General features: G+C 44.0%; 2 protein-coding genes across 2 annotated transcripts; one reads left to right on the forward strand and one right to left on the reverse strand.

Annotated features, from left to right (window-relative positions):
• Positions 1–1,492: 1,492 nt before the first annotated feature.
• Positions 1,493–65,209, reverse strand: GNA13 (G protein subunit alpha 13). Its single transcript, XM_056851816.1, has 4 exons — positions 64,875–65,209; positions 57,245–57,471; positions 2,300–2,350; positions 1,493–2,116 (listed from the first exon to the last, which is right to left on the reverse strand). Exons 1-4 carry the CDS (start codon positions 65,155–65,157, stop codon positions 1,544–1,546), a joined length of 1,134 nt encoding a protein of 377 aa, XP_056707794.1. The 5' UTR covers positions 65,158–65,209; the 3' UTR covers positions 1,493–1,543.
• Positions 65,210–68,914: 3,705 nt separating this feature from the next.
• RGS9 (regulator of G protein signaling 9) lies at positions 68,915–118,586 on the forward strand. The gene is given in 17 exon segments (XM_056848812.1): positions 68,915–69,011; positions 76,779–76,875; positions 79,768–79,818; positions 79,959–80,065; positions 82,596–82,647; positions 87,160–87,218; positions 88,254–88,330; positions 91,479–91,560; positions 94,690–94,752; positions 99,918–99,947; positions 100,828–100,889; positions 101,836–101,949; positions 103,251–103,366; positions 108,139–108,226; positions 109,576–109,714; positions 112,332–112,417; positions 118,394–118,586. Coding segments are annotated over 17 exon segments (1,479 nt in total). The 5' UTR covers positions 68,915–68,948.
• Positions 118,587–288,358: the final 169,772 nt, after the last annotated feature.

The following is a 288,358-nucleotide window of genomic DNA, read 5'->3' on the forward strand; positions in this document are numbered from 1 at the left end:
AGTTAAACCTATTACATTAATGCACAATTGGCATAAGATCTTAAATTACCTTTATCTAACATATGGCAAAAGTAAAAAAAAATAAAAATATGATTTTTGCTGACCATTCCTAAAATTCCGTAATAGTAACCCTTAATGTATTTCTATTGCTCGCAAATGCGAACTTTGGCCTATGCAACAGAAAAGGGAAACGGCACTGCTAACCTCTGGTCATGTTAACGGGTAGACATTTATAGTATTCAAGCATTAGGTTGGAAAAGGTGTCAATCCCTTTTACAGATTTCTTTAAAGCATAGTATACCACCTGTGAAAGTTTACCTTTAATTAAACTTGGTTGTCCAGAGTAACTGGTAATAAATGGAATTTTAACCAATACCTGAGAAATCAAAAGTCACTTCTGGTATGACCAGCTTCCTCAAAATTGAGATGAAAACAGTTATTAGTTCAACAACTCTGTTCTATTGTCGGTGAGTATTTGCTTGCAAGTCTGAGTTAGAGGTGTGTCATAATTGAAGGGAGTACTTTTATAAAAATTATATTTTTACAATACAGTATATCTGGGATGTAGGTCAGTTGCTTTAAACTTTTTTCTTTCTGAAAAGGTGTCTTGCCTTTTTGGCTATCAATACAATGGCCAGTACTCTCTCATCTACAGCTGCATCTACTCTCAACACTGTCATGTTACTTTAACAACATGCATCCAATATCCATAAACACAAGCGCTCTTTAGCAGGAAAAAATCCTCTTTGTTAGCCTCTTCCCTGTATCGCTCAACACACAGAGTCTGGACTAACTGAAAGAAAAAGGGTATAACTAATAGTTCACAACTGACAGATACTTCCAAAGCTGTAGGCAACTATGTGATTTACATTAGCTTAGCTCCAAACTGTAAAGCATGAGAAATTTAGTAAAATTGCTATGAGCTCACAATGACCAATCAAGTTCAGAAAGTCCCTTTGCATGACGGATTCCATCTGACATTCCGTAGTAGCAAACCTCAATTGATTTCCTTTCTGGTACCATTTGAGAGCCCCTATTGGCATGGAAGCAAAAATGCACTTGTAAACATACAATACAGATTAATTATTTTTAAAAGCATAGCTGTTCGCCATGCAGAACAATCTCTGGAGGGAGAAAAAGCCATGCTTAGAAAGTGGTCTCCAGATACAAATGTATTGCACTTTCTCTACAGCCCTTTCACATATCCTCACACCTCTTTAACTTATCAAGTTTCCAAAGTGGGTTCTGCAACCATGTCTACAGTTATTACAGGATAGTTCAGGGATACAAATTTACCAGTATGGAAAGATGGAAGAGGTTAAAACTTCCGAGTTAGCTTTAAAAACTTGAGGTCTGTTAAGAAATGAGAAATGATTCAAAATGAAACTACAGTGGATGAGATTAAAGTCCAAATTTCAAGAGAAATTGGCAACAACTTGATCAGCAGCAGCTTTTATCCACCCACTGAGGTCTGACAAGACCAGGGTTTTTTCTTCCAACTCCTGCTATAAACAACTAACACAAATCAAAGTCTTCTTGCCCATCACTGTAGCATGAGCTGCTTGAGGTTGTCATGAAGGATGGTATCCTTGACATCACGGAACACAAGGCGGATGTTTTCTGTATTTATAGCAGTGGTGAAGTGGTGGTATAAGGGCTTCTGCTGCTGATCCCGGCGCTTGGTACGAAAACAATCCACCAGGAATTTTTGGACATCTAATAAGCAGTGGGGATCCCCTTCAAATTCTGGGAAATAGTCTTTGATGCTAACTTTTTGCACTTTTTCCTCAAGCAAGTCTGTCTTGTTTAGGAAGAGAATGATGGAGACGTTGCTGAAAACTCGATTGTTGACTATAGTTTCAAAAATGTTCAGAGACTCTGTAAGGCGGTTTGTTAGTCGATCCTCCATAAGTACCTGGTCGAATTCACTTGATGAAACCAGGAATAGTATTGAGGTGACACTGTCAAAGCACTCAAACCAACGTTTTCGCTCTGACCTTTGGCCACCTACATCAACCATCTTGAAGGGGACATTTTTAATCTCAAAATCGTACTCATGGATCCCTTTTGTGGGTCTTCTTGCCAGTAGAATATCTTGCTGGGAGGGAAGGTAATCCTAATAAAAGGAAAAAACAACAACTTGTGTCATTGATATGCTCTACTAAATGCTACAAAGGTAACTTGTCACTTCAAATTACAAAATATATAACTTTCAACTGTTAGAAGTTGCAGATTCAAACCAAAAGGCCCTTCAGCATATAATATTGTTTTAAAAGCCCAAATAAGAGATTAAACTTACTGGTTCTCCAAGTTTATCTAAGTTGTCCAGAAAATATTTTACAGATTCTCCCTAAAAAGAAAAAAAATGCAATTATTAATTTAAATAGGTAATATACTTATTTAAAATTTATAAAATATGGCCAGAATAGGAGCACTATACCGAACCCTAAATGCACTTACTTGAAGGTAATCTCTGTGGAAACCAGTGACACTTCCATCAAGTCAAAGGCCACCATTCAACAGAGATAAGTATATTTATACTCACAGATTTCAAGAGACCCTAGCACCTTTATAAAGGCCCTAATGTATTTGCACCCAGGAGTGTAAGCCAACAATTTATGAGCTGTTTCCAAGTAACATGAACAGAAGTTAGTCCAAGCTTTGTAATGCTCTTCTGACAATATCATATAAAAACTCAAGTTCTAGTTCACCTCATAGCTGAATAATTTGCTGTCCATTAATAACTGGAAATTCATATGAAATATGGACACAGAAGCTTCCATTTTTATAATGTAAGCAGCTCTGCCCCCTTCTGGATGCACAACTTAACGTGGTGAGGGGGTTTGTGTGTGTCAGGGAAGCTGAGAGCAATACCGTAAGGGGTCTAGACCCGTGTTGGCGAACCTATGGCACGGGTGCCACTTCCGGCACGCGTAGCCCTTTCTGCCGGCACGCATGGTTCCTCCAAGCCGCTGGCCTTTCCGGCTCTGCCCCACCCCGGATGGGGGAGGCTGTAGCCCAGGGGTGGGGAACATCCGACATCATTGGCTGTGGCCCCCGGACTCTCCCACAGAAGCTGCCGCCATTGCCGCCGCTGGAGCGTGCGCGGCCAGCCAGGCGGGTGGGAGAGCGGGGAACAGAAGCCGAGCGCTCACACTCGGCATGGCCGGCGGCTTCTCCGGCGCCCTCTGGGCCTGTGCGGGCGGAGGGGCATGGCTGGTCGGTGGGTGCGAAGGAGGCGCCCTCTGCCCCACCCTGCTCGCCTCTCACAAGCCTGCCGCCGCGCCCCACCGAGTGGCAAATCCAAGGCAAAACCTCCCATGCATAAATGGCCTCTTTCTTTTTCTGTCTCCCTCTGTCCTTTTCTTTCTCTCCCTTGCTCCATTTCTTTCTCCCTTTCTCTCTCTTTTTCTTTATTTCTCTCCCTCCCTTCCTTCCCTTTTCCCCTCCCTTCCCTTCTTTCCTTCCTTCCTTCCTTCTTTCCCTCCAGCGGCTTCTCCGGCACCCTCTGGGACTGTGCGGGCGGAGGGGCGTGCAGTCCTATTCCACCTTTGAAGTGCCCACAAGCCATCCTCCAAACACCTTTCCATTTGTCTTGATATGTAGAGAGAAAAGACTAAGGAACTAGTTGCCAATCTCCAGGTACTAGCTGGAGATCTGCTATTACAGGTGATCTCCAACCAATAGAGATCATTTCCCCTGGAAAAAATTGCCACTTTGGCAATTGGACTCTATGGCACTGAAGTCCTTCCCCAAACCCCATCCTCCTCAGGCGCCACCCCAAAAACCTCCCACTCATGGCGAAGAGGAACTTGGCAACCCTAGCCTCTCCCTCTGGGCCCCCTCTGGGGGTGGTATTCAGGTTACATTGCCACATTAGCACTCGGCAATAAATAAGTGGGTTTTTGGTTGCAGTTTGGGCACTCGGTCTCTAAAAGGTTCGCCATCACTGGTCTAGACTCTATCAAGAGAATAAACTTCTAGCAGAGTCACTCAAGACGGAATGGTCACAGCTGAGACACCAGACGAAGATGCATCCACCCCCTTAAGGAATCAATGGCCACATCCGCAGAAGAGAACAGGCAGTTCCAATGGGGATGGGGGCAGAGGAATCCCTGAAGGTTAGCTACTGGGCAGCAGCAGTAGTGGAAGGTGACACTGGCGGAGGATCTTTCATAGAAAACGGCAGTGCCACTACGGCTAACCCTGGTTAGTACTGCGCAGAAGAAGGCACTGGTAAACCACTTCTGACCAACCTTTTACCTTGAAAACCCTATGATGAGACAATCCAAAATGAAAAAAGATATAGTGCTGGAAGATGGGACCCCCAGGTCAGATGGCACTCAATCTGCTACTGGGGTAGAGCAGAGGACAAGTACAAGTAGCGCTGTTATTAATGATGCGATTGGACTAAAGCCGAAAGGACGTTCAGTGGTTGACATGAATAGATGCAAAAGGAAAGTCTGAAGCTGTTCGACGCATATAATCGGAACATGGAATGTGAAAAGCATGAATCAGGGTAAGCTTGAAATAGTTAAACAAGAAATGGAACGTATGGACATTTCAGTCCTGGGAATAAATGAATTAAAGTGGACTGGATTAGGACATTTTCAATCAGAAAATTACAAAGTGTTTTATTCAGGGAATGACAAAAAGAGAAGAAACGGAGTTGCTTTAATAGTGAGGCAAGATGTAGCAAAGGCAGTCAGGAGCTATAATGCAAAGTCTGACCGAATAATATCAATCAGACTTCAGGGAAAGCCTATTAACATAAGCATCATTCAAGTTTACGCCCCAACTACAGATGCTGATGAGGAAGAAATTGAAAGTTTTTATGCCAGTGTTCAGGAAGAAATTGATCACACACCTACACAAGATATGCTGATAGTCATAGGTGATTGGAATGCAAAAGTAGGAAACAAAGCAGAATCAAATGTTGTTGGCAGATTTGGGTTAGGAGAACGGAATGAAGCAGGAGAATGCCTCGTAGAATTCTGTGAAGACAACAATCTGTTCATTGCAAGCACATGTTTCAGGCAACCAAATAGACGATTGTATACATGGACATCACCAGACGGCCAATATAGAAATCAAATAGATTACATAATTGGAAGCGAAGATGGAGAAGCTCTATTCTCTTGGCCAAAACAAGACCAGGAGCCGACTGCGGTACAGATCATGAATTGTTAATATCAAAAATCAAGATAAAACTTAAGAAAAAAATCAAAACATTCATAGCACCAAAATACAATCTAAGCAATATTCCGGAAGAGTTTAAAGACCATGTAAGGAACAGATTTACATTACTGAGTTCAAGTGAATGTAAACCTGAAGAACTATGGGTGGAAACTAGAGATATTATCAAGGAGGAATGTGCAAAGACTATTCCTGTAGCCAAAAGAAAAGAAAAACCTCGATGGATGTCTGAGGAAACTCTTAAAATTGCCAGAGATAGACAAAAGCAAAAGTAAAAGGTGACAGAAATAGAATCAAAAGTCTAAGTGCAATGTTCCAGCGACTCGCACGTAGAGACAAAGAGACCTATTATAATAACCAGTGTAAAGAAAGAAGAGAACAACAAAAAAGGAAGAACAAGAGATGTTACACAAGATCCAAGAAATCAAAGGGAAATTTAAAGCACGGTTAGGCATGCTGAAAGATCAGCATGGAAATACATTAACTGAACAGGACAAAATAAAGAAAAGGTGGGAACTTTCTTTCTGAAGAACTATAAAGAAGAGATGAAAGGATAAAAGATTCTTTCCAAGAAGAATCTTTTGAAGAAGAACCTAGTTTTAGAAAGTGAAGTGAAAGCTGCATTGAGAGCAATCGGGAGAAACAAATCACCAGGAGATGGGATATCAACAGAGCTATTCCAAGCCACAGAAACAGAGTCCATCAAAATTTTGACAAGAATATGCCAACAGATATGGAAAACAAAACAATGGCCCACAGACTGGAAACGATCCATTTACATTCCAATTCCCAAGAAAGGAGAAACAAAGATTGCAGCAACTATTGGACCATCGCATTAATTTCTCATGCAAGTAAAGTGATGCTCAAAATATAGCCTTGGATACTCACCGTGAGGGCTTATTCTCCTCTGAGGCGAGGGCATCCTAAGCTGCGGGTTGTTTTCCTCTCCATCCGGGTAGGCAGGACTGAAAAAACTTTGACTTCCTGTATCCCTTGGCGGGAAAACAGCCTGAGGAAGCCAGTTACCGTCTATACTAGCTAGGTTAACAATAATAACTACCAACTTGCGAACTGAACTTGGTATAACTCTTATATTGTGATTGAACCGTCAAGGAGGAAAGGAAAGGGAAACTTTATCCTATGAGACCTTCTAGGTTCGTTTATAGAAATAGTAGACTTTTAAGAACAGATATTCCTTATAATAAGGGAGGGGCAGGATGCCCTTCGCCTCAGAGGAGAATAAGTCCTCACGGTGAGTATCCAAGGCTATATTCTCCCCTGAGGCAAGGGCATCCTGAGCTGCGGGACTTGGAAGAGCTCCCAGAAGGGTGGGACATTAGATTAATCGACAACGTTCTGCAGGACCCTACGACCGAAGGCCGCTTGTGCCGAGGACCAGGTATGGATCTTATAGTGCCTGACAAATGTAGATACCGAGGACCATGTGGCAGCTCGGCATATCTCTTCCAGTGGGGCCTGTTTGTCAAAGGCAGCAGTAGTGGCCGTGCTTCTAAGGGAATGTGCGGTAATCCCCTTTGGTACGGGCTTGCCTGTCAGCCTGTAGGCTTCTGCTATGCATGTTTTGATTGTGTAACTGATAGCGGCGGCTGACATCCTGCAGCCCTTGTTGGGGTTGGAAATCCCTACGAACATAAAATCAGACCTCCTAAAGTCCGATGTGCGGTCGATGAAAATGCGGATAGCCCTTCTTAAGTCTAAGGTATGCCAAGAGGACTCCTTAGGACCGTTGGGTTTGGGGCAGAACGAAGGGAGGTTAATTTCCTGAGATCTATGGAAACGCGTGTCTATTTTTGGCTGGAATGAGGGATCCAGGGTCAGTACGACCCTGTCTTTATGAAAAACACATAGACCTTCCCTGATGGATAAGGCTCTAAGTTCTGAGACTCTCCTAGCAGATGTTATTGCTGTAAGGAACAGCACCTTCATGCGCAGAAATCTCAACGGTACAGTTCTAAGGGGCTCGAATGGCAGGCCCGTGAGTGCCTTCAGAACTAAGTTGAGGTTCCATGTGGGGAACCTGTGTATGATGGGTGGCTGAGTTTGAGAAACTCCTTTTAAGAAGGCCGAAATATGCCTGTGCTGTGACATAGGGCTCCCGTCCGAAAATGGTATGACTGTGGAGATGGCAGCCACCTGTCTCCTCAAGGTAGAGGCCTTGAGGTTTTGGCGGACCCCCTCTTGGAGGAATTCCAATATTCTAGGTATGCCTGGATGTATTGGGTCAAATTTCTTTCTCCTGGCCCATCGAAAGAAGGCCTTCCACGACGCATTATATATGCGGCGAGTAGATGGCCTTCGCGCTTCTAGTATTGTATTGGCCACTTCGTTGGAGTACCCAAGGTCTAACAGGGCCCTCCTCTCAAGTGCCAGGCAGTCAAGCAAAACCATTGGGGGTCTGGGTGTACTATGGGACCCTGACGTAGAATGGATAGATGCAATGGAATTGGCCAAGGTTCTTGACAGGACATGCGTTTCAGGTTGACAAACCAGGATCTCCTTGGCCAACAAGGAGCTATCAGAATTATGTCGGCTCTGTGTTGAAGGATTTTCCTCAGAACTTTGGGAAGGATGGGAATTGGAGGGAATGCATAAAGCAGCTCCTTTGGCCATGGGCTGAGGAGAGCATCTGTGGCTTCTGCAATTGGATGGAAATACCTGGAGTAGAATCTGGGAAGCTTGTGATTTGATGCGGAGGCGAACAAATCTACTGAGGGGGTACCAATATTTTTGTAAGCTGACGAAATGCCTCCTGGTCCAATTCCCATTCTCCCTCGTCTATGCATTGGCGACTTAACCAGTCGGCGCGAAGATTGAGAGCTCCCTTGATGTGTTCCGCCCGAATTGAGGGAACGTTGGCTTGGGCCCAGGTGAAAATAGCCACAGCTTCCTTGTGAAGCGCAGAGGACTTGGAGCCTCCCTGTTTGTTGATGTGGGCCTTTGTTGTAATGTTGTCTGTTCTTATGAGAACATGTTGACTCCTTATGGTATCTGTGAATTTCCAAAGGGCTAATTTGACTGCTCTGAGCTCCAGTAGGTTGATGTGGAGCTTTGTTTCTTGTTGTGACCAGCGGCCTTGGGCTATCTGGTCGCCTATCGTGGCCCCCCAGCCAGAGAGGCTGGCGTCCGTGAATATTTGAATAGGGTCCTCGTGAATGTATTGTGTGGATTTGCGGAGGTTGGACGGGTTGGACCACCAGAGAAGGCTGTGGCTGACCCTGGGTGGAATAGTGATTCTTTTGATCTTTTTTCGTGTTATGTCTAGTTGGTGAGGGTTCAGAAGCCACTGTAGTGGGCGTGAATGGAATCTGGCCCATGGCACTATTGCGATGCAGGAAATCATGTGACCCAACAGGGCAGCTAGGGACATGAGCAAAGCGGTCTTTAGCTTGGCCGTACTGCGGGCCAGGGACATCAGTTTCTGTATCCTTTCCTGAGGAAGGGACAAGGAATTATTTTGAGAATTGATTTTGGCTCCCAGATGTGTCATGAATTGAGATGGGCACAGAGAGCTCTTGTGGAAGTTTATGAGATACCCGTGTTCCTGAAGGATCTGGGTTACTCTGTCTGTGTGTAATCAAGAAAGATCTGGTGTTGGTGCACAGATCAGGATGTCGTCCAGGTACAGATGTACCTGGATCCCCTCCTGTCTGAGGCAGGCGATGATGGTTACCAGCGTCTTCGTGAAGACCCTGGGGGCAGAGGTCAGGCCGAATGGCAGTGCTCTGAACTGGTAGTGTTGGTTTGCATATGCGAATCTGAGAAAGGGTCTGTGTGATGGGTGGATTGGGATATGGAGGTAGGCCTCCGTAAGGTCCACAGCTGTCATGAAGGTGCCAGGGAGTAGAGATTCCACTATGGATTTCACCGTTTCCATACGAAAATGACGACGGGCCATCCTTCTGTTGACATATTTTAAATCTAGGATAGCCCTCCAGTCCCCGTTCTTTTTCGGGACTGTGAAGAAAATGGAATATACTCCCTGGCCCCTTTGACAGCTGGGCACTGGTTCTATGGCTTTGATGTGGGTGAGATGTTGGATGGCTGCTAGTGTCCTTGAATGTTTTCCTTTCTTGAAGGAAATTGGGGAATGTATGAAACGGTCCCTTGGCTGAGAAGAGAACTCCAGGAGGTAACCGTTGGTTATAATTTGGGATACCCACTTGTCTGGATTGGACATTGACCATCTTGTTGCAAACTCCTGAAGTCTCCCCCCCACCTGAATGTGATTGGCGTCACTGAGAGGTGTTTTTTGTGAATCGTTCCCCTTTATCCTGTCTGGGCTGGAACCCTTGAGGTCTGGAGAATCTACCTCCCCTGCGAAAGGATCTGGCATTGCTCCAGGATCCCCTGTTAGTACCCCAAGATCCTCTCCTGAACTCGGTCCTGAATCTAGGTGTAAGTTTGGAGGAACGAAAGGAAGGAAAGGAGGAGGGACGGTTGTCCCTTTTGAGTTGTGTGGGGAGAACTTGTTTTTTGTCTTTTGTTTCTATGAGAATACTATCCAGCTTCTCACCAAAAAGGCGTCCCTCCTTAATGGGGTATGCCATGAGGGAGGTTGCCATGTCCTGAGCCAAAGGCCCCTTCTAATTGAGGTAACCGATGCCATTGATCTCGCTACAGAGGACATGGTATCGAGGGAGGCATCAGCCATTAAGGAAATTGCACTATGAACCCTTTCCAGGCCCCCGATGACCCTGAGGTTTTCTTCTGGAACCAGTTGGAGAATCTTTTTTACCCATAAATAGGAGGCCCGGGCAAAGATAGATGTAGTCGCGCTGGCCTGGATAGCCATGGCCGATGCCTCGTGGGCCTTTCTTGTTAGGTAATCTAACTTTCTATCAAGTTGGTCTCTCAAACATCCCATCCCATCTTCTGGAACCAAGCCAGGGGACTGCAGGTCCAGGACTGGGGCATCCACCAAGGGGAGCTTTAGCATTGTCATGGCATGTGGTGCCAGATTATATAGTTTTCTAATGTTAGGGGGCAGTTGCCTATTAGGTACTGGGTGTACCCATTTGTCTCTAACTGCATTAATAAAGAATTCTGGGAAGGGGACAGAGTTGGTGACTGGCTTTGGCCTGGGGAAACATTCCTTGACGCATTTTTTCAGTTTGGACTTTGGTTCATCGGGTTGATCCGCATCCTCATTGAGGTCAAGGGCGAGGATGGCCTTGGACAATAGGGCTTGATATTCCTCCCCTGAGAATAGCCTATTGTGCTGGTCTGACTCCTGAGGGGGATCTTCGTCCGAGTCAAATTCGCCTTCCTCTTTTTCCTCTTCCTCATAGTCTACTGAGGAGATAGGGGATTTAGAGGTTTCTGCTTGAGTTTCCCTATTCTCAGTAAATTTTGCTTTCATGGCTGCTTTAGTGGGCCATGGAGTATTTCTAGTGATATTAGGTGTACTGGGATCAAGGACTGATTGAGCCGAGGCAGTGGGTTGAGGCTGGGCTGAAATATCGGGGTTAACCCCGTAGGGGCCCCATCCCATAGGAGGAGGGAGGCAGGCCTGAAAAGATTGAAATGCCTGCCACTGACGCTGTAAGGCGTAATTAATTAACTCATCAGCGTTCTGCCACGTTAAGAAATGGCTGGCCTCCGCCGCCTGAGGGGGGGGGGGCGCCAACTCCCGCTGGGAATGATCCCGTTGCCGCCATATTACCAGGTCCTGAAGCGGGGGGTGTAGCCGCCGCCGTGGTTTCTGCCGATTCCTGCTCACTGCGGGGTTGTCCAGAAGGCTTTGGGGAAGAGTCGGGTGATTTACGCCCGGCTTTCAGCCCGGCGCAAGGTTTGCCGCCGCGCCGCCGCTTTCTGGTGCCCGGCAGCGTCGTCGCGGTTTTTCGCGCCTTTTTGAGCTTAGGTGGAGCCGCGGATGACTCAGCGGTGAGGGTCTCTCCCGGTTCGGCTACACTCCCTAATGGTCCACCTGGGTGGCCGTTGGGAGAACCGGAGCCCTTGGGGATGGATTGAACCAAACCCCTCTCAAAATCCTTCTCTGATAGAAGGTCGTCCTCTCGGGCTAAAATGGCGTCGACCATTTTGGAAGCTACTGGGATCCCGAGGGGGAAGGGAGAGACAAAGGAGTGGGAAGGGAAGGTATAAGGCGACTGGGGCGACAAGGACAGAAGGAAAGAATATACACGGAAGGTGAAGGTAAAAAGGGGTAGGTAATCTATTACTAAAAGCGATCCTACTAGAGTCTTGGCACTGAGCTGCGCGAAGTTGCCTGCTCTACCCGGATAGGCAGGACGGAAACTGGCTTCCTCAGGCTGTTTTCCCGCCAAGGGATACAGGAAGTCAAAGTTTTTTCAGTCCTGCCTACCCGGATGGAGAGGAAAACAACCCGCAGCTCAGGATGCCCTTGCCTCAGGGGAGAATCTTACAGCAAAGGCTGTTACCATATATTGAACAAGAAATTCCTGATGTTCAAGCTGGTTTCAGAAAAGGAAGAGGCACTAGAGATCATATTGCAAATATACGCTGGTAACTGGAGTATACGAGAAAATTTCAGAAGAAAATCAGCTTGTGTTTCATAGATTACAGCAAAGCTTTTGACTGTGTGGATCATGAAAAGCTATGGCTGGTTTTAAAGGAAATGGGTGTGCCACTACATCTGATCGTTTTGATGCGCAACCTGTACTCTGGACAAGAGGTCACAGTTAGAACAGAATATGGAGAAATGGAATGGTTTCCAATTGGCAAAGGTGTCAGACAAGGATGTATTTTATCTCCCTATCTCTTCAATCTATATGCAGAACAAATAATTAGGAAACTTGGATTAGATTTAGATGAAGGTGGAGTGAAAATTGGAGGGAGGAACATTAATAATTTGAAATATGCTGATGACACTACATTATTGGCAGAAAATAGTGAAGATTTGAAACGACTACTGCTGAAAGTTAAAAGAGAAAGTGCCAAAGCAGGACTACAGCTGAACATCAAGAAAACAAACGTAATGACTACAGGAGAATTACACAACTTTAAGGTTGACAATGAGGAAATTGAAATTGTTTAAGACTTTCTATTCCTTGGCTCCACCATCAACCAAAAGGGAGACTGCAGCCAAGAAATCAGAAGGAGATTGAGACTGGGAAGGGCAGCCATGAAGGAGCTAGAAAAGATTTTGAAGTGTAAGGATGTGTCACTGGCCACCAAGACTAGATTAATTCATGCTATCGTATTCCCTATTACTATGTATGGGTGTGAAAGCTGGACAGTGAAGAAAGCTGATAGGAAGAAAATAGATTCCTTTGAAATGTGGTGTTGGAGGAGAGTGTTACAGATTCTGTAGACTGCCAAAAAAACAAATCAGTGGGTTATAGATCAAATCAAGCCTGAAATGACCCTAGAAGCTAAAATGTCTAAACTGAGGCTATCGTATTTTGGTCACGTCGTGAGACAACAAGAGTCACTGGAAAAGACAGTCATGCTAGGAAAATCTGAGGGCAGCAGGAAAAGAGGAAGACCCAACAAGAGATGGATTGACTCAATAAAGGAAGCCACAGCCTTCAATTTGCAAGATCTGAGCAAGTCTGTCAAAGATAGGACATTTTGGAGGACTTTCATTCATAGGGTCGCCATGAGTCGGAAGCGACTTGACTGCACTTAACACACACCACACCACACACACACACAAGCAGCTCTGGGCCGGAAAGAAACAGCATTTACCTTTCAAGGAAAAGAAGTTCTCTTAAATTTCATAGAGAAGAGTGTAACTTAACATTCCGGTCAAATCAATTCTGTACTAGTGCATCTTTATCGGAAGTCATATACTATGGTACAAGATACACTTCTGGATAAACTGCTCTGTGTCTTGTACTGCTTTTCAAATTGCCTTTCCATGCATGCATGCATTCAGCATACTACTGCAACTGGATTGATGCCAAGACATCATCTGTTGTGTAAGTGAAATGAGCAGCTCTAGCAGTACTATTGTAAGCCATGGCTTGGAATCTTAATCCCATTGTGCTCCCTTCCCACCTCCAGCTACATCCCGTGCAATAATTTGCCATTACAACTGAAACCCAACAATACAGAAGCAAAAAGCAAGGTTCAATCATAGTTTCCAGCTCTAGTATGCAACCAGGCCATGGTTTACATAAACCATGGTTTGCCTGGTTCTGCTGTGACGGCAAATCATGTGTTGCTAAGAAAAGTTCAGGAGGGTGTGAGGAGTGATGGGACCTGCAAACCTGCTGCAAGGTTTCCCTTCCACAAAATCATGGTTGAAGGGTTGGTAATGTTACTTCTAAATTGGCTCAGTACCATCTTAAGTTCTTCTCTTCGATGACTGTTTTCCACATTCAATGTTATTGCTTTCATTGTCTTATTATTAAGAAAAATGGCAGTAATAAACATTAAAAGTATGGTGGGGTTCCAGAAAGAAGACTGTATGTGGACTGCAGTATTATATACAATACAGAGCTATGCTTAGATAATCTAATAGTTGTTAGAACAAAAAACCTCCCTAGGTTTTGAAGAGCCTCATCTCTATTTCCAATAATGGGTGAATGCAAATATTTAATACTTAATATAAATATGAAGGTCCAGTACTTGCTCAACTGATTGAAGAAACAAATAGTAGGAAACCATACTTTCGGGTGAAAAATATATACTTAGATATTATCCAATGACTTATTTATAGCAGCAAATTTCAACCTACATGAAAACTTGTATCATCAAATGATACACTGGACTTACCATGAAGATTCATTCTATTTGGAGGTATTGGTGTACTATCAACCCCAAATCTCTCAAACCAGCCCCAGCAGTAAGAGCCACTACATATGTACAGACAGCTCCCTAACTTGGAAGAAATACTCACCAGCAAGCCACACATACTAACAGAATTCCATGCCAATGTTCTAGTACAATGCAAGCTGTGTAAGAGCCTCTTGCATCAAGAAGACTCCCTCTTGCATCAAGAAAAGGAATGCACCATGCCAGCAGAATGGATTGGTAGGATCGAACCTAAGGAGGGTTTTATGGGCTGGGGAAGGTATTTTCTAGTAGTCAAGAGGCACAATTTCTTTACTTTCCACTAACTTCTTGTGTGCCAACTAATATTTGCCTCTGTGCCTCAAAATCCACTGCCAACTGCCTCCCCCACTCCTCTGATTTACTTACAAATGAGAAAATTTACAGAAAAACTCTCCATCAGAAACTTTCCTTATTTGGCTCTTAGTTTTCAACAACTCTGGTACATTTGTCCTCTAATCTTCCTTCAAATAGTTCAGAGCAGTAGGTGGGTGGATACCATCCACATCATTGTATCACCATCATCTATACCAGTGGTTCTCAACCTTTTTCGAGTCGAGATCCCCTTTTACAATTGCCAAGTAACCTGCGACCCTCGTCACATTTGCATAAATTTGCATAAATGACATTTTCAATAGGATAAAGAAAACATTTGTTTTTTTTGGCAGTCCAGGGTATCCATATATATAATTACTTTAAATTTTAAAGTTTAAAACAAACAAGCAAACAGTACTACCACCTGTTGTGCAGTGGCTGTGACTGTGTGGCGCGGCAACCTTTCCTGGCACGGAGGAAAGAGTGCCTCTGAGCATGCACTGTGTTCCTTGTCCTCCCCTCTCTCCCCAAAAACTCTTCCAAGCAGGCCGGGGCTCTCGCGAGGAAACCCCCTCTCGTGACTGGGACACTGCTTGTGCACAGAACTGCAGTTATCCCTCAAAGCGGAGTTCCATTTAATCACCTCACGAGAGCAAAGGGCCAGGAAAGAGCCGAGGGCCGCTTATCCCGCTCAGACTTTTCGTGCCTTTTTCTCCCCTCTGCCGGTCACCGCTCCTTCTGCACCTCACCGAACCTGCGCACTCGAGGGGGAAGTCCCAAACTGCACATGCACCTCGACTCTCTCCCCCTTGGCCTTGCCAGAGAGGAACTGATGACTCGGGGCAGAAAAGCGAAGCCACACTACAGACATGCGCACTTGGATTCCAGGCTGAAGCTCCCGCCCCACCCGAGCGCGGCTAAAAGTAAAAACAACGTGGCTGTAGCGGACTCAAGGGGGACCGCCCTCTTCTCCTCCAAGACCTGAACTGGCCGAGCCAGGGGAGCTTCCTCGGCCTCCCACACATCCTGCCGCATCATCAGCCCGGCGCAGGTGCGACCGCGCCCAGGGCTGGCCTGCCCACCTCTCAGCTGGGCAGCGGGGCTACAGCTGGTGTGCGGCGGCACGCCGCACCGTCTCTGCAGCCCGGCTCCTTCTGGCTGTCGGTTGGCCAGTTCCTCACCTCTCTGCTTGGGGTCTTCCCTGCCCTTGCGGACGGATCAGGGTTACAGGGCGTCTGGGTTAGTCCTGGACAGCCCGGGATGGGGGCTGTCCCAGGACAGTGGCGGTGACCCCCCAGAAAACACTTCGCGACCCCCTTGGGGGTCCCGACCCCCAGGTTGAGAACCACTGATCTATACATTAACAATGAAGTCAGCCAAATCGGAGGTTACTTAAATCTGGTGACTGGAGCTGTGAATGGGCAAGGCAGATCTTTCTACAAGCCTGAAAAGAGATCCAGGTTTGCATAAAAATCTGAAATCTAAAAAAAATACATTGGGGGAGGGGTTTAAAATCCCAAAATGATAAAAGAAATGTCTGCAGTTTTAAGCAACTGATTCCCTCAGTGGCTGTTACTAGGCAACCACAGTATTCCAGACTGGGTTTCTGTGAACAAAAAAGCGGAGGGGGGGGAAGGCTCCAATCCATGCTATTTTGGCCTTTGAGGGAGGAGTCATTGGGGCCAGGCCTGACTAGGGTTGCCAGCTTCATTTTGGGAAATTTCTGGAGATTTTGTGGAGTATGAGGAGGGCACAGTTTGGGGAGGAGAGCGGCCTCAGCCAAATATAATGCTATGAAGTCCATCCTCCAAATCAGTCACTTTCTCCAGAAGGACAGGGCTGTTATGAGGACAAAACGGGGGAGAGGAGAATGATGTAAGCTGCTCTGGGTTCCCATTGTGGAGGAAGGTGGGATATGAAGGAAGTAAATAAATAATAAATATACCTGAAGTTGGGGGGCAGATAAAAGCTAGGTTGGTGTGTGGGTGGGAAGCAGAGAAGGAAGCATAGAAGGGTGCAGGTATGGGGGTTGCTAAGAGGAGAGAAAGAGGAAATAGTGTGCTAAAGATAAGGCACTGCAGGTTGCCCATTGTGCAACTGGGCTTGGACCAGTGACTGGCCTCATGCAACTGGGTCATAGTTTTCCTGGATAGAGGCTGCTTAGGTAGGGAGGGAAAGAAAAATGAGGAGAGGGGGAGTTGAAAATAAGTTGGCTGGTGGGTGGAAAGGACAGAAAGAAGCAGAAAAACGGGAAAGGCTATGGGGGCTTTCAGGGAAGGGAAGCAGGAAAGTCTGGGGGGAATCCCCACAAGCCTTTGGGAACCCCCAAAGTGGGAACCTCCACAAGCCTTTGCAGGTTCCCACTTGTACTATCTAATAAGGGATGTAAAACTTTATAAGTTTAAATGATGAAATGATAAGGGGAAGAGTCTATTAATCATATGTATGTTGCTGTCAACATTTAAACTTTTTTGAAGAGTTGGAAAACTGGAAAAGAGTTGTCTGGCCATTACAGGGTCATCTATGCCTGCAGAACCAGTGTTTTCCAATGCAAACCTTACTTTTCAATTGCCTGTGCAGAAGATGGGCACTGAAACATATTAACATGTTAATTTTGCATTTAATCAGTTGCAGAGTTAATAATATGTAAAAATATGTATGTAGCCGACAGACTGTTAGCTTGCTAGTGCTTAAACAATAAATTGATAGTTTAAATTGTTTATTATTAAATGAAAATTACATCCCTACTAGCTAAACTCAGATCTGTCGCACTTCCAATAAGGAAGTATATGGGACACCTTCAGAACATTCCATGTTCCATTTAAGATGATGGCAACATAATCTCGATTTGGTTCACCTTCTATGCCTGAGTCTAGATACCACCCCCACTTTATAGATGTTAGACTAGGGATTCCAAACATAAGGGCCAGGGAATGCATCAGGCTCTCCAAGAGCACTCAGGTGAGGTGCCTACTGCCTCCATCAGCAGAGCAATCGCAGCTGGGAATGGGAACAGTACCACAGGGAAGTACCTCCAACATAGCCCCATGTGCATTCATGTGAGTATAGACCTCACTTTTATATGCTTCCTCCTGGACTTTCTCCAACTTCTGCAGCTGATGTCTGGGCATAGCCATTTTTGCACAATCAGGTATGATTGGAGAAGAGTCAGAAATTTTGGCTTGGGAAATGGCAGAAAAACTCAAAAGGAGCAAGTTGTGAAGCTGGCTGCTCTTCAAGGAGGTTCACTAGCTCGTGCTAGTTCCTGAAGGGAAAATCAGTCTCCCCCTTCCCCATGCATAATTAAAAATTGACAAAGGGGTCCTAGACAGAAAAAAAATTGCAAAGCTCCCCACATCTGAATTATACAAGATGAAAGAACACGGCTATTGTGTAGGTATTTGTTATTAAAATGATATATTAAATATTAGCTAAATCACTATTTATACATGTTAATATCTTCATAAAATACTAACTTAATCAATTAATAATTAATTAGTACTTTTCTATATTTCAATAATTTATGTGGTTCATTTGACCCAACAGAGTTACACTTATATCAGATCTGATCTTCATAACAAACAAATTTAACACCCCTATGTTAACTGAAGATTACCCACATACTCATGCAAAGTTAGAAATTGTACCAAACGGATCATTTGAAAAAGAAGAAGTAAGCATTGCTATTTCCTTGAGGTCATAGAGCAATCTGTGGTGAAATAGGGAGCTGAGCTGAGGTTTCTCATGACCAAGGATAGCATTAAATGATAGATTTCTTGGCCACATAGCAAACCATGTTTTTACAATATCAATGACAAAAAAATCAGGATAAGCTATTGCAAGACTATATAATAGCACACCCCAAACATTTGTAACTTGCAATCTTATTACAAAAACTAATTAAAAGATAATACCTACTTTCTACACAATTACCTGAGACTGCCTTGAACTTCAGGTCAAACAGGCAAACTGGGACAGTAAGTTGACCACAGCAGAGTGGTTGAAAGAACTAAAAGAGCTCCACTTGCTGAATGGATCTTTTGTGTCTTCCCCTTCTTGCTGTAGTCTCCCTGAAAAGCCCTCATGGAGGGTTCAAAATGCGTCATCGCAAGTTGCTTTTGAAACTCCCTTGGAAAAAAAGAAACCTTCACACTGGACTATTGTAACACACTCTATGTAAGGAAGTCCTTGAAGGTAACCTGGAATCTGCAGCCTGAGCAGAAGACAGCTGCAGGGCTTGTGGGGATGGGAGATGTGCCCATATAACACCTATATTACAACAGTGGTACTGGCTACCAATCTGTTTCCAGGCTCAATTCAAGGGATTGGTTTTGATCTGTAAAGTCCTTCACAACCTGAGACCTCGTACTTGAATAAAAGTAAGGGAAAAACCACAAGCAATTTCAGAGTGAAATATTCACACAACATCACCTTACTTGCACTGTAGGACTGCTTTCAGTAAAATGTCAACACCTGGAACCAAACAATAGACTTTTTACACACAGGTGTTTCCATTACAAGTAGAGATTTCCCCAAATGACACTGAATGATGCAGGTTTTCCAGTACACAAGGATTGCAAACTAGCCTTACAACATCTTTGCACCTTTGGTACAAAGCTATAATAAGCCTTCTTTCATTTTGCTGGCCTTCAGCCAGTGCATCTGAATGGTCATGGAACATCTGCTCACTTGCTGAATTCAAGTCACAGTTATCCAGGACCAAGCTCAGCTACAGGGCTCAGATATCTAAGGAAACCACAGATGTTGATTATGAGTATGTATTTAACAGAGAGCAATATTCTATTTTCAGAAAGGTTACATTTAGATAGCATGTGGTTCTTTGTAGTCTTCTGATCTAATGAAGAAAGTTAAAGCAAATATGTTAGCACCGTTAGACAAGTGCTAGTTTATATGATTACTTATGTGAACGGAAATATTGTGTCTAGATCTCTGATGACACATCCAAAGAAAGATCAATATTTTCTCCTTCAGTGTTGAATTTATACAAGGCTAGCCTCTTTCCATTAGACATCTGGTAAATTAGTCACAGAATCCAGTTTCAGTTTGCTAAAAGGCAACGGCAGTAACTATTTGTGTCCTATAAACTGTATTATAAACAGTGTACTATAAACTGACATACCCTTCATGTAGGAAAAACCAGTGGGCGATGAAAATTACTCAAAATGTGAAAGATTCCAATGTTCAGTAGGCTATTAATTTTCAGCTCAGAAAAGTTCCCTTTCAAATGAATAGAAGAATTAAGTTTTTCAACATAACATATGCTATTCCCGTTTTAGGGAAAAAATTGATTCTGTGTATCATCTGGCAAGTAAATACTTATATGAAAGTGGCTTGCTATTAAATGTGAACATTAAAACCATACAGGGATCAGATACTCTAAAGCCAGGAAATGTAAAAGAATCCAGCAACATTAGTGGCAGCATCCTTTAGCCAAGGCTGAATTCACAACTTCTCAGGCTTTACCAACTCTTACCTCAGTTTAGCAGAAGATCCAGCAGGACACCCAAAATACAAATATCAGTTGAAAGAGCAAGTATATGCCCTTTTCAAAGATTTGGGTCATTAGTCAGAACTGTTAAAGCACTCTCCAAGCAAGTCTACTAAAGTTACATGCCCAGAGAACCAATTTACATAATCTTTTTTATCTGGACATCCATACTTTCTGGCCACAGGCACCAGGGAAGTGTCTTACAAATCTAGCATAAATATCCATTACAGGAGCTAGTTTAGCTTTTAACTAGATTTCAAAAACTCATCTATTGAGATTACTTTCCCACTGCTTTGCCTTTTGACAAAAGGAAAATTTGGATATTCTACATCACTGATCACTCCAGAATAGGCTGACCATACATACCGTTTTGAAAGGGACAGTCTGGTTTTTATCATATTTCCCGGCTGTCTTTTTAATTAAAATGTCAATTTTGTCCCGTTTTACACCTCATTACACTTCCAATGTTTGTTTCCTTCAGTTCTGACACTTCTTATGCTGCATGCAGGCATGGCTGGGTAAATTCTCATAGAAAAAGTGCTCCGATTGGGTTACATAATATTACATAACCCCTGTCACGTTTTTGCCATCTCAATGTCCTGTTTTTGTCTCAAGGAAATATGGTCAGCCTACTCCAGAAGGATGAAACTGGAAGGCATTATGGAGGACAGAAGCTGGGGTCATAGACGAATTGCTGGAGCATGTTGAGGGAAGAGAGAGAACAGAAACCCAGTGTTTAGAAATTCCACTCCTGTTCCCATAACCTCCACCTCTGGGATTCTTGACACTCTCAAGGGCTTGAGCAGGGTGGTATTTTTATCACTCGATAACTTCTAGAGCATTTTCAGTACTCATACGGTCACTTTTCATGTTTTTCCTTTTTCTTAATTTACAAAGTTATTTTGCTGCATATCTGAGGAATACCCAAAATAGCCAGAGACCACTATGTTGTCTTTGGGTGGCCTGATTTTGCTGCCTTGTTGTTTGCACAAAGGGCTGGCCAGATATAATCAATGAAAACACACAGAGGAAACTAGAAATCAGTTTCTAGAGGAAAGCTTGGACAGTATGACACACACACACCCATGAGTAGCACCTTCATTTTGTTGGGATTTTGTTTTTTTGCAATTCCTGCTTTGTGCAAGGGAGACAGGCCTGTTTAAGAGCCAATAGGCTGTAGCGTCAACAGAAAGCCAAGGATGTTGCTGTAAGGAAAAACATACATGAACCCCTGTGCCACCTTGATTACTCTCAACAGCTCTTACTTGTCAAGCCGTCCTGCAGATGTGTGTGATCATCTACTGACTCATTGCAGGCTTCTGCAGTGATGGACTCCATTTTCTGAAATGGCTTATTAAAGGAATACAGGGCCATCTACTTCATAATTGGCCTTTAGTAGATAACCTAAATATTGTTTGAAGGTGTTCTGCTGAATTACTGATGGGGTGTTGGTAATGGGGGGGGGCTTTTTCTCCTTGTGCGGCAGGAAGGTTTTCTGAAATTGAATTTTTAGCTGCACTTTGTTTTTACAGGTTTATTTTTAATGCTTGAGCTTATATGCGTTTGGCCCTCTTTTTAGTGGAAAGGTGGGATATAGGTGCTTTAAACAAACAAATAAATCTGCCTAAACTTTTGTATTATTAAGTTTCTCTCCCTCTCAATATTAAGCTGCAGCATAATTTAACTTCCATTTGCCTGTAGTTAAGATATTCTTGCAGTTCCTATTCACTAACATATCTAGTATTTCAGTTTGGCTTTTAAAGCTCTGTGTGACTTGACAGCACTTTACACACACACAGCATACAGTTGTAGGGTGATAGCAGACAGTCTTTAAGCACAGTAGTATCTCCAGTGAAACAACTGAGCTGACCACAGGGAATGCAGTTCCTCTCCTGTAAAAACGTCAAGAAATCAATAATAAATGCTCAAGCTACTTCTGCTTACACTATCATATTTCCTCTTTTGAGCATTTCCTGTGTGCCACACCAGATGTTTCCAAAAAGCCAAATCATAGCTGAGTTGTATCTTACAAAGCTTTCAGAACTAGATTTTTCTAGAATCTTTGCTGGTTACTCAGTGCTGTATAACCAGGGGGAACAGCGGAGTAAACTTGGAAAAGGCTATGACCACAAAAAGTGTAATATTACGCAGACTCCATTCTGTGAGCAGGTATTCATAACTAATTTTATTTCCCAATACAAAGGCAAAGGCAGACAAGAATTGACATGATTGCTCCTAGGGGCCCTCTCTCAGGTCTAAGAGCTCAGACAGCTCCTCAGTTTACTGAGGGGCTACAGACAATAAAAAGACAAGGTAGACTGCTGGGGCAACTGTGGAGAAAGAGTCAGGATGAATCCAACAAGACATGGGCATTTTTAAGCCTGATCTGTGGCAGTGATGGTGACAAAGAAACATTTCTTCGCCACCACTGCATCCGCACAGTGTAGACCTGCAGAACTCTTCCAGGTGATCTACTGGGTTCTGGCCTACAAGAAGAGGTAGACCACTCTGCAGCCCACAGCAATCATTTTGCTAAACACTTTGTGGATAAAATATCTCACAACTGTTCCAACTGGGACTCTACATTAGCAGCAACAGGACTGGATGGTCCCAAGGTGCTGATTTGTCCAGTTGCAGGGCGTATCTTTCAGTTTGTCCACTCTGAGGATGTGGACAGGAGTTTTGGAACTTTGAGACCTACCATCTTGTTGTACAACGCCTGCTCCCCAGCTGTTTAAATCTGCCGGGGGGGGGGGGGCTTACAGACTGGGTCCAGGAGATAGTGAATGCCTCCTTGAGAGAAGGCGCAGCCATCCCTGCCTTAAGGCCAGTTGTGAGCTCACTCCTAAAGAAACCTACTTTGCACCCAGGAGACTTGAATAACTACCAAACGTACCATTCTTGAGCAAGGTGACTGAACAAGTGGTGGCTTGGCAACTGCAGGTATTCCTGAATGAAGCAGATTGTTTGGATCCATTCCAATCTGGTTTCAGGCCTGGTCATGGGACTGAAATGGCCTTGGTCACCCTGCTGGACGACCTTACCGGGAAATGGACAGGGGGGGTGGGACCCTGTTAATTCTCCTGGGCCTTTTGGTGGCTTTCAACACTATTGATCACGGTATCCTTCTGGAGCACCTTTCTGGATTAGGACTGGGAGGCACTGTTCTGCTATAGTTTTGGTCCTACCTCAAAGGCAGGTTTCAGAGTGTGATTCTGAGCCACTACTGCTCTTCCCCTTGGCCTCTGGCCTACAGGGTACCACAAGGTTCTATCTTATCCCCCACACTTTTCAACATGTATGTAAAGCAGCTGGAAGAGGTCATCTGGAGATCTGGCCTGAGTTGCCACTAACATGTAGGTGACACTCAGCTTTATCTCACATTTCCAGCAAATCCCATGGAGATTGTCAAAACCATAAACAGGTGTCTGGAGGCAGTTTTGGGATGGATGAGGACTAACAAACTGAAACTTAACCCTAACAAAATGGAGGTGCTACTTGTGGTGGGAAGGTTTGACTCAGGAATTGGGGTATCTCCTGTTCTGGATGGCATTACAGTCCCCCTAAAGAAGTAGGTTTGTTGCTTGAGGGAAATACTACACCTGGCAGCAGCAGTGGCCAAGGGTGCCATTCACTAGCTTTGGTTGGTGATCCAGCTGCAGCTTTTCCTGGGCAGGAAAAGTTTCATCACTATGGTGCACACCCTGGTAGCATTTAAGTTACTGCAATGTGTTCTATGTGGGGCTGCTATTGAAGACTGTCCATAAGCTACAGTTGGTAGAGAATGCCGCAGCCAGAATGTTGACTGGAATGGGTTGTACGGTGCATAACACTCCAGTCTTATTCCATCTAAGCTGGCTTCCAATTTGCTTCTGGGCTCAATTAACAGTGCTGTATCGGCCTTTAAAGCCCTGTATGGCTTGGGACCAGCATACCTGAAAGATCACCTTCTTCCATACAAACCTATCTGTCCATTTTCATGCTTTGGGTGCCCCTGCCATCTAAGGCTAGACAGGTGGCAAGTCGATAAAAGGTCTTAGTCATGACACTGAAACCTTGGACCCTCCCCTCCCCAGGGAGATTCATTTGTCTCCCTGTACTGTTGTCTTCTGCCAGTGGGTAAAGACTTTTTTTTTTTTGTTTGGTGTACCCTTAGTAACTCTTACTGGTCCTCCCCCCACCTCCCGTTGTGTTTTATGTTTATATATTTACTGAATTGTTTAAATATTTTATATATACATTGCTTTAAGATATGTTTTTTTTAGTGTTTTGATGTTTTTTAGTGTTTGATACAAATACACAATACTCCCTACACCTTATATTATCCCACAGGAGATAATGGCAGCCATACACTTATATCTACTTTCTTCCTGTCAGCTTTCTTCATTGTCCAGCTTTCACACCCATACATAATAATAGGGAATACTATGGCATGAATTTACTTGATCTTGGTTGTCAGTGACACATCCTTAAGCTTAAGAATTTTTTCTAGCTCCTCCATGGCTGCCCTTCCCAGTCTCAATCTCCTTCTGATTTCTTGGTTGCAATCTCCTTTTTGGGTGATGATGAAGGCCAGGAATAGAAAGTCTTGAACAATTTCAATTTCCTCATTGTCCACCTTACAGCTAAGTGATTCTCCAGTAGTCATTTACTTTTGTCTTCTTGATGTTTAGCTGTACTCCTGCTTTGGCACATTCTCCTTTAACTTTCAGCAGTAGTAATTTCAAGTCTTCACTTATTTTCTGCCAGTAATGTAGTATCATTGGCATATCTCAAATTTTTAATGTTCCTCCCCCCAATTTTCACTCCATCTAAATCTAATCCAGCTTTCCTTATATGTTCTGCATACAGATTGAAAAGATAGGGAGATAAAATACATCCTTGTCTACATCTTTGCCAATTGGAAACCATTCTATTTCCATCTCCCCCCCCTCCCCAGTCCCAAGGTGTCAAAGAATGTGTCTTCTATAAAATTGTGGGTGGGTGTTAAGTGCCATCAAGTCACTTCCAACTCATGGTGACCCTATGAATCAATGCCCTTCAAAACATCCTATCTTTAACAGCCTTGCTCAGGTCTTGCAAACTAAGGGCTGTGGCTTCCTTTATAGATTCAATCTCTTTCTTTTTGGGTCTTCCTCTTTTCCTGCTGCCTTCAACTTTTCCTAGCATGATTGTCCAAGTACCTGGCATTAAATTTTACGGTACACATGGCCTGGCCCAACGAAGTGACATTTAAGTCATACCCATCCCTCGTAACAAATGAGTATGACACCCCTGTACTAGATTTTAGGATAAGGACTCTGGTGAGTTAACCCACTTTATTTACGCAAGGCAATCTTGTCAGATCTCGACAGCTAAACAGAATCAGCCATGGTTAGTACCTGGATGTGAGACCGCCAAGGAAGTCCACAGTTGCTACGCAGAGGCAGGCAATGGCAAACCACCCTGGTTTGTCCCTTGCCTTGAAAACCCTACAGGGTCACCATAAGTCTGCTGCAACTTGATGGCACTTTCCATCACCACCATTCCACAAAGCCAAGAACAATCTTGAAGAGATGATAGCTGACCTTTTCAAATGCATTACAATGTAATGATTCTAACGTTAAGAGTGATGATTTATAGGTCCTGTAGGAGTCAAGGTCCCCTCCCCCTTCAATCAGGGCAGAACCCCATTTTAAAACTGTCTTTTATTGTGTCCATGCATATTTTAGCTGTAATTGTTCCCACAATCTCAGAGGCTCCGGATTCAGCAGGTTAGATCTTCATCTCCTTTTCAGATTGCAGTACACTTTAGCTCACAGGAAAGAGCAATTTTCACTAATTTCCCCTTCTCACTGCAGCATTCAACTTCAACTCCCATGATGTTTCCAGGAGTCCACTGACCCATGGGGAAGAATTCTGGAGATAACTACAGTGGAAGGGAGAGGCACAACTTCATTTGCCCTGTGTAGAAACATGAGCCAAAGTAATGGTTTGGACCCTACAAAACCAAAGCACTCAAAGGCAGTACACTGGTCTCCCTCCCTCCAGCGGTCCTCCCCCACTCAAGCCAATGCTAGAAGCCAAGGAAGATAAATTGACAAAATGCCATAAGGAAGAGCAGGCTGCACTGAGGAGAGGGAATTAGCTGAATTTGCCATCAACTCCCAATGACAGAGCAAGTACAGCAACAGAAACTTCCCACAAGAGGGAGGACACATAATTTCACCCAATTACCATTTTTCACTGAAACTCCCAACAAGGTCTAAAGGCATTCTGTCTAGATTAGGGGTGTCGAACTCATTTGTTATGAGGGCCGGATATGACATGTCACTTGGTCGGGCTGAGCCACATGTACCATAAAATCTAATGACAGGTACCGGAGATACAAACTTTATAGAAGACACAGGCAAAGCCAATTAATGATATTATTTTTATGTTATTTTTTACTTAAAATACAAACATGCTTAAAACAATAACACTCTTACAGTATTTTCCTTTATTTAACAGTCTTTGGTAATTGACACTTCGGAACTGGAGGGGAGCGGCTGCTTCGGATCCAGCCCACTGTCCATGTTTGACACCTATGGCTTAGATGGTTCCCGAGCTCTTAGCACTGCATTTTCAAGGCTCTTGGGTAGGTGCTGTTGAGGGACCTCCACAAGAACCTTCCACTCATGGTTCATAGGCTCTAACCCACATATTTAATATCTGCACATTAGCAATCTTAATCGCTTAAAAGAAACTACTGCTCCATAGGTAAATATCCGAAGGAATATTATATTCCCTGCCACCGCTAAAAAGGGAATACTTTAAATATAAATATTTCACTAGTCCATTGATGCTTTAAAAAAAAATTTTTGCACACAACCTGCCCACAGCTCTCTGATTAGCTATCAAATTTATCCCACACATCTACCAATGAGATCAAGGTTCTCTTTTCCATTTTACCCTCATAACTATCCTGTGAAGCAAATTAGGATAAGAGACTGTGACTGGCCCCATGTCATCTAGTGAGCTGAGCAGAGATTTGAATAAGTTTCCCTAGTCTGGAACACTAATCAGTACACCATACAAACCAACCTACCCTAATAGATGCTTCCTAGGGTATGAGGATTCAGTATGGGGTGTGTGTGCTGTGAGTAGCACAAAAAAACTGTGGAAATTCTGGACACCCCTTGAACAAGAAGTGTCTTCCATTCATGAAAAGGCATCTTCTGATACAACTCTATATACCTGAAAATCATTAAGACCAAACCTGAAGGAACCACACTGAAGGAAAATATGCTAAGTGCAAGGCCTTCTTAATGGAACAAAAAAGTAACTCACTTATCCAGTAGGTAAATTAACAAACATTATATACTTTTCATGTGCAACAGGGAAGCTGGGACTCCAATCCTATGTTATCTGTAATCTTTATTTAACTCTGAAGGATACATGGCTTGTAATGGCAAGATTCACTGTGTTTCTTTTATCAACAGCAGCTTGTTTTTAGGAACTACCATTTCTCTCAACAACCCAAAGCAAAATGTCTGTAGTTTTTATTGTCAAACAGGCATCTATTCTCTTCTGATGGATGTTACCCTTTGTACTTCCCAATTTCATTCTTGAGATTCTGCCAAGTTTTTCTTTACAGCTTTCTTCTCAATCTCAGCTTCCCCCCAGCACTGGTACTACTGATATTAGAGCGGTGGCCTTCAACCCATAAGATGGGATCCTCAACTGGGCTGCAGAACCCCACCTGCTGGGCTTTTAGCTCCTACAGAGCTGTCATTTATAAACTGCTTTTTAAAAAGATTTGCTGCTAGTGTGCATATGTTCAGAAGAATGGCACCATGCCTCCAGCCTCTCTGTGCACATGCATTGTGAGGAACAGCAAGGTGATGAGACAAAGTCACTCAGTGATGAACAGCACTTTCCCCCCACAAAACCAGCTTCAGAGAGTCTAGCTCCTCCTGTACCTCTCATGACTGTGATGCCATGTGGCTTCCTGACATGGGCTTCCAAGTAAGTTGGTCCCATGCTACCACTGGGACAGAGGGTTAAAGGTGGGCCCTGGAGTCTGGAAAGACTGAAGACCACTGCTTTAGAGGTATCGTTCTTAAAAAACAACCTTCTTAACAAATGAACATCAACCAGTACTTATAAAACATATAACTTTCTAAATAATTACACTCTTTATGAACCACCACCACCAACAGAATCTAAACTTTTAAGCGTGTTCTCCATCCTGGATATAGTGGGATTCCATATTCTATCCAATTCCTCTATGTTTTTGTTATTTTGATAGTAAGTTAATTTAATCAACACATAGATCTCTCTTACTTTGTCGAACCAACCATTTAAGCTTGGAGAGTTCACTCCTTTCCAGCATCTGGCAAAATTTATTCTTGCTAATGTTACCATATGGAAGAATACATTAAGAAGTTTCTTATTCGTTGTTGGTAAACAGTTTAACAAAATTATTTCTGGATTCATGGTTTTTTCTATTTTCAGACCTTTAGATATTATATTTATCACATTTTCCCAATAAACTGTAGCTCTAGTACACTCCCACCACATATGGTAAAAATCTGCCTTATCCCTCTTACAAAACTAACATTTGCATTTTCCTTTAAGTTCCACATTTTCTGTATACTGATAGGGGATAGATGCCATATATATACCATTTTATATAGATTCCCTCTGATCGATAAACTTATTATGAAATTTAAACCTATTGTGAATATAAATTACCATTTGTCATCATCCAACACGTAGCCAAGCTTCTTATTCCACTTCTGGATTTTTATTTATTGTTGTTCTGTTTTTTTGAAATGAAATGGTGTAAATCTAACTCATAGGGCGAAAACGCATGGTCGCTTTATCCTCCTTTAATCCCTGCTTTAGCCAGGATCGAACGCACATTAGGCGAAACGCATGCGTTCAATCCTGGCTGAAACAGGGATTAAAGGAGGATAAAGTGACTATGCGTTTTCGCCCATTGTTTACCTGAGACTACCAATTTTTCAAACTCGTTGAGGGATCGAAGTGCTAACTTACCCTTTTAAACTGAGTTTATATAGTTCTTAATTTGAAGGTATTTGAAGGGTGTCAATAGACTTTTATTTTCTTCTGTTAAGTCAGAAGAAGCAATTATTTGTGCTCCTTTTATCCAATGATTGTATTTATCTTGATCATTTAGCTTATAGCTAAGCCAGTTTTATGTACTTATATTTTCCATTGACATGTCAGTTGTTACTGACACTAATAAAGATCATTCTGAGATTAATTTAATTTTAATCCGATACCAAGCGCTCATTAAAGTGTTAATGATTGTGTTATCGTTGTTATATTTTTTCCTGCCCCAAATCCAGTGATCCAATGGGATATGCACAAATTCTTGAAAGATGATGTATCAGTGTCCGGCTTGATATAACCAAGCCTTTGTCTGTTCTATTTTAGCGACCAAATAATATAAACCGAAATTCGGATAGCTGAATCCTCTATTTCTTCCAATAATGCTATACTTGAACTTTCTACCTCGGTTAACGCAATTATTATGTCATCTGCATATAAACTAATTTTATGATCTATCCCATTTAGGTTGATCCCTTTTATATCATTACTTTTTATGGCAATTACTAATGGTTCCAGCGATAATGCAAAAAGTAAAGCCGATAATGGGCAACCTTGTCTAATGCCCCTAAAATACTAACAGGGGTGGAGAAATCTCCATTAATTTTTATCTTTGCATGACAATCCATGTATATAATTTTAACCCATTTCTTAATATTATGTCCAAATCCAAAAGCAGAGATAGCCTCTTTCAAGAATATGTGCTCTATTCTATCAAAGGCCTTCTCTGCATCTAAGAACAAGAAGGCGGATTTCAAATTGTGTTTCTTGACTACTTCTAGCAGATTTGTTATTTTTCTTATATTTGAAGTTAATTGTCTTTGAGGGATAAAGCCGTTTTGATCAGGTGAAATGTATTTTCCAATAGTTTGTTTTAATCTGTTGGAGATAATTGTAGTATTTTATAATCTGTATTTAATAAGCCCATTGGCCTATGTGAACCAGGGGATGTTGGAACTTTGTGTGGGAATTCTCTTAGATTTAAAAATTAATATCAGTCTTATCTTGTTCCGGTTATTAGGTAAATATTGTGTCCATAAATCTATATGGTTTATTGGAATGTTCAAAATAATACTTAGGTGATTAATTATTATTCTTTTGTGACTCCAATTAGGCAAGTAGCTCTTAATGGTAGAATTGTTAATGCAATTTTGTTTGGTTGAAACACTCTTTAAAATTTTAGTATCTATTTGTAACAACCTCCTTGACTTTTATTCTCCATTTGTCTGTAAATCTTCATATGTTTTTACTTTGCTTAGCTTCTGTCATTCTTCCATAGATGATTGTAATTTACGTTCAACTGTACTCAGGGTTCTGAAGAGATGTTGCGTAGTTTCTGCAATAAGGAAACATTGCTCTGCCTGTAGTTGATTTCTTCTACTGTCTGAAATGATTGATCCCTTTGTTTTGTTACATTCTCTTCGCGTTCAGTTTGAACTGCTAGGGCATTCACTGTTAATTTCAACTAGTTGTACAGTGGTTAGTTGCATATCTTTATTAGGGGTGCATGTGTTATGAAGACAATTCTGATTTTTAAAGGCCTACACAAGTAACAGAGCTCTCAGCAGTTGAATCTTCTTTGATGCCCTCTGCAACAAAACATCTCCAGACCAGTTCTAGCCTCATCTTCCAAAAGTCAGTCAAAAAGCTTTCACACCACAGGGCAATTTGAGATTGCTGTATAAAGAAAGTTAATATCTCCAAGATAAAGTACAAGAGCCAAAAGCCTCCTGAAGGTCTTCAGTAAGACCAAGCAAAGGTGCTTCTGTACATAAATTGTTCAATTAATGGAGAAAAGTAGTACATTAGCTCACATGGCTTTTTCTGAAATGTGCAATATGGCAGTATGCCTCTCAGCATCTTGTAAATGGCCAATACTGCACACCTTCCAGCCTCTGTGTGGGGTGCTTCTGTCATACTGATGTTAAAAATCAACAATATAAAATTAATTAAAAAGGAAGAAAATGTAATTGAAAAATACAGCATTTAGCAGGCTGTCTTTTCTACCATCAGCAGCTTTCTAGAAAAATAACATTGACGGTATATGGCATGAGTGTCTTGCTTGATCTGGAAAACCGTGAAGAAACTTCATACCTCAGTCTGAGCCAACTTCTACTATGCGATCAGAGAATTGCAAGAACAGTTTGAAGAACAGGGAAATCCCAGATTAACAGCAACAACACCTTAAAGTTGTGTAATTCTCCTGAAGTCATTATTTTTGTTTTCTTGATGTTCAGCTGTAGTCCTGCTTTGGCACTTTCTCTTTTAACTTTTAGCAGTAGTCGTTTCAAATCTTCACTATTTTCTGCCAATAATGTAGTGTCATCAGAATATCTCAAATTATTAATGTTCCTCCCTCCAATTTTCACTCCACCTTCATCTAAATCTAATCCAGCTTTTCTAATTATATGTTCTCGTATGCTCCAGTAACCAGCGTAGATTTGCAATATGATCTCTAGTGCCTCTTCCTTTTCTGAAACCAGCTTGAACTGAAGCGGGTCGTGCTGTTCAGATGACAGGCTCTTAGAATGTATCACTTACTGAGAAGTGATCTTATTTAGCCAGTCACCGAGTAAGCAGGACTCAACAACTTTACCTACTTTTAAAAAGCATGTCTTTTTATTGATATACTTCTAGTAAAATATGTGTAAATGCAGATTATCAAGTCTTTAACACTTCTACAAAAACTCTTGTCAAAGTACAATGTATGTATTTACAATGTATGAAGTATAAGCAAGCAAGCCTTACATACTATTCAGTTTCAAAATCCAACTTCTAAAATACAAGTCAAATTATTCTGATTCAGTTCAAAGTATCTAATTCATAAAGTTTAGAGTAATGTATTTAAGCCATACATACCAGTCAGCCTTTTCTTGAGAGTCTTTGGAAGGTTCTGATTCTCTGGGCTTACTGTGGCTGTATTTATACTGTTTCAGACTCATTAAGAGTGTTGATTTTACCATCAGGAGGGATATCTTCCTCCCCACTTTCAGATAACATGAGCAGTGCAATAATGTCTTAGTGGCAGCTGTTCAGGTTATTAGCTTCTCCCCATGACCAAATATGGGCTTCCTTTACTTTCAGTCTATTTTGCTTAAAGTATAAACAATAATTTCTGAGCTCCATGATCACTCCATATACTCAGTTTTCATACCATTCTCATCTTCAGTACAATACGCATTAAATGAGACTATTTAGAAATCTACAATACAATATATAACTATATAAATCATAAAACACAATTATTGCTCACATTGTAACATGTAACCATCTGGTCAGTAGGAAACATAGCCTTCTGCAAGGTTATAGAATACAAGAAGCTTACTGCACATAGCCTTGAGGTCTTTGAGTAGACCTTCTCAAGGTTTGAGGATAGCAGGACTTTTCTGCTCTTGAGATATGAGCAGCTGACAGCTGGCAGCTGAATCAGGAAGGGTAATTTCAAATACACCTTTCTGGCAGATAGTGAAGAATGACTCTGTTCTTCTCCCTTCAAGGACAAGACCAGGGTAAGTTAGTTAGCTCTTGAAAGAATTCAGACCTTGAGAGAATTCAGTCAGCCTGTTCTAAGGACATTTGCATTTTGCAAGCTGTTGCCAGGCTCTTCATTACACAAACCTCCGCAGTTTGTGGTTCAGTTTGTATGTTGTGTTCAAGCTCTACATGGAATTAATTCTGCGCATGTACACAAAATACCATAATTATGTCAGAGACATAATGAGAAGCCTCGATGGATGTCTGAGGAAGCTCTTAAAATTGCCAGAGATAGATGAGAAGCAAAAGCAGAAGGTGACAGAAACACAATGAAAAGTCTAAGTGCAACATTCCAGCGACTCGCACGTAGAGACAAAGAGAACTATTATAATAACCAGTGTAAAGAAATAGAAGAGAACAACAAAAAAGGAAGAACAAGAGATCTGTTCCACAAGATCCAAGAAATCAAAGGGAAATTTAAAGCAAGGTTAGGCATGCTGAAAGATCAGCATGGAAATACATTAACTGAACAGGACAAAATAAAGAAAAGGTGGGAACAATACACTGAAGAACTATACAGAAGAGATGACAGGATAAAAGATTCTTTCCAAGAAGAATCTTTTGAAAAAGAACCTACAGTTTTAGAAAGTGAAGTGAAAGCTGCATTGAGAGCAATCGGGAGAAACAAATCACCAGGAGCAGATGGGATATCAATAGAGCTATTCCAAGGCACAGAAACGGAGTCCATCAAAATCTTGACAAGAATATGCCAACAGATATGGAAAACAAAACAATGGCCCACAGACTGGAAACGATCCATTTACATTCCAATTCCCAAGAAAGGAGATGACAAAGAGTTTGATAAGTATTTACACTAGTTTAAAAACTTACAAATAATCTCTTATGCAGAGATCCCAGAGGAAGTAAAAAAGTTTTGCCCCCCTTCAAATTTGTGTAAGTAAGGTATATGGAATATTAGTACAGCAGAATAGGACAATTAATCCCCCCTTTCAAGAGAAATGGAATAAAAAATTAGGTTATGAGTTGGATGGAAAAAAAAGGAACTTTATACTCACAAAAGGTCTAAATTTTACAGTAAGTCTTGCATTTAGATAACATATGTGGCATCTTTCCCCAAAGAGTGTTCAAAAAATGTGCAACTTGGATAAAAATTCTAGTAAATGTTGGTATTGTGATTCAGCCGGCGCAGATTTTCTACACATGTGGTGGAGCTGCAAAGAGCCCAAACATATGGGATGAAAGTGAGACTGACATCATTTCCAGCGGCCTTAAAATTATTATTCCAATAAGACCAGAAACAATTTTATTAAATTATCTTCCAGATAATCCAAAGATTATTCAAGTTATGTTTTTCCATATACTAACAGTTGCAAGAACAAATCTTCTGAGATATTGGAAAAGCAAAAAATTCCCTGATTTAAATAATTGGCTTGATAAGGTTAAAGAAACATATGCTTTAATTAAGCTGACGTATTATAATAATGACAAAAATACAGAAGAACTGGATGCTCGCTGGAATATAACAATTTCAAAGATGGAATAAAACACTTCAAAGATGGAAAAAACACTCCAATGTATAAATCACAGAGAGGGAGGGAAGTGACAATCATGCGGATTTTAGATAGACAGAATAGTGCTTGGTTCACTATTATGGATATTTTAGTTATATTAGCAGCACGGTTTTAGTTTCTTCTCAAGAAAGTATATTATGAGTATTTTAGAAATGTTATATTTCCATTTTCTTTTGTTGTTGTATTTCCGTTTTCCTTTGTTGTTGTACTCTCATTTTCTCTTAATTAAAAAAGCCCCAATGGAAAACAAAGCAATGGCCCACAGACAGGAAACGATCCCTTTACATTCCAATTCCCAAGAAAGGAGATGACAAAGATTGCAGTAACTATCAGACCATCGCATTAATTTCTCACACAAGTAAAGTGATGCTCAAAATCTGACAGCAAAGGCTGTTACAATATATGGAATGAGAAATGCCTGATGTTAAAGCTGGATTCAGATAAGGAAGAGGCACTAGAGATCATATTGCAAATATACGTTGGTTACTGGAGAATATGAGAGAATATGAGAAGAAAATCAGCTTGTGTTTCATAGATTACAGCAAAGCTTTTGACTGTGTGGATCACGAAAAGCTATGGCTGGTTTTAAAGGAAATGGGTGTGCCACTACATCTGATCGTTTTGATGCAGAACCTGTACTCTGGACAAGAGGCCACGGTTAGGACAGAATATGGAGAAACGGAATGGTTTACAATTGGCAAAGGTGTTAGACAGGGATGTATTTTATCTCCCTATCTATATGCAGAACATATAATTAGGAAAGATGGATTAGATTTAGATGAAGGTGGAGTGAAAATTGAAGGGAGGAACATTAACAATTTGAGATAACAATTTGAAGACTGGAAACAACTACTGCTGAAAGTTAAAAGAGAAAGTGCCAAAGCAGGACTACAACTGAACATCAAGAAGTCAAAGGTAATGACTACAAGAGAATTACATAACTTTAAGGTTGACAATGAGGAAATTTAAATTGTTGAAGACTTTCTATTCCTTGGCTCCATCATCAACCAAAAGGAAAACTGCAGCCAAGAAATCAGAAGGAGATTGAGACTGGGAAGGGTAGCCATGAAGGAGCTAGAAAAGATTTTGAAGTGTAAGGATGTGTCACTGGCCACCAAGATTAAGTTAATTAATGCCATCATATTCCCTATTACTATGAATGGGTGTGAACGCTGAACATTGAAGAAAGCTGATAGGAAGAAAGTAGATTCCTTTGAAATGTGGTGTTGGAGGAGAGTGTTACGGATACCATGAACTGCAAAATAACAACAACAACCAAATCAGTGGGTTATAGATCAAATCAAGCCTGAACTGACCCTAGAAGCTAAAATGTCTAAATAGAGGCTATTGTATTTTGGTCACGTTATGAGAAGACAAGAGTCACTGGAAAAGACAGTCATGCTAGGAAAAATTGAGGGCAGGAGGAAAAGAGGAAGACCCAATAAGAGATGGATTGAGTCAATAAAGGAAGCTACAGCTCTCAATTTGCAAGATCTGAGCAAGGCTGTTAAAGATAGGTTGCCATGAGTCAGAAGCGGTGGCACTTAACACACAGAACAGACAAGACAACACATCTAGGGTCAAGATGCTTAACAGCTTCAGAGCTTCAAGTAACGCATGAAAATCATAGTGCTAAGACAATGAAAACTCAATGCCAATTGTTTCTCCTTTAAGTGTAATAATTCAAATATAACTGGATTCCAAAAAGAACAATCCGTAAGAGCACAGATATTCCCATATGAATTTCTAAAAGCACTGAAATGCAGAAGCAACCAGAATCTACACTGAATGGAACACTGAAAAGATCAATAGTGCACCTAAAAGCAGAATTGCAGAGAGCAGTTTACTACCTAAGATCATGCGGGGGTGGGGGTGGGGAGATGGGAAGGAAAGAGCACTGACACTAAAACTTCGTGAAAAGAAGCAATTAATACTTCTGAACTTGGCTAGACTTTAAAGTTAAGCAAGTCACACCTGCTTGTATTTGTGTTCAGACTACCACATTTCTAGGCAGGAAGTGGAGGCGGAAGATACCAAGCTGATACTATATCCTCTTTCTCCTTCTCACCTAGCGTAGTAGCAGAACAACATTCAAGTCCAGTAGCAATTTAAAGATCAACACAATTTTTCAGGGTATAGGCTTTTGTGTCAAAACTTATTTTGTCAGAGGTGCTACTGGGCTCGAATTTTGTTCAAAGGATATAAGCAATGAGGAACTAGAAAATGTCTGTCTTTCAAAACAGGTAATATTGGCATACCCCATCCCCAAAAGGACATAAAACATCAAGGATGAGAACACTATTAACATGCCTATACTGAAACAGACAATAGATACATAAAAAGAAATACAAAATTTTGTTGGACTTCCTAGACTTAGCATACTTTTCCACAGACCACCACCATTCACTTTCTCTGTGTTTTTAAAAATAATCACTCAGACTCAAAGTACACATGACTCTTGTACAGGTGTTTGTTTAAACCCAATAAAACATAAAAGCAGGGGGTGAGAGTCTGGTGTTAAAAGCAGCATGGGCATGAAGGCGAGGGGAGCTGACCTGTCATCTGTGCCCACTGTTTCTCTACCCCCAATCCTACTTTTCAAGCAAGTCAGACAACAAGCTGAAAGGAGGTTAGCAGCATCACCCATATGCCCACTGCATTCTAAAAATTTCATCCCATGCTTTGTGTGATTAGGGCAGATTTGGGTTTAAACAAATGTGTGTGCTGTCATCAAAACACTAGATATTTAACTCTGTTCCTTTCAGCCTCCGCTGCAGAGCATGCATAGTATGCTGCATTTGTCCCTCTGTTTAACGTGAAAGGATTACAAACTCTAATGATACCAGCAAGACGGGTATGTATAATGTGAATGCATATTGCTCTATCACTACAGCAAAAGCAGTTTCACTTGAATGCTCACCAGAGACAGATTCCACTACACCAAGCAGACAGGAAAATGACATCTCATAGGGCTCTGTTACTACAAACTCTTCCAGGAATGAAGGGGCTGGGCTTATTTGTCTGCTTCATTTATATCCAGATTTTCTGTCCAATGGGGACCCCAAGCAGCTTACCATTGTTCTCCTCTCCTCCATTTTATCCTCACAAGCTCCCTGGGACATAGGTTAGGCTAAGCATGTGTGACTGGACCTAGGTAACCCAGCAAATTTTCATGGCAGAGCAGCAATTCAAATCTGAATGTCCCCAATCCATGGTGGATAAAAATAAATGATTTTAAAAAAATAGATGAAAAAAAATTAAATAGGATTTTTTAAATAAAATGCTTTTTGAGGAAAAAATTATCTAAAGATAGGTTTCTATTTAAGATACATTAGAATTCAAAGGTTATGCATCATGAAATGAGGATTAGTTTTTCATTATGTATCATGAGGCTGCAATGTGTAAATTTTTTGGTAAATAAATTCCATTAATCCATTTATAGCCCTGACCTGGATGGCCCAGGCTAGCCTGATCTCGTCAGATCTCAGAAGCTAAGCAGGGTCAGCCCTGGTTAGTATTTGGATGGGAGCCCACCAAGGAATACCAGGGTTGCTGCACAGAAGACGGCACTGGCAAACCACCTCTGTTAGTCTCTTGCCGTGAAAACCCCAAAAGGGGGTTGCCATAAGTCGGCTGCGACTTGACGGTACTTTATACACACACACACAATCCATTTATAATGTCATGCTCTTCCAGAGGTTTCTGTAAGATTATTTTGGGCAATTTTTCTATCTAGAAGATATTATTGCAGATGCTTGGTTTTGAAGTTCTCAAAACTGTGAATCTGTGTGTGCAGAGATAACATGGCTCTTCTTCACAGCAAAAACGTTATAAAATAAACATAAGAGTTGACAAAAAGACCTTAAACCCATTGTTCCTTTGCAAATATATGTACACAGAATCAACCCCTTACCCCTTAAGTGCTAAGTTTCAAGAAGTTCAATTAATAGAAGATTGTTTGGAGTGGAATAGATCTGCAAAATTATGAGGCAGGAGGGGCAAGCAGTAAAAATGAAAGTGAAACCTTTTCAGCTGAATACTCCACAAGTTTTGGGATCTTTGTGTGTATAGCTTGAGGTTTATTATATTATTCTCTCCCTGGAGGAGAAAACCTATAACGGCAGCAGGCCGTAATAGAGTGTAGAAAACCATGATTTAAATCTAGTCTTACTGACAAGTGATTTAAATCAAATCTACCCTGCCCCAATCCCAGTGCAAATCACACTTTCTTGTAAAATGTTATAAAATGACCCTGAAGAAAGAATGTGTGTGTGTAAAGTGCCATCAAGTATAGATAATAAACATTTCCCGAATGCTTTTCTTAAAAAGAGAAACTGGCTTTACAGATTCTAGCTGAACACACCTTTTCCTGTCTTTGAGAATCTGATCAAAGCCTTACAGGCAATGCCACAGAAGTAAACAGGATTCAGGCGTAAAATAATGTTTGCATTCTTCCCAAACCACTAATATTAAGGCTGCAGCAATATTATTCAAATATAAACTTCAATCCTTCAAAAAAAAAATATGGGTGGGACCCAGAGCTCATTTTGCAGACAGATCCCTCCCCCTAGCTGCAACCCCCTGCATCCAACCCATGACATTCCAGAAGGCCCCCCTCTGTGGCTCTTCTAGGAGTGCACCGGACTGCAATACAGAAGAGGCAGGAATGTCCTGTTCCCCTCACAGCTCCCCAAATAGTTCTGAAGATCCAACCAAATATAAAAGTTGTATAATTCATTTAGATTTTGCATACTTTGTAGGTATTCTAAATCCTAAAGGGTCAAATAGAAAAGGCTTTTGTAGCTATTGCTATAATGGAGACAAACTACAACACTGCTTTTCTTTTCTATTAGCATTCTCAAGCACTTCCTAAAAAAAAGGTACTTTTATTCAAAACATAAGCCCATGTAAATGATCAACTATGTGTGACCCCTACCACCTCCTATTGCTTTATTCCACAGGGGGAGCCATGTTAGTCTGATGTAGCAAAAATACACAGCAGAGTATCAACTTAGAGAGCCAGCGTGGTATAGCAGTTAGGAGCAGTGGACTCTAATCTGGAGAACCGGGTTTGATTCTCCATTTCTCCACATGAGTGGCGGACTTTAATCTGGAGAACCGGGTTGGTTTCCCCACTCCTACACATGAAGCCAGCTGGGTGACCTTGGGCTAATCACAGCTCTCTCAGAACTCTCTCAGTCTCACCTATCTCACAAGGTGTCTGTTGTGGGGAGAGGAAGGGAAGGCAACTGTAAGCCGGTTTGATTCTTCCTTAAGTGGTAGAGAAAGTCAGCATATAAAAACCAACTCTTCTTCTTTTTCTTCTTCATAAAGACTAACCAAATTTTATTCCTACAGAAGCTTACACAAACTAGAGCCCATTTCTTCAGATGCAATGTAGGAGCTCCTTATCAGGAAGACCTTTATTTTTTTTTGCCGTCAAGTCACATCTGACTTACGGCAACCCCATAGGGTTTTCAAGACAAGAGATGTTCAGAAGTGGTTTACCACTGCCTGCTTCCACTGGTATTCCTTGGAGGTCTCCCTTCTAAATGCTAGCCAGGGTCAACCCTGCTTAGCTTCTGAGAGATCTGATGAGATCAGGCTAGTAAGAGGTATAAAACATTAACAGGGTCAAAGGACCATGAAACTCAAGCAGTACAGGGAGAAATTAACTATATAAAATTCAGATCTAATCAAGGAAAGTACTGAGACTATTCAGTAGCTTCACTAGTCCCAGGATCCCAGCTATTCCTGTCATGTAAGGAGCCGTTGCATTGCAACCAGAAAAGTGAGGTCTAGTCCACAAAAGCTTATGCTAGGTTAGCATTTAATATGATACTAGACTCTGTTTATAGTCCCTTAATTTTAGTACCTATGTTAAATAGTCAATGGCACATCATTCAGTTTCTCATTCCTTGAGACTTTGGTGAAATATAAACTGAAGCTGATCAAAATGTACTATGCTAATCAAAATGTATTGTGCTTGAGATTCAAGGCATTGGCTTGGTTCAGAAGCAACAGCAAACCAAAGTTTGTTGCTATGTGAATAAGTCCCAGGGACTCTAGCCTCAAGCACCACCCTCTTTTGCACAACTAGGTAATTCTCTGTTTGCAGCATCAATCTGGTTCACACTTGTTCTGCAAACAGGGAATAGACCACAAATGTCTAACTACCTGGTTACACACAATGAGTATTCTTATATGCATTATTACCATCAAGTATGTGTATGTAAAATAAATACATAAAGACTGAAACAATAAATTGTTATTTTTAAGGTGTATGAAGGCATCTATGACGACCCCCCTCCTTCCTACTACTATCTCCCAGTATTGTTTTTGTTCTGAGGGAGAGGGGGGGGGGATCACTTACTTCTTGTTAGCCAGTGGAGATGAATTATGTGGAGATGAATTTTCTCCTGGTCCAGTCCCCACCTTATTTTACCTCAGATAAGAAATATGATGCCACAGGCTTCTTAAAGTTAACAAAGATAACAGGTAAATTTATTAAACAGTATTCAAAAGATGGATTTTGAGGGAAAACCCTATTAGAGGGAAAACACCAAAGCCAGATATACATATTTACAAGATTCGCTTCAGAGAGGGTCAGATTGCTTAGATGGTATAAAATCACACTTCTTTGTTACAGTTCACAGCTTCAGTTCATTAAATTCCGTTCTTAGATTTTCCAACAGATGTTACATTACCATGCTCTGTTGCTAAACTATCAGGAAAGGAAGAGATTAAAAACCTCTCTTTCCCAGAGAACTCAGAAGTATGGAGAATCCTCCTTGACTCTCTCTTCTTGCTCTCGCTACCGAACTACCTCATACCAGTGGCAGTAATCCCTTCACACACCCCTGTAATTGGAATATCTCCTTCTTTAGAGCCTATTCTCTCTCCTCCCAATCTCAATTCTGTCACACACCAGGTTGTGTTTTTCCACAGCTTAGGCCAAACGGAGCACCCAGCTTGCTGGGGGTAAAGGGAAGATGACTGGGGAAGGCACTGACAAACCACCCAGTAAAAAACCCCAAAGTCTGGCTAGTAAACGTCGGGATGTGTCGTCACCCCATGGGTCAGGAATGACCCGGTGCTTGCACAGGGGACCTTTACCTTAGGCCAAACGGAACCCTCAGGTTCTCAGAGTCGTTCACAGCTTCTTATCAAACAGATTACCAATTTTAGAATCCTGTCTTTCTGTCAGAACTCAGGGTGAGCCCTCAAGCTCCACACACTTCTTGTCTCTGAGCTTCTTCTGAAGATTGACCCTTCGTCACAGCATCATTACAGATTACCAGTCCTAGAAGTAATTTCCAGAAAACACGCTGTACCAGAACAATTCTTATGTGATGACCTGGGGGGAGACCCTGGAAAAATTCAAGATGATATACCCACACCCAAAGTCTATGAAAAAATTGGAAACTCAGAGGATCACATTTAAGATCTGTGTCTTTTGGAATTAAAATACTTAAGACAATGCTGTACTCACTCAAAATGTATATAGCATGACCATTTTTCTGCAAGAGCTACATAAATCTACAGCACTAGAAAATAATTCCTTTTCATACCACAGATATTTAACCTCCAATTCAAAATGCATTTCTGCACCAAGAAGGTGTTGCCACTTTTTTGAGAGAAGCAGATACGCCGAAACCTTCTTTGCTTGTGGACTTGCTGCTTAAATTTCATATAGCTTGGTGGAGTTACATCAGTACCTTGAGTCTGATGTCCTCTTGACCCAGCTTCTTTTGGCCAATCTTTGCAGCTATCTTGTTCAAGTGACAGACACCTACATACTGGGAAACACACAGCTTATTGCCCTGCCTCACTGGAAGCAATGCTAGTGTTTTCAAAGAAATGTTTTACAAAATTACTATGATATACTATGTATGATAATACACTATTGATCAATTCAACTCAATATTCAAATATTCTCCTGTTGTAACTGTGAGACTGTCTAAATAACATTCTTTTGTTTACCACAAATTTTTTTTTACCTCTTAGGTGGCAAAAACAAAGCTACATGTGCTAAGATAGCCTAGTGAGCAATCGTAAGTAGGTCTACTTAGAACTAAGCCCCATTTTTTTCAATGAGACTTACTTCTAGGAAAATGTGCTTAGGATTGCAGCTATATGGTGCTGCAACTTGCAGCACTTTTGGTTTACTGTGGGGTGTATTTGAATTTTGCTTGTAGAAAAAGGAATTTATACTTAAATTAAATTTCCAAAATTTGCCAATCAGTGCAGTTTTATATACATACTTATAAGTAATGCATTTTATGCTGTTAATGCAATAAAATTACCCTTACTACAAATCAACTGATTATCCAGCTCTTAAAGGCAGCTGAAATACTTTTGAAAACATATTCATATATGTTAAGCAAGGTTACTTGCTAGAAATCAACACACTGTGTGTGGCTATTTTCAGTCTATTGACATGCTTCCTGGAAAGCACTATCAGTTGCGGTTACAAACAAAATCCAAGATGACATGGAATGCAATATCAAAGCAATACATTTGATAAACATTTTTAATGAAAAATGAACTGTTCTCATTCATTTCAAAATAAACCAAGACAACTGACCCAGGGGTGCCAAACATAAGGCCCAGGGGCCGGATGCGGCCCCTTGAGAGCTCTTATCTGGCCCGCGAGCCAACCAAGGCAGCCACCCCCCCTCCTGAGGTGTCAATGATCAAAGACTATTAAATGAAAGAAAATACTGTAAAAGTGTTATTATTTTAAGAATGTTTGCATTTTAAGTAAAACTAATATCATTAATTGGCTTTGCCTGTGTCTTCTATCAAGTTTGTATCTCAGGTACCTTGCATTAAATTTTATGGTACACCTGGCCTGGCCCGACCAAGTGACATTTATGTCATATCCAGCCCTCATAACAAATGAGTTTGACACCCCTGAACTGACCTTTATTATCAGCACGCATGCACTGTATTGCCTTTGTGCCTAGTAATGTCAATTCTTCCTGACAGTCACAAGTCCTACTCGGCTGGTTTCGGGGCACACATCTTTTCCATTCTTCCCTAGAAAGTGACAGTTGAACCTGGAATTTCATAATTAGGATGCACTTCATTTTCAGAGAGTTTCAGGCTTCCTTACAGAGAAGCCAGATATAATAACTACCCATTCTAGGGTGCGGATACATATATGTCTTGCTGCACAGCTGCCCACTCAACAACCACATGAAGGCCTCAAACAGCAGAAACAATGGCCTTTTATGCATGGATAGTTAGCTTCACAATCACCACTGGACTGCTTCAGGGTTTCGTTGGGATTATGCATGATTTTCTGACCTACAGAAGTCACTTCGCTTCTGCCTCACACTTTCAGAATGCTGTTTTGCCATGAATTTAAACTCTGCCCGGAGCCCAACTTGATGCAAATTGATTCCACTTCTGAGCTTAGGTTTAAGTTTGGGTTTGTCTCCCCACACCCCATAATTCTCACTCCTCCCTCCCATTCATCCTTCCCAGCCCTCATCCAACCCCTCCGCTCAAAGCTGCAATATTAGAGCCTGCTTATTTGGGCAGTATCATACATCCATTTCTTTTCCTGTTCAGCTGCCCCCCACCCCCCGCCTGTTTTGTTTTTTGCTTGGGTGTGCAATTTTAGCAAAAAAATGCTAAATTTATAGAATCATAGAGTTGGAAGGGACCACCAGGGTCATCAAGTCCAACCCCCTGCACAATGCAGGAAATTCACAACTACCTCCCCCCACACCTAGTGACCAGAAGATGGCCAAGATGCCCTCCCTCTCATCATCTGCCTAAGGTCACAGAATCAGAATTGCTGACAGATGGCCATCTAACCTCTTCTTAAAAACCTCCAGGGAAGGAGAGTTTACCACCTCCCGAGGAAGCCTGTTCCACTGAGGAACCGCTGAAGAGGAAGAGAAGAGCAGCTGAGGGAATGACCTGGCGCTTCCCCCCCCCCCAATTCATTTGGGCAATTTACCACTGAGTGACCCGAATGGGGTGGGGGAGATAGCGCCAGGTCTTTCCCTGTGAGTGTTTTCTGACCTTGTGGATTGAACAGAGCTGGGCTGGTTTTTCTTCTTTTTCTATAGAGTAAAGGAGTGTGTCAATGAAGAGGTTTTTTTAAAGCACAATATCGTGACACGGATCATATTCAGGAGACATCTTACCTCTCTCCAGGTTCATAGCCTAATAGTGTGTGAGCGTGTGTGTTTATTTGGGAGGGGAAAACATATGCAAGAGATATGCAGTTTTCAGACTGACTCTTTCCCCCCCCCACCAATTCTAAGCACCATCTCAGATGCACCCCCCCCCACACCACTATTGTATTAAAAACAATTGGGGTGTCTGAAGGGAGGGGAAGAAAAGTCTCTCTAGACTTTGAACAGCAAAGAGCAGCTTTTCTGGAGGGCGCCTTCTCTTGTAGGAGGGGTCAAGCACATGCTGCCTGCCTCTTTCCTTGCATCCCCTCCAGTACAGTGACCCCACTTGACCCTGGAGCCCACAAGAAGTGAAACCTTTCCCTTGAAGCTTCCAGCCTGCTTGATGGCTTGAGAGAAGTGGGTCAGGGGTGGGGCTCGGAAGCTGAAACGAGCAGCGCCTTTCAGTTGTCCAGGCAAGCAAAAGCTGCCAATGGTGGTCGAGCTCAGTGAGGTACTGCCAGGGAGTAGGACGTGAGCAGTGCAGGATCAGCCCCCCTCCCTCCATCTCTCTGGCTCTGCGAGCAGCATAGCTGGAACCCGCCAGCCGCCTCTCCCTTGATCAGTTTTATTATTACTCTTAACACTAGAGAGCACCTGCTTTGGGTGTGCTGCTGTGCACATGGAAAAGCCTGGAGCATGCCCAATGAGTACCCAATTTGTGTTGCTGGTGACCAAGATCCCAGTTAATCCATGCCATAGTATTCCCCATTACTATGTACAGGTATGAAAGTTGGACAGTGAAGAAAGCTGGCAGGAAGAAAATTGACCATGCAAGTGGTTTTATGTTTTTATGACCCTTGCACTGAGTTAGCCATAAACAAACTGGTGTGGGGGGTGTTTGTCCGGACCCTTTTCTGCTTTGGCTGTAAAATAGCCACTTGCGTCAGCTAAAATGAAAGAATCCCCCTGCAGGGCTGGTGACCTATTTAAAAAAAAACACACACACTACAGCCAATTACAAAGCAGCATTTTCAGAGGGGAGGGACTCAGAACCTCTGCATTTTCGCTTTTTATGCATAACTGAAATCCAAGTACTCTGGGAATTACTTCATGGGAAACAGCCCCTGTGCATAGTTTTTTGAGAATTCAAATGCTAACACCGTGCATCAAGAGAGTGGCAAATCCAAGGAAAACTTCCCACGCATAAAAGGCATCATTAGGGTTCAACCATTAGGCAAGGGCAATTTCAAGAATGCCTTCGGAAGCACTCTTTGCAATACTGTGGCTGAAATCAACTACCTTGGGAAAATACTTCGACACTCAAGCATATTAAACATTGCTCATACACCTTACACAAAGAAAAAGTGATGATGGAGGAAGGAAAAGGAGCAAGATTAGCCAGCCATGAATAGTCTCCCCATGTTTCCATTTAAACAGCTACCTATCCTGCTCTACACACGTATGACTCAGGTTCACTTATTCACTGTATTTCCATTCTCTGAGAGCCATCTAAACCTTTTGAGTCACTCTAAATACATATTTACATAACCTATTTGAGGTTACTGTGTATTTACACAATAGTCCCTTACAACTTGAGGAAACATGACCTATTGTTCACATCTCAAAATAGCTCACATCAGCTTTGAGTTAAAGATAAATTAACTAACGCCTTAAGGTTGTGTAACAAGATTGCAAATGAAATCAGTGGAACATAGCTTTAAACTACATATAGTACATACAGTCAAGAGAAGTAATTATGTTTGTCATTTCTAGCAAAGAGATCTGTGGCACCTTAAAGACTAACTGCAAGCTTTATATTGTACAGCACCTTATTTTCGTTTAGGGGCCTAAGATTAAACATTACTGTGGCAAACATTTTGGAGAACTAGATGCATCTGCCTCATAATGTGTCCTAGTATACACCATCACTTCTGTTAGCCATTACTTTTACCAACTGTAATTTTAAACGGAGTATTTTATGATGTTTCCCCACTGATAGGGACTTCTTGGGATTTTAACAGAATATGGGCTAAACAATCATTATCAGTCCACAACATTCTTAAAAAACTATTTTAATATGTGACTATTTTTATGCTTTATCTGTAAGCCACCACAAGTACCATTTGTAGAGAATCTGGAACATAAATGTTCAAAACTAAATAAGAGGGAGAAACCTCTCACAAAAGCGGGGGGGAGGTGCACAACACCAGAGGTTGCAAGACAAATTGTAGCTACTATGACAACATACAAAATAGTTGTCTAACAATTTCTTTGAACTGTTGTTACATGTATTGCAATAAACACATAATGAGCAAAAACAAACACATTGATAATATTACACAAAACCACAACAGAACCACAAACACTGACAGTATGCCAGCTAATGTACCATTTTGATATCTCTTCTTCAGATTGTAACCTTGGGGGGGGAGGGGGAGAGGGGGAGAGGGGGAGAGAGAGAGAGAGAGAGAGAGAGAGAGAGAGAGAGAGAGAGATGTTTTAAAAAAAACTAATTGTAACCTTGGGGGAGATATATATATATATATATATATATATATATATATATATATATATATATATATATATATATATATATATATATATATATATATATATATATGTAGGCTGCATACAATTTACTGTAGCTTATATTCAAACTGAAGAAATTATCCTTTGTGACATACAAGTCTGTAATACATGAAATAAAGTACACACTGATTAGTAGGTATACACACATGTAAATAAAATGGAAAATATCTAAAACCCAGTTTAAAAACCTCTCAATTCAAAACAGTGAAGCCATACATTCAAATAGGCATACGCAATCTGGAAGGCAATGGGCTGAAGGGCAACACATTGCATCAGCCAAGCCTATATGCATACAGGGAAATACATCCTTAAAGGAACCAAGAACAAACTAAGATATTCCATATACATAAATAATTGTAAGATAAAACTCATACATGAGCCAAATTTATAAGAAGGGAGATAAATCCAAATGTTCATTAAGACCATGTGGAGATAATGTATTTAAAGTGAAAATCCAGTGGGTGTCCCTTCTTAACAGTAATTTTTCTATGTTGTGAGATTGATAGGGTCTGGGCAGCATCCTGTCAATAACCCAAAACTTAAAATCAGATGGTAGATGGTGCTTAGCCATTAAATGAGCTACCAAAGGAGCTTGTAAATTACAATTTCTAATTTTGCTACAGTGTTCAGAGAGTCTGTATCTCAGAGGATATGTAGTAGCACCCACATAAAGAAGATCATAAGGGCAAATGAGAATGTATACAACATTAAATGATGAGCAATTGGAAAAATGAATCAAAGTGAAGGTCCTTTGTGAAGTGTCCAGTTTTGGTCTGGATCACCTGTGTACAACAGGTGCACCCATGACATTTGTAATGACCTTTCAAAATAGGTGTGATGCCCACAGTTTTAGTCAGTATGTACCAAAAGATCTTTAATGGACTGAGATCTTGTAAATCCAATTTTGGCTTAGTATCACGAGATGGAATGGAATTTAACAAATGCCAGAGTCTAAGGATGATATTCTTAATCTGCACAGCCAGTGGAAAAAATTGTAATGAAAAACGATTGAGCTATCCTGATTAGAGGTGGAATGTTTGTTAAATAAATCTTTTCTTGGTCTGCAATTAGCACGGTTTCTGGCTGATGAAAAAACTCTGATAGGGTATCCACGTTGCTGAAGCTTCTAAGTCAGATTCTCTGCTTCCACGTCATACTCAAAACCAGATGTGGTGTTCCATTTAATACGTAAGAAGGAGCTGTAGGGAAGATTCCTGCTTAACTATGGTGGATGAGAACTGGTGTAATGAAGCAACGAATTCTTACCTGTTGGTCTGGTATGTGGTCTAACTTGCAACCATCCTTCATGAACACGTATCCAAAAAAAAAATCAGATATATAAGAAAATGGAACCTTGTTTACTCACCAAGAAGGTTCTTTCCGCTCTGAGGTAGAACGGCATGTTGTAGCTTGGGTTAGTCCCATCCATTGCTAGGGTTATTCCTGTCCACTTCCTCTTTTCCTGGCGGGAATAGCCTGCAGCTTCCAGTTTTCCACTAGCAAGCTAAGAGAGACAGGAGTAACAACTCTAACAATAAGATAATGAATAATAGAGAACAAGCATCCATGACATCTGTAATGAACTGTAAGAACTTCACAACATGTAACGGAACTGTAAGTGACTTCATGACAGGTAACATGTCATTGAAAAAACATATGAAGTGAAAGGTGGAGGGAGCCTTTGACTTTCATTTCCAGTAGGTAAAAGTGTGCTACTGGCAGTCAAAGGAGAGAATGGAGCATCCCTTTGCTACAGTTGAAATCCACCCATGGTGGTTTGCTGTCTATCTTTGGGTGGGCAAGATGCCCTTCTACCTCAGAGCGGAAAGAACCCTCTCGGTGAGTAAACAAGGTTCCATTCCTGCTCTGAGGGAAGGGCATCTTGTAGCTTGGGATGTCCAAGAGCTATGTCCCGGGTGGGATTTAATCATCATCTTCCTCTAGTACATGCTGCAGAATTCTTCTGCCAAAGGCTGTGTTGGCAGATGCATAGGTGTTAATATAGTAATGGTGCACAAAAGTGGAAATTGTGGACCATGCAGCCACTTTGCAGATTTCTTCGACAGAGGCTTATTTATTGAAAGCTGCAGTACTGGCCACGCTGCAAATAGAATGTGCCGTAATACCATCTGGCACTGGTAATTTACTGGTGTGGTATGCTTCGGCGATGTACTGTCTGACCACGCAACTCAAGGAAGGGTGCAACATCTTGTGGCCTTAGTTGGGAGCCGAGATGGAGACAAAAAGAGCATCTGATGCTCTAAATAGGTAGGTATGATTGATGTATATTTTAAGTGCTCTCTGTACATCAAGGATGCGCCACTCCATTTCGTTGGTGGTTGAAGGATTAGGGCAGAAGGAAGGGAGCTGGAGCTCCTGCTGTCTGTGAAAGATGGTGTAAACTTCAGGAATGAAGGTAGGGTCAGGATGCAGGACCACCTTGTGCTTATGGAAAATGCGAAGTTCTTTACGAATAGAGAGTGCCCCCAGCTTGGAAATCCTTCTGGCTGAGGTGATGGCAGTTAGAAAGAGCACCTTCATACTGAGATACGTGAGCGGCACCTCCCTCAAGAGTTCAAATTAGGCTCTGGTAAGGGCCAGGTGTACCACATTAAGGCAGGTGGGAAAACTGTGAATGACTGGGGGTGGGGGTTGGATTGAGTGATGCCCTTGAGGAAGGCCTCGACCTGTGGATGGTTAGCCAAGGTATGCATAGGAGTCACTGTAGCGGCCGAGCATGAAACCGTGCCCAAGGAACTGCCAGAATGCAAGAAATCATAAGACCCTGCAGGCTTGCTAGGGTCACAAGGCGGGCCTGGGGGTCCTTGGTGAAAGTCCTTGCCAGTAGGGAAAGCCTTACTGCCTTGTCCTCTGGAAGGAAGATGGTATCGTCACATCTAGATGAGGAATTCTCTGTAGAGGCACCAGTTGGCTTTTTTCTCAATTGGTGAGATAGCCGTGATCTTCTAAGATTTGGATTACTCTGGAAGTATGGATCAAAGATGACTTTCTGGATGGAGCGCAGATGAGAAGGTAATCCAGGTAGGGATGAACTTGAATCCCTTCTCTCCTCAGCACTACCACAAGGGTAACCAGGATCTTGGAGAAAAGCCTTGGTGCCAACCCCAGTCCGAAGGGAAGAGCTCTGAACTGAAGATGAAAACCCATGTAGGAAAATCTCAGGAACCTCCAATGCTTGGGGTGGATAGGAATGTGAATGTGAAGATAAGCCTCTCAAAGACCTATGAAAGATCCATGTTGCAGGGCCTCCATAATGGAATGAAGGGTCTCCATTTTGAAGCACTTGGGAAGCACGTGCCTGCTGATGTATTTTAGGTCTAGAATGGCCCTCCAATCCCCATTCCTCTTGGGGGTGATGAAGAAAATTGAATACATGCTAGAAAAGCACTCCTCGGTGGGTACAGCTTCTATTGTCCTGATCTGCCACAGGTGTCTCATGGTGTCCAGAGTTCTTAGGTGTTTTGATGAGGATCAAGACCTTAGGGATGGAACAAACTTATCTTGGGGGTTGGACTTTAGTTCGATGAGGTAGCCCTGTTGAAACAGTAGCGACACCCAGGCATCCAGCTGGGAGCTTGTCCATTGTGAGAGGAAGAGCTGCAACCTTCCTCCCATAGGAACAGAGCTGGCATCACTATTTTCCAGCCTTAGGGAACTTGTCCCCTTTGTCACCTCTGAATTGTTGTTGTTGGAAAGGGCGGTTGAAGCATCCTGGGTGACAAAAGGGCTGACAGTTATTAAACCAGGAAGAATACCTCTGGTCCTGTCTGAAGCCAGGAAGAGTGTGGGAGGAGCAAAAGGTCTGGGAGAAAACCTTGCCTTCCTTCCTGAAGTGCTTTGGCATAATGCGCTTCCTATCCTTTGTTTCAGCCAACATTTTATCCAGGCGGTCACCAAACAGTTAACCTCCTTGCAGGGGGTACGCTAGGAGGATGGGTTTAGATTTGATGTCGGCCTGCCAGGACATCAACCATAAGGCTTTGTGTATCGCTGCATTGGTCACCACTGACCTAGCTGAGAAAGATAGGGCATCGGGGGATGCATTGGCAAGGAAGGAGGATGCTTTAACCATCTTTCCCACTGTGATTTTTCTATCTGCTCCCGAGAGGAGTTGTGACAGTTTTTTAGACCAGGCAATAGATGTCCTAGCAATAATGCACACAGTGGCAGTAGCCTGGATGGCCAGGGAAGACGCCTCATGGACCTTTCTAGATAGGAACTCAATTTTACAGTCCAGCTGATTCCTGATGAATCCTACCCCGTCCTCGGAAAGAAGGTCCGAAGACTAGAGCTGCCATGGCAGCATCTACCACTGGGAGCTTTAGGAGCTCCTTAGCAGAGGAGGACATGTCATAGAGCTTCCTGGTGGCTGCAGAGAGCTGCCTATTGGAGGTAGGCTTGTCCCATTCAATTCTGATGACCCTCTCAAAATATTCTGGCAGAGGGACCTTTTTGTTTTGTGGGTTGGTCCTGGGGAAATAAGCCTTGGCTTGGGCTCCTCGGTAGGTTTGGGCTCTTCAGATAATTCAAGAGCTATTCAGGCCTTGGATAGGAGACTGATAAGTCTTCTGGAGAAAACAGTCTAGACTGATTCTCCTCCTCCCTGGGAGAGTCTTCAACATCAGAAATTTACTCTCCTTCTTCCCTGTTGCCTTCTTCTGAGGTAGAACCAAGGGAGGCACAGTAGTCCATGAAGGCCTGAGACTGGGCATACATGGCCTTTGTAGGCCATGGCTTGGTTACATCCCGTGGCTACAACGAGGCTCACTGCCCAGGTGAGAGTGAAAAGGGGAGTTGCCAGGGTATAAAGGGCCCATTACCATAGGATTCAAGGGGAGGCAGGCTAGGGTTGAATTAATCATGGCTGCCACCTCCTCATAAGTAATGAGCCTCCCTCCCATTGCTGTACCTGGTTGGGGGGGGGTACGTTACCATCCAAAATCTTCTTGATGTTGAGAAAGCAATCGGGAGTTCTCTTCCTCTAGCCGGTGGATGGAGGGAAGGCTGAGCGGCACTGCTGCAGAGGCTCCCGAGCTATGCTTCAGCCCCTGCAGCGTTTTTGTGCCATTTTTGCTGGGTGCGCTAGAGCGATGTCTCTTCTCTCCCGCATTTTTAGCCACTGACTGTGTTTAACAGCGCTCATCTTGCCTGGCTCCGACCGCTCCGGAAGACTGCTGGCGTGGCTCTGGAGGGTTCCTCATAGTTTTGCACTCCCTGGAGATGTAGGGTAGGATCATAGTCCCCTTCTGAGAGCAGGTCATCATCTCTGTGGACTCTGTCTGCGGTGGTTGCCATCTTGTCTGGGGCAATGGCACTCGTTTAAAAAGGTGAAGCAGAAACGAGGAGAAGGGAAGAAGGGGGAGTGCACGAGGGAATCTTTTTTGTTTAAGGTGAGACAGATGAGGGGAATTAAGAAAGGACAGAAGGAGAGGAGAGAATTTTTTTTCCTAGTCTAAGATGGAAGGCACAGCAGAGCTCTGCTGCATGAGCGCACTCCCCAGCAAGGCAGGAGGGAAACTAGAAGCTACAGGCTATTCCTGCCAGGGAGACCGGAAGTGAAAATTTAGCCCTGCCTCCTCTAGCAATGGATGGGAATAACCCAAGCTACAAAATGCCCTTCCCTCAGAGCGGGAAATTAATAGTTGGATGTAGACCATTCAGCCACTCAAAAAATTATTTTTGAATTCATCTCTTCCACTGAAAATCATGAAATTGTCATCAATGTATCTAAAATAAATTTTTAAACAATTTAATAAAGTGTTGGAGGATTGAAAAACAAATTGCTCTTCAAAATTAGCCATAAATAAATTGGACCTAGCTGGTGCAACTGCACTACCAATGGCCATACCTTGAACCTGGAAATAAAACTGATATTGAAAACAAAAATAATTCTTCTTCAACACAATTTCCAGTGTGTGTTTGCCTACTGTTCAGTGTGTATTTCATTTATTTACAGACTTGTATGTCACAAAGGATAATTTCTTCAGTTTAGATAATAGCTATAGCACGTTCTATGCAACCTGGTTGAAAATTAGTTATACCGTATATACTCGTGTATAAGCCGAGTTTTTCAGCCCCAAAAAAGGGCTGAAAAAGCCGACCTTGGCTTATACATGGGTCAATACGGTAGAAGGGGGAAGGAGGGAGGAGGGAACTTACCGCCGCCGAGCCACTGCCATTTTCTCCCGCCGGGAGGGGTCTTGGGCAGCCTCTCTGCAGCCGCAGAGAGACTGCCCTGGCCCCCTCTGGCCCCTGCCGCCATTTTCTCCCGCCGGGAGGGGCCCTGGGCAGCCTCTCTGCAGCCGCAGAGAGACTGCCCTGGCCCCCCTGGCCCCCGCCGCCATTTTCTCCCGCCGGGAGGGGCCCTGGGCAGCCTCTCTGCAGCCGCAGAGAGACTGCCCTGGCCCCCCCTGGCCCCCGCCGCCATTTTCTCCCGCCGGGAGGGGCCCTGGGCAGCCTCTCTGCAGCCGCAGAGAGACTGCCCTGGCCCCCCCTGGCCCCCGCCATTTTCTCCTGCCATTTCTTCCCGCAGGAAGGCTGCCCCGACCCTCCCCCGCCCCTGCCCATCGCGCCGCTACCGCCCACGCGCCTGGGCGCCTTCCTCCGGCCGGCAGCGGCCTGGAGGGGCCTCCTGCCGGCCCAGGAAGGACGCGCCGCCGCCGCTTCGCCGCCTCTCCAGGTAAGTAGTGGGTTCAGGGGCTCTTCCCCCTCCCCCCCTTGGATGGCAGTGGGGTCGGGGTGGGTTGGGGTGGGTCGGGAGGGCCTGGGAGGCGGCGGGAGGGCGACCTGGGGCAGGGGCCCTGCGCTCTAAAATGGCGGCTGCCATTTTAGAGCGCAGCATTGCAGGTAAAGGAAATTTCTTATTGCCCCTCGGCTTATACGCGGGTCAATAAGAAATTCCCTTTTCTGGCCTCTAATTTGGGGGGTCGGCTTATACTCGGGTCGGCTTATACCCGAGTATATACGGTATGTATGTATTATTATGTGAAGGCTGTAGTTGTTATATTTTTGTTTGCTGTATAATCCCAAGGTTACAGTCCAAAGAAGAGCTATTGAAACAGAAGATTAGCTGGCATACTGACACTGTTGTGGTTTACTGTTGTGTTTTTTTGTAGTATTATAGATACTTTTGTTTTTGCTCATTATAGTGTACTGCAATACATGTCTCACAATTTCTTTGAACTTTTATTCTGTGAACAATTATTTTGTATCTTCTCATAGTAGCTACAATTTGTTATAAAAATGTCTTGCAACCTCTGGTGCTATGCATCTTTTTTTCTTCTTCAAAGCTAAATAAACCAGACCAAATTAGCTTTTGCACACCAACCTAATGCATATGTGAAAACTGAAAAGCACACAATAGTATCATAAAAATAGGTGTCAGAAACACCTGAGTTTATTTTCTGAGTTCCACATCTGCTGTATTGGCTTTGGTCTACAATGGAGAATACTGAAATGTCCAAATAAATATGAGATCTTCTGTGTGCCTGTTGAGGAACAATGTGCGATAGGAAGTAAAAAATGCATCAAACAAATAAGATCACATTATTTAGAGCAGCAGAAAAGTTTTCTCCAAAACCCAAACCACTGCTTACCAGAAGCAGAGAGAAAATAAAATGGGTAACACACACACTACTAGCAATGAACAACAGGTTGGATCCAAAAGATCATGAGTGGAGCTCTACTTGTAGATCAAATTTACCTTGGTGCAGCCTATTTTATTTCCCCAAATGCTGCTCCTGGGAGTTGGGGCACTCTTCAGAGCAGCATGAAGCATGACATGGGGGTTGGCAGCGGGAGGGGGAAATTGGCAAAAGTCATTCATCCCACCTTGTGCAAACAAAAATGCATTTCTACTCATGGAAGAAACATTTGGATCCAACTCAAAATATTCAGATGGATATGAAGTATACATTTCCTCAGAACACAAAGTTTGAGAAGAATGGAACACAGTGAATGTGGACTGTCAAGAGTTAAAATTTTATTCAGTATTATGGAATATATGAAAGTCTTAAGAGTATGCAAGATTCAAGTATATTAATTCAGGAACACAGTCACATGAAGTACACATCTTTTAAATCATATGGAAGTCACATTATCCTGAGTATTTGTTCTAAGTATTATACAGTTGTAAGCATTTCTAAATTCGCTTACTTTGCTGTGATAGTAGTTTGACTTAAGAAAAATACACCAGTAACACACAGGCTGCAGGTAGTTCCATAAAAGTTCCGCAGTTTAAACACGATTATTTCAGGAGCCTTAGATTGGAGGAACTCTGCACAGGATTGTACTTTTAGATTCAGCCTAGATGTAACATTAGGGACTGGATGCAAACCACAGAACATGATGCTTGAAATGCTTGCCCTGCCCCACCCCTCTTTAGAGGGGGTCTCTCCATTTTAGTTTGTCAACACATCTGGCTGTTTACCTTGATCCCGCACACCCTATCAGAATCTGGGTTTGCTGCTCAGTTAGCCCGCTAAAACAACATCCTGAAATGCTAATCCATATCAGATGACACCTAGGGTGTCCCCACAGCAGGTACCAACATTCGTGACTGGGTATCTTAATGTGATGCTGCATCAGAGAGGCAATTAATCCCCCAGTCCAAATTCTCCCCATGGTTTAACCAGTTTAAAAGGGATTATGTCAAGAGCTTCATATCTGGTCAGTAGCCCTTTCACAATCTCATAATAGCTTTCACCTCAATCTGGTTTCAAACGATGCCAACAGCTTTGCTAATTGGACATCACTCCTAAACACCGTGGACCTCTCATCTATGCATTTGTGGAGTCGCAGTTCCAGAGGACCTAAAGCATTATATTCTATTCTGTCCTCTTTATACAGAACTCAGAACTAAATTTCTTACAGAGCTTCTAAATGACCTAAATCTCTTTTCAGATTCTGAGAAGCTGCTCTTCCTCCTCTCAGATGCCAATCGAGTTGCCTCCTATAGAGTATCACTCTTTGCCTAAGCAGCCAAGAAAATTCGGGCTAAAGCTGTATTTAATCAGGGCATTTAATGCATTTAATGACTAGCATTTTTTGGCCAGACTGTTTTAATGTTATTATTATGACTAGGCTTTATATGACAGATAGTAATGGGCTTTGGCCACAAAAAATAAACTTTATTGTATTACATTGGGTTTAAACATCAACCATAAATACTATGTTTTAAACAGATGAAGAAGAAGAGTTGGTTTTTATATGCCGACTTTCTCCACCACTTAAGGGAGACTCAAGCCGGCTTACAATACCCTTCCCTTCACCTCCCCGCAACAGACAACCTGTGAGGTAGGTGGAGCTGTAACTTGCCCAAGGTCACCCAGCTGGCTTTGTGTGTAGGAGTGGGGAAACAAATGCAGTTCAGACTCCACTGCTCCAAACCACCTCTTAACCACTATACCACGCTGGCACCACAGGATACATCAGTGATTCTTTAACCTATAATTCACTACCCCAAATACATATCAAAGTTCCCCCTTTAAATAAAATATTTATATGCAAGCTTATGACAATCACAACATCTCAAAGTGGCTCACCAAAAACCTGACCCACAGACAAGTAAAATCGAAAGAGGAAAGGTACAACTATACAAGTTTTTGTCAAAATACAGACCCTCCAGATAAAATTAATGCCCATCTAAAAAGAACAGCCTTGCATTTCTTATAGAAGGCTGTCAGCATAGGGGCTCTCTGGGACTCCCCAGAGAAGGTGTCCCATAATGCTGGAGCTGCCACCAAAAAAGCAGCAGAAATCTGTTGCAGCAGAACTGCCAATTCAAAGGGAGTGTTCAATCAAGAGGTGGCCTAGGAGGATCTGAGATGGCAAGCAGGCATATAACTAGCAAAATGTTAGAACAAACTCCAGACAAAGAAAATTTTATAGGTATATTTATGTGATATGCATATAATTCAGAGATGTCAACCATACATTTAAGTAGACTCTTGTGCCCAACAGCCATCAGGCAGCTTCTTAACTTTAGGCTTGATTCCTATTTACTGAGTGCCACTTTAAGTGCCTGGGAAGAGAAATCTGGGGTGTAGAATTTAATCATCAGGGAGAGATGGAAACAATTCCACTTTGCTTGTTGTCAGAAGCCACCACTCATTGGGAAAAGGAAGGTTAACCTTAAACCTCCAAATGCACCAGTATTTCTGATCCCCCCGCCAGATTCATAGATCATCACTTGAGGGTGACCTATGGCCTTCTTTAATAATCACTGGGACACAGAACACTAGCTTTCCCCCCCAGAATAAATCCAAGCATATTTTTAAAGAGAAGCTGAAGTACTCTAAAGTCTGCTATTGCTCCATTGCCTGACCTTTTGAAAAATGACCTCCACAAATACTGATTTCTGAAATTAAAATCCAGCCTGATTAGGCTATATATCTTTATTTACCTCTTAACCTACATTTGTTATTTGTTATTTTAGGAAAATCTAATAGTTTTTATTATGACCATTGTTTCAATTGCATTTTTTTTTCAAATGTACTATCTCAACAAGAACAGCATTAAGAAAGAACTGTGCATCTTACCAGTTGAAATTCTCTGCGCCTATCGTAGGCATGCTGGATACCACTATCTGCCCACAAGGCTCTAATTGCTAGAAGGTACTGTAAAAAAACAGTGGTCTCCACCATCCCTTGTGCCACCATTGCTGAGCGGGTATCAAAAGCCATCAGCTTGTCACCATTCTTTTGGTTAGCAGGATCTCCCCAGGGAATATGCAGTTTCTCTCGAGCATCCACAAGGACTCTTATTCCTTAAACAAAATTGAAAGTTCATTAGTTTTCTAATAGCATTAGCATTTAACATTAGATCCGATAAAGTTTTCTTACAGTGCAAACACTCACACACATGCAGAAAATGCCCAGATCAAGAAACAACTGTAAGAAATAAGCAAAAGATGGGCAAAAATTGCTTGCAGTAGACCCATTTAGCACACAAAGATGCCAATATTTGCCCACATCAAGATATGAGTGAGAACATGCATCTTCTTTAGCCATGTGCAAGGGCAAAGCAAATGGCACCAGCCAGATTATAGGTGCATGGCATAAGGTCTGTCTGAACTGGAGAGGAAAAGGGCTTGGGGGGGAAAAAACTTAAACTTGGATGAAAAAGTTGCCCCCTCTGGATTTTTCAATGTTTCCAATGAAAAAAAGGAGGATTTAGAAAAGCACTAAAAAAAACACACACAAACACACAAAAAAAAACTATGAGATATTCTCTCTTTTGGAATCAGTTATATTCCTTTAATTGCAAGACTTTACTCGTTTGAAATGTGTAGCATGAATTTTTAAGGCAATCCACAGCATTAGAAGACAGAAATTCCTATGTAAACTGTAGCCATCCATATTTTAAGGATATTTATTGTTTTACTGTGAATAATGCTGGCATTAATTAATATGCTACAATATTTGATTATAGTACTTTGAGCACATGAAGCTGTCTTATACTGAATCAGACCATTGGTCCATCAAGGTCAGTTATGCCAGGTCCTTTTAGCTGGAGATGCCAGGGATTGAACCTGGGACCTTCTGCATGCCAAGCATATGCTCTTCTGAGCCATATCCCTCTCTCATTAAGGAGGTCAGTGTTTTCAATTATATAGTTTGATTTGATAGCCAGGTATGCTGGTTGTCCTATTGTGATGGCATAAGGATGGAATTATTTAGACATAACTCTTTTGTTTACAACAAATTACATTCTCATTGCAACTTTTCTCCCTATTTCTTAAATGACAAAAACTAAAATATGTGTGCTTAGGGAGGAAAGGGCGCAGCAGTTTGCAGTTCCTTCTCAGTTATTGGGTATATTTACAATTTTGTTTGTAGATAACAAAGGCAATTGTACTTGCAAATTTGCTAAGTGTCCTGAATAGTTTAACTGTACAGCTAAATTATAAATTATGCATTTTTGCTATTAAAGCAGTAAAGTATATTTAGGTTTGATAGGCAAGTAAATACTGAATATATTTCAATTCTTTCCAACATTTGTGATACCCCTCCTCAGCAAATAACAGTTTGCCCAGCCTGACTTCAATGCCTATAGAAAGTTTACATCTCTAGTACTGAACCATTGCAGAATCCTGAGCCAAAGCAGGTAAGTGGAAGGTGATACTACGATTCACTGCTTTTGCAAACAACTAGACCCTATATACAATTGGGTCCTGAGAACAGTGCCACATATATAGGTCTTATACTGTACATATAAGGCAAATGCTGAATCAGGACATTCACCTTTAACAGCTGCACTTCTGAAACCGATAACTTCAAACCATACTTACCAGCATTCAGAAAATAGAAAGCCATCAGCTTTGTAAATAACATGTTTAAAAGTCCTTTCCCCCCTTATAATAAGGAACTATGGTTATTCTGACCCTAAAGTATGGGCTACCGCTATGATGCTTAAGTACAACATTCAGCACACAACACCTTGATTCAAAAAATCTGATTTGGGTAAATGGCCTTCCAGATGTCATTGCAATTAACACGCTCAAGCTTGATATTTAAACAACCAAATTTTTGGGGGGAGGGGGGTGTTTGGCAGTGTTATTTAGACTTCAACAGACAAACACACCTGTTCCAGGCTTTGAGAGAGGTTAATGCTGATACAATAAAGTTGTATCGGTTTTATGAATCAACATTCAACTGAACACCTTCATATAGTAAAAACAACTGGGAATGCATTGTATAAATACTGACACCACAAGAAAAACATTCAGGTTGATTGCATGCTAAATTTTGGGCATATGGGCTATTTATGTCTTTTAAAAAGATGCCCAAAACAGGTGACAACATAAAAGCACAAATCATCATAAACTCATCAAAAAAACAAACATTAAAACAAGGTTACAAAACATAAAAACCATCAACCTAGATCAACTTTCAAAGGCCTTCCAGAATAAAAACATCAATGGAAGGTCTAGAAAGATTATGCCATACTAAACTTTTAAGAAAGGGGGCTATATAATCTGGGGGCTACAGCTGAAAAAGCCCTCACGTGAGTCCCTGAGAACTTCAGTTTAGATGATGCAGCTCCCATAGGAAGGCCTTGTTCATGTCATACCATCTTGAAAATTCAAAATGAAATACTAATTTAAAAATAAAATTAATAGGAGAAAGTGCTTTAATGGCTACAAGACTGAGAGACAAAATGAAACACCAAGGAGCGCTGGTGCAGTACTGCGGCTAAGGACTAAACTATGAATTAGGGAGTAACCATCTAGAATTTCACTAGGTTGCTTCAGGCAATCTCCTTTCTGAACCTCAGCCCCTTCCCTTGCAATGGAGAGATACTGGTTTACCTTTTTTAAGGTGCTTCACATTCATAATCTGTTGTAATCCTGTTCTAAGGATTACAACAAGATTATTAACGTGACATACTTTGGATACTACAGTATATCATTGTGACACAAGGTAGAAGACATGCATGGTGCCTGAACACCCTGAACTATTTTGGTGTCAACAAATATCTCATTCAAAGTTTTTAAAATATGTATATACTGTTAAGAGTCTTATATTATATGTTTCTGACGAAGGAAGCTTTGGCTATCAAAAGCTTAAAACCCAAGAGTTTTGTTGGTGTCTAAGGTGCTACTGGACTTGAATCGAGCTCTTCTACTGCAAACCAACATGGCTATCCTCTGAATTTATTTCCACTACATGATTTTACTTGTCTGATATTAGACAGCAAGAAATTATTATACATAATAACTTTAATTTGAAACTATTTTCCCCCTTGCCACACATTGTTTGTTGCTATACAGTTTTAGTGTGCAACCAAGAAATTATTGAAGGCTGTTCTTAATGCAAAATAGGGAATAATGATTACTAATTAGGGAGATTTTCTGTTGGTTGGGGGAGTGTACTAGAGTAAGATCTTCTAAAGAAAAAGGAAGCATTTACGGCTGACAGACAATGATGAAACAACAGTTTTTCTTTTTTTTTTTAATAATTTTTTATTTATATAATTAGAGGGTACAGGAAAAAAGGGAAGGGGTAAACGCTAAATTTATAAAAACAATACAGTGTTATAAAATGATTTCTGTATAAAACATAGTTACAGAATATCTGTGATTTGTTATACTTGTGTCGGGCTGATTTCTAATATCTAAAAATTCATATATTACTTAGCAGTTAATTAAAGTAAGAGAATATAGTACATAGTTTATATACTTCGTTCAAATTATACATTTTATATAAATATAAAAAGACGCCCATTTCTCCTCAAATTGCTCAGTAGATTCACTGAATTTAGGATTTAATTCAAAAGTCATTTTGGCCATACTTGCATATTCCAAGAGTTTTTCTTTCCAATCATCTATTTCAGGAGTGTGAGTTTGTTTCCAGGTTCTTACTAACACCGTTCTTGCGGCTGTTGTAGCATATTTAAAAACGTCATGCGATTTCGGAGGTAAATTTGGCGGAACTATACTGAGTAAATAAAATTTGGGGTCAAAAGTAAACTTCATGTCTAACATCAACTGTAGTTCTTGGTGAATTCTTTTCCAATATAGTTGTAATTTTGGACATGTCCACCAAACATGAAAATAAGAGCCGTCTGTCACTTGACATTTCCAACATGCACCTTTTTCCCCTGGAGTTGTCATCTGGGAAAGCATATTAGGAGTCAAATACCATCTATAAAAGGTTTTATACCAGTTTTCTTTCACTTCTTGGCAGACAGTAAATTTCAATTCGGAAGTGCAAAGTTTTTCCCATAATTCCATGTTGATCATTTCTCCAAAATTTTGCATCCACTTTATCATATTTATTTTCACCTGTTCTTCTTCAGTATCATATTTCAGGAGAAGCTTATAAATTTTTCCTAATACGTGTGAATCCTTTTTAGATATTAACTGCTCAAATTCTGTTAGTTCACGGAATGACTGAGGATACAAACAGTCTTTTTGCAAATTGGACCTCAGTTGTAAGTAAGTCAACCAGTTCAACTTTTGAAATTTTTCTTGAAGTTTAATCAAGGTCTTAATTTCTCCCGTAGGCTCTATCATATCATTGTAAGTAGAAACAACAGTTCTTCAGTCTGTATTTTGTAAACAAACTCCATTACTAATCATGTAAAACAAACTAATCCATGTTTAACATCTGCATCAATTGTTCAAAGCGGCACTGTTTAATGCCCAAAAAGATCAGCCATGTAATATTGCCCCTGCACCCTTAGATTAGTGAGCATAATAACTGGGTTGAAAAGACTTAATGAAACAGGGGGGTGGAGACCCAACCTAAAATACAAATTTGGGTACCAAAAGGTTGGGTGAAATGTTGGGATTTAGGTCTCGTTTCACCGAACATTTCGGGTACCCAACTTTGAAAAGGATGAAACCAAATGCTAGCAATTAAATTGGTTATAACATATACCATATCCTGATGGCACTTGTAAACATAAAAAAGAAACATGTAATCTGTGTAGGAGTTTAAGAGTGAACAGTCGCCCAGAAGGCAGCTTTTCCTAGGGCAGAACTCTTAATGTGACCAATTATATACAAGCTTCAGAGAATTTCTAACCATTATGGTTGTGTACAAAAACAGTAACAATCTATAGGAAGACAGGAACAACATTAGAGCTATAAACTCAGTTTTAGAGACCCAGGTAAATATATTTGGAAATGTTCAATGGTACCTTCAGGTACCTGGAAAATAGAGAACAGGACTAGCTCTCCAAGTGTAGGGCTACAAGTGACAATTTTACAAACTGGATAAGAAGAGTTGGTTTTTATATCCTGCTTTTTCTCTACCTTTAAGGAGTCTCAAAGGGGCTTACAACTGCCTTCCCTTCCCCACAACTGGTACCTTGTGAGGTAGGTGTGGCTGAGAGAATTCTGAGTGAACTGTGACTAGCCCAAGGTCACCCAGCAGGCTTCATGTGGAGAAGGGGGGAAACAAACCTGGTTCACCAGATTATAGTCCACCACTCATATGGAGTGGGGAATCAAACCCAGTTCTCTAGATTAGCGTCCACCGCTCTTAACCACTATACCATGCTGGCTCTCGTTGTACCAAGAATTAATCACCTGCAAGTGGCTCATCTTTCCTGGAGTATTATGTGACCAGCAGCGGCAGAGACCTCAGCGTCTTTCAGACCAGAGTAAAGCATGGGTACTCATTTATAGATCAACATGCATTTAAAGCAGTAGTCCTTGTAAGCATATAACCATTGGCCTTAAAGTATGTGATGCATAAATTTACTGACTTCATTTATAGTCCCTCTTTCTCATTGAGACTCAAGGTGGATTTTGCATTATAACACATTTATTTGGGAAATCAGTAGTTTTGACATGTCAGCTAACTTGTATTCTTCTCCCCCCTCCTTAAAAAATTGGGTTTGGCTTGAGCTACAAATAGTAACATGGAATAGTATAAGATTATAGTTTAAACCTGTTCAGTCTCGTTTTTACTTTCACTGCTACTGACAATTTGCTATATTGTACACAAGATAAATAAATTTTGCTGGCATCTGATTTGTACAGTGTCAAAAAGAATGATCAGTACAGAACATAAGTTTACTCAACCCACCTCTATACCACAAGTACAAAAAGACTTCAAGCAATGACAAAGAGGTATCCAATACTGGACATGTTTGGAACAGGCTTCTTATGCTTCACCTCCTTGTGAGAACATTTCTTTAAAATTCCTTGTAACAAGCTCACCATAGTCTCCCAATTGTGTTATCCCTGAAAACTCTCCTTGCTTATCCTTCTGGCCCCTGATTTCATACCTTTTCATGTAATATAAAAATTACACATTATAATGTCAAAACTGTCTGTATACTGCTAACAAATAAAATGAGGTAATATGTTTTAGCAACTTTTTACTGATAAAACTTTAAAACTTCTACTCAAGCCGCACCTGATTCAACTCTGTTCCAATGTAGGCCATCACAAGTACATCCCCTGCTGGGTTTCCATCCCATTACCTTCAATCTTTTGGTTTCCTATACCTCCAAGTCTGTTATTTCTCACGATATATTTTGACTGTTAGCTGCAAATGTTTGCTATGTGGGACACTGAACTCAACGGAAGCTCAGTATTGCCTACTCTGACTGATGACAGTCCTCCAGAATCTCAGGCACAGGGGGATTTTCACAGCACCTGCTACCCAAGCTTTGTTAGCTAGAGATAGCAGCCATTAGACCTAGGCCGTTCTATATGCAAAAATGTATGCTTTATTACTGAGCCATGGGCCTTCCTTGATCTGCCCATTTGATTATGAAACATCAGCCCTCCACCATTCATGCCTGAAACATTTTCACTATACTCAATAAAAACTCTTCTATTGATATGCTCACAATCTTCTAGCTGCTCTTTACTGGTCACAACTTGCTGCCGCAGGTTCACTTAGCCACTGCAACTCCTACTTCCATAGACCAATGGCCGTTCTCTTCTCTCTACATATGCCAGTCTCATGGCTCATAAATCGACCCTTTGACGTAACATGCCATCACAGCAGCCTGAAGCCTTTCAAGTCCCAGCCACATCCTCCATCATCACATAACACCGTGCACAAAAACAGTTTTTGACGTTTGGCGAAACACCAACTCACAAGCTGCCACCCCAGCAAATATCACGACACTTGAGACCACCACCCTGACCACCATCCATCTACGCCACCCTTGCTAGGCTCTCCGTCCCAGCCGGACCCCTACTCTAGCCCTCCCTCCCTACTCAAGGCCACCTGTCCCTCCCCACCACTTGTTGCACAACGTTACCCAGCCCCTCAGAACCGACCCTACCCTGCATCCCTCCCCACCACAGCAGTTCCAGCAGGCAACACCCCACGGGGAAAAGGCCCCAGAACGGCGACGAGGGAAGGATGGCGCGTGGAGGCCGGAGGAAGAGAAGCACTGAACCGCCTGGCATACGCGGGGCGGTGCCGTGCCCGTCCCACCTCCCCCAGGCGCCCCCCACAGCCCGCCCTCGACCCCTTCCCCGTGCCACTTCCGCAGCCTCGGGCCCTCCAGCCACTTCCCGGTCCTCCCCGCGTCCCTCCCCCCCCCCCGGTCAAGGAGCCACCGCGCTCTGCAGCTTCTCGCGCGCGCTCCCTCAGAGTTTCTCCCACTCCAACCGTCTCTTTCTCCCTCCCCCCACGCGGGTCTCGTTCGGCCTCACACCGCCCCCCCCCTCCCTCATCCGAGCTGTCCGCTCACCCTTAATGACGTTGCTATAGATGGTGGCTCGGAACTCCTCTCGAGCGCTGCGGTCCCAGTCCTGCCCGTGGATGATGCGCATCTGCTTGAGGAAGGTGCTCTTGCCGCTCTCGCCCGCGCCCAGCAGCAAGATCTTGACGAGCCGCTTGACGTACGTCTTCTCGCGGTAGAGGCACTTGTCGATCTCCTTGGACTTGCGCTGCTGCTCGGCCTCGCTGCTGTTGAGCAGGCAGCCCGGGAAGCAGCCCGACAGCGGGGACCGCGACGGCAGGAAATCCGCCATCTTTGCGAGCTCTGCCAGCCAGGGAGCGGCCGCCGCGGCCCTGCGGTGCTTTGCGACTGCGCACCAGCCGCGGGGAAGGGGGCGGGGCCGGCCGGCCGGCCGGGCGCCGCCTCTTCCAGGAGGCCACGTGACGCCGGACGGCGCTCGAAAGGCGTCACGTGACAGGCGGGCGCCCGAAAGCGCCGTCTTCTCGTACCGTTCCTCCAGGGTTGTTGACAGAGGCCGCGCGACGCAGACCCGGGCGGGGGCAGCGGCGCGTGCAGGCCGGGCCCTTCTCTCATTGGGCTCCCCAAGCGGCTGCTCGGCTCACTTGGGCGGTGAACTGCGGCTCTGTGACTTCCTTTTGTATTATCACCGTAAGGGTCTTGCCCCACTAGAAGGAGATTGAGACCGGGGAGGGCAGCCATGAAGGAGCTAGAAAATATTCTGAGGTGTAAGGATGTGTCACTGGCCACCAAGACTAGGTTAATTCATGCCATCGTATTCCCTATTACTGTGTATGGGTGTGAAAGCTGGACAGTGAAGAAAGCGGATAGGAAGAAAACATTCCTTTGAAATGTGGTGTTGGAGGAGAGGGTTACGGATTCCGTGGACTGCCAAAAAAAACAAATCAGTGGGTTATGGATCAAATCAAGCCTGAACTGACCCTAGAAGCTAAAATGACTAAACTGAGGCTGTCGTATTTTGGTCACGTCATGAGACGACAGGAGTCACTGGAAAAGACAGTCATGCTAGGAAAAGTTGAGGGCAGCAGGAAAAGAGGAAGACCCAACGAGAGATGGATGGACTCAATAAAGGAAGCCACAGCCTTCAATTCGCAAGATCTGAGTAAGACTGTCAAAGATAGGACATTTTGGAGGACTTTCATTCATAGGGTCGCCATGAGTCGGAAGCGACTTGACGGCACTTAACACACGCATGCATTGCCCCACTGCATGACTTTTCAGCAAATACTGTCTTTTGCCTCTCACTCCCCCATCTTGACTCCATGTCTCTGATGAGCAGGTGTACAGTTACTTGAGTGTTTTCCCCTTCTTCGGCACCAGGAGATCCTCATAAGGTTGGCTACCAAGAGTCTAATGTGAGCCATGGATCAGCACTGCCGGTGTTCATCCGTTCAGACAAAGCTGAACTAGAGTGCTCAGAGAATGTGTAGAGTGCATTACTTCCTTTATTAACGAACACGTCTGGAATTCATAATCTCGAGGTGCCTGTGGAGTTTACTGGTAGTGTTCAGCTCTGACCTTATGGGACATGCTGAGAGTCCTGACAAACTCCTCTCCTTTTGACCACTAACATATCCAGGGGCACCTTCAGAGACTTGAATGGAATGATAGTGTGAAAGGCAGGTGGGACTTTGTATGGCCATGTTGGGATCATCAGGCCTGTCACTGGAAATAACTAATACACAGCAGAGGAAAGGAAGAGGAGATCTGCTTTGAACTGCATGCCTGCCCTCAACAATGCAGCGGAAATTGCATTTGAGGGTTGTTTTTGAAACAGATGAAGGTGCAGAGATATGTCCCTGGACCTATGGTCTTCACCCTGTGTTGGCCATGTTCAGGATGCTGGCTGGTGTCCTGGGAACAGCAGAGGACAAAGTTTATCTTACAGGGCAGGTAACAGTGACCCAGGATCACAGATCTGGGAATTGTTCCTGGAGGGACAGGCTGCTGTGCTGGAGAAACCATGTGGCTTCTGTAGGGTCCTGGCTGCCTGCACAGCTGCTAATATTCTGTATGCATGGCTGGATGGTGTGCAACACCACCAAGAAGAGAGGAAATATCCCCCTATGGGAGCTTGTTCAGCCGCAGACCCTGGTAGATGATTTAGCTCCTATAGCAGGTGCTTGACTGTAGCAGTGATTGTGGGCCATGGCAGGGGGCATCCCAGTGAAACGAGGTGGATTTACCAGAAGGGCTCTACCTGCCATGCCTGTTTTAATTGCGTAGGAATGTTTACAAGCCACTGTTGAAAGACCAACCAACCTTTTCCCCCTGCTCATTTTTTTTCTTCCCCCAGCTGTTTCCTGGGACTTATCTTCTGTTTATCTCAATTTTCCTCGAAGAGCCCTGTGGCGCAGAGTGGTAAGCTGCAGTACTGCAGTCCAGTCTCTGCACACGACCTGAGTTCGATCCCAACGGACATCCATTTCAGGCAGCTGGCTCAAGGTTGACTCAGCCTCCCATCCTTCTGAGGTTGGTAAAATGAGTACTCAGCTTGCGGGGGTAGACGGAAGACAATTGGGGAAGAGACTGGCAAACCACCCTGTAAACATAGACTGCCTAGTAAATGTCGGGATGTGACGTCACCTCATGCTTCAGGAATGACCCGGTGCTTGCACAGGAGGCTACCTTTACCTTTTACCATTTCCCTTTCCCTTTTGTTGAAATATATCAGCAAAGGATGTTCCCCTTTCCATTACTACCATGTGCAGTCTCATTGTGACAAGATATGGCATGGTTTGTGCTTCAGGGCCTCTTTGGTTCCTGCAGACTGCATATACCATATGGCAAACAAACAGGACAGTCTCTGCCAGTTTCCTCCTTGGAATAGTGCTTGTGCCAGTAGTGATGTGACTGTCAGTCACTGTCCCAGTGAGAGGGCCAGAGCACTTTCCCAGCCTTTCTCAAGCTGTGGAAAGATGTTGGATAAATTTGTAGGAGTGTGCTGTTTCTCCACACCATGTGTCAGTTACTACTACTGCCTTGGAGACTTCATTTCTCAGGCCTGCTGTGTGGAAACTGCTGGACATCTATTGAGCCTCCTGTGTATTCTCTAGGTGTAGGTTGCCCTTGGCTACAAAGTCTGCACACAGAGGTAGAGTGGATGGGGAATAAGACAGAGCTGGGTGGAATCTTGAGGCCACCCCTATTGGAGGATGCTACCCCCTGCTGAAACGGAGATGTGTATTTCCAAACACTCAGGGAAATGTCATAGGTGAATGAGGGCAGCATTGTAGTAGCCCTGTGGCTCATGCTGACCACATTTGAAGCCCTTTACCCTTTCATTGTGACACTAGTTAAACCCCAGTGTGTCCATGGAAAACAATCACTGCATAAAGTGTCTGCTGGAGCTAAGGTGGTTGACAAACCCACTTGTATTTAGCAAGACTGAAGTGTTCTTGGCCCGGCTTCCAAAAACAGGATTCCTTTCTTACTGGAGACATGCCTGAGCATCTTTAAGTAAGATATAGAAAGTGCACTGTTTTTAAGGGTGGTTTAAATATAGGTTTTACATCTTTTAGTTGACTGGTTTTTATTGTTACCTGCCCCAAATCTATAAAATGGAGGAGGTATGACTCTAAATAAATTGACATCTCCAAATATATGTAGTGCTATGAATGGGAAGAAATTAAGGATATTCCTTCTAAGTGTGTTTGCTTACCAGTTGTGTTATATATGAGGATAACCCTTCTAACAATTTCTAATCTCTGGAAGGTTCCGAATGTTGAGGGATTTGCTTGAGATATGCTGGTTTCTTTTCCGAGCCTATCAGCCCTCAGCAGATGAGCAGGGCTCCCTCTAATGCTAGCAGCTGGAAAGGCTCCAGGCACTATGCAAATAAGACCCCCTCCCTCTCCTTGCTGATTGGTTATGGCAAAGCAGTGTTTGATTCCACCACTGCCTTTATTTTCCAGGCTGGGGAGTTCCACTAATGCAGTTTGCTTGAAACCACTAATAGCAGCAGCAGCAGCAGCAACCACCTCCACCTTCTTCTCTGCCATTGGTGAAGCCTATTTTTTTTACAAATCTTCCTTTGTAGCTTTTGTCTTGAGTAAATACAGCACAATGACCATCAGACGCATAGATCAAGGCCAGCGTCACAGGCCAAGAATGGCATTCCTGAAAAAGGTAACTTGCTATTATTTTTAAAATTTACCTGGTAAGCAGGTCAATAGGAGCACCTATTGGAGGAACCCTGAATGCATATGTAAAATATCTGTCATTTGATAAGAATGACATGTAGATATTGTGTATGTTGTTATCGCAATAGGCGTACCTTTTTTAGTTTTAAGAATTAATTATTTTCTAAGAATGCTGTGATTCCATTAGTTTACAGCTGAATTATGATTGATTCTCTTTCCCTCCTCTTTTGTTCTAGAGCAATTAGAGACAAATTTCTAGAGTCTGCAAAGGAAAGCAACTTGTTACGTAGCCTTGTTCACATGGCAATAGTAGAAGCTGCTTGAAATGAAACTGAGCCAGGGTGGAGGTTACAAACATTATGAATATATTGTATTAATTCAAATGTTACTTCTTACTGTTTCGTTTCTATTTCTATCTGGAGGTTTTCTATTTGCGTTTTTTGTTAGGGTTGATCTTAGAGTGGAGTAATTCTGCATCGGATTGTACTGTCAGTCTTGTTCAAAGCTGGTTAATTTCTCTCCCCCCTCCTAGATCATTGTTGCAGATCCTGACCACAGGTATGCAAGTTCTGATTCTTCCACACAAAGGTTGTTAATCTAGGATAATTACCAATAATTAATTGACATGGACTAGAACTCTTACTTCACTCAGTTGCATGCTAGAAAGGATGAGGAAAATCCCCCTATCTCCTTCTTTCAAGGAGTAACTAATCCATATTAAATGTTCTTAAGTATTTGTTTATTTAAGTATGCACCCTTAAGGACATGGTTGTGATGTCTTTTTCAAAGGATGGCACAAGCTCTGATACCTGCCTGTTTATAATCCAGTTTGGATATATGTGCTTTTACAATTAAGTCTATCAGACGTTATGAAGATAGATAGCTGTGTTTAGGAATAGCTTTTCCCTCCAAGTGTCCTTATAAAGAGCATTTTAATAGAGCCAAGTATGTGAAAAGATTTGTTAATAGGGAGGGCGTTAACCCAGCTTTTCCCTAATGAGTGTTCTGCCTTTTTTGGTCTGGCTTATCCTGGTAATCAGAATTAGCTGAATTGTCAGTGACACATACAGCTGCCTGTTCCACGTCTGTGTGCTGCATTTAAACTCTGCACGTTTGGGAACAGCACAGCATATGTATACATTTGCTTCACAGCTAAGCATCAACACAGGAGGAGGTAGCAAGATTACAAGTAGGAAAAGGAGAGATGAGAGGGAATGTGGATTTATTCTGTGTCACAATATTTGTCATCTGTTGCCAGGGTTTGTACTTTTCATACTCAAAGAAGGTTTCCAAAATATGTTCCTTTGGAACTGTTTTACTTAAAACTTGTGATTTATCTTTTTTAAAAATAAAGACCAGTAGTTTATATTCCCTTTTGATTTACACTCCTGTGAATTCCACAGAAGATAAAGGGATCACAACAGAATATCAGTTAATGCGCTACATGCCACTTGCATTATTTTTTTTCATTGAGACAAAAAGGCCTCCTGTTTTTTTGCCACAGTGATGTATTAGCCTTGACTACTTCTTATAAAGTACAACAACAGAATATGTCGGGTGTATCTTCTTTATTAAAATTCCCCAGAAATAGTGGGGGCATGCTTTTTTGTGTGTGGGAGATTCCCCGCTTCAATTATATGTAAAAGAGGTTGTTGAGTCTCCCTTTGAGTCTTTTTGAGCTCTTGCACCATCACTGCAACACCTAAGCTTGTAGCCTTTCTTTACCTTTGTCTAAAACAGGAGGAGCAGTTCCTTTCAAAAGGTTTTGAAATCGCATCTAAAAAAATGGAGCCTACTGTGAAATGATGCTCTATACTGTAATGGAATTAAATTGCTGTTCTGGTGGGCCATATTGCTACCCTCAGACAGAGGATGTGACAGGGCTGCAAGATCAACATTTAAGTTATAAAGGATGCTGCAAAGCATGGGCTTCTGTTTGGCTTGGTTCATTGGAGCTACAGTGGTCTGAAAAAGGGGGTGGTTCTGTAAAATATATGACATCTGCCAGTTCTAGGAAATGATAACATGATATAACATCAAGATAAACTTGTCTTATACTGTTGCTCCATCTAGCACAGTACATTCTGCTTTGATTGGTGTGGCTCCCCATGATCTCAGGCACAGAAAAGCCCAGCTCCCTAAATCTGTGAGTGTCTGCATGCAAAGCCATTAAACTATGTCCCCTCCCTGTGCTGAGATGGGTTAAGGAAGATTGGGAGAACTATTCATTTACAGTGGCTTACCATATGAATTGCCATTGCACTGTTGCACACCTTTCCTGGACATGTTTGATAACACAATGAAAACTGTCCAATCATTGCATATGGATGATTTGCCAAGTGATAACAGCTGCCATGTGGAACAGTTTGAATCATTCACCCTGTGGTGGGTGTAACGTGCAAGCTGGCCTTTATTCCCAGGAACAAGTGGCTAAAAGCATGTCCACATGGGAGCTTTCCTTGCTGCAAGTTCTGTACAACACTACCAAACCAGGCATGCAGAAAGCAGCATAGTATTTGGAGGGAGGGGAAGTAACAAATTCCTGGGGATTTTGCATGACAGATCTCCATGTGAACTGTGCCACCCTTGTTGACCATAAGGTTCCCTCCATCTGCCCTTTGGAACAGCAAAGATCAATGTGGGGGTTGGCTTACTGGCAGTACAGTCCTGAGAAGAGTTAGACCCTTCTAAGTCCACTTAAAGAGTGCAACTGCTTAAGGTTGCACTGTGAGTATACTAAAATCAACTCACTAGCTCACTATAAAATCCCATGAAAATATGTCAATCAATTTAAATTCAAGTACCCTACCTTTATACAAGACAGGCTGATGACACACTCTCATTCATTAAATAAAGTTATCGCTTGCTGACCACGTGACAACAAGGTGGCCCCTTCTCTGCTGCCTACCGTCCAGTCAAGAGATCCCCTTTTTAATCACCCCTGTCCCACCCCTCTGGCCTTGGGGACAGTCCTGTCCTGCTGCCACAGCTTCCCAAAGTGATTAAAGGAGGAGGATTAGACCCTGTTTCCACCTAGTCCTTCCATCCCCTCCTGCTTTCTTACTGTCCTGCCTTGGAGCCTGAGCTGGGACTCCTTCCTACCTCCCCCCTTGGCTCATTTGAGTTCATGCTGGATGATCTCTTCCCTTCCTTATACAGTTTAATAAGCAAGACATGGTCAGGTCTGTGCCCTGAAGACTAATAGCTGGATTACAGCTGCAATACAGGGGATTAACCTTTCTATCCTGCCAGTCTAAATTTACATATATACCATAGTATTATTAGCCCTTGCAAAGGAAAAAGGCAGGCACACTCCCTTTGGCTACTTTTTCCTTTCAGGGCTAATAAAAGGTGTGGTTTTGAGTGGCAAAACCATCTCCCCCTGTGCTGTAGTCCCAAACTGGAGCCCAGTATGGCAGTGTATCCCTTTAAAAATGCTGGGAAGACCTAATTATGGCTCTTTCAGAATCTCATCTATTTGGAGCCGTAAAATGAGCACTGTCCAGGTAAAGACTGTGCATAACCTAACAGGAAGCTTTTATAGCCCTACTATTTTCTGTTGCCCCAGAAGGTTGGACCAGAACCAACGGGTTGAAATTAGATCAAAAGAGTTTCCATCTAGACAGTAGGAAGAATTTTCTAACATAGCGGTTCCTCAGTGGAACAGGCTTCCTTGGGAGGTGGTAAGCTCTCCTTCCCTGGAGGTTTTTAAGAAGAGGTTAGATGGCCATCTGTCAGCAATGCTGACAGCAATGACCTTAGGCAGATCATGAGAGGGAGGGGATCTTGGCCATCTTCTGGGCATGGAGTAGGGGTCACTGGGTGTGTGTGGAGGAGGTAGTTGTGAATTTCCTGCTTTGTGCAGGGGGTTGGTCTAGATGACCCTGGTGGTCCCTTCCAACTCTGTGATTCTATACTAGGGCAAGGGAAACAAATGGGTTGTTTGTATGGGTGGAGTCACCTTGGTGTCTGGGAAAGCGTTAGAGAATAGGGAAATATTCTGCCTATAGCCTCAAGTAGCTCATCACAAAAACCACCAGAACATGAACTGGAGGGTTCATGACAGTTGCTAGGAGGAGGTAGGCTAGGGGAGCAAAATTTCTGGATTCCTAGTCACTCATGGGGGTTAGCAAGGAGCTGCTAGTGTGTAAGCTATATATTTAACAACCTCCTTTTTGAGCAGAAGCATTCTCTTTGCTTGTGGTATACTGTAAGCTTCATAACCTGAGACAATCTGCTACTTATGTGTTGAGTAGAGACAGCTGGATTGTGTAACAGACCAGGAGAGGTACAGAAGACTAGGAATGGTGCAAGAAATGAAGCTATCAGCTAAACAGCACAGATAAATTATTTTTGAAATATGTTTTTTTTTTTAAACAACACAGATCTTTTAGCAATCTTTTCCTGGGTCTCCTAGGGGAATGCCCAAGCTACTCAGCAGCAGCCAGCAAGCAACCAGTTGTTCACAAGCTACCTGTTGGAGACCGCTGTTCTAAGTTGCGTTGGTTTCAGGCTTTAAAAGCATGGTTTGATCTTGACTGTATGTGTGCCAAGTTTGACTACTTATCATAACTGGGAGGCTGATGGATAGACGTTGCTGAAATGCTGTTATTGCCTCATCTAAGCAAGTATAAATGGGGAAGGATCAGGAGAGAAGAGTGGGTAATCATTTATAGTGTGTGTGTGTGTGGGGGGGGAATGGGTCAACAGCCAAACAAGAGCTTTGCAGAAATAATACAAGGTATTCCACAAGGCAGTGTGGATGTATTTTGATATACTTCTTGGGGAAAGACAAATAATTGACTGCTTATACCACCACACATAAAGCACAATGGCTTGGATCCCATGGGGCATTTCCACTGATGGAAGGATTTCTGTCTGCGAAGCTCAACCTTCTTGCCTCCTCCATCCAGCTCCAGCCCCCAATGTCCCCTGCTGTTCATTGTGGACACAGGATTCCCAGAAACAGTATGCGAGGGTTGGGGTTTCAGCAAGAGAGTGAAGTTGAGAAAGTTGCTCTCTGCTGATCGGAATTATCCTGTAAGTGGAAGGCTCCATGGGGTCCAACCTAGTGTACTCACAAACTTTATGGATTAGATCATTCACATGTTGTACACGCAACAATGACACTGCATTAGCCAAACATCAAAACTCCAGAGAACAAAGGATACAGCACATAGAGAAAATAAGGCATCTGGCACATCGCAAACCATTTAACTACTTGGATTTGAGTTGAATCAGGTACTAATTGAGTAGATAAACTGAAATCCACATACTCAGTTTTAACTTCTTGATGTATTTGTAAGATCTCTCCTGATTTTGAAGAGGATTTAGCAGTCTGCCCACTAGTTACCTGACCAACCTGCCCACCCCTTGTCCTTAATATAACATCACATTGGTTCCAGACCACCTGAACTATGGCAGTATATCCTCTGGCTAAAATTATCTGGTTTGCCCTTCCTGTCTTTATCTTAGCCCAACTTTGGACCCTTGTTTGTAAAGTCATTGGTTTTAGTGCCAGAAAGCATTTTTAGAGATTGTTCAACCCAATGGCATGCCATTAAGCAAGTTTAGAGGAAAGAGTACCAATGAGATGTAAAACAAGTGTTGGATTACTCAATAGCCAGTCTAAGTACATGCTTAGGGCACCAGCAAAGCCGAGGCACCAAAAACAGAGAGAATTTTTTTAAATACAAAGTGTTTCCCCCGCCCCCGCTTTCCTACAGCATTGTTGGGCATCTGTGCACTTCCAGGGGCTTTCCCAGCTTTTCTCAGATATTTCTCAAACCTGCTTTGCACCAGTATTTTGGGAACGATCACAGTAAACCCTGGATGGCTCCTGTGTGGGTGGGAAAATTGAGATTTTTCCGGCCCACACGGCAGCCATTTCCCTTAACCTTGTCCCAGCAGCAGCTGTTTCCTCCCCCATCACAGGAGGGCTTTTATTGTTTTTTAATTTGCACTAGACTCTCCTTATATCGATACACTGTTGTGACAATAGGTGTTGCAAGTTCTCTGAATCCCTAGCGTTCGTTTTTGTTTTTTAAGTAAATCTCTATCTCTTTCTCTTGTGGAGATATAAGAAAAAAGGCATGTCTTTGCAAGGGAAGGGGCTAGAAGCTAGGAGTTCAGAGAACTGGCAACACCTATTGATACAGCATTCTAGTGCTGATTAAAAAAAAAAACACCAATTGCAAAATCCCTGTTGGCCCAGGGAAGGGGAGGTGGCCACTTCTGGGGGACTGGGGCAGGGAAGCCTACCATGTGGAAGCCCCATTGCTGCAGTGCTTTATTTGCATTCCCATGAGCAACACAGAAACCACAAAATCCTGTCCCCATGTGGAAGGCACCATTGTGTTTTTGAGCTATTTAAAAAGCACTGTTTTCAATATTATAGAGTTTAAGTTGGTAGCCAAACATGCTGCTAGTCCTCCTATGAAATAGTACACTTTTTTGTTCACTGCAAAATTTGCTATATTTTCAATTATTTATTTTTTAGAAAATTTATATTTCACCTCTTGAGAGACTTGTTCACAGCGGCTGACAAAATAAAAGCAAATACAGTAGAGACATATTTAAAATGTCTCACTTCTTAAATGGCAAACACCAGATTCAAGTGCTAAAATAGCATAAGTACAGCAGTTTGCCACCCTCTCTCCATAGTTTTGGGTATATTCTCAATGTTGTTAATAAAAATCTAATGCAGTTATGCTTATACATTTTACAAATATGCCAAATAGTACAATTTTATAGGCTAACTAACAGTGCAATCCTTACACTCATTGCCTATAGTGGATGTAGAAAGGTATAACTTTGCTTAGGATTGCTCTGTAAGTTATAAATGATACATTTTATGTTGTTAAAGCAGTAAAATGTTTAGGTTTGATAAAGTATTGTATTAAATAAAGTTCATTTTTTTTCCAAAATTGCTCAAGGGCAGGGGGGTTGAAAAGCAGTGTTTTCCCATAGCATCAACATCGTCAGAAATTTTACATCCCTAGGCTTAAACTGCTGAGGCCTTGAAAGATTAATAACTTGCACTTTTAATTGTGCCCAGAAGAGCATAAGGAATCAGTGCCTGACTTACAGAGTTTTCAAGTCTGACTTGAGAAATTCCTAGAGATTTGAGGGCAGGGCCTGCGAGGGCAGAGTTTGGGGGGGGGGGGAGCTCAGCATGGATGTAATGTAACAGAGTCTGCCCCCAAAGCTGCCATTTCTCCAGGGCAACTGATCTTTTGTAGTCTGGGAAACAGTTCAAATTCCAGAACTCCAGACCCGAATTGGAGGTTGGCACCCTTACCGCCCAGCCACCCGTGTAATGTGCTCCCAATGAGAAGCGACTACAGTGAGAGTGTTTGTACTACCAAATGCATTCATCTTGTAATAAGTAGTCAGGTTTACATCTCCAGAAAGTAGGGTTACCAACTTCCAGATGGTAGCTGGAGATCTCCCGCTATTATAACTAATCTCCAGGGGTCAGAGATCATTTCACCTGGAGAAAATGGCCACTTGGGAAGGTGGACTCTATGGCATTATACCTCATTGAAGTCCCTCCCTAAACCCTGCCCTCCTGAGGCTCCACTCCCAAAATCTCCAGGTATTTCCCAACCTGGAGCTGGCAACCCTACCAGAAAGCATGAATGAGGTCAACGGAATTTTTTAATTCTCTCTTGTGTTAAGTGTTTAGTTTTCACACTCAAGTTCTTATTTTCCTTCTGTTTCATTCATAACATGCATCTTTTATAATTTGCAGTTTGAAGTTCTGTTGGTGGAGATGCAGGATCCGAACTCTGGCATCAAAATGCACACTCAGAGGGTCATGATCACGAATATCCCACATGCTATGACTGGTAAGAGACCTTTGACAATAGCATGCAACTGAATGCTGCACCAGCCATATGCATATACACTCTATGTGGGGCTGCTCTTGAATACTGTCTGGAAGCTACAGTTGGTACAGAATGCTGTGGCTGGGGTGCTGACTGGACCATTTCACTCTAGTCCCATTCCACCTACACTGGCTTCCAATTTGCTTCTGGGCTCAATCCAAGATGTTGGTATTGACCTTTAAAGCCCTGTATGGCCTGGGACCAACATACTTTAAGGAGCACCTTCTCTAGTACAAACCTACCTGCTCAGTCCAGTCATCCTCGGCAGCCCTGCTTTAGTTGCCTGTGCCAGCTGAGGCTAGACACAGAGCCATAGCTGGGGTGGGGAGCAGCCTAGGGTTGCCAACCTCCAGGTACTAGCTGGAGATCTGTTACAACTCATCTCCAGCCGATTGAGATAAGTTCACCTAGAGAAAATGGCCGCTTTGGCAATTGGACTCTATGGCATTGAAGTCCCTCCCCAACCCAAACCCCGCCCTCCTCAGACTCCACCCCAAAAACCTCCCGCCGGCGGCAAAGAGGGACCTGGCAACCCTAGGACAGCCGCTGCCCCGGCAGCATGCAGAAAGGGCGGCAGAACTGCCTCTCCTACAGGAGGAGTGGGCTGGGTAGGAAAGGCAGTTCTGCCGCCATCTCTGCATGCCCCAGGGGTGGCGGCTGCCCTCCCGCCCCACCCCCCCAGCTGTGGCCCTGGCAAGACAGGTGGCAACCCAAGAAAAGGCCTTCTTCATGATGACATCAAAACTTTGGAACTCCCTCCCCAGGGAGATTTGTCTCTTTCTCTTTTTATTGGTGTCTTTCAGCAGTAGGTGAAGACTTTTTTGTTTTATTTGTCATACCCCCAGTAACAGTTTTTGTCTCTTCTCCTAGTGTTGTTTCTGCGTTTTTTAATTGAATTTTATATTTTAAATGTATTTTAACTACTTAAATGTTTTAATGCTCACCACCTTGTAGACTCTGATTGGGTAGAAAGGCAGCATAAACTGTTTTAAATAAATATAAGGCAGCTGGCGTTAATAATAATTTTATTTTTCCTGTAGTGTTACGAGGGTAGTCACAACAATCCAGTCTTTCCAGCCAAAAGAAGGTTGCTTCCAGACAACTAAGGCTGCCATCCCGAGACCACAAAGAATGGAAAATCACGATAAGGAAATTTTCCATTATGCTTGGTTCACAGAAAAACAGCAAATATCCAACCTATTTCTATGCCTATAAATTACAGCATTCCCTCTCTCAAACACACTGAATAAAAAATAAGCAGGTAGCAGTGCTTTGATGTCTTGAATCTGTCATTACAGTGTGCTTATGACTATTGTACTCCTTTTTTGTGCCTGCCAGCTATGTTCATTCAAGACATCACTTTCTTACAAAGAACAGAGCATGTTGTAAATAATTTGCTAACGTTTTGCCCTTGCTGTATGCACCAAGTCTTCTGCCAAGCCAAGAAGGGAAGCAAACTAGAACCAGCAGGTACCTATGGCTTAGATCCTGTGCTGCTTCCACTTGCACAGTGCTATTTTCCAGTGACTGATGGCACCCCAGCCTGAATCTCCAGACCAGCTGGGCAAGGGGACGCATGTAGATGTTAAACAACATAGGGGAGAGGATCGCTTCCTGCGGCACCTCACACACCAGAGGATACCACTGTGATACTTTCTCTCCCAGCACCGCCCTCTGACCCTGACCTTGTAGGAAGGAGTGCAACCATTGACGGACTGTGCCCTGGATCCCAATGTCGGCAAGGCGGCGGTCCAAAAGATCATGATGGACCATGTCGAAGGCTGCCGATAGATCTAACAAAATCAGCAGCCCCAACCCGCCTTGATCCAGCTGCCTGCCTCGATGGGTTGAGATATGCTAATATTTAATCTGCTTTGGCGGTGCTTTGGGGGAATTTAAGATAAAGGCACCATCTTCAGATGACAGCCTTGCAACCTTGTTAGCTTCCTCCTGGCTCACCAAGTTCTGTCTTGATTTTACTTTTAAACCACCAGATTCTGACTTAACTCCACATGACCTGTCAAGTGTGACTTGGCTCAGCCTATGACCTGACTTGATCCTTGACCCTGCACAAAAAGCCGGCATTTTTAAATCAAAAGCTAGCAATCTGTTTGCTATGAAAGGATGAGGAGGCGGTCTCTTAGCAGGGCAGCCTCTTAGCAGGAGTAGAATATCTCCTGTCAGAATTGCCTCACCTTCCTGGGACCTAACAGGCACACAAACTTCCAAACTGAATTGAGCTCAGGAGGAAAACAGATTTTTTTCAGTTTCCATGAGAAACTGGCTTTACAGAGTGATTGGCTAACCCTTGTGGTGATCATGAAGCCACTCCTCCTCTCACCCAAAGCAGTGCTTCACATTTTAAAAACACCAATGTGTGTATGGGGGGGGGGGGGGGGGCGCTGCGGCGGAAATCTTTGCTAGAATTGGAGCGAGGTGTATGGTCACTGGGAGAATCAAAGCTTGCCCCACAGCAGAAAAATCTACCCCTGCTCCTAGGATTAGGTATTTTCTGTCTTTACAGTCTGAATAAGTCTGAACGAGGTTTTCTTTCCTAGTGTATACATGGGCATTTCTCTTCTACTACTCTACAAACAGATTCTGATGATCAGAAACTAAATTAGGGTGAATGCAGACACCAGACTGCCTTCAGTTCTCTAAAAAGACTTTTGTCTGTTTCCACTCTCGTTTTAGGATGATGATGGCTTCAGGTGGTGGTTTATATGTTTGGAACTGTAGTCTCCTCTAGGTTTATATTCAAGATGGTTACTGCTGTCAGCAGGTCAGAACGTGAAGATTGTGCAACTGTGGCACCTCTGTTTTAGACGGTGTGTTGTTGTCTTTGTCTTTCAGGTTCTGATATATTCCATTGGATTATGCAGCGCCTGCAGGTTGGTGGCGAAGGTAGGAAGGGACATAAAATTTGGCCCTTGCAACTGTTTTAAGCAAATCTGAATTTTTCTCTGTTAAACAGTGGCTTGCCTTTGAATGTTTGGCTTTACTCTGTATGTATCAACCATAGCAGTCAATGTTTTCCTTCATAGAGGCATTAAACCTGGGAAGTATGGTGGTCAAGTATGGATATGTCTATCCTCTTCAGGAACCCAAAAATCTCACACTCAGACCAGACAGCAGCCTCTACAGATTTCAGGTGAGTAGAGCGACAGCCAAAGCAGATGATAACACAAGATGTGGAGTCTGGTGTGATGTGTAGCATGGATTTGTCATCTATTTATGCAAAAAATGTATATTCAGACTTTTCATCAAAATGTTCACAAGGCAGCTTACAACAAATAAAAGATGAAAGCACAGTGAAACTATCACAGATGCACAGCAGTGATGCAGAACTAAAAACAATACAACACGTTTAAAAGAAAGAAAAATATGCAGCAGGGGGCAGGAGTCTTCCATAGAGTTTTCCTAAAGGCTCCATGGAAAAGTAGAGCCTTGAATTCACACATGCGAGTTAAGGCACTTTTCAGTCCTCTTGCTTTTGATGTGCGCACGTGCATTTGTATGAAGTTTTCAAATCAATTGATGGCCACACAGGGTAGTGGATTTCCATCTTATTTTGGCTTATAATCTGCTATTCAGTGGAGAAGGGGCTAGGCAAATCTTAGGGAAGGAGTGCTAGAACTTCAGCACCACTAATGTCTCCTCACCCATCTTCTGTGTCTCAGACAGTGGGGAACCAGCACAGGGCCTCCAAACATGATCTGAGTGGTGGGGCAAGTTCCAATGGGAGTAGGTGGCCCTTGAGTCTGAGCCTTACCCCATAAAATATATTCTCTTTTCTCTTGTCACCCCACTTTAAGTCTGCATGCTGACATTTTCTGCATAACCCATGACTCTTTGTGCGCTACCACAAGCTTCTGTACCCCCATTCTTCTGTTCTTCTGTTTATTCCAGTCTTCCCATGTTACCCTTTTTATCTTCTGTATCCTGTAGCCCCACTTCGTTCTTTGTAGCCCACTGTCCAAAGATGCCTGAAGCCCTGCACCTTCCTGGTTAGCCCTGACTCTCTTCCTTACCAGAAGGAGCTATTGAGCCATCTGGAGGCCAGTGAAGTGGAGGAAAGATGGCCTCAAATCAGCTGCTGCAAAGAAGCTTCCAATCAGCTGGGGCCCACAGGAGCAAGCAGGGATGTGGGAATCTGATGCAAATGCCCACCCTTCCGCATCCTTTAGAACTGGACCACAGACAGAAGGAGGAGGCAGGAGCCATAGCGGCAGCCATAGGAGATAACCTGCCTTGCTTTGAAGTGAGGAGGCGCCTGGAAGTAGCCTCCAGTAAGGAGGAATGTGGCGGCTGGGACCTGTGTGCTTTAGGGCATGCACAATTGGGTCGGGGGCAGAAAAGTCTGGAGGAGGTCATTTGTCCCTTACTGGGGCTGGGAGGCACAGTTGGGTAAGAGAGAACAAGGGAGCGGGGCCAGAGATTGGAAGAGACCTTGGGTCTAGGAGGAGGTGGGGGAGCAATCTCCCTTTAAATAGAAAGGCTTCCAGAGGGACCGAAGTGGAAGGAGGTTGGAGGGTTCCATGTGGAGGAAACCAGCTGGGGTGAGGAAGCATTGGACTCATTTAGACCCCTCCTAGACCAATGTTGAGGCTGGGGAAGCTTCTTAAGGACAGAGCTGACATCACAGTGGAGGGCAGGCAAGTGAGAGCTGCCGAGGAGATGACTTATACCCACCATAGTATTCTTGTGTTACCCCATCTTTCCCTCCTTCCCTGCCCCATAGATCTGTCTATACCCTAGTTTCTCAGTTCTTCATTTGTTTCTTCACACAAACATACACAGTGGGCGCATGTGTACATGCACATGTGCATACACACACACACACACATAAAAATAGGGAGGGGCGCTCCAGTTCCTTGGTTGAAATTGACAGCAAGAATATGCAAAACTGGTTTTCCCAAAACAGACATCTCCATCTGTAAAAGGCAAATTGTATATGCATACAGAGTTGCTTCAGATCACAGGGAAGAGGGAATTTAATGTTATGTGGCTTGCTCAGTTTTGCTAATCAGAAACTGGGCTCCATGCACTTGTATTAGCATTTTCAGGGGGGAGAGGCAAGTTTTTAGAGAAGACATCTTTTTTTTTTACTTTAAAGTGCTAACAGGAGCCAGATTTCTGTTAGCAGCAGGGTTTGAAGGGTTAAATCCCATCGCCTCTATCCATGTTGCCTCAATCAGAATTGAAGTTGCCCACATGCAATTTACTTTTTGCTGGTGGACAGGAATCTGTGCTTTTGTGTGAATCAGACATACAGGGGTCGTGGCTAGTTCTAAGAAACTGGGAATCGGCAGCCAAGTCCATCATACATCTCTAAATGCAGGGAGAAGAGGGACAGCACATTCTCCTATTTTACCCTCCATTTCTTGTGGGCTTGGATGGATCTTAGCTGTTTTAACAAAGAATTTGGGAAAGGGTCATAAAGTATTCGTATCTGGAATTCCCACAGGGATCCATGAATAGTGAGGGAGCGGTCTGCAATCAGCTCACTGATATTTATGTTTTACAAGGCTGATCAATAGTATATATAAATATGTGGCATATACATTTTAAAATAAGCAAAGGAATAAGTGTTGACTGTACCTTGATATATCAGCAGATATGATTTAGAGGAATGAAATCACAGATAACTTTGGCCTTCCTTTTTGTGTTGCTTTTTGCAGACACCCTACTTTTGGCCAACCCAGAAATGGGCTGCAGATGATGTAGATTATGGTAAGTAATAACGTTTGGGAAACATTATCTTCTTGATGAAACCTAAAAGAAGTGAAGACTGATTCTCATTTGCATGCACAGTCATCTGTAGCAAGGGTTATGTGTATTGTGATGCAAGAATGACTGCATCAGTTTCTGGTTTTGACCTGAGACTTGCATTCAGAAGCTAAATTTTGCCAAATGGTTGACTCAGGACATGCACAAAATCTGTGTTTGGGACAGGAGAAAGGGAGGAGTTGCATCTTTTAAAGCAAAGGCTTTTATCAAGATTTGAGAATTCCATTTTAGAGAAGTCAGGTTGCAGTCAAAGGATGAAAGGCCAAAAGTCGGTTTCTGTATTGTTTTATATTTCACTTTTTCTTTTCTTCACTTTTTTTTGTATACTATGCTCTTTTGTATACCTTGATATATTCTGTAGTAGTATTTTGTATACTTCAATAAAACTATTGACTCTTAAGAAAAGAGAAGAGAAAAGAAAGGCCAAAAATGGTCACTTCCACACTGGTAATTTGCCCTGGGTTTGATGTTGTTGGGAAACGTCCCCCCCCCCACTTTCCCACAGCATTGTGGTGGATTGGTGCACCTCTTGGGGTTTCCCTGGCATTCCCCCAATTTTTCCCAAACCAGGTTTGCTTCAAAGTTTTGGGCAAGATAACAGAAAAGCCTGGATGGCTGCTGTATGAGCAGCAAATTTTGGATTTTTCTGGTCCTGACCACACTGCATCCATTTCCTCCCAACACTATTGGGGTGTGTGTGTGTCTTTTTAAAAATAGCAGCAACTATCATATTGATATAATGTTATAACAATATGTATAATAGATTTTTTGAATTCCCAGCTTTCGTATTTTTAAATGTACCGTCTCTAGCACCTGTTGTTGAGCAGATGTCTCCATAATTAAAAGGGCTAGAGACTTTAAAAAAATCCATTCTGGGAATTCACAGAACCTGTTACATATATTATTATGTCATATTGATATAATGATATTCAATTGCTGATGCTTTAAAAAAGGGAAAGCCCTGGTGGTAAGTGTGGGGGTGGCTTCTACTGGGGCAGGGAAACTATGGCGAAACCTGCTATGTGGAAGCCTCATTGCCACAGTGCTGTATTTGCATATTCAGCATCAATGGGGAAACTGCACACATCTGTCCCAATGTGGAAAATGCCAATGTTAGGCACTCCTGTACAAGTTATTTAGGGCTGTGCCCTACTTCTATGCCATCTCTGTTTAGTAGGGGGTTGTGGGGAAATGGTGATGGGGACCATGGTGCTGAGGCAGGATGATCAATCCTTTCCCATACAACATAAAGTCCTCATCCTTGACCTAGTATTACTCTTAATGGGGGGGGGGGGAGCAGAGTCCCAAATTGAACATGTCTTTTCTTTACCATAAGTAAAGCAGCTATGGAGAGGATGTACTTTTTATCAGGAAAACTGTATGGCATGGAAGGGGTAACCTCCCCCCAACCCATTGCTATAGTCCCTACCAGGGCTGTATTTAGGTTTGATGAGGCCCTAAGCTATTGAAGGTAATGGGGCACTTTATATGTCCAGCTGTCCTTTGTCAACAACAATTGTCACTGTTTTTTATGTTGAATATATGCTATATGGTAATTTATGGACCTAATAGGTATCTAAAGCCATTTGCACATAACAAAATATGTATTTTATCAAAGTAATTGTTGAACTGAAATACAATTAAGATAACCAGTGATATTTTAGGGAGCAGACTAGCAGACGGGGCCCATTACTTACATCATAGGAGCCTACACAACACAAAACACTGTTGCTGTATGTAGGTTTTATTTTATTTGTTTTTTATCTTATATTTTGGAAATGTATATCCAGTTGTTTTTTTCTTAAAATTTTTTGGGGGGCCCCAAGAGAGTGGGGCCCTAAGCTATAGCTTGTTTAGCTTATACGTAAATCCGGCACTGGTCCCTACTGAAATTGCGAACACCCACATCCTTATTTTTACCATTAAATGAAACATGGGGGGGGGGGGGGTTTGATCCCAGATCTCTCAAGTGTAGTTTGGCCCTGATTGTACCAGTGAACATGTGCTTCCTCAATATGTGTTTGCCAGTTAATGTGAACGCCAGGGCAGGCATGAGACATTTGTAGGGCAGACTGGGAGAAGGACTTAACCTTCCCTGTGCTCACTGCTTCTCCCTTGCAAATGCCCCATGGCAGTTTTTCTCTGTTGTGGGCTATTCTCAGTGACAGTTTCCCCCTATAGCTGTTCTTCTGGTCTTTCAAGCCAGCTGAGGAAAGACAGTAAAAACAAAACAAAACTATCTACAGTATATTTCCCAAACCATCAATTCTTCCCTGCAAATGCCAGAAGGCGGAAGTTTGTTCGTAGTTCCTTATTCACACTTCGTAGTTCCTTATTTGTGAATCCAGTCACAAATATTGATGATCCCTAAACAGATCCTCACCACAAAATAAGCTTCTATTTGGGAAGCCTGCAGGAAGCTGTCATTAGTAAGATTTCAGTTCTTATCTGAACTGAAATTCCCAGTAAATTCCCTGAGAGTGTCAAAGATATCAGAGAGTGATCTCATGGGTTGGGACATTTGGGAGATCCATTTGTATATCATATCCTATGCATTTATTTGGTGATATAAAAGCATTTATGATTAGTCAGGGTTTGGCTGGCAGTTGTATTGCCAGGGATAGATCCATGGTTATTTCTTCTGTGGCTTGGACCCCAAGAACTGTGCAACTAATTCTGAACAATGTTCACTGTGTTTTTGCAAACTGTAAAAAAGGAAGGCTACTAGGGTTATCAAATCAAGGTTGGGAAATTCCTGGCAATTTGGAGGTGGAGGCTGGGGAGGGTGGGGTTTGGTAAGGGACCTCAGCATGGTATAATGCCATAAAGTGCACCCTTCAAAGCAGCCATTTCCTCCAGGGGGACAGTTCTCTGTAGCCTGGAAATCAGTTCTAATTCCAGGAGATCTCCAGACCTCACGTGGAGGTTATATCCAAGAACAAACTTGTGCTGAGCCAAAGTTTATGCAAACAAAACAGCACAGATGGCCAAACAGAAATGAATTCTATTACTATTTTACAACTATTACACACAATATGCAAATACAAAATCCCACATAAATGCACAATGTTCTGTCCACTCGTAAGGTTTCTCCAAAGTCCAATCACTAATATATCACAATACACAAGTGTCCAATCTACCGCAGGAAAAGGATGCCGGTATTTCCTTTTTTTCTTGGGTTCTCCCTTCATAAGTCGCACTTGGAAGAATTGGACCCCCTCTTGAAAAGGCTGGACTTGAACAAGAAGCTCATCAGTTCTTCATTCAACAGATCCTTGTTACATCGTGCTTTTAAAATACAAATTACAACACTGATAATATATAAACATTCTACTACGTATGACCATGATAAATACTCCAAAATTAGAAGAAAACATATTTTTCTTTCCACTTTACAATCCTTAACATGTTCATGTAGACGCCCGTTAGCTGTCTTCCCAAGTCTGGCTGCATTAGGTTGGCAACCCTAAATAGCATGGCTAACCAAACCCTATGCACGTAAATGGTTTACTGTGTGGATTCACCTCCATGTGGCTGCATTTTTAAGTAGCTGCCATGCCACTAACTATGGGCGAAAATGCATGGTCGCTTTATCCTCCTTTAATCCCTGTTTCAGCCAGGATTGAACGCATGCATTTCGCCTAATGTGCGTTCGATCCTGGCTAAAACAGGGATTAAAGGAGGATAAAGCGACCATGTGTTTTCACCCAATATGGGTGAATTGGGCCTTATATTTCTCATTTTTGGATAATGTTTACAAGTGTTGTTTCCTCATACTGAGCCTTAAACAGGATGTAAGTTACACATTTTTTCCAAGAAAAATGTTGGGACTAAGTGGGCCCGCATCCAAGAGCGTTGGCTTTGTTTGGTTTGTGGATCAGACTGTTGGAGACATGTCAGCTCTCACCAGCCTCCCCTTTCTCTGTACTTGCTGCCACAGGGGGGTGTTGCTGAGACACCAGTGTCAACAAAACAGTTTTAACAAGAGCACTTGCTTAGTTCATTCCACAGATATAATTGTAGGTAAGGAATAGGGTGGTGGTGGCTGGAGATCTCCCGCTATTACAACTGATCTCCAGTTGATAGAGAGCAGCTCACCTAGAGAAAATGGCCTCTTTGGCCCTCCCCTCTCCAAACCCCACCCTCTTCAGGCTCTGCCCCCAGAATATCCAGGTTTTTCCCAGCCCAGAGCTGGCAACCCTAGTTAAGGAATAAGAATGGAGTGAAATATTTCCCTCCACCTGAAACCCAAATGAAAAGCCAAATTATTTCCCCCTTTCTGTATACCCCTCACCCTGAAAAATGTCTTATGGGTGTGCTCATAGCAGGGTCTCTCTATGGGGAAATGTGTTGGATATTTGTACTCTTCTGCCAAAGAGATCATTTCATTAATCATGTGAGTTTGTTTTTTGGGGAAAGCAAATAGTGTATTTGCCTTTTTCCCCCCTTCCTCAGCAATCTATCTAGCCAAGAAAAATATTAAAAAGAAAGGACTCCTAGACGAATATGAAAAGGTAAGGTATTCTACTAATTCGGGCAAGCTGTGGTCTATGTGTCTTGTTTGTGCTGGGCAACCAATACCACGAATCCAGTTCCAAATGAGATATAGGAGTTAGTAACCCTTGCAGTATCAGAATAAGAATGGAACTACATGCTATCAGCATAGCCCAGAGCTGCCAATAAAATCGAGGCCCTGAGTCAGGTTCCCTTCCAATGTTTTATAATGTCTTAGTTCAAACCAACATGTCCTATAATCACTGTGCTGAATCTTTCCCTGCTCTCACCAGCCAATGATATGGAAAAGGGAATTTTCATAACGTTAGAAATCAGGATCACCCAGCGAAATGGGTAGTAGAAAGGACTTCTTCACATAACATACCATTTGTGTATGGAATTCTCTGCCAAAAAGATGTGGTGATGAGCATTGGCTTAGATGGTTTTGGAAATGGAGTAGACAATTTCATGGAGGCTAGGTCAAGCAATAGCTATTTGCAATAGAACCTCCATGTTCTAACAGCATATAGCTGATACTGAGGAGAAAAAGCAACAGTTGCCCCAATTCCTTGTTTTTGAGCTTCCAGAGACAGTTGGCCGGCCACAGTTGAAAACAGAATCCTGGTTTTAGATGGACCATTGTCTGATCCCAAAATGAGAGTTCTTCTTGTGGTCTTATATAAACATACAGTGGTACCTTTCTCTCTGTGTGTAAAAGCTGCATAATAATACTTGAGTGTTTAAAAACAAAACAAACATGGTGAATTGGGGATAGAGACAATGATGATAGTTCAGGCCTCTTGTCTGTATATAGCGTAATGACATCAGTGTAAGTTGGGCTACGATGGAGAGAAGAGAAACTCAATACACAGCTACCAGATAACATAAAAATTTCAAATTCATGACCAGTTGTGGTTTATGTTAATACGTTATCTTGCAAATCTGAGCTGTGCTTAACACAATTGTATACTGTGGCATTTTATCACATTCTGCACTTTGAGAGTAACGGAAACCTGCTGCCTTCAATGGTGTTTTGTTGCTGCTGCTTTTTCCAGGAACAATATAACACACTGAATAAAAAAATCAACCACAAGTGGGACTTCGTTATTATGCAAGCCAAGGAACAGTATAGGTGAGACATTTCTGATTGTATGCATTTTTTGTTCTTGTATTCTTTTTCTTTGCTTGGGTGTGGGGAAAAGCAATAAGCAAGCCACTGGATCTCATTTTAACTCGTCCCCCCACCTTTTTCAAAGGAGTTTACTTGAGCTGACCCCATTATATCTTTACTCTTGCATGAAAGTATCATTAAACCAACTTCCAGATCTGTGTACAGATAACCAAATGATTAGTTTGCAGAGATTGCTTGAAAGGGGTAAATTAGCTTTCTGTACATATAGCTCCTCTCTGTCCAGTTTCACTTCTGCTGAGCTGGGGCTGCCTTGTCCTCCAGGATAACTTTCATTGCTGTCAGCCTTGAGCATACAGAAGTCTCAGAATCCAGGGAGGAGGGAAGTTGACCATACCTCTAGGCCCTCTTTCTCCAGCCAGCATCCTTTTCCTTGGCTACATAGGAGAAGTCTGGCTCTTTCTCCCTGACCTGCTCTTGGTCTGCTTATTAAAAGGCTGTCCTGGGAGTGGGTCAGACCCAGGTGCCTCCAATACCCCCCTGAGCTAGGGTGAGCCTCTGCAAGGGTGTGCACTCCTCTCCCAGTGGGCTTTCCTCCTGAATCTCCTTCTCCTTGGCCCCACCTGGCCCTGTTCCCTCCCAAGCTGGCCCTGCCGGCTTCTCCACCAGCATCCCAGCCAGTCTGGTTGCTCCCGGGACTGACCAGTTGCACTGGCCTGCCTACCACCTGGCAGCCAGTCACAGCGAGGCCTCATGATAGGGCCACAGGCTGACATCTCACCATACCTGCCTGCTGTCATTGCTGTAGGCCTCTGCTCAGCTTCCCCAGCCTTCGGGAGACCCACAGCAGCTGGTGCAGGACTCCACCCAGCCTGCCCCACCTCCCTAGCTTCCGAAGGGCTCAGCACCTGCTGGTCCTGTGACCCAGCTGGCCTCAGTAGTTGAAGAAGTGGGTTCGCCACCCCTGGACACTCTCAATGGGGCTTTTGTGAGCTGATGTAGTTAGGGTTGCCAGCTTCCAGGTGAGGCCTGGAGATCTCCTGGAATTAAAACTGATCTCTAGACTACAGAGAGCTGTTACCATAGAGTTAATGACTGCTTTGGACTGTAGACTGTATGGCATTATATCCTGCTGAGGTCCCTCCCCTCCCCAAACCCCACCCATCCAGGTTCTTCCCCCAAAGCTCCAGAAATTTCCAAGTCAGAAGTTGGAAACCCTTGATGTAGTGTAATGGCCAAACATGTGAGCTGAGAAAGGCCAGGGTCAAAACTCACCTTTGTATATTTATTTACTGGTTTTCTCCCTGAAGAGACCCAAAGCAGCTTAGAACATTAATAAAAATACAATAGAAAAAATACAATTTAAATACAAAAGTAAACAACTATAACTTGTAATGATGAAATGACAGAGTCCAACAACTCCTCTGTGAGGTAGTTTAAACTTAGAGTGACTAGCCCAAAGTCACTCAACAAACTTGGCAGAGAGGGAATTCAAACCTGACTGACGAATCCTGATCTGATATTCTAACCCAGGGATCCCAACTTTTTGGAGCCTGCAGCCACCTTTGGAATTCTGACACAAGGTGGGGGATGCAGCCAATGGCTGCCACAGGAGGCAAAGCAAGCCACAAAATGGCTGCCAAAGCTTACTTCCAGTCACACAGTAAAGATCCTTGTGTTGTGATGTCAGCTGCTGCCAAAGCAATGTTTTCAAAAATCTGCACATCCAATCAAATCTCTGAGAGCCAGCGAGGTGTGGTGGTTAAAAGCAGTGGACTCTGATCTGGAGAACTGGGTTCAATTCCCCATTCTTCAACATGAAGCCTTCTGGGTAGCTTTGGGCCAGTCACAGTTCTCTCAGAACTCTCTCAGTCCATGGGGAGGCAGGCAATGGCAAACCACTTCTAAATATCTCTAATCTTGAAAACACTACAGGATTGCCCTAAATCAGCTGTGACTTGATGGCACACACACACACAATCAAATCTCCAGTGATTAATCAGAAGCCTTGCTGGGGGAAAATCCCATCTAGCCCCACTCATTTACTAAAAACACTTCGCGGGTGCTAGGAAAGGTGTTGGTGGGTGCTGTGATGCTCACAGGCACCATGTTGGGGACCCTTTCTCTAACTACAATGCCATGCTGGCTTTTTGGCCAAGTAACAAACCACAACTTTATCCAAAATACAAATTCCAACATTTTAAAAATAGTGTAAGGCCACTAAGAGCCTGTCTTTCCTGTAACCTGGGTCAGGTTTGGGCAAATGTCAGCTAAGTTGACTGAAGTTGTTGACTGATTCCTTTTGTTGACTGACTCCTTTTGTGGGGAGGGGATTGTTCAGTGAATGAGTTTTGTTCCCACTCAAACTAATTTGTTACCATATTTGAGACTGGGAAAGAGTCCTCCTTCACTAGGGTTTCCAGCTCTGGGTTGGGAAATACCTAGAGATTTTGGAGGTGGAGCCTGAAGAGGGTGGTGTTTGGAAAGGTGAGGGACTTCAATGCCATTGTCCAATTGCCAAAGCAGACAGTTTCTCCAAGGGAACTGATCTCTTTTGCCTGGAGATCAGTTGTAATAGTGGGAGATCTCCAGCCACAACCTGGAGGTTGGCATCCCTATCCTTCACCCCAATGATCAAATTGGCCAGTGAGTGTGGTTTGTGTGCTTTCCTGTCCCCAGTATGGTGAGACTTGGTTTGCTTCTTACCATCTTCTAGAGCTATCGGTCTTTAGGTACTTCATTGTGCTACGTCTGCTGTTTGCACATTGCAAGGTTGGTTGTGTAGTCTCATTTGAGGGTTGAGTGATAGAGGTACAATGCTCCTTTGTTGCAGGGGACTAGGCTAGAGAGCTGAACCTGCCTTCCCTCCAGGGGTACTGACCTCTGTAGTCTGGAGATGCTGTAATTCCAGGTGAACTTCAGGCTCCACCTTGAGGTTGGTAACCTAACATGTGCATGAGAACAAGGATGGAAAATTGTGCCCAAGCGTGTCCAAGCATAGTAAAACCTGAAGTAGCGGCTAACTCTTAATCATGAGCATTAAAAATGAAATTCATGGCAAGTGCTATGTTGGCTTGTAGGAATTGGGCTCAGAGATGTGCAAATAGTCTCATGGATGAGAAGTAGCCCTGTGCTATGATTTGTTTTGCAGGACAGGAAAGGAACGAAAGAAGGCGGACCGGTATGCTATGGACTGCCAGGAGAAGGCATATTGGCTAGTGCATCGAGCACCTGTAAGTGCAGCTATATCTACCAGTCTAGTGTTTGCATGATTCTTATTACTGTGATATAAAAACTTAGGTGCTATTTACACAGCCCAAATAATGCACTTTCAATCCACTTTCAATGCACTTTGAAGGTGGATTTTACTGTGTGAACTGGCAAAATCCACTTGCAAACGATCGTTAAGGTGCAGTGAAAGTGGATTGAAAGTGCATTATTTGGGCTGTGTAAATAGCACCATAGACTACTAGTGGGTATACGTTTTAGGAACTATATCTTGCCAATCTGAACAGATGTAAATTTATATCCCTTGCTGTTTTACTGCATGTTTTCTCAATTTTTGCTGGTGTTCTTATCCTTTTATTGTTTTTATTGCTTCAAGAATTCTTATTGTTGCAAGCTACAACACAGAAGAGGCAGGGTATAAATATTTTAAATGATTAAATAGCATATACACTCACATATTCCTGGGGAAATAGAGACTCTAGCAGCAGAGGAGATTTTACCTGGATGAAGATGAGACTGCATTTTTTGGTTTTTGCAGGGGTTCACTGATGCATGCAAAAGGTGCATTTGTGCTGTGAATTCTTGCAGGATCAGTATAGGCCGTTCAGTCTAGGAATGTACGTTAAGATATTCCCAAAACAGTGGACAAAATTTCCTCTTTAATTGTGGTTATTCCCAACACCAAGTGAAAGAACGCACTCCAAATATTTTGGGATTCCCAAAATGTGTCTCCTAGAATGTCAAGATTGCTTCATGTTAGGTTGATGTTCCCAGACTTATCGGCTGGTGGGGTATGGAGGAGAGCCTGCTGGAGCCCCATGGCAGCAGCTAGCGGGCTGTGAGCACCATGCTTCTTCACACACAGCAGAGGCAGCAGGAGCAGCAAGGGGGAGGGAGAGAACAAACATGCCTGAGGCTGTGTGTGGCACCACTTCTGAAGCAGAAGCAGGAGCAAAAAGATAACGGAAGCTATTGAATCACCATGCCTTTCACTATCTGATTCTCCCTTATTTGGTCTTCTATGCCTTGAGTTACTCTTCCAGGTGCTTTTAGTGACTATTCCATGCTGGGAGCGGACACCAGGCTGGGCCCCAAGCGTCTGTTATTTTGGATGGTGGAGGAGGTCATAAAATTGCTGGCATAAAATTGTTCCCCTAAAAAATGGCTGCTTCGGAAGGTGGAGTCTAAGGCCTTATACCCTTCTGAGTTCCCACTCCTCCTCAAACACCACCCTTCCCAAGCTCCACCCCCTAAATCTCCAGGAATGTCCTAACTTGGAGTTGGCAACCCTATCTCCTTCCCATCCAACCTACCGTTATCTTAGAATTTCAATATGTTGGTTCTGGTCTGATAGAAAAAAGCAGCAAGTGTTCAATGGGAGCCTCTTGGAGACATAAAGGAGACGTCTCCTGAGCTTTTCTGAATGCTCCTGCTTTGGTGAGATGGAGGAAAGCTAGGACTGGCTCTTTGCTTAGGGAAGAGATGCTTTAGACAAAAAAATGTTGGCACCAAGAAACACATATGTGGGCTTTATGGTACCACGGGCACCGTGTTGAGGATCAGATTACTGCAAATCTTTGATGATTACTACAGATACTGCCCACCCTTTTCAAAGCCTACTTTCACAGCCATGAAGGCTAGAAACCCACGTTATTTAAAGAAAGGAGAGATCCTCAGAATGCTGAACTCTGTACATCATATAAAACTTTGCCTAGTGCAGAATTCCAGGATTCACATGTAGCCCTGCTTCTGGCATATTCAACAAACACAAGTAAACATATTTCTTGCCTGGTTTAGACTTAGATCTAGTAGAGACACGGAAGAAGCTGTTATGTTAAGAAGATAGTTGAGAAGGCCAACACCCTTTTCAGTTTCATAATCCATTTATTTGTGTAGCAACTTGCAACAAAACCATGGATTTCACCAAACCCAGTGGAGGTCAATATTATAAACATAAAAGTGGGGGGCCTGCAAAGGCTTGCGGGGGGGGGGGGATCTCATTTTCTCCTCACACACTGTGTCTTCTTTCCCTTCCCTGAATGCCTCCCTAGCCTCTCCCCTTTTCCTGTTTTTTTCTTTCCTTTCTACCCACCAGCCAACCTACCTTTATCTGCCCTCCTGTCTTCAGCTGTTCTTCCTTCCCTCTCCCTGGCAGCCTCTCCCTGGGAAAACTGCATGGTTCAGGCCACTGGGCTGGACCAGACCCAGTTGTGTGGTGGGGAACATACAAGGACTTGCAGGGTGCACATCACTTTCCCCTGTATCACCCTCCCCACATTTCCCCCTTTTTCCCCTTCTCCTGGTATCCCTTTCCCTGCTTCCTTCCCACCACCCACCAAGCTACCTTTTATCTGCCCTCACCTTCAGCTATATTTATTATTTATTTGGTTTATTTATACGATCATGTTTTTTTCTACAATGGGGACTCAAAGCAGCTTACATCATTCTCCTCTCCTCTATTTCATCCTCACTACAACCCTGTGAGGTAGGTTAGCCTGAGTGTGTGTGACTGGCCCTAAGTTACCCAGTGAGTTTACATGGAAGAATGGGTATTCGAACCTGGGTGTCCCAGATCCTCATCTGAAATTCTAACTATTACACCGCACTGGCTATTGTGGAGTGGCTGCTATTTAACAGTAGCAAGCAGCTGGGCCTGGGTGAGTCAGGCAAGTTGTATGGGAGGAAGGCATTCACTGGCTGCTGCCAGGCCTGCCCCTGATTTGTCTTCTCTCAAAAGCCACAGCAGCCATGGAAAGGGCCCTGCCCCCTCTCACCTGCCTTTTACCGACAAAACCAAGGCTTCAAGGCTGGCAATTCTGTTGTGGTTGCTTTGCAATGGCCACTGAGGACATTCATTTCTTAAGCTTCAGGCGCTGCTTTTTTAAAATAGTTTTTTAAAAAACTATATACATCTATATATATCTAGATATAAATTTCAGGGTTTTTGGGGTGTGTTTTTTTGCAAACCTGGAGCTTTTCTCAGGTTTGTAAAATCTTTCATCTGTCCATGGCCCAGATTTAAGTACCCACCAATGGGACCACATTGAGAATTAGATATATTGTTATGTTTACATTTTAAGTTGGTGCAAATGTGTAATTTTGTGTGTTTGGGGGGGGGTATTTGTTTATGACAGCCAGGGATTCAAGATGCACTTGAGTATGGACTAAACCGAGTGAGTGATCCTAATGAAACTAAGGTAAACCAGGTAAGTTTTGTCCTTCACTATTTAATATGTTCTTCAGCAAATGCTGGACTTCTGTAAACATGCATTGTAAATGTATGCTTATGGCCTAAAGGAGTCTCAGCCAAGCACAGGCGGGTTGGTGAGCCCAACAGCCAGTGGTGAAAGTGAGCATGATGTATGAAGTACCATAGAAATATTACAGAGCTGGAAAATACTGCATTCATATCACTCACTGAACTTAGAATACTAGCAAAGAATAAAAGAAAATGTCCTTAAGACTCTTTTGCTATGCCTTAACAGATGAGCACAGCTACCCTTCTGGAAATTTCTAGCAAAATAAGTTGTCCAGCTTTACCACTAAGTGAAAGATCCATGCCTTTCTTCTGCTAAATCTAGTAGACCAACACACGAGTCCTTAGATAGTGGCTTCCTTTGTCTAGTTTTCATGGAGGTGGTAAATCTGAGTCTGGTCTATACCACTTCCTGCAGCAAAGGGCTCACATGCTCTTTCATTAAATAAAACAAAACAATACCTGCCAATAAAACAAAGGGTATATAAGGGGAGGCTATCGTATTTTGGTCACGTCATGAGCCGACAAGAGTCACTGGAAAAGACAGTCATGCTAGGAAAAGTTGAGGGCAGCAGGAAAAGAGGAAGACCCAACAAGAGATGGATTGACTCAATAAAGGAAGCCACAGCCTTCAGTTTGCAAGATCTGAGCAAGGCTGTCAAAGATAGGACATTTTGGAGGACTTTCATTCATAGGGTCGCCATGAGTCGGAAGCGACTTGACGGCACTTAACACACACACATATAAGGGGAAAGAGTCCTAGTCTATTTTTTCCTTTATATGTTACTTTTCTAGGTGAAGGAATTATTTTCATGGGGAACACTCTTATCACATAGACCTAGGGTTGCCAACCTCTAGGTACTAGCTGGAGATCTCCTGCTATTACGACTGATCTCCAGCCGATAGAGATCAGTTCACCTGGAGAAAATGGCTGCTTTGGCAATTGGACTCAATGGCATTGAAGTCCCTTCCCTCCCCAAACCCCACCCTCCTCAGGTTCCGCTCCTAAAATTTCCAGGTATTTCCCAACCCGGAGCAGGCAACCCTGCATAGACCTCCATTTGCAGTATAAAGTGACAGCATCCACAGGTCAGTTCCCTCAGTGAGAACTAGGTCCTTATTAGATCACAGTTACGCTCAATAGAGGTTTGTCTAAGAAAGGATAATTCTTTGTAAGACTAGCTGAGAGTACATTACGGTCATGTGCCACATCAGTTTTCAGAGACTGAAGGGACAGAAGAAGTTGTAAGCCAGGGAGTTTAAGTGATTTGATATTTATAGACTGGAAACATACACACACACACCCAATAAAGCTAGGATGTTGTTTGGTGTGAGAAACCAAAGCCTTCATTATGGCAGTTGTTTTCATCAAGCTCAATAGGTCGCTAATAAACTTTTCATTTGCATGAGGGCTCTTCGCAACTATTCCACCTATCAGACACAGGTAATTGCTGTGGCCAAGTGGGCTTGGTTGCCATGGAGACTGAAAAGGAAAGCGAAATTCTAGGATTTGAGATTTACTTTCTCATTTTGAAAGAAGGTGGTTGAGGTTGTTTGTTTTATGGAGAACAAAAGTCTGTTGGTCTGTGGGAAACCAAATAGTCTGAAAAAAGGGTTATTCAGCCAAGTTGTGTAGTCATACCAACTATCCTACGCTGATAATTTCAGAAGATGGCCATGTCGGTCTGAAAAAGAACAGTTAGATTTGAGTCCAGTAGCACCTTAGAGACCACTAAGAGTTTCAGGGTATAAGCTTTTAAGAGTCAAAGCTCCCTTTGTCAGACACAGTAGAATAGAAATGGAGATCTGAGTCCTTTTATCCTACTCAGAAGGTGGGAGGGGGTTGTAAAGAACACTGTAAAGGATGCACAGGTACAATGTATGTTGTAATCAGCTGGAGAAAATGGCCTCTTTGGCAATTGGACTCTATGGCATTGAAGTCCCTCCCTCTCCAAACCCCGCCCTTCTCAGGCTCCGCCCCAGAAACCTCCCACCAGTGATGAAGAAGAACCTGGCAACCCTAGCTGCCGCAAAATAAAACAAAAGTCCAGTGGTATCTTAAAGACTAAACAAGTTTATTCCTGCACAAGCTTTTGTGAGTCAGACAGACCCCACTTCTTCAGATGCATTTGGAAATTATTTTATGGGGAATTTTATGATGGATTGATATATTTCACACCTTTTTCATGTTTATGCTTAGTTATATTTTATACTTCAAGATTTTGTATGCTTTATGTTTGTTGGACATAAAATCCATGAGCTATTATACTGATAGATGAAAACACTGTAAACAGCTTATATGTTTATCAAAATCATGAGTTAATTCAACTCAGTGGAAACATGGGTTGACAACATTAAATTGGTTGTATTTTGTACTATGAACAGAGAATGAGATAATTTAAAAAATGGAATCATGTATAATTAGAAGAAAAAGTGGATAGATACATGAAACCGTTTAGTTTGAAAGAGCAAATTTGATGCCACTTTATTTTTTGGAGCAGTTAATAATTTTGCCTCTTTCTTTTCTCTTTCTTCCCAGTTTATTATTCTCCGATGTGCATATGGCCTTTCCTGTCTGTGAAGTCCTTGTGCAATTGTCCGGTAGAAGACTAAAGCACTGTACCACCCCATTTGTGCCTGTTCATAACTGTGCTGCCCACCTTAGACAACCACATGACGCCTTTAAGAAACATCAGTCTGGGATGGGTCTAATTTCATTTTGCTGCCTTTCAGTATTATAATGCTAAACTTTTATTTTCTGTGAGCTGGGGACACTTTTAAGAAGTGTCATTTGGTTGATTGCTAGGAACTCTGATGGGGTTTAGTTGGGAATGTGGGCTTCCCTAACGGGATAATGAATTGTTCTAATAAACCAAAAACTGAAAGGTTTACTGGAGATTTGCTGAACCTTCGGTGGATTTGGAAGGGCATAACTCTCTTTAGGTTTGCACAGTTAGACAAATCAAATTCCATTCCAGCATGATTAAGAAACAGAATTTAGAATGGGGCTATGCAGCTTAAACCAGTTTGATTCTCAGTGACTTGAGTCATCAAGGGCAGATAACATGACTAGTGCTCAGGCTAGTGAAATCCTTGAGTGAGTCTCTTTACTTTTCCCTTATCAGTGAATTATTTCCACTCATTCCCAAGGGGTTGAATATAGGGATAATTTTGCCCACTGCCTGTGACACAGTGACCTAGCCACAAGGACGCCTTCTGGAAAACAATGTGCAGGCTATCTTAAAGGAGAACCTGCTGTTGGTGTTGGCACTAATTTTGGAGCATGTGTTTTATCATTTGCAGGTCAAAACCTCCATGGGTGGATTTCTACCTGTCACTTCATGCAGACTTGCATGTAATTCCATGTCATGTGACAGTATTGTTTGTAAATTCCCAGATTGCCAGTATAAATACAGAAGCAGAAATCAATGTCTTTATTGCACAAAGCAATGTATACTTGCTTTTGCCTGTGCTGGTCCTTCTTAAGGGGCATGGGTTTCAAGGGCAGTTGACTCGAAGCAACTGTGTTGATTAATTTTTGCATGGGATGGACCTCATGGTTGTAGATACAAGTAAGCAAGTGGCCCTTTTCATAAAGAGTTCAGGGACCAACTACATGGTACTTGGTGACTGCAACAACAGGACCTGAGTGCTGTTTTTTGGGAAAAAACAATCAGCTTCAGAAGGGGAAATTTAGAGTGGTGAAGTGGCAGGAGGATGGAAGGGATGCTAAATCATTTCACCGCTAGTATACCAAAGGCTTGCTGAAGGAAAAGGACTATCCCCTCCTACTGCAGCCCCAAATGGTAACTGAAATGCTATTCCTGGGTAATGGGATCCCCCCAGGAACAACATGGGGGGCGTTTGGCAAAAAAAAATAACCCCCCATTAGTTAAAATTTCCAATGGGATCCAACCTAAAGATTCTTCTGACACATTTGTTGTTGTGCAAATCTTTGTGAGCCAGGACCCACTTCACCAGATGCCCCTTTCACCATTTCATGACCAACTATTTTCTTTACAAAACTGCCTCTCATAACCATTAACCTGGAATAGGGTTGCCAACCTCCAGGTACTAGCTGGAGATCTCCTGCTATTATAACTGATTTCCAACCAACAGAGATCAGTTCACCTGGAGAAAATGGCTGCTTTGGCAATTGGACTCTATGGCATTGAAGTCCTTCCCTTACCCAACCCCCCCTCCTCAGGCTCCGCCCCAAAAATCTCCAGGTATTTCCCAACCCTGAGCTGGCCAACCCTAGTCTGGAGCCCAGGTAGGGAAAACAGCAGTTGGGGTAATGGGTGATTTAGAGCAGAAAAGCAGTTGGGGAGGAAGGGAATATGCAGCCTCTCCACCTCACACTTCCTTGGCTTTGCTGCTGCTTTACTAAAAACCAGAGAGAATTGGCACTGGGGCTCTCTCTTTCACATATTTTCATGTGCTGTGTAGATAGCCCCTCTCACATGAGGTCAGTGGGGCTGTGAAGGAAAGCTGTAGGAGTAAAAGGTCCTTCTCAGAAGTTAGGGGCTGTCCCGAGAGCCTGCGCTCCTTGTGCCTTCCCTTTTGCCTCCTTCATTTTTTTTCTCCAAACAAAATCATAGCATGAAACTTCAAAGGCAGCCTGAGCAACAAACAGCCTGCAGTTAATTTCTAGCTTTCAGTTGCTGGCTGGTGGATGTCATGGGAAATCATCAGAGCTATTCAAATCACAGCGTTAGCACAGCAGAAATTGTTTTTGAGGATTTTAATTGCAGTTTTTATGTTTTGCAATATGGCTGTTCCTGCCACCCTTAACGAATACTGAGTGATCTAATCTGTCTCCTAAATGAATCTATATTAGCTTCATTAGAATAATGCTGTAATTAAATGTGGACACAGACACACACGTGCAGGCTGAGAAGAAGCAGGTACTGATTAAGTCTTACCAAAATCATAAGGCAGGTAGAAACTCGTGACATCACTGCATGCTTTGACCTGGGGTTGATGCTAGTCTGAATTTGTTTTTAATTGTTGAAGCAGTTTAAGTAGACAAAGACACTCTCTCCTATTGCAGTTTTGAACAAACCCCCAAGATTTTTTTTGCCATTCTGTTTCTTTGTTTTACAGAAAAAAACAATAGATGTTTACAGGAAAGAGGTAATTTCTGTTTCACTTTTGTAGTAAATATCAATTACTGTTATTTGCATTAATCATTCAAACTGTCTAGTCCTAATAAATGCATCCTTTCCCCTAAACACTACATATAACTGACTAAGATCTAGTCTAGACTTTGCTCTTACCATATTCATTTATTTGTTTTCACATGGTATGTATTTGTAATAGGCAGTTGGTGCTTTGTCCGCTTCAGGATTCATCTCACAAAATTATTGAAAATTTAGCATGCTAATTTCTTTCATGGCATTGTTTGTATTATGTCCAGGTGGGACATGGCTTTGAGAAGCATCATGTGTCTGCTGGTGCCAGAGATATTTTGTGTGGGTTTCTGGATTTCTGAATGACTGTTTCTGCTCTTCTATGGTTGCACTTGAAAGAAGTAGCCCAAACATTTCTCTGCAAGTGTGTCTGTGTGTTCCATGACACAAACAGATGGTCTCTGCAAAACAAATAAACTATTTCTACATTTAATGAAAATCTTTATAAACAGTAGCAAGCTACGGATGAAATCAATGTGGGATGTAGTGGTTAAACTAGGAGGAGGGAGACCTGAGTTAATATCCCCCCTCTGCCATGAAGCTTATTGTTCTTAGGCCGGTCTATTTCTCTCAGACTAACCTGCCTTCACAGGTGTTGTGTGGAACTCTCAGAAAGGTACCTGCTTTCCTCATTTCTTATGCATCCAGGAGATGAATGACACAAGCTCATATAGGAAGTGGCCTTCCTGGCACTCTCCTAAACACCACCTTATGGGAGGATTGCCCATGTCATGTTGTGGGAGAAAAAAAATTACTAGCTTCTTGCCCAGTAAAGCCCACCAAGTCTCTACTGTTCTACTAACAACAAAAAAATGTCTTCATAGATCATGTACTACCAGCAGGCCTTGAGTAAGACCAGAGTAAAGTGTTCTGTCTCTCTGGGAGGGTAAGTTCTGACATCCTTCACGCCCATCAGTTAATTAAACGCCCTCAAATTCAATGCTGTTAATAACAATTATGTCATTAAAAGCTGAGATGCCCTGACTGATGCCTGCCTTGAGCAGGACGTTCTGATCTGGAAGTCTTACCTTCCAATTCATGATTTAGAATAGAATACAGTTACTCAATAAGGAGGAAAATGGTCTATGCATTTTGTATTACTATGATGAGGTGGGGGTCAGGATCACCTCATCCGGCGAGCTGGGTGGGAGGGGAGCTGCTTGTTCTCCTCCTCCTTTGGGGAGTGTGGGCAGGCTGGGTGATGGCAGGCCAGGGTGGGCAAAGAGGTGCACCTGCCCCACAAGGCAGGTGGACCCGGAGCCTGGCAGTGGTGGTGGAGACGTTTCCAGGGGAAGAAGTCAGATTGAGGGGGGTGGCAGAGAAGTAACTGGTAGCCACCTGCTTTTCCTCCTTCTCTTGTGGGGGCAGGGAAGGAGAAGGCCAGGCAGGGGAAGGCAGACCAGGCAATGGGGCAAGCTGCTGCAGCCCCAGGCAGGCAAGGAGCTTGTGCTGCCTAGGATCTCCAAGTGCCAGGGGGTGGTGGCAGACCCCCGCCAATCTACCTGGCTGCCTGGCAATGCATGCATGCACGCCTGCCCATGGCGCCATGGCATTTCTGGTTTACACCCAGAAGCACAGCAGTGCAAGGGGCCGTTTACCACTCAAAATCCCAGTTTAGTCTGAAGAGGAGGAGGTTGGGGGGCATGATTGCTCTCTTTAAGTATCTGAAGGGCTGTCAGAGGAGGGCAGGGAGCAGACAATAGGACTCACAATAATGGGTTTAAATTACAGGTGGAAAGGTACTGACTGGATATTGGGAAATTTTTTACAGTAAGATTCTGTAAATAATTGCTCACGGATGACCATCCACTTTTCTGCTTCAATGCTTCCAGATTAGTGAAATACTCTGAACAGTTCTGCTCCAGCGACCCCATCCTTTCAGGATGCCTCCCCAGCAACCCCTGGATCACTGATGATGTTGATTTTTGGGAGCTCAATGCAAAGATGTATGTATGGCATTTCCCTTCAGCTTGTGAGTTACACTGACTGACATGGTGTACTTTGAGCAATTTATAGCTGCTTATAGAATCCTGTTTAGTGGTAAGCTATGAGGTACCTGTAGGAGCCTCGAGGCGCAGAGTGGTAAGCTGCAGTACTGCAGTCCAAGCTCTGCTCACGACCTGAGTTCGATCCCGATGGAAGTTGGTTTCAGGTAGCCGGCTCAAGGTTGACTCAGCCTTCCATCCTTCCGAGGTCGGTCAAATGAGTACCCAACTTGCTGGGGGTAAAGGGAAGATGACTGGGGAAGGCACTGGCAAACCACCCCGTAAACAAAGTCTGCCTAGGAAACGTCGGGATGTGACGTCACCCCATGGGTCAGGAATAACCCAGTGCTTGCACAGGGGACCTTTACCTTTATGAGGTATCTGAGGAAGTGAGCTCTGATTCACAAAAGGTCATGCTGAAATAAATGTTGTTAAAGGTGCTTCAGGTGTAATTTTCTAAGGTCTCATTTATCTTCACCCAGAGAAGGTGCCCACCTCTTTTAAAAGTACCAAGGCATGGAGACCTCGTGCATCTTGTCATGATGCTCCACTGTCCACCCCTCTCCTGCCTACATCAGCAGCCAAGAGTTTAGGGCTGCAGGTAAGAGAAACCAAGAGCGGGAGGTGAAGTAATGACATCCTTTCTTGGTCCTTTGGCACTTTAAAGGGAGAGATGAAATCTTGGCAGCTACATTGATAGGATTTTTCTCCCCTTTTACCCAACTATGCTGAGATATACTGGGCATGGTTTTCTTTAAGCAAAGGATAATCCTGACTTAAACCAGGTTTTATGTTCACATAACAAACCTGGTTCAATAAGAGCCAGCTTAAGCATCAGTTGTGATGCCCTAAGAGCTGATCAAAGGATGCTGTGCTGTTGACAGTAAATGGAACTACAAGGATATATCTTGCCAAATTGTGCAAGGTCTGAAAAATGTAATTAGGATTTAGACTTTCTTTCTCTGACAATGAAAATTAAAAATACCAAGTGATACCAAAAATACCAAGCACGATCATGTAAATCAAAGCTGGGGTATAATGATTCAGCCATATACAATGATGCTTAATTACCAGTTATTTTAGTGGTCTGATCTCAGGAGTCCAACATGGCATATTGGAAAGAAATGGAAAAATCTCTTTGCAGCCAAGCAGAGGGGGGCTTCGGCTTTCTAAATACTCAAGAATAGATGGACAACTTGAATCTCATAGAATTTGATTTCAGAGAGAAACAGCACCAGCTAATTGTAATAAAACTTTTACAGGGTGGAGACCCCCACCAAAAAACGAGTAGAAAGATGGGCCTTGAATTTTGCGGAGCTGATGAGGGATCCCAAAGGCCGCAAGAGTTTCCGGCAGTTCCTGCAGAAAGAGTTCAGCGGTGGGTAAGAAGTTGTGTCTTTCCCCCCCCCCCACCTTTTTAGCTCCCTTTCGCATTGCTTTGGGGCACCCACACGATTAGCTGAGATTAACTTCATTGGCAAAAAAACCTCTATTCCAGGAGCATCTGATGTAGAGGACAACTATTAATCGTTTTCTACAAGAGGGATTTAGGAGCCCAGGGCGCAGAGTGTTAAGCTGCAGTACTGCAGTCAAAAGCTCTGCTCACGACCTGAGTTCGATCCCGACGGAAGTCGGTTTCAGGTAGCCGGCTCAAGGTCGACTCAGCTTTCCATCCTTACGAGGTCGGTCAAATGAGTACCCAGCTTGCCGGGGTAAAGGGAAGATGACTGGGGAAGGCACTGGCAAACCACCCCATAAACAAAGTCTGCCTTGGAAACGTTGGGATGTGACGTCACCCCATGGGTCAGGAATGACCCGGTGCTTGCACAGGGGACCTTTACAAGAGGGAACTTCACTATATGCAGCTTTTCTCATCCATGAATGGCAAGCTGCTCTTCCCAGTCAGTATAATAGTACTATAAACTGGGAGACCAAGATTCAAATCCAAGGATGATCATAGATCAGTTACTCAGCCTAGCCTAAAATGGAGGTGGGGGATTACTGAGCTACTTGGAGGAAGGGCAGGATAAAAATGAGCTTAATACAGGGGTAGGCAAACTGCGGCTCGAAAGCCGCATGCGGCTCTTTGGCCCCTTGAGTGCTGCTCTGGGCTGCAGGATCGCGGCCGCCCACCTGAGAGAAGCCACCTTCCCCGGGCGCGGAGGGCGCAGGGGGGGGGCTGGCTTCCTTCAGCGGAGGATCGGGGGTGCACGTCATGGTGAAGGAGAGCCTGGCATCCCTTCCCTGCCCCGGCCGGGCTCTGCATGCACGCAGAAGTCCCGCAAAGGTTCTCCACTTTTCCACCAGCCCAGAGCCGCCGCCGCACCTGGGGGGGGGGGCGATCTTTGCAACATGCTGGCCCAAGCACCGGGGAGAAGGAGGGAGGCCCCGATCCAGTACACACACCCTCCCCCGCCTTCCTCACCTGCAAGCTCCAGCGCTTCCCCCTCGTGGCCTGCCCTTCCCTTCCGCCGCTGGAGAACGCCAGCGAGAGGGGAGGGGGGAGGTCACCCCTCCTCCTTCCTCCTCCTCTTCTTCCTCCTCCTCCTCCTCAGGCTGAGGCGCTGAGGAGGGGCGGACGGGCGGATGACAGGCCAGCCGGGGAGGAAAGGAAAGAAAGAGCCCAGGCGGCGGTGAGGAGGAGGAGGAGGCTGAGAGGCGAGCGCGGGAGGCCGAGGCGGCTGGGATGCGCCAGGGCGGCCGCCAAGTGGTCAGTGGGGTTCGGGGAGATGCAAGGCCATTGTTCACATTAAGTGTTTGTCAGTCATTGTCATGATTTAATTTTATGGATACCTTCACACAACGCATGGTTAAATGGTGGGACTCCCTGCCCCAGGAGGTGGTGATGGCTGCCAACTTGGAGGGCTTTAAGAGGGGAGTGGACCTGTTCATGGAGGAGAGGGCTATCCATGGCTACTAATCAAAATGGATACTAGTCATGATGCATGCCTATTCTCTCCAGGATCAGAGGAGCAGGCCTATTATATCAGGTGCTATGGAACGCAGGCAGGACAATGATGCTGCACTGGTCTTGCTGGTGGGCTTCCTGGAGGTACCTGGTTGGCCACTGTGGGAACAGACTACTGGACTTGAAGGGCCTTGGTCTGATCCAGCACGGCCTTTCTTATGTTCTCATGTGTTTACTTCGTCTGTGAATCTAGAGAAAAGTTTGCTCACATTGTTTGTCAGTCATTGTCATGATTTAATTTTATGGATACCTTACTTACTTTTTTCCCTCCTCAGAGGCCATGTCTACCCACTGGCTTTCTTGGCGGTAGACCTGGACTCCGAGGAGGGGAAAAAGTCCCCCTTCAGAGGCCAGGTCTACCAATTGGCTTCTATGGGCCTCCGGAGGCCAGGTCTACTGCCAAGAAAGCCAATGGGTAGATCTGGCCTCCCAATGGGACTCAGCCGGAGGCCCGGTCTACCAATAGGCTTTTATGGCGGTAGACCAGGCCTCCAGACGAGGACTCCGGACGGGGAGGGGGAAATGGCAGGGACTTACAATTTAATTTTTATCAATAAATAAGATCACTATTAAGTATGATATCAAGTTTTATTCAGTGTACCTATAGTTTAATTAAGACTTAAAACTTTAATTAAAGTTTATTAAGTTAATAAACAGTGTACCTACCTATATAGTTTAAGTTTAAGAAATTTGGCTCTCAAAAGAAATCTCAATCGTTGTACTGTTGATATTTGGCTCTTTTGACTAATGAGTTTGCCAACCCCTGGCTTAATACATAAATAATAAACATTCTTTGGGTTCTTTGCATCTGGCTGTCCTGTCTAGTTCCCTGCTAACGTGGGACGTGTCAGATACAGATGATCTATAAAGTTTAAATGCTTTGTGTTTCTCAGCCAAATTATGTTACATGCCATAGAGCACCTTTGTTTGATGTTTTTTTATATCTGACCTGGCTTAGGACACACTTGCTTCACAGGCAGGCCAAATCTATAATAGACAGTTTTATTCTGTTAGTGGGAATACACCTGTTACTTCAGATCACCTCACCTGTTTTAAGCACCTCACCTTGTAACGGACAAAGATATAAATGCAATATAGAAGCTTATAGAAATACATGGAACAGATGAATTTGTAGAATTTTCCTATTTAAAGTTAATAAAACACCATTAGAGGCTTGTCTTTTATTTGAAACTAGGCAAGCCTAGACATGCCTGACTATGTAACTCCTTTTGGAACACAGGCCAAGAGACTTTTAGAGGACTCTTTTGGAATCCAGACTTTTCTGGAATCCTACTCTTTTGAAAGACTGGTTTCTGAAAACCAAGTTTCTGGAATCCAACCAAGTTTCTGAAATCCAAGTTGTCACTAACAATGACTGCATAGGAGCTGGAAATCCAAGCATAGAGCTGTAACTGATTTAAAACATTATCAGACAGTATTGTATAATGTTATATTGTGTTTTAAGTTTAAATGAATGAATTGCAGTAGAATATTAGTAAATATATCATGTTAGCATATTCTGTAAGAGAAGTAAAAATGCTGGTATATTTATCCATTATAAAGGTATAACAAGACACAAACTGACTGTAAGCATATGTGGTTATGACCAGTAAGAGGAACTCCTTATATGGTATCCTGGATTTACTGGATTCTGTAAGCATATGTGACTGACAGTAAGCATATGTGGTTATGACCAGTAAGAGGAACTCCTTATATGGTGTCCTGGAATTACTGGATTCATACAGCAGTTGTGCGCAAGCTCAGATACATCTCACAGATCCGATCAGAGATAAAAAATCAGGAAAACCAGATCTCAAAAACATATAAAAGAAGGGCTTTTTTAACCTAGAGTTAGAGTTCGCAACAGGTTAGTACCCTCTGGCCTAAATGGATCTCTCCATCCCTTGCATGGGGTGTAAGCTCTCAGACCTTGATCCTTGCGTGGATTGAGGCTCTTAGAGCTTTCCAGTCCTCATGGACTGGAGGAGCTTAGACCCTTCCAAGTCTTTGTATGGACATGGAGGTTCTAAGAGTCCCTATAGATCTCTCCATCCTGTGTATGGAGGCACTGAGATCTCCTTAATTCTATCATGGATTAAGGAGCTTTCACTAAGATCTATCTAGTGGCCCTTACATGGACACTTCAGTCCTTATAGACATGGAAGTTCTTAGACTTCCCTTAGACTAAGGTCTTACACAGAGCTCTTTAATCTTTGTGTAGATTAAAGGTTCATGAAGCTCTCTAGTCTTCGCGTGGAACTAGAGGCTCACACACAGATCTCTCTGATATTGGCAAAAACAGAGAAACTCCTAGACTCAGTCCTCTCATAGGCTGAGAACACTCAGAGATTTCTCTATAGTTTCATGGACCTTGTCCTGGCATGAACTGAAAATATGCACTATAGGCTCATGACTTCAGTTCTTACATGAACTCATAGAATAATCAGATTTCTCTAGCTTTTGCATACCCCAAAGATACTCAAAGACTCTATAACAAATAGAGGACCTTAAAGGTCTATTCATCCTTAAAATTCAGATCTCTCTAGTCCTGCTATACTGAGGAGGTTCACAGATGATATGATTGGGTAAAGTATGCCTACTTACTATTATGATATTCTAGATACTTTGAATTAAGATACTTTTAACTAAGTCAGATCTTATTTACTGAACTAACCATTTTTACAAGATTTCTGTAACTGTTATATTTTCTGAATGAAATATTATTACTGTTTTAAGGGTTGAAACTCTCATCTAAGGTAAAATAAGATTGTTTAAGACTACTTGCATACAAGAACATGTTTAAGACGCATAATGTCTGAACTTTTGTAACATTTAAAGACTTTGTAACCATCTACATGCATATATACTACATTACGTTAATACTGTACATACATATACATATTTTACATATTTTTGAAGCAATTCAATAAAAAGCTTACTCTGGTAAGAAAGCAGTTGACTCCTGCTTATTAGGTGTCTAACTGAATAAGGTAACATACTTCTTCTCAGGAAGGGGTCGATTCTAAGAGCATAGGCACTGAAACGCACTCACCCGCTTCAACCTATTTTAAGCACCTCACCTATTTTAATAGTTGTCCTCTACGTCAGATGCTCCCGGAATTAGATTACTTCAGTTTATGGTATTGGCTAACAAGCTCATTTCTCTTTCTCTCTGCTTTCAGGGGAGAACTTGGGCTTTTGGGAAGCTTGTGAAGATCTGAAATATGGAGACCAATCCAAGGTGAAAGAAAAAGCACAAGAAATTTACAAGTGAGCATAGAACTATATTAGAATAACCTTCTGCCTTCCCCTCATTTATTTGTTTATTATTCATTTAAAATATTTATATACCATCTCTCCATTTAGTTCAAGGTGGTTTCCAGTAAAACATATCCAATCTCATTGACTATTTTAATTCTTGAGATTGTTTTATTATGCAATCAACATTGCAAGCATAAATGGAGGATACAGCAGCAAACGAAACTAAAACCCACAGCAATAAAATGTAATCCAGACAAGGTCTAAAAGTCAAAATCTTGGTCAACAAAGTCAGCCAGCCCTCTAACCTGCAATTAACAAAGGCTGGGGTGAATATTTAAATAATAAGTAAATAAGCTTTGTCTGGTGCAAATAAATTAGAAAATTTATCACTGGTTGGAGAAATAAGACATTCTATAAAGCAAGGTGCTACAGCAGGAAATGCCCTGACAGTCAACCTCACTGATGAAGATAAAGGCACACAGAATAGTACCTTAAGAGTGAAGCAGGCTCAAGAGGGAGCAGGTGGTCATTTACCTTTTCACACCCTATTATGGCTTTAACGGTAGGCACAAGTACATTGAATTCAGTCTGAAAACAAACAGGCAACATTGCATATCCTTAATCACTGGTCTAATATGCTGCCTTTCTGCTGTGTCCTGAACCAGCTAGAGGTTCTGAACCATCTTCAAGGGCAGCCTCATGGTGATTCAGCCAAAATTGATTACGGGCATTATGTATACATGCAAAACTTATTCATCTTCTGAAGCAGATCTAGTAGCTCCCCAATCCACAAACTCTCAAGACTGATACAACTACATCCAGCACAGGCACTTGATCAGCACCATTTATTTGTTCTGATACTATTCCTTGTAAAAATAATTAAATGCAAGCTGAAAGTTTTGTTCCTGAGCTTACCAATATTCTGAAATCCTTTGTCAAGCAGTTTGTTTGAAGTTTTTGAGCATAAGGATCTCTGCTGTAAGATACGTGCAAAAAGCTTTATGTGAAGAATGGCTTTACATGAAGAATATGAAGAATGGCTACCTAAAGTTATCCTAATACTGTAATCATATACTTACTTACCTGGAAATATGCAACAGAGAACTTAGTAATGTTGGGATGTCATTCATTGTTAGTTTTGTTTTGCTTTCCCCTGCCCCCTCACAGTTGGAGATTTAACTAGCTAAATGAGGAGGAGACTTTAAAATATCCTGACTGAAAGGTCAGCTGAAGCCACCAAAAAGACTTGTACCGGTTCTGGAGTATATGTGAGGTGTGTGGTGTTCTTGGAATTAGAAAGGTCTCCATACCTTCTTTCTTCCCATATATCCCTGCCTCCTTTTTATTTTCAATTTCAGAACCTTCCTTGCACCAGGAGCAAGGCGCTGGATCAATATTGATGGTACCACTATGGGCATCACAGTCAGAGGCCTCAAACACCCTCATCGCTATGTCTTAGATGCTGCACAAACACATATTTACATGCTCATGAAAAAGGTCTGTTATTTTTGTTTCTAAACCCAGAATGCATATCTTTTCCAGCTGTCTAAATGTCTTTACTGTAACTCTCCCCAAAACCTGCCTGGGAAAAGGAAACTCAATATTTGCACATGTCCCTGGTGATCTGGTGATCTATATGCACTCAAATAATACACATGAAGTAATCTAGTGTTGGATAGGGATGCATGAACACCTTGCCAGTTTGGCTCACTTCCTGGTACGCCAGTGGTGATCAGGCAGCAAAATAATTCCCAGACTGTTTGCGCATATTTGCAAGAACAGGCTACTTGCAGCTATCATCAGCTGACTTCCAGCTGATGAGGGATCAGCTGGGAGTTGGCTTCTGATCACCTGCTGGGGAAATTTTGCTCTGTATTCAGCATAGTTTTTTTGGGGGTGATGGTGGTGAGTGGGAAACCAGGAACCTAATTCCAGCTGATAAACTAGGCATAGGGTTCTTCTGATCTCTCATCCTGGAAACTTTGCTGCCTCCCAAACTTGCTGAGATGCAGCAAATTTAATGTGGGGATTTCTATGCTACCCACCACAAGCTATTGGCTTGGTTTGCAGAGAAAAGGAGACAAATGAGGTCCATCTCTTTTCCCTTTGCAACAGGGAGCTCAGAAGCCAGGGCTTGTACTGAGTATTGGCACCTTGAGGGGGAGGGGGCTCTCAAAAGCCCTGAGGGGGAATTGGTGGAAATGGGTGCAACTAGCATCTTTTTTAAAAGCAACAACAACACAAACAAAAAACCCCTGTCAGAAGCATTTCTTCTTTCCCTGCTCAGCTTGGCGGGGAGGGAAGAGAGAGAATCTCTTTCTCCTCTCCTTTTTGCAACTTCACTGTGTAGCTATTTTGCTCAGGGGGCAGGATCTGAACCTGACTTCCTGCATATCACCTGGTCAGCTGAGAGTCTGCTTCTGACAAACAGGCAGCTGCAAACTTGTTCAGCAGCTGTTGGAGTTGCTTGATGCAGTACAAATGTATCCCTGATTGGCCCACAGTCTGATTGTGAGTTTCAAATGGAAATTTGAGCTCTGAACTGGTTTGCTGAGAAATATGCACTGGTTGTGGTGCTGGCCTGGGCCAGATTTAGGCCATGCAAAAGTTACCTATTAATGATGAAAGAAATGAAGCCTTGTTGCTGCTGCATAAGATGCATCGATAAAATCCAAACACAGGTGGTGGGAGAAGGGATGGATACTCTTAGCACAAAGTATAGAAAGGCCTGACCTAGTCGGCACAACTATTGCCAGGTTACAACATGTTTGTCTAACTTCAGAAATAAAATAGTAATTTTTCTTTCATAACTCATGAGGTTGTATACTGGGATAGGGTCATATGTGCAGGGCCTCTGCCATGAGTCTGTTCTAGGGCCGGAGAAATAATACTTGACAATAAAAGGAGATTTTAACATGGAAGCTTAACCTGAGTCTCCTTTACCTTTGCCATTTGCATTTAAAGCCATATAGAAGATTTCTTGAATTCTCTGGAAGTTCCTTATATATTGTGCCATTGGTTCCCAGCCTTTTCCATCCTGGGGTCATTTTTTTCTCACATTAGAGCCTATTCCCCTTTCTCCCAGTATTACTGACTTCAGAGGCACAGCAGCAGAAGAATATAAGGAGAATGGCATTTAGTTAAATGCAACATTTATCTGGTGCTCAGCTTTCTAAAATATTTGCAACCTCTTCTAGGGTGTTTCCAGGAAACTTAATACTACCACAGTCAAAGTTTAGATGATGCCAGGAGCTGTTTGACATAGGACATAGTTTAAAACTCACCTTTGCCCCCATGAATATTAGCCAGTTCATTAGATATGGGCTGTGGCTTCCATGACATGTCTCTGGGAAAGCTGGTGGCAAGGCAGGTCATCATTCTGTGGCAATGTCAGAGGGCGAAAACGCATGGTCGCTTTAGCCTCCTTTATTCCCAGTTTCAACCAGGATTCAGCCAGGATCAAACACATGCATTTCGCCGAACGTGCGTTCGATCCTGGTTTTCGCCCAGAAGACACTGAATAATAGGAACATAGAACTTTAAGGCACCAGAAGACCTTCTAGCCCAACAGCACATTCTTTCCAAAACCAGAACCATCTTATCCTCCCTACCCCATTCAGCCCATGCAGTTCTAACTACTGCAAGTGGGGAAGGTACATTGTATAGGTGCGTGCACAGGAGTAGCTCCTGATGACTCTTATCCAGGTTGTGCATCATGGAAATTTGAATTAGTCAGTTCCCACTTCTTTGCCACCACATCAACCATGAGTTGCTAAAAATGCATTTAAAAATGGAGGAGAGGAGCGAATGATATCTTTAGCCCGTCCTGGGATAACAACCTCATTCCCAGACCGTCTTGTGTGCTTTGGCATCTGACAAAATGACTTCATGGGCTTTGTTGTGAATTCTAACCACATGGAAATTCATTTAGCCAGTGGTTTACATAATGCATGTTGAACACAGAGAAAGAGATACTCTCTTGTGCTACTAGCTGAGATGGTCCTTCCCCACCCAGCCTCTTTGACTCCTCAATAGCTGTAAGGAAAAATGATTTTAATTAGGCTGCTTGTTAAGTCCATAACTACCAGTTTTCCCTTTTCTTCTCCCCCAGTAGGATTCTTATGGTCGCTACTTAAAGTCTCCAATATACAAGGAAATATTGTCCAAGGCAATTGAACCGCAACCATCAGTGAAAAAAAGGCAAGTGGGTCGGAGTTTAATTGTGGGTTATTTGTTCTTGGTTTAAATAAGGGAACTAAAAACAAAGTGCCCAGGTCTGAGTGAAAAATGACTGTGATTTAGACAATGTTTAAAAGTAGTCCTTCCACTAAAAAAATCTGTGTCATAGAGGCTGATGAGTACCTTTTGGAGTGAACAGGCTTGCAGAGACTTGCATTCAGCAAGGGACAGTGTTGGCCGTTGTAGAAAAACCTTTGCTGCAACAGCTGCTGCTTATTCTTGCTCTGCCTACTAACATACACATCTCCTTGCTTCTCAAGTAAAGCTCAGCCAGACAGAAACAGCTGTACCTTAAACCTTTATTGGTTGAGTTGTCATAGAAACCATCCTAGGATAGCCCAATTTGAAACTCAGGCAGAGCAGTGATAATACTTCGTCTTTATCTAGCACTTTCCCCTAAGAGCTTCACACTCACAAACAACCCTGTAAATTAGGCTGAGTTTTATTATCTCCATATTACAGTTTGGGAGGGATTGAACGCACTGGCTTCCCGAAAGCGATCCGGTGAGTTTGTGGCTGAAGTAAGCTTTGAAAGAGAGACATCCTGGTTTTCAGTTCCAGCTACTGCAAGCTCTCTTCTCTTATTTTCCTTAGTACCTTTGGTAGGATTGGCAGTGGAGGGAACACATACAGGAGTTCCTTCGGCCACAGTGACAACAGGGCATCCACTTTCTCTGCTCTCGGATGGTTGAACCTGGTGTAAAATCTCTGAATTTTGTTGTTCTTCAGAGATGCGAACAGATCCACTGAGGGGTATCTGAGTGTTGTTATTAGTTGGAAGACTTCCCTGTTCAGGGACCACTCTCCCTCATCCACTTGCTGACGGCTGAGCCAGTCTGCCTGTGAGTTTAGGGTGCCCTTTACATGTTCTGCCCTTAATGACGCCAGGTGTTTTTCGGCTCATCAGAGGATTACCTCTGCTTCTGTGGGTAGGGAGGATGCCCTGGAGCCCCCCTGCTTGTTTATGTGCGGTTTGGCGGAGAGGTTATCCGTCCTGATTAGCATATGTTGGTTCTTGACTAGAGGCACGAAGGTCTGAAGGGCTTTCTGAATGGCTCTCAGTTCGAGTTTGTTGATGTGCATCCTCCTCTCTCTGTTTGTCCACTTGCCCTGGGCAAGGCGTTGACGAAGTGTCGCTCCCCAGCCTTCTAGGCTTGCATCCGTGAAGATCTGTGTTGTAGATGTCTAGATATAGGTTTGACCTTTGGAGAGGTTGTGACGCCTGGTCCACCACAGGAGACTGCTTGACTATGTCGTTCAGGGTAACACAGACATTCCTTTTTTGGGTAATGAGTAGCTGATGTGGCTTTAGAAGCCATGGTAGTTGTCTCGCATGCAGCCTTGCCCAAGGTACGGTTCCTATACAAGATACCAACAGGCCTTGAAGATGTGCCAACGTCATAATATAGATTGATTTGGCTTTGCTGACTTGTCTTGCGAGGTTGGATATTGTGGTGATCTTGTCTTGGGGCAGAAACAGCATGTTCTGCTCGGTGTCCAATATCACCCCCAGGTGTTGAAGAGATTGTGATGGCGTCAGATTGCTTTTGGATTTGTTCACAAGGAAGCCGTGAAGTTCCAGAAGGTTTATTACTGCCGATGTGTTTTGGATCGATAGATGTTCCGAGGGAGCGCTCACTAAGATGTTGTTCAGGTAAGGGAACAAATTCCTTGTTCCCTTAGCAGCACCACTAAGGTGATGAGAACCTTTGTGAAGACCCTCGGAGCTGAGGAAAGCCCGAACGGAAGCACTCTGAATTGATAGTGTAGTTGGCCGTGAGCAAATCACAGGTACCTTCTGTGTGGTGGACTTATAGGAATGTGCAGATATGCCTCTGTTAAGTCCATTGATGTCAAAAAGGCCTGGGGTCTCAACGCTTCGACGATCAATTGGAGGGTCTCCATTCTGAACCATTTTTGTTTCACAAATCAGTTTACGTACTTCAGATCCAATATGGCCCTCCAGTCTTCATTTCATTTTGGAACAGTAAAGAAGATAGAGTAAACCCCTGCATGCTGCTCTGAAGCTGGTTCTATGGCTTTGATCTCCAGCAGATATTGTATTGCCAATTGGTTCCAAAGATGTTTGTCCCGATTTGGAGACAGTGGGGATAGGACAAACTGGATCCGGTGGAGGGATTCTGAACTCTATTGAGTAACCTAGGTTTACAATCTGTCTGACCCAGGTGTCTGGTTGAGAGAGATTCCAGACCTCTGCAAATTCAAGAAGTCTCCCCCCACCTAAGGAGAGCTGTAGTCATTGTTTGTCCTGTCTCTCTGAGAACTTCCCAGATTTGTCAGTTCCCTGCCGTTGAAACTGAGTGTTTCTGGAGAACTTAAGTCCTCTACGAAAGGAGCCCTTTCCCCCTGGCCAGGAACTTCTTCTATTATCTGGTCTAGACTTGGCCAGAGTGTGGAAGGTTCTGAATGGACGAAAGGAGGAGGAAGAACCTCTCCCTTCTTTCTTAATGTATTTAGGCATTGCCTTTTTCTTGTCTTTTGTTTCTACTAGAACTTCATCTAGCTTCTGGCCAAAAAGTCTACCACCTTCAAAGGGGTATTCTAAGATGAGGGCCTTGGATGAGTGGTCCACAGGCCAAACCCTAAGCCATAGAGCCCTCCTAGAAACAGAAGAGGCTGCTAGAGACCTTGCAGAAAAAGTCATCGAGTCCAAGGTGGCACCCGCCATAAACAGCCTTGAGAACTTGGTTCAGGCCGTCCATTACCATACGGTTATCCTGTGGGACCAGGTCTATTAACTTCCTGGTCGACATAATACCAGCTCTGGCGAATAGGGCGGCAGTTGTCGAGGCTTGGATTGAGAGTGCTGATGCCTCGTGTGCCTTTTTTGCTGCATAATCCGCTTTCCTATCTAAGGGATCCCTGATATTGCCAGCCCCGTCCTCAGATATCAGACCTACAGACTGAAGTGCTGCCACTGGGGCTTCTACCAGAGGGACCTGAAGAAGATCCATGGCTCTAGGCTCTAAATTGTAAAGTTTTTGGTGCTATTTGGGAACTGCCTGTTTGAGGTGGGCTTCTCCCATTCTGCCTTGAGCAGGTCCTCAAAGTACTCTGGGAAAGGGATGGTGTTGGGCTGTGACTTTAATCTAGAGAAAAATTCCTTGTTCCCTCTAAACTTGGATTTGTTCTTAACTGCCTCTGTCTCCTCATCTGCATGGAGATCCAGGGCAGCCAGCACCTTTGATAACATGGTCTGGTAGTCTTCCCCAACAAACAAGCGAGATTGATGTTCCTGTTCTCCTTCCCCTTCCTGTTCTCCTTCGGAGGAAAACTCTCCCTCCTCCCTGTCTGCCTCTGACTGACAAGAGGAATGAGGGCAGTCTTCCCTATTACTTTGAGTAGGAGCCTGAGGAGCTGCTTTTCTGGCCGCTTTAGTCAGCTAGGGTCTGGTGTTAACTGTGCTTTCCCTGGCTTCCCTGGAGGGGACCTTGTGTTTGCGAGGGGAAAATGCATGGCTTGATAGGTCCCCCCGGTTTTGCCCGCATAATTAGAGGCCATATGTGAAAAGGGTGAGGTGGCCCTGGAATCCACAGATGCTGTAGTGGGGACGACGACGACGGGACACACACAAATAGGCGAATTTCTCCCTTAAGGCTAAACGCATGAGATCCAGCATGCTTCTTTCCGGTTGCCTGCCCGACATTAAGGATTCAGCAAGGCCACCCGATTCAGGAGTTGATCCAGCGCGGGAAGCCATTGTCTCTCCCTCAATTCCCCTAGGGGCCAAACGAGGCATAACTGCAGCCGTTTGCTCTGCGCATGCTATTTTTGCTCCTTCTTTTTCTGCCATTGGTGGCCATCTTCACTTGGAGGCAATCACCTCAAACTCGCTCTCCTCCTCTGGACTCAGGCACCTGCAAGGTACAGAGGGTGCTGGCTGTCCCCGTTGGGGAGAGAGGCCACATGCTATTCATCCCCCGACATTAACTCTTCTTCTACCCCCCCTTGTATTCATCCTGATCTGCCATTGTGTTGTTAGGGGAGGGGGGAGAAGCAGGGAAAGGAAAGACTGCCTGACTCAGTAAAGGGGATGGGAGAATGATAGAAGGAAGGCAACAGTAGGAAGAATACTGATAGATGGTAATAGTAGAATTAATATTAGTATAGTTTAGAAGTTTCTATCTCCCTCATTTTACAGAGCTATGGCTCTGTGCTGCTGTCTCCCTCTAAGGCAAGAGGAAAACTGGAGCAGAGAGGGCGGTCCCAGCTCAGGGGACAGGAAGAAGAAGTTTAGAATCCTGCCTCTCCCTGAGCACGAGATGGAAAGCACCCTCTGCTGAAGATGTCCTTTGCCCTCAAAGGAGAAATCCTATGTCACTGTTCAGTCCGGGGAGGGGGGTTTCCATTGTTCTGAATTTATGAATTAACTCGAGTTAATCTCACATTGTAATTTTCCCTTGACATTTCTTTGTTTGAGGACTGCCACTCTTATGTCAGCAATGGAATGACCTAGAAAATTAAAATGTTCTCCCACTTGGTTTTGGGTGTTGCAGTTTTTTAATGTGAGATATATGTCCATTTATTCTTTTGCATAGAGACTGATCTGTTTGTCCAATGTAGAGAGTGGAAGGGCATTGCTGACATTTGATGGCATATATAACATTGGAAGATGAACAAGTGAATGAACCTGAGATGGTATGGCAGGTATTAAATCCAGTTTTTGTGTTGTCAGAGTGGATATGGGGATAGAGCTTGGTTTTATTACAGGCCCTGGTCCCAGAGTCCGTGCCATGTTTGGAAGGGTATAGCTGTGGGTGATAAGTTGTTTAAGGTTAGGAAGCTGTCTGTGGGCAAGAAAAGGTTTGCCTCTCAACACCTGTGAGAGTAGAGTATCATTGTCCAGCATAGGTTGTAGGTTGGTAATGATGCATTGAATCAGTTTGAGCTGAGAGTTGTATGTGACCGCCGGTTGAGTTCTGCTGTTGTTTGTTTGGGCCAAACAGGTTATCTCTTGACATCATTGAGGCTTTGTTGATCTGTTTCCTTACTACATCATTGTAATTCCAAGAATGTCTGTTGTAAATCCTGAAGGTTTTCTGAGGATCTAGGAACACAGTTTTGTAGAATTAGTAATTATACTTTGAAAAGGGGGTTCATTAATTCCAGAGGGATGAAATCAAAGTTATATTTGCACAATCAACATTCTGGAATTATCTCATAATTGTTAGTTTCTTTCTGCCCAGTCAAGGAATTCTGGAATGTTTCAACCACAGCTACTTGCTTGCTGTTTTGGCAAGCAGGTTTTGTTAAGGTCTGATTGTTCTTTATAAAATAGTGACCATTTCCCATCAGAACCTCATGCTTTTGGTGACCTGAGCATTTACAGAAGCTTTTCATGGCAAATGTACACATTGCCTGTACACTAATGTTTACGTCATCTCCCCTTCTCATCAACATGTAATGTGTGGACAGCATACACACTTGTTCACACATCTATAAATATCCATTTGAACACATCTTGGGGATCCTGTCCTAGTCAGATGTCTCAGGCCCATGTACATTTTAAAGATGTATGTATACCCATATATGTATATCCCGTGCACATCTCACATTGAGGGAGGTAATACTAATGTATTGGTGATTGGGTAGCAAATGCACACCATGTAAAATTTGGAATTGCCTTTACCCTGAGTTGAAAGAGGCAAGTCAGAGGTCCCAGCCTTAGCAGAAGCTGCTGTCTCCCTTTCAGTTTCATTCACTCTCTGCTTCATCTCTGATATTTAAACAAATTAATGAGTGTAGGGGATGTTATCCTAGGACAATTGCTTTTGTAAACAGGTGGTAAGACACAAAGCTGCTTTGCTATTTCTCAATGCCTTGCTTCTCTGCCTGGCCTCAGATTCACTTGCTATTCACTGCCATCCACAGTAAACCTCTTTCTCTCTCTCTCCCCCTCCTTCTGTTTCTCTTTAGCTCTAATCCATTTGCTCGCAGACAGCTCCGCTCTAGCCTCAGCCCTGTCATCCTGAGGCAACGGGAAGAAGAAGAGAAGGCTAAGGAAGCAGAACTCTTTGTGGATATCACTCAGGTTCTGAGCAAGCTGGACCGTAGGCACATGCTCAAATAGGATGTCCTTGTCTGTTATGGAGGGGTCCAGAGGCTGTAAATCACATGGCACGGGGAAAGGCCAAGCACACTTATGTGGACGATGGTGGGATTTAGGCTGCGTTTCTCCCATCCTTCCTACAGGTGGCAGTAGTGTTTCATTATTAGTGATCCATTTCCCCCTTCTCCTCAGGAGTATGTTGTTGCCATGGCATCCACAGTAGTGTCACTTCATAACTGATTGCTGATAGAATCTGAGATGGCAGAAGAGTTGCAATGTGAGCCTTGCAATGACTTTTCCCATATCAAATAGGCTCATTTTACAAGCCAAAGAAACAATGTTTTCTATAAACTGCCTAAAATGCCCTTCCTAGAACAAAAATTCAAAAATCGAGATACCATGGCAACTGGCTCTTTCCTCTCTCACTGCCTGCAAGTGATGGAGGAAGAAAGCGGAAAAAAATGTACTGTGAATCTGAAGGCAGAACTGAATCTACTTTCCCTGTTATAGCTTCTGCCCATTGCCAAGAGGGTTTTTTTCTCAGTTGGAGGCAAAGGCCTATAATAATGTTCAGACACGATAGAGGATAGTGGGGATTCCTACATAAGAGTAAGCACTTTGCTCAGATTAGTTACTAATTAATTCTTTGTAATCACCCTGTCATACCTGCATGTAGGATAGATAAAGGATATAGCTCCACCCCTCCCCTTCTCTTTAATGTATTCTTGTGGGTGATGCAGGGATTCCAAGCGGTTGTAGTGATTGTTAAGCGGTTGCAGTTTTTAGTCCTATTTCTTTAACAGGGAGTACACGAGTATATCTTATGTATCTGATATAAATATGAAAATTTCTAAGAAATCTAAAGCACTCAGCTGCCCATCTGTTTGTTCATCTCAGCAAGATATGCATATCCTGTAGGGGTGTGGCTCAGTTGTATAGAGGATTGCTCCAGTACAGCACCAAAAAATAGCAACCTGCCAGTATTAGCCGCTTAGTACCATTATCTATGACTTGGGGCTACAGCAACAAAATAAAACAGAGGTCCAGTGGCATCTTAAAGACAAATATGGGTTCAATGGCATGTGCCAGAATAAATTTTTTATAACTGTTTAAGGTGACGCTGATCTCCAGGTATAACTTAGGGCAACAAGAACACCTACTTGTCGTAATAGCCTATTACATGGTCTCTCAGCTCTTTCCACTAATTTAGAATTATTCTGACCACATTTCCATCAGGTGGTTAAAACTGATACCAACTGTGGCAACTAAAAGGGTAGAGAGCTTCTGTTGCTGCTGATCATGTTCCGTATTGTTTGCCCCCAAAATCTAACTGATTTTGGCACTACACCAGCTGTCTCTTATTTTAAAGGGGATGCTATGGGTACTCAGGATTCTTGAATAACCATGTGGTTTTTCATTAAAGCTGATGAATGAAGGACATCCACTCCTTTACCCTGTTCCTAACTCAAATGGACACTTGGCTTTCATTGTGAAAACACTTCCCTGAAGTTGGGAATGTAGCCTCTTCAAGAGTGTGTGAGGAATCCTGGGGGAAGGGTTGGGAATGAATTTCCTTACCATTCTTGTAGCACAGCTAACTTAGGGCCTCTTCTCATGGCCATTTATGATGGTTGCAATAAGCAGCCAAGCCTGCTTATTCTCTAAGATGCTTCCAGCCCATGGCAAACCAGCTGTGTGCATCTTGTGTTTGACAGTGGTTTTCACAGTTTGCCACAGGCTAGAACCACCACAAAGGCTCATCCCATGTCACTATAAAATGATTGTGAGAAGAGATATTGAATGTACATCCAATGGCAAAAGCAGTGACTACATGGAAAGGGAATGCCTTGGCAGCAGAAGAGAATGCTTTGGGCAGGGAGGTTGAAATGCAAAATGTGGATTTCTTTCCCTTCATCACTGACCAGTATATGTGAAAAGTATCCTTTATATCCTCTCTAGTATCAGTTTGTAAACATCAGTTGGAGATCCAGAGCTGGGTATGCCAGGCATGTGCCTTTCCCCCACTCTGGAACACACTTGCAATAAGTATGGAAAGTCTGCTGACTGGAATGGATAGTCCCACACCCCTTCCTTGTATGTGGACTGGTGCCCACAGCTGATGTCTGATAACCCTGGAGACTAGAAGTGCTGAAAAAATGGAACTTCTTATCTCCATCTTGAACAGAGTGAGAAGAATCCATAAAATATGACTTAAATGCAGTATTTCTGGATTGATAAGCATCTGAAACATTGCAGAGGCTTATGTGCAACCAAGTGGCATGAAAGGTCTTGTGAGTTCTCTACAGGATCTCAACAGCCCACCTATTTCTCCACCAGGCTAGTTCAGTTCTACAACTTCTGTCTCTCTTATTTGATCCATCATTGTTTGGGTTTATTTGCAGTGCTTCCACATCAGTACCATTTTGTCATCTTTCATGCAAAAGATTAGAAAAGTGTTTTGAATCATTGTGATAATCTCACTGTCCTATCGTAGCCAGGGAGACCATGAGAAAATACTAAAAATTTGATCATAAAGCAGTTTTGGGTTGATTTCTATCAGATCAAAGACAAATGTAGCCCAGAAATTGTGCTATAATTTTAAACCCATCTTCCACAAGCAGACCTGTATAAACATCTCAACTTTGAAAATGCCATCACAAAGACTAATTCAATAAAAGACACATACATACTATCTTGTTCTGCTTTTCTGTTTTATCAAGACCAATATTGGAACAGAATGGAATTAACTAAAGCAGCGGTTTTCAACTGTCACTTCGAAGTTTATAAGGGTTTCTTAATTGGAAGAGCAGTAATGTATTTATTTTTATTTGTTTTATTTGATGTATACCCCACCCTTTCCTGGCTTCCAACAATAATGGCAGATTGGTTTACCTGAAAGAGAGCATTTCCACCACTACAGGTTTGTCCTGTTATGTAGTAGTGGAATGTTGTTATACATGTTCTGTATTGTGCTCTTAATTCATGCACAATGACTGTAGCAGGCCTAGCCAGTGCCCTGCATGAAGTGAGATCGCTTTCTAGAACATATCCTAGAATTCTTTACTAAGGAATTCCTATATGTTACAAAGAAGTCAATGTAGAAAGGGTTCCCTTGAGGAAGGTAATTTGAAAACCACTGGGTTAAAGGACACAACATAACAAAAAAAAATATTGCCCTCAAATCTCAAATATTTCCAGGTAAAAATATACCAGCAAGTTGTATAGTGTCTTTACTTTTAGCTTCTGTTAAATGCCCAACATGAATTGGACTTCATCCTGGGTTAATCAAGAAGCCATGAGTTTCCACACCTTTCAGAATGGTGCTGGTTTTTTGTTTGTTTTTCTCACCCAGATTTGTCACATTTTCTTTCATTTATTTCTTCAGGTCAAATAAAGCTAGAAAGTGAAAAGATCATTGTGCTTTCCTGTCATGTCTTTGCTCTTTTATGTGTTCAATTTTGTTTTTATGCTGTTGACTTTTTTACTCCTGAATGGGACCCAAAGCAACCTACAGCAATTTTCTCCTGTCCTCCATTCTATCCTCACAACAACAGTGCTGCGAGGTATGTCAGGCTGAGAGAGAGAGTGACTGGGCGAAGGCTACCCAGTGAGTCTCCCAGATCCTAGTCCAACACTCTAACCATTATACCATGCTGGTGGGATATTCCACGTGAGCTTGAAAAAGCACAGTTTGTTTTAATAGAGTTGTAACCAATTTAAACATCTCAGTTATAGGGCACCATCTTTTAGAAATACAGTTAATATGGTTTAATTAGGTCCTTTCTTGCACAGCAATAACTGCCCGGTAGTTTTCAAGTGCTCCTTATTTATACCCAGAGGCCACACCACGTGATCCTATGCACATTGATTTACAAGTGAGTCCTGTTGAGCCCAGTAAGAGTATAGGATTGTTGACTTCCTGCAGGGAAGTAATTTTTTTCCCTTGTCAGTTGATTTTTCTACAATACTAACCACATGATCATGAGGCAAGAATTCAAAATTGCTGAGTGTATAGTTATGTTTACTGTAGGACATGTAATGAACTCATAGAAAAGAACAGTGTCACATGGATCTAGGACCAGGTTTGATTACATAAAAGTTATTCCACTAATAAACGTTGGTCGATTATCACATGATGAAAGCAATATCTGTGCATTATTGCATTATTCTGTCACCATTTGATGGAACAGATCTAATAGTGTTTGCTCCATATCCTTCCTTTCCCATTAATCCCTTTTGGCATGTTATCTGAATTGGGGTTTGGTGTGTGGTATTTTAGCCATCCACGTGATGTAACCCAAGTAAAGGTAATCTATTCTTTTTTTCTGTGGTCCCAGGTAACCACCTCTTGTGCATTCTGGCATGGGAATAAATAAAGCTGTGCATATATTTAAAAATTCTTAGAGACAAGGATGAAAGGTAATCAAAGGAAATATGTCTTGATGTAGTGTATAATTAATGTAAGTGGTTCAGAGTCACAAAATACGGTGGTCACTAAGCTTAGACAAGAAGGAGGTCTGCAAGAAATGGTGGAGGGATGGATTTGGAAAGCCTACCTCACTTCCCAAATGTCCACTTCTAATATTCTCTAAGCTCTCTGAGGATTTTGAGTGGGACGGCTTCTCCACATCTGCTCTTCACATTCTATCTTTTCTGGAGCAACAGACTGTTTTTTAAAGGGCTTTTCTTTTGGTTATTTTAAAAGTCATACTTTTCTGGATAGTTGGGAAGTCCCCCAAATAGGTATTTTCCAACACCCCCATGTCAAAAGATTCTCAAAAAGGGCATTGCAAAGCCATAGTCCCACTCCTGCACCAGTTCCCAACATGGGCCATCGTTTTAGGACTTTATACAGATCTCCTTTCTAACCTCTGCAGGAGACCGCCCTCTAAAGTTCTGATGAAGGCAACTTTTCTAGTAACAGGAATGCGGGGAAACTGGGAGCTCTATCAATCAGAAAGGATCTTTCCATCTTGCACACAGAGTGATCTATAGCAAAGCTTCTTTAACTGTGGGTCACGACCCCATATGGGGTTGTGTAACTGAATGTTGGGGTTGCAAAAAATTATGTGTATACCAAAGAATTGTTTTAAAATAAAGGTATTTATAATTTATTATCAGCAAATGTTTGATTTGTATACCTATTTCATATACCTGTACACCCGGGGTTGTGTAAAAATTTCTTGGGTGAAAGGGGGTCGCGAGTGGAAAAAATTTAAGAAGCCATAGGATGGATCCAGCATTCACACCTAAAGTAAACTTGCTTTCCATAGGTCCCTAAAATTAATATAAATTTTGCCCCTAAACCTTATCATCATAAGGAGTGTAGGTTTTCAAAATTGTGGGGTGTTCTAAAATAAGAAATGTTCCCATCCTTGAGCTCAATTAGCTAGTTACAAGGCAAAGCCAGCTACAGTCTTTAAGGTGCCATCTTCTAGCTGTTCTATCTAGGCTGCCCACATGGCATCGACTAGAGCTGAAGCCTTTTCCATCACATTTCCTAACACATTTTCCCCTAGAATGGTAATTTCCTTCTAATTAGATGCATGCCTTTGTCTGTTTTAACAAGTCATCAATAAAATCTAATTTTTATTACTTTGGCTATGAGCCAGTCTTACTGATTGTATCTTGTTTCTCTCCCCACTGTTGCTATTCCGTCAGGGATAATGCCAAGATTAGGGAGCAGGAATAGGTGTTTACTACCCAAAGGGCTCCACTTTCAATCCCCATCATGGGTGAAGCAAACTAGCTTAACAACACATACAACACTAGAAGACCACTGATCTATCCTGCTTAGCACTGTCTACTTTGATTTGCTTTCCAAGGAGCTGAAGCAGAGTCCCCCCCCCCCCCGACCTGAGATCCTTTAACAGCAAATACAGGTATTAAACCTGAGCTCTTCCATCTACATGCAAATAATATGGTCTTCACCTGACCTGTGGACCACTCAAATTTATCTGTCACCATTTCCACAATTGCTCTGCAGGGAGAATTTGATGAGTTGTCCTGATCCATGGTGCACACATTTATGTTTTGTATACTTGCTCCCCCTCCAATCTGATATCCACATGTGTAATTGCTGATTATATGCAGTCAGATCTAATCAGAAATTTGATAATGCAAATCAGCTGTTCAAGACAGGAAAGGAACTAAATCTGGCACTTCTATAACAATTGTGTACATTTGGGTGTATTTAGGTGTCAGTGCCCAAAGTTATTCATTCTCACACTCCCCGCAAACAGCAGTTTGAGGACAGGTTTGGGGAACCTTAATGATAGTAAGGTTTATTATGACATACGCTTTCCTGAGCCACAATCTGCTTTGACAGTTTATAGTACAAAATATTCTGCCACAACAAATTCTTAAGCTGCCATAAGACTCATTTTGGTTGCGGTGAAAGAAAGCTATCCTAGTGTAATTTTTAAAAAGTTTATTTAGGAGTGAAATTGATAGGCTGCAGCTGATTTAGAATAATAGAATCATAGAGTTGGGAGGGGCCATACAGGCCATCTTGTCCAGCCCCTGGCTTAATGCAGGATCAGCCTAGAGCATCCCTAACAAGTGTTTGTCCAGTCTCTGCTTAAAGACTGCCAGTGAGGGGGAGCTCACCATCTCCCTAGGTAGCTGATTCCACTGTTGAACAATTGCTGTAAATAAATGTTTCCTAATATCCAGCCAGTACCTTTCTGGTCACAATTAGCCCATTATTGCAAGTCCTATCCTCTGCTGTCAACAGGAACAGCTCCCTGCCCTCCTCTAAGTGACAGCCCTTTTAATACTTAAAGAGAGCAATCATGTCCTCCCTCAACCGCCTCTTCTCCAGACTAAACATTCCCAACTCCCTCAACCTTACCTTGATCTCCATGCCCCTGATCATCCTCGTCACTCTCCTCTGCACCCGCTCAATTATGTTCACATCCTTTTTGAAGTGAGGCCTTCAGAACTGCTGGGGTAGCTGTGCTGGGAGTCAGAGCAGGAGGCAGAGCTGAGTTGTTGGTGAGTGAAGAGGGCTTGTGTGCCTGGGGTTGATTGCTGGCTCCGCCTCTGCTGTTGGCTGTTGAAAGGTGAGCCTTTGATTTACAAGGCTCCTCCTCATCAGAGGCAGAGCTGGGTCAGAGCTGAGGTAGCTGTGCTGGGAGGCAGAACAGGAGGCAGAACTGCTAGTGAGTTTCAGGTTAGATCAACACACCAAGGTATTTCTAGCATGAAATAAATCACTACAAGGGTGATGATGGATGCTCACAAACCATTTCCAGTCACCTGCATGGAGTGCGCCATGTTTGTTTTTCTCCCTGAGAACAAGATGGTGTAAATTGACAGGGCTATTAGAGGAGAAGGTTCGGAGCCTGCAGGAAAGGATTGCTACTCTCCATGACATCAAGGAAGGGGGGATTTCATTAACAGAAACCCTGATGCCCTGCATAGGGAAGGGGAGATGATTCAAAGAGACACCCAGATAATGGAGGTAAACCACTGGCTGTGTTGGTAGTGCCAGCAGGAGCGATTTAGATTATGGAACCACAGGCTAGGTTTTCTGGATGACAACCTACTAGTATGTGATGGAATTCACCTTTCAAGAATGTTTTTGGAAGAAACCTGGAGAGATTCATCAGGAGAACTTTAAACTAATACCACAAGGGAAAGGAAATGACCAACATAGGGATTTAAATGGAGAGCAAACAGCAGAGGCCCACCAGGGAGGGCCGGGTCTAAAGGAGCTGCAGGTATAGAGCTTCAGGTGTCTATGTAACAATGCCTAAAGTTTGGGCAATAAGAAGGAAGAGCTTGAGCTTCTAATGCAGTCAGAGGGATATGATTTAGTAGGCATTACAGAGACTTGGGATGATTCCAATGACTGGAATGTAGTAGTGGATGGATATGAGTTGTTCAAGAAAAAATGAAAAGGTCGAAGAGGTGGTGGACTGGCGCTGGACATGAGAAGAGGGTTTGCTGCTCAAGTAATACTGGAGGAGGAGGGTGACAGCCCAGTGGAAAGTATCTGGGTGAGGATAAGGAAAGGAAGGACAAACAGTATTGTGGTTGGAGTCTGCTACAGACCTCCTGACCAGGGTGAGGAGGAGGGTGCTGCCCTCCTTGAGCAGCTTGTCAGGGTATCCAAACAACAACAGCTGGTAGTTATAGGTGATTTCAACTTCCCTGATGTGTGCTTGGAGATAAAGTGCTGTCAAGTCACAGCTGACTTATGGCGACCCCTTTTTGGGGTTTTCATGACAAGAGACTAACAGAGGTGGTTTGCCAGTGCCTTCCTCTGCACAGCAACCCTGGTATTCCTTGGTGGTCTCCCATCCAAATACTAACCAGGGCTTCGCTACAATAAGGAAAGCTTTTTCAGATATGTGAAGAACAGATGCAAGGGAAAAGAGGTCATAGGCCCACTGTTGAGTGAAAATGGAGAAACTCTGACAGAGGACAGAGAGAAAGCAGAAAAGCTCAATGCCTATTTTGCCTCATATTTTCCCCTGAAGAAGACAACGGGCTCAGCTAGATATGATAGTAGGCAGGGCATGGAGTCCAGGCTGATGGTTGGCATGAATAGAGAGGTAGTTGAGAAGCACCCGGCTGCACTGGATGAGTACAAATCCTCTGGGCCAGATGGTATGCACCTGAGAGGGCTCAAAGAATTTTTAAAAGAGCTTGCAGAGCTTTTGTCCATCATCTTCCCGACTTCTTGGAGGATGGGAGATGTGCCACAGGACTGGAGGAGGGCAAATATCCCAATTTTCAAAAAAGGGAAGAGGGATGACCCAGGAAACTACAGGGCACTCAGTTTGACCTCTGTTACAGGGAAGATAATGGAGCAGATATTAAAGTGATCAATCTGCAAGCATCTGAAGGACAACTTGGTGATCCAAGGAAGTCAGCATGGATTTGTCCCCAACAGCTCCTGCCAGACCAACCTCATTTCCTTCTTTGATAGATTGACAAGCTTACTGGATTGAGGGAATGCAGTGGATGTTGTTTACCTGGATTTCAGTAAAGCTTTTGTCAGGGTTCCTATGATGTTCTCAAGGGTAAACTAGAGGGCTGTGGACTGGACTCTAGGATAGTTAGGTGGATAGGGATGTGGTTGGAGATCCACACTCAAAGAGTAGTTGTCAATGGCATTTCATCTGACTGGAGAGAGGACTGGGTGCCACAGGGTTTGGTTCTGGGCCCGGTACTTTTCAATATTTTTTATAAATGATCTGGATGAGGGTGTGGAGGGACTACTCATTAAATCTGCAGATGACACCAAATTGGGAGAAGCAGTGAACACTCCAGAAGATAGAGATAGAATTCAGCAAGATCTGAACACACTGGAAAAGTGGGAGATGTCAACAAGATGCAATTCAACAAGGATAAGTGCTGAGTTCTATATCTGGGTAACAAAAATAAGGGACATGCATACTGGATGGGATGTACACTTCTGAGTAGTAGTGTGTATGAACAAGATCTTGGGGTGTATGAAGAAGATCTTGGGGTGGACCATAAGCTACCAATGAGCAGCCAGTATGATGCAGCGACAAAAAAAAGCTAATGTGATCTAGAGGTGTATCAACAGAGGCATAACATCCAAATCACAAGATATCATAGTTCCACTGTACACTGCATTGGTCAGGCTGCACATGGAGTATTGTGTATTTAGTCAGTTTCCCCTCCATTGACCTATGTCAGACTAGGTATTACATCTGTAAATAAGAAAATGTAGCTAGCAATCTTTCCACTCATTTTCAACCAGTCCAAACCTGATTACACTTGTATAATTATCAACCCACCAATTCTGCATATGAATTTATGCCTCAGTAGCATTAAGAGAATTATTGTTCCCATTTCTCTACAGAATTTTTTTCCTGTACAGAGCTGAAACCAACATTTTATTATTTTGTATGCTTATACATACCTACCAATCTGTGGTCTCAGCACGACTACTTGGAGCTTTTTTCAAAATCTCATTCAGCATATCTGAACCATGGAAAACACTTGGGTACATTGGGCACTGTGCAAACCCCATACTGGTCCTTCTCATAGCAGAACAGGTGAACCATGGCTGAGCATGGTCCTAGACTGCAGTGCCCTTTTCTAATTTCAGGTCCATCTACATCACATCTAATGACAACTTACTTCATGTTGTGATACCATACTGTTTTGTGTTTCCTTATCCCCACTTTCCCTCACAGGCTGATAATGGCAGCAGGAACATGGAGTAACTTGATATCATGTCCGGATGTAACCTAGGCACGGTCAATTCATGTAGTAGAATGAGATGTTAGAACCCTATAACAGCTGTTACACGGGGCGGGGGAGGGAAGCTAGGTACACAGTTGCAATTTTTGGTGGCAGGTGAGTTTGTCATGTCTTAAATGGAGTATATTCTTAGTTTATGTACTTGTGAGGAATAATAGGGGACAGGATATTGATGGCCCTTTTCTCTCCCTTACACTCCCTAAATAGAGCATTATGGAATTTTCATAGTACACTGAAACTTCTGTGAAGTTTGTAGAATGCTCACAACTTGCTATTAATAGTAAAGGTACAGGTAGTTCCCTGTGCAAGCACTGGGTCATTACTGACCTATGGGGGTGACGTCACATCACGACATTTACTAGGCAGACTATGTTTACGAGATGGTTTGCCATTGCCTTCCCCAGTTATTTACACTTTACCCCCAGCAAGCTGGGTACTCATTTTACTGACCTTGGAAGGATAGAAGGCCAAATCAACCTTGAGCTGGCTACCTGAAACTGACTTCCATCGTGATTGAACTCAGGTCATGAGCAGAGCTTTGACTGCATCTGCACCTGATGATTTCTCCATTGTTGGTAAGATTCCCAGGCGGATAGGGTCGCGAAACTGTTAAGCGGCGACTTCCTGTGAAGATGCCGACCCAGCGCCATGTCCTCTGAGTTCGCTCGGAAGAATTGAGAGGCGTTTTGAATCGGGGCTCCTTTCAAAAGCCCCGTCTCCGATCCTAAACAGGGGATCGGAATGCAGGTACCCCCCTGCGGCCGATGAAGTGTGGTTGACTCCCAACCCCCCCTCCTGCTGAGGGGGAGAGATGGTCTGAGTTCCGCCGGCTGAGGGGGATTTCATCGCCGTGAAACGCCTTGAGGATCAGAAGCTGTGGTCCCCTTCACATCATACTAAAAATTGTACAAGCAAATGAAAGAGAAACCCCGTCTTTCAAGCTCCATGTAAGTCACTCAAATTCCTTTTGCTTACTACCAAGTATTTGAACAACTGGAACTGTTTAAAATACAACTAAGACTTTACACCCCACCACCCAGACTTCTAAATGAACATCCGGCTAAAAAGTCTGTTTAAAATAATACAAATTGAATTAACAGGCAAATAAAAATAACCTGGAAGATTTGAGTGGCAACGATAGCTTCCAATCCACAGCTGCAGGCTGAAGGGGAGGAGGAATATTTTTAGCTTTCGTTTTCCCCGTCTGGAAGAGTCCTCCTGGCACGAACTCAGGAAGAGACTTCTCTAGGACTTGGAAACCAAAGAGGAGGTCGTGCCGGTGTGCCTCACTTTGTGCAACACCAAAATACATCCTACTTTCTGAATCAGAGTGAGAGTCACGGAAGGCTCATATCCTTGTATCTTCCAGTTCTGCCTAGTAACAGCATTAAGACTAATAGATTCTTTTCTCAACTTTACTGAACTGATCTGCCTGTTTGTATTTATCTCTGGTCGGGGAAAAGGAGAAAAGCCACAGACAATCATGGAAATAAACTATCAGAAGATACAGGAAATGTTGGCTGAGCAAAATGAATTAATAAATGGACTAGTAAAGAAGAAGTTTGAACAGGTCTCCAAGCAACAAGAGCAATCAACTACACAAATGACTTTGATTATTACTCAACAGTTTGCTGATGTTATAAATGAGATTAAGGAAATAAAAGCCCAAGTCACACAAATGAAAGAGTATGAACAAGATGCAACTTTCAATTAATAACAACACGGAAGAAATCAAAAGGCTTAAGAAAGATATGAACTCCCAGGCACAACTAATTGATGCTATACAACTTCAGGAACAGCAAATGAAAGACCAACTTGCTATTTGGGAATTACAGCAAAGAGAATATAATTTACGCATACGCAACCTGCTGGAGAGACTGGGGGCTACCAGAGATGACATCATCAAATCACTGGCTGAAATATTCCATCTAAATGTACAAGAATTGAATGCAGCAATAAACAAGTAATATAAAATTCCTTTATCAACACGGGTACAAACAAAAGCCAGAGAAATTTTGATCTCTTTCTTTGACATCAGGATGAAAAATATCTTTATAAAATTTCAACTGGAGAATCAACTGAGATTTAATAATATACCATTGATAATTCTCAAAGACATTCCACGTCACTTGATGGAAAAGAGGGCTGTATACAAAGATTTTACTGAATTACTCAGAAATAAAGGAATAAAATATAGCTGGTTGCTACCACAAGGTCTTACTTTTACCTATAAACAAACTAGACATACTATCAACTCATTGGCAGACGTGGAATTTTTTTTGACAAGAAACAGTGAGCTATCAACTCAAATTGTTGGAATACAAGAAGAAGATTCTATAGCTCACGAAACACAGAGTACTGACTGTTCCAGACAGGAGACCACTTCAAGCAAAAAAGTGCTTAGCGACAGAAACTCCTGGCAGAAGAAGAAAAATAAGAAGAAAGGCTGAGAAAGCAGGAAGAACAACAATCTGATTCTTAACATGGGAAAGGTGGAGGGTAGAGGGAAAATACTATAATCATTGATTTTATATAAGATGATTTTTTTCCTTTAATCCCCTTTTCTCTTTTCTTCCTTTTTAGATTTACATATGTATTTTGAGATGAATATAGGGAGGGAAATGGGAACTTTCTTTTTTTTTCTTTTAGCCTTTCCCCCCCCCTTTTTTTCTCTCCTTGGTATTATTAATATTGAATATATTGGATAAGGGGAAAGTACAAATATAATAGGGTGACTTATAGATGAATTAGAATGCATGGATGCAAAGGAGATCTTGGATATTTTAGAGAGGGAGGAAGACGGTGGGGAAGTCAAATGTTTTTTTATTGTATTTTGAAGACATACATCTAACAATTTTATGAATTTTTAATGATTATATTTATCGATATAGAGGGTGTATGTCTAAATCTAATGTTGGTTATTATTGAAAAATAATAAAAATATATTTTAAAAAAAGCGAAACTGTTAAGCGGCGAGAACCCTCAGGTTACAACTCAGGTTACCAAATTTTCTGCTGTCTCTATGAAGCTTCGTAGGCTTCTGCTAGAATGATGTTATTGGCACTTATTGCACTTATTGCACTTTTTTCCTACTCCATCCACTTTTATGTAAAGTGTTCTTAAAACGTATATAAATATGTCTCATTTTTTAAACCCTTTTTTATATTGTTCATGCAAGGTTTATTGTATAGTTTTTACTGGTCTGATTGACTGTACCAATAAATAATAACCATCAATTTAAAACTCTTCAGTTTTAAATGCTGTAATAATACATTCTCCCAAATGACAAATGAGAACCAGGACAGCTAATACCAATACCCTTTTATGTATTATTTCCCAGTGTCTGTAGATTGCCTCAATTGGTTTTATTGTTCATTTATTCCCTTACCCTCTTATTTTTAGTTTTAATAACAATTGCCAGAAACTCTGCCACCTGTACGGAAACAGCAGGAATCTTATCTGCTAATAAAGATTTGGTGCCATCATATGCTAAATCTTTTAAGGACATAAGATGAGGGTTAATTAGTTCTAGACGTTGTTTATAGTACAAGGGACAATACAGGAGAATATGTTCTACTGATTCTGGTTCTTTCAACTGACAGCTCCATAGTCTTTTGTTCCAAGGAATATCCCTATATCTACCAGAAACTATGGCTGATGGAAATGTATTTAATGGGAGGGATGGACTAAATTAGAGAAATATTCGGCCATTGTTCTTTTAGGAGGAGAAAGGCCAAAAACGATAGGTGAGCAGATCTTATTCACCCCAGCATTTATTTTCTGCAATTCCAAATTCTCCCTGTAATCATCCGAAGAATATAAGCTTCCCCGGAGTTTGCCAATGCTTCTATATCAATACCAAAAAATCTGATTTTCCTTACTATAAATTGGGACCATCTGGATACATAAGGGTCCGCAACCAAACCGGCTATGAGGCTGTTTAGGGGAGCACAAAAATGTAGGCGCAAGCAGAACTTAATGGTAGAGATCCAGGCTCTGGATTCAATAAGGCGGAGGCCCAACTCCGAGCAAAGTGTAAGGTATCCAACTGAGTTGGGTATACCCAGTTTGCGCCGCAGAAAAGTCAAATTTGTCCGTTCCACCCCATTGTTGAAAGCTTGGATCTACACAGGGACGCCATGCAATAAATGAGGAATTATTGTGGCCTGGAAAATTCTTATTGCCGCTGGTACAAATTGGTTTCCTTTTTAATAGAAAAACCGGATAATAGCTGACAACTTGCTCTTGGTTGAGACAAGGGAACAGTCCTTCTGGATAGACCAGTTCAGGTTATGAGAAAAAAGCATCCCCAAATATCTAAACGATTTAACTTGTTCGATTTCCCTATCACTGATTCTCCAAACCTCCCATTTCCATGATCTGGAAAAAACTAAAATTTTAGTTTTGGTATAATTGATGTTTAGAAACTTTTTGTCGCAGTAAGATGCAAAAGTTAACAAGGAACGCTTCATACCTACTCTAGTACAAGAAAGCACCACTGCGTCATCAGCATACAACAGGATGGGAACATGATAAGAGTTCAGTTTCGGGGCATGATCTTCTGGTCTAGACATATGAGAGGGGAGGTCAGTGAGAAATAAATTAAACAGGGCTGGTGCTAAAATACAGCCTTGCTTCATTCCTTTAGTTCAGGGGTGGGGAACCTTTTTCCTGCCAAGGGCCATTCGCACATTAATAACATCTTTCGGGGCCACACCAGGTGTAGATCTCCCAGTGGGGGGGAGTGGCTAGGGTTGCCAGGTCTCCAGCCACCACCTGGAGGTTGGCAACCCCAGGGGAGGCCAGCCAGAGAAGGCCTGCAGGGCGCCCCCCTCCCAGGTGGGAGGGCAGCCAGCGGTGGGCCCCAGAAAATGAGGCGCCAAGGGGGCGCAGCCCACAGTCGATTGGCAAGGGAGGAAGGAAAACAGAGAAAGAGGAAAAGGGAGGGAGGGAGAAAGAAATGGAGAGAGGGGGAGAAAGAAAGAAAGAAAAGGACGGAGGGAAAGAAAAAAAAGGACGGAGGTAGACAAAGAAAGAGACAGAAAAAGAGGGAGGAAGAGAGGGAGAGAAAGGAGAAAGAGTGACAGAAAAAGAGGAAGAAAAGAGAGAAAAGCCTCCCCCACACACACATACACACCCGCGCATGCCGGCCTGCGCGACCGGGCCCCAGCCACCCCACCTCCCCCGCCCACTCACACACACCCGGCGGTGCACAGAGCACCAAGCAACCGGGCCCCAGTCTCCATGCACTCCCCCCCAGAGTCCATAAAAGCCCCCTCCGCAGCCAAATCGGCTCCCGCATGCATGCTCTGCCGCCGGGAGCCGCCAACCTCTTCCCACCCCCCACTGCTCAACAGTCAACAGGCAGCGAGAGGGGCTTACAATGTGCTGCAGCGTTCCTGCACGCCACAGCTGTAGGGGGCAGTCTTGGGGGAAGCGTCCCTCCCCCTCCCCTCTCGCCGACCAACAACCGACAGTCGGTGAGAGGAGGTCCAAAGGGTGCTACAAGGGCGCTGTTAGCCGTGGCCCCAGGAACACCCTTGGGGAGGGCCACCCTGCGCCCCGCCTCCGCGGCAGGGTTCCCAGAGCTCCCAAGGGCCACAAAAAATGTCCTCGGGGGCCGCATACGGCCCCCGGGCCTGAGGTTCCCCACCCCTGCTTTAGTTACTGGAATCTTTTTAGTCAGTGAACCTTTATTATCCACTCTAACCTGACAGGTGTTTGAAAGATGGTGTATACACAATAGCCATAAAAGGAGTCGATCTACAAGCAATTTTTGCAATTTCTCCCAAAGGGCAGGCCTATTGATAGAATCAAAAAGCCCCGAAGATCTATGAAGGTGGCATATAGCTTCCCTTTGGGAAAGTGAAGGTATTTTTCAGCCAGGAAAGACAGTGTGATACAGTGGTCTAAGGTCTAATGAATCACCCCAGATCCGATTTCTTCTTTCCCTGGAAGATTTTGAGTGCTCATCCACTCGGACAGCTTTAATTGCAGATGTTTAGAATACAGTTGCCCTAATATGGAGAATAAACTTATTGGTCGGTAATTCTCAGGCGCTGTCGGGTTTGTTTATTTTTTAAATCGGAATTATAATAGAGTTTAACCAAGAATCCGGGAGGATCCCATATTTATCAATTAACATGAAGGGGGATCTGCCCACCAATCAATATTATTCTTGATAAGTTCTGCAGGTATACCATCGGGGCCTGGTGCTTTGTTTGATTTAAGGCTAGTTATGAGATCGCACATCTCTTTTGAGGAGACAGGCGGCCAATCAAGCATATCTAGGCAGTCTAGTGATTTTCTATTAAAGCCAACAGACGGGTTATTAATCCATGGGTCTTACTGAAGAGGTTCATTTTGAGGAAGAATATGGAGGAAGAGAGAAGTGATATTTGAAGGAAGGCAATAATGGTGAGCAAATAAAGTCATTCAAGGGAGTCTAGACAACAGAGCTGGAGGAGTGAAGCTCTCAGGCAGGAATATATCAAAATATGAGGTAAGAGAGATGGAGTTGGGCTGGGGATTCTACAGAAGGCTTTTTAAAAAAAGGAAAAAACCTAGTCCTGAAAGAATTTTAATCTGTTCTTCCAGGGTATGTTTGGCCATCATTTGGCTAAATAGCACATGTACCAACATCACCTGTTTAAATTGTCCCTAAGATATAATCTGTCCCCAAAGCCAGTTCAAGAACAGAGCCTGCTGCCAAGTTTGAAAAAGAACGTGCGTGTTTTCAGCATACATCGCAAAATGACTGCCAACTTTAAACTCCTCCCACTCATCACCCAGAAAGGTGGAAGGTAAGGAAATTGAAGCAAAAATTAAGGCAAAAGTTGAAGATGACTTTAATTTGTAAGAAAAAGGGCTAAATAATTGATGCAGCTCTGGTGCCAAAGGAAATTTCAGCGGCTTTCTCTCATACAAAGACATTTAGCATTGATTGAGATCAAAGTATTTAAAACCCCTGCTGCTGAGCTGAAAGGCAAAACTTTCCACTGCCTTTCTCTGCTCTAATAATATCATCTTTATGTAGTTAATAAACTGCATACTTCAGTCAAACTATATCATTACAGAAGACTTAGGGAGCTAATAATTTAAAAGCAAAGAGGCCCCTCTGTTCTGGGCTTTGAACTAAACAACATTCTGTTGAATGAGGGAATCATCAAAGCTTTGTCACTATTACCAGCATGGCTGGAGCAGAGGGTCTCGCAGAATGCGTACTTCAGTCATCTGAGGCAAGGGGTGTGGAGAGAAGGTTGAGATTAAAGCTGCTGGTTTATCATGCCATGGGCAGATCCAGGTGTTTTCTTTTTCTGCTGTGCTTGCACATCAGGTGGCTTGCTTATCAATGAGTTTGATTGTGAAATGGATGTATATGAATTAAGTTGGGTCTCGTGCTCCAAATTCCCATTGATTCTCCTCCTCCTAACTTTTCTTCCTTTTTAGATAGAGTTAAATGGATGCCTTTTTCACGCCTTCACTGGCTTTAGGGATTTGCTAAAATTCCATAACCCAGGACAAACTCCACAGTTTGCTAAACAGGTCTATTCAGAATCCTACTCAGGTCAATTCAGTGGCACTTAAGGCTGCAATCCTAATTATCCTTATTTGGGAAGAAGCTTCATTATGTAAAAATACATTTAAAATACCAGTTAATATTAAATGGCAGTAGTCATTGAAAGCAACAAAAATTAATAAGACACATCAGCATAGTCTGAATTAAAGAAATAATGTGTAAGAAAAGAAAAACTCAAACCCCAGAAGTTCAGAATGGGACAGACTTCATCTAGTGCACAAAAGATTGACAAAGTTTGTGCTTGGTTTACATTCCTAACATAAACAATGTATATCAATGGCACACCCTCCTAATCTTTGAAGAAAGGCTCAACCTATGATCTTTATTGACAGGCAAGTCCATATGGGTGAAAGCTACCTGGCTCTGGCCTTTTTAGGCCTTAAATGTCAACACGGGCATTTGAAATTGTGCCCAGAAACAAACTGGAAGGTACTGGAGATCTCTGAATATCTGGGAAATGGGCTTATTGTAATATGTCCCTGTTGACAAAATGGTCGCTATATTCTAATCCAACAGAAGATCTAAAGACTCATCAAAGGCAGCCTTACATACACACATTATAATAGTTTATCTTGTATGTCACTAAGGCATGGAAAACTGCAGCAAGATCATCCTTTTCCTGAAGTCGACCTACAAAAGCTGCTTGTATGTCCATACCCAATGAAGGATCTAAAAGCATCCCAAAGAACAAACAAAGAGGGTGAGCAACTCCCATCTAACCCTAGTTCTTCATGCTCCTCCATTCAGCCTTCCCTGTGATCCAGCAGATTATCCAACAGTCTTTTGGGGATTTAACCTCAGTTTATTAGCCCCATCCCCCCAATTAATGACCCCAGGCACCTATTCAAAACATCCATTGCCTTGCCTGGTTTAGATGAAAGAAGAGATAGAGTTGGGTATCATCTGTATATTGATGAAACCTGGATAATCTTATCTAGTATAAGCAGTCGGACCCCTCCTCCAGCTAAGGGGTGCCACAAAGGCAAGGGGGCAAAAGATTGGCATAAGAACAAAACACTGCCCCCCACAAAAAGGATGCCTCTCAGAGTTTTGGGATCCATCTTGTGTGTCAAGCCTGGGCAGGATGGCAGGTGACAGCTGTACTTTCCCTCTCGCTCTAAAGTGTGCACAATGGGGCTAGCGAATCTCCATTGTGTCACCATAAGGTGATTCAATCAGCACTCAAAGCAGACCATTAATTACCCTATATGCAACCATCCTAGCAATCAATCAGTATTCAAGAGAATAGCCCAGGCATTCTCTTGCACCCTGACAACTCATCAAGCCTCTCCTAATACACAGATTTGTACTTGAGGGTGGTATATAGCTTCCTTCCTTTGCCGTTCCTGTCAGGAGCTAAGAATGATATAATTCTTCCTCTGGTTTTATGACCCATGGTACTTGAAAGGCTTGTACACTCGAATATCTCACCATCTCAATTGTACCATAAGGTATACATATATTTTGTTCACATACAAATGCTGGTTGGAAAGTAAAGAAACATTAAGGGTATGAGTGTGTGTCTCACCCATCACCTCCGCTGCCCCCTCCACCTCGCCTTGGCACCAGCTACCTACCTGAGCCAGCCTCAGAATGGACAGTGCTCCTGAAGTCAAGCCCTTTGGAGCCTTTCTGTTCTGGACATGACATCCTCTCCTCTCTGGTGCAGGCTGTCAGTCCCACCTCTTCCCTCACCAGAGTTTCTCCATTTTACTAACCTTCCTTCTTCCTCCCCTGGCTCCACCCTTCTTCCCCCCAAGTGCCCTCTAGTGTTCCATTCACTTCCTGGGCCCCTCCTCACTTGGGTGTGTGCCTGCACCCTCCCTGCTGCTCTGATGCCACTCCCCAGGAAACTGTCAGGGCGAAAGGCCTTCTCCAGCCCTGCCCATTCTTGCTGGCTTACCTGGGCTGCTACTGGTCCAACTCCCAGCCTAGCAGCCTGTGTGTTACAGAGGCTGTGGGCTGTGGGGAGTTGGGGCCGATGGGCATCGAGTGCATTGTGAAGGCCTGAGGCTGGAGTTGGGTGTTTGGCGCCTGTTGACTTCCGTGCCTCCCTTCTGGGTAACGGTGGCATGTGGGCTAGGGGAAAGGCACTCACTCAGGTTCCCCCTCCCCACTGTGGGGTTGTCTCTCCACCTGTTCCCTTGGGGCTGTTGAGACCAGTCACCCTATCCCCTTCCCGTCAGCAGCCTTCTTGGCTGGCCTTGGTGCTTCCCCATTGATCAGCTGTTTGGTGGGGAAGGCAGGAGGTGGGGTAGTGAGTGTCTGGGTTGGTGTGTTGGAGACTGAACCCGGCCTGATTTCAGTGGGTGCAGTTGTTTGGGCCCCAGCATCCTCCTTGTCATGCCAGCCTTCGGGGCAATTGTCTGGAGCCTCTGTTCGCTCCATCACCCCCATTAAGGTTGACCCCAGAGAAAGGGTGTGATCATGAAAGCACATACCCATCTGACTTTCAACAATGAGATATATTGCGTTGCACCAGCTGCTGCACAACACTACACCAGTGGAAAAGCAACTCAATGTGTTGTTATTGCACCACTGCAGAGACACAGCTCCCGTGTGCTTGTGGATTTAGTGGGATATCTCTCCAAGACAACCTCCTTCTTTTATATATATATATATATATATATATATATATATATATATATATATATATATATATATATATATATATATATAAAAATCAGTTTTAGGGAATACAGAAAAAAAGGAAAATGGTGGGCGGGAGGAAGATAATAAACTTTGCAAGTCTTATTGGGTCAGCATTCGGGACATGCCCTCCAACATTAAACTGTATTCTTAAAAATCACACAACTGGTCTAACAGTTCTAGCATTTAACATCACTCTACAGAGTTTTACTGTATCTAATTCTTATTCTTATAACATAATACCCTCTCTGTATCGCCTTTTAATATTTGTATTCTAGATTGACCACATATCTATCATAAAATGGTTGCCATCTCTGTTCATGCTCCTCCAACGGTTTCTTCTTCAATAAATTCTTACGTCTTGCCATGTCCGCATATTCATACATTTTTGTAATCCACTCTTTTAATGATGGTGTTTTCTTGTCTTTCCAGTATTTGGCATAAAGTATTCTTGCTGCTGTCATCCCATATTGAAAAAGTTCTTTATCTGAAGATTTTATCAATGCTGGAATCATTCCTAACAAAAAGTATTTAGCTTGAAGGTAAAAATTCACTTGGAGTATGCCTTGTAGTTCCCTCTGTATGTCTTTCCAATATTTCTGTGCTCTCTTGCAAGTCCACCATTGGTGGAAATAAGTCCCCTCTGTCTCAGAACACTTCCAACAGTTTGCTTGATTGGATTTGTACATTTTTTGTAAGAACGGGGTAGTGCATCCCGTTCTTAGGGCAAGACCACCCTGGCTCGGAGCTCTGAGCCATCACGTGTGGTACGGCTCCTGTTCTTCCTTGCCAAGCCTTCTTTAGTGCTCGAGGGAGGTGTGCCACGTCCAATCCACCCAAGCCACAAGGTCTATAGGTAAAGGATAGTGGCATCCCTCAAGGAGTTCCTGTACCAGGTCACTGCCAAGCACCGAGGCCCCTGGCCTGGTCTGAGGGTTACTCCTTCATCTTCCAAACCGATGCCTCAGACAACTCTAACATCAAGGGACTCAAATATGGAAAAGAAGAACACAAAATTAAAAGTTATGCAGATGACATTGTATTAATTTGCCAAAACTCAAAGGATACTCTTCCATATGTGCAACATCATATTATGGAATTTGCAAAATACTCGGGTTACAAACTCAACAAAGCAAAGACGAAGATATTGGCATTTAATACCACAAAAATTGATGGTATGTATATCAAAGAAACTACAGGATGCCAAATAACGAAAGACTCACTTAAATACTTAGGCATTAATATATCGTCACAATATAAGACACTTTTTAAAACAAACTGCAAAAATCTGGGGAGAAATAGAAAAAGATTTGAATCGATGGTCAAAGATGAATATTTCTTGGCTAGGAAGAATATCTACCATAAAGATGAATATACTCCCAAAATTAAACTTTCTCTTCCAATTTCTACCAATAAATATACCTGACAAGAAGATCGACAATTGGCAAAAGCAAATAAACCGCTTTGTGTGGAATGGCAAGAAGCCAAGAATTAGATTTAAAGTACTACAAGATGAGAAGAAAAGAGGTGGACTAGCGTTACTGAATTTTAAATTATATTACCATGCAGCCATGATGATTACCATGATATCAATGGAAACGTGGGAAAAAACTTTGTACCTTTGAATTAAAATATACCGTTAGTCAAGAAGTGAGGGAGAATTGGTACAAAACATTTTACAGGTGGTATATGACACCCAACATGATCTCACAGATGACCACTTCAAAGGCAAAAAAAGGAGCTTGCTGGAAATGTCAAGAGACAGATGGTTCCTATTTTCATGTTTGGTGGACCTGCCCGAGACTACAGATATACTGGAAGAAGATCCAACATGAACTACAGAACATAACTAAAATTAAAATAAGTCTGGACCCTAAATACTTTCTATTACATATAACTCCACCTGACTTACCCATGCAATTTAGAGATGTCTTTAAATATGCCACAACCGCAGCAAGAGTGGTACTGGCAAGGACCTGGAAGCAAATGTCTACACCTGACATAGAGGAATAGCTGGATAAGCTACTCGAATATGCAAATATGGCCAGGATGACTTTCATGATGAATCCTACAGAGTAGGGCTGTCGATTCAGTTCGGCCCGAACCAAAAAACAGCCGAATTTCCCCTGATTCAGCGGTTTTTAGTTCAGGATGAACCGAACTCAAAAATGGCGGGAAAACGGGGGAGCCTAATTCAGCGAGTTTGGGAGTTCATGAATAAATTTGGCAAATTCGGGCCACAGCAGCATAACCGTCAGTAAGCAGCATTCTCCCCCGGCCAATCGGTGGCCAAGCTGGGTCTTCTTCTGGCCAATCAGTCAGGATTGAGTACTGGAGGAATCAGCTGCTGCACGGCCCTGCCAGGGAGAGAAAGAGAGAGAAATCCTCGTGGGGGGATGCGTGTGCACATTTGCTCCTTTCCGTGGCTGCAGGGGGTGCATTTTTGGGGGTAGAGACCCCAACCTTTCAGCGGAGCTTCAGACGAGCCTACTTAAGAGACCCCCCAAGTTTTGTAAAGATGGGTTCAGTGGGGGCAGAAATATGGGCTCCCCCCTTTTCTCTTTCCGTGGCTGCAGGGGGTGCATTTTTGGGGGTGCAGTCCCCAAACATTCAGCATAGCTTCAGACAAGCCTTCTTAAGAGACCCCCCAAGTTTTGTAAACATTGAGTCAGGGGGTCCCGAGATATGGGCTTTCCCCTTTTCCCTATTGGGATGAATGGATCACCCAATCCTGTATGCATCTCCAGAGCAGCAAATCCAAGGTAAAACCTCCCGTGCTTAAATAGAATCGTATTGGATTACCCAGTCCTCCCAGCCCCTCCTGATAGAACAGAAACAGCCACAGTAAGACCCCTTTGGGGGCTTTAATCTATAATTTTTCTCCTGTGTGTGAGTGTGGGGAGGGAGCAGTTTCTGTGGGTGGGGGGGAAGCCAAAGGGGGCTTTCACCCGTTCTGCCTGGGGGGGGTGTGCCCCCTCAAGTCTCTCTCTCCCTGGTTTGTGGGGGGGCTTCAGTTGTGTGTCCTCAGGTTTTCCCTCATTCATAAGATCGGTTAGGTCTATTTTGATGCTTGCTCAAAACTGGTTTTCAAATGGTGATTTAAAGAATGCATTTGCCTGGTCCCGAGTCCGATGCAAAAGGGGAAATTCCACCCCCTCCTGCTCATTATGCATACCTAGCTGCTTCTGTCCCTTTCCATGGTTTGCCAACTCCCAGGTGTCAGGTGTTGCTTTGCATGGTTGCAAAGGTGTTGCTTTGCATGGTTGTGTTGCTTTGCAGTTGTGTTGCTTTGCAAACTTCTTCGCGCCTGCCCCGCCCTTGCTCCCCGCAGCTCAGCTGTTTGTCGGGGCTGGGAGCTTTGTGCGTGGGCGGCAAGCTCTGCTCAGAGATGCACATTAAGGGGGGGACCCCTTTCGGGGACCATATCTCAGCCCCCCCGACCCAATCTTTACAAAACTTGGAGATCTTGCAAGAAGGGTCCTTTGAAGCTCCACTGAAAGTTTGGAACCTCTACCCCCAAAAATGCCCCCCCGGAGCCACGGAAAGGCGCGGTTGTGTTTTTAATGGCTTTATTCGGCCGAATTGTTTTCCCGAACTTTGAATTCGCTCCGAATTGCACGGACCCGAACTGGGGGAGTTCAGATTTCGGCATATCTCGAATCCAGATGGGCCGAATTTGGCTGAATCCGAACTATACCAAATTTTTCAACAGCCCTACTACATAGAACGAGTCAATAGAACAGTTTAACGAGAAATAGTGACCATTTTATACATATATGCTAGTAGATTAATAGATAAAACATACTATAAAATACCAGAATATTCGAATAGATAAAGCAAATATATTGAGCCACTGAAAGTGCTTGATAATTGTGGATGTATAATGCTTTTGAACTTACAAGACTAAAACTGTGTTTGTTTATATCTATTAGATGGATTTCCCCTATCCCTCCCCCTTTTTTCCCTTTTGTATCCTGTAATTGAAAACAAATAAAAAATTTATTAACAAAACAAACAAACTGATGCCTCAGGGTGCTCACCGGAGTTGTAACATGAATCATTAAGCCACCTTTTACCTCACTGCTCCCGCCACAGGGGGAGGATCAGCTTAATGCTGGTCCACCCCTCAGCCCCACTTGCCTTTAAAGGCTGCCAGGAGGCCACATTGCAGATTCCTCAAGAAGATGTCATAGCCGACATCTGAAAAGTGGATACCATCAGGCCTGTACAGGTGTGGAAGCAACACTTGAGCTGTGGATGAGCAATGTGCGAATCACCCATGGAAAATTAACCCATGATGTCAGAGCATGCCCTTCCAGCCCGCTGCTGGAGCATGTCCGACCATACCAACCAGTACACCCTGCACCAGTGCCCTCAGGTGTTCAAAGTCTGCCAGGGCTTGCCAAAACAATGGACTTTCCAGCCCGCTTTCCCATGACGCCTTCAGGTGGTCGCGGAGCAACTGTTCCCACAGCCTGCCCCTTCTGCCCAGCCATGTAATCAGCATTGTCTCACTTATACCCAGCTGCGAGCCGAAGCCTCCCATACCAACCAGTACACCCGGCACCAGTGCCCACAGATGTTCCGAGTCCCCACAGGCTTGCCAAACAATGGACTTCCCAGCCCGCTTTCCCATGACGCCTTCAGGTGGTTGCGAAGCAATTGTTCCCACAGCATGCCCCTTCTGCCCAGACATGTAATCAGCGTTGTCTTGCATATACCCAACTGCGAGCCGAAACCTCCAGTGGCGGCTAGCCCAAAAGAAATGCCGTGGCCACACATGAGAACCCGCCTCCTCCTGTGGTGCCCACCTGTAAAAACAAAACATCAGTGTGTTGCTGCGGAGGATTCCCACCCTGACCCTATTTCTAGCGGCTGTGCCAACCGATACCATGGGCCTGACATAAGACTGAAAGGCTGCGGAACGCCATCTGCCAACTGACTTTCCCATTTCATCACCAGTCCTAAGGTGGCTGCTGTGGAGGCTGCCCCAACATGAAATGAGTGAGTGCCAGAAGGTGACACCTTCTACCACCGCCCAGAACTGGTACCTGGTAAGCGGCCTGGAACATAAGGCCCAGCCCCCTGGCCACGCCATGCCACATAGCCCTGCAAGGCCTGCCCAGCAAGTGGCAACTGCTGTACATGGGCATGGATGAAATACTCTCTCCTTCTGATATGTCTTAGATGACCGCAACCCGACTGGCAACCCCGTGGTCATGATGGTAAGATCCCGCATCTGCGGCGCTCTGCCCAATTGGTTCACTGATCCGCAGGGCCCCAAAGGAGGCTAGTAGGTCTGCTGCATGATACAGTTTGACCTCGAATACTGAGGTACAGTGTGACTCTAATGCCAGAGACAAACCTGAGAGCAAGATGGAGGAACTGCTCAATCCAGCCCTCTAAGCCGCTTCCTTTGGGCCCCGCCCTCTTCATACATCAGGCCTGAGGATGAACAGAGACTAGCTATCCATTCCTGCCACCACAGCCAAAATCCGCCCCTCCCTTTACTTCTTTGAAGATGGGGCGGTCTTCTGAATGCTATGGATGATTTCTAGTCGTTTGTCAGCTCCTTGCATACAAGACAGCATTTTGATTAACTATACATCTCAGCAAATGTTTCTTTCAAACTTGTATTTGCCAATATAGTGCAAATCCCTCCCCACTCCCAAGGTCTTTCCCCTTTACTTCCCAGTTTTGGGGAAAAACATTTAAAATTAGCTGGAGGCGTTTTCAGAAGAAGGGCTAAGGTCGGCCATCTAGGGCTGTTGAAAAAAAAATTCGGTAAAATTTGGATTCGGCAAAATTTGGCCTGTTTTTATTCGGGAAATGCTGAAGTCCGAACTTCCCCGCTTCGGGTCCATGCAATTCGGCATGAGATCTGGAGTTCGGGGGGAAATTGGGCCGAATAAAGCCATTTAAAACACAATTGCGCCTTTCTGCAGCTCTGGGGGGCAGTTTTGGGGGCAGAGGTCCCAAACATTCAGCGTAGCTTGAGGGGACCCTTCTTGCAAGAACCCTCAAGTTTTGTAAAGATTGGGTCAGGGGAGGCTGAGATATGGGCCTCGAAAGGCCCCCTCCTCCTTAATGTGCATCTCTGACAATGGAGGTTTGCAATTAGCAGAGCTTACCGCCCACTCCCTAAGCTCCCAGCCCCGACAAACAGCTGAGCTGGGGGGAGCAAGGGCCGGGCAGGTGCGAAGAAGTTTGCAAACCATGCAAAGCAACACGTTTGCAACCATGCAAAGCAACACTTGATGCCTGGGAGTTTGCAAACCATGGAAAGGGACAGAGGCATGCTAGCTATGCATAAGGATCAGGAGGGGGTGGAATTTCCCCTTTTGCATCGGATTCATGACCAGGAAAATGCATTCTTTAAGTCACCATTTGAAAACCAGTTTTGAGCAAGCATCAAAATAGACCTAACCGATCTTATGAATGAGGGAAAACCTGAGGACACACAACTGAAGCCCCCCCTCAAACCAGGGAGAGAGAGACTCGAGAGGGCACACACACCCCAGGCAGAACGGGCGAAAGCCCCCTTTGGCTTCCCCCCCCACCCACAGAAACTGCTCCCTCCCTACACACACACAGCCTCTACTTCCCCCCCCCACACACACAGGAGACAAATTATAGAGAAAAGCCCCAAAATGGGTCTTACTGTGGATGTCTTCTGTTCCATCTTTTTCACACCTGCCCCGCCCTTGCTCCCCGCAGCTCAGCTGTTTGTCGGGGCTGGGAGCTTTGGGCGTGGGAGACAAGCTCTGCTAATTTCAAACCCCCATTGTCAGAGATGCACATTAAGGGTGGGGGGACCCCTTCCCGGCCCCATATTTTGGGGGCCCCTGATCCAATCTTTACAAAACTTGGGGGTTCTTGCAAGAAGGATCCTCTGAAGCTATGCTGAAAGTTTGGGGGCTCTACCCCCAAAAATGCGCCCCCTGCAGCCACGGAATGGAGCAAATGTGCACGTGCACCCCCCCAGGGGAATCTCTCTCTCTCACAAACAGATACTCTCTCTTTCTCTTCCCGGGCCGCGCAACAGCTGGGCTCATGCACTCAATCGCGACTGATTGGCCAGAAGAAGACCCAGCTTGGCCACAGATTGGCCGCTTGAACCCCGAATTTATTCACCGAACACCCCGAACTCGCTGAATTCGGCTCCCCGTTTTCCCGCCTTTTTTGAGTTCGGTTCCATCCGAACTAAAAACCGCCATATCAGGGGAAATTCGACTGTTTTTTGGTTCGGGATGAACCAAATCGACAGCCCTACCCCCATCCACCCATCAGTTTTTCACAGTAAATGACCTTATCCTGCCTGCACATTAATATCATAAGAAAAACACAGGGTTGTGAGCCATCTCTTTTCTTTGCAAAGTGTAGTTCTGTCCTGAGGCTTGGGGAGGGGCTGTGGCTCAGTGGTAGAGCATCTGCTTGGCAAGCTGCAAGTCCCAGGTTCAATCCCCGGCATCTCCTGTAAAAGGGACTAGGCAAGTAGGTGACCTCTGCGTGAGACCCTGGAGAGCTGCTGCCAGTCTGAGTAGACAATACTGACTTTGATGGACCAAGGGTCTGATTCAGTATTAGGCAGCTTCATGAGTTCACAATTTCAGAAAATCCCCTGACTCATGCCATCTCTGCTGGCTAAACAGATGAAGATTCACAGAATTCATGTATACATCCTGGACAGTGTTTGTCTTTTACCAGGGAGATGAAGACTAAGATTGCAAATTGCAAATCCCATTTGCAAATCCTGATCATCAGAAGAAGAGTTGGTTTTTATATGCCGACTTTCTCTACCTCTTAAGGGAGAATCAAACCAGCTTACAAGCAACTTCCCTTCCCCTCCCCACAACAGACACCCTGTGAGGTAGGTGGGGCTGAGAGAGCTCTAAGAGAGCTGTGCTTAGCCCAAGGTCACCCAACAGGCTTCATGTGTACGAGTGGGGAAACCAACCTAATTCGCTAGATTAGCGTCTGCCGCTCATGTGGAGGAGTGGGGAATCAAACCCAATTCTCCAGATTAGAATCCACCACTCCAAACCACCGCTCTTAACCACTACACCAAGCTGGCTCTCACATTTAAAATTACCCAGTGGCATTTAAAATTATCTGGAGAAGATGTGTGAGTTTAAGGAAGAAAGTCTTGTTCCCTTCCCAGCACTGTTACAGCTGAATTCAGAAAAAGAGTCTTTGAATTCACTCTTTCCAGCAGCATTTAATGACACAAATGGATTTCATGCATTTCTGTTCCCATTTCATAACTGCCAACACCAACTTCTTGCTGTATAAAACTACTATTGTCAAATCTCTGACATTTAAAAGGCATTCTGGAACCTGCCTACTTTGCTAATTGCCCCACCCAGCAGTATTATCAACAAGGAGGCAATAAATTACTGGCTGCGCAAGAGGTGAAGACTACCATAATACAACTGAAACAGGCTCAAAGTAAAAAGAGTCCCTTCAGCATGAGGTTGATCTATGAAAAGTTAGGACTGGAGGCACCTGCTGGAGTACCCTGGGGACTCTAGCATCTATGTAAACTTGCCCCCATCCTATGACTGCAACCCTTATAAACGTGTTGAATGAATGGGGCTTATTAAAAAGGCTCTAAGACAAACCCTGAAGCTTTCTAATATACCTAAATAATACAGAAATTGAGCCTGCACTGCCACATCTGCCAGTTTTACTGGTCAGAAATGGATCCCAGACATTTTAGAGGACAGGCCTTCAAAAAGATTACATTTGGCTACCCTGAGGTTCAGCAGAGGTGGGGGGAAATTTCTGAAAGCCCTGGGAGTCCAAACTACCTAATTATGTAAGGGAAGCACAGTCTGACCACTTCATGTGACATCTGGGTTAATTAAAGTACATCATGTCCCTGACCTGGATGGCCCAGGCTAGCCTGATCTCCTCAGATCTCAGAAGCTAAGCAGGGTCAGCCCTGGTTAGTATTTGGATGGGAGACCACCAAGGAAGACCAGGGTTGCTGTGCAGAGGAAGGCACTGGCAAACCACCTCTGTTAGTCTGTTGCCGTGAAAACCCCAAAAAGGGGTCGCCATAAGTCGGCTGCGACTTGACGGTACTTTACACACACACAAAGTACATCATGAGCAGGTGGAAAGAGAAACCTGAACCCTTCCCTACCCATAATTTTCCTCTTTATGAGAAAAAAAACGACAGTTCCAAGGTTACTCACTTTCATGGTGAATGAGAGTTTGAACCTGGGTCTCCCTACATCTATGGCAGTATGCTAACCATCAAACCACACTGACTTTTGGTAGGCATTACCATAATGTTCCATTATCACATTTAGTTAGGGTTCCCAGCCCAGAACTGTCACCCGATGCCACAGTGCAGGGGGAGATGGGTACACAGAAAATTGGCATTGCACTGATTCTGCAGCATCACTTCTGGTGTGACTGTGGAAGAGACACCACTGTGCTGGTGTGATGCTCTAGGATCCCCCCCCTCAAATCCTAGTGTGTTATGCTGATGTGGTAATCTAACTTCTGGGTTCCCACCAGAAGTAGAGTTACTAGTCCACAGCTCCTCTTTCCCCAGGAACAGAGTTGAATCTTGGCTGTTCTTGAAACTGTTTCTCCCCCTTCCTGAAATGGCACCTTCACCTGCAGCTTGCTGAGACAATTGCCCATTTCTTTGTATGCAGGGCTCTAGAGTCCCTACTAGGTACTAGATGGCAGGGGTGGTTAAGTTTATTTCTTGCCTCGTGGGCTACTATTGCTTAGTATCCTTCCCCACAGTTTGAGTAAATGGTATATTTTTCTCTTCAGAGAAGCCATGGGACAAAAGCAAAGGAGGAGAGGATAAAACAATTTGTAATGAACATTGGAATTGCTCCTTTTAAAATCTTTAGTTAAGAGCACACTGCATGACTGCAGGCAGCAGCTTCAGGGATTTCCCTTCATAATTAATTGATGAGCTCTGTGGGCTTTTCCTGTCTAATCAAGCTGCTAATCATTTACTTTGTCTGGATTACTGACATGAATTGTGGTTGTGTGTGTGTGTTTTAAGAAGACTTCATTTAAACTCAGGCACTATGATACATTAACTTTTTCAAAGCTAAAGGCTTATCGCACCCAGTCTGGGAAACGTGTGGAAAACACCTTAAAAGCGTTTGTCCTGGATGCGAGTTGCAATTCCCCCCCCCGCACTCCTGCCCGTTCTAACGTCTCTGAAACGTCTGCTTTCAGAGCGCACCTTCAATAAAATAGCGCGCACACAAGAGAGAGGGGGCATGGAGGGAGCAACCGTGACTTTGCTTGGGTTCCCCTCCACCTCCCTCCCTCGACATTTTGGTGCACCTGCGCGGGATCGTCCGTGCAACGGGACGATAGGACAATGGGCTCATGTTTTCCCCCGACGCCTCTAGTTCTCTCGTGCACACAAATCACACATAGAAGTCTCTAATCAGATTGCATTGTAACCGACTAGTGAAACTAATGGGGAGGGGGGGTGTGCCCTAGAAGTTGGGTGGTTGGGAAAACAGAGGGGTCTTGCAATCAATCGGGACCCAGAAGCAGAATAGGGAAAGACTTTCTGCCTAGAGATGGGGGGGGGGAGTGCACTAGAAGTTATCATGGTTTAAATAAAAGGGGGGGAGCTTGCAAGCGTACACTTTTATTTCTCCAATTACCAGAGGCTGCCAGGAATGCTCGCTGTGGTGGTTTGGAGGTTAAGAAAGGGTTTTTTCCCCTCCAAAAATGTGAAATTCCCATTGAGGCTAGGTACAGAGCAGACAATTCCCCAATTTGATCGGGGGGGTGCACAGCTGAAAGGAGCGTGCACAGCTGAAATTGTCCCATCTGAGATCCTGTAGCCTGCTCTCTTCCACCTTCGTCTCAACGAACAAGCCTCCCTTTGTCTCAACGACAGCAAAAGCAGATGGCGATAAAAAACATGGAGGACGCAAGCAAATAAAAGAGGAGTGACCACAAGGTTGACCAGAGGGGGAGGTGAGGTGTGACCAGGAGGGGAGGAGTCAGAGGCAGCTGGGAAAAGTGGGCGTGGGCAGAGGGAAGGGTCCTCAAAGCATCTGACAGTTATCGCATCCAAGGCTAGAACGTTATGGGAACGGGGTAAGTTTTTTAAATCGTCATAAAACTGTTTTGGGATATTGCAGGCTTTATATGCTTCCAAAACGGTTTCATGACCAAAACGGGAAAATGTGGTGCTAGGGGGAAGGAATGTTCCGTGTTATACAGGGTTCAGAAACATTCCCTGGACTGGGTGCGATAAGCCTCCCTGTGAGCAGTGATTTGAGGCTTGTGGGGTGGGGACAAGTAGGGTTGCCAGGCCTCCTGCCATGGTGGGAGACCTCCCACCAGTTGTTGCTGTTGCCTGCCACTGCTCAGGCTGGTGCTCAGAGTGGAAGAAAAATTAAAAAACTTGTTCATGTCCTCTGTGCCATTATATAGGAAGTGACAATGGGTATCTCTAGCGACCATTGGAAACATCCCCCCCTATGTCCCCATGTCTCAATCTCCCAACCCTCCTACTAATGGCCAGGCTTAGGGACAGGTGTGCCAGCTTCATATTGGCATGATGCATCATCCTGATGTCATGACGTCATTTCGGGGTGTTTTTTTTTTTGCCAAATCTGCCCCTAGTGCCATTGCTGCCTTACCCCACCCAGCTACCAGTGTAGAGGCAAAAGAAGTATGGAAGAAGTGGCAACAAGTTTCTGGCAGTCATAGACAGCAAAGACAAGATGCTATGTTCAGAGGAACATGTGGAGGAGTGGGGAGGGGTTGAGGCTCAGTGGTAGAGCATCTGCTTAGCATGTAGAAGGCCCCCACTTCAATCCCTGGCATCTCCAGTTAAAGGGACTAGGCAAGTAGGTGATGTGAAAGACCTCTGCCTGAGACCCTGGAGAGCCACTGCCAGTCTGAGTAGACAATACTGACTTTGATGGACCAAGGGTCTGATTCAGTATAAGGCAGCTTCATATATGTATGCTATTGTACCCACCATCTTCTCCTTGGCTAGAGGATTACAGTGAGAAAAAATGTGGTGTGTAGTTTTTAGAGTTCTGGACTAAAATCTGGGAGACAATCCCCACTCTACCATGTAAATTGGCTGGATAGCCTCTGGCCAATCACACACTCTCAGCCTAACCTATGTATGTATGTGCTGTCATCACAGCTGAGCTGACTTATGGCAACCCCATAGGGATTTCAAGGTAAGAGATGTTCAGAGTTTGTTTGCCATTGCCTGCCTCTGCATGGGCTGAGAGAGTTCTGAAAGAACTGTGAATGGCCCAAGGTCACTCAGAGGCTTCATGTGGAGGAGTGGGGAATCAAACCCCAGATTAGAGTCTGTCAGTCTTAACTACTACATCATGCTGGCTCTCCAGCCTAACCTACCTCTCAGCATTGTTGTGATGATACAATGGAGGAGAGGAGAATGATCACAAGATCACAAAGAGACCACAAGGGCCATCCAGTCCAGCCCCCTGCCATGCAGGATCCCACAATCAAAGCACTCCCAACAGATTGCCATCCAGCCTCTTCTTAAAGACCTCCAAAGACGGGGACTCCACTACCCTCCGAGGCAGCGCATTCCACCGTCGAACAGCCCTCACCGTCAGAAAGTTCTTCCTAATGTTTAGGTGGAATCACTTTTCTCTTAGTTTAAATCCATTACTCCATGTCCTAGTCTCTGGAGCAACTGAGAACAAGCTAGTTCCCTCGTCAACATGACATCCCTTCAAATATGTAAACATGGCTATCATGTCACCCCTTAACCTTCTCTTCTCCAGACTAAACAAACCCAGCTCCTTAAGTCTCTCCTCATAGGGCATGGATTCCAGACCTTTGACCATTCTGGTCACCCTCCTCTGGACACGCTCCAACTTGTCAACATCCTTCTTAAATTGTGGAGCCCAAAACTGGACACAGTATTCCAAGTGAGGTTTGACTAATGCAGAATACAGTGGTAGTATTACTTCCCTTGATCTAGACACAATACGCCTATTGATGCAGCCCAGAATTGCATTGGCCTTCTTAGCTGCCATATCACACTTGATATCAGTTTGTTTTCTGTACATTTTACAGACTGGTTGCAGGCCTAGAATTTATACTACCTGCATGCAGAATTTTCATTTTTGTAGTATAGATTACCTGCAGTCTTGCTCATATTCATATTTCCCACTTTCCACTCATTGACTTCATTTTAAAATTCCCATATCTTTCTTTTCCAAGGCTTAATACACTATTAAAAAAACCTCTAGTTGGATATGTTTTCCTCCTGCCCTATAAAAAGTACTGATTGGATTTAAAGATGAAAAGCACCATAACCTGTACAGGTTCAGCCTTTGGTTAAAAGTCCAGCATGTTAAAAGGTATATGGCTGTTTAAAATGTCTTTCATTATAAATACATCCAGATATTTCTAGTGCTGTTTTATGAGATACTGTTGAAACTTTTATAATATAATGATCTCACATTGATCTTACATGTGACATTGTTCTCTTTTTCATTTTCCTGACCTAATGCCAAAATAAATTCAATGAGGGCTGCAATCCTGTGCACAGCTACACGGTAGTAAGCCCCACTGAGCCCAATGGGACTTCCTTCTGAATAAATAGCCACAGGAACAGGCTGAATGGCTTCAATACAAAAAACATTAACCAAATTTCCTCCAATGCTCTTTTTCCATTTCAGATGGGAGATGAGCAAATCAGTGGATAAAGCTTTCAATAAAGCTTTCAATAAAGAAATGTTTGTATCGCCAAAGTGTTTTTATTGAAGGGATTTAAAAGAGGTACATATGCCCACAAAGCTCAATATGAGAGCACACACACACACAAGGTCTATAGGCAAAAAGAGATAGAAGGGAATAATATCTACCAGTCAGAGGAGGAGGAAATCATCCGGGGTAGCAGCTGTGTGGAGCCATCAACAACCAGAGTCTCTTGCCAAGAAGAAGCCGCACAGCAGTAATATGGGGCACAACATTTGGATCCACAACAAAGTACAAAGAACCATAGCAAATAGTGACTATATTTATACCAAATTTCTGCCCTGGAGCAGTATGACTTCACCGGCAATGGTGGTCATCGAGAGTGTACAAAGGCTGATTGCTCTTGATTATATCTCAGAAGCTAAGCAGTGTCGGCCCTGGTTAATATTTGGATGGGAGACCATCAAGGAATACCAGGATTGCTGTGCAGAGGAAGGCACTGGCAAACCACCTCTGTTAGTCTCTTGCCATGAAAACCCCAAAAGGGGTCGCCATAAGTCGGCTGCGACTTGACGGCACTTTACATACACACACAAGAAAAGACAGGAGAGGGAAGCTGTGAGACAATACCCCCCTGGTTATGATTAAGTATGGTTAAGTATCTGCCAGAGATTTTTAGATGGAGAAAGATATTCTAAGACCTGTTCCCAGGAAGAACAGAGGGTGTCAGGGTCTGCCCGTCGACGGACTCCGAGATGGGCAATGAACAGAGCCTGTGTCGGGTTTCGCCTCCCCCACTCGCACTGACAGAGGAAGCAACTGAGGGTGATTCATTACCTAGCCCGACCTTAGAGGCACGCACTGAAGCGCGGTGGGGGGACCAAATGCCACCCGACCCTGGAACATCCAGAGAGATGCCACGAGAGCCGGAAGACAGTGAGGAACAGCTGTCTCCTGGGACTCATCGGAGGAGACTGGGCAGGGCCCAGTTAGAGCAACGCTGGCATTCGGCTGGACTGCAGCAGCAGAGAAGGAACCTGGCTGATGCTGGAGATAGTGATTGAGTGTTTGCAGGAGCGGTCTCTTACAGTCAGCTGTAGGTATTTAAGGAAGACTGAGGCCGTAGGAAGCTGTGGAAGCAACATGGTGCAAACCTACTAAAGCGCCACTCTGGCCTGTTGTGTATTGACCTGGACTGTATCTTGACCTTGTGACTTTCTGAACCCCTGACCTGACTTCGGACCAGCTTGACCTCGCACCTGCTTCTTGCCTTGACTGACTGCTTTGTTCCTGGACTGACTTTTAGACTGTGTACTGGACTGCGTTGCCGCGCCCATTCCAAGCTAGTACAGCTGCCAGCTATAGAAGCCCCGGCTTCAGAGACCCTCACCTGCTGCCACATCCGCTGCAGCCCTCTTCCTAGCACCACGCTACCGCAGCGGCACCCCTGTCAGGAGCAGGCCATGAGGATGGTATGTGGTAGTGTTATGCTGCTTCCAGGTGCTGTTGTGCTATTCTGTCCAAGGCCAGTCTAAGCCCCGTGTTTAGTCTTCATAGATTCCCATACTGTGGGAATCGCCGAGTGCTCCTTCCTGCCTGTTGGAGGGGGGGGGGTTGCCTGGGTAACCGGTTATCTCCTTTTGCTCTTCCATATATGCTATGTACCTTGCCTTTGCCCCTTACTAGTGTCCTTTTGAATATGGCTTCTGAAACCTGTCGATTCTAACCAATAAAACTGCTTTCGTGGATTTGCCGTCTGCTGAAATCTGTTTATGGGTTTGCCGCAGGGCTAAAGCTTACAACCCTGCCCTGGTGGGCCAGCACAGAGGGTGAGTTGTGGGGTGTTGACTTCCAATTCTGATGAGATTATTTGGCCCTCCAGCCTTGTGCTTTACTCTGTTCCTGCACCTTTCTGCACTGGTTAGGCCTAGGACAGATAGGTGGCCCAATAGTGCCATCCCCCCGGAAAGGCCGTTGCCCAAGACATAGGACTTTCCAACATAATGTGAGACAGTGATCACTAGTGTGCTTCTTCTGCAATGCATGGGTGAATAGGGCAACCAGGAGAGAACTGAAGGGAGAAAGAGGTAGGGTTAATGAAAGAAGCAACTGGAGCCATTACCTTTGCTCAAAATAAATAAATAAAATGAAGCCAGATGAAAAACAGAATCTGTTTGGTGCAGCTGCTTTCCCAGAATGTGTTGTATTAGGAGCTAATTCTACTCTACAAGGGCAACATAATGACTAACACCCCCCGAAAAAAATAAATCAATGTCTACAGAAATCAGAACAAAAAATCTGGTTATTGGCAAATAAGGTACTTATTCTAGACTGTAAAGCAAACACACATCAAAGAATTCATGTTAAAACTTAAAAGCAAATTGAGGCTGACCACAAAGCACTGCAAAACTATTCCAAAACACACTGGGAAAATTTAACACTAATATAGAAAAAAAATTAGCTTAACTAATACTACATAACAGATGGGAAAGGGTTCAATTAAGAAGGCAATGTGTTACAGAAGGGAGGTGTCTTAACTAACCTAAATGGATTACACAATTAACAGGCTAACATATGAAATATAAACAAGGGTTAAATGTACAAAAACAATAATAAGTGGTACATTTCCAACATAAATAATCAGCAGAGGGTGTTTATAACTCCAAAGGATATACACAGGTCCATGAGTCAGTAGCTGGGGTGGTCCCAATACTGACAAGCTTCGATTGCAAATGTACATGGTAAGAGGAAAATCACCTCCCTCCTCCCTTGCTTCCCTGTGAACCTATTTCAGATGAACAATGCCTTCTCCTCCCCCCAAACGTCCTGTTTTGGGGAAGGCAATGGCGATTTCCTCCCCCCACCAGGCAATTTAGGAGGACAGTGCGCCAGGGCACTTAGTTCCACAGGACAGGCTGCAGCAACTGGACCAAGGCTACTGCAGACAGGGAATCTCCTGATGGGAGCTGGCATGAGAAGACAGAGCATACAGGCAGAAAACTCAGAGGTCTCTGCATAGGGTTGAAATGGCAGAGACCTGCATGCTTGAGATAGAAACTGAGAAAGGTTAGCGATTGAATAGGCGCTTGGCTGGAGCAGTGTGCCTCAGAGGGGGAATGAAAATGATCCTGGGGGCGGAGACAGCTGAGTGCGGTTGGCTTTTTGGGATTAAAAAAAAATTACAGGGAAGTGCTAACCAAAGTGAGTCAAGCAGGGCTAGCTGAGCATGCTGGTCTAAGCAGATTTTAGGCTGCTGCTGGACAAAAGTAGGGGGGAAAACCAAAAATAACATTTTCCTTTGAGAACAGATGGCATTTTGTACGTAACAAACAGTAAAAGATAGAAAAGGAGAAAAAACCCAAAAGGCATACAAAAAAAAAGGTTCTCCGCCACATAGGGTTGCCAGGTCCCTCTTTGCCACCGGCGGGAGATTTTTGGGGCAGAGCCTGAGGAGGGCGGGGTTTGGGGAGGGGAGGGACTTCAATGCCATAGAGTCCAATTAAAATGCTTTTAAATAATTTTAACTTTTATATAGCGCTTTTAATAAATTATGCTTTCAGTATTTATACATAGACTTATATATATTTTCCTTTCACCCAACCTTGGGTACCCAGCTTTTGTTTTTAGGTTGGGTTTTATTCCCCTCCTTTTTTCTTCCACAGCTTTCTTCATTGTCCAGCTTTCACCCATACATAGTGATAGGGAATACGATGGCATGAATTAACCTAATCTTGGTGGCCAGTGACACATCCTTAGGTTTAGATTAATCCTAAACCAGATATAGAGGGAGGTTAAGCAGACCCTTGCCTCCACCTTCATCATGCCAGTTTCTAATTGCACCAGAGAATTTGGCACACATCTTGGAAGTTGAAGGGCAGCTCTAAGAAACTTAGATTGCACTAGCTCAATAGGTGTAAGGCAAGAAGGTGGAGTGCCAAGGTGTGTACCATAGAGCATCTGAGCTAATGCTTTTGCCTAAAAGCGTCTAAGAGTGGCCAGGACATAGTGTTTCCCCTTTGTCCAAAGGAAGTTAATTATGGTGCAGGCTGATCTCATACCTAAATTGGCAACATAGGCGTTATGAGCAGCCTTAGAACCAGAATCCAGGAAAAGAGGCAGCAGGAAAAGAAGAAGACCCAACAAGAGATAGATTGACTCTATAAAGGAAGCCACGGCCCTCAATTTGCAAGATCTGAGGAAGGCTGTTAAGGATAGGACACTCTGGAGGACATTGGGTCGCCATGAGTCAGAAGCAACTTGACGACACTTAACACGAACACAAGGACCAATAAGCCTTGAATAAAGAGCAGGCATAGAACACATCATAGAACACCATGTGGGGGAACATGCCTCCCTTCTCCTGTGCCAATAGAAATTTTTCTTTTCTTGCCAATTGAACACAAAAATGTGTTTCATTCACAATATTTTTTCTTCTTCTGTGACTGGCATTGCAATCTACAGTTTTGCGATGCCACTCACATTCTTTTCCATGCAAAAACACATTTTACACTTTGGTTATAGTGGAGTAGATGACTCCCTGTGGGGCTGACCAGGCCACACAGAGGTAAGAACTCCAGACATTCCGAATTAAGATTTTTAAAGGGCACATTCAGACATATATACTAACACTAGAAAAGAGACACCAAATTAAGGGTTTTGTTTGTGAGGGAAATGCTTCTGGTATCAGGTGCCTGTGCTAGCAATCAGGCACTCATCCCCAGGAGCATTCCCTTGTGTGAGAAAACCATCACTGTGAAAGAAGCATATTACGCAGTAAATTTTGCGGATCCAGATATACTTCTCCAGGCCAAGGAGGCTCTCCAGTTTGGCATCATGACATACTAAAACACTGAAGACTTCAGATGGACTTCCTCATTCCAAGGAGGCGCTCCTTTCTTTAGCAACTTATAGTTAACGTTGGGTCCAACCAGGTACACTTCCCCTTACTGAGAAGGTTCTACTCTTGGGTATTAAAAGTAATTATAACCAATTGTACCTTCAGATATTCTTCCTCTACAGAGGCAGCTCCAAGTCTTAACAACATGATAATAAACGTTTCTCCACCATTTACTTGTTTCAGGTTGACTTTCTCAGTCTGAGGAAGCTTGATTGTTAATACATTTACTTAAAGTAGCCAAAATGCAAGTACTTGTTTTCTCATTTTCTTAACACCAATGGAAAACAAATGAAAACAAAGAAAAGAAGCAGAAGGGGAACACACACACACCCATCACTCATTCGTAATAGGAAAACAAAAGGAAAACCAAGAATCTGTTCAAGCAAGCTACTTGGAACGGCCCTGCAAAACAATTATTTTGTTTTTACTCTAGGAGAGTTCTAGTTTAGTTAGTATTTGTAGCCCTCAAGGGACTACTTAAGGCCAGTTCTAAAGCCTGGTGCAATTTGTCCTCCGGTGTGGGGGAGGAGGCCGGTTCTTCTTGCCAGTCATAGGGATGAGCGTAAGTGTTTTCGCCTTGCTGTGATCCCTGAAAGTTTTCCGCTGCTCTGCCATTTTTGGGGCAGAGTTCCTGTTTTTATCCTGGGCCTGGAGTTTTCCTTGTAAAACCTAATGGTGGCTCCTGAAGCATTTAATTCTTGTTGCAGGGATGCAATCCTGCTTAAGGCAGCTGTCAGCATTCCCTGTGTCTCAGCCAATTTTTTTTTAGTATTGAGAAGGGTGCAGATGCACCCCCCCCCATTCTTGCCTTAGTTCCCAATTTTCCTTTTTCAATTTTGTATGGTCATGTGTGATCTCCAATTTGTCACGCATTTCTTGGCACAGTCTCCTCTGTTCACCTGCATCATTTACACTATCATTTAATGCTGTCCAGATACCCCAAACTATGCATGAATCTTTCTTGCTACCTTGTGGTTTGAATGTTTTACAGTACTCATTAAAGGCTTCCTTGAGGGATCCCACAGGATCTATGCCTGCAAATGCACATTGAGACCATGGATTTCTGCCTGATTTCTCTAGCCATTTTTCCAATTTGTCTTGGCTAGTCTGTGTTTAATTTCCCTTCCATAGTAAATTACAACTCAGGGATGGGGAGAATTGCTCTGAAAATCCTTAGAGGGAAAATAACCATCTCACAATGGAGAAAGAGGGAGGGATTGAGCCTGATTGGAACTCTTTGGGTTAACTTGTCACCTGTGAGTATTTTCAGAGTGACGTGGAAAGCAGAGTGTCTCACAGCAAAGGAGGGGTTTGACTCAATCAGATCTCTTGGATTTTTAACCATTGGCTGTGGGTCAGCAGCACAATGTGGAAGTAAGGTCAAGGGGCAAAATGAGCTATATCAACTAAAATTCCAGATTTAATAATTTAGTAAGCACTTTATTTTTCCTCTTGCCTCCATAGAGATACAATGTATCCGGATACATTGTATCTCTATGGAGGTGTGGGCGAACTTTCCCACTGTTTAAAGCCCGGCTTCTCCATTGAGATACATTGCAAAGATCACACAAAAGCAGCTTCTTCTTCCAAACCTTTATTGGCATAGAGACAATATTAACAATCATAAGCAAGAATTCATATTTACAAAGGACACTTAAAATCAGATAAATACCATTAGGAAAGTATATAAATAAAACCGGCAAATCCACTAAGGGGAGGTCCAGACAGTGTTCAAAATTTTAGGACAGTTCCCAGAAATCTGGCAACCTCCGCTGTGGTGTGTGAGCTAAAATCATTCATCGAATGGCGGACCATCCCCTCATCAGTTCGAGTAGTGAGTTTCTTCAAAAGTGGCTCAATAAATTGCTCACAAGGGTGGAATCCAAATTCACAGTGGAGCAGAACATGTGCTACAGATTCTACTTGTTTAGCAGAACAAGAGCATAATCTCTTTTCATAGAGAAGCTTTGCGTATCTGCCCCTGGCCACTGCTGTGGGTAATAAATTGAGACGGGCCAGCATGAAGTAAACTAAAGCATCTGAACACAGCCACTTTGCCAATGCATTTCAATGGAGGAGGATGGGGCGACCCCTTCCAGACCCCATAACTGCGGACCCCCTGGCCCAATCTTTACCAAACCTGGGGGTTCTTGTAAGGAGAGTCCCTTCTAGCTACCCTGAAAATATGGGACCTCTATCTGCAAAAATGCCCCCCCAGGAGCCGCGGAAAGCTGCAAAAAGCCCCCATAGGGTTTAAATGGTAGAATTTTTCAGGAAACCCGAATTTAAAGCCGAATTCCTACCTTTACCAGTATAGGAAATTCGGCATTTGGGTTTTCCCATGGGGAAAAAGGCCAATCAACCCGAACCCGACATTTACTGAATTTTTTTTAACAGCCCTAGCCTACTGTCCGTAAGGCTCGTTAACTAAAACAACTGTCCGTTGTAGTAGCCCTTCTCTTACTTTTCAATGTATCAGGAGCAGGGATTTTTATGAGGTTTCCAACCCTACTCTATTCAGGGATTCCCAAATCCTACCCACAAAGATAACCACCCAAGGGTTTGCACTAACACACACACACACACATGCAAGTCTCAAGCACACTCACTCCTAATGTTTTTTCCCCTGACTGGGTCTCCTTAGGTCTGTTTTGTGTTTATCCACAACCACAATGCTGATTCATATTCCCTTCCCCAGGCTAGTTTTAAAAGATAAGCTACATATAAGTGGACCCAATTATGACCTCCCAATGTCACACATTTAACATGTAGTTTGGCTCAGTTGGACTAGAATATCATGCATACTCATACAAGGAAAGCTGCAAATGGAAACCAAATGTCATGACTTAACACATATCTTTTTGAAATTTGTGGCTGAAATCTGGTAGACTTCACTTGCTGTGAATTTTACCTGGACTGCCTCTTTCATCTCTACGTGTGAATGACTGGCTACATTTACTCCACAGAGGCACATCACACTTAACTTGACCTTCTAGGAAACCTGCCTGAGGGCATTTCAAACCACAACATTCCTCACAGTACCTTTTTCTGCCTTTTGTTTTGATTGTGTAAGCTAAACAAGTCTCTTCTTCTCATCATCCCCTGATACTGAGGAGGATGAAGGCAAATGTTACCTCTCCACCCCTCCTCCCAGTATCATTCTAATTTTCTCTGCAGGGGGCCAGGAATTCCAGCCTGAGCCTCTGAATGGAACAATACATTCTCTGGGGGGTGGGGTGGCATGGGGAAAGTGGATTACAAAACACACACAACACAGTCAAGTTGCAGGAGCTCTTTGGACTGAAACACAAAATGATTAGCTCCCCCCCAGCAGTCTGTATTGTATAACCATGTGATCAAACTATAACATGAACTTTAAGGGAAACTTGTGAATAATAGAATGTACATCCCATGGGACAGTTTTGTAAGGGGTAACAGAAGTAAAATTACTTGATGACATTAGAAATGATGGTGGAGAACCATGGAGCAACAGCCAGAAAGAAGCATGGATAAATTGTCTGAGCGTAAGATGCAGTTACCCTTGAAGGGTTGGCTAGTTCTTTACTTTTTTTTTTTTAATGATTGCATTTCTTGAAGTTGTAAATAGTATAATTCTGTCTAGAATGGCATTGTTCCTCTCTTAGAACATCTGGGGGGGTTGGCTTTAGTATCTGGTACCCTTGCCAGATGAAAATTTACCAAAATGACACACTTTAAAATTATGATTTCATACCCAGAATTCAATGCAGGTTTGAACCAGGCAATAATACCTTTATTTGCTATAGTTACTGCCAATACCTCAAAAAGAAGATACTTCTCAAAGCTGTTTCTGAATGCAACTGAATACAGCTTAAGCCACAGGCTTCAAGGTTCTTCTCTCACTCCACTGCAGAGTAACGCTTCTACGTTAGGATGGTGGCTGGCCTAAATGTTTGTACAGCCATGCCTCACAATAACTCCTGTTAGTGAGAAGTGTACAACATAAGAACAAGGATGTGAATTGAGCAGAGGGTTCCAGGGGCCTCAGAGATGTTGACCAAAAGTTCAGAATTAGGCTGGATGTTCAATTTTTGGGCCAAACAATCTCTTCTGTTACCTTCCTTTAAAGTGGTGAACACAACCTTAGATGCACTTATGCTGGCGGCGAGGTCACGCCACCTCCTAAGGGGAATTGGCCTGAAGCCTCAGGAATGCACAGTAACTTTTGCAATATCTTTAGGTTATACATTTATTTTCACTCAACCAGTTTTCTCTCAACATTTGACACTCTGTAAACTTAATTCCTTTTGACCATAATCTATAAACTGCTCCAAGATTTTGCATCCACTTTATCATACAGTCCTTTATTTGTTCTGTTTCAATTTCATATTGTAGCAACAGGGTTTAGATTTTCCCTAACAGGTGTCCAGAATCTCCTGTTATTAAATGTACAAAGGCCATTTTTTCTCTTAAAGTCCTCTTTTTTTTAACTGTTCTATCATTATTGAGACCATTTAATGATATCGTGCCCTGACCTGGATGGCCCAGGCTAGCCTGATCTTGTTAGATGTCAGAAGCTAAGCAGGGTTGGCCCTGGATATTAATTGGATGGGAGACCACCAAAGAATACCAGGGTCGCTATGCAGAGGAAGGCAATGGCAAACCACCTCTGTAAGTCTCTTGCCTTGAAAACCCTATGGGGTCGCCAGACGTCGGCTGCAACTTGATGGCACTTTACACACACACACAATAATATTATAGACATTGAATATTGTTTTATTCGTCCTTAATTTTTTGCCAAGTTTTTATCTTAACCTCCTTGTCCATGATATTCTCGAAGGTTATATACTCTGTTTATGGATCTTAAAGTGGCCTTTGATAAAATGTCATGCACAAGGCTTTGGAATAAACTGAATCAGTTGGGAATTCCAAAACAATTATTACATCTGATTTTTTCTTTACACACCTCAACTTCCATGAGAGAAAGATGCCAGTAGTAACAGGGTATACACTTCTTCTCATCATCTCCAGAATTGTTTTGGCAGGTCCCCCTTCCCCCACTTCTAGAGTGTTACATGTAGCATGTTGTGTTTCCCCCTCCCCTCCCCCCAGCGGCAGTTGGGCCTTGATTTTCATGAGACTTGAGGCAGATGTGCTTGTGCTAATTACAAGCGTTGTAGGGAGGGGAGTTTTTTCAGGAGACTGTGGAGCCTATGTGCTTGTTTAGTTTACACATGTTGGGTAGTTTCTAGGAAAATGGTGCTTGGTGAGAAGTTAGTTCTTCTGTGTAAAAAAATGGTTGCTTCAGTGTGTTTTGCAAAACTCAAAGAGTGAATAAAAAGAATTGGAAACTAACTCCTTTTTGAAACAGGTGCTTGGGGACACGATGATTTTTGTACAAACGGAGAGATCTTTTTCTGTCTACAAGACTGCTTTCGGCAACGATTTTGGACTGTCCTCTCTGGCAGGCATGAAAGACGGGGCAAAGGCTGTATCATGTGTAGATTTTTTTTTGCAGCTCAGAGTCTCAAACCTTTCTCTAGTTTCAAAAGCATGCATTTTAAGACTTATTTTACTGCAGATTTCACTTGGTGGCTGGTTAACACTTACTGAGAGAGAGAGAGGTCATTTTTTCACAGAGGTTTGCCGCGGTTTCACTGTTGTTTTGCTGCGCTGCTAATTTTTGATTTTTCTTGGCTGTTCTGGATTTGAGCACAATATTTGCTTCATCCCCGCAGCATCTCAAACCTGTGTTGGTGCAATCTTTGCGTTTGCTCCACCCTTTCTGTTGCAAGTTCCATGAAAAACTCCTTGGAGTTGGATCTATTCTCCCTGCCCATGCAGACAAATTTCTCCTCCCTCCCTGTGACTTGCCACGCACACGAACTGTGATTGGACAGGGGGAGTTTTGTGCTCCAACAAGTATCGCAGGCCACCATTCCACCTCCACAGAAGTCTTCTGGCCAGAGATGTGTACGTTTTGTCTTTATAGGAGTGCCGGGCAGGGCATAGCTGCTGCAGATCGCACAATTTGTTCTTCGGAGAGTGAGTGCCGCGGCTTTGCTAACCTAAGCGAGCCCAGTCATTCATTCTTGCGGGGGGGGGGGTCCTGTTTAGGGGATCGCGCCCAGGGGACAGCCTCTCTCCAAGGCAGGATCGATCGGCATGCTGCGAAGGGAAGGGAGACTGTTTGGCCATTTATGCATCATGGGAGGTTTTGCCTTGGGTTTGCCACTCTTTAGATGCACTTTTCCCCATCCAAATGCTCAAAACTCTGCTTTGGGGGCATATTGTTGAGTTTTGAGAATTCAGATGGGGAAAATGTGCATCCTGAGGGTGGCAAATCCAAGGCAAAACTCCCTCCCATCACCCTTCTGAAGAGGGGTGGCCAGTCTGCTCTGGGTCGGCCTCCTCTCTCTCCCGATGCACTGGGGCCAGATCGGGGCACATTTCCCCATCCAAATGCTCAAAACTCTGCTTTGGGGGCTTATTGTTGAGTTTTGAGAATTTGGATGGGGAAAATGTGCATCCAGAGAGCATCCAGAGAGCGGCAAATCCAAGAAAACTCCCCATACATTTGGTTGCATGAAAGTGGAGTTAAGTGGTTTGGTCTCCTGAGCACTCGCCACCAAGGCTTGCCCCCAAGGCTGCCAGCCCTCTTGGATGGAAGTTCCTAGCACTGGACAGCTGGAGCTCTACTGGGGGGGGGGCACAACAATGACCATCTGTCAAAGTCTGGGAAAGGGGGAGCGTGGCCAAGTATGCCGGTGGGGGGAAATGGGGAGCATGGTAAATAGAAAAATTATATAAGGAAACCAGAGGGACTGGTGTTGTCTTTTTGCGCTGGGGCCATGTCCACAGAGGTGAACAGCACAAGGTAATCCGCTGGGTGGAGTTGGGGCGGAGTTGGGGGTGGGCATAAACAATGAGCTTGTCAGAAGGGGAGGGCTCCAGCAAAGGGGCAGACCAAACCATTGTAGAATACTGTGTGCTTTGTTCCCATGAAAAACCAAAACTACTTTGGGATTGACGGGGATGATTCGTGGCCATGAAAAAAAATTAATCGCTTTTTTTTTTTGCTCCACGGCAAGAGAGCAGCAAAATCGTCCGTGAAAAGTTGGCCATAGAGAGAAAGACAGACAGACAGACAGACAGACAGACAGAGCAAGCCTTTCACACTTTCTGGAACGCTGCAGAGTCAAAAGTTATTTACTTTCAATGGAAAGAGATAACTGACCTATTTTGTTGCCCCAGAAAAATGCAACAATCTGTTTTGAAAATTGTTTTAGTTTGTTTTAAAATAATAGAGGATAGTTTCTGCTACAGCTTTTCTTAACTGTTCAAGACTGCTGGTATCTGCATTCCCAGATGGCTGGGAGGGGGGTGGTGACCAGAGCTTCCAGCCTTTTCTGATAGGCTATAGCTGTAGTGAAATGTAATCTTAATTAAAGGGTTGAAACAGAGGAGGAACAACTAAACAGGAAACAGGAAACTATGCAGGCCCTACCTGAACTGGCAGCAGTCTTCTACTCCATTGCAAAGGTCCTGGGTCGTCTTCCTTTCTTTTCAAGTGGGACATATAGGCTGCTGTTTCTGCCTTGGTTGGGCCTTGTGAGAGAGCAAAATTGTCTGTTATGGTTCTCAATTTTATTTATATATTTAAATATTTGTATCCCACTTCCCCCCCAAAGAGGGCCATAGCAGCTCGCAATAGAAAAGAGCAAAATAACAATCTAAATAAACCAAGCTAAACAATAATACGTCTTGTGCTGGTCAGGATTAAGTAGCTGGCTTGTCCAAAGGAACAAGCTGTGAGACATGGGCTAAAGGGCTCTTGTACCCAAGGGCTCACACCTGTGGCCTTGCCTAAACTACCTGCAAGGAGAGGAAGATAATCTTATCCTGGATGGAGCTGAGTTGCTACTAGCTTGCTGCCAACCAAATCTCACCCCCTGCCAGGCATATCTCTGGCCATTTCTAAGTTTTATAGTACCTGCTCATCTCAACACAGAGTCATTTCTCTGGCCAGATTTAATGTTTTGCCATCTGCGGTACTCGAAGGTAGATTTTGGAAAATCTCTCTGTCTGACAGGCTTTGCCCTTGTGACAACAATTGTATCGAAACAGTTGTTCATGTTTTATTTTATTACAGTTTTTTATACAGAATCTCGTAAAAAACTACTAAGCCTCCTGTTGGTAAACAGACTGAATGTCTCAGACCCTCTTAATGTTACCTATTTATTGAACAATCGCTCGCCCCAAATATTGGAGATGGTGGCACAGTTTTTAAAGTTTGTTTTAAAAGTCCGCCAAACAGTTAATTAGATTGCAGTTATCAACTAACAGTATTACTCGATGTAACTGTCTTTTAACCATATTGTAAAGGGCACCTTTTAATATTTCCACTCCTTTTGTTACCTTTTGTATTGTGATTTCATGCCAATAAAGGAATGATGATTGATCAATCATTTAGTACCTGCAAGAAAGAAGTCCAAACCCTAGAAAGTTTCCAACCCCACTAACCTGCCACCAGCCAAGCCTACATTTCAACCTTCTGAATAGCAAAATAAGTATACTTTTATTGTAGGAGCCGCTTCAGATCATAGCACATAAAAGTACACTGTGCAGATAAGACCAGAAATCAAAGAATCTGCACCATAACTATAGGAGATCTGCTTCGTGGAGCCTCAGCTCTTTCTGCATTTGCATCACAAAACAAAGAAACCCAATCTTTTATTCATTTAAGTTCAAAAATCACTTCTGCTTCCAAATTTCAATGGTGCAGGAAAAATGCTTTGATCATTTTAATACAATAGATACTGTGTTTACTTTTCATATTTCTTTTTGTTCTTCAAAAAGATTAGAGCCAAAGAAAAGAATAAAGTTACTTGTGACCTCATTACAATTAGGAACAGATCCTGTCAACAAAAGCACGGATAGAGTTTGATTAGTCTCAGGTCAAGGTTAAAGAAACAGCCAATCGGATGTCATAACTGCTTATTGTATATATTGCATGGATATCTTTCCTGTGAGTGTTTGGGGGGAGGGGTGAAAAGGGCACTCTATTAGATCACCACTAGATGGCTGTATTTCACATGCTCACAGTCAGCTGGTGATGCTGACATGGATTTAACATGGATTCAACAGTGATGCTGTGTATTTAGATTGGACCTGACATGAATTTTGGAGAAAAAAATAAAGCAAATTCTCCTAACTCACATATGCTTGCAAAGTTGCTGAATTATATACATATCTCCCTTCATGCCCACGAAGGGATGCTGTTTGATTAAGGGACTTGGAAAACAGAGATATATACGCTGAATTTCCCAAGCACAAAACTGTGTATTTTTAAAATGTTCAGATTTGAATTACAGTACCACATTTTGAATTTCTGTAGAATTTCATTTCAGTATTTGCTTATCCTTTTGCTTTGCTGAAAATCATCTGTCTTACTGAGGCCTGGCTTGTGCATGCCGAATAACAAAGTGATAAGACTGCCTTGACCTGGATAGCCCGGGCTAGCTTGATCTCATCAGATCTCAGAAGCTAAGCAGGGTCAACTTTGGCAAGAATTTGGATGGGAGGCTTCCAAGGAATACCAAGGAATATCAGTAGCTAAGCACAGTTGGTACTTGGATGGGAGACCACCAAAGAAGACTTTGCAGAGGAAGGCACTGGCAAACCACCTCAGCTTACTCATTTGCCTTGAAAATCCTCTGGGGTCACCATAAGTTGGCTGCGACTTGTAGGCACTTTTTACACACACACACACACACACACACACACACACACACACACACACACACACACGGGATGGAGAGTGTATGCAGAAAGCTGGATTTAGTTTTTTCCCATAATCCCCTCTCTAGTAAAAAGGTGAACTCAGAGTATCTATACAATGCAACAAGTGCAGAGCTCCTACATAAGCACAGACAAAACAACACAGCCCACAGGGGGAAATGTCAATTCAGCAGTCATAAAAATACCAACAGAAAAGATGTAAACAAAATCTGACAAGAAGTGGCTTTGGGAGGGTAACTTTGGGAAGTGAATCCCATGGCTTTAGGGCCACCACTGAAAAGGCCCTTTCTCAGAAACTGCTAGAATACATGGTTTGATATAATTCTATGAGACTTCTTGTTGTCCTGACAATATTTCAATAATTCCAGGCACTCAGCAGTTATTCAGCAGTAACCAGTGGTTTACTGTAATTCCAAGGAGCATTCAGAAAGATGTAGACAAGCTGGAACATGTCCAGAGGAGGGCAACAAAGATGGTTAGGGGTCTGGAGACCAAGTCCTATGAGGAAAGGTTGAAGGAGCTGGGTATGTTTTTAGCCTGAAGAGGAGAAGACTGAGAGAGGATATGATAACCATGTTCAAGTACTTGAGGGGCTGTCATATAGAGGAGGGTGCCGAGTTGTTTTCTGTTGCCCAAGAAGGTCGGACCAGAAGCAACGGGTTGAAATTAAAAGAGTTTCCATCTAGACAGTAGGAAGAATTTTCTAACACTTAGAGCAGTTCCTCAGTGGAACAGGCTTCCTCGGGAGGTGGTAAGCTCTCCGTCCCTGGAGGTTTTTAAGAAGAGGTTAGATGGCCATCTGTCAGCAATGCTGATTCTGTGACCTTAGGCAGATGATGAAGGGAGGGCATCTTGGCCATCTTCTGGTCACTGGGGGTGTGGGGGGGAGGTAGTTGTGAATTTCCTGCATTGTGCAGGGGGTTGGACTTGATAACCTTGGTGGTCCCTTCCAACTCTATGATTCTATAAGGCAGTGGTGAATGCCAACAGTGCCCTTGCATAAGCAGTAAGGTTGGCTTGAGGGTCCCCTTGTCTGATGTACAATCTTGTCAGATCTTGGAAGCTAAGCAGGACCAAGGAATATCAGGGTCATGATACAGAGGCAGGCAATGGCAAACCATCTCTGACCCAATGGGGTCACCATAAGTCTGCTGCAACTTGACAACAAACAAAACAAAATAAAAAAAACCCTGCCTCTCAACCAAACGTTTCTGAGGTGATTCCCAAATAAAGATGTCAGGTAAAACAATTCAATATACAGTCAACAATAAACACAGCAAAAACCTGTGTTCCAAACAAATCCATGAATAACCAGAACAAGAGAAAAAAAATTAAAACAAAAAAGGAAACCACATATACACATCCAAAATCAACCCAAAGGCTGAGTGAACTTGGCTGAACTTGATACTGTCCAATGGGTGGCTGTGGGGCGGGAGCTGCCCAACGGATGTGTCACATTGGGAAAGGTCCATTCCTGGTAGACATTCCCTTCACCTCTAAAAGTGGAATCTCTAATGTGTGAAGATATGAATGTGTATGTGTCTCTCTGTTCTTTACAGCCTTCCACTGCCAATAATAAAATCGAAATCAATGAAAATACAGTCCAGCATGGTGTAGTGGTTAAGAGTGATGGTTTGGAACGGTGGACTCTGATCTGGAGAACCGGGTCTGATTCCCCACTCCTCCACATGAGCAGTGGAGGCTAATCTGGTGAACTGGATTTGTTTCCCCACTCCTACACACATGAAGCCAGCTGGTTGACCTTGGGCCAGTCACGCTCTCTCAGCCTCACCTACCTCACTGGGTGTCTGTTGTGGGGAGGGGAGGGGAAGGTGATTGTAAGCTGGTTTGATTCTCCCTTAAGTGGCAGAGAAAGTCAGCATATAAAAACCAACTCTTCTTCTTCCTCTTCCTCTAAATAAAACTGTCTTAAACTGCCTCCTGAAGATTGACCGGGCACATTCCCCCTGGGGAGGTTGCTCCATAATTGTGGGGCTGCCATGGAAAAGACCCTCTCTCGGGTACCCACCAAACAAGTATCTTTAATTGGTGGGACAGTCACGAGGGCATCTCCCCACAATCTTTATTCCAGGGCAGGAACATATGGGAGAAGACGGTCCTTCAAATATCCCAGTCCAAAGCCACATTGGGCTTTAGAGGACAAAACTAACACCTTGAATTGGATTTGGGAGCAGATCGGTAGCCACTGTAATTGCTGTAGTTTTGGGGGAATGAGCTCCAAATAGCTGGCCCCAACCAGCAGTCTAGCCACAGCATTCTACACTAGCTGCAGCTTCCAAACATTCTTCAAGGGTAGCTCCAAGTAGAGCACATTGCTGCAGTCCAGCCTACACATAACTAAGACATAGATCACTGTGGTTAGATCTGACTGAAACAGGAATTGACACAGCAAATGCCCCAGCCATAGCTGGGCAAACACATTCTGAGCCACAGCAAGCCACTTGGTTTTCTAAAATGACCTCTGTGTCAAGGGACACTCCCAAGCTGCAAACCTGGCTTTTCATGGGTAATATAACACCATCCAAAAAAGGGGAGATGTGAAGCCCCTGGTCTGCCTTTCTACTAACCCAGAGGATCTTAATGGTATAGAAACTTGAACAAAATAGACCTGAGAATTTGCTTTTTAGTTTTCAAATCTGCAAGCATATATTGATCATTGTTCTCAGCATTGTCTCAGCCTTGACAGTGTTTATGAGTAAATGGCTTCATGCCCAAAATGAATCCAGAGTGCTAAGAACACAATTTTGAAACAAGTATTCCTTTGGAATTCTGACACAAAGTGGTGGGCACAACCACAAAATGTCCACTGCAGGAGGATGAGTCATACACAGAGGAAGCTCAAGTTCAGGGGACAAGAGAAGTAGCCAGTCAGATCTCCAATGGCCAATAAAAAGCTTTGCTGGGCAGAAACTCCCTCTGGCTCCAGTAACTTTCTAAAACAGGTGCCATGAAAGGTATCAGTGGTTGCCATGACACACATGGGTGCCATAATGAAGACCCCTGGACTAGGCCAAGGCCAAGGCCAAATCTTGTTCTTCCTATTTTCTATTTCCCATTCTGTTAAACTACAACTTGCAGCAAGCAATGACTCCAATACTAGCCTCTGTGTCAGCTCTTGACCCATCGAACCAGAAATCACCACAGAGACAATCAGATTCCAAGCAGATGGCTTTACTGGTCAAATAGGCAATACAGTGCATGAAAAGCAAGATGACAGCTATGGCTTGTCTTGCCCGTTATTTGGAAATATAAGGCAGAGAAACGGCGGGAGATTACAAAGCATAAACAGAGCATTATTTCCCAGGAGTGGCGTTCCCAGGCTTTGGTATGTGTAGCCGTCCTTGAGTCTGGACGGTTCAGCAGAGAAACGAAAGGAAACATCTAAACCGAGATAACAACCTGACATCCTGCTCCCCTTAAGTCCCCCTCCCATCCGGCAAGGGGGCTGGTCTGTCCGGGTAGGTATTGTGAAAGGCGTTGACGAGTTTGGGGGCGGAGACATCCCGTGCGCGAACCCACTCATCATAGGCAGGGGGGAAGTGTTTCCAGCGGATCAGGTATTGCAAGGCCCCATGGTGTATGTGGGAATCCAGGATTTTGGAGACTTCGAAATGTTCCTCCCCCCCCACCATTATGGGTTGTTCAGGAGGCGGCTCCGGGTGCCATTGTGGGTAAGCAATATGGGGCTTTAGAAGGCTGACATGGAAAACGGGGTGCACACGCCTCAGAGTTTTGGGGAGAGACAGTTCCACCGTGACAGGATTTATGAGGCAGGTGATGGGAAATGGGCCAATGTATTTAGCACTGAGTTTATGGCAAGGACGGGTGGAGCGCAGGTTCTTGGTGGAAAGGTATACCAGGTCACCCACTTGCAGGTCCCTACTGGGGGAACGATGCTTGTCAGCCTGCGCCTTGTATTTGCGCTTGGCTCGGTCCAGGTTGCTAATCAGCCAGGGCCATGTTGTACGGAGAGTGTGTGCCCAAGAGGCAATGTCGGCACCCCCTCCCCCTCTGATCCTTCTACCGGGGTGATAGGACCGAAGTCCTGTCCATACACCGCATAAAACGGGCTGAAACCTGTGGACTGATGTACAGCATTATTGTAGGCATATTCTGCAAAAGGCAACAGTTCCACCCAGTCATCTTGGTGGTAATTGACATAACAGCGCAAATAACATTCGAGTACAGCATTGACACGTTCGGTTTGACCATCCGTTTGGGGATGGTATGCACTAGACAACCCTTGCTCCACCCCCACCAATTTGAGAAAAGCTTTCCAAAACTTAGCAACGAAACTACTCCCGCGGTCGCAGATTATCTTGCGCGGAAACAAATGTAGTCTAAAGACAGGTGACACGAAGAGGCGGGCCAACGTCTGAGCGGAGGGGATCCCTGCACACGGAACCAAATGTATTTGCTTAGAAAATAAGTCAGTGATAACCCATAACACAGTTTTTCCCCCGCTGAGAGGGAGATCCGTCATAAAATCCATAGCAATCACTTCCCAGGGTTTGCTGGGTATTTCAAGTGGTTGCAGTAGTCCTGGGGGTTTGCCTTGAGATCGTTTGACCGTGGCGCAAACAGACAGCTGCGAATAAAAGAGTCAATGTCAGAACGCATTCCCCCCCACCAGAACTGTCTGCACAACAGGTGAAGGGTCTTTAGGAACCCAAAGTGTCCAGCTGTTTTTACTCCATGAGCCAAATGTAAGACTTCTTTTCGGAGCGTTTTGGGCACGTATAATTTCGAGTCTTTGTACCAGCAACCTCCTTGTTCGATTACATCGGGAGGCAGGGTTTGAGCAGAACGTTCCATAAGGCATTGTGCCCGAAGGGAATTTAAGAAAGACTCGGAGACGGGAACCCCCCCTTTTGTACGGTGGAAGTAGGAGCAGATATGGGGGTCGACGAGGGGGAAGCGTTTACGTGCGGCGGTGCGCTGACTGCAGGCGGCTTGGTGGCCGGTTGGGTCGGAGGAGTTGGTGCGTTGGCTACTGCGTGCTTCCGTTGTGGGGGCAGTGTTTGGGATCGGGTTTGTACAGCCAGCACGGGTAGGGCTTCTCTTTGCGCGGGCGTAAATAAAGAGTCTGTTGGCCGATCGAATTTCACCGGGTATTGAGGCAGTCTGGAGAGAGCATCCGCGAGAACGTTTTGTTTTCCAGGGACATGCTTCAGGACAAAATGAAACTGAGCAAAGAAATCCGCCCAACACTGTTGTTTCGCGGACAATTTATGGGTCCCCGTGAGGGCAGCTAGATTTTTGTGGTCGGTCCAGACTTCAAAGGGTACTTTAGACCCCTCCAGGAATTGTCGCCACAGAGTAAGTGCATGGTGAACGGCTGATGCTTCTTTCTCCCAAATGGGCCAGTTCAATTGGGAGTGCGCAAACTTCTTTGAGAAGTAAGCGCAGGGGTGAAGGAGACCATTTGGTCCTCTTTGGAGAAGGGCCCCTCCCATAGCCACGTCGGAGGCATCGACTTGCACAATGAACATTTGATTCGGGTCTGGGTACCGTAGCACGGGCTCCGAAGTGAAAAGGCGTTTGAGGGCTACAAAAGCGGCCTGGCATTGATCAGTCCACAGTATCTTAGCGGAGGGTAACGTAGCCGAGCTTCCTTTACCCTTTGTTTTCAGCAGGTCGGTGATGGGCAGCGCCACTTTGGCGAAGTTAGGGATGAACCCGCGATAGAAATTAGCAAAACCTAGAAACTGTTGTACTTGTTTGCAGTTGGAGGGAGGGGTCCAATCGAGGACGGATTGGACCTTGGCCGGGTCCATGCTAAGGCCATGGTGGGAGATTATATATCCCAAGAACGTTATTTTGCTCTGATGAAATTCGCATTTAGCCAACTTTGCAAAGATTTGGTGACTGCGCAGGCGCTGCAGAACTTCTCGGACCAGAGCGACATGCTCATCCATGGTTTTTGAATAAATAAGAATGTCATCTAAATAAACTACCACCCCGCTGTACAGTAAATCGTGGAGGATTTCGTTGATGAGTTGCATGAAGACCCCCGGGGCTCCTTTTAACCCGAAAGGCATCACAAGGAATTCAAACATTCCAAAACAGCTAGAGAAGGCAGTGAGGGGTTCGTCTCCCTCGCGGATACGGACGCGGTAGTAGGCTTCTACGAAGTCCAATTTGGAGAATATACGTCCCTCCTGCAATTGTCCCAAAATATCTGAAATCAGCGGTATAGGGTAGGCGTTGGCTTGGGTAACTGCATTGAGCTTTCGGAAGTCAATGCATAGGCGCAGGTCGCCCTCCTTTTTTCGGACGAAAAATGCAGGGGCTGAGTTGGGAGCATTCGATGGGCGAATGAACCCTCTGGCAAGGTTTTTGTCCAAAAAGTCCCGTAGTACAGTGCGCTCGGAAGCGCTCATAGGGTAAATCTTACTCTTGATTAATGTGCAGTCCTTCACCACCTCAATTGCACAGTCAGTGGCCCGGTGGGGGGGTAAGGCATCACATTCTTTAATGTTAAAGACATCCGCAAAGTCCTGGTATACATCAGGTAGGGACGGCGGTGATGGGACATTGGAGGTTAATGCTGGAGCGGGTGGAGACAGCACCGCAACTTGCTGTCGGTGCTGATCGCATTTGGGGTTGGCAAAGGAGATAGTGTTCGTCTCCCAGTCTATACTGGGACTATGACCTTTAATCCAGTTAATTCCCAGGACCACTTCAAATCGGATAGGGGCTATGGTAAAGTCTATTTGCTCCCAGTGGGAGCCAATACCCATCGCCACCCCTGTAGTGCGATGATCAACTGGGCCCCCCTTGAAATGGCTTCCGTCCATTTGGGCAAATTGGACAGGGGCTGGTAAAGCCTCGGACTTGACTTTGAGTGCTGCAAATGTGGCCTCATTGATTAGAGTGCAACCGCAACCGGAGTCAATGAGTGCCTTAACGGGTAGTTGGGGACCACCTTTATAGTGTTGTAAAACTGCGTCCACATAAACGGTGGTTTCCACTTCCTTCACCTTGGTGGGAGCTTTCGGTTTAGCAGGAGATTCTGCAGGGGTCTGTGGAGACGCTCCACTCACCACAGACCGGAGCCGTTTTTTGACAAATCAAGGGGGGTTTCCAGGTTCAAAGCTGGAGGATTCCATGGGTTCTCTTCGTCAGAAGAAGGAGAGTTATCCCCCAATGGGGCATTTGTAATCCGGGACCCGGCAGGGTCACTCGATGTAGGAAGATTAGATGAGTCCTCAACGTGCAGAGGGTATGGGTATTCCCGGCGCGGCTCTGCGGGTGGCCGCGGTGCCTCTGCGTTGAGGTCGTCCTCGAGCTCGGGCTGCCATGCTGGGGCGAAAGAGTTCAGGGCGATGTGGGCAGACTGCCACAAAGTGGCCCAGTTCCCCACAAGTGAGGCAAGCTCCTCTTTGAAACCGTGTTTCGCGATCCTGGGGTGGACGCGCGGGCTTCCGTGGATTGGGGAGCGGTGCCTTGGGCTGGGGCTTTTGGACGCTTTTCTCCTTGTTTCTTTGGCGGACAAGGGAAATAAAGCGCCGGCGGCTTTCCACCTCCTCGGCTAATAGAATCCAATCCTCGAGGGTGTCGGGATCACCCCACATATACGACCAGTTCAGAATGTCAGGGTGTAAGGCTTCCCTGAAATGGTGAATAAGGGTGGCTTCGGGCCAGCCCGCAATTCTGCTTGCTAGTCTCTGGAATTCATCGGCAAACTCTCGAACTGGAGTAGAGCCTTGTCTTAGTTGTAGAAGCTCCGCTTTGGCTCGTTCCCCCAGAAAGGGATCCTCAAACCTCCTCCGTAAGGCAGTCATGAAATTGTTGAGGGAACGGATAGAGCGGGATCGGGTGTCGAACTGGAGGACCATCCAGTGGGCTGCTTTACCTGTCAAAAGGGAAGCCACATAGCGAACCCGGCTGTCCTCTGTAGGGAAGAACTGTCCTTGTTCTCGCATATAGCTGTCTACCTGATTCAAGAAACAGGGCAGGGTTTCGAGAGATCCATCGTAAGTAGTTTTCAATTTGAGTTGTTTCCAAGGACCGGGCATGGGTTGGCCCGGTTGCACGGGTGCCCTGGGTGCAGGTAAGACGGGACCTCCAGGAACCAGGGGTTGAACAGGCACATTAGCGGGTGGCTGGGCTGGCACTCCCTGCTGAACCGTTACTGCGGCTCCCTGTGGAACGGGTTGTGCCGGGGTTGTCAGGGCCTGCTGTAACTGCCTGTTGTCCTGAAGCAAGCGTTCCATTAGCTCCTGGAGTTGATCTACACGGCCAGATAGCTCCTGATTCTGAGCTCGTAACAGGTGAACGTCCTCACCTGGGCCACCTGTACGATGAGGTTTGCTTGTCCGAAAACTTGTGGCCCATTGAGAACTGTCCCCATACAAGTCCTCTTCCTCAGACTCCTCGGAGTCTTGGCGTCGTTCTGCAAGGCGGCGTGCGCGTTGGGTCGTGCGCGACGGAGCAAATACTGGGGAAAACGACAGACCCAATGGAGGACCGCTCCGTCCGGAGTCTTTGGGGCAGCCGCCTGTCCGTGCCCGATCCGCAGCCAACTGCTGCTCTTTGTCCCTTGCGGCTTGAGCCTCGGCTTCCGCCTTAGCCGCTTCAGCAGCTTCCCTATCCGCGAGAGCCTGTGCGCTTTCAAGTCTCAGAGCGGCAGCTGCGGTAATGTGCGGTAAAAGTTCCGTTTCCAGGAGCGTGAGTAGGGGGTCGGGCTCCCCACCTAACAATGGTTGCACTCAGACCGCGACCGCGGGTGCATCGGCCCCGAACGTCGGAGTCAAGCGTTGAGCCAAGGTGGCTATCATGGTATCCTTTGTACAATCCGCAAAGAGGAGGGCTGTCTGGATAGCGATCCTCTTGGCTTCAGCTTGACAGTCAGCTGCATTGGGTACCAAAGAAAAACCTGCCGGTGCGGCTCCCGCCATGGTACCTTCCCCCTAGGCGACAGGACGCTTTAGAGCCGTGGATGAGAGAGTCTCACGGGCAATAAGCTTATCCAATAAACCGGTTAGTATTTGTAAGTCCTCAGTTGCCAGCCAGGCATCATCCAGCAACTGATCAAAATCCTGGAGGTCTAAACCAGCATTAGTATCCTCCGACGTTAACATCCAGGGAACTCTCACTAGAGATCGCCACTGCGTCTGGATCAGTCCACTCAAGCGGCAAACCTCAGAATTAGTTCAGCTACTATGTCCCGTAGGAGAGTAGGATCCTCCGAGGAGGACTCCAGGGTTCCAGGAAGCAGTTGTCACGGTTCACTCGAAGAGCGCCCTCCTAGCTCCCATCCGAGTGGCAGGCGAACCCTCCAGGGCTCCAGCCTGACTAAAGAATCGATGGAGAAGAGATAGCTGTCATAATGTCAGCTCTTGACCCATCGAACCAGAAATCACCACAGAGACAATCAGATTCCAAGCAGATGGCTTTACTGGTCAAATAGGCAATACAGTGCATGAAAAGCAAGATGACAGCTATGGCTTGTCTTGCCCGTTATTTGGAAATATAAGGCAGAGAAACGGCGGGAGATTACAAAGCATAAACAGAGCATTATTTCCCAGGAGTGGCGTTCCCAGGCTTTGGTATGTGTAGCCGTCCTTGAGTCTGGACGGTTCAGCAGAGAAACAAAAGGAAACATCTAAACCGAGATAACAACCTGACACTCTGCTAGTATTGACGCCACAAGATGGTTCTGGGAAAAGGCATATAGGGCTCTCCAGGGTTCCAATGTACTATAATGAATTTTGTGGGAACAGCAACATGTTGTGAAGGTATTCCTGTCTAAGATCCTAGATATTTTTTAGGCTTTATAAAGTTCCAGAAAACTTGTATGGATTAATAACTACCAGGTAATCCTTGTGCAATATTAAGCTAAAACAAAAGGATTGGCACCTTTTTGACTAACAATTTTATTATAGGGGGTGGTGGAATGGCCCACTGACCTGCAAGCATTGCTCCATTGGGTCCTCCAAGGGGTCTAGGTATCCAGTGACCATCCCGAGTCTCCACCCAGTGACATGATGATGTCATGGCATGCCTGACCTTTGGAGAGGTTTCTATTGCTCTTCTCGCCATATGCTGCCACCAACTAGTTGTTTTAGGAATTAGCTGCCAGGAGGGTCAGTACTTCCATCTCTCTTCCACATTGCCATTCTAAGGCTCCACATGGTACCCACATCTCCTACTACCCATGGTCAGTTTACCATGGAGACAGCTTCCCACACTCCGCACTCTCAAGCAAATAGAGATTTAGCAACTTCCTTCCCGTGGAGCCCATTTTAATTAGCATGCTTGAACAGTGGAGTTCTATGTGATATGGAGAAAAACTATCAGCATTTAAATTTGTTAAAAGTAAAAAGTCCTCACACATACTCTCTGCACAGCAATGGATTGAGCAAGGAATACAAAAGAAAGGTGCCAACACACAATTCCCCTATCACTCATTCTATACATGCCTTAGCTGATCTTGTTGTAAGGCAGACTACTTAACTTAGAAGTTACACTTTGCTAAAAGCTTCCCATTATGTTGGATTCTTCGTTGAAGCAGCCAGCCTGCTTCACAGGGCAATGGCAACTATCACCGTGGAGCTCAGGTGTGAGACCACCTTCATCCAGATATAATAACCAAAAACTGACCTGAAAATGGACTCCTACTCTCTCCCAGCCAAGTTTTTATCTCTTCTGTTCTTCCACTCCCTTGTGAGTCAAAGAATCCTTTTCCTGAAATTTCCAGGAAGATGTAGGCTGTTACCGCATTAGGTATTCCCAGCGATGTATTAAGAGTTTGAAAATGTTATAAAAAATACTGTTCGCATTTTCTATGTATTCCCACCAATGTATTAAGAGTTTGAATCTGTTATAAAAAATACTGTTCGCACTTTGTTTGGCCCCTTTAGCTGTGAAGACGTCTTCCAACCATTTTTTAGCCGTGGCATCCAAAAACCCTTTTAAAGCGATGTTTTTTATAACATTTCCAAACTCTTGATACATCTCTGGGAATACCTAGTGCAGTAACAGCCATGGTCTAGCTTCTTGCACCTCCAAGTATTGATGTCTACTTCTAGGTGTCAGATTCCAGCTAAAGTGTGACCTGGCCATTTCATTGTCTCAGGATGGCCATTAGCATTTCCAAAGCTTTGAGGGTTGATACCTGGATGGCCCAGGCTAGCCTGATATCATCAGATCTCAGAAGCCAAGCAGGGTCAGCCTGGTTAGTATTTGGATGGGAGACCACCAAGGAATACCCGGGTTGCTGTGCAGAGGAAGGCACTGGCAAACCACCTCTGTTAGTCTCTTGCCTTGAAAACCCCATAACGGGTCGCCTTAAGTCGGCTGTGACTTGGCAGCACTTTACACACACACACTTGAGCAATGCTTGGGAGCAATTGACTCCCCCTCCTGCCTGTCTTCTGATAAGGGAAAAGCCTTTAAAACTAAATGTGTGTGTGTGTGTGTGGGGTGTCAAACTCAAACCCTAAAGTCAAAAATGTATTTCTCCACATGAGGCAATATTTTATGTGCCTGAGGACAATTCGTAAGATGCATGAAGGCAATGCTCTGCAAGAAGGCAATGCTCTCTTTTTATACAGAGAGAAAGGGAAAAAACATAGTGAAGTATGGGTTCAAATGTTTGGTTTGAAATATTTCTCAGTTTACCTTGAAGTTTTCCACTGAAATGTCAAAAACCTTTTAGCCTGTTACAGTAAATTTGTTAGTATTTAAGGTGCCACTGAGTCTTTGTTTGTTTTTGCTGCAACAGACTAACCCAGTTACCACACTAGAAGTTATATCAATTAGACTGAAGCCTGGTGATGATCCCAAAAGCTACATTAGCCTCAGATATTGACCTTGCACTAACCAATGGACAAGACAAGATTTTTACTACTGCATTGCCATTCTAAATTATACAACTAACCAATGGAATTTGTGACTTTTTTTCCTCTGCAGTTTACTGTGCAGCACAAGAGACTGAGGGATGAAGTTTTAATTGGGCTTGGTCTAGTTTGCATTTTAAGTGTGCCACATCCCAAGCATTGTAAACATTCAGACACATAGGGTGGGCCTGGTAATGTCATGGGGCAGGATCTGGTGATTTCCCATTGAATAGTGCCTTCCACACACCGTTGGAAGTTGTACTATATATTATCGGTAAATGCGAGTAGTCACAATCATGTGGCTTTAAAAAGATGGACTATTTATCACACACACACATATGTAAAATGGAAATGAACTAAGCATGAAACATTTCTAATTACTCGTTCCCCTATCCAGTTTACATGGGCAATGTCTCTGTGTGTGTTAAGTGCTGTCAAGTCTCTTCCGACTCATGGCAACCTGTCAGCTAGGGCTTTCTGTCGACCCCGGATAAACAAGATGGTTCCTCACCAGAACAAAATGGAGTTTAAGTTTGCTCCGTCCTTCCCTGTTTGCATTTTGTCCCCCACCCGGCATCTGCACCACAATGGAGACCCGCCTGGATAATTGCTAGTATGTTACCAGGTCCCGCGGAACAATGCCTGGGAGCCCTGGAGATCGTCTAGCTATTTCACTCGTTAATTCCTTGTATGCGTTTTCAATGAGTAGTTACCGGCAGTTACCTTCTGTATTGTTTTCTTGTATCTGAACTATCAAGACAGCTCTGCCTCACCTCGTCCTTTTGTGTTATACCCTGAACATAATCAACCCTATTGTATGTACCCTATAAATGTACCGGTGTCTGCCCAAGTCTGTATTCTAGCCTTATGTTTCTATGGACCTACTGAACTCGCTGGCTTTCTTAATAAAACTTTAAAACTCGCGACTACGTCTGGAGTGAAGTTCCTTATGAAAGAAACGCAACGAGGTACTGAAGTCTGACACAACCCTATGAATGAAAGTCCTCCAAAGTGTCCTGTCTTTGACAGCCTTGCTCAGATCTTGCAAATTTAAGGCTGTGGCTTCCTTTATTGAGTCAATCCATCTCTTGTTGGGTCTTCCTCTTTTCCTGCTGCCCTCAATTTTTCCTAGCATGATTGTCTTTTCCAGTGACTCTTGTCGTCTCATGACGTGACCAAAATACGATAACCTCAGTTTAGTCATTTTAGCTTCTAGGGTCAGTTCAGGCTTGATTTGATCTATAACCCACTGATTTGTTTTTTTGGCCGTCCACGGAATCCGTAACACTCTCCTCCAACACCACATTTCAAAGGAATCTATTTTCTTCCTATCAGCTTTCTTCACTGTCCAGCTTTCATGGGCAATAGTTATCACAAACAGGCATGTAATGAAATCTAAGCAGAAACCAGCAAGCATGTGGACCGATAGCCCTAAGAGTTCAAACTACTGCACTGAGGCCTTGAGAAGGAGCCCCAAAACCTGAGTCTCTGGGCTAAAGCCTAAGACCTGGCAAGCTTATAATGGAGCCAGGCCCTCTGCATAATTCCAGCATTACTTTTTCATGTTAAAATTCTGAACTTTTGCCCACATTATTTTGTTTCAGTGCATGACAGCTTGCTCTGTCCACATGCCAGAATACACAGGTCGTTTATTAATGCGAGTTTTACCTGCGGTTCATTGCTCGACGGACCCACACTTTCCTGTTGCAGATCTATGCATCAGCAGTCTCCAAGCTCAAATCAGGAAGTATTTGAGTCTCGGTCCCTTGAAACATGGCTTTGTAATTGGCTGAAGTACTTACTGTGAGAGAAAAGCCCCCACCCCCACGGAAACCCAACCACCATGTTAAAAAGCATTTTTTTAAAAAATGGAGCTATCTAAATGAACGGATGGGGGGAAGAAACTCAAGCTTCATTTTTAAAATCCTTTCTTCTGCTCATAAAGAACTCCCAGGAAGCAGGAAGTAGGGCTGTTGAATTAAATTTTTTTTTGGTATAGTTTGGATTCGGCTGAATTTGGCCTGTTTAGATTCAGGATATGCCGAAGTCCGAACTCCCCCACTTCGGGTCTGTGCAATTCGGCGGGAATTCAAAGTTCAGGAAAAAAATTCGGCCGAATAAAGCCTTTAAAAACACAACCGGGCCTTTCCGCAGCTCGGGGGGGGGATTTTTGGGGGTAGAGGTCCCAAACTTTCAGCAGAGCTTCAAAGGACGTTTCTTGAAAGACCCCCCAAGTTTTGTAAGGATTGGGTCGGGGGGGGGTGAGATATGGGCCCCAAAAGGGGTTCCCCCTACCCTTAATGAGCATGACTGAGCAGAGCTTGCCGCCCACACACAAAGCTCCCAGCCCCGACAAACAGCTGAGAGGTTTGCAAAGCATTGCAACAGTAATGCAAAGCAACTCGACTGCACAGCAACACAGCCTTGTAAGCAACACCTTTGCAACTGTGCAAAGCAACACCTGACACCTGGGAGTTTGCAAACCATGGAAAAGGACAGAGGCAGCTAGCTATCCATAATGAGCACGAGGGGTGGAATTTCCCCTTTTGCATCAGACCGGGGACCAGGCAAATGCATTCTTTAAGTCACCATTTGAAAACCAGTTTTGAGCAAGCATCCAAATAGACCTAACCGCTCTTATGAATGAGGGAAAACCTGAAGACACACAACTGAAACCCCCCCTCAAACCAGGGAGAGAGAGACTCGAGGGGGAACACACACCCCAGGCAGAAACGGCAAAAGCCCCCTTTGGCTCCCCCCCACCCACAGAAACTGCTCCCTCCCCCCTCCACACACAGACTCTGCTTCCCTCCCACACACACACACACACAGGAGAAAAAGTATAGATTAAAGCCCCCAAAGGGGTCTTACTGTGGCTGTCTTCTGTTTCATCAGGAGGGGTGGGAGGAGGACTGGGTAATCCAAGAAGATTCCATTTAAGCACGGGACGTTTTGCTCTGGAGATGCATACAAGATCAGCTGATCCATTCATCCCAATAGGGGAAAGGGGAAAGGGGAAAGCCCATATCTCGGGACCCCCTGACCCAATGTTTACAAAACTTGGGTGGTCTCTTAAGAAGGCTTGTCTGAAGCTCCGCTCAAAGTTTGGGATCTGCACCCCCAAATATGCGCCCCCTGCAGCCATGGAAAGAGAAAAGGGGGGAGCCGATATTTCTGCCCCCGCTGAACCCATCTTTACAAAACTTGGGTGGTATCTTAAGAATGATTGTCTGAAGCTATGCTGAAAGTTTGGGGGTTGTATCCCCAAAAAAGCGCCCCCTGCAGCCACATAAATGGAAAAAGGGGGGGAGGGAAAAGGGGTGGAGCCCATATCTCGAGACCCCCTGACCCAATGTTTACAAAACTTGGGGGGTCTCTTAAGAAGGCTTGTCTGAATCTCTGCTGAAAGTTTTGTGTCCCTACCCCCAAAAATACGCCCCCTGCAGCCACAGAAAGGAGCAAATGTGCACAAGCACCCCCCCCCCACACACACACGAGGATTTCCCTCTCTCTCTCTCTCTCTCTCTCCCTGGCTGGGCCGCACATCAGCTGATTCCTCCAGTACTCAATCCTGACTGATTGGCCAGAAGAAGACCCAGCTTGGCCACCGATTGGCCGGGGAAGGAGAATGCTGCTTACTGACGGTTATGCTGCTTACTGACGGCCCCGAATTGGCCGGATTTATTCGTGAACTCCCGAACTCGCTGAATTCGGCTCCCCGGTTTCCTGCCATTTTTGAGTTCGGTTCGTCCCGAACTAAAAACCACCGAATCAGGGGAAATTCGGCTGTTTTTCAGTTCGGGCCGAACCGAATCAACAGCCCTAGCAGGAAGCATTTGAATCCCCACCCTCTTGGTACACTGCTTTGTAATTAGCTGTAGTGCTTTCTGTGAGAGAAATGTCACTCCCCCGCGCTTTGCCTTATGAATGGGTATTTCACCTGGGCTGATCTCAGAAGAGATTGAAGAATTGAGTTAACAGAGGAATTGGAAGTCCTGGAATTTGTGATGGTCATCTCTAATGGACAGAAAACTCATGCATAACTCCAAGGAACAACCGAGACAGACTGGGGGCGAACGTGAGTGAAAGTACCTATGAATAAATGAGCACAGTCACTTCCATGGGGACAATTGATGCCCTATGAAATAGTGTCCAATGACAAAAAACCAGCCTACTAAGGAGGCCATGAAATAAACCCAAAACAGAAGAGAGAAAGCCCAGTGTGTAGATGGAAATGGGGACTACACATAAAACCATCAATGCTAGAGAGAAAATAACAGCATGGTAATGTTTTCAAACTATATATTTACAACTTTCACTGTGGGAAAGAGGGAGAAGCAATATGATAGATCCAGTTCTGCTGTTGTGAAGAGAGAGAAAAGTCACTGTTTTTAACTGTTTGAACTGCCATTTAGCAACTTCCTTCTGTGGGAAAAATGTATCAATGACTAGGGGTGACTCCATCGTCTCACCACAATGAGCATGTACTTAAGCATAATTATAAAAAACTCTGCTCCAAAGGAAATACCCTGTCATTTAAAGTCTGATATAGGAACATCCTTTCCCTCTCAGCCTGATTTCATAGTGGTTTATGCAGTAGAGGATATTTTCAACCAAAACTGAGCCAGTTAGGTGGTATTTGAAAGCCTTTTTTCCCATGCATGCAAAACAACTGTTATTCTGCAACTACTGAAGCTGATGGCAATGTGAGGTGGGAGGCAGATGCAGCAGAAATGCATCCTGCAGGCCCAGAATGCATTATAAGATTTTTGCAAGCTGCATCTGCTGGCGAGCATTGCTATGTTAATCAAACTGCCATTTTTTTTCAAGTCAGGGAAGACTTACTTTAAAAAAATGAAAGCTGGTAATACAGAGAACCTGTTTGAACTATCAGTACAACACTACAGCGTTATAGCAATATTTTAGGGCCATTAAAAAAATCAGTGGGGTGCTGTGACACCACCAATTACGACACTGATGACGACAACACCCTCCCTTGAAAATCCTCAGTATTGAAGGCATGTGCAGATGAAAATTAAGTGACTCCACAACTGTAAAAGTGCACCGGGAGGGTAGTGTAGAACAACCCTGACCAAACTGATTCCAATGCTTGTGGATTGACTACCAAGAAAATCAGGAGTAACTCCAGCGTATGGAAAAGTCCAAGCGTGTATCACTATAATCATCTTACCTCTCTGATGTATCATCTGATCTCTCTGGGTCAAATTTTGGATTGAAATACTAGAGTGATTCCATCCTAGAAGAGTTCTTTTATGTTTCTAAAGGCCAGTCAGGATTTCAGTCCTTTAGGCCTCAATCTATAAAGTCAGACTTGGTGACTAGTGTCATATGGTAAAGGCCTAGGGTTGCCAACCTCCAGGTGGTACTTAAATCATGAACAGCGCGCAAGGCTCTCTTAGAAAATACATAAATAAAATACAAACTCATAACTTATATCTCAATTTTTATCTAATTTTCAGCCAAAGTGTTCTATATGTACACACAACAACCCTAGTCTAACCTAAATAATTGTTCATGAAAATTACAAAGAACCAAACAATATAGTTGATAATGTCAGAAATTGACTTCAGAAACCCTCTGGGACTTTTATATGAGTTGATGTAAAGTTGAGACATTATCAAGTATATTGTTTGGTTCTTTGTAATTTTCATGAACAATTATTTAGGTTAGACTAGGGTTGTTGTGTGTGCATACAGAACACTTTGGTTGAAAATGAGATAAAAATTGAGATATAACTTATGAGTTTGTATTTCATTTATGTATTTTCTAAGAGAACCTTGCACGCTGTTCATGTTTTAAGTCTTAGCTAATTCAGCGTAGGTACTTGTTGTCTTTAACCTCCAGGTGGTGGCTGGAGATCTCCTGCTATCACAACTTATCTCCAGGTGACAGAGATCAGTTCACCTAGAAAAAAATGGCTGCTTTGCATGGTGGACTGTATGGCATTTTAACCCACTTAAATCCCTCCCCTCAAATCTCACCGTCCTCAGCCTCCACCCCCAAAATCTCCAGGTATTTCCCAACCTGGAGCTGGTAACCCTAAAAGGGCCAATGCTTGCAAGCAGTCAAGGCTACAAGGCTACTTCAAGTGGTATGCAGCATTATAAAGCTATGGCAACAAAGGGATTAGCAGCAAGATGATTTTGTAAAAAAAAAATTACAATCCTCTCCACATGTTGCAGCATAAGTGTAAAGGGTTTCTCCTCCTTAATGCTGTTTTTGAAATGATCACCCTATGTAATGAGTGCAGTTGTTAAAAAAGAGAGAAGCCAATCATAATGAAAAAGTTTCCCAGAAGATTAGCCCATGCCTTTGCCTTCACATTGCAGCATGTGGGTACACACAGATGTGCACTCAACCACTGATTTTTCGAATGAACAGGTAACCGAAAAACTTAATTGGTTTCTTTGTAGAAATCTTTGAACCTCCTGTGTGTGATGCCTTCCACAGATCACCATAGTTATGTGCCTGCTTTGGAGAAATGTGTTCCATCTGCCCACCATCTTGTTCTCTTTCCTTCTTTCCCTCTTGGAACTGATAACACATCTGTAAACACTTTCTGAAATTCTCAACAGAGCCTCTTCTGGATATAGCTTTGAAGGAGATCTGCATGAAGACCTCTGTATCATTTTGAAAATATCTCGCAAACTGATAAAGAAGATACAGCTCACATTCACCGTGTAATATGGATTAGCAACCCCAAGGAAACTTGCTTGGCTCAGAGGTTTACTTGAAATAGATGGGAGTCTGGGATTCAATCAGAACTAATCGGATTTCTTCAGATTCCTTCTTCAACACACATTCAGAATAAATATCCAGGCCTTCAAATTAAAAGTGAGTTTTATTTTAACAGCAGTTTGGAGTATATACCCTCTCTTCATTAAGGCTTCAGATTGCTTAGTGTGAACATAATGTAACTAGGGGATCAATGAGGGACAAATCTCAAGATTTCTGCATGGATTTGGAGGGTGATTAGCGATGGTACAGTCTGACTTTAGTTATACAGACTGCTCTCAGATATCTATTTTTGCCCTTCTTTAGATATCCATAGGTGATTAGTCTGCCTAATAAATCCCAGAAGTTCTGATTTTATTTGACTGATGATCCAGAGAACCGTATATCTATTGTAGCTAATTGTAACTGTAGCAAGCATGCTTTAACTAATGGGGGGGGGGGGAGAGAGACAGGCTGGTCAAAGCGTATTTGAAGAAATGGCATGTTTTAAAAGCTGACATGACTTAAAACAGAATCATATAAACCATTTTCAGGATATATTAGGTATAACAATAGTTTTCTACATGAAAATGGCTTTGAAAAATCTCCAAAGAAAAGTGTTTTAAAAGAAAGATGATTTTTTTTTTGTAGTGCATTAAATTGGATGTGAATTTGCCAGTTTTCAAAGACTGTCAAAATAACGAATTTACATCATAAATGTGCAGGGCCTCCTTTTTAAAGGCTCTTCAACAACTCAGGAAGGCATTTAATGGCGAGCAAGTTCAAAGTGTCACAGGCTCCCACTGGTATGAAAAGGAGGCAATACCTTCGATAGTCTCTCTGTTTCAGATAATGTATCTGTCTCTTTTCAAGTTAATAAACTGCACTCCTGTCAAATTGCTGATAAATGAAAGCGACCAAGACATTGTTTTCCCCACATATTGCCAAGAAAGATATTTCCCAATATTTCTGAATGCTAAAAAGAACTTGAAATGAATCCACCCTGCAGTAATTTTACAGCATCAAAGACAATGAAATTTCCACAAAGGCATTTTCTGAAGTTTTATATGCTTTATTTCTGATAGTGGCTCATTAAGAAGCTTCTAAAGCTTTTTTATTGTTTCAAAGACAGTCATCTAAATTTTTAATCATTCGCTAGTGCTATATGGTCATGATGTTACTCTCTGTCTTGGGGGTGTGTATATTATTTTGTTAAAAAACCTACATATTAATGTCAGCATAATGTTCTTCCTGAATAATAAGGACCTTCTTTTAACAAACATTCTTGAGAAAGACTAGCTTTCTCAAGTTCATTTAGCAATAGAGAAAAAGAAATCAATACATTTTAGAAAATTAATGATAATAGTGTAATGATTGCACATGGAGGGGTCCTCATAGGGCATAAAATAATCCTATTTCTTCTTTTTCCTGCTTGATACACTAGGGTTGCCAGGTCCCTCTTCACCACCGGTGGAAGGTTTTTGGGGCGGAGCCTGAGGAGGGCAGGGTTTGGGGAGGGGCTTCAATGCCATAGAGTCCAATTGCCAAAGCAGCCATTTTCTCCAGGTGAACTGATCTCTATCGGGCTGGAGATCATTTGTAATAGCAGGACATCTCCAGCTACTACCTGGAGGTATGCAACCATATTGATACACACATGTGGCCCTGTAGACTTGCAGCAGTCCCCAGCAGTCTTGGGCAGAAGTCTTCAACCCACGTGTTGGGACTCTCAAGTGAAGCCCTTCCTGCTGAGCTGTGAGCCTCCTTAGAGGCACCTTTTTTGCTACTCATTGCTGCTAGTACGTATGCCTAAACAGCAAAGATGCCATGTTTCCTCCCTTTCTCTGCATTCATGTTGAGAGGAACAGCAGGACCACGAGGTGAGGTCATTCAGTGGAGAAGATTCATCTGGGGCTCCAACCTTTGGGTTGTTCCTCACTACAGCACACCTCCTGGCACATAGCTTGAGTTTCCTTTTAACATTCAAGTTTACAGTTCTGGCTTCCCTTATTTGGGTAACATGACTTGCAGTTCAGTGGGTCCTATGCTCCAGCCTAGCAGTTAAAAGTGGCTGTCAGTCCTAAAAAAGTTAGTCCATTGGTTTAGGGAACTAGAAATCTGTGTCTTCTATATCCTTACGTATTCTTTCCCCCTGAATTGTAGAAATTACTCAAGAAATTAATAACGGAGAATGAATGAGAGCTGGATGGTGATGTGGAAACATCAACAGACCTCCCTTTCCTTGGACTACTCTATTCGCATTTCATGGGCAGCTGTGTGTACACTTGGGTTGCCTGCCCCCAGTATGGTTCCTGAACCCCACCTCTTGTTTCCCACCTCTCACAAAGTGGGCAATTTTTTAAAATGGTTGTTGGAATCACCAGAAATTTTAGAGTCATGACATCACACTGTTAACAATAGTCACCCTCATGTCCCAGTCTCCCACTGATATCCAGGCCAGGTCTTGCCAGGCAACCTTAGTTGGAGAACAGCAAACGAGCTCAGAGGGGCCTGGGATGCCTCTGCATCTGGATACTGCAGAAGGAAGTGGTTGAGATTTGTGTAGCCTATTTTCTGAGTGTTCACAGAACATCATTTGCACTAGCTCTGTAATCCTTATATCAACTCTGTAGACTAAGCCAGTATTACTATACCCATATGACTGATGGTAGGCTGTCATTAAATGTGCAGTAGGGAAGAGATTACTTAAACCTTTTACAGCTAGTTGTTATTCCCCTCCCAGTTGTGTTTTCTTCCATGGGGTTCCAGAGCAGTAATCACAGGCCAGGAGCACTGGCTTAGCTCCTTAAAGAGAGAGTAGGACCCAAAATAATAGAAGGAAGGAAGGAAGGAAGGAAGGAAGGAAGGAAGGAAGGAAGGAAGGAAGGAAGGAAGGAAGGAAGGAAGGAAGGAAGGAAGGAAGGAATTACTATGAGAAATAAAACAGCTTTCTCATGTTCATTTAGCAATAGAGAAAAAGAAATAAATCAGTTTAATAGTTTGAATGAAGCTACTTGATCTATAAATAAACTACAAGGGAGCACATAAGATGCAATAACTGGTAGTTATGATTGCAGTATGGTATCCATCTGCATTGCAAAAATGTTGCAAATTAAACTGCGGACTAGCTACTTTGCAATAGGTCTGGGTGATAACAATAGACAATATGTATACTGGCCCACAGAAATCCTAGCACTTACAGTAGCTAGCATTATGCCTTCTGTGTGGCTGCAGTTTACAATTCTTTTCGAAAATAGATAGATGCCACAATCTTGCAGGCACATGGACTTTAGTAGGGCTTCTTTGAAGGAGCTGCTGATTGTATGAACAGCTTAGCAAGGAGACTTCTGTGTACATCCCAGACCACTGCACAAGGAGTCAGCCTACTCAGGAAACTGGATAAATATCATGGTGGAGTAACAGATGGTTTGGCATTGTTTCTTCCCTCTTTCCCACACAGTCTTGTCTCTTTGAAAGACAGGCTGGATTTCCTTCTCAGCCACAAGGACTGAAGATTCTCACATTCAAGCACTAAGTAGGGAAAAAAGTGCTACAGACCTGTATTAAATTCCCTCCTCCAGAAACCACAAACCATCTCCTCAGCCCTTTAGGAATTATTTTCCATTTTTGATGTCATAATACAGTCTATGACTGGGGTCTTGTTACCAAGCCAAGCACCCTTCCTCATGAACAGACATGAAAGCAAAGGCATGGTCATTTTCAGGGCAGTGCAATTAGGATGAGGATGAGGGGAAAATACTCAACAGGTCCTTCCCTCAGAAGTAGCCACTGTTGGCTACAAACAGGACACTGACCTGCATAGCTTTTTGAACAAACCCAGTAAAAAGGGGGTTACTGATTCATTGGTGGCACTTCTTGACGTTTCTGAATTTGGGGAGAAGCCTAAAACTCCCAACAATATCATCTTTCATGCTGATTTTTATCAGAGCAGAGCTGAAACTATCCACAATTTCCCACAAAAATGCAGAAAATAATACCCAAAATATACCCCTTTTTGCAATTACCTTTGGGAAGGTGTTTGCATGTTCCTTTACTTTGCTCTCAGGTGCTCTCACTTCTTCAGTGGCATCATCACTTGGCCAAGTTTGATTGGCTCTGAACCATTATGATGTCTTCCTGTAAGGTATAACTGGGTGGGGGTAACAATTTGGAAATTTCACCCTATCCTAAAATGGAAGGTGTGCCAATTCCCTTGGGTGCACTTGTCTCAAGTGCAGTCTGGATATGCACCTAATTTTGATTACCTGTGTGTTTTGTTGAAACCTTCTTCTGAATGCAGATCTTCCTTGCTGGATTTGGATCACTGGCTTCACTAGAATTAGGATTCTGCTTCTTTTTAAAGCTGTTGCTTCTGTGTACACATAATCCCAAATCACACTCTGTTTTACACCACACATTATTTTCCTTTTGTCCTGCATAGTCTTCTCAGTGTTTTTTCCTCCCCACAGTAAATGGTGTTTCTGTCAATCGATATGACTGACGGAGAAGGAAGAGGAAGACATAGAGCAATTTGTCCAGCTTCTGAAGTCCTGAAAGATAAACAGTTTCAAAGACAGGCTGACTATTATTAAGATGAAGCCAAGAGAGAGAAGCATTTAATGTGGCCCCTGGCCCGTGAACGCACTAGAAACTTACCTCGCTATTTACATGCATCCAGTACAAAATAATCCAATACAACTTTAAATTTCTGTTCCCACCGCGCTGCCTTTCTCCGCTGCATTTGAAAAGCCCAGACCGGCACGCTCCCACGCATGCCCAGTCGGCGCTCCAAGCAAGGACGGCGATTGGTCCAGCGTTAGTAAGGGAGGGGGGAGTGCAGGGGTTGGCTGGCAGCAGGAAGTGGGCTGGCAGCAGTAAGTGGATTGAACATGCATTGCATGTTCCCACTTTCAGGCACCGGGTGTGGAGGACTTGTTATTTTTTTAATTCGCCGTATAAGCGGATGCGCTTAACGCGGCAAAATTGCACTCTGGAGATGTCCTCGGAATCCTTCGGGTAAGTTGAAGTGGGAACATGCAAGGAAAGCCCACAGAATTCAGAGCCGCAAACGCGCAGTGCGGACATGGCCCTGGACTGGCTGTTATCTTTGAGACAGACAAGACAACTTGACAGGGAATTGAGAACAAAACTGCTGGTTGCAATTAACCAGAGAGATCATGGCAATGAACATGAAATAAAGGCCAAGAATCTGTTTTTGCCAAAACTATGAAAGAAGGATTAGTTACCATTCCTATCAAGGGAAAAAACAAACAAATGGGAGTGAACTGTCTGGGGATTTTTGTTTATAAATCTATAAGTATCGAGGCAAGGTGTAGAAACCAAAGCTTTTGTGCCTGTGCCTCTGTGTCAACGTGTGTGGGGGTTGTGTGTGTTTTGAGGCAAAGCTTAGCAGTCTTTTAAAATTCAATGTGTCTTTGGCTACTAGCACAACACCAAACTCACCAGATATTCTAAACTGTTAATTGCCTGTGTCTCTGATTCCCTTTCCCCCCACCCCCTTCTCTCAGCCAAAGGGAAGTTTATGTGTGTGCATCTTGGTCAACCAAAATGTCTTCTCATTCAAATTTATTATGTCTCTCTTTTAGCCTTATGACTGCCATTCTGTGGAAGAAGTTCCAAAGGGTCTTTCACAGCAAAAAATCAATAGAAATCTTGGACACCAAATACGCTTTTGAGGACTAGAGCCCACTTCTTCAGATGTAATGCAGTGGCTCCTCATTAGACAATCTTTTTATGCAGGAGGTATTTAAAAAAGGAAACAGCAGGGTCAAAGGGCTATGAAACACAGGAAGTATAGGGTGAAATGTAATGATGTAAAATTCAAATCTGAAATAGAGGCTATTCATGAGGATGTTAGTTGTAATAGGTGGGGTGTCCCAGTTCCAGTTGCTGCTGCTCAGTGAAGAGTTACTGCATTGTATAGGAAGAGTTGGACTCTGGGCTATAAAAGCTTAAGCCAGAATACAATTGTATTAGTCATTTATGTTACCACTAGACTCTTGTTTATTATGAGGAAGAGTAAATCTTGTTGATCTCCATTGTGTCTATTATAATTGAAGAATTGCGATCCACTAATTGCCTTGGGCAACTAAATAAGGATTGGATGTGGTAGACACACTGCTATACAGCAAGCTATAGGAACAGCCATGGCTTCACAACTGAGATCTTCAACTATTCTTTAAAAGACCCACAAGTGAGATGGGTCCTAGACTAACGTGAACTGCAACCAATGAGAGAAAGGTAGAGATGGGTTGGGGGAAGAGAAAGATGTTCTTCCATCAACGGTTTTTAAAATGTACTTCCTGGATCTGAAAAGTTTGAAATCTACTCATTTTGCCTTAGCAAGGTTGTGGAATGCTCTGTGGAATGCCCACTCTGTGGACTGCTGAAGGAACCTCATATGGAAAAGTGACTGTTTCTCTGTAACAACAAAATGAATTGAGATGGGTTCCTTAAATCACATTATAGATTGCTGGACTTTATGGGTCTAATTCCCAACCAGACTTGCTTTCTTGTTGTGTTATTATTTACCTTCCAAGGTGACACACCTCAGGCCCACACTCCTCATGGTGCTGGGCATGTGTACCCGCATGAACTTGAGCATTAGTGTTGCTTCTCTTTAATATGTGGTTTTGTTCCTTTCTCCTGTAAGTTTAACGAGCATTCTTCCACTAGGGGGCAGCAGAGCTTGCATCAAATAATAAGAAAGGTTGTAGAGAGTTAGCTACGCCTTCATCTGGAGGAGGGAGAAGGGGCACGTAGATCACTATAAGCTTCTAAGGCTTCTTTGATACATACAGATGTGCCTCAAAATTCAAGGTCACAAAGTTTTTTGTGCACCAGGTCTTCCTGCAAAGGCTTCCAACTGCTGAGCTTTTGATTGTTTAATGTGCCGATTCTACTTGTGTACAATTGTACATTTAACAGTTATTTATGGGAAATGTTCAGAGAAAAACTAGGTGAAAAACTCCATAGAGGGGCTTCTTGGAGACCACATGTGCAGTATCCAATAAGTGCTGTACACAGCTGGCTTCTACCAGCAGTGCTGGTTTCCCCCGAGTATGGGGATGATAATACATCAGAACAAAATGCTTTGTGAGCCCATCCCTAGTGGCCCACTCATGTTTTTAGGCACATCTGTGCATGTCCTCAATCTCAAGAAAGATACCAGAAAGACAAGACAGTCAAAACCTCTTCCATCCTGGAATAACTACAGCAGGAAGATTGTCATCCCTATCAGATCAGATAGATTTGAGTCCAGTAGCATCTTAGAGACCAACAAGATTTTCAGGAGTATGATCTTTTGAGAGTATCTGATGAAGGGAGCTTTGACTCTCAAAAACTTATACCCCCAAAATCTTGTTGGTCTCTAAGGTGCCACTGGACTCAAACCTAGCTGTTCTACTGCAGACCAACATGGCTACCCTCTGAAACTGTTCCTACCAGAGACTCGGATTACTCTGAACCATGAAGCTCAGAACCTCACCATCATCACTCCTCTTTCATGGGCAAGGGGACATGTTTAATCCATTCTTGTGTGTGTGTGTGTTAAGTGCCGTCAAGTCACTTCTGATTCATGGCGACCCTATGAATGAAAGTCCTCCAAAATGTCCTATCTTTGACAGCCTTGCTCAGATCTTGCAAATTGAAGGCTGTGGCTTCCTTTATTGAGTCAATCCATCTCTTGTTTGGTCTTCCTCTTTTCCTGCTGCCCTCAACTTTTCCTAGCATGACTGTCTTTTCCAGTGACTCTTGTCGTCTCATGATGTGACCAAAATACGATAGCCTCAGTTTAGTCATTTTAGCTTCTAGGGTCAGTTCAGTCTTGATTTGATCTATAACCCACTGATTTGTTTTTTTTTGGCAGTCCACAGAATCCGTAACACTCTCCTCCAACACCACATTTCAAAGGAATCTATTTTCTTCCTATCAGCTTTCTTCACTGTCCAGCTTTCACACCCATACATAGTAATTAATTAATGAATTAATTTCACACCCATACATAGTAATTAATCCATTCTTCCAAAAATGGAAGGGCCATTTTTTTTATTCCTGCCTACCTCATAGACTACAGCAAAACAAGCTAAGGAAGGATCACAGTGACATGACCAAGAAGAGCCCTGGAGTGAATGTACTCCAGTGAGTTCTGCAGATGTGGACCTGTCTGCCTACTGAAACCAAATTTTAGGGATGGGCTGTGGCTGAGAGGCAAAAGATCAACATTGAATACAGAAAGTACCAAGTATCTCCCATTAACAAGATCAGGCAGCAGATGTCTCATATGTCAACCTGAGATCATGGAGAACCACCACCAATCTTATTTAAATGTAGACCTTGGTAGACCAATGGTCTGACTCAATATGTGGCAACTTCATATGTTCAAACCCAGTTTTTTGGTGTGGTCTCCCAAGTGATAAATCAAACTTACTTTCAAACATTATCTAAGGTTGTTATATATGAATGACCATTGGATTCACTTTATGTAACATCCTAACAAGTGTTTTCTCTGATCAATACCTTTAAAATTTCCAGAGAAAGAAAGACCACGAAGTGCTTGTTTTCAGTACCCATGTTTCTCCTCCACCCCACTACTAATATTTCAACAATTCCTTCATCTCAGCCATTCTTTCTATTTCTGCCTATATGAACTTGCACTCTACTGCAAGTTCTGGGATTAATTTCACTGTATTTTATTTCATATGGAGTGTCCAAGTGAAAGACATTGAGAGCTTTTTTTTTTTTTTTTTTGGTGCTAGTTTATTCAGGGTTGAAAGAAAGTCACCAGGCTAGGAAGACTAACAGCCCATTACTGAGCGTGGTGCTGAAAGTGCTTAGGAGGCCTGAGGGGCCTCACACTGGCGTAAAAGGCACGTACGACGGCACAAACGGCCTGGACGCCGGCGTCAGGCCAGTTACTCTGGTGGCAGTAGTCGGCGGAGCCTGAGCGGCGCAGAAGCAGCTGAGGGTGGCCACGGGGGCGTTCCCAGGGAATTCCTGTGGCTAGGAGGTCTCCTAAGGCCCATTCGCCCCAGGAATGCCCCCTTTTGCCACCGAAAAGTTATGCCTGGTCTTTACCTGGTGCAGCCCATAGACTGCCATGCAAACGCTCGGGACCCTCATCTTGCTGCAGTGCCCAAGAACCACCCATCTCCGCCTGGTGCCTCGGGAATCTGCCTCTGAAGGCGCACACCAGACTTTCCCCCACCACTCGAAGCATAGCCATTGTTGAGGCGCACACCTGGCCTCACTCAAGAGACAGCCTTCGTGGGAGGCCAGGGACAGGGAGCCTCTCATCCGTCTCTGTGTTTTTTTGCAGATGCTGCCACAGTTCTGGCCAGCCCAGCGGCTCCATGCCGCTCTGCCTCTCCCACAGCGCTGATGCCCGCAGTCTGCCTGCCCACCAATCGCGCCACCCTCACCCTCTGCTGAGCTCCGGCCTCCTTGGACCGCCTTCTGATCAGGCTGGCGATGCACGCCACAGCCTAGGACCAACCCCATGCCGTTGGAGCAGCCACCATGCCTCCCAGAGGTCGGCTGCCCAGCAACCCACAGATGCTTCTTTCTTGCTGCAGGTCTCTCCGATGGCCACCCAGCTGCCTTCACCCAACCATACACATGCTGACACACAAGGACAGAAGCAGGATGGCAAGGGAGCACTGCTGTCACCTCCAAGCACCTCCAAGCACCGTGGCACCTCTCCGATCCCTTGGCCCCCACCAACACCCAGTGTGACACATGGATCTCAAGCTGTACCCCACTCTCCTGCTCCATTCCTGCCCTCTCACCTGCCACTTTCCAATAGTCTGAAAATAAAGTTGTCTTTTGAAACTGCCGCCACCTGCATAGTGCTTGGGGACGGGCATGGGAGGGTCTGCCTGCCCTGGTCCAGCCGCCCCAGCTAGGGGAGACAGCATCACCCTGCAGATGGGCTCTGAGCTCTTGGAAGTCAGTCCACAGCAACTGGGGGGAGGAGAGGGGGCAAAGGCCATGAGCTGACCGGGAGGCCAGTGCAGAGGGGGAAGGGGGGGAACATCAGGACTGCTATGAGCCTTGACAGGTTGGTTGCTAGTCTGGAGACATTGCGGGTTCCATGAGCCCTTGAGGCCCCTTCATTTGCATGGGCACAGATAGTGGCCTCTGGGCGACCATACCGGCCCACCAAGTCATCCGCCACATATCGAACACACACCAGGCTCTCGTAGAAGACCTCACTCACACCGGGATGCTCCTGTCAGCCCCTTACCTGGGGCCACTCTATGTTCGTGCTAGCCACCCTCAAACCTCCACCCAATAGAAGGCAGCCGGCTGCAGCTCTTTTGCTGCGGCCGCCCACCACATCTCCACAGCCAGCCTTTGTGGCCACTGCACGGCCACGGAAATGCACATCTGTGCAGGTTGGGCTTGCCCTTGGCAGAGGGTTCCACCTGTCAAGATAGCAAGTCATTGCATATCAGGAACTGTGAGGTTGGGAACACATTGCACTGTGGAAACTGGGTTCAGCTGGAGAGAGCAGGTGTTGCTCATGAACTGATGCAAGAAGGTGCAATGACTAAGCTAAATGAGTCAGCTGGGTGCTGATTGGTTCCTGTAAACCTGAATTGTATAAAAGTAATGTGAAATGTACCAACAGCGCGGGAGATAGTTGGTGGAGTGTCGAGAGTGTGTGAGCTGGATTTCATGCACTGTAAATAAACAATCACTGGCTTTTTGTAGCTTGGCTGTTTCTGGATTCTGTACTAAGGACTCTTTAACTAATCCAAGCTCCTCGTGACAGGGTTATGGGCCCAGGCCGCTACTCTCATGAGAGTAGGTAGTGGTGGCATTGCTGAGTCGGAGAATCCAGAAGGCTACAGAGCAGTGAGGGAGTCTGAGTGAAGACATGGCTCAGACTGGAATTCTGGTGGAAAAGCTGACTGCTGAGAACTACCACGTCTGGTCAGTTTGAATGGAGCAGTACTTGAAGCGTGAGTCCTTGTGGGGTGCTGTGGAGTCAGCCCCAGCTAATCAAGTAGAGAAGGACCAAGATCAGAAGGCACTGGCAAATATTATTCTGACAGTAGATGATAGCCAGTTAACATATGTGGCTGGGAAAGATAACGCCAAAGATGTGTGGCACCTATGCACTTCGGCCGGGACTGTCCTTGCATTAACAAGGAGGCTTTACAAGTGCCATAAATCATCCCTGATGCCAGCTGGAGAACACCTCAGGACTCTAACAGAGTTGTTCAGGCAGTTAGAGCTGAGTGGGGAAAATTACTCTCCTGAAGACCACGTGTATGTTATGCTCGGGACTTTAGACGAGAGCTTCCATGTGCTGATTACATCACTGGAGTGCATGGACGAAGCACAACTCATGCCTGAGTATGTGACTGGGAGGATACTCGAGGATGAAGCAAGACGTGAGGAATGCCGGGGCAGATGACCTCAGCCATGCAGCGAACACAACCGGTGATTAGAGCAGCACATCAATCATCGCGGATGACGTCAGCCCAGGCGGGAGTTCACCTGGGAGGATTCCAGGAAACTATGCAGATGACGTCAGCCCAGGTGGGAGTTCACCCTGGAGGTTTCTGGGAGATTACGCAGATGAATACAGCCCTGGAGAATTGGCAACCCAGAGAAGCAAGCTTCTTCCCTTCGCAGAAAGCGCCAAAGCAAGCGCGTGGAGTTGGGGGCCGTGGGCGTGAAGATTACAAGCAGGAGCCGGCGGAGCACGTCTGCTTCATGAAGAAATGTTACAGCTGTGGCTCAACGCGGCATCTACAAGGAGACTGTCCACAGAGGAAGAGAAAGCAAAATAAACAGGACAGCTCAAGGCCGTTTTCAATGTCTACTGCTGTTTTTCTGGCAGAAGCTGGTAAGGACTCTGATTTATGGCTGCTCGACAGCAGAGCTAGTGAGGTGTTCACTAATGAGGCTATTAACTTGAGCAATAAAACAGAGTCAGCCAGAACACATGTGAGTCTAGCTGATGGGAAGAGGTTGGCAGTAAAGTGTCAGGGGGATTTGTTTTTTCCTACCTTGAATTACACTTTTAAAAACATATTGTGTGTACCTTCCCTGGAAAAGAATCTGCTCAGTGTGTCAGCCCTGACAAAAGCAGGCTTCACTGTGATGTTTAAAGATAAAGCAAGCAGTGTAAGTCGCGAAGGAGCTTTGCTGTTAACAGGGACCCTGAAGCAGAATGTGTATGTAGTTAGCAGAGAGACCTTGCAAGCTGAGAATGTACAGGTGGGGAATGTAAATCCTCATAATGAATGCGTCCATTTATTACATCGCCGGCTCGGTCATGCTAACTTCCACATCATAAAAAAGACCCTAGAGTTATTGGGTGATGATGTGAAAGTAAATAAGTGCAGCAAGTTTTTAGACTGCACAGTCTGCAAATCTGCAAAGAGTAAAAGGTGCCCCATTGCCAAAGCAAGTCAGAGAGTGACCCAAAGACCTTTACAATTAATCCATGTAGATATCTGTGGCCCTTTCATTGCAAGTGTATCAGGAAACCGTTATGTTTTGGTGATCACAGATGATTTCACGAGGTTTGGTTGGGTCTACTTGCTTAAGCAAAAAAGTGAGGCTTGTCAAACCTTGAAATATTGGCTTGCCAGAGTGGAAAGGCAGCTAGATTTGCAAGTGGGAGCCATTCAAAGTGACAGAGGCGGTGAGTTCCAGTCTCAGGCCCTGATCCAATGACTGAAGGGTAAGGGGATTGAGCACCGTCTAGCTAACCCCTGTGTGCCACAAGAAAATGGGATTGCTGAAAGGAGAGGAGGGTACCTACAGTCCATGATGCAAGCATTGCTGGAGGATGCAAATCTAAAGCCTACCTACTGGGCGGAGGCTATTAAGGTAGCGTGCTATTTAATCAATAGGCTATGGACTTCAAGCCTTAATGATATTCCCTACAGGGTACTTTATGGGAAGAATCCTTCTATAAAACACCTGAAAGTGTTTGGAACCAAAACGTGGGTCAATATTCCACTTAAGCATAGAAGGAAAGGTGGCAAAAAGTCCAAGCAAATGCTGTTTCTTGGGTACCAGAACACAGCTAAATCCTATAGATTTGCAAATGACTTCAATAAGATAACTTTGAGTAGGTCAGCAAGCTTTGCAGAAGCTCAGAATTGGCAAAGGCTGCATGGAGCAGAAAATGAAAATGAAACTGTTATCTTACCAATTAGTGAACAGCCTGTAGCTAAGACAGAGAGTGTTTCCCCGCAAAGGTCTCCCAGAAGAGAAGCTAGCAGGCTTGAAACTTCAGAAGGAGGGGAGTCAAGTGGAACACCTGTTAGGCGTTCAGAAAGAGCTACCAAGGGCATTGCACCTGAGAGCTATGGTTATGATACGTGTGGTCAAATTTGCAATATGGATGTTTGTGAACCTGAGAGCTATGAACAAATATTAGCCTCAAATGAAAAGGATAAACTATTGTGGTTCCAAGCAAAGAAAGCAGAAATGGGAGCATTGCAAAAGCACCAAGTGTATTCTCACACTAATCTACAAGAGGGCAGCAGGTAATTGGCTGCACCTGGATGTGAGACAGTGAAATCCAGTTTGGCAGTAGCAGGTTTGAAAGGTTTGGTAGTTTACCACTATGATATTCAAACTGCCTACTTAAATGCACCCTTGAAAGAACAAATTTATATGTCTCAGGTACCTGGCTTTGAACTGAATAAAAGAAAGACAGTTCTAAAGCTGAACAAGGCTTTGTATGGGCTTCATCAATCAGCCAAAGAGTGGAACAATTGCCTGGATACTGCAGTGAAGCAGTTAGGCTTTAAGCAAGGGGTATCTGATTCATGTTTATACACAAGGGGAGAGGGTAATAAAGTCATTTACCTTCTGATTTATGTTGATGACCTGATGGTGATGACAAGCACTAAATGGGAACAGGAGCAGTTCCAGAAGGAGTTGGGTGAACTGTTTAAACTCAAGTGCTTGGGAGAGATTACTAATTACCTAGGGGTGGAGGTAAGGAGAGACACTGATGGAATGTTCTCCCTATCACAACAAAACAAAATTCAGCAGTTGTTAGAGAAGTATAACATTCTGGAAGCAAATGTTGTGGAATCCCCTATGACAACTGGCTATGCAAAAGATGAAACAGATAGCAAAAGTTGTGATAAAACGTTGTACCAATCTTTGATTGGAAGTTTGTTGTATCTGGCATGTTGGACTAGACCTGAAATTTATCAGTCTGTACACTAAGTAAACATAATGTTGATCCCAAAGACAGGGACTGGAAAGCAGCAAAGAGAGTGCTGAGGTATTTAAAAGGTACCATAAACAAAAGGTTGTATTTAAAGGCCAACAGTGGAAAGTTGGAAGCATATGCATATGCTTCCTGGGCCGATGAGAGACAAGCTAGATCAACAACAGGGTATGTAATCTATTTAGACATGGCATCAATACACTAGAAGTCACAGAAGCAATCATTTGTGGCTACTAGCACCTGTGAAGCAGAGTACAGTGCTATCAGTGAATGCAGTACTCAGATTGAGTGGTTTGTGTATCTGCTAAAAGAATTAGGTGTAAGTGTGCCACTGCCTGTAGTGATATACACAGATAATGAGGCAGCGAAGCAATTAGCAAACGAGCAATGTTTTAGAAACAAAAGTAAACACATCAGGATACGATATGAAAATGTATCAGATGCTGTGGAGAGAAACCTGATAAGTGTGAAAAAATGTTCAGGTGTGGAGAATGTGGCTGATCTATTCACCAAAACAATAGACTGTCAGAGGTTTGGCAAATTGACAGACCTGATATGCATGGCTTGAGAAGGAGTGTCAAGATAGCGAGTCATTGCCTATCAGGAACTGTGAGGTTGGGAACACATTGCACTGTGGAAACTGGGTTCACCTGGAGAGAGCAGGTGTTGCTCATGAGCTGATGCAAGAAGGTACAATGACTAAGCTAAATGAGTCAGCTGGGTGCTGATTGGTTCCTGTAAACCTGAATTGTATAAAAGTAATGCGAAATGTACCAACAGCGCGGGAGATAGTTGGTGGAGTGTCGAGAGTGTGTGAGTTGGATTTTATGCACTGTAAATAATCACTGGCTTTTTGTAGCTTGGCTGTTTCTGGATTCTGTACTAAGGACTCTTTAACTAATCTGCCAAGCTCTTCGTGACACCGCCCCCCTCTAATTCCCGCTACTCGCCCAGACCCTCCTATGCATACACAGGGAAGCCTCTCTTGGCCCAGTGCATGACTCTTCTCGGTGTGGGTTGCCCTGTCAATCATGGCCCCTCCCTCATTCTCCACACCTGGCCTTTGGAGACAGAGAGCTCCAGCCGTCATAGGCCCAGCTGCATGGCGGGGGATGGAGGGAGAGGCAGGGGAGCCATGCCTCAGGGCAGAGAGGGTCCCCCTCATACTGGCACTCGGCCGCCTTGGAGCTGAGCCAGGAGGCAGCGGTTGACCTTGGCTCTCCATTGTCCTCTGCTCTGCCCACGGCCCTTCCTTCCAGTGACAGGGGCCGGCCGTTATGAGCCCCACCTGCAAAGCAAGCCATGCAAGCGGTAAGGCAACATACGTCTGGTGCCCTTCCGATGAGGTTCAGACTTCCAGCGGCTCTCTGGGCAGGTTGCAGTCCTCACCATCCAGAGCAGGGAGTTGCCTCTGGAGACATGGAGGCTGGACGCTCCTGCACTTTCCATTTCCCCTCCCTGTATGGGCTCCAATCCCCCAAGGCAGGGGTGGGGAACCTTTTTTCTACCAAGGGCCATTTGGATATTTATAACATCATTCGTGGGCCATACAAAATTATCAACTTAAAAATTAGCCTGGTATATTTGGTCAAACATTTAGCCAAGAGGCACAACTGAAGATGGCTCAGAGTGTCTGCAACATAGAGCGACTCGCTTTTGAGCTCTGCTGTCCCCAGCTGGGCCCAAGAGATTCAGGCAGGGTAGCATCCTTCTGAGCTAGAGATCTGCCAGGACCCATGAAAGGCCAGACCAAGTGATTTCACTGGCCTTATATGGCCCCCGGGCCTGACGTTCCCCACCCCTGCCCCAAGGGGACATGGCCTTTCCAGACAGGGGCAGCCCTGAAAACCAGCTGGTCCGATTTTGTGTCTTGGAGGTGAGGGTCCTGCAGCAGGGTGGAGGCCACCCATCCACTCTGTCCACTCGCTTCTGGTCCCTAACTGTTGCCCTAGCTGCCCCATGCCCTCTGTAGTCGCCTTGCCAAGGCTGGATAGTGGCATGGGATGTTTCTCCTGGGAGAGTGCGCTTCAGCGGCTGGCCAGCTCCCACGGTGGCCGCATTGTGGGAGGAGAGGTGGAGAGGGCATGGCCTGGCGTCGCTGTGCTGGCAGTTCCTGGTCATCCCCGCGGCAATTTGCATGGAGCCGCTGCCATCCTTTGGGGGGCATTGCCAGGGAACAAGTGGCGCCCATGGGCGGAGGGACTGCGGCCCCACCCCTCGCCCCCCACTCCCACATCCCCCAGCGGTAAGGCCACCGTGACATATCGGGCTGGCATTTCCACACAGGCGACTGGCTCGCTGAGCCAGCAGCCTTCTAGGGTCTGACTGTCTTCTGAGCTTTGACATCCCACGCCATGGCAGCTTGCGCTGCGCGGGGCCTTGCATGGCCATGGGAACAGCCATCTGTACAGATGTGTCATTCCTGTGTCTCGCCCCATTGGCTGGAGACTTTTACATGCTGGCCCGCGTTCATGGCCCCTGCCCCACCCAGCAGATGTGTGCTTGCTCCTGCGTGGCACATCAAAGCACATCAAATTATTTTGAAGGTGAGTCCCGGTCAGACTTGCATTTCATGTCTCGTGTAGTGAGACCCAAAGTAAACTACATTTGAGGGCCTATATTTTGAAGGGGACTTCTGGTCAGACATAAAATGCATCTTGTGTAATCAGCCCCTTGTGCATAAATCCAGCTCTGGATTTACAGAATTTAATGGAAAAGGTGGACAGTGAGAGAATGACAACCAGGATTGGGAGGAGCAGGCATGGCTAAGGAATTTCAAGGTTGTTTCCCAATCTTTTTTTAAACTGTGGTTTAAGTTAGTTCATAATATCAGAATGCCAGGATATGATCCAAATACTTGGTTCAAGGTTTTTTTTTTGTTTTTTTTTAGGACAAATGACAGCAACACTCAGTGATTAAGAAATCTGGTATGTAATTTTGTTTGTCCAATTTGAAAATAAGCACAAACTTCAGAATAATTAGAGTGTGAAGGTTGCTTTCACACATTACAGAAATTGCAAATAAGAGCCTTTATACCACAAGTACTTTTGGTGTTTCCCTTAATGTTTGACAGGCAAACTTTTTTTTAAACCACAGGTGCAAATGGTATGTAGCTGTGTACCTGCTAATCCCCATAAATGTAGGCCTAGGAGGCTCGGTTTCAAATCCTCACAGTGCCATGAAGATCCCTGGGTAATAGGGATCCATTCTTCAAGAGTGGGTCAGCGGCTGCCACATCCCTGCTCCCATTGCCCACAGCCCTGAGCTGCAGTGGGAGAATATTTTTTAAAAAACCACAATGCTGACTGCAATGCCATGTTTTTATTTTAGGGTGCCATGTTTTTATTTTTACTGGACGTTAGCTCTAGAAATAGATGGAAACTCTACGGTTTTAGCATAGAGTTTCTAGCAATTCTTACAGCGACCTATGTCACTTCCCATAACAACCATGACAATGTAGCTGGGATTGCATACCCCCTCATATCCCCGCCCACAGCCCTCCCATTGGTTGCTAGGCACTGCCTGGCAACCCTACATGAACTTCAGCCAGTCGCTCACTTTCTATCTCTCTTCCCTTAACCTGCTTCATAGAATTGCTGTGTGGATAAAATGTAGAACTGTGTATGCTACCCTGAGTTCCTTGAAGGAAGGGTATGATTAAAATTAAATAGATATGTGTGCGGTTGCCCCTCAGAACAGGGCCTTTTTTTTAAGGGGAGTGAAAGGACAAAATGACGCCTCCCTTGCAATTCGGGAAGGACTCCAGCACCACATAGAAGATGGCAACCCTAATTTTTTAGCATTTCCTTGTATGGCAGCTGTTAATTCTTTTATTCTTTTCATACACTCAACTAAAAGAAGCCCTGAAAAACCAACATAAAAACCCAAGTCCATTTCCAGCCTGCCTGTTGCTTAGCAACCTTCTCTCACTACAGAGTAAGAGAAGGCTTCTTCACTCTGAAAGGGGAGAGGCTTAATGGGGCAAGCCACCAAACAAAACCTCCTGCACACATCTACCCTTCAGTGTTCCTCACAGAGGGGCTTGGCCAATAAGAAAAGTTTGAGAGTGTATACATTCGAGAACTCCTCCTTTTTTTCATTCCAACTAGTGTTGCCAACCTCCAGGTACTAGCTGGAGATCTCCTGCTATTACAACTCATCTTTGGCGATTGGACTCTATGGCACTGAAGCCCCTCCCCTCTCCAAACCCCAACCTCCCCAGGCTCCACCCCAAAAATCTCTAGGTATTCCCCAACCCAGAGCTGGCGACCCTAATTCCAACTCTATTCTCCAAGGGGAACACCTGCACTTCTGGTTCCCAAGACACTTTGTCAGGGCTGCCAAAGAGTTGGGGGGAAACTCTCAGAGTTTGGAAGGAAGTCCCTCCCAGGCCCACCCACACATGGCTTGCCCAGTCCTCTCTGCCACCAGAGCCACTGCCACTTGCTTCCTTCCATGCCAAGACTGTCCAGGGGCTCCCTGCCTCCCCACCTGCTCTATATTGGGCAAGAGGGCCTCTGTCCCCACCAAGCTTCCCCAGTCCTACCCCTCTGTGGCCTTAAGGGGGGCGGCTGTAGGGATGCCAGCCTCCAGGTGGGACCTAGGGAACCCCTGGAATTACAGCTCACCCCCAGACTACAGAGGCAGCTCAGGTAGGATGGGCTGAGCACAGGCAGGCAGGTGGGGCAGCTCCCTCCCTCCTGGCTCCAGCGTCACCCCTGCAACCCATTACCTCCAGTAGCCACAGAGACTTTCCTCCAGTTGGGAAGGAATGGCAAGGGGATTGGAAGGGCTGGGATGGGATTGGCTGAGGGCAGTTGCCTGGGAATCCAGCATGATTGGAGACGGGCAAATGTTGTCCCCATCTTCAAGAAGGGGAAAAAGGAAGATCCGGGTAACTACTGACCCATCAGCTTGACTTCTATACCGGGAAAGTTTTTGAACAAATCATCAAACAATCAGTCCTTGAGTATTTAGAAAGGATGAATCTGATCACTAAGACCCAGCAAGGGTTTCTCAAGAATAAGTCATGCCAGACTAATTTCATCTCCTTTTTTGAGAAAGTTACTACCTTGCTGGATCAGGGAAATGCTGTAGACATGAGATTGATTAGCGGACCCCAAATTAACAAGGCACTTAAATTTAGAGCTTGAAGCCAGTTAAAGTCAGACACCACAACGAAAGTATATTTTAAAGAATTTATTCAAAAGTTTGTGCTTGTTACAGAAAGCAAAAAGGTTTTCGTGAAGCAAAAGCAAACAAAATAAGAAAGCTTTTTAAACAACTAGCTACACAGTAAGGTTCTCCTGGGTTCAAGGCTTGGCAAAAGGTTTGGCAAGTTTCAAATGTTACCAGTTCCAAAGGGATGTTGTACATCACTTCAGCATTCAATAATAGGCATTCCAAGAGTTCAGTTTGGCAGATCTCCACCCTAGAAAATAGTCAAGAATTCAAACTGGTTTTTGATGGAGTCATAGAATAGAATCATAGAATTATCGAGTAGGAAGGGACCACCAGGGTCATCAAGTCCAACTTTCTGCACAATGCAGGAAATTCACAACTACCTCCCCCCACCACACCCCCAGTGACCAGAAGATGGCCAAGATGCCTTCCCACTCATCATTTGCCTAAGGTCACAGAATCAGCATTGCTGACAGATGGCCATCTAACCTCTTCTTAAAAACCTCCAGGGAAGGAGAGCTTACCACCTCCCGAGGAAGCCTGTTCCACTGAGGAACTGCTCTAACTGTTAGAAAATTCTTCCTAATGTCTAGACGGAAACTCTTTTGATTTAATTTCAACCCATTGGTTCTGGTCCAATTTTCTGGGGCAACAGAAAACAACTCAGCACCATCCTCTCTATGACAGCCTTTCAAGTACTTCAAGGTGGTTATCATATCCCCTCTCAGTCTTCTCCTATTCAGGCTAAACATACCCAGCTCCTTCAACCTTTCCTCATAGGACTTGGTCTCCAGACTCCTCACCATCCTTGTTGCCCTCCTCTGGACACATTCCAGCTTGTCTACATCTTTCTTAAATTGTGGTGCCCAAAACTGAAAACATTACTCTAGGTGACGTTTAACCAGAGCAAAGCGATACCATCACTTCACATGATCTGGACACTATATTTCTGTTGATGCAGCCCAAGACTGCATTTGCCTTTTTAGCTACCGCATCACACTGCTGACTCATGTTCAGTGTTTGGTCTACTAAGACCCCAAGATCCTTTTCACACACACTACTGCTCAGACAAGTTTTCCCCGTCCTATAATTTGGCATTTGATTTTTCCTACCTAAATGCAGAACTTTACATTTGTCTTTGTTGAAGTGCATTTTATTAGTTTTAGCCCAATTCTCCAGCCTGTCAAGATCATCCTGTATCTTGGCTCTGTCTTCTACCGAATTTGCTACCCCTCCCAATTTAGCATCATCTGCAAATTTAATAAGCATCCCCTCTATTCCTTCATCCAAATCATTTATAAAGATGTTGAACACAGGGCCCAGGACAGATCCCTGAGGCACTCCACTAGTCACTTCTCTCCAAGTAGATGAGGAACCATTAACTAGCACTCTTTGGCTGCGATCTGTCAACCAGTTACAGATCCACCTAACAGTAATAGGATCTAAACCACATTTTCCCAATTTGTCAACTAGAATACTATGTGGAACCTTATGAAAAGCCTTACTGAAATCTAGATAAACTATGTATACAGCATTTCCCTGATCCAGCAAGGTAGTAACTTTCTCAAAAAAGGAGATAAGATCAGCGTGGCATGACAATTTACCAGTATGGGCATTTGGCTTATTTTAATTTTACCGAAAAAATTGGGCCCAATAAACCCGAACCTGAAATTTACCCCAAAAATTTTTTTTGCACAACCCTAGTTATGTGTCTTTCCTTGTCTGTCTCCAGATTGCTATTCTTAGGGCAATATCCTCTTTTCTTCTCTGAAGTTCCACAGTCAGTTCTCCCCCCCCCCCTCTCAGCTAGTTATGTAGTTAGGAGACTATCTCTGTCTCTACCCTTTTCTATCAGGTATGTTAGTTCCTTAATAAACATCTTCTCTTTAATCAGGTTGTGCAACTTTGCTGTGTTAATTACTCTGCCAACAAAAGAATGGCTGGACAGAGTGCAGGAGGGACAGGACATAGCTAGGCACCATAATTCAGGGCACACAGCAAAGGAGGGAATGAGCACATGCACCCCCTAAGCAGAGCAAAAATTGGGAATAGGTTCTGACTTCAATTAAATGGTGAAGACCTTGAGTCCTAAAAGAAAAGAAAACAAAAACTCTCCAGACTTTGAGTTAACAAGTATGCTTTTGAATTGGCTAGTAGTAACGAGAGAATTCCAGGGCCTTGGGAATATTTCAAAATAAGGAAAGAAAGGAGACATCTCTGGGCAAGTAAAAATTATGTAGAAGGAAGTCTTGTAGTGTTGTCCTAAGCATACCCTATGTCCATTGGAGTCAGTGGGTTTAGAAAAGTGTTTAGAATTGCACTGATAGTTACCTCACTGTCCTGAGATTTCAGGCAGGAAAGTTCAAACTATGCAAGAGATATAAGGCAGGGGAGGGAATTGGGACATGGGATGAGTATCTGCCCCTCCCCCTTTCTGCTGTTAACATCAAGCCTGAATTTGCCCAGAAGCATGCACCTTTAGTACAAGCTGAAGGGCAAAAGCCAAGGACTCTTGGACCTTGTGTGAGCTCAAGACTTGCAGCTTGGGGCCTTGTGTGAGCCATGTCAGTGGAGTGAACTCCAGCCCAGGATATCTCTGTGGCCCATCACCTGTTTTAAGCATGACTGGGGATCTGTTATACTGAATAATTTTGTTTAAATGTGTATTGCATTGTTTCTGCATTTTACTTTGAATCCCCAGTATGGAAGAGGATATAAACAAACAATCAGATCAATAAATAAAATCATTCTGTACTAGGAACCTCTTGATGGGAAATGCTAATGTGAGCTTTAGTTCTTCCTAAGGCTTGAGAGCCAAGGTAGACAGATCCTTTGTATGGAAATATTATTTATTTATTTAGAAAACTGTTCTGCTCTCTCTCTCCAAAGACCTGCTCAATGAAGTTTACAAAGGAAAAAACAATAATCAAACCATAACAGCAAAAGCATCAGAATGATCAATAGTCAAACAAGCCAAGCCATGTGTCCTCAGGCAAGCACAGCAGTTCAAGAAAAGGATGGATGAGTGATGCTTCTCCAGCTGCTGCCATGGCTGCTGGAAGTGGGAGAGGAAAGGCTGGGGTGGGGATGTCCCAAAGGGTATTGTAAGGATTGGATCGTTTTTGCAAAATGTTTCTTTCTGTTGCTGGGCCTCCTCAGCAGTTGGTTCATCATGCCCAGGTTCTTTGCCAGTGCATAGAATAATCCTCTGTGTTCTTTTTTATTTAGAACATTTCTATGCTGCCTATTCAGAGTCCTGCTCAAGGTGACTTACAATTCAAAATCCCAGTATAAAAAACAAGCCATTAAAAGCAAGCTATTAGATACAAGCAGCACTAAATTATCATAAAATAGAAGCAGACCATTAAAAGGCTTCCTTGGATTGCTTTTCTCTGCCCTTTTAATATTTCCCTTAATGCAGTGACAACCAATGAGGGAGCTGGCTTTTCTGCACTTTTAAACGAATCACTGTTACTCTTTGTGAACTGAAAAATACACTATTGACATGGTTGGCTAGTGTTAAAAAGGTAAATGTCCCCTGTGCAAGCACTGGGTCATTCCTGACCCATGGGATGACGTCACATCCCGACGTTTACTAGGCAGATTTTGTTTACAGGGAGGTTTGCCAGCGCCTTCCCCAGTCGTCTTCCCTTTACCCCCAGCAAGCTGAGTACTCATTTTACCCACCTTGGAAGGATAGAAAGCTGAGTCAACTTTCAGCCAGCTACCTGAAACCAACTTCCGTCGGGATCAAACTCAGCTCATGAGCTGAGCTTGGACTGCAGTACTGCAGCTTACTACTCTGCGCCATGGGGCTAGTGTTACTGGAATGTTAATCAAAATCACTTTGTGTGTGTGTGGTTTCTCTAGCTTATCTTGTGAACATAACTGTTATTTGCCTCCCCTTTGGCTTCCAGTTTCACCTGGATTTTCACCTGGATTGATCAAAGTGGTAAAATTCCAGATTTGTGGACCTCTGCCACCATAGTACCCATTTTTAAGAGGGGAGACCCACTCTCCCCCTCAAACTACCATCCTATTAGTTTACTATCAAATATAGGTAAACTTTATGCTTGCCACCTCCTCTCGAAACTTCTAAAATGGGCAGCACCACTGATTGTACAAGAACAAATAGGTTTCACTGAAGGTAAATCCACACTCGACAATTGCACAGTTTTATACCATATAGCTGAAAAGTATAGTCAGCCAAGAATAAACGCGACTTGACTAATCTGGTCGCGTGTTGCAGTCTTCCCTGGGCCAGCTCCGAGGGGAGGAGAGGTCTCGCGGGAGGGGGAGGAGAGCGAGTTCCCACTCCTGCCCCCATTCACATGAGCTTCGGCTCGCCTCCACCCGACTTCCCAACCTATTGGGAGTCGGCATGGGGGAGTGACACAGGTGCGACCAGACGGATTCCCTCGCCCCTCCCTGTGCCTATTTTAGGGTGCGCTGCCCGGCTGCCAGCCTGTTTTGCGGCCAGATGGCAGAGAGAGTGGAGCTTTCAATTGGAGCAACTCGAGGGTTACGTGGTGGTAGGCGGCAGCATGTGAGCTTCGGCCCTATCGCATGGTGTTCAGCGCAGGCTGCTGAGAGGCGGTGACTCTAGCAGATCGCAAGTATATTGCTTTGGCGTTCAGCCCCCCCCCCTAAACTATTCCGGATCTTTGGTGTTGTCTCTCAAGTCGCTCTACCGGTCCATAAAAGGAGAGGAAGGGTTGTTTTAAGACCCCCCCTCTTTACTGGTGGCTATCCCCCCCTTAAGGGAGAGAGGGCTAATTCCTGGTGGGTGTTTGAATGCATCACACACACCCTCGTGACAGTGGGATGGAAGGAGGTTCCAGGTAACAGCATTTGCTTTCCCTTGGTCTTTCTCACAAGCTGCTGAATTTTTCTCCTTTGCCCTGGTTTTTCTTGGTACCACTTAATTTCATTGGAATTTAAATTCCTATTTAAATTCATTGACCAAATTCATTATTTTCTATAGTTGGTTCTTCGAGTTTCCTTTTGGATCAATTTTACAGTTCTTGGGGCTTTCTGTACATCAATTGCAAGTGCTGCATATTTTCTATTAATTACTGCTTTGATTTATATCTATATCTGAGAGAGTATGTTAACAGCTGAGAGTGTAGAGGGGCTCTTTTGTGTGATCAATTAATTTGGCTGTTGCCTTATTCCCTTTAAATTATATTAATTGATTATTGAGGGCAATCCTTCTGGGTCTGCCACAGCATAGGTCTGCCATAGCGTGATTTAATTATTCAATAAATAAACAAATAAACACAACTTAATTAATTTGGGAGCTCTGTTCGTAATCCACGTTTGGCTGGTTCATACCCCCCCTTTTAATTATATGGGGGTGTGCGAATAGCTAATAACAATTCCAACAGGACTTTTGGCCTAAATTTTCCTGTGGCTTGATTTCAATCCAGGGAGCCTGTTTTTGTTTCCGTACTCATTGCTTACATTAAATTAGCCACCCCCCTTAAAAACATGCCACCCAAGCGTACCCAGGCGCCTAAGCATAAAGCTGAGGCTGCGGTTGGGAAAGGCAAGGCTCCTTTGCAGGCAAAAAAGGCCAAGCAGCTGGTAGCGGATGCTTCTGGTGGGCCTATGCAAAAAGCCACAGCTGTGAGGAAGCGTGGTCCTGCTTTGCAGGCCCATGACCCCTTACGGGTTTCTTCCAGTAGGCGGTGATCTCCCCATGTTTTTGTGAGTTTAACCTTAGCCCGTCTCATGGAGAGGGTAGATAGGTTGGAATCACCCCAAGTGTTGCCTTCGCCATGGTTCCTGATCTGGCTGAAGCCCCCTCCACCAGTACAGATTCGAAGGGTAACTGCACAGCACAGACCCGCCGGGACCCATCTCCCAGTTCATCTGATGGCTCAGATGCTGAGGAAGTAGCGGCGCCCAGGGTCACCGAGAAGGGGCGTCGCCATCATCGCAAGCTCCGTCGGACAAGGGACCTCTCCACTGACGAATCGGCGACGGGTGAGTCCTCCTCGGACGAGGAATCATCACACACCTCGGGGCATTATTCGGTGGCAGCAGCACATGTGCCTGGTTTGCCTAGATGGGCCACCAGGAGGAGGAAGGATGCCCAGGGCTCTGGCCCTGTAACAGCTTGGGTCCCAGATAGGCCATCCTGCTCTGGTCAGGCCACCCCTGCCTGTATGGACTCTGAGGACCCACCAGGCATCTATCTGGCTAGAAAGGTTTGCAAGAGGATTCTTGATGAGTACTATGTGAACATTTTCTCTTTGCTTAAGAGTGAATCTGATGACGGGAGGGATGGGCCTCACCCCAGTAAAAAGGGGAAGGCCGAGATAGCTGAGCATACCTTTATAACTGGTTATTGGGGTAAACGGTATTTATGGGTGAGGTTTAGGAAGCATACCCCGAGCATGCATGGCATCTAACAAACCACATGAGCAACGTGTTGTGCGCCAGGGAGCTGGTGGGTGACACGGCTACCATGGATTATGATGAGGCATTTAGGAAATGGCCTTCGCATAGAAAGCACACTAAATGGGACCTCATTAATGATAAATTGTCGCTCCGTTGGGTGGGCTCAAAGTTGAGGGCAGGGCTGAAGCTCATAGGCCTAACAGGATTACCTTCAGGGGAGACTCGAGCAGACAGGTCTGCTGGAAGTATAACTAGGACAGGTGTCGCCGCGCTCGTTGTAAATACGAGCATAATTGTGACAGTTGTTTTGGGCTCCACCCCAGGCTTTCATGCACGTAGGACCGCACCAACTAGCAGCCCTTTCATAGAAACTGCCCCCTTCCAGGTAATGGCAAAAGGGAGGGCGGAGCTGGTGCCGCCTCAGTCGACAACACTAAGTAAATAGCTCTAGTGAGACCACTGAGACCCTGGCTTTATGCCCAACACCTGTGCGTCTAGGACCTTTGTGCAAATGGCTACGACTATACCCTAATTGAACAGGTTTTTCCTCAGGCTTCAGGATCCCTTTCACTGGCCCTCGTCTTCCCTTTGAAGCATCTAATTTGTGTTCTGCCCGGGACTTGCCTGATCTGGTGGCTGCCAAGGTGGAAAAAGAGTGCCTGGCTGGCAGAGTAGCTGGCCCCTTTTCAGCCCCTCTGTTTCCCAATCTCAGAGTGTCCCCTATAGGTGTGGTGCCCAAAAAGACCCCTGGGGAATATAGATTGATTCACTATTTGTCTTACCCAAGGGGCTCTTCAGTTAACGAGGCCATACTGCCTGAGTTTTGCACGGTGTGGTATGCATCATTCAATCATGCTGTAGGGATAGTGAGGTCATGCGGTAAGGGAGCCCTTATGGCCAAATGCAACATTAAGTCTGCCTTCTGCCTTTTGCCCGTGAACCTGTTAGACCATTGTCTGTTGGGCTTTAAGCTCGATGGAGCCTGGTATGTTGATAAAGCAATGCCCATGGGCTGCTCGGTATCCTGTGCAGCCTTTCATACCTTTAGCACTTATCTTGAGTGGGCATTTAGAGCACGGGCAGGATCGCCTCTCATCACAAATTATTTAGACGATTTCCTTTTTGCAGGCCCACTTCACGGTTCAGCCTCTGCGGATAGTCTGGGTGCTTTCTGGGAGCTGACGGATGATTTGGGGGTCCCCCTGGATCCCGAGAAGACTGAGGGCCTCTCCACCATGCTTGTTTACCTGGGGATCCTTTTGGATTCTGTATCTTGGACTTCAAGCCTGCCAGAGGACAAATTAGCTGCCCTCCAAGCACTTATCACCTTGGCCTTGGCCAGAAAGAAATGCACTCTGAGGGAGGTGCAAGTCCTATTGTGTCATCTCAGCTTCGCTTGTCATGTGGTCCTCCCAGGCCGAGCCTTCTGTGCCAGGCTTTCCAGGGCCACTGCAGGGATTAAGTCCCCCCCACCAGCGGGTCAGGATCACAAGGGGTATTAAGGAGGATTTAAGGGTCTGGCAAACATTCCTGGCCATATATAATGGCATCTGCCTGTGGCAGTCCCCTTGGGATCTCGGCCCTTGTTGAGATCTATATCCTGTTGAGATCTATGTCCTGGTGGGGTCACCTAAGCACTACTCCGGTCCTGTCCCAACATGCGGTTTGGGCCATTTATCGATGCTTTCGATACATCAGATGATAAGGTGGACATTCGATCTTTGGATCCGCCCCCATGTCCTGCCAATGCTCCATCTGTTGTAAGCAATAAAGGCTGTGGCCGTGTGTTACCCAAAGTTATTGTATCTGTGCGTTTATTTGGTTTTACCCTCCCCCGGGGAGCCGTTTGCCCTTGGGACTGCAGGGGGAAACTCTATGCTGCCTTCCTGGATCTGAAAGGCATCTTTGACTCAATCTCGAGGGAGCATCTTTGGGCCAAGCTGGCCAGTCTGGGAATTGATACCCGTTTAATATATCTGATCTGGGAGCTGTATACGTCTACCAACTGTAGGGTTAGGTGTAACAGGGAGGGTCTTCTTACCCCAAATATTGTGATAAATAAAGGAGTTAAACAAGGCTGTGTGTTGGCACCCCATCTTTTTAACTTATATTTGGCCGATCTTTCTACATATTTTCAACAGGTTGATGGACACGCCTCTAAACTAAGTGCTAAATCCATACCCCTTCTACTATATGCTGATGATGCAGTGCTTTTATCGTGCACCAAAACAGGCCTCAATCGTCTTCTTCAAGTTTTTACAACCTTTTGTTTAGAGAACAATTTAAAAATAAATTATGAGAAAACTAAGGTAATGGTCTTTTCAAGGACCTGGCATCTCATGTCTTGGAGAGTATATGGGAATCCTATCGAGCATGTAAAGTCTTTTAGGTATTTAAGTATCAATTTTCAATTTAATCTAAATTAGTCAATGCCGATGAAGCAGTCTCAAAACATGCTCAAATGCAAGATAGGCACATTGCTTAAGTTTTTTCACTCCCAAGGAGAGCAATTTGTACCAGCATCCATCCGTGTTTTCAAGGTAAAGCTACTTCCGCAGCTTCTATATGGGATCCCCATTTGGGGAACAGGGAGCATTCAACGTATTGAATATTTTATGAGGCAGTTACTAGGTATCCCTAAGTGTGTTGCCTACCCGGTGCTATGTTTAGAGTCGGAATTAAATCTTTTAGAATCCAAGGCATGGCTGTATATATTTAAATTCTGGATCCGTTTGCATTTCAGAGCCTCAGAGGCAAGCCTGGTCTGGCAAATGCTCTCCAACAGTTTTCAGTCATCCTGGAGAGTATGCATTGTTCAGAAAATCAAGTCAATAGGAGTTCCCTTTGAGTCCCTTCTTTTAAGTGAAGTTCAAACTTTTAGAGTGCTAAACCAAAGGATATTAGATATTGAAAGCCAGCCTGTATATTCCAATGCAGTAAGAACATGTTCACTCTTTTTTGGCATTTATCTGGCTCGAGATATGCTTCCAGACTATTTCTCAAACTTGACCTCCCCAATGTTAAGACGCCAGTTTATGCTGGCTTGCTTAAATCTACTTCCAACAGCAGTGACTAGAGGCAATCAAAATGCCTTACAAAGAGAGACTGTATTTGCACAAAGAGGCAACCTGAATCGGTAGCCCACATCTTACTACACTGTGATCTTCATGCGCTCCTGCGGGAAAAATTCCTGTTACCATTATTTAAGGATAGTTCAGCCCAAGCAGATGTGGGCCTAGTGCATTACCTATTAAGAGACAGTAATGCGCATATAACATTGATGGTAGCAAGATTCTTGGAAACCTCTCTAGGAGCGCTGCGCCAAGGTCCTCCACAGAGTTAAACTCTATCAAACTGATTACACAGCACTTTAAGACTTATAGATTTTAACTAGTTTGTTGATATTTTATCGTATAAAGATTGTATTTTAACCACTGATTACTGTATTTAAAAGATCTATTATGCCAATAAAGGTTTGAATTGAACTGATTGATAACTGTTATTTAAAAGAAAAGGTTTAGAGATGCCTTATAAGGAAGCAAAAAAATAATAATACAATTTGCATAGGTAGCAGTCTATCTAGTCTCATTATGTCTTTTGTGTTTTATGTTTATTTTCACTATTGTGAACAAAAGAAGTAAACAAAAGCTCTCAGGGTCTCAGTTGCGCATGAAAAATTCCTATTGCATTTTTAAAAAAGCATAGCTTTTAAAAACAAAACAGTAAATATCAAAATTCTATAGAATATTAATAAAGAATGTTTACAAAATTAAGGAAGGAAGACGTGGCTGGAAATCCTAAAGTCATTAAATTTTTATGCTATTCTTAAATGGAATGGTCAAAAAAGAACAATACTACAAAACAAAGGATGTTCAGTCAGGAAGTTTTACAGTGTTGTGCTAAGCAAAATTAATCCAGTGTAAGCCAGTTCAAATCAATGGCTTAGACTGGAGTAACTCTGCATAGGATTGTACTGTTAGTTGAATCTTTAACAGTGTAGTCCTAAACAGAGTTATACCCTTCTAAGCTAACTGAAGTCTTAGGCTTAGAAGGGTGTTAACTCTGCTCATGAATGCACTAAGACTCTTGTTCCTGAAGTGAGAATATGGATTGGCTATATAATTAAAATGCTACATTTGATAGAAGAAGGCTGTTTTCCAGCCCTTATTTTAGTTGAGATACATGGCATCCACAGTAAGGCAAGCGTAACAGAAAAATATTGTCCCCAGTTTTTCGTTTTAGGAAATGTTCGCTCTCTGAGAAATATCTAATAGGAAAGGGACAGAAACATCTTGCCTTCTGTGTTTATGCAAGCTAGTACACACATGCAAACACAAAATATCCATGCATGACAGCTTCCCTTCCACCCCTCCACCCCAAATCCCTCTATGTGTTGCATCTATTCTACAGTCAGATACAGTCAGGACCCTCTGTCCTGGCTCAAAAGGGTTTAGGGTGGCAACTACCCTGGCACATCTGGAGGTGTGGTAGCAGCAAGCCATGCCAGTACCATGCCAGCATATCACCGCTATGCCAGCATAGAATTGGACAGTGTTGGTACATGTCATGGGCAGAGCAGGACTTAATCTACTTTCTAAACTCCAAAGACAAATATGCTGCTGACACAATATTTTGACGCTGAAAATCCTATTGTTGCTCAAATGTGTGTGTGGGGGAACCAAACACTCTCCCACCAACCTCCCTGCCCCCAAGCACTGGAGCAGCTTTGGATGCAAAGTAGTTCTACAGCCAACCATGGTCCTCCAAATCCCAAACACTATAGAAACCCCATACAGGATACCCATAGCTCAAATTATAAGAGCATGTGGCATGGGGCTATATCTATAGTCCGTGTTGTGCACAGTTAGTTACTGAGGAACTTTGGTAGCAGGAACATCATGGAAAAGGCACTTTGCACACTAAAGGGGCACTGAGCACTGATAGCCATAGGAGAGAACAAACATTGCTGTTTGCCTAACAGTGATCTGTTCAGAACCCTTAGATGTACCAGGACCCACACACTAAATAGGATCAATGCAGGATCAGGCTAAAGTATCCCTGACAAGTGATCATCCAAATTCTGTTTGAAGACTGCCAGTGAGGGGGACCTCACCACTTCCCTAGGCAGCCTGTTCCACTGCTGAAATACTCTTGCTGTAAAAAATTTCCCTCCAGATATCCAGCTGGTACCTTTCCATCCATAATTTATACCCATTATTGCGAGTCCTATCCTCTGCTGCCAACAGGAACAGCTCCCTGCCCTCCTCTAAGTGACAGCCTTTCAAATACTTAAAGAGAGCAATAATGTCCCCCCTCAACCTCCTCTTCTCCAGACAGAATATTCCCAAGTCCTTTCCTCATAGGGTTTGGACTCCAGGCCCCTAATCACCTCCGTTGCACTCCTCTGCACCCACTCCATTCTGTCCATATCCTGTCTGAAGTGAGGCCTCGAGAACACCACACAGTACTCCAGGTGTGGTGAACTGCTGCAACCATCTCCCCCTGCTGCCAGTATTTATTGCCTCAACAATAAACAACAATAATCAATTGCCTCAACCTTAAGCTTTATTGCTGGCAACCCTAATGAGAATAGGTGTGTTGTATACAGGAGTTTCCCATAACAAAAGGACAAGCAGGCGTTTCTAATCCCTCAGGTACTGGATCTACTCTCAAGGTGTCCAAGATGGAGTGGATTAGAGGGAACCTCCCAAAAAATCAGAGCTTGGGGCCAAACAAACATTATTAACAAGATTGGATTTAGCTGTAATCAAGTCATGAACCACTTGAAACAACTGAGCTAGATGAGATACTAGTGATGCAACTGTGGCATACAATAAAACCTTTCTTGCTGTTTCATTGAAAAAAATAAGGGGGCATAAGGAATAATTTTGTAACAGAGCAGTTCCTCAGTGGAACAGGCTTCCTCGGGAGGTGGTAAGCTCTCCTTCCCTGGAGGTTTTTAAGAAGAGGATAGATGGCCATCTGTCAGCAATGCTGATTCTGTGACCTTAGGCAGATGATGAGAGGGAGGGCATCTTGGCCATCTTCTGGTCACTAGGGGTGTGGAGGGGGAAGGTAGTTGTGAATTTCCTGCATTGTGCAGGGGGTTGGACTTGATGGCCCTGGTGGTCCCTTCCAACTCTATGATTCTATGCACCAAGGCAAAATGAAGGCAAGGAAACAAATGGCGAGGAGGGAAACAAATTATTTAATAATTTTGCATGCAGCTTCTTCAGGGGGAATCTTTCAGATTATTTTTAGTAATGCCCCCAGGCATGCATTAAGGCCAAAATTATTAAAGAATTTGTCTCCCTCTGCACCATTTGTTTCCTTGACTTTGTTGCTGCCTCATTGGTCTACAAATAGGCTCCACCATTTAATCGATTTTGCAAGGGAATAATTTGAATGGGGAGACTAGGGCAGAGCCAGAGGAGAAAAGGACAACAATGATCATTTACATTTTTTTTGCACCCATCCTTCCTGGCTTTTTACACCTAGTACTAGTTGAACATGGAACATTAAGAGCACTTTCAGAGGTGATATCCATCCCCATTAAATCTCTCTTCAGAGGCCACAGTGTGTGTACCTCCACTCTAAAAATAATTCCAGAGGGGAAGCTGTGTTAATCTGTCGAAACAGAAATAAACAGGTGCCTTGTGGAATTTTAAAGAGTAAAAAAAATGTTTTTCCAGCATAAGCTCTGGTGAATCTGAAGAAATCCATCTGGGTTTATGCTGGAATAAAATTTTGTTAATTTTTATGATGCCAGAAGACACCTGTTTCTATTTTTACTTTTTCTGAAATTGCCACTAGAGATGAGGACTTCTCATTCTGGCACTTGAGTTTACCTAGCTCTTCATCCAACTGTCACGTTTTCAGTGACACCTATTTATTTATTTGGTATATTTACATATCACTCGCTGGAGAACAGCTAAAACCCTTCTGATTACCCAGGTTTCTTTGTTGTGTTCTTTCTATTTTTGTTATTTTTCTTTGGGGTGTGTGTAGTGGTTAAGAGCGGTGGTTAAGAGCGGTGGTTTGGAGCGGTGGAGTCTGATCTGGAGAACCGGGTTTGATTCCCCACTCCTCCACATGAGCGGCAGAGGCTAATCTGGTGAACTGGATTTGTTTCCTCACTCCTACACACGAAGCCAGATGGGTGACCTTGGGCAAGTCACACTCTCTCAGCCCCACTTACCTCACAGGGTGTCTGTTGTGGGGAGGGGAAGGGAAGGTGATTGTAAGCCGGTTTGAGTCTCCCTTAAAAGTGGTAGAGAAAGTCGGCATATAAAAACCAACTCTTCTTCTCTTCTAAACGTCTCTGCATTACTTGTCTTTTAAGTTGCTTTATTCTGTTCCTATAGTTAATGTTCTGTTCAGTAGGGCTGTCAAAAAAAAATAATTCGGTACAGTTCGGATTCGGCCGAATTTGGCCCTTGTGGGTTCGGTACGTGCCGAAGTCCGAACTCCCCCACTTCGGATCCGTTCAATTCGGCGGGAATTCAAAGTTCGGAAAAAAATTCGGCCGAATAAAGCCATTAAAAACACAATCGTGCCTTTCCGCGGCTCTGGGGGGGGGCATTTTTGGGCTTAGAGGTCCCAAACTTTTGGCAGAGCTTCAAAGGACGTTTATTGAAAGACTCCCCATGTTTTGTAAAGATTGGGTCAGGGGGGGCTGAGATATGGGCCCTGAAAGGGGTCCCCCCCACCCTTAATGTGCATCTCTCAGCAGAGCTTGCCGCCCACGCACAAAGCTCCCAGCCCCGACAACAGCTGAGAAATTAGCAAAACAACTGCAAACACAACCTTGTTAAACAACACCTTTGCAACACACAACTGAAACCTCCCCCCTCAAACCAGAGAGCGAGAGACTCGAGGGGGAACACACACCCCAGGCAGAACCGAAGAAAGCCCCCTTTGGCTTCCCCCCCACCCACAGAAACTGCTCCCTCCCCACACACACACAGACTCTGCTTTCCCCACACACACACACATACACAGGAGAAAAATTATAGATTAAAGCCCCCAAAGGGGTCTTACTGTGGCTGTCTTCTGTTCCATCAAGAGGGGCTGAAGAGAGGACTTGTAATCCAAGATGATTCCAATTAGGCACGGAACGTTTTGCTCTGGAGAAGATGCACAGGATCTGATCCATTCATCCCAATAGGGAAAAGGAGAAAGGGGAAAGGGGAAAGCCCATATCTCGGGACCCCCTGACCCAATGTTCACAAAACTTGGGGGGTATCTTAAGAACACTGGTCTGAAACTCCGCTCAAATTTTGGGATCTGCACCCCCAAAAATGCGCCCCCTGCAGCCATGGAAAGAGAAAAGGGGGGAGGCGATATTTCTGCCCCCACTGAACCCATCTTTACAAAACTTGGGTAGTATCTTAAGAATAATTGACTGAAGCTATGCTAAAGGTTTGGGGGCTATATCCCCAAAAAAGCGCCCCCTGCAGCCACATAAATGGAAAAAGGGGGGAGGGAAAAGGGGGAGAGCCCATATCTCGAGACCCCCTGACCCAATGTTTACAAAACTTGGGGGGTATCTTAAGAACACTGGTCTGAAACTCCGCTCAAAGTTTGGGATCTGTACCCCCCAAAATGCACCCCCTGCAGCCATGGAAAGAAAAAGGGGGGAGCCCATATATCGGGACCCCCTGACCCAATGTTTACAAAACTTGGGGGGGTACCTTAAGAAGCTTCATCTGAAGCTCCAGTGAAAGTTTTGTGTCTGTACCCCAAAAAATACGCCCCCTGCAGCCACAGAAAGGAGCGAATGTGAACAAGCACCCCCCCCACACACACACGAGGATTTCGCTCTTGCTCTCTCTCTCCCTGGCCGGGCCGCACATCAGCTGATTCCTCCAGTACTCAATCCTGACTGATTGGCCAGAAGAAGACCCAGCTTGCCCACCGATTGGCCGGGGGAGGAGAATGCTGCTTACTGACGGTTATGCTGCTTAATGACGGCCGAATTTGCCGAATTTATTCACGAACTCCCGAACTTGCTGAATTTGGCCCCCCCGGTTGCCCGTCAGTTTTGAATTCGGTTCCTCCCGAACTAAAAACCACCGAATCAGGGGAAATTCGGCTGATTTTCAGTTCGGGCCGAACCGAATTGACAATCCTACTGTTCAGTACTTTTATCCTTTTGAAAACTGTTGGTTTGGCTGCAGTTTATGCTATTTAAACTATTTCTGTTATTTGTATAATTTCATATTTACTACTTATGGTTGGTGTTGGGGATTTTGGAAGCTCTCCTAAGCAGGTCTACTTAGAATCCTACTCAGGTCTTTTCATTGGGGCTAACTCCCAGGAAAGTGTTCTTAGGATTTCAGTTTAATTCCTTCAATATTGTTTTAAATTGTTTTATTGACAGATCATAGACCACCTTTGCAGCCTGCTATGTTGACAGTGCGGAATAGAAGTGATTTCAATAAATAAATACATCAATACATAATGGTTGAAGGAGCCCTGTGGCGCAGAGTGGTAAGCTGCAGTAATGCAGTCCAAAGATCTGCTCACGACCTGAGTTCGATCCCGACGGAAGTCGGTTTCAGGTAGTCGGCTCAAGGTTGACTCAGCCATCCATCCTTCCGAGGTCAGTAAAATCAGTACCCAGCTTGCTGGGGGTAAAGGGAAGATGACTGGGGAAGGCAATGGCAAACTACCCCGTAAACATTGACTGCCTAGAAAACGTTGGGAAAACGTCACCCCATGGGTCAGGAATGACCCGGTGCTTGCACAGGGGACCTTTACCTTTACTTTTTACATAATGGCTGAACCTAGGGTTGCCAACTCTGAGTTGGGAAATTCCTGGAAATTTGGTGGTGGAGCCTGGTGAGGGCATGGTTTGGGGAGGGGAGAGACTTCAAGCAGTGTATGATGTAGGGTTGCCAGGTCCCTCTTTGCCACTGGTGGAAGTTTTTTAGGACACAGCCTGAGGAGGGCCGGGTTTGGGGAGGGGAGGGACATCAATGCCATAGAGTTCAATTGCCAAAGTGACCATTTTCTCCAGGTGAACTGATCTCTATCGGCTGGAGATCAGTTGTAATAGCAGGAGATCTCCAGCTACTACCTGGAGGTTGGCAACCCTAGTATGATGCCACAGACTCCACCCTCCAAAGCAGCCATTTTTTCCCAGGAGAACTGATATCTGTTGTCTAGAGATCAGTTGTAATTCTGGGAGGTCTCCAGGTCCCACCTGGAGGCTGGTGAGCAACTCTGTAGCAATCCTATTCAAACTCCAAGATAATCCACTCATCTTTCCCGCCCCATCTGATGTGCCCGGCAATTTGCTTCTGTTTAAGATAAATGAATTTGGGAAGGGAGGAGTTGGCATAAGGAATCACTTTACTTCGACTGTGATTCCACTGGCAAAATGTGGCATGTGTAAGTGTGGAGGAACTTGTTGTATGTTATCCCCAAGTGTACTTTTGAAATTCTGTCTCTTTGCTCAGTGCAGTTGCTGGAGCTGTAGGGAACAAGTTTCTCTGCTTTTTGTTAGTAATTACATTATTCATATTTTATTTATTTTCTCTAAAGAAACAAGTAATTATTACACAATCCTCCTTCCATACTACTTTGGAAAAATTATCGATTTTAATCTAGGAGATTTTTCCCCAAGTAAGAAGGCAACTCTGTCTCATTACAGATTTTTTTTTAAGGAAGTGGGTGGAAAAAACAAAGAACTGCTGTGTTGTTGTCTTTGACTTCTCTTTAATGTCGGTTTCAGAAGTAAAGATGGTGGGAACAATCAGCATTCAAGTCTCTGTTTTCCTGTGTTTACTCATTAAACATGAGAACCAGGTGCTTTCATGGGGAGAAAGCTCATGGTAACATTGGCTTTAGATATTTAAAAAAAGCCTCTCACCTTTCACTAACAAGCATTGCTTTGCAAGCAAGAGACTGAGATAAATAATGGAATATAAAAAGGAAGGGCCTGTTTTAAAATGAAATGCCAGGGTCCCAATCTTGTAAACAAATGCTTTGAGGAGAAAAAAAGCTTTCTTTCCTGAGGAGAGGCCTTTTACTTAATGCAATGGAGCTTCTCTAGGTGTAAAAAACATATAAAGGGGTATTTTTACTTTTTTTTTGCACATGTGAGGATTTTTTTTTGGGGGGGGGCTCTTTTAATTTTTTTCCATTGCACATGTTATTGGCTAAGCACAAGTTGCAGAGGTATGTCTGCCATTACTGAGATTAATTGAGCCCAGGGTTTAGTAGAGTTACTAATAGTTCTGGAGAAAATGTCCTGTTCCTTTAATAGAAGCTCAATGTGTAGAAATGGGCAATTGTAAGTTTTTCATGGCATGGAGGATAATAGTATCATCTAGTATGCCATGAAGCCTTTATTGAAAAGAAAGGACATTTTTCTCCAGGCCTGTTGGCAAGCCTAGGTACATAATAACAGAATGTCGTGAGCATGTATGGAGTGGTTTTCCCTTAACATGATCAGATGCAGAAGTATCTAAATTGCCTAAATTTTTAACAAATATTTAGAAGCGGGAATGTTGGCAAATGTAGCTTGTCATCAAGGGGGGGGGAATTATACTCTCCTTCATAAAAGTATTTCTGTCTGGTCAGGCAGGAACTCACAATGACCTACACACAGTTCACACACTCTTTCCTAGATACAAAAATGTTACATGAGAATCTGGTCACACTATCAAGAGGCATTTTCTCATGTTAGGGTCCCCCCCCCCCAAACCCAAGGTATTTCCATGTAGAAAAAAGTATGAAGTGAAACCTGTGTGTGGTCACTTACATGAGTGTGTACTATACAGTGCACATGTACAGTGCACATGTACAGAAACTGATATTCATGCATGATCCATACACACACAGTATGCAGGTTGTGTATTTTCTCCACATGCATTTCTCCACAGTGTGCATTTACTTTGCATTTGCAAAGTAAGAAAAATACATAGTGCAACATGCCCCTCAGTAACAAACTTGTCCTCTGGTGAATTTGGTACACTTGGATGGTTCTTGCTTGCTAAACACCACAATTTCCTAAGATGGGCCTTGTGTTCATGTTTATACATTGAGCAGGAGAGTTCACATTTTTTATGTTGGGGAAACCTTTCCTTCATGGCCCCTTAGGGTTAGCAAATTACAAGCCTGTAGTGTTTCTGTTTGGTGGAATTCTACCAATGATGCCTAAATTTTACACCTATCGACCCTGTGCTCTGATGGTTCCCTAGCTCACATTCCAGAGCTTACTAAAACTCTCTTCCTTGTCCACTGCCTTTCAATTACAAGTGTACCACCTCAGTACTCCTCCGTCTTCAGCTCTTTCATCTGCTCAACTCCTTTCTTCAGCTTTGTTTTGACTATATGTTATTTCCTTAGTTTTTTGATTTTCAGACATCTTCTTGCTCCATCTCTCTTCCTTTAGCTAACCTGTCATGACCAACATCCCAAGCATCCTCCATAACATATAACCACATCTAACTTTATGCAATGTGCGGTAACTTCAGAGCCCCTTCTGGCCCTTTCTTCCCTTGGTTCCTTATCTCCCTTGACCCTTTTCTGATTATTTATTCTCCATAATGTCAGCTTCTTTTATTCTCCATAATGTCAGCTTCTTCTTTCTCAACTGACATGGCACCCTTTCTTTAGTCCCCTACCTCTTGGCTCCCTGTTCCTTGGTGATGGTGGATAGTGCTGTCAGACTGCAGCAGATTTTTGGCAATCAAACAGTGTTTTCCCTGTTCCTTGCCTTCACCGTATCCCAGAACCTCTTTTTGGCTTGAGTCTACCTATGTGTGAAGTTTTAATCCCAGACAAACTGAGCTGTCCCTTCCCTCACTGAAGCTGCACTAAAAACTGTTTCATTCCCTGACCCCTTGAACATTCTGTGTCACAGCAGCCCAGCCAATTAGTGTATTTGGCTTCACTGCTAACATAGTACCATCAGTGCCGGATTTACGTATAAGCTAAACAAGCAATAGCTTAGGGCCCCACTCTCTTGCCCCCCCCCCCCAAAAAAATTTAAAGGAAAAAAAAACCTGGATGTACATTTCCAAAATATAAGATAAAAAACAAATAAAATAAAACCTACATACAGTAATATCAATTACTTTGATAAAATACATATTTTGTTATGTGCAAATGGCTTTAGATACCTATTAAGTCCATAAAATACCATATAGCATATATTCAACACAAAAAACAGAGACAATTTGTTGTTGATAAAGGACAGCTGGACATATAAAGGGCCCCATTACCTTCAATAGCTTAGGGCCTCATCAAACCTAAATCCAGCCCTGAGTACCATATAGATTGTATGGATTAATCTGGTATTGTTGCTTTCAGCTGAAATTGATCCTGATGCAGTGTTGTGGAATGTGTTGGAGGACCTTTACAGTACCTTGCTGACACTGTGATCTTTATTTATTTGTGGTCTGTGTATATCATTTTTCCCAAGTTCAAATAGCTAACATAAAAATCAAACAATATTAAACAATAAAAGTGTTACCCCAATTAGGCAGTCTCCATTTGCAGACGGGGGAATTACTTTTTGGAGACTAAGCTAGTGAGAGACTTGTACCAGCTTTTACAGGGGTGAGCCTCCATGGAAAACTCTTAAATAAAGAAGCATTTTTTATAATTCTAAGGGGTTTATTGAAAATAATTTTACACACACGGCAACAAATCACCCACCCGAAACATATAAGAGCCTAAGAAATAAAAGGGAAGAGGGCATGGACACAAGGATATGAGGGGTTGAGGACAATATTTACCTATCCAGAAGAATGCAACATCCAAATGATAACAGTGTTGAGTGGCAGAGAAACAGACCAGTATCTCTCAGTAATAAAAGGACCTTACATGCAAGTAAGGGGTGGGTGTTGGATCCAAGAGAAACACACATGCTTTTGAATGGCAAAAAGACCACTACTTATACCAAAATGAACCCTGAGGCTGCATGACGTAACTGGCAAAAACAATGGACTTTGCCAGGGACAAAAGGTTCAATTATTTCTCCGGTGGCTGAGATATGAAAATGTCATCAGGGTTTTCCCAGGATGGAAGGGAGTGGAAGGAGATGGCTGGCTTAGTCAACTCTGCAAGAAAGATGGAGCTGGAGGGCGAATACAAAATGCAAAGGGACTAGTCAGAGTTAGCTGAATAGTTCCCTGATTACTGGTGGGATTAAGGTACTGGCTATCAGTTCCAGGCATCTGCTTGGAGAGCTTAATTAAGGATGCAAGGGAGGCTCATTTGTTTCCAGCTTTTCCTCCTCAAGGCCAGAGGAATGTAAACAGCACCCAGAGTTTGCACAGACCATCAAGATGGAGTCCAGAGCTCTGGAATCTTTGTTCACCTTGATATAGCAGTACCCTGCTTCTCCTGGCAGCTTTGGTCCCACATGCCCTCATGGCATACCAGGTTGTTGGGACAGATAGGGGGCCAACAATGGTAATAATTATTAGTAGATGCATCAGTTGCTGTTACTTCCCTTCAGGACACCTCAGGTCTTATTAGTCCCTTCTAGGGACTGTGAGTGAATGAGTGTAAACTGATCTAGCTGTTCTTTTCAAGAGCTGGTGACACAAGCCCCATTTCCTGGTCCTCTCTTTTCACATATAATTTTAGGGGAGATAAATCTTTTTTCTTTTCTTTTTTGTTAATATGTACCAGTGACACACTGGGATGTTTACTATATTTCACAGTTTCTATGCCACTTTCCCTTCCATGGTGTTCTCATCCACTCTGACAGGGATATCTCTGTGGTAGAGGATGTGCCCCCCAAATATTTCCTGAAATATCTTTTGCCCTCCCCAACCTTTAGTCACAGTACACTAGAAGAAGAGCTGGTTTTTACACCCTACTTTTCTCTACAGTAGCCTAAGGAGTCTCAAAGTGGCTTACAATCACCTCCCCCCAACAGGCACCTTGTGATGTAGGTGGGGCTGAGAGAGAGGCTTCATGTGGAGAAGTGGGGAATCCAATCAGGTTCTCCAGATTAGAGACTGCTGCTCATGTGGAGGAGCAGGGAATCAAATCCATGCTGGCTCTCCTATAGGATGAACTATAAATGAAGAGCGATACAGGTAGTCAAATTACTCTCATTCACTCTCAGGGCTCTGTCATCTCATTCTCCTGCAGCATGAAGCAGGCAAGAATCTTCAGCAGGTGATGACGAAGGGGGATGAGGTGGAGGGAAGTAACAGGTGTTGAAGGGGGATGAGGTGGAGGGATGTAATATGTGTTAAGGGACAAGAAAATGGTCAGAGTCTCTTGGTCTGAAGAAAGCTGTAGGCAGATATCCTAGCTCTCACAACATCCAGCTTTATTAATGAGGTAAATAAATTATTAACATAATTTACCTCCATTCTATAAGTATGTACTTAATGAGGATAGCAAGGTTGTGAATCCCCTACTAAGAGTCTTTACACCCCTTTGCCCTGCGAACTGTTTTTTCTAGAGACATCCCTGCTCCCTAAAAAAAAAAAGCTCTTACTGTAAGCATATGTTAGGGAATCTAAAAGACTATGGCTGGCATGTTGTGTTCTTAGACTGTGCCTTCTTGAGGCTTCCCTCTTTTCCCTAGCAGTTTTATTTCACTTCTGGGTTTACGGCTGACCTGGTTCCTGTTGTTAGTACAGTGGGGCTGTTTTTTCCTTCTCCAGCATGGTAACTTCTGTGCTGTTTTTGTTCTGTGCTCTAGTTCAGTCTCCCTTTGAGGTTCCCTTTGATGTTGAGTCAGTGAATGTTTTTGATATATTCTTCCCGGGCATGTGCATCCTCACTCCAGGTATCAAAACCTGGAGCATTGGCTATTGGAGGAACACTTGTTAGAGCGATGTCTGAGCCGTTCTACCACCACTGCAGTGACCACCTGAGTCAACAAATGACCAGTGTTTGAACAAAGAAACAACAGATCTATGCTTTTAGGCTTTGCATTTTCAGTCTGGCTGGAGCACACACAAGGGCTCTGTGTGCTGCGCTTTGAGGAGTAGGTGTGGACCAGGAAGGAGAGTAAAAGGCATTCTACATTGCGTCATTTGGACAAATACCTATGGCTTTATAAAAGAGATTTTTGCCATTGTCTTTAAGGTCAGAGTTCTGAGAAAAAACATAAAAAGGGCCCTGCTGGGTCAGACCAAAGGGCTGTCTTGTTGAGCATCCTGCTTCTAAGAGTCATCAGATAGATGCTAGATAAGCAAGGCATGAAGACAAGAGTAATCTGCCATTATCTGACCCCAGTGCATAACTTTCAGAGACATACTGCCTCTGAACATGGAGGTTTTATTTAACTATCATGCCTTGTAGTCATTGACGGATGCATCTTCCATTAATTCGTCTAATCTGAGTTAGAGACCATCACTATATAATGTGACAATTAGTCTCACAAGTTAATTATATATTGTGTGAAAACTTACTTCTGACTATCCTGAATCAAGTGTCAGGCACTTACATTGGGTGACTATCCCTGAACACCTTGAGGGAAGGCTGGAATAAAAATGTAATAGATGATGATTATGATGTGCAAGTGCAGAGTTTGGTATCAGGTAAACAATTCAGCAGCCCTGAGAATTTGGGGGGGGGGACCCCCTCCAGAAAGCAAAAGCTGGAGACGAGCTGGGGCTCTCAGGCCTGGAGGCCCCAGTATGGATCTGCCTATAATCAGACCTGTCACAGTCTCCTGAGGTACCCCAGGAATGGAGGAGGGGAAGGGTTAGGGCTGAGGCATGGACCAGGTTCAGCAGTGCTTGAGTGCCTGGTGGCCTATGGCTCCTCTACTACAGAAATGCTAGGTGAGACCAAAAAATCACCACAGGATCTGAGCCCCAGTATTCCTCATGGGTAGAGGACCTGATTGAGCTTGTGAGGATTGGACCCAACAACACCTGTAGGGAAACTCCCTGTAGAAGGCCACAGAGAGGCTGCAGCCAGTGTTGTTGAATTTATTGACAATTTTGCCAGTGATTCTACCAGTTGCCTGGCTTGTTTAGCTCTTGGAACCCTGCTACTTGGGCTGTGATTCTGGATTGTGCTACTGGGCTTTGACTTTGGACTGGAACCCTAGAAGCCTTACTGGGAGTCCTGTTGTGGCCTGGGACTTGCCTGCAACCTGGTGAGCTCGACAAACATCTAGATGATCCCCTGGAAGCAGATGTGCCCTGATGCAAAACTTGAATTGGGCTTAATAAGATGGGACACTTTACTTTTGTACACCTATGGATAACCTGGAAGGGTCATGTCTGTCCAGTTATGGCCATTGGTGCAGTGGTATCATAGAAGTAAAAAACGTTTACTTTGGCAGGGAGAGAAAAGGGGGTGTCACTTTGCCGAATGGAAAAAAGATACTGTGAAAACATTGAAAAACACACTGGGAGGCTAGGAGGGGCTGTAGGGGAAGGAGGTGTACGTGGAAGGAAAACAATGAACAAAAGGATGGTATGCAGGTGGCTTGCCTTTCTCAACCTGTCTCAGTCTCATAGTATGGTTAGGGAGAGGGGGAGGGCAGCAACATTGGTGGCACTATATTCCCTCTCAGTGGGCTTGTCCTCCTCAGCCAACACTATCTTCATCCCTTTCCCACAGCCATGCTATCATACAGGTAAACCAAGGCTTTGATAGGACTGCCAGCCTTGTTGTTAGGAAACTATCTAGATGTTTCAGCTTCTGGGGTCTGGCCATCCTAAGCAATCTCCCCTGGCAGTAGTTCTGAGCACCCCAAAGTGTAAACCTCACTAAGTAATTCACCCCTCAAGGAAACTGAAAATACTTTCTTCATTAAACTGCCTAGCATCTAATTGGTATGGAAAACAAGGATACCACATGGCTAAGATCTTTTGAAATAGCCTGTGTTCATCATGGCAGCCCTGATGCTTTGGGCAACACCTGATAAAGTAACCATGGCATGAAGTCCCAAAGGAGTAACAACCCAAGGTCCTCAAAGCCAGATACAAGACCAGCTCCAGCAGTTCAAGCAGACAGAAAGCAGGATGGGCATACACTAACAGAATCTCCAATCTGTCCCATGTCACCAACATCAAGTATATACACTCAAAATCACAGCTCTGGTTGACAAAACTCCTGGAGAGGGTGGTGGAAACATGATAGACTTTGTTCAGTTCTTCCACCACAAATATCAAGTCTATTCTGATGATGCACTTAGAAGCCTGGTGGTTACACTTGGAGATATCCACCCTTCTTTTTTGCTCAACCAGATCTCAGTCATGTATACTAGGTCAACTTGTTTTCATTCAGGGTGAGTGTTTTGCTAGGACTAGGGGTGTGCAAAAATAAATTCTGATAAATTTTGGGTTTGGGTTTATTGGCCCTGTGATTTTTTTCAGGAAAACCAAAACAAGCTGAATATCCATGGCAGTAAATGGGCATTTGGCTTTATTTCTGGATTTCCCAAAAAAATTAGGGCCCATAATAGTCTGTGGAATTTATTTTCGAGGTTCCGGGGGGAAATTTTCAAATTGGAGTCACCAAATTTGCAGCGTAGCTGCAAGGGACTCTCCTTAGATGGACACTGAAGTTTGGTGAAGTTTGGGACAAGGGGTCCAGTTTATGGGCCCACAAAGGGTAGCCCCATCCTCTAGGCATTTGTGACCCAAACTGTCCATTGGTTTTCAGGTTCAGAAGGATTGGTGGAAAGAGCCAACTAGCAAACTGGTGCCACTGAGTCTGGGGGCTCCATTCATATCTGGGTTGCTTCACATGTCCATGCAAATTAGCTTCCAAACTGAGGAAAACGGCTTAAATGCAAGAAAAATAAGGCACAAAAAACATTTCTTTTGGTAGCAAATGACATCCTATGAACAGTCCTTTAATATAGTCATCAAAAATCCATTGGTCTGTTTCAGGCGCCGAATACGCCGCTTTGCTTCCTCTGCCTTTAGAGGATTTAGGAAGGCTCCTTTGATGTGGGTCAGAAACCCTGCGAAGTCGCTCAATAGAGGGGACTGACCAAGTAGCAAAGGGTAGCCCATTTAGCTGCCTGCCCCTTTAAGAGGCTGATGATGAAGCAGACCTTCATCTGCCGGGGGGGGGGGGGTCGGGACTTTGCATTTTTCTCGCTCCAACTCCCCTCTCTGCGGGGACTGTGCATGGTTCTCGGTCCAACTCCCCTGGGGGGGGGCTTGGCACTATGGCTCCTCCAGCTGTCCTCTCTGGGGGGGGCTTCTGGGGGGGAACACCTCTGAAGGCGACCACCATACTTTCCCCCTCCATTCTAACCATGGGCATTGTCGAGGCTCACACCTGGCCTCACTCAAGAGAGAGCCTTCGTGGAAGGCCAGGGCGAGATAGCCTCTCATCCCTCTCTGTGTTTTTTTTCCCCAGATGCCGGCGCAGTTTTGGCCAGCCCAGGGGCTCACTGCCACCTCCATGCCACTCTGCCTCTCCATCACTGCTGATGCCCGCACCCCGGCCACCCGCCACTCATGCCGCCCTTGCCCTCAGCCGGCCTCTGGCCTTCATGGACAGCCTTCTGACGAAGCTGCTGACACGCTCCACAGCCACAGGCTGGGACCACCACCATGCCGTTGGAGCTAGACCCCTGGGTGACCGCCATGCCACCCACGGGTTGACTCCCCTTCTCCCTCCAGACCTGTCTTTCTCGTTGCAGGTTTCTCCGATGGCCAACCACCTGCCTTCACTCACCCACACACACGCTTTCACAAGGACAGAAACAGTTCAGCAAGGGAGCACTACTGTCGCCTCCAAGCACCGTGGCAGATCTCCGACCCCTTGACCCCCCAACACCCAGTCTGACACCTGGAAGTCTAGCCATGCCCTACGCTGCCGCTCCACCCCCTCCTTCTCACCTGCCACTCTCCAACTCGTGTTAAAATAAAGTTGTGTTTGTTACTCCAGGCGCCTGAATAGTGCTTGGGGGACAGGAGGGTCTGTCTGCCCTGGTACATGTGGCCCAGCCAAGGGATCCAGCATCACCCTGGGGATGGCCTCCTCACTCTCGAAACTCAGTCCCCATCAACTGGGGGGAGGCGAGGGAGCAAAGGCCATGTGCTGGGTGGGAGCCCTGTCAAGAGGGCAGAGGGTGGAAAGGGGGGGGCGATCAGTACTGCAATGAGCCTCGACAGCTTGGGTCACTACTGCTGAGAGATTGCGGCTGCCATGAGCCTTTGCTGCCGCCTCATTTGCATGTCCAATGATAGCAGCCTCTGGCCAGCCATACAAGCCCACCCACACATCCGGGGCATGCTAAGCACACACCAGGCTACTGTCTATGACCTTGTGCACACCTGAGGGCCCTATCACCCCCTCACTTGGGCCCACCCTATGTTCAGCAGCCCTCCTGTGTTAGCCATCCTGACACCTCCACCTAATAGTAGGGTGCCGCTTCCGAAACAGGGCATCCTGTCTTCGAGCCCTTGGAGCTGTCCGTTTGCCATTCTCCCAGCCCCTCCGGGAGAACTCCTGCCCTTCTTCTCCCGCCCTGCTCTCCCTGCCTCCCTTGCGGCCCTCACCCTTCCCCCTGCATTCCTCCCCCTGAGGGGGGCCTCCGATCTCATGACCTGCCCCTCCCATCCCCATTCCATGCCCCATCTCCCCCAACTGAAGTCCCTCCCCCAGAAGTTGCCCGGCTGACTCTGCAAGGCCTGACTGGCCTCCGGCTGTGCTGCAGCAGTCCTGCACCGCCGCCCCGCTCCTCGGCCTCTCCCTTCTTTTTTGACTTTTCCCTTTTTCTTGGTGGTGTGCGCTGCCCTGAGTCCCCGTAGGAGGCCTCCTGGCTGTGCCGTTGCTGCGCCTGCCTCGCCCTGTCGCTGCGGCCCACCTGCGGCCTCAGGAATGCGCTGTAACAATGCTACCAGAGTAATACTGGCTGAGAGGGACTGGGATGAGGGAAAGATGCAGATTGTCTCACACTCCTTATGCTCTTCTCGCTATCGTATCTTCCCCTGCCCATAACAGAACAAATGGGGTACCCCCAATCACTAAAGGAACAGACCAGTCAACTTATTTGAAAGAGTTGTCCAGCTCTTAAGAATTTCCTTGGGACTGAATAATTCAAGTCATGGATTCTGAATTGCAATATGTTCAAGAACCCCGAGGACACAGAAGTTCCAAAAGTCAAACTGATTATCCATATAGAAAAATCACATGACACTTCAGACTGCTGGCTGAGGCATATGTTGTATTTTTGAATACTCTTCTGTGTAAACCACAGGAAAAGAAATGACACATCAGGGAGAGGGATAGAATAGATTCATACAAACATATTATGAAGCTGCCTTAGTTTGAGTCCGAAATTTGATCCCTGAAGCCCAGTACTATCTACTCTGACAAGCAGCAAATCTTCAGGATCCATCAGAGAATTCCATTAACCCTGTTACCAGAAACCTTTGTAACTGGTAAAGCCATGGATCAAACTTTGGATCTTCCATGTGTAGTGCTGTGCCAAACCATTGAGCGCTGGCCCTCTTTCTTCCAGGTAGAGAGGGTAGATTCCTTTAACAGGGAGGCTTATTGCATAAGGGAAACATTCAACTCTGCTTCAATCTAGAGCAGCAGAGAATTTTGCTGAATTATCTACCCCATTATGTTACACAACTTGCACACATCTCAAGTGGAGAAAAAGAAAGTTGGGAAGTTGATTCAGTGCTGCCTCATCTCTGATACATATTAAAGTGGTGCAGAAGCCTAGCAGCAAAGCTATAAAGTGGGGAGGGATACTTAATATTATCACAGCAATAATAGGAGCTGTTTATTACTGTATTTGAAAAACTCAGACTCCTTGCTGGAAGCATTCCACTAGTTGTAGCCTGCCAGGGCTTGACAGAATAAACGTGCTGTTTGGAACAAGTTTGACCTTAGTTCATCCTTAGCAAACACACCTCTTTAAATTGCCAGTAGCATTCTCAGTTAATTGAACATATGCACCACTTGCGGCATGGAGCTTCAGAGGTGAATTCTTTGCCTGGTTGCTTTAATAGCATGTTGGCAGGACCAAACATTTTGCAAAGCACAATTTCATCCAGTACCCCCCTCCCACTCCCCAGTTTTGAAAAGCAATGCAAAATAGGATGTTTGGCCCACTCTGCTGAGAATCTTCAAAGCGGGACTTCCCCTCTGTGATCTGAAGGATTTTCAAGGAGGAATCCCCTCCAGCACTCGCAACTCTCAGAAGAGATGCCAGCACCCTGTAGAACAAAAGCTTTGAAGATGGAGCCTCCCCATTGATAGAAGTCTTTGCAGAAGCTTCATCCCTACCTTCCCTGTTGGAAAGGCTTTCAAGTGTCAGGTAGTTAGAGGCTTTCAAAGGCTTCAGTCAGAAAAAGGACAGGAGAGCACTTAGTTTGGATCCTGGTTTGGAGGTTGGCATAGGGTCTGCTGGAAGCACTAGCATGAAGACAAAATGACTTCAGTCTTTTCCCCCAGCATATTCACATTGTTTGCAAGATTGTTTCTGGAATAGGAGACAATCTGGTGTATCCTCATATCACTCATAGAAACATAGAGAATCATAGGATCATAGAGTTGGAGGGGAACCACCAGGGTCATCTTGTCCTACCCTCTGCATAATGCAAGAAATTCACAGCTATTTCCCCCCCCAAACCCCCAGTGACTCCTAATTCATGTCTAGAAGATGGGGGGGGGACCTTCCATGATCCCTGGCCAATCTGGCCTGCAGGAAAATTGCTTCCTGACCCCAAAGTGGTGATCAGCGTTTCCCTGGGCATGTAAGAAAGGGCGACGAGAGCCGAACACTGATGCAACACTTCATGCTCTCCCCCTGACCTGCCTAAGATCATAGAATCAGCATTGCTAACAGAAGGCCATCTAGCTTCTGCTTAAAAACCTCCAAAGAAGGAGAGTCCACCATCTCCTGAGGAAGCCTGTTCCACTGAAGAACCACTCTAACTGTCAGAAAGTTCTTCCTAATGTTTAATCGGAAACTCTTTGGTTTAATTTCAACCCATTCGTTGTGGTCCAACCTTCTGGGGCAACCAAAAACAACTCCGCACCATCCTCTATATGACAGCCATTCAAGCACTTGAAGATGGTTATCATATCACCTCTCAGTCGTCTCTTCTCCAGGCTAAACATACCAAACTCCTTCAACCTTTCCTCATAGGACTTGGTCTCCAGACCCCTCACTATCTTCATTGCCCTCCTCTGGACACATTCCAGCTTGTCTACATCCTTCTTGAATTGTGGTGCCCAAAACTGAACACAATACTCATTTTGAAGTATAAAATTCATTTTTATTAGTTTTAGCCCAGTTCTCCAGCCTGCCAAGATCATCCTGTATCCTGACTCAGTCTTCTGCTATATTTGCTACCCCTCCCAATTCAGTATCATCTGCAAATTTAATAAGCATCCCCTCTATTCCTTCATCCAAATCGTTTATAAAAATGTTGAACAACACAGTTTCAGCAGCAAGAATTCTTCATAGTTTGCCAGCGCTAGACCCCTGCCTTGAGACAGTCAGAAAGAAATTGGTGTGTGTGTGTGGGGGGGGGGGGGGTTCCTTCTCTGCTTTGGCTGTAAAGTGGCTACTAGGATCAAATACAATGTAAGAATACAGCTGTAGAACTGGTGGGGCCCAGAGCTTCCTGCCCCTTTTTTGTTTTATAGTGGAATATTAGCAGTAAATCTCTAAAATAGTAAACATAAATGAAGAGTGGCTGAGGGAAAGACTCGGCATTCCCTGCCCCCCCCCAGTTTGGTCAAATCAGTGGTAAATTGCCCAAATTGGGGGGGGGGCAGCTGCAGGGCTGGCGGGGCTGGTGACATATTTCAAACAATACACCACTGCCAATTAAAAAACAGCCTTGTCAGGGGGGAGGGACTAAGAAGCTCCATATTTTGCTGGGGATGAATAATTGAGTGCAAGGTGCTCCTGGAATATCTTTGGTGCAAAAAGCCCCAAGCATAGAGTTTTGAGAATTCGGATCAGAAAACTGCATCTGGAGAGCAGCAAACCAAACCCAAATTTCCCAAGCATAAATGGCCATAAGGTCCCAGGTTTGATTCCATCTACAAGGGCAGGTTTCTTCTTTTTCTGTTTAAAAACCATTTTTATTTATTTTTCCATACTTAAAAACTGGGCTGTATGTACTGTTTGTACTTGAGCTGATCTAAAAATCACAGTAGCCTAAGTAGTCTTCCAGGGATCTCTTTCATTAATCTCACCGGTGTACCTTCTATTGTGAGTTGATTTGAGTAATGTTTGTTCAGGATCAGATCCCGGTAGCTTCTGGAAAAAAGTTGGATTAAACAGACCCTTGGAACATTATTTTTTATTGCATAAGCAGAGTTAATCCTGTAAGCTGTTATGATCATTCCTTTCACAAATGTTTCATCTTCCTGGAGAAAATCAGCCAGCAATACTTTTAGGAAGTTTTTTTAAATCTTTCCCTTCTGATTTTTCTTTAAGGCCGCGTATGTGAATGCAGCTTTCCTTTACTTTTAGTTCCAGCATCACAGTGTAGTCATCACGTTTTCCCTCTCTCTCTTGGCTTGCTTCTATTGACATTTCTAAAGCATCAACCCTTTTTCTGGTGTCTTTGTTGTCCTGTGAATGTTTCTGGAGTTTGAACTCCATCTTGTCCTGTCGGACTGTCAAGGCTGAAATGCTATCTTTCAAAGCAGAAATGGTGGCCATAGTTTGTCCAATAGCCACTGTATTTTGTCCAATAGCCACTGTATTTTGAGGCAGTTCTTGTTTTACTGCTGTCACCTCCTGAAGTGTTTTGGTCATCAGTTCATGTAAAGAGTTCAGGGTGACCTCAGGTTTTTGTTTAGGAGTCATCTTTGCAGCCACAGATATCCCTGGTGAGGTGGTTAGTGGAGCAGTTATATTGGTTACAGATGCTCTTCTCTGGGATGGCAAAATTTGCTGAATCTGGAGCTGTTTAGGATCTTTAATGAGTCATTTTGGGTGTTTTTCTGTATCTTTTTTATCTTTGTATCCCATTCAAAAAAACCTGTGTTGGCTGCAGTTTATAATCCACGGGGGGGGGGGGGGCACTTGTTGCTTAGAATATCAGTTTAAAATTTACATAAAAAGCTGGAAATCAGACTTGGTTTGTAATCCAGACCTTAGAGAGCACTTTAGCACAACATCTTCTTTAGTTTGTTGCCTCTTGCCAGCTATTATTCACTGCAAAAAGCTCAGTTAGAGTGGTAAGATGGTTGCTTAAGCTGGCAAGATTGAAATTCAAGTGCACCACAGCTGGCAAAAAGCACGTTAGCGAGTTATAGATAGAGTCCAGAGTGCTTTTTCTTTAAATCAATAGCTGTCAGACACCTCAGTCGTGATATTAGTTAAGTTTTATTAAAATGAAAAAAGGCACTTGGTGTTTTTAGATCGGGGTCTCCCCGCCACTCTTCCTGGCTGCCTGAACTGTAATGGCGCCCGCTCCTCAGCTCACCCATCCAAGCGATTGCCGCCGCTTCTGCAGCAATGGCCGCTCCTAGGATGGGGAGCTCACCGGCGTCCCATTCAGCATCCCCTCTTCTTCAACGGGTGCCGCTTGCCAGGTGTTGGGGCAGTTTCCCTGCCCCCGGCAGCTTCAAGCCGGTGCACAATTGGTCACGTGGCCATGGCGGTTCCCCCCCAATCCGGACGTTTTCAGAAATTGTGGAACGGTTGAGATTCAATGGGATTCAACATAGATGGGAATTTCCACAAGGCATATCTTTTCTCTTCAAGGCCAAAAGATTCAAGATCACAGATACCACCAAGGTTGAACAATTCTTAAGAAAATATGACAGAGACCTTCCAAAACCAGCACGTCATCCATCCAAAGATACTCCTGAAGAAGTCAAGGCGGCAGAAGCAAGCGGAGGGCCAAAGTTACCAGAAACAACTGAGGAGGATTCACAGTCAGACGATGGCTGAACTATTAAAAATGACACTAAAAGCAGTAATGGGTTAGAGTTGAAGAGAAGAAATTGCCAATATTAAAAATTTAAAAAGAGGGTAAAATAAGAACAGACAAACAAAAAATTATGGAAACTTTTATAGATTATTATTCAAGTTTATATAGTCAAAACTGTTTCAGAGAAGGAAATGGATGTTTATTTGAATCAATTTGGTTACAAGAGAATAGGGAATTCCTGGATTCTACAATAACTATGGAGGAACTAAAAAACGCTATAGGTAAAAGTAAATTAAATACATCTCCAGGAGCGAAAGGATTCACAGCATTTTATTATAAAACTTTTATAGAACAATTATCTCCACATTTATTGAAGGTGATGAATCATTGCTTGCAGAATGGATCCTTACCACAAACCTGGAAACAAGCAAATATAGTACTAATACCAAAACCAAACTCGGATTTATTGGATGTCAAAAATTATAAGCCTATCTCATTATTGAATAACGATTATAAACTTTTTGTAACTATTTTAGCAACTAGATTAAAAACAGTATTAAACCAGATTATACATGAGGATCAAGCTGGATTTCTCCCAGGCAGATTGATTAGCCAAAATGTTAGAATGGTAATAGACCTTTTAGAATATGCAGAATCTGTCACTACTCCTATAGCAATGATATTTTTAGATGCAGAAAAAGAGTTTGATAATGTAAATTGGAAATTAATGAAAAAAATATTAGAGTATATGGGTTTTGGAGAAAATTTTAAGTCAACTATTGGAAATATTTACACTTATCAATCAGCTAGGTTGTTGATTAATGGTATTTTAACATCACAATTTGAAATTCAAAAGGGCACCAGACAAGGTTGCCCTCTCTCACCGTTGTTGTTTATTTTAGTGTTAGAAGTTTTATTGAAAAAGATTAGATATACTCCAGATATAATAGGATTTCAATTTGGGAGAAATCATATTAAAGTTAAAGCTTATGCAGATGATCTAGTATGCTTTTTGACTGATCCTATTAATCAAATTTATAACTGGAATAAAATGGTGGAGGTTTATGGAAAACTGGCAGGATTTAAGATAAATAAAAATAAAACTAAATTGTGTGTGTGTGAAGTGCCTTCAAGTCGCAGCCGACTTATGGCGACCCCTTTTGGAATTTTCATGGCAAGAGACTAACAGAGGTGGTTTGCCAGTGCCTTCCTCTGCACAGCAACCTTGGTCTTCTTTGGTGGTCTCCCATCCAAATACTAACCAAGGCTGACCCTGCTTAGCTTCTGAGATCTGATGAGATCAGGTTAGCCTGGGCCATCCAGGTCAGGGCAAAACTAAATTATTGGTTAAAAATATGACTTTTGCAGCAGCAAGACTTATCAAAAAAGACAGGCTTTTCTATTGAACATAAAATAAAATATTTGGGTATATGGTTAACCTCAAACAATCTTAATTTATTTAAAAACAATTATACTAAGTTATGGCAACAAATTGTTATAGACTTAAAAAATTGGGAAACAATACCCTTATCACTATGGGGTAGAATTTCGGTAATTAAAATGATGGTATTACCTAAGATGCTCTTTTTGTTTCCAAACTTACCAATTATAAAGGGGATTCAAATATTTAAAACTTGGAAAAAAGATATTTTAAATTTTCTATGGGGTAAAGAAAGACACAGAATAGCATATAATAATTTAATTGAATTAAAAGAAACAGGAGGTCTGGGGTTACCAGATCTGAGAATGTATTATGAAGCATCTTGTTTTATGTGGTTAAAGACCTGGATTTTGTTAGAGAACCCCAAAATATTAGAAATAGAAGATTTTAACTTACGTTTTGGATGGCATGCATATTTGTGGTATGAAAAAGATAAGGTAAACAAAGATTTTAATTTTCATATTATTAGATTCGGTTTATTTCAAATATGGAAAAAATACAAAAGGTTTTTGGAAAATGAAACACCGGGATGGATTAATCCAGTAGAAGCATTTATGAAGAGAGGGACACAATTAAATTTAGATATGGATATTTATAGAGAAATTATGGACTGTAAAAAAGGAGATTGGGTTCTAAGAAGTAGAGAAGAACTTAAAATTAAAGACTGGTTTATGTATTATAAATTAAAAGATATATTTAATAAAGATAAGTTAGTTGGATTTAATAAAAATAAATCTAAATTAGAAAATATATTAATTAGGCGAAACAAAGGACTGATAGGTAGGATATATAGATTATTAATTGAAGTAAACTTAGAGCAAGAAAGGATTAAACCAGTAATGGTGAAATGGATGAAAGGATATAATATTGATTTGGAGATATGGGAAAATTTATGGAAGAAAGAATTTAAATTCACAGTCACTAATGAAATTAGAGAGAACCTATATAAAATGTTTTATAGATGGTATATAACTCCTGTGATAATAAGTAAAATGAAAAAAGGAGATATGGATTTATGCTGGAAATGTGGTAAGGAAAGAGGAACATTTATGCATGCATGGTGGATATGTAAAAAAAAATTTTAAAATTGGAAAAAAGTAATAAGAGAAACTAATAATTTGATTAATATTAGAGTAAAAAGGAATCCCGCATTTTGTTTATTGGGGATTCCACAAGATAAAATGGACAAAAATGATAGGGTCATATGTCAATATAGTTTTGCTGCTGCAAGAATTATAATAGCTAAAGTTTGGAAGCAAGTAAATAAACCTTCAATTAATTACTGGAGAGATAAATTATGGATGTATATGAGGATGGCCAAACTAACAATTCCTACATGGAAAAGATATGGAAGAATTTAAAGAAACATGGGCGAAGGCCATCACATATTGGGATAAACTGGCGAAAATGGATTTTACTATTTTAGTTAATGAGTTGTAGAAATAAGGTTTATACTTTTATGTTAATGTTAATATTGTAATCTTTAAACTGATCAGACACTTCTCCGGAAGTCTGCTGATGGGTCAACTTTTATGGTGGGTGATGGGGTGAAAGGGTATTTTTGAATTTTGATTGCATTAAGTAGTTTAAATAATTGATACTCTTTTGTATTTTTTATTATTGTATATGTTTGTCTTTTATGTTTTATACTTTATGTTATAAAAATAAAAAAATAAAAATAAAAATCATAGGAGCATTCACAGAAAGAAGTCAAAATCAAGTTGCATAGTATTGTATACTCAAACAATCATTTTTACCTTTAAAAAGTCTCCTGGTTTTGGACTAAAACAGTGGTCTTCAGCTTCAGAGTCAGGACCCTCAGGTGGGTCAAGGAGCGCCACCTGTTGAATTGTGAACATGCGATACTTTTGCTACTTTTGGAAGGACCATCTGCTAGTGCAAATGCACAGAGTGACCTTCTGCCTTTCTTTGCAAGCATTCTGAGACAGGGATGCCAAGAGCCACCACGGGTCCCTGGAAAAAAGATTCTATTTACCCCCCCATGACCCTGATCCAAACCAAATACCATAACAAAACAAATCACTTTGCTTGTGGTTACCATGAATCTATAGTAATTAAAGAATCAGCTTGTCTGTCCATTTGTCCATTTATGACTGGCATAAATCAAAATTGGCTACTAGCTTCAGGTTGATGAGTTTCAAGGCCAAAATGGAAAGGCAAGGGAATATCCTGGCCCAGGTGAGACACCTTCCATGCTGTTTGCAATGGAAACTAAGGGTCTCTGTTTGGGGAAGGCATTACTCATCAGAAAATCCTGTTACATGTTTGAAAACTGGCCACCAACCCCAGAATGACAATGGATGTTGCAGTGCCAAAAATGAAGGGAACTGGAATACCCCCAGGTTATCTTCATGATAGGCAACACATAATGAGAGTGCTTACACGGAACCAGTTATGTGTCTCTAATACTCAGACCCCCAATTGGCCATAGAAAGTTGCTGGGTGACACACTCTGTCCAACCTACCTCAAGAGTTGTTGTGAGAATAAAATGGAGGACAGTAGAACAATGCAGCTTTTGGTCCCCATTGGGAAGAGAGACTAGGTACGACGTTTGTTATAAATCTAATTTTTAATGACAATAAAACGATTACCTCATTTGTGATATAACAAAAGTAGTCTTTACAAATAATGTAAATAATAATATAACAGCCTATTATAAGAATAATAATGATAACAGCCCAGTGCCTGAACTGGGAGTTCTAACTTCTGTTCAAGGTGTATAACTACTAAAATGTTCCATTACCACACATGTAAAAGGGGAAAAGCATCCTTTAACTACTTTGTTAGATCATGGGGAAATATTAACTCCCCCCATTCTGTTCATAATATTAACAAAGGTTTGCTACTATACTACTGTCCCGAGCCTGCCACCACAGCCCTAGCCTTGGGATGGCCCCAGACCAATACTCCTGACAGGAGGCACCCAGGAGGTCGCAGGGTTCACCATGGCAGCAGTCTGCACCCAGTTGGAAGGCCCCTGTGACCGACGACGAGGGAAGCCAGGGAGGCCTGGATGAACTTTGATGGTGGCCGGTGCAATGCAGCCATGACAAGAGTGGCGTGAGACTCAGCTGCAGCTGAGACAGGCAGTCCAAGCAGGACGACTACAGAGTAGGCTGCCCGAGCAGGGTGGCTGCAGTAAGGGTGGTGCGGGACCCTCGTGCTTCAAAGGAAAGTGGCCTGAGCAGGGCAGCCACAGAGAGGGCGGCATGAGACCCTCAAGCTGTTGAGGAAGGTGGCTTGAGGAGGGTGGCCACTGGAAGGGCTGCACAGGGCCCACCCGCCACCAGGAGCCCTGGCCTGCACAGTGTGGCTTGAAGGGGCATGGCGCGGGATGCGCCTGCAGCCAAGCAACACCAGCTCGACCACAACGAGAAGAGCCTGCAGCCCCAGGCAATCCCCAGGATGGGCAACTCATCAGCCTTACCAGCCCAGGCAGGGAGGCTGGACAGGACCACATCCAGGTGGGCCTGCATGGTTGGGAAGGGGCCAAAAGTGGTGGCAGGGCAGAAGGAGAGGGCATGCCTACAGGGAAGGTGCAGCTTAGCTGTCTGGGCCATAAATGCCCTCGGGAGGGGCAGAGCTGGGGAGGGACAGTTGGCAAGGTGGAGCGACCCCTATAAAGGCAGCTGTGGAAGCAGAGGCCGAAGAGGAAGGGCAGTCAAGGGTGTGCTGAGTGGAAACTATAACACCCAAGACTGAGGCCTGTGAAACAACCAACTGCTGGGGTATCAAGTGGACCCTGGACCCATTGATACAAGAGGGCACTGTGGCATTGCCACACAACTACTATTATGAACATTCTGTTGCCAAGCAGGATAGGGACGAGAAGGAGTTGAGACCAAAACTTGAAATGGAGAGAGGGACAAAGAAAATTAGTGGAGGGAAAGAGAAATGAATGAGAAAAGTGTGGGAAAGGGTGATAGAAATTAAGAAAAAGAGAGGGAACACACTAACTACCCCTTTGCAAGATCTGACTAAGCTGGGTGCAAGGCTGTTGAAGACAACAAGTATTTATTATTAGCATGACAAGTCTTATTGCCTTTGCTCCTTAATCCTTGCTGGTAATACACATAAAACTTCCAGTTGTGGATGGGGCGTAGATTCTATAATTGTCTCTGTCAACACTTGATTACATGAAGGAGGCACCAGGAATTAATTGCAGCGTCCATGATGAATCCATACCATCTTTTCTCCTAGCAAACATTCAAGGCAGGAGATGAAGTAAAATCTAATGGCTTCAACCACATAATTACAAATTATTGGAGCAGTGGGCTGGTTATTAAACATTTCATTAAAAAAACAGTTTAGCTTCTGCAGCAAATTGTCTTACTACATGTTTACTCTAGGGATACCTAAGAGTCTACCTGTTATATTTCTATCTTACTCTTCTTCCAAGGATCTTAAGGTGTGCCTTCATCCCATTTATCATCACAACAAACATTTGAGATAGGTTAGGTTGAGATAGACTAACAGGACAAATTCATCAAATTAGTCTGGGGTGGTGGAATCTGAACCTGGGTATTCCCAGTCCTAGTACATGTTAACCCATACATCCCACTGGTTTCCATTCTTAGGTCAGGGAGAAGAATGTTTGCGGGTTATGTTTGTTATTTTTTAAAATTCATGAAATTAAAAAAAAATCATGACGACTCACAAAATGATAAAATTAAAACTAAATCTCAGTAACCCCCCACAGTAATTAAACAATAGATTCACAAAACAAAATAACTGCAAAATAATAACCAAATGGAGAATGGCAGCCCATTCCTGAGGGGAGGTGTTTATCTTTTTATCTTTTGTATGAGCTATAATTATTATTGCCATATTGAATTGAATTGAGTCTATCTGAAATTGAATTGTTGTGGTTTGTGTGTTTGTTATAATTAATCCCTTTTGCTTACCCCAATAACAGCACATGGTTTTGCAACCTCCAGGTGGTGGCAGGAGATCTCCTGCTATTACAAATGATCTTCGGCCGATGGAGATCAGTTCACATGGAGAGGGTGGCCACTTTGGCAACTGGACTCTATGGTTTTGAAGTTCCTCCCCAGACCCTGCCCTCCTCGGGCTCCTCCATAAAAAACCTCCCTCCAGAGGAAAGAGGGCCATGGCAACCCTTGGTTCATCAGAGTCAGTGTTGTCTGCTCTGGCCGGCTGCAGCTCTCCAGGTTCTCGGGTGGGGGTCTTTCCCATCACCTGCTTGCCTGGTCCCTTTGGCTGGGGATGCTGGGGATTGAATCTGGGATCTTCTGTATGTCAGGCGGATGCTCTGCCACTGAGCCACAGGCCCTATAGCAAGACGACTACAGCAGCATTGTCCTGCCTGGGTTCTGAATTACCTAACATGGGTACGCTTTGCTGATCCTTGAGAGAATAGGTATGCATCATGACTAGTATCCAATTTACTAGAACGGCTCAGCTAGGCCCTCTTCAGCACTGGGAGCTCAGGCCTGTTAGATCTTTAAGGGAGGAATAACACTTGACTTGTATATGGTGACAGGCAATCAGCGTAGCTCTTAACATGCGGGTTGTATTGATGGCAGCGGTTCCACCCTCCCTTTCCTTGGGGAACCCTGATCCCCAGCCTTTAGTAATGGGCAATGTTACCAGACCATCGTTACAGGCATCTTCACATGGAGCATAACGCAGTAATCACAATAAGAAGTCTGTTAGCAGATGGCACATTTGGTCACCTCTGCCACCATATATCAAGAAGCATGGTGGCAGCCCAGTGCATTCCCGGAGTGTTACCCTCAGGGGTTGTACAACCTCACCCGTTCTTGAACTAGCCATCTTCAAGTTTCATGTGGCCAGGGGGCCAGGTGGTGAGTTAGGCCCAGGAGGTTCATTGTGGGATGTGATGCAAAACATGTGACTCTGTACACGGAGAGGCCCTGGGGTTGAAAGGGCACTCTATTCTGAGATGAGGTCTACAGGGAATGGGTGCTGCTGGCCTGGAGCTTACTTGCCTAGCTAAGCATGGAAATCACCAGGGCCAGTGGTCCTGTCGCAGTAGCAATGATCTCATCCCCAGTATAAGGAGACACCTGCAGCTATATCATCCTTTGCTTGCAGTTTTAGATTTTACCTGATGTAATCTGGGGAAGTGCTGGGAAAGTTTGGGAAAGTTTTTGAACGGTTATTTTGATGAGACAGTTTATTATCTTCTATCTAGCAGATAGATGTGAACAGATATGTTTATGCTGACTTGCTTATTACAATAGCCAACCAGGTACTTAGCAATAGTCACATGATTGTGATAAGTGACTTCAGAGATTGATCAGATAGATAAGTTTACTCTATAACTATGCATGAGTTTGAGGACCAAATCAGATTTCCTTGGACTGAAGCTCAGCTGATAAGAAATTGAAGGAACCTTGCTTGGTAAGTTAGATGGGGCCTTTGATACCTTGGTGAAGGCACAAGGCAAATTGGGGAGGACTCGGATGTGCTGGTGATACAGCTGGGTGAAGATGATCTGGGCACCAGAAACGGCATTGACCAGTTCAAACGGTGGAGAGGCACCTGCGGACCCAAGGCAGCAGAGTTTCGGGCACCGTCATCCTATGGCCTGACCTGTGGGAGGGGCAGGCATGGGGAGGAGTGGTGGATAGGGCCAGGCAGATGGGAATGTCAGCCTGGGAGAAGGAGGTCACCACTCTGGGAGGTCAAGTGTTATGTCACCAGGACATTACGCATCGGATCGTAGTCTTGTTTCATCCAGAGGGGGTCCACCTGCCTACTTGGGGATGGACTTTTGGTTGCACGATATCTGCCATGCATACAGACTTGGTTGCAGCACTAGGCATTGGTGGGAGTTGGTCAGGCCTGGTGGGGTCCCAACCGGCTCTTGTGGAGGTTTGGCATCGGGACCGGATCCAGTTTTGGGGGAAAGCCTGCCTGCGTGCCCCTTTTCCCCACATGGAGGATCCCATTAAGGGATTTGGGGGGAGGCCGGAGGGGGACATGCCAAGACGGGGGGCTGCCAGGGACAAGCCCAGCTCGGGGCTGTCAGGAGGCATGCCTTACCATGGGCTGACAGGATGGCCTCCCTCCAAGTGGCAGGGGACCACACAGCTGGCTGCCATCCTCGTGTGTCCCAGGAACTGGTCCCAGCAGGGGTGCTGGGAGTTGTGCATCGGCCTGCAGAGGTGGCAGGTTGATGGAAGGATAACGCCCCCATGCCATGCCAATGCCTTGCTGCTGCAATCAATAAAGTTCTGGCCATTTTCCATCCAAACTTGGGTTGTCTGTGTCTTCTTTGCATGGGTTGTTGGGAGCTGGAGGTGCCGCGGGGCAACGGGGCCAGGTCCGGCCCAGGGAGCGCTCGACGCAACTAGACACTAGGCTGGCAAAAAGAGATGCTCTCCATATTCTTTACAGTTGAATAGGTAGAACTGTGTAAGTACACAAGGATCATCACATTTACCGTATTTTCCGGCGTATAAGACGACTGGGCGTATAAGACGACTCCCAACTTTTCCAGTTAAAATATAGAGTTTGGGATATACTCGCCGTATAAGACTACCCCTCGTCCAACGCACTCCAAATAAAAATTAAAAATAACCTCCTGCTCCGCTTCCCCCTCCCCGGAAGGACGGGCTCTCCCCGCGCGACTGCTTGGACCGGGATGGGGGGGGGAGAGGCACAAAGGCAGGCACGGCGGCCGTCACGGGGACGGAGGGGGGGGTTCCTGCGGCGCCCATGAGGGGAGGGGGGATTCTCCTTCCTTTTCCTCCCTAGCTTCTGGAGCAGGGGTCCTCAAAGGGCTTTCTTCCAGCCTGGGAACTGAAAAAACCAGTGCCCCCTTGCCCCCCTCCCCAGAGCTTTTCTGGGCTTCCTGGCCGCGTGCGCCCAGCCGGAAGCCTCCCTCCTGCCCCAGTCGCCCCCTTCCCTGCTCCCTCTCCAGCCCCAAACCCCCTTTTCTGGGCGAGCAAGGCATCTTGCCGCCTCGCATGCCACCCAGTCGCCTCCTTCGCCCTCTCCCTCCCACCCTCCCCGGCCCAAAACCCCCTTTCCTGGGCGCACGAGACGTCTTGCCGCCTTGCGCACCGCCCATTCACCCCCTTCGCCCTCTCCCTCCCAGGCCCGAAATCCCCTTTCCTGGGCCCGGTCGCCCCCTTCTCTCCCGCAGCACGCCCCACCGGGAAACTTCTCCCATTGCCTAGCTTTGTGGCTGGGCCTGGCCTCCTTGAGCTCCATGCAGAGGCGCCTGGTCCTTCGGGGCCCTCCACGATGCAGCCCAACATGGCCCTGGCATTCCTGTTTTGGCTGCAGTCGGGCAGCGTTCTCACGGCTCGGGGCTCTCTCTCCTCCCGGGGGTATCCTTGTGGCCTGGAGGTAATTGTAAGGGCCCCTTGGGGGGGGGTGCTGGGCATATCTCCAGGGAGAAGAAGAAAAAGACTTGTGGCCATTGATGCATGGGAGGTTTTGCCTTGGATTTGCCGCTCTCCAGATGCACATTTTCCCCATCCGAATTCTCAGAACTCAAAAGTAAGCTCCCCCACCCCCGGGCAGAGTTTGGAGAATTCAGATGGGGAAAATGTGCATCTGGAGAGCGGAAAATCCAAGACAAAACTCCCGTGCATAAATGGCCTTGGTTTTTACATGCCGACTTTCTCTACCACTAAAGGGAGACTCAAATTGCCTTACAATCCCCTTCCCATACCCTCCCACAACAGACGCCCTGTGAGGCAGGTGGGGCTGAGAGAGCTCTAACAGAGCTGTAACTTGCCCAAGGTCAGCCAGCTGGCTTCGTGTGTAGGGGTGGGGAAACCAACCTCCACTTCTCACGTGGAGGAGTGGGGAATCAAACCCGGTTCTCTAGATCAGAGTCCCTGCTCCAAACCGCCACTCTTAACCACTACATTTGTAAGGCACAGGCACTTGCCGCAGACTCCAGCCTCTTTATTCCCCATTAACTCGCCTCTGTGCGTGCGTGTGGAGAGGGAAAGGGAGGCTGGGGCAGGGGCGAGGCTGCGTCTGCCGCAGAGCGAAGGGGGAAGGTCCGGGCTCGGGAGGAGGATGCTTTTCAGGAGAGCCCCCTCGCACCGCTTCCTCCTCCTCCTCTCCCGCACACGCGGGGAATTTGTTCATATTTTTTTCAAACTATAGTCCGGCCCCCAACAGTGTTTGAGGGGCAGTGAACTGGCCCCCTGTTAAAAAAGTTCTGGAGCCTTCAGGAGAGGCGCTTCGTGGCTTAACGGCCCCTTCCCCCCCCCCTTGGGATCTTGCACGTGGCAAATGGAGGAGAGGGAGAGAAAGCAGAACGCCCCTCTTCGCCATTCAAAGCGGCTTAGTGGCAGGGGACGGTCTGCTGATCGCCAGGCTGGAGCATGGCGCGGCTGCAGTTGCGACGCCGGAGCGGGTGGGCAGGAGCCAGGAGGCGGAGAAGGACGCGGGGAGAGCGGCCGCCCCAGCCCCGGCCAGCCAGCCGTCTGCCTGCCTTGCGCTGCCGCCGGAGCGCTGCAGAGCGCTTCCCTCCGTGCGCCCCGGCGCACCTGGCTCTGACTCCCAGCCGGGCAGCGACCGCCCTCACCGGGCTCGCCTCCCCTCCCTCCTCCGGCAGACATGGACATTCTCCAGTCCGGCTCGGAATTCAGCACCCGCCCTTATATACCCGGCGTATAAGACGGCCCCCGACTTTTGAGGAGATTTTCCTGGGTTAAAAAGTCATCTTATATGCCGGAAAATACGGTACTTTGGCTCTTAATTTAATTAAATAAAATAGAGTGTCTGTTTTCCCTAACAAAGTTTACTGCAGCTGAGGAGATCATTTTTATTGGGGAAAGATGCGGAGAGAAGAGTTAAAATGAGAAGAGGGGGAGCCATGTATACCACTGAGAGCTCTGCGGTGGAAGTGTGGAATAAAAATGTACTAGCCAGGCCCTGATCTAGCTGGATCTTATCAGATCTGGGAAACTAAGCAGGGTCAGCTCTGGTGAGTATTTGGATGGGAGAACATCAAGGAACTCCAGGGTTACTACACAGAGGCAGGCAATGGCCAACCATCTCTGAACGTCTCTTGCCTTGAAAATCCTAGGGGGTCACCATAAATTGGCTGTGATTTAACAACACTTTCCACCACCAGCCAGACAGTCAGATAATTCCCCCAATCCATCCATGGCTAGTTAAGACAAATTAAAGATGACAAGATATTGTCTTTCATGCATGCATTATGTGGTTTTGCCTGAAGTCCATCCATCTCTCTCTCTCTCATGTTACTATCACTGATGGCAGTGCACACCTATTTCTTAGAGACATGGCGGATATTGCCTAGCATCTGGAGGCAAGTGTTACTGCCTCTATTACACACACACACTTTGTCTTGGTCTGGCTGTGACTACAAGGCTGCAAGCAAAACATCTGACTGTGTTAGCCCTTGCAGCAATGCTGCCTCTTAGCATTTGCCTCTTTTCTCCCACCACCTGCAGCCCTGCCTGCTTACATGCCAGCATGTACAAGCAAAATCTCTGCCTCTGTATCTAGTAGATGACGGATCCCCTTACCGCGGATCCCTGGGTTGCGGGGCCGCGCCGGGAGTCCGGGGCTCGGCCGGCTTACTCCTCGGCGGGGGAGGGGGGAGTCGAGCCGGGGCCCGGTTGGCTTGCCTCCTGTGCTCCGCCCACAGTGGTGGTTCCTCGGGCCGCGCTTGGGCAGCTGGCAGCTCCTTGCCACCCCGCTCAGCAGCTGGGCTTCGGGGGCAGGGGCGGCTGTTTCTGCGGTCGGTTTCACGGGGCAACGGCCCCTCCCACCCTGTTCAAATGGGCCAATTCGGGCCCAGGTGCACCCCTGCTTCTCCTGGCCGGCTGAAAACGGACCTGAGATTTTCTCTTAGGTCCGCCAGCCAGGTACTTAAGGAGGCTTCTCTCTCCAGTTCTCCAGTCCTCTGCCAAGCTTGTCCCGCCCTCCGTCCCTCCCTTTATTCATGATGTTGTATTGTTTGTCACAATTTTAAGGTTTGGCGGTTTTTTGCATGGGGCCAGATCCTGTTTGGGGAAAAGCCGGCCTGCGAGCCCGCTTTTCCCAGGCTGGGGACCCCAATAAGGGGTTTTGGGAAGGCCTGTGTGTGGACAGGCCCAGACGTGGGCTGTAAAATCGGCCTCTTCCCAAGTGGCAGGGGACCACACAGTGGCTGCTATCCATGTGGGTCCTGGATACTGCCATCTCAGGCTGCGCTCAGCAGGGGCACAGGATACATCAGCTGGCAATGGGTCACCTGATGTCTGCCTCCATGCTTGCCAATGCCTATTGCTGTAAATAATAAAGTTGTGGCCTGTTTCTATCCATATATGTGGTCTTGTCTTCAATGTGGGCTCTAGGTACCAGGCCCCCTGCCGTGCAGGGGGCGGGGGCATCTTGGGGGAGCTGTGCCGGGCCTCGGGGTCCCTCTTGGCCTGGACCCGCAACTGAATCCCCAGCGAAAACAAAATAGCAAACAACCAGGAACCATTGCTTAGAATCAAACTGAAGCCTTCTCTCTAGCCAGTGAACAAGCAAGCACAACTGGTGTAAACAGTGGGTATAGTGCACCTTGTTTTCCCGTGTTCCTCTCTGTTTTTGCAGTCCCTTCTGACCTCTGGAAATATAATTCCCAGAGTTTGCAGGACCATGTGGGTGAGCAGCTGCTTCGGCTGGAACATGCTGGAGGAAGAAAAGGCTCAATCACTCCTGCTTTCAGTTCTGCAAGTTCAGTTCTGCTGAAGAAAGGGGTCGATTTCACTACCTTCTCCCTCACCACTAACAGCCCACTGACCTTCAGTGGATGATCAGTCTGGGGCTGGACACAGCTTCATAAGAAAAAGAGGGGCACAGGAAAGGAAAGGAATGTGAGAAAACCCCATGTGCCTTCTGCACGCTGGGATGCTGACCAGTATTTTCAGCAGACAGGCCTATCTGTGCCATCAACTCCCCATCACACAAGGATGCAGGCTTTAGTCAGAGCGCTCTATTCAGCATTCATTTACTCTGCAATAGCCTGCCTTGTACAGTTTTGCACACCAAAAGAGAGTTTGAATTTTAGGTTGAAAATATCCTAGTAAATAAAATTGTCTACAGTAACAACCTGTTATCAACAGTTCAAGTGAACTTATTTTTATTTGTTTGTTTGTTTGTTTGCATTTCTATCCCACTCTCTGTCCTGGCTGAAGCTGGGCTCAGAGCACCTAACGTCAATTAAAATCCAATACATATATCCATAAAATAAACTCAGTTTCAAAAAAATCTAACAATAAAATTATTAATAAAAACAGATCGGTGCCCATATAACACCGCAGGTCCATAGCGAGGCTGGGGAAAAGCAACAAGGAAACCCTATTAAATTCAGAAGATTCAGCACATGGGGTTTTCTCACATTCCTTTCCTTTCCTGTGCCCCTCTTTTTCTTATGAAGCTGTGTCCATAAAAAGGGGGGAGGGAAGCCAGCTATGATGAAAACTGTGGCTGCCCTCAACCGTAGGCCTGGTGGAAGATCTCGCAGGCCCTGCAGAACTGCATTAGATCCCACAGGGCCCTGGTTTCATTAAAGAGAGAGCTCCACCAGGCTGGGACCAGGGCCAAGAAAGCCCTGGTCTTGGTTGAGGACAGCCAGACACTCTTCGAGCAGGGGACCACCAGGAGGTTGTTATTCGCTGAGTATAACACTCTCTGGGAGACATGCTTTGGTGTGGGAAACAGCAAACTGCACATTATATGACGCCTGCAAAAATTGCATTTATGTGCATGCATTTTAGAGAGAGGATATATTCAGTCCTCACCCAGAAATTTAATTTCTAGAGCAGGGGTGTCAAACTCATTTGTTATGAGGGCCGGGTGTGACATAAATGCCACTTGGTTGGGCAGGGCAATTTTACCATAAAATTTAATGCCAGGTACCGGAGATATAAACTTTATAGAAGACACAGGCAAAGCCAATTAATGATATTATGGTTTACTTAACATTCAAATATGCTTAAAACAATAACACTGTTAAATAAAAGCAAATACTGTTAGCATGTTTGTATTTTAAGTAAAAAAAAAAGTAAAAATTAATATCATTAATTGCCTTTGCTTGAGTCTTTTATAAAGTTGGTATCTCTGGCCCCTTGCATTATTTTTTTTTAAATTTTAAACTAGGGTGGGGGTGGCTGCCTTGGCTGGTGAGTCCAGAAAGAGAGGGAGAAAGAGCAAGGTGGGGGAGAGAAAGAGAGAGACAGAGAGAAAGAGTGAAACAGATAAGAGAGAAAGAGGGAGGGAGAGAGAGGGAGACAGAGACAGAGACAGAAAGAAAGAAAAAAAGAAAGGAAGGAAGGAAGGAAGACAGGAAAGAAGGAAGGAATGAATGAATGAAGGAAGGAAGGAAGGAAGGAAGGAAGGAAGAAAGAGAGAGAGAAAGGGAGAAAGAGAGAAAGAGAGGAAGGAAAGAAGGAAGGAAGGAAGGAAGGAAGGAAGGAAGGAAGGAAGGAAGGAAGGAAGGAAGGAAGAGGGAGAGAGAAGGAAAGAGAGTAATAGAAAGAAAAAGGAGAAAGAGAGGGAGAGGGAGAGAGAGGGGGAGGAGACAAAGAGGGAGAGAGAAAGAGAGGGAGAAAGAGAAAGTGAGAGGAGATAAAGAAAAAGAGAATAAAAGAGAGGGAGGGAGGGGGAGGGAGGGAGAGAAAGAGGGACAGGGAGGGTTGGTGGCTGGTGAGCGAGGCCGAAGCAGCCCTGCTTAGCCCAGAATAGGACAGGGGAAGGTGGTTGGCTGAGCTCATGGGACTGCAGTGGCACCGGGAAGCCCAAAAAGGAACAGGGGAGGGGGAGTGAGGGCTGGCTGCCTCGGCTCCATGGGTCGGAGAAAAGCCGCACGTTTGACACCTCTATTCTAGAGACCCTGAAGAGGAAGTTGAACGTTGAAGAAAGACAACTTTAGTAATACACTAACAGGAGTAAAAATGGAAAAAAGGAGAATGATTTCGTAAGAACAGGTTCCAGAAACAAGGCAGTGTCCCTGGTAGATGGGACAGGTGGAAATCATGGTGAGCTTCAAAAGGGCTGTGTGTTGTATGTTATGTGCTGTTAAGTCGCTTCCAACTTATGGCAACCCTATGAATTAATGACCTCCAAAATGTCCTATCATTAACAGCCTTATTCAGGTCTTGCAAATGGAAGCCAATGGCTTCTTTTATTGTGTCAATCCATCTCATGTTGGGTCTTCTTCTTTTCCTATTGCTTTCAACTTTTCCTAGCAGAAGTGCTCCTCTAGAATAAGAAGCTTGAGCTTTGCAGTTCAAAGATAGTGTCTGAAGTCTTTCTAGACTTGCAACATTATATGGCAGAATCAAACCACTGGTGAATTGAGGCTAGAGAAGTTTAGTCCTCAGGATGACATGATCTCATTTGTCTAAAAAACATTTGACTCAAGATGAACCATTGTTTGGAATCTAAGGCCTTTTATGCATGGGTTGGATCTCCCTGGTTGGACCTGGGTTCATTGCACATTAATGTAACCCGGTTTGGGGAAAACTATATGCATTGGCTTGAATAATCAGGGACAAAACTGTGTGCCATGAATACAGAAAAGCAGTCTCCCAAGCTCAAATCAAGTCCCACCCTTTTAAATGCTGCTCTGTAATTGGCTTACTTTACAGTGCTCACTGTGAGAGAAGATTTCCTCCCCCCCCCCAACACAACTGCCGCATAAAAAAGCATTTTAAGAACAAAAAACAGAGCAATCTGAAGGAAGGGGGGGAATCCAAGCCTCGTTTTTAAAAAGCCTTTCTTTTGCTCAGAAAGAGCTCCAAGGAAGCAGGAAACACTTGAATCCCTGCCTCTTTACACACTGCTTCGTGATTGGCTGTGAGAGAAGCCAGTCTTCTGTGTTTCTCCCTGTTTAGTCATCTGCCTGCTGCTTTGAGCTGGGCTGAGCTCAGGGAGAGGGAAAAGTCGGATTAATAGAGGAACGGGAAGACCCGAGTTGGTTTTGCATTGAAACAGCGTCGAGCTACCAAGGAATGGGATATCGTGCATACAGAAAAGTTAGATCCTGGCTGCAACAGGGAATAAAGGAGGTTACAGCGACTATGCATAAATGACCTAAGTCTGGCAGCCTGGAAGATCCCACACACATTTAAATGACACATTTTCTTCTCCACTGCAGGTCCTGTGGTGCTGGATTTCAGGTCTTTGTTAAAGGAAGGTTTCTTTATCACAGACACAGGGCTACAAAATGAATATTCAGATTAACGGGTATGGGGGGGCAATGCTTCATCTGATCACCCATCTTCTCTTTACTCTGATTGTTTTAGCAAAGACTCATGCCAGTGATGGACAGAGATAACATCTCTAATCACTAAAAAGAAGTTTTAAAACCCTACTGAATTTTTTTTTACTTTGAATACATAGTCCCAGCGGGAATGGGTTCAAACACATATATGTTCAGCTCTAAAATTATCATCCATTAGAAAAGAACAAACCTTAAAGATATTTCAGCTGAAAAGGGCATTGTGTGAGTTTTAAATTTTTAATTTACGTTTATATTTAACAAGGTAACCCAGTCTAGTAGATCTCCATTGCAAACCCCTCTGAAGTAAAACCATAAAGGATGTTTCTTCTTACTGATTTTTAAAAAACAAAAACGTGAACTTTTGTTAAAAAAAAGAACTGCATCCCAGTGATATATCCTGTATTCCTTTTTTTTTCTTTTTCTTTTTTGCTGAAGCTGCAGATGTACATTATGCTAGTGTGGAAAAAAAGCTAATTAAACTGCATAGGCACTGCAGGAGGCCGTGAAGGCCCGCAGTGCGCAGGGAATGATTGATTTGGACTGTCATGCAGCTCTGCTGGGTGTCATAACTTAGTGACAAATAAAGGATTAGAGTGTCCCAGAGTAGCTCTCTCCCTTTTATTGTTCACCAGACATCAAAGCACAAAACCATATTAGCATTTTTAATAAGTAGTTAGGTCAGTCTGTGGCTTGCAGTTGGAATTACTTTATGGAAAGCTAAAAGAAATTTTTTAAAAAACACCCAAACTTCTTGATAGATTAAAACACTGAATGCCCACAAGGCAGGAATGATCCTGCCAATGTTTTCAATTGAGATTGTATTATTTGGCTAAAGCACACAGGCAGCAACATTTTTAGTTCATTGCCTAGTGAGGTAGATCAGTAGCTCTTAAAAACAGAAACAATACAAAAAAAAAAGGAGAGAGAGAAAAGTTGAAAGAGTATCTTCAAAGGAGCAATAAGTGACAATGAGATTAGTGTGGAATGTTTTATGTTTATTGTTCATGGGGAGTGTATTGTTTTTCTTCTTACAATTAGTGGCTTGGATTTTTCTCCACAAAAGGACAGCTTATCTCCAATAAACATATATTCCTAAAAATAAAACTGTTGGCTTATTGGGGGGTGGAATTAGGGGGGGGGGACACAGAGTGTTTACCTAGAGTAAACAGAAATAGGCTATGGAAATGTGAACTAGGGTAGAATAATGAAGTTTGCTTCCTTATCAGTAATAGTATTAGCTCACCAGAAATGTTAACATTTTTCTTTGAAGTGGGCACAGTCCTTTTTTCCATTTATTTGATCGTGCTGCTCTGTAATGACAGAACCCGAGGAAATGACATGATTGTAACTTCATTTGCATATCAGATGTCAAATCTATATTGCTCTTTTGAAGCTGACAGATCTATATGCATTCATATGCAGGAATGCCACCACACATCATTACTGGGAGAGTAAAACTCATCTGCCCATATAGCACATCTAGCTATAGCAGTGGTCTACTCAAAACGGCATTTCATTCTGATACACAATTTCTGGCACAACTGCTAAAAAGGCACACTTGCCTTTGTGCTGTAAACCACTGTTTCTAACAATCCTTGTTTTATTTTACTTAACAAACCTGAAACCAGCATGTTAATGATGCAATGTTTTTTCCAGAAAAATCAGCAAACTCTTACTGCTTAGGAACAGATTCACAACTAGAGGTTACATTTTGGTGACTGGCAGCCCCATCCTATTCACTTGGAACAGAGTTGGCTTAAGATTGCCACTTTGGACCATGTTTTCTTAATGAAGATTTATGTGGGACTGTATTTATAAATTGCTGTAACTATACACAGCAGAATTGCAGGTCTAGGTAGGAGAAGCAAGACTGAATGGTCACATTTGCTGGTCAAAGTAACCCATGATCCCAAAGTATGGGCTCTTTCCTCAACTCATGTCCACATACATATTTTCTTGAGTTGATGACAAAGTTGCAATATAAATGTGCAATATAAATGTGATCATTTGATTCAAACAGAAATGTGGCTGTTGTCAATGGTCTTTTTTTTTTTTTTTTGCTATTCTTAAAACAATATCATACAACGATGTAATAATTTGCTTGGCTTGAATGCTGGCTCCCTTCACTTACTTAGCCCAACTGCCCACATTGATCCATGCCACAGTAACCTCAAGGCTAGGCTATTGTACCACATTCTGCATGGGACTAAATTAGAAGACAATTAAGTTAGTCCAAAATGTGTCCGCTTGTTTATTATCTGTAGTTAATAGTAAGTCACGTATCATCTTTCGTTAGTTGCCTGTTTGTTCCCAAGCTCAGTTCAAGGTGTTGGTTACTACCTATGATGTTCTTCATGGCCTAGAAACCAAGTATCTGCAGGACCACCTCTCCCATTTATCTCCACTGTGTCACCTCAGCTCAGCTGGTCAAAGCCTTTTAAACACTCCATCAAACAGACAAAACCAGTGGAAGCTCATTCCAGAGCTTTTCTGGCCCCAATTGAATGGAATAGTCTTCCTGAGGCAGGTCCCTATATCACTGGGTTTTTTGAGGCTTTGTAAAGCAGAATAATTTTGGCATACATTTCTCTGAAGTCTGGTCATGTAAATACGGTAGTTTAGCTTATAGGGTGTTTAAAAAAAAAACAAAAAAAAAACAACGAATGGGTCCTTAACAGTTTGCTACTAGTAATGAGACTTTAGTGTGGTGGTGTGAATTGTTTGACTGTAGTTATAAATTGTACTGTAACCCACTTTGAACCTTTTGGGGAAAGGTGGAAAGAAAACGCTGTAAAATAATTAAAATAAATTATTTTAGTACAACAATGCCAAATGTTTTATAAACTACCTGCGACTAAAGTCTGTTGGCTTTGCAGAAGGGATGTCACCTTCAGATCATCTTGGCTCTTTTAAAATTCACCCTTTCATGTTGAGATATAAACAGAGTTAGGCAGACATCAATTTGACAGGCACTAAACAGTGATTAAATTTAAAACAAGGAAAACCAACATAATCATAGATGTATACATTTACATGCATTCCACATTGTATTAATTGTCACAGGAGTTCTTTGGAAATTCACTCCTGTGGACTTCTGTGAGGATAAAATGGAGAGGAGAACCATGTATACCAACTGAAGCTCTTTAAAGGAAGAGTGAGATAAAATGCCACAAATAAATAAACTGGTAAAGATCAAATTGCTCCTTTAACACCTGAACTAGTATCTGTATTTATGGTTGTGTAGATGTTTCAGAAATGTCATGACTCAGCGTTTTGGGAAGGGGATCATGGCTCAGTGGTAGAGCATCTGCTTGGCATTCAGAAAGTCCCAGGTTCAATTCTGGGCATCTCCAGTTGAAAGGATCTGGTAGTAGGTGAAGTGAAAAACCTCTACTGAGACCCTGGAGCCTGCTGCCCGTGTGAGTAGACCATACCGACCTTGATGAACCACTGGTGTGATTCATTATAAGACAGCTTCATGTGTTCATGTACAGCCTATATTTATGCCACAATTCTTAAATACACTCATGAGGAAAACCACAGACAGAATTAGATCTTAATGGCTGTTTTGACTCAGATTGGGTCAGATTTTCTTTATTGCAAAAATGACACACTGATTCACACATCCATGAACACCAGCTAATCTGCTATCACTGAATTATCTAACTCCTGTCGACTATCAGCCTAGTGTGTGAATGTCCTCACTGAAAAGCACTGTGTTTGAGGTCATAGTCTAATATTTTTGGGGTTGTTGTTATTCATGTATCATGCCTCTTTCTTCATGGGCTGCAACAGTCAGAATTCTGAAGATGCTTTCATGCTGTTGCAAATTAACAACAAAACTTCCTATCTGAGGATGTTTTTGTACACATGGAAGTCCACCAATACTATTGTATTTCCAGCAGCCATTGAAAAGGTGGCAGTTCAGAAAAGAGAAATCATAGTGAATAACCACTGAGGCAATAACAGCAAATGCCATTTTTATCATTCCAATGAAGTGGTCATATAATCTTTTTAATATGGGATACGAATTAATAAGGTCCTGAAAAATCCAGGAATATTTGAATATATCCACCATATGGAATAATGGAAGCCAAATAATTCCTGAATCCAAAATTGGTATCACAGGACCCGAATACCCTCAAATACCAGTATTTATGCCTGTCCAAAAATCTGAATCTGAAAAAGAGTGATTTTTATGTGTGTGTGTATGGTTGGGTGGGTGGTGGACATTTCTAGTCTACAGTACACTCTTTACACAAATAGCCTTCAGACCTAGGAGTTAACAGATCCATCTGCTCACTTGTATATCAGACTCTTCTATCCATGTGCTTTGTCAAAGTACACGAGATGTCAGACACACTCTTTCTACGGGCACTGCTGCTTTTAAATTATGGCATAGATTGTGTGAATGGGATTGTGTGAATAGAATACAATAGGATATTAAGGCTACATCTGGCCCATAAACTGAAAATCACCATTCTGCTATTGGATGTGAATGCAAGCCATTCTTCAACTTCAGGAGTCAGCAAGTCGATCTTGTGTTTGCAATATAGAAAGTGTATTTACATGATGATCGGCACACATTCCAAACCTCCATTTCCTCAAAGACTTATAAGCAGCAGCAGCAACAACAAATGAAATAGTGGCCAGGGGTGAAAGTAAATGGTTTCCTTTTATCTTTTGGGAATGTTGGCATTAATTCATGAATAGTTTCCCCCCCAAAAAAAACGCTTTCCCTGCAGCTTGGCATTCATTTTCTCATGTGAATAACTTGCAGTGGCTTACCATTATGAATCTGGAGCTCCTGTGTGTTTGGAAATAAGGAGCCTAATCTTTTTCCCAAGATAGATTCACTGGTTAGTGTACGACTAGCATCCCATATGAGGGATGAATCAAAGCGCCTTTCTTTTCTCTCTCAATCTTTTACGTCATGAAGTTTCTGGTATTAATCACAACTTCCACTTATCTGATTGATATATTTAGATATCACACATGAAATATGTCTTTATTCATGTATAAACTCAAAAGGGATGCCTTTTAAATAAGTAAATAAAGCCAGTCGCATGAGGCCAGACTCAGAGATTCCATGAGCAACCAAACTTTTGGCCAAAATTGACAAGAGAAATTCCTCCTCTGTGGGCTCTCAGCACAGGAAACTTTACATATGCAGAAACTCACTATGAACATCTATGGGGAACTATAACCTTTGTGCTGTGAGGTTGCGGGAATTATTCCTTACCTGCTGAAGTTTACCTTTTTACCTGCTCAGGCAATCAGTCTGTCTTTATTTTATGATTGAATAAGCCACAGCAACAACGATTCCATCAAAATAAAAACAAGAAATTTCCAGACATTTTCATAGGAGAAATTAAAATATATAATGATAATTTAAAATATCTAAAAAAAATATCTTACAGTTCAAATGGCTAATGATCCAGAGTGGAAAAGTTGGTGTGCAGGTCAACCATGCTTACATCAGTGTGGCTCATTGTCATTTTTATCTTCATGATGGTGGCAACAAACCTTGCAGTCAGAAAGTAATACATTTATCCCTATCTGCCAGTAGTAATACTAATTTATTCTGATATAACCTTCCTGGAAATGAGATTTAATGGGTAGGTTCCCGCCTTGGGACAAGGGAATGGCTGTTGGGTCATTCTACAGTTTTAAAATAAAGACATGGCTTTTTGGTGGGGTGACTGGGCTGATTAATTGCCCATCCATTTGCAGGCGACATTAAGCCCTTCTTGGTAGACCTGCCCCTTCCTCTCTACCTGGTTGCTTTGGAGCCAAGCAGTAATGGGGTGGGGGGCTTTCTCTAATTGGCTTTCAGAAAGGCCTTCTTTTGCCTGCTTCATACTGTGATAGGGCGTGAAAGTTTAGAAGTAAATAGACCTGGTCAGACTATAGAATCATAGAGTTGGAAGAGACCACTAGGGTCATCTAGTTCAACCCCCTGCACAATGCAGGAAATTCACAACTACCTCCCTCACACACCCCAGTGACCCCTACTCCATGCCCAGAAGATGGCCAAGATGCCCTCCCTCTCATGAACTGCCTAAGTTCATCGAATCAGCATTGCTGACAGATGGGCATCTAGCCTCTGCTTAAAAATCTCCAGGGAAGGAGGACTAGACTAGTGATGCCCTAATTAAGGTGACAGGTGTAGTGCAGACTGCTTAGTAAGTTAGTAGTTAGCAAGAAGAAGAGGAAGAGTTGGTTTTTATATGCTGACTTTCTCTACCACTTAAGGAAAAATCAAACTGGCTTAAAATTACATTCCCTTCCCCTCCCCACAACAGATACCCTGTGAGGTGGGGGTGGGGGGAGGTAAGAGAGCACTAGGAGAGTTGTGACTTGCCCAAGGTCACCCAGCTGGCTTCATGTGTAGGAAGGGCCAGATTAAGACCTTTAGAGGCCCTAAGCACTTGAAAGATTTTGGTGCCCCCATATATATGTAATTCAAAATATAAGCAATAATAAACCATCACATAACATTTTATGTTTCGAAATGAAACAAAACTTACAGTAAGATGGAAAATAATGTTTATTTTTGTATACATCCACTTTATTTATATTTGAAAAGTTTTCTCCTACTTTTTAAAATGGCAAAGTCCTTGATCAGATCCTTAAAACGAATCTTACGTAACACATTTGCTTCTGTACTTAGTAGAGATAAGGCATCCACTGCTTTGTTGCATAGTTGTTCTGTTGGGATTTTTAATATACTTCAACTGAGAAAATGAACACTCAGCTGAGCAATTTGTGACCATTAATGTGTTAAAAATATACAAAAGCTAATGTCTACATTTGGTAAGGCACACTCAATATTGTCTTCTACAGTTATTTTATAAAGTTCAGCATGACTGAATCTTGTTATATTTTTTGTTGTACTGCACCTATGGTGCACATATGAGTGAAACTGCTGAAGCTCAGCTGAGAAATTAAGTGTTCATGTCCTCTGGGTAAGCATCAATCAGCTTTCGACAACACTGAGAATACCTTTCCATTTCAGTAGATGATGAAGTGCCATTATGTGGCACATCACTTAGAAAAGAAAATATTTCTGCTATTTCTTTGTATATCTCTCCTCTTCTTCTCATCTCAGTTTCAAGTTCGTCAACAATTGGGTACCTTCTTTCTGATACGTTGGCAAGTTTGAGCTGCCTGGTAATCAACATCCGGTAGCACTTCCTTTGTAGCTGCTTCATATCTTTCAGATTCATCTCGTGAAGTGCACATTTGGTCAGCTAATGATCCGAACAGATATGAACATGTTTTTAAGTTCACATCCTCATTCTGAAGAACTTGGCTTACTCTATGAAAATTTTGCAAAGTCTCATCCCAAAAATTCAACATAAAAACGAATTCTAGCTCTTGCATTTTATTTGCTTCTCTTCTAGTGTCTCCCTTTTGTGACTGGTCTTCAGCTATACATTCTAACACTTCTAAAATTTTAAGGAAAGATTTCAAAATTGCTGCTGTTGCCATAGCATGTGCTTCCCATCTGGTATCAGAGAGGGATTTTAAGACACTTTTATTTCCAATACAACCTTCAAGAATTTTCCACTGGCTGGTTGTGGCTGAAAAAAAGGTATACAGCAACTGCACTGAAGAGAAAAAATTAACTGCCTCTTGACAGCAGTCAACAGCACGTCGGCCCACCAGATTTAGTGAATAGGCTGCACAGGACACCTATATAGCAAACTTGTTTCTTAAAAAATTTGCTACATCCCCTTATAACGCTCAGACATGTTAGCAGCATTGTCGTAAGATTGACCCCTACATTTCGAAAAGTTTACCTTACAAACTTCATGTAAATACTGCAAATAGGGTTCCCAAGTGCCCGCTTATGGCGGGTAATCTACTGGCCATTGCTCCTCTTGCCCGCCCACTCTCAGCTGTGGGCAGGCAGAAATAGGCGGGAAAGGGAGGGGATGCCATCCTCAGGAGCCCAACTGGGGCTGCGGATAAAAAAGCAGCCCCAGACGACCACCCCAACGTATGAGCAAGGAAGGCAAAACAGGCTGGAAAACTGTGCCCCATCCTCCTGCCTTGCGAGAAACAGCTGATTGTAAAAAACAGGTGATTAGGGGCGAGGCTCTGGGAGGAGCGGGGAGCGTAGCTGGAGGAGAGGAAATAAGGTGTGCCTTGTTTCCTCCCCTCGAACTATACTCCCGGCTCCTCCCAGAGCCTCACCACTGATCAGCTGTTTTTTCCAATCAGCTGTTTCGCGCAAGGAAGGAGGACGGGGCTCAGTTTCCCAGCCTGTTTTGGCTTCATTGCTCAAGCATTGGGGTGGTTGTCTGGGGCTGCTTTTTTATCCGCAGCCCCAGTTGGTGCTAGATATACATCATCATGTAGATGATGGTGATCTCCACCCCCAACCCCACCTCCCTAAACCTCCCACCAGTGGCAAAGAGGGACCTGGCAACCCTAACTGCAACACCTGGTTTGCTGTTTTCTCACTGGTATGGCTTTTCATTTCCACATGAACACATGAAGCTGCCTTATACTGAATCAGACCATGCGTCCATCAAAGTCGGTATCGTCTGCTCAGACCGGCAGCGGCTCTCCAGGGTCTCAGGTCTTTTTAACCTTCCAGAAATGTTAAAAAGCATTCAATAGGCTGTCCATCTTTTAAGTACCTAAGTACAACACTTAACTGATTGATATGTGATAAGCCTGGTGTTGAATCAACTGACAAACTAAAATAACCAGAAGATTTTGTTTAGTCAACAATGAGTGCACGTGGACCTTTTGAGCCATTAGTTGAACTAGTTCCTCACAGGTGGTTTTGGATGAGGTAAGAAGGATTTCCTTTGCCAGAATTTCCATATTTCAAAATGTGACCTGCTAAAAATGGATCAAACTGGCTTATGAGCTCAAGCAGCAATTATTTCAACCCCAGAATGTCTTGTAAAGCAACTTGAATCAACATTTGCAGTCGGGGTATCAAGAGAATTTACAGGCAAAGTGAGTTCAGTAGTAAGACATATGCTTGATGAACCTGCTTGTGACACCCCGGTGATTCCAGCGTCATCATATTTTGATTCTGAAGTGATCAAAGCGGTATTTGTGTCCACTTCTGATGACAGAGATTGGTTTTGATCCGGAATCGGTATATCATGTTGTGGAATTTGTGTGAAGAAATCAGTCAGCTTTGCACTCTTGGACTCTAAATCCAAAGTCTTCTCTTGTTTCTTTTTTGATAGTTTTTGCTTTTGTGCACTGCTTAACTGAACACGTTTCAGCTTGGTTCTTGGGGTCTGTAAGTCCTTGGTGAGGCCTTGTAGTGCTTGCCAGTCAACTAAAAAGAGTTCACTGGTTCCAGGCCCTTCTTCCCAGGGCTCGCCTGACACTGTCCAAACAACAAAGTATCAGGCCTGCAACAGGAATCCCTGTTTTCTGCTCCAGTCCTTGGTTCCCCTTTTCCAGCTTTCCACCAGCCTGGTTCTCCTCCTCGGCCTTTCTTCCTGCCAGCCTACTCCAGCCTAGGCCCACCAACTGTATCTTTCCTCCTCCCTCCTCTCCTCTGGAAAAAGGAAGGCCGGACTCTCCAGAGCCGGGGCTGCTGGGAGATATAGCCTCTTTGAAATCCCATTACATTTGTGTGTATAGCCTGAGGTTTATCATAATATTCTTGCCCTGGAGGAGAAAACCTATAATGGCAGCAGGCCATAAAAGAGACCCGGTTTGGGAATATTTTAATGAAGATAAAGTTCCTATGGGTAAGGGAGGCATGCATGCAAAATGCAAACTCTGCAACAAAGAATGCAAGGCCTGATGCCCGAATGAAACATCATCATGAGAAGTGCTGTGATGAAGATGACAAAAGGGACATATTTGAACGAATTCTAGCTTGTTTAAAAAACAAAGGAGGATACACTGGTTATTAAATTTTAAGTGTTCAGGTTTTTTTTTTTTTACTTTTTAAGTTTTGGAAATGTAAAAAACAACAATTGATATTAAATTATTTAATAATTTAAAAATAAATAAAAAATAATATATTGAGCCTAGTGTGATTATTCTCAGTTCCCACCTTTTCTTCAACTTTATGGGGTTTTTTAAGGATAAGAGTAAAAATTGTGTTGTTCAGGGTTTTTTGAGTCACTGTATGTATGTAATTTTTTATTTATTGTAGGGCCCCCTTTTTGTGGACCCTACTTCAGCTGCACCATTTGCGGTTTTGCACCATATGGTCCATGGTAAATCCAACAATGGAAAATTTCTGTGGTGCCCCCCCTTCCTTTCAGGCCCTAATCACGTGCTTATTTTGCTGAATGGTTAATCCAGTCCTGTGTGTAGGAGTGAAGAAACCAACCCAGTTCACCAGATTAGCATCCACTGCTCATGTGGAGGAGTGGGGAATCAAACCTGGTTGTCCAGATTAGAGTCCACCCCTCCAAGCCACCGCTCTTAACCACTACACCATGTTGGCAAGCATCCTGAGGTATCTTATGATACAGAATGTTTACCAAACCAGGCATTTTAGGCTGTCAGGTCCAGGAGTTTAGGGAGGGAATTCTTTTCATACTTGACATCAGTGCCTGAACCCTCATGCCCATTGGTATAGGGCAAATGGCTTGATGGCCAGCACCTCTTGGTTAATGTGCAAACAAGGAGAATGTTGGTGGGCAGGCAAGGGTATGCAAACAGCAGTAGACATGGTGGGTGTGCACAAGTATTCATGTGAATAGAATCATAGACTTGGAAGGGACCCCCAGGGTCATCCAGTCCGACCCCCTGCACAATGCAGGAAATTCACAACTACCTCACACACACACACCCAGTGACCCATATTCCATGCCCAGAAGATGTCCAAGGTGCCCTCCCTCTCATGAACTGCCTAAGTTCATCGAATCATCATTGCTGACAGATGGCCATCTAGCCTCTTCTTAAAAACCTCCAGGGAAGGAGAGCTTACCACCTCCCGAGGAAGCCTGTTCCACTGAGGAACCGCTCTGTTCTTCCTAATGTCTAGATGGAAACTCTTTTTATTTAATTTCAACCCATTGGCTCTGGTCCGACTTTCTGGGGCAACAGAAAACAACTCAGCACCACCCTCTATATGATAGCCCTTCAAGTACTTGAAGATGGTTATCATATCACCTCTCAGTCTTCTCCTCTTCAGGCTAAACATACCCAGCTCCTTCAACCTTTCCTCATAGGACTTGGTCTCCAGACCCCTCACCATCTTTGTTGCCCTCCTCTGGACACATTCTAGTTTGTCTACATCTTTCTTAAATTGCGGTGCTCAAGACTGAACACAATACTCTAGGTGAGGTCTAACCAGAGCAGAGTAAAGTGATACCATCATCACTTCATGTTATCTGGACATTATACTCCTGTTGATACAGCCCAAGATTGCATTTGCCTTTTTCACTACCTCATCACACTGCTGACTCATGTTCAGTGTTTGGTCTACTAAGACCCCAAGATCCTTTTCGCACACACTACTGCTGAGACAAGTCTTCCCTATCCTATAAATATGCATTTGATTTTTCCTACCTAAATGCAGAACTTTACATTTATCTTTGTTGAAGTGCATTTTATTAGTTTTAACCCAATTCTCCAGCCTGTCAAGATCATCCTGTGTCCTGGCTCTGTCTTCTATCATATGTGCTACCCCTCCCAATTTAGTATCATCTGCAAATTTAATAAGCATCCCCTCTATTCCTTCATCCAAATCATTTATAAAGACGTTGAACAACATAGGGCCCAGCACAGATCCCTGTGGCACTCCACTAGTCACTTCTTTCCAAGTGGATGAGGAACCATTAACAAGCACTCTTTGGATGCGATCTGTCAATCAGTTACTAACCCACCTAACAGAAACAGGATCTAAACCACATTTTCCCAATTTGTCAACAAGAATATTATGTGGAACCTCATCAAAAGCCTTACTGAAATCAAGATAAACTATGTCTACAGCATTCCCCTGATCCAGCAAGGTAGTAACTTGCTCAAAAAAAGAGATATGATGACTTCCACTTCCGTTGCTGATCACCGTGGCAGCACGATTCTCGAGCCCCGATCAAAGTGGCAAGGGAGGGAGGGAATCCCCCCTCCCCCGAACAACAGCCACGGCTCCCCTTGAAGTAGAGGGGAAGCTGAGCAAGCGGCCGGCTCGCGGCTTGCCCTTGATGCGCTCCCTGCCTTGGAAGCGGCGGGGAGCGTTCGGGCGAACCAGCGGAGAAGCAGGCGCCATTGTTCTCAGGCTGATCGGGACGGCGGTTTAAAGGCACGGAAGAAACAACAGGTTTTTTTTTTACTCTTTTGATGTACAACTAGTGATTCACGGGGGTGTCTGGTGGTATAACTCATAGGGAGAAGCAAGCTGGTTTTTTTTTTCTATACTTGCTAACGAATACAAAAAGAAACTTGGCTTTTTGCCAGACTGTGGCGCAGTTGAATTTCCTGCTCTGTTGACTTTGACAGTTTTAAGAGATATCCAGCAGATTTATGATCACTGAGCTGGCTCTTCAAGATTGACTTTACCAGTTAAATGCTCCATTACTGAGATTCTTTGAACTGATGTTGTGAGACTGTCATCTCTCCCCCCCCCTCTCCTCTCCTTTGGATTACAAATGTTGCATTTTTGAGCCCTTCAATGGGAGATAAAGAAGGAAAAAATAAAAAGGACTCAGAAAAGCACCCTAAAGTACTTATTAAAGACCCCAAGACCCTTCAGACTCAATTATCTATGCAAACAAAAAGAAGACCATCTCTCACTAGTCCAGCTATTTCTCCAGATTCCTCCCCAGTAACAGGATCAACTTCTTTGGCAAAAATGACTAAGAAAGCTGATGCCACGCTGAACTCTTTGCAAGAGCTGCTAACAAAAACACTTCAGGAAGTGACATCAGTTAAAACTGAAGTGGTTGAAGTCAAAAAAGAAGTGACAGAAGTAAAATCTGAAGTTGTCTCAATGAAGCAAGATATGGACTATGTAAAGCAAGGTCTTAACCAGAATACTGCAGCTATCTCAACATTGCAGGACTCTATCTCAGCTTTGACTGTGAAGCAAGACAAGTTGGAGGCGAAACAGCAAAAACAAGCAAAGGAAAATAAAGAAACCAGAAAAAAGGTTGATACTATGGAACTTGTACTGGAGGCCCGCCAGGAACGTGAAGAACGGCAAGAGGATAATGTGGCGATGTTAGAAATGCGGATAAAGGAGAGCTGGATTCGTATTCGCGGATTTAAAGAACGGACTGAAGGTTCTGACCTGAAAGAATATTTGAAAGTGCTCCTGGCTGATTTTTTGCAAGAAGAAGAAGCAATAGTGGAAGGGATGATAATTACAGCTTATAGAGTCAACTCTGCTTATGCATCCAGAAACAAAGTTCCAAGGGATTGCTTGGTACAGCTTTTTTCAAGATCTCACCGGGACCTGATACTAAATAAACATTACAAAAATCCTTTAACAATAGAAGGTCAACCAGTGAGACTAATGAAGGAGATACCAGGGAGACTACTGAGAAAAAGAAAGGAGTTTGCAGAATTGGTGGCAAGGCTGAGATATAATGGAATACAACATAGATGGGAATACCCTCAAGGAGTCTCATTTATATTCAAAACAAAGAGGTTCAAACTTACTGACATGGCTAAAGTTGATCAGTTCTTTCGGAGATATGAAGGAGAATTAAGTAAACCACCACAACAACCAATTAAAGAACTGGTTGAAAAGAATCTTACAGAGAATGAGAAGGCTGCAGAAGCTTCAGGAGGAAAATCTCTGACGGAAGAAGAGGACACAGACTGAATTAGGGTCTGAGGATTTATGAGAAGGAGATGGGGATACTATTGGGGGAGGAGGGGGGGAAGGGGTATTATACCTGGGGGAAAATTTGAGTTACTAACCAACAAATGATGAAGATACTATCATGGAATGTTAATGGTTTAAACTCTCCAAATAAGAGGAGAAAAATATTCTATCATCTACAGAAATCAAAAGCTAACATTTTTTGTTTACAGGAGACACATATTTTAACAAAAGAGGTTTTAAGATTAGAACAAAATAAATTAGGTAAACTGTTTACTTCATGTAATGATAAGAAAAAGGTTAATGGAATAGCTATGTACATTCCTTTAATATTTGAACCAAAGATGTTGTATAAAGACAGGGAAGGGAGGATTTTGATGGTAGAGGTTCTGTGTGGTTACCAAAAAATAGTATTAGTCGGTATATATGCACCTAATAATAACCAAAAATTATTTTATATGGATCTAATATCGACATTGGCTGAATATGCTACGGAAAATATGTTATGGATGGGTGATTTCAATGGAGTAACAGATCCTCGTTTAGATAGATCAGCAAAAAAAAAACAGGGGAAATTTGAAGGTAAAATACCTGGTATTTTTGATCATTTAACAGAACAATGGGAAATGTTTGATGCGTGGAGAATGAAAAAAGGTAATAAAAAGGGATATACTTTTTACTCTTCAAGACATAAATCTCACTCTAGAATAGATATGATTTGGCTATCTAAAGATATTATATGCAAACTAGATGACCTTGAAATTTTACCGAAGGTTCTTTCAGATCATAATGCACTGTTGTTGCAAATGAATTTGGGAATTAAGAAAAACAAATCTTGGCATATTAATGAATATTTATTAAAAAATAAGAAAATTACAGACAAAATAAAAGTAGAAATACAACATTATTTTCAAGATAACATAAATAAAGGCACATCTGAAGATGTTGTCTGGGATGCGGGGAAAGCAGTGATAAGAGGCATTTTAATACAACAAAACTCGCGGTGGTTTAGAGAAAGAGAGTCAAAAAAGAAAAAAATACTGGAGGAAATTAAACAGGCGGAAATACAGTTAAGAAAAGCACAAACCAAATTACTTAAACAAGAACAGATTGATAAAATAAAAACTTGGCAACAACAATATGAGATTTTATTAACTACCGATATAGAAAGAAAAATATTATATAATAGACAAAGATTTTTTGAACATTCAAATAAACCAGGCAAAATGTTAGCATGGCAACTTAAACATAAAGAGAGGAGAAAGCCAATATTGAAAATAAGGAAGGATGGAAAAATTTTATTAGATAAACAAAAAATTACAGAAACTTTTATAGATTATTATTCTAATCTTTATACACAGGGAATAGTTTTAGAAAAAGAGATAGAAAAATATTTAACACAATTTGTATGGGATAAAATCTCACAGGAACAGAAAGAATTATTAGATGCAGAAATAACATTAGAGGAGTTAAAATCAGTAATAAAGAAAAGTAAATTAAACAAAGCACCAGGAGAAGATGGCTTCACAAATCTTTATTACAAAACTTTTATGGATCAACTATCACCAAATTTATTGAGAGTTATGAATAATTGTATACAGGGAGGATCCATTCCAAATACCTGGAAGAAAGCAAATATAGTTTTAATACCTAAACCAAACGCTGATTTAATGGAAGTTAAAAACTATAGACCAATATCATTATTAAACAATGATTATAAAATGTTTGTGATGATTTTAGCGAATAGATTGAAGAAAATTCTTAATAGTATTATACATGAAGACCAAGCAGGATTCCTTCCGGGGAGGTTAATCAATCAAAATGTTAGAGTTGTGTTAGACTTACTAGAATATGCAGAATTTGATAATACACCTTTTGCAATGATATTTTTAGATGCAGAAAAAGCGTTTGACAATGTAAATTGGAATTTTATGAGGAAAGTGTTAGAATATATGGGTTTTGGTGATAAATTTCAAAAGGTTATTGGAAATATTTATACTTGTCAAACTGCTAAGCTAATAATTAATGGAGAATTATCATCACAATTTGAAATACAAAAGGGCACCAGACAAGGGTGCCCTCTTTCACCACTGTTGTTTATTATTATTTTAGAGGTATTGATGAGAAAAATTAGAATGAATGCAGAGATTGTAGGTTATAAAATAGGGAGAAATCATTATAAAGTTAAGGCATATGCAGATGATTTAGTGTGTTTTTTAACTGATCCTATTACTCAGATAGCTGAATGGAGCAAAATGATTGAGGTTTACGGAAAACTTGCAGGCTTTAAAATAAACAAAAATAAAACTAAAATATTGGTCAAAAATATTACACTCTTGCAGCAGCAGGAATTAGCGAGAGTAACAGGTTTTGGTATAGAACATAAAGTAAAATATCTGGGAATATGGTTAACTCCTAACAACTTTAACCTATTTAAAAATAATTATGAAAAAACATGGCAACAAATAAATACCGATTTGACAAATTGGGAAAAAATACCCTTATCATTGTGGGGTAGAGTATCGGTGATTAAAATGATGGTATTACCCAGGATGCTTTTTTTATTTCAAAATTTACCGATTATTAAGGGGTTCAAAGTTTTTAAAATTTGGAAGAAGGATATTCAAAAATTTTTGTGGGGAAAAGGAAAACATAGAATAGCGTATAAAAATTTGATTCAATTAAGAGAAACAGGAGGATTAGGTTTACCTGACTTGCAACAATATTATGAGGCTTCCTGCTTTCTCTGGTTAAAAACCTGGATTAAATTAGAAAATTATCGATTATTAGAGTTAGAAGGGTATAATCTTCGATATGGCTGGCATGCATATCTGTGGTATGAAAAGGAAAAGGTAAACAGAGATTTTAAAATTCATATTATTAGAGCTGGGTTATTTCAAATTTCGACAAAATATAAGAAGACTTTAGAAAATACGACCCCGGGGTGGATTAATCCAATAGAAGCTTATATGAAGAGGGGAAAACAATTAAACTTAGATATAGAGATATATAGGGGTATTATTGAATGGAAGGAGAGTAAATGGGCTTTAAAAAGCAGGGAAGAGTTAAATATAAAAGACTGGTTTTTATATTATAAACTACAAGATATTTTTAATAAAGATAGTAAACTTGGATTCAGTAAAAATAAATCCGAGTTAGAAAAGATATTAGATAAAGGAAATAAAGGATTGATTGGTAGGATGTATAAATTATTGATGACTATTAATTTAGAACAAGAAAGAATTAAACCAGTCATGATCAAATGGATGCAGGATTTAGGATTCAATATAGACCTGGATAAATGGGAAAATTTATGGAAGAGGGAGTTTAAATTTACAATAACTAATGAAATTAGAGAAAATCTCTATAAAATGTTTTATAGATGGCATATAACCCCATTTATGATATCCAAAATGAACAGTCAAGATAAAGGAATCTGTTGGAAATGTGGAAAAGAAAGAGGAACTTATATGCATGTCTGGTGGACTTGTAAAAAAATCAAAAATTTTTGGAAAAATAATAATAAAAGAAACAAATAATTTGATTAATAGTAAAGTGAAAAGAAAACCATTATTTTGTTTATTGGGAATACCCACAAACGATATTCATGATCGGGATAGGATTATTTGTCAATATAGTTTTGCTGCTGCAAGGATTGTGATAGCGAGAGTATGGAAACAAACAAGTAAACCCTCAATTACAGAATGGAGAGAGAAAGTGTGGTTATATATGAGGATGGCCAGATTAACAGAAATTCTGCATGGAAATGATTTGGAAGAATTTAAGTTAACATGGTTTAAGGCTACCTCATATTGGGATAAGTTGGCAAAAATGGATTTTACTTTGTTATTTAGTGAGCTATAGAAAATTATTCTTTAAGCAATATTAGAATTTAGATAAATAAATAAAGCTACCGGACACTTCTATGGAAGTCATGGTGATGGGTCACTTTTGGTGGGTGGGGGGAAAGGGTATTTTTCTTTTGATGAATGTATTAAAAAATGAAATGTATTCAATATGTTATGTGAATACCCTTTTATATCTATATATGTATTTTTTTTCTTTCTTTTTTTCTTGTTTCTTTTTTCTTTTCTTTTTTTTTATATTGTAAAATTCAATAAAAAATTATAAAAAAAAAAAAAAAAAGAGATATGATTAGTTTGACATGCTGGCTCTTAGTAAAAAGATCCATCCTTTCAAAATGCTCAAGGATTGTCTGTTTGATGATTTGTTCAAAAACTTTTCCCTGTATAGAAGTCAAGCTGATGGATCGGTAGTCCTCCTTTTCCCCTGTCTTGAAGATTTTCCCACCTCCAATCTTCTGGCACCTCACCTGTTCTCCAAGATTTCTCAAAAATAGTGGACAAAGGGTCAGAAATTACATCTGCAAGTTCTTCAAGTACCCTTGGATGCAATTCATCTGGCCCGAAGGACTGTGTTTCATTTAAAGAAACTGTGAAGTTCTTGAGCTGCCCTCAGCAATCCCAAAAAGTCACTTGCTCAAACAGGTTGAGTTGAAGCAGGTAAATCTTTATTGAGGAGCTTGAAGGTATACAGCGTAAGCAATCCACGGAGTCAAAGCTGCTAATGGCGGCCGAAACTATAAAGCATAACTTTAAGCATGACACCCACCCAGGTGCAGAGCTAAGCGGCTTGGGAACCAAAAGATAACAGCGCCTGGTAGAAAGCTAGGGAGTGAACCAGCCATAATACTGAGAGGCCTACTAGGGGCTCAAGGTCAGAGCAGGGAGGGAGGATGGGAGAGGGGCTGCATGAACAGTTCAAGGAAACGAAACCTAAACGAGAACAGCAACGGGCCTAACTCATGTCAAGAGCCTGTCTGACAGTTAAACATTTCACAGAGAAACGAACCCACATGACTTGGTACTTGACAGAACCAGGCACACGACTGTCAGGATCCTGACAGAAACTAGGCATTTGTGCACTACCCCAATGCCAATCCTAGGCTGCAAATCCCTTCCCTCATCATGTGTTCTGTTTATGCCATGTTGAGCAACGCTTCCCTCACAAGAAAAGACAGAGGAAAAGTAGGAATCGAGGAGTTCTGCCCTCTCTTCATCTCCTGTTAACAATTTCACTTTCCGGTCCCCGCAATGGGCTTATCTTGTTCTTATTTTTACTCTGTTCATAGGAAAAGAACCCTTTTTTGTTGTGTTTAGCATCTCTCACTAGCCTAAGCTCATACTGAGCTTTAGCTTTCCTAACACTCTCCCTACAAGCACTAGTTATTTGTTTGTATTCCTCTTTGGTTATAAGGCCCTCCTTCCACTTCCTAAATGAGTTTTATTTCTCAAATCTTTAAAAAGCTGTTTATGGAGCCACCCAAACCTCTTTAGGCTCCTCCCATTTTTCCTTCTCATAGGAATGGTTTGTGATTGCTGTGAGGGTTCCTGACCTCTCTGTGCAAATTCCATAAAATCACTTGCTCAGTCAGTCACGTAGAAACAAGTATCTTTTATTAGAAGCTTCAGATGATACAGGCCGCACACAGATAAAAGTTGCAAGTGAGCAAGGCTTCTCAACTACAGAATTATATCCCCTACAGGGAAGCAAAAGGTCACACCTATGTTATGGGAAGCTACAAGATAGATGGGTACGGTACAGACATCAATCGGCCCCAGGGAGCTTGTTAGGGTTATCTACTTTCCAAGGCCGGAATTGGCAAGAGGGAGTGAACCAAAGCACAGCCGGGAAGACACAGCAGGGGAGGCATCCGTGAGACATACCAGCCAGAGCTTGACAGATATGGCGCCTGAACTCAGGAAGGCCAAATGGTCTGAACTGCTTTTACGAGTCCAGAGGGAGGGGGGAACTGGGACCACAGCACACAAGACATACAGACCCTTACATTCTGCCCCCCTTAAGGCCCCCCTCCCCCGAGTCCGGGCAGACGAGGCCTATCTGGATAAGCAGAGTGAAATTCTCGAACCAGACGAGGGGCGGCTACATGGGGAGCTGCCACCCACTCATCCTGAGCGGAGCCCAAGTGTTTCCAACGAACCAAGTAGAACAACTTTCCTTTTTTCAGTTTAGAATCCAATACTTTCGATACTTCCAAATGCGTTCCCCCCCCCCCACAACTGTAGGGATCTCAGACTTAGGAAGAGGATGGAACTGAGGGGCAGTAATGTACGGTTTGAGTAGACTGATGTGGAACACAGGGTGCACCCCCCGAAGAGACTTAGGGAGCTCTAATTCCACCGTGACGTCGTTGATCACCCGGGTAATGGGGAAAGGACCTACGTACTTATCACTAAGCTTTTTACAAGGTCGAAGTGAACGTAGGTTCTTGGTGGAAAGGTACACCTGTCCCCCCACTTTGAGCTCCCACCCCAGGGACCGATGCTTATCGGCTTGATCCTTGTATTTGCGTTTGGCCCTTTCCAGGTTTTTCTGCAACCAGGGCCAAGTGGTTTGTACTACTTGTACCCATTCCTGAACCTCCTGCACCCCCTCAAGTTCGGGGGTGATGTTAGGGGAGCCAAAGGGTCCAAAGTCTTTCCCAGAGACCACACGAAAAGGACTGAAACCTGTGGAAGAATGGGGGGCATTATTGTAAGCATATTCAGCAAAAGGCAACAAATCCACCCAATCGTCCTGGTGGTAATTGACATAACACCTCAAATAGCATTCAACCACAGCATTGACACGTTCCGTTTGACCATCAGTCTGGGGGTGGTAAGCTGAAGAGAGTCCCTGCTCTTCCACCCCCATTACTTTTAGGAAGGCTCTCCAGAATTTGGCCACAAACTGAGCCCCCCTGTCGGAGAGGACCTTCCTCGGGATCGAATGATGTTTCACCACATGATTAACAAACAGTTTAGCCAGTTTCTGAGCTGAAGGTAACCCCGTACAAGGAATGAAGTGAACCTGTTTGGAAAATAAGTCAGTTATTACCCACAACACGGTTTTTCCCCGACTGGGGGGTAAGTCAGTGATAAAATCCATGGCTATCACTTCCCAGGGCATGGTCGGAGTCTCAAGCGGTTTTAAGAGTCCGGGAGTCTTCCCCATCCGTCTCTTGGCAGTGGCGCAGACAGGGCAGCTGCGCACATACAACTCCACATCAGCCCTCATGCCGGGCCACCAAAACTGCCGCCGTAATAGATGCAAGGTCTTGACAAACCCAAAATGACCTGCAAGTTTGGCCCCGTGAACAATTCCCAGTACCTCTTTCCGGAGGACCTCCGGGACATAAATTTTACCCCCCTGCGTCCACAAAGAGTCCTGTTGGTCAAGCTGCGGGGGAAGGACTTGCTGCTCCACTTCCTTTAGAGAAGCATCCCGGAGCCGCTGTAGGAAAGCCTCCGGGATCCCCTTGGGGGGAGGGACCTGTTGACGGTGGGACTGGGAGCGGATGGTCACTGCGAGCCCCGAGGTTTCCCCTCTCTGCTCAGGGGTGAATAAAGAGTCTACCGGTCGATCAAAGTCATTGCGGTATTGGGGAAGTCTAGAGAGAGCATCAGCTAACGCATTGTCTTTCCCTGGCACATGTTTCAGAACAAAGCGGAACTTAGAAAAAAATTGAGCCCAACGAATCTGTTTCGCGTTGAGCTTTCTAGCTCCTTTCAACGCTTCAAGGTTCTTGTGACCGGTACAAACCTCAAAAGGGACCTCCGCCCCTTCCAGAAAATGTCTCCAAATGGTGAGGGCATGTTTAACAGCAGCGGCCTCCTTCTCCCAAATGGCCCAGTTAATCTCAGACTGAGAAAACTTCTTTGAAAAATAGGCACACGGTCTCAATCGGTTGTTCTCGTCCCGTTGTAAGAGAGCCCCCCCCCATGGCAACGTCAGAAGCATCAACCTGAACCACGAAAGGCTTATTACAATCGGGGTGCGCAAGAACGGGTTCGGACGAGAAGAGCAGCTTGAGCGTATCGAAAGCCTGCTGGCAGTCCGAAGTCCATTGCAACCTAGCTGAAGGCAGAGCGGCGTTTGCTCCCTTCCCTTTAGTGCGCAGGAGCGAGGTGAGGGGGAGTGCTACCTGGGCAAAACTAGGAATGAAGTTTCGGTAAAAGTTGGCAAAGCCTAAAAATTGTTGCAAATGTCTACGCGTGGTGGGGGGTTCCCAGTCCATTACCACCCGAACCTTTTCGGGATCCATTTCTAAGCCTTGATGGGAAATCACATAGCCCAGGAAGGTGATAGAGGGTTGGTGGAAATCACATTTGGAAACCTTAGCAAACAGTTTGTGCTCGCGCAACCGCTGCAGCACCTCGCGCACCAGCTGTACATGTTCTTCCATGGTTTCAGAATAAATGAGTATATCGTCCAGGAAAACCACCACCCCTCGAAACAATAAATCATGTAGAACTTCATTAATTAATTGCATGAACACACTCGGAGCCCCCGAAAGTCCGAACGGCATCACTAAATACTCAAACATTCCAAAACAACTAGAAAAGGCAGTCTTTGGTTCGTCCCCTTCTCGTATGCGGACTCGGTGGTAAGCCTCCACCAAATCCAATTTGGTGAAGATCCAGCCCTCCTTCAATTGCGCGAGAAGGTCTGGAATGAGAGGGAGGGGGTATGCGTTAGACTGAGTGACCGCATTCAGCCTACGGAAGTCAATACAGAGTCTTAAATCCCCCGTCTTTTTCTTGACAAAGAATGCGGGGGCCGAATAAGGAGCCTTGGACGGGCGGATGAAGCCCCGCGCCAAATTGGTGTCCAAATATTCTCGCAACACAGCCTTTTCATTTGGACTCATAGGGTACACCTTTCCTTTGGACAATTTGCCATCTCCCACTATTTCAATAGCACAGTCAGTTTCTCGGTGGGGGGGTAATTCGTCGCATTCCCGCACATCAAACACATCGGCAAACTGGGAATACTCGCTGGGAAGCTGGGGTGGAGCAGTCTCGGAAAAGGGGGACCCCACGAGGGCGGCTGCTGGAGCACTAAGCACCCTATCCTTATCATGGAGTTCGCATGGGTTGCGAGGGAAGGTGAGCGTCCGCTTCACCCAGTCTATAGAGGGATTGTGCCCCAGCAACCAGTTCATTCCTAAGACTACGGGTGCGACTATGAGAGCGATGGTAAAGTAAAGGCGCTCCCAATGTTCCCCTACGGTCATGATGACCGCTGCGGTGCGGTGGGTTACGGGTCCCTTTTTAAAGTCACTGCCATCCATCTGGGAAAAGCGGATGGGTTCGGGTAGTCGTTTCCGCTTAACTTGCAGCAATTTGGCTGCCTCTTCGCTCATCATGGTGCGGGCACAACCCGAGTCCACTAGGGCTGTGAATTCTAATGTGGGACCCCCTTTTGGTAGTGAGAGTTTGACTTTAACATACACATTGTCCTCTTGAGCGCTTACCATTAGTGGAGCTCCTTGCACAACATTCGGAGAGGTCTGCTGAGGAGCCCCCCTTACAGCAGACCGACGGCGTTTTTTGCCAGCAGGTCCCAGTCCTCTTCCTCGCTGGAGGAAGTGGTAGTGGTATTTGTAATCCGTGACTCCGATGAGTCAAATGCTTCCATTGTAATCCGCGACCCCGATGGGTCGGAGGAGTCCGAGGCTACGACCTCGGTGCGGGTGTGCAGGGCCGAGGGCGCGCTGCGTCGGCTCGGTGTCGGTGCACTGCTCCGGCGGCGAGGTTGCCCCTCGGGAGAGGGCTTCTCAGGTTCGGTGGTAGTCGGACGAGTCGGTCCCGGGCGTCCGGGTCGAGAAGGGCATTGTGAAGCAAAGTGTCCTTTCCCCCCGCAAACGAGACAGACCCCGCTCTCAAAGCGTCTGTGGCATTCGGCCATGGAGGGTCCGCCCCCCGAGGGGGTTCGAAGGTCCTTTGGACCGCCGGGTCTGTCTCCACGGGTCTTGGTCTCTCGTCCAGTGCGTTGCCAGGACAGATGTAGCAGTTGCTTTCGGTTTTCAATATCGGCGGCATGGCGAATCCAGCCTTCAACATCGGGAGGGTTGCCCTGCATGAAGGCCCAGTGTTGCAAGTCCGGGTTCAAACCTTCCCGGAAACACTGCACCCTGGTAGTTTCGCTCCAGTCCAAAACCCGACTCGAGAGCGACTGGAACTCGCTAGCATACTGCGTGACAGTCTTAGTCCCTTGGCGCAGTTGTTGCAAGGCCACCTTTGCTCGCTCGCCCAAATGCGGGTCCTCAAATCGGTGTCGAAGGGCAACCATGAAGTCATCGAGGCTTCGCAAAACCGGGGAACGAAGTTCATACTGCTGTACCATCCAGGCGGCCGCTTCCCCTTGTAGGAGAGAAGTGACGTATTGGACCCGGGAGTCTTCCGAAGCAAAAGTCCGGTTCTGCTCACGCATAAAAACGTCCACTTGTACCATGAAAAACGTTAGCTGGTCACTCGACCCGTCATATGCAGCGAATTGTCCTTGTCAACACGCATGACCGTCTCTAGCTTGCGAGTTTGATGCAGCCCATCTCAGACCTTCTCCGAGTTTTTAGGTTGCTGTGATATTGCGACTTAAAACTGAAGCCCCGCTACAAATCGGAGAGCTTGCTCGTGCTCACAGCTTCTGGGTCATCTCCCCGCCACTTTCGCCCACCTCCTCGCTGCTGGAAGAGTGCAGAGCTATCACTGCAGCGGCCACCTGTGAGGGAGGAGGAGGAGGCGGAGAGAGAGAGGCCCATTTGCTGCCGAGAGAGAGACCGGCCGCCGCCAGAGCAGCCACAATTAGAGGAGAGGTGAGGCGAAACGGAGGGCTGAGAGAAGGGGCAGTGGCTACTTCCCCAGTTCCCGCTGCCTCCACCTGCCTCTGGCTTCCCCCCTGCTCTGCCTGGGGGCAGCTTAGCCAGTCCACCCGCTGCCGGCATCCCCCCCCCCCGTGCCTGGGGGATGGCAGGACAAAGGCTGCTGCTTTGCCAGTCCCCAGCAGCAGCAGCCTTGGCTCGCTGCCAGCCTCCCCTTTCCTCCACCCGGGGACGGCAAGGTGGAGGAGAGAAGAGTGATGGCGGCTCCCACTGAGCGCTCCTTTGTGCCATGCGTTTGATTTCCCGCTTTAAAAAGGTTCCCGCTTTTAAAAAGTGTACACCTTTACTGGCACAAAGGAGCCATGCATTAATGGCCTTTGTAATCTGGTCCAGACGTGTCTCATCGAAGTTCTCTGCCTGGTCTGGTGGTTGATAGCAGACCCCCACCTTATTATCACTATTATTTCTTACTCCTTTTATCTTTACCCATAGACTCTCGATTGAACTTCCATGCTCAGATTCATGTACTTCTTCACAAGTGTACACAATCTTTGACATATAATGCTACTCCTCCCCCTTCCTTATCTGTCTTTCCCTTTTAAAAAAAGTTGTACCCCTCAATCTTAATATTCCAATAATGAGTGACATCCCACCAAGTTTCAGTAATGCGTATTAGGTCAAAATCCCCTTCCTGTATTAGGGCTTCAAGTTCTTCCTGCTTGTTTCTCATACTCTGCACATTAGTGTACAGACATCGGAAACCATGGTTTATGTGCCCCGAGGTTTTCATTTCTGAACCTACCCACAAGTTTATATTTCCTCACATACATAGCACTCCCTGCAAATCTTTATTGTTTGTGGGGGTAGAGGGTAGCCCTTGTTCCAGTGGTCCAGAATAAGAATCTATGGAGAGATCCTGGAACCAATTGCTTAGCAACAGAGGATCGGAATGACTCCTGATTTTCCAGCTCCTGTGGGTGACATTCTTCCATGCACCTCCTCCTGTGTTGCTTGTGCCTCCATTTGTGGAGGTTCCTTACTCTCCTCCTCCTGTTTCCCCCTAAACAGTGCTTCATGCATTCTGTCCATGAACTCTTCACCTTCCTTTATAAAATGGAGTGTGGACAAGCGTGCCTCAAGTCCCTGTATCTTTTCCTCCAGCAGGGCTACAAATTTACACTTGCTGCAAGTGTAATTATTGTTACCCTCAGGTAAAAATACAAACATGCCACAGACCTCGCATGTTACAGCCTCAGCTCCCTCACAAGCCACACTGCTGTGATCCGTTGCTGAAGTTGTTCAGTGACATTCCTGCACTTCCCTGATCAGTCCCCTAACAAACTGCCTCTCAAGACTCCCTGCTTGAGAAGCAAAAACACTCAACAGATATAAAATGTCGAAACTTGTCAGCTGCTTACAGGGGCCCCAGGCTAAGAACCCCAGGCTAAGAGCCCTTGTGCTCTCACCCTTTGGCTAGCACCTCTGGCAAGAGGAGCCTTCTTAAATACTCTCAGCCCCACCTCTCAACAGCCAACAGCAAAGCAATTAACTTAAGCCACACAAGCCCTTTCTGACTCAGCAACAGCTATACAAAAGAACAAAGAGAACCACTCAGAACCCCCTCTCCAGCAGGCTCCAACCACTCACTCACTTTCACACACAACAACCTCAGCTACTACTCCCCAGCCACTGAGGAAAATTAAAAAGTAAAAAAAAACTTGCACTGACTTTTCTTTAAACTCCTGCTGTGCCTCTCAGCCCAGCTGTCACAACCCCGCCTCTGGCAAGAGGAGCCTTCTTAAATACTCTCAGCCCCTCTCCTCAACAGCCAACAGCAGAGCAATTAACTTCAGCCACACCAGCTACAGCTAGATAAAAGAACAAATAGAACCCCTCTCCAGCAGGCTCCAAGCACCCACTTACACACTCACTCTCACACATAGCAACCTCAACTACTGCTCCCCAGCCACTGAGGAAAAACAAAAACTTAACTTGCACTGACCTGTCTCTAAGCTCCTCCTCTGTCCCTTAGCCCAGCTGCTTCAGCCCAGCCTCTGCCTCTCAACAGCCAACAGCAGAGCAATTAACTTCAGCCACACCAGCTGTCTCTAAGCTCCTTCTCTGTCTCTCAGCCCAGCTGTTTCAGCCCAGAATGTTTCTTCACCATTCTCACCCTCAAGCCATGCATGAATCATGTGTAAGAAACATGCACTTGTCTTTGATGTTTAGATTAAAAGAACAGGTTTTAAAAAATATATGTGAAGTTTAACTGGATTTACACAATCCTATTGCCAGCCACAAAACATACTGTGCTGATAAGACAACTTGCCGTATTACAAATCTGGGGCTGTCTAATTATCATGTTATGCAAATTCTTTGCCAGTGATTCAAACCAAGTACATTAATTATTCTATTGTCTACCTGTTATTATGTATTTACTCCTGGCAACTACCACTGACAGTTGATGAAGGATCACAGGAAGCATTTTTTACCTGACCATTTGCTAATGCTTAGATTTGCTTATGCTTTCTTCTTAGGCCACAGCTGAGGCTGCCAAGGAAGATATAGCAAGCATGTTAATCATAGCTGTGACTTCCCTCAATGGCTAGAACAATGGAAGGTGAAAGCTGGCTTATTTTTCATTATATGATTGGGTGGCATACTGCCTGCACATTTTTCCTTTTTTTTGGGGGGGGGCTACAAAGTTTAGAGACTTACTGGGCAAATGGGGAATCATCATCTGTCTGACTTCTGAGGAATTTATTGCTAAAAGAATTATTGTTAGAAAAATTACTGATATGGAGATGTGTTTACTTACCTATATTTATAAATAGAGAATTATATACTTACCTGTATTTATATACTTACTTGTGAATACACTGTGAGATTTTGTAATTTGGGACCAGTGCTTTGACATGATCTTTGGATTATGATAGTAATATTGAAATTATATTGAAATTGCTTGAGTATATGTTTTCTGTGTGAATTTTGGTTTAACCTCCAGGTACTATCCGGAGATCTCCTGCTATTACAACTGATCTCCAACCAATAGAGATAAGTTCACCTAGAGAAAATGGCCGCTTTGGCAATTGGACTCTATGGCATTGAAGTCCCTCCTCTCTCCAAACCCTGCCCTCCTCAGGCTCCACCCCAAAAACCTCCCACCAGTGGCGAAGAGGATCCTGGCAACCCTAGAAATAGCCCATATTTCCTGTAAGGGTAGAAAGTTTTAGGGAAGACACAATGTCTACAGGGTAATTTGGAATGACAGCAGTTTCTAGTGACTGTATCACCTTTTGCATGAAGATGGTTGCTTTATGCACGAACCCTGAGACCTACAGCCCTTATAGAAGGAAGCAGGAAGATACTGCTGTAAAAAAATCTTCTTTAGAGTGTTCTAGTTATGAGTCAACTTGATGGTGTAACTGTAGCCTGCCTACTTATATTTGTTCCTTTGCTATGCTCTTGCCTACTCTTCCTGAATCCTTCTTATTGCTTGCCTATTTCTTTCTGTTTGCCCTTATCTTTTTAGACAATTAAAAAACTAGCTTGCCTTGTATGTGAAGACCAGAGGGCAACACAGTTCGGTTAGAGGCTGTTCTTCATTATGTTGCAATTATATGACACAAGTGGAGACCCGCAAAAAACATGCAGGAGTGACTATCCCATTCCCGCCCACCTTTGCTTTGGCCCCTCTCCCCAGTCTCTCACTCTTTCTCCATCCTGCTACTCCTTGTCTTACTCTCACTCCCCCATGCCTGTCTTTTTCTCTCTCTTTCTGCCCCCATCTCATCACTCTTTCTCTTTCTTTCTGCTTCCCTGCTCCGTCACTCTTACTTTCTCTTTCTTCCTCTATTTCTCCCAGATACCTGGCAGTTCCCCCCAACTATGGCAACTGCTGCAACTCACTCTGCCATCCACTTGCTGGCAGCATCTCTCCCTCATGGCAACAGTAGTAGCAGCAGCTCTCTTGGCCACTCACCACCAGCTTCCCCCCTAGCAATGTCATGGCTCTTCCAGCTGCCCACCCTCTTCCCCTCTATACAGCAATGGCAGTGTTTCTCCTGGCCACCCACCTGTTTCTCCCCTCACAGCAACAGTGGTAGCAGCAGCTCTCCCAGTGGCCTGCCATCACCTCCCCCCCCCCCAGCAATGGAGGCAGCTCGCTTTCCCCCCGGCCAGCAGCTTTGACCCCTCATGGCAACTGCAGCAGCTGTCCTGGCTGGCCAGCAACCCACCTAGCAGCTCCTCCCCACAGCAACTTCTGTCTTTCAATGGCAATGGGGCCAGCAACTCCCCCACCTGCCTTCCTGCCTGCAGCTTAGCAGCCTCTGCACAGCCACTAAAAAAGCTCATTTGGGGGGGAGGAATTATAAATCTCCCAATATATTTTTACACGTCTTCAGGTTGTTCTACAAACCTGGGAGGTTTCCCAAGTTTGCTTCCACGTACCTCCTTTTTGATGCAACTCCTTGAAATTGTCCTAGACAAAAAAATTACTTTTGTTTCAAGATCAATTCTAATTTTTAAGTTACTAGGGGCAGTCCAGTCCTACCATAGCTAATTTATTTGTGTGCAATTTTGAAGAACAATTTATTTTTCAATCTTCTTTTACTTTATTGAATTTACTTTATTGAATTTACTTTATTGAATTTACTACAGATACATTGATGATATTTTTATGATTTTTAATGGGAGTGATAAATTGTGTGAATTTGCTGAGTGGTTGAATAGTCCACATCCTACTATTAAATTTTCCCATACCTCTGCTCAGATTTCTTTTTTGGACACATTGGTATATGATGAGGGCAGCGATGGTTTTTCAATCTAGCTTGCCTCCTGCCCCCCCTTTCCCCATTTGGTTATACTACTGTTCATATGTTGTTAATTGTTGTTGGGTGGCCAGCGTGGTGTAGTGGTCAAGAGCGGTGGTTTGGAGCGGTGGAGTCTGATCTGGAGAACCGGGTTTGATTCCCCACTCCTCCATACGAGTGGCAGAGGCTAATCTGGTGAACTGGATTTGTTCCCCCACTCCTACACACAAAGCCAGCTGGGTGGCCTTGGGCAAGTCAGACTCACCCACCTCACAGGGTGTCTGTTGTGGGAAGGGGAAGGGAAGGTGATTGTAAGTCGGTTTGAGTCTCCCTTAAGTGGTAGAGAAAGTCGGCATATAAAAACCAACTCTTCCTCTATGATAATTGTTGTTGTTTTTCCTTTTCCTTTATTCCTTCCCCTCTGTTTGGGGAACCCCCACCACCACTGTGGAAATTTTAAGGGTGTCAGTAGAATTTTATAGTAATAGAGATTTTAATTGTAACTTATGGTTTAATTGTTGAATAGATTGTAAGCCCCCCCAAGCCCTACTTGTAGCTGGGGAGGGGCAGGATAGAAATCTGATAAAAATAAAATATTTATGAAGGACATTTATGTGTCAAATCTTTCACAAAGCCTACAGATAAAATTTATCTCTTGAATTAGTCTAGTTTTCATCCGCCATGGCTGATTAGGAATCTTCGTTTTAGTTCCTTTTTACATATTAAATGTAATACTTCATCTGCTTTAAATCAAGGACTTTCCTCATCCACTCAGCAAAGAAGTTTTCATCATAAATAATTTATCCAACTGCTTATCTGTTCAAGTTGTTTATGTTTTAATATGTTTTAATATGTTCATGTAATCTCTTATATGAGGGAGCAACAAAACATCCTTTGAAAAATAGGCTATCTGAACATCAGAGTAAAAATAGGAATAAACTTTGAAGCTCCTTTGGTAATGTATTTTGCTGACAAACATCATCAATGCACTGATTTCAATCTAGGCCTTATCAATTTCATAATACTGATGTTATTGCTTCAAAGGGGGGCCTTTTGGATTTTCACATTGGGCACTATCTCCCTAAGGCCCTAATGATAATTTGGATTTTACTGCCTTTGTGTAAATATGAGATGTTTTCCTTTTGGGTTCTGCCCTGTTAAGATCTGAGTCATCATGACAAGGCAATTTTAAACGTTTGTTGTTCCTTTAAATTCTGGCTACTCAGCTCACATGTAAGTGGGGCTGACATAGGGTTGCCATATGCCAGTTAATGGCGGGCAGTTGCTGGCCTGCTTGCCACCCCTCAGCTGGCTGGCCTGCAAAAGCAGACCAGCTGAAGGGGGGGGCCATCTGCACATGGTGGTGCTCAGCGAAATAATGTCCCTTCCGGGTTTACCCTGAAAGCGATGGGGACACTCCAGCATATCCCTCAAGAAACTCTATGGAAATCATAGAGTTTTTGGAGGAATGGGGTAGAGCATCCCTGTCCCTTCCGGGGTACCCGATCGCTCCCCTCCCACCCCATTATAAGCAAATTCCCACTGGTAGCAGATAGAGACCTGGCAACCCTGGGCTGATGCAATTCTCATTTAAGTTGGCCTCTTTGTTATCACAGCTGTACATGAAAAGTTATGTATCTTTAGAGCTCTAATTGTGAGCTTTTTAACTTCCTGTTCTTGCATACTTCCTTTTCTTTGTACTTTGACTCAGCTAACTAGCTTGTATTTTGTTTGTTAAAGATTTATGATTTAAATGGTTTTCTGTCTACGATTGGCTGACACAAACAGTAAAGTGTCCTTTTCTCTGCTGTAATGAGTCCACTTAGATATTGTAATGTGCTTGTAGATGTTGTGACTCTTGTTTTTTATTGATTATTCACAACCGCACAAGGCCAGATTCCAACAGGACTGAAGTGAAAAACTAATTCTGAAGAAGATATCAAAACAGTGACTTAACTAGCCAGCAAACTGTCAAGACATTGTTATCAGGACATTTATTCATGTTCATTTTGCATTCCCTTGTTAAGGAAATGTTACATTTATTGTAATTTGTTACCTGGACATTTAGTTTTGTGCAATCCATACATTCTTGACAAGAAATTACTGGGATTGTCTGCACAGTCATTTTCTGTAACAGTGATAATTTATTTTGTGGATGTGACACTCTTTTTTAAGCAGCTCACTAATGTTAAGATTTGGTAACATTTATTGATGTTAATAAAAATTGTTTTTACACAGTTAAGTACAATTGTTCTTTTGCTTTTTGTGGCCCCTGGTACTTAGTGCCCTTTGTGTTTTCTTACAGAAATGTCTCCACTTTTTCACTCTTTTTATCTTTGGGTCTCCTAAGTTTGCAGAACCATCTGTTTTCTTTTTGTTTGGTCCTGATCCATGGATTTAGATATCTGCAGATGGGTCCACACTTCAGTATTAGAATACACAAGTGGACCCTGCAGGGTAACTTTCCCTCTCCCCCACTATTTCCTCTTTCCCTTCATTGAAAGTCCCCACAGCCTCTCAATCTTTTTTGCCTTCTCTCCTTTCCATCCATCAGCCAGCCTATCTTTACCTTCTCCTCGTCTACAGTTTTCTGGTCTTTTGTATTCCCAGCACCCTTTTCCTGGGAAAACTATAATCCAGTTACATGGTGCTGGTTGCCAGGGTAAGTCCAGTTACAAACTGGGGAACCAGAAAGGACTTGTGAAGGGCAACCATTTTGTCTTGTATCAACTTCCCAGCTCTATTTCCTCTTTCCCTTCACCTGACACCTCCCACATCCTCAACCGTTTCTGCTTCCATCCCACCCACCAACTTTTTATCTTCAGCTATATTTTTATTTACTTCATTTATAGCCGACCTCTTCTCTACAATGGGGACTCAAAGCACCTTACTTCATTCTCCTTTCCTCCCTTTCCTCCTCATTACAAGCCTGTGAACAGGGATGGACTAGGCATGAAAAACCCTGTGCTCCCAATCAGTATGTTGATGAAAGCAGTAGCTGCTGATGGTCCTCATAACATTGATAATGCAAAGTATATAATTCTAAAGCAGGGGTGGGGAACCTTTTTCCTGCCAAGGGCCATTTGCACATTTATGACATCATTCAGGGGCCATACCAGGTGTAAATCTCCCGGTGGGGGGGGGGAAGAGGCTAGGGTTGCCAGGTCTCCAGCCACCACCTGGAGGTTGGCAACCCAGGGGAGGCCACACAGAGAAGGCCTGCAGGGTGCCCCCCCTCCCCCCTCCCAGGCAGAAGGGCAGCCAGCAGTGGGCCCGAGAAAACGAGGTGCCAGGGGGGCGAGGCCACAGTCAATCGGCAAGGGAGGAAGGAAAACAGAGAAAGAGGAAAAGGGAGGGAAGGAGAAATGGAGAGAAAGGGAGAAAGAAAGAAAAGGACGGAGGGAGACAAAGAAAGAGGGAGAAAGAGAGGGGAAAAAGAGTGACAGAAAAAGAGGAAGAAATGAGAGAAAAGCCTTTCCACACACACACACCCGCGCATGCTGGCCCCACGCGACCAGGCCCCAGCCTCCCCTGCCCAAACACACCCGGCGGCGCACAGAGCCCCACGCAACCGGGCCCCAGTCTCCATGCCCTCTCCTCCCCAGAGTCCACAAAAGGGCCCCCCTGAAGCCCAATCGGCTCCTGCATGCATGCTCTGCTGCCGGGAGCTGCCAGCCTCTTTCCCCCTCTCTCTCGCTGCTCAACAGCCCACAGTCGGCGAGAGGAGGTCCAAAGGGCACCGCAGCGCCGCTGTAAGCCGTGGTGCCAGGAACACCCTCTGGGAGGGCCTCCCTGCGCCCCGCCTCTGCAGCGGGGCCCCGAAGCTCCCGAGGGCCACAAAAAATGTCCTCGGGGGCCACATACGGCCCCCGGGCCTGAGGTTCCCCACCCCTGTTCTAAAGTCAGAAACAAACACTGATTTTAATCATTCTTGTATCTTGATCAGCTTGTCCTGTCCAATCTGGACAGTGTGTGAATGGAATTCTTGAAATCATGACATAAATATTAGCTGATGTTATCCACTAAAGAATGAAAGGGCAGAATTTGTTTGACCTCAGGAATCATTTAGAAGAGCTCCTTCAACTTGCAGCAGAATTGTTTCATCTTTTACACAGCATGAAGCAGAAAAAGAAGCATGTAGTGAATTGTCATCAAAAGAGAGAGCTAGCCCACAGCAAATGAAGCAGCACTTCAACAGCATCATTGCAAGCTGGCTTGCCCTAATACCCAGACTCATTTGTTTTCACCCTCTTGACCAACCATCTGTATTGTACCTTTGCTTACCACATGGACATCTAGATATACCCAATTATGACTGCCTTTCATATACTTAGAGTCATTTTATTTCATGTCTATATGACAGTATTATCAACTAGCAATCTTTGGCATACTTTTAATATTCAATCTAATTCTAAATGAGAGAATGTGAAAGATCCCAGATTTCACTCTCCCACAGTACAAGTAGAGGCATCTTTGCCCTCTTCCATAATAGAAGGAGGGCTAAGAGGGTGTGTAAAACTAACTAGGCAGGTAAAAATAAAGTGAATAAAACTAATAAGGTAGCTAAGCTTTGAAAGGGAACCTAGAATGCAGTTACCTTCTTAAGTTAAAAATTACTGGAGAGGGGGAGTAAACTATATTACACCAGGACATCTAAATCACCACTGTGGGGAAGCAAGATGAAAGAAAGAGTGATGTGGTAAAGTAACTAGCAAAATGTTATGATAGCAGCTGAAGCACCTAGAGAAGAGAGTCAGG

Source organism: Euleptes europaea, chromosome 1 (assembly GCF_029931775.1).
Source record: "Euleptes europaea isolate rEulEur1 chromosome 1, rEulEur1.hap1, whole genome shotgun sequence".
NCBI lineage: Eukaryota > Metazoa > Chordata > Lepidosauria > Squamata > Sphaerodactylidae > Euleptes > Euleptes europaea.

Coding starts and splice junctions, on each gene's coding strand:
- GNA13 (XM_056851816.1), bottom strand. CDS start 65,157: ATGGCGGATTTCCTGCCGTCGCGGTCCCCGCTGTCGGGCTGCTTCCCG. Junction 57,472..64,874: donor CTATAGCAACGTCATTAAGG/GTGAGCGGACAG, acceptor ATTTTGTTTAAG/GAATAAGAGTCCTTGTGGAT. Junction 2,351..57,244: donor GGCGCAGAGAATTTCAACTG/GTAAGATGCACA, acceptor TTTTCTTTTTAG/GGAGAATCTGTAAAATATTT.